The sequence below is a fragment of the Coregonus clupeaformis genome, chromosome 20 (assembly GCF_020615455.1).
Source record: "Coregonus clupeaformis isolate EN_2021a chromosome 20, ASM2061545v1, whole genome shotgun sequence".
Taxonomy (NCBI): Eukaryota; Metazoa; Chordata; class Actinopteri; order Salmoniformes; family Salmonidae; genus Coregonus; species Coregonus clupeaformis.
In genome coordinates this window covers 28,936,532-29,198,214 of record NC_059211.1, presented here as the reverse complement: position 1 = coordinate 29,198,214, position 261,683 = coordinate 28,936,532, and the positions used below count along the sequence as shown (strand labels likewise).

Below are 261,683 nucleotides of genomic sequence, written 5' to 3'. Positions count from 1 at the left end.
AAAACAAAAGTATTTGTCTACACTTCGCGGATTTCTGAATCCTGAATTAACTGGTAAATCAAATCGTATTTGTCACGTGCCGATTACAACAGGTGTAGACCTTACAGTGAAATGCTTACTTACAAGCCCTTAACCAACAATGCAGTTAAGAAACATACAGTGGGGAAAAAAAGTATTTAGTCAGCCACCAATTGTGCAAGTTCTCCCACTTAAAAAGATGAGAGAGGCCTGTAATTTTCATCATAGGTACACGTCAACTATGACAGACAAAATGAGAATTTTTTTTCCAGAAAATCACATTGTAGGATTTTTAATGAATTTATTTGCAAAATATGGTGGAAAATAAGTATTTGGTCAATAACAAAAGTTTCTCAATACTTTGTAATATACCCTTTGTTGGCAATGACACAGGTCAAACGTTTTCTGTAAGTCTTCACAAGGTTCACACACTGTTGCTGGTATTTTGGCCCATTCCTCCATGCAGATCTCCTCTAGAGCAGTGATGTTTTGGGGCTGTCGCTGGGCAACATGGACTTTCAACTCCCTCCAAAGATTTTCTATGGGGTTGAGATCTGGAGACTGGCTAGGCCACTCCAGGACCTTGAAATGCTTCTTACGAAGACACTCCTTCGTTGCCCGGGCGGTGTGTTTGGGATCATTGTCATGCTGAATGACCCAGCCACGTTTCATCTTCAATGCCCTTGCTGATGGAAGGAGGTTTTCACTCAAAATCTCACGATACATGGCCCCATTCATTCTTTCCTTTACACGGATCAGTCGTCCTGGTCCCTTTGCAGAAAAACAGCCCCAAAGCATGATGTTTCCACCCCCATGCTTCACAGTAGGTATGGTGTTCTTTGGATGCAACTCAGCATTCTTTGTCCTCCAAACACGACCGAGTTGAGTTTTTACCAAAAAGTTCTATTTTGGTTTCATCTGACCATATGACATTCTCCCAATCCTCTTCTGGATCATCCAAATGCACTCTAGCAAACTTCAGACGGGCCTGGACATGTACTGGCTTAAGCAGGGGGACACGTCTGGCACTGCAGGATTTGAGTCCCTGGCGGCGTAGTGTGTTACTGATGGTAGGCTTTGTTACTTTGGTCCCAGCTCTCTGCAGGTCATTCACTAGGTCCCCCCGTGTGGTTCTGGGATTTTTGCTCACCGTTCTTGTGATCATTTTGACCCCACGGGGTGAGATCTTGCGTGGAGCCCCAGATCGAGGGAGATTATCAGTGGTCTTGTATGTCTTCCATTTCCTAATAATTGCTCCCACAGTTGATTTCTTCAAACCAAGCTGCTTACCTATTGCAGATTCAGTCTTCCCAGCCTGGTGCAGGTCTACAATTTTGTTTCTGGTGTCCTTTGACAGCTCTTTGGTCTTGGCCATAGTGGAGTTTGGAGTGTGACTGTTTGAGGTTGTGGACAGGTGTCTTTTATACTGATAACAAGTTCAAACAGGTGCCATTAATACAGGTAACGAGTGGAGGACAGAGGAGCCTCTTAAAGAAGAAGTTACAGGTCTGTGAGAGCCAGAAATCTTGCTTGTTTGTAGGTGACCAAATACTTATTTTCCACCATAATTTGCAAATAAATTCATTAAAAATCCTACAATGTGATTTTCTGTATTTTTTTTCCTGAATTTGTCTGTCATAGTTGTCGTGTACCTATGATGAAAATTACAGGCCTCTCTCATCTTTTTAAGTGGGAGAACTTGCACAATTGGTGGCTGACTAAATACTTTTTTTCCCCACTGTAAGTGTTAACTAAAAAATAACAAATAATTAAAGAGCATCAGTAAAATAACAGTAGCGAGGCTATATACAGGGGGTACTGGTACAGAGTCAATGTGCGGGGGGCACAGGTTAGCCGAGGTAATATGTACATGTAGGTAGTTAGTTGCAAAGGAGCAGAGAGGTCTACATCCAGCAACGTCACGAGTACCTTGACCCGTTTTTTTTGCAGCCGTTTCAGTGTAGCACTACAGAGAGGGGGAGAGGGCAAACTCCACTTAACTAGTTTCAATGTATGGAATCACTTGGGAGTTTCTGGATTTTGGGAGAACTTCTCCTTTAATGTAACTATGATTGCGTTCTGACCTCAGTGCTGCTCAGGGATGATTGGTTGAAAGAAATTGATAATAAGAAGATTTTTGGAGCTGTACTGTTAGATTTCAGTGCAGCCTTTGATATTATTGACCATAACCTGTTGTTAAAAAAACATGTGTTATGGCTTTTCAACCTCTGCCATATCGTGGATTCAGAGCTTTCTTTAATGGAAGCTTCTCTAATGTCAAACATGTAAAGTGTGGTGTACCACAGGGCAGCTCTATAGGCACTCTACTCTTTTCTATTTTTACCAATGACCTGCCACTGGCATTAAACAAAGCATGCGTGTCCATGTATGCTGAGGATTCAACCATATACGCATCAGCAACCACAGCTAATGAAGTCACTGAAACCCTTAAGAGTTGCAGTCTGTTTTGGAATGGGTGGCCACTAATAAACTGGTCCTGAACATCTCTAAAACTAACATTGTATTTGGTACAAATCATTCCCTAGTTCTAGACCTCAGCTGAATCTGGTAATGAATGGTGTGGCTGTTGAACAAGTTGAGGAGACTAAATTACTTGGCGTTACCTTAGATTGTAAATTATCATGGTCAAAACATATAGATTAAATGGTTGTAAAGATGGGGAGAGGTCTGTCCGTAATAAAGAGATGCTCTGCTTTTTTGACACCACACTCCAAAAAGCTCTGCAGGCTCTAGTTGTCTAATCTTGATTATTGCCCAGTCGTGTAGTCCAGTGCTGCAAGGAAAGACCTAGTTAAGCTGCAGCTGGCCCAACAGAGTGGCATGTCTTGCTCTTCATTGTAATCAGAGGACTGATATAAATACTATGCTTGCCAGTCTCTCTTGGCTAAGAGTTGAGGAGAGACTGACTGCATCACTTATTTTTATATGAAACAATGTGTTGAAAATCCTAAATTGTTTGCGTAATCAACTTACACACAGCTCTGACACACACACTTACCCCACCAGACATGCCACCACGAGTCTTTTAACAGTTCTCAAATCCAGAACAAATTCAAGAAAGCGTACAGTATTATATAGAGCCATTATTGCATGGAACTCCGTTCCATCTCATATTGCTCAAATAAAACAGCAAACCTGGTTTCAAAAAACAGATAAAGCAACAACTTGCTTTATCTGTTTTTGGAAGAGTAGCTGCTGCTTTTGCAACAGCTAATGGGGATCCTAATAAAATACCAAAAATACCAAAAAGTGTAAACAAGCGTAACAGTAGGTTCTGGATCTTCTGGCAAGCTTGTAAGGAACATTAAAACGAGTTTGCAGACATTCGTTTCAGGCTGTATAGCTATACCAATTAATTGTGCATTACAGCCTGATTAATCAGACTAGCTAGTAGAATGCAGTGTTGTGTCACTGACTAATGTAACACTACACTAGTTACTAGCAGTAGCTGCTGTTAGCTATGTAGCTAGCTAACAACACACATTGACTGTCACTGTGGGAATTAGTTAGCTACACTGAACAAAAATATAAAAACACAACATGCAACAATTTCAAAGATTTTACTTAGTTACAGGCACACGTAGCCTCTCCCCTATTTGACCTAGATAGTTTGTGTGTATGTATTGATATGTAGGCTACGTGTGCCTTTAAAAAAAATGTAGGTCTGTCCTTGAGCTGTTCTTGTCTATTAATGTTCTGTATTATGTCATGTTTCATGTTTTGTGTGGACCCCAGGAAGAGTAGCTGCTGCTTTTGCAACAGCTAATGGGGATCCTAATAAAATACCAAAAATACCAAAAAGTGTAAACAAGCGTAACAGTAGGTTCTGGATCTTCTGGCAAGCTTGTAAGGAACATTAAAACGAGTTTGCAGACATTAGTTTCAGGCTGTATAGCTATACCAATTAATTGTGCATTACAGCCTGATTAATCAGACTAGCTAGTAGAATGCAGTGTTGTGTCACTGACTAATGTAACACTACACTAGTTACTAGCAGTAGCTGCTGTTAGCTATGTAGCTAGCTAACAACACACATTGACTGTCACTGTGGGAATTAGTTAGCTACACTGAACAAAAATATAAAAACACAACATGCAACAATTTCAAAGATTTTACTTAGTTACAGTTCATACAAGTAAATTAGCCCCTAATCTATGGATTTCACATGACTGGGAATACACATATGCATCTGTTGGTCACAGATACCTTGGATACTGTGGATCAGAAAACCAGTCAGTATCTGGTGTGACCACCATTTGCCTCATGCAGCACGACACATCTCCTTTGCATAGAGTTGATCAGGCTGTTGATTGTGGCTTGTGGAATGCTAAAACATGAGGTGATGGCGGAGAATGAATGGCACGACAATGGGCCTCAGGATCTCGTCACGGTATCTCTGTGCATTCAAATTGCCATCGATAAAATGCAATTGTGTTCGTTGTCTGTAGGTTATGCCTGCCCATATCATAACTCCACCGCCACCATGGTGCACTCTGTTCACAACGTTGACATCAGCAAACCGCTCGCCCACACGACGCCATCTGCCCGGTACAGTTGAAACCGGGATTCATCTGTGAAGAGCACACTTCTCCAGCATGCCAGTTGTCATCGAAGGTGAGTATTTGCCCATTGAAGTCGGTTACGACCCTGGTGAGGATGACGAGCACGCAGATGAGCTTCCCTGAGACGGTTTCTGACATTTTGTACTGAAATGCTTCGGTTGTGCAAACCCACAGATTCATCAGTTGTCCTGGTGGCTGGTCTCAGACGATTCCACAGGTGAAGAAGCCAGATGTGTAGGTCCAGGGCTGGCGTGGTTACACGTGGCCTGAGGTTGTGAGACCGGTTGTACGTACTGCCAAATTCTCTAAAATGACATTGTAGAGAAATGAACATTCAATTCTCTGGCAACAGCTCTGGTGGACATTCCTGCAGTCAGCATGCCAATTGCACACTCCCTCAATTTGAGACATCTATGCCATTGTGTTGTGTGACGAAACAGCACATTTTATTGGCCTTTTATTGTGCCCAGCACAAAGTGCACCTGTGTAATGATCATGCTGTTTAATCAGCTTCTTGATATGCCACAACTGTCCGGTGGATGGATAATCTTGGCAAAGGAGAAATGCTCACTAACAGGGATGTAAACAAATTTGTGGCCAAAATTTGAGAAATAAGCTTTTTGTGAGTATGGAACATTTCTGGGATCTTTTATTTCAACTTATGAAACATGGGACCAACACTTTACATGTTGCGTATATATTTTTGTTCAGTATACATAAGTAAGTAGTTAACGTTAGCTAGCTTGGTCAACAACTAGTTATGACAACAGCTAGCTATGAATGGATGAATGAATGGACGAACGCTAGCTGGCTGGCTAAACAATACAGTACTAGTACCTCTTCTGGAGCTTTCACGGCGCGGCTCTCCCAATCGATCTGTTTATTCAGCGGGTTGTACAGAAAGGACGGCTTAGAGACCGACTTGAAGAGCTCGTCGGGTTTTGGTAGAGGAGCTCCACTGGCAGCCCGCTTGGTCCCGTGTTGGGGAGATTTGCTACAGCTTCCAGTAGCATCGTTCCCCCCCTTTCCTCTTGATTTCTTCTGGCCCGCTTCATCGGAATCGCTGCTGTTACTATCGCTACTGTCACTCAAATCATCGTAACTCATGAAGTAATGGAACGAATCGGGTTTCTTCTTATCAGCCATACTGATACAATTATTACCTCAGCTAGTAATACGTTGAATTTAACTTTAGAGATAAGAAGATAATGCCCCTAATTAATTAGCAAGCTACCTTAATGTTTTGGCTCGTTACTCCATTTTGAATCACTGTTGCCGTAAAAGAGTATGTAATGACGTAAACACATGGCCGTAAAACTATTTTCTTAAAGGAGCAGTAGTCCTTTTTTTCAAGACACGCAACATAACTTTTATGAGCAGTTATTTTCATCATGCTCAAAGCACAACCACATTGTATATTTACCAAAAACAAGTCTGCCTCAGTTCTTCGCCCAGGGCTGTAATATACAGTGTGTGTGTCTCATCGTGAGCTATGGATGATTGCATACTTATAATGTATTATTGTATAGCTATAGCAGTGGAGGTTGCTGAGGGGAGGATGGCTCATAATAATGGCTGGAACGGAGCTAATGGAATGGCATTAAACACATGAAAACCATGTGTTTGATGTATTTGATACCATTCCATTTATTCCGCTCAAGCCATTACCACGAGCCCGTCCTCCCCAATTAAGGTGCCACCAACCTCCTGTGCTATAGAGCCATCAAGACTTGATGAATGAAACCACAAAAGCCACATATTGCTTCATCCAAATGTGTAATGTTTCGTTCGATGGGAGTAAAAAAAGCATCCAATATAAGAAAGGGGAGAATCTAGATGGTGATCTTGATCTTGTGCTCTTTCGTCTTCTTCTTGCCTTCTCCAGGGCATTGATATCCTGGACTTTCTCCATCAGCAGAGCCCGCCACTGCTGCCTGCCTTGCTGTTCAGCCTCATCATCTTCAGAAGGCTGACCCTGACCTTGCCCCGCTCCTCCACAGCCTGTCGCTGAGTCTGGCGGATCCCCTCCTCCGCTTTTACCAGCTTTTTTGCTGATGCTGAGCAGGCCACAGGGCTCTTCTCTGCCAATCTCTCTTCCTCGACTGTGTCCATCTTGCCTTCCAGCTCAGCCTTCAGCTGCTCAAAGGAGATCCTCTTCGCATGCCACTGCTCCGCTTTGGCCTATTCTCTCTATAATATAATATATAATATATAATATGCCATTTAGCAGACGCTTTTATCCAAAGCGACTTACAGTCATGTGTGCATACATTTTAGATGAAGGGTAGGAGACAGGTTAAAGAAGGATTTTTAAGCCTTGAGACAGATTGTGTGTGTGCCATTCAGAGGGTGACAAAATATGTAGGTGCCTTTGAACAGGATATGGCAGTAGGTGCCAGTTTGAGTGCGTCAACAACTGCAACGCTGCTGGATTTGTCATGCTCAACAGTCTCTATACACCAAGTCACTTGGCTCTGTCATATCCTCACATGGTCTCTCCTATCATTGCTACGCAGACGACACACAATTCATTTTCTCCTTTCCCCCTTCTGATAACCAGGTGGCGAATCGCATCTCTGCATGTCTGGCAGACATATCAGTGTGGATGTCGGATCACCACCTCAAGCTGAACCTCGGCAAGACGGAGCTGCTCTTCCTCCCGGGGAAGGACTGCCCGCTCCATGATCTCGCCATCACGGTTGACAACTCCATTGTGTCCTCCTCCCAGAGTGCAAAGAACCTTGGCGTGACCCTGGACAACACCCTGTCGTTCTCCGCTAACATCAAAGCGGTGACCCGATCCTGCAGGTTCATGCTCTACAACATTTGCAGAGTACGACCCTACCTTACACAGAAAGTGGCACAGGTCCTAATCCAGGCACTTGTCATCTCCCGTCTGGATTACTGCAACTCGCTGTTGGCTGGGCTCCCTGCCTGTGCCATTACACCCCTTCAACTTATCCAGAACGCTGCAGCCCATCTGGTGTTCGACCTTCCCAAGTTCTCTCATGTCACCCCCTCCTCCGCACACTCCACTGGCTTCCAGTTGAGGCTCGCATCTACTACAAGACCATGGTGCTTGCCTACGGAGCTGTGAGGGGAACGGCACCTCCTTACCTTCAGGCTCTGATCAGACCCTACACCCAAATGAGGGCACTACGTTCATCTACCTCTGGCCTGCTAGCTCCCCTACCTCTACGGAAGCACAGATCCCGCTCAGCCCAGTCAAAGCTATTTGCTGCTCTGGCACCCCAATGGTGGAACAATCTCCCCCACGACGCCAGGACAGCGGAGTCACTGACCACCTTCCGGAGACACTTGAAACCCTACCTCTTTAAGGAATACCTGGAATAGTATAAAGTAATCCTTCTACCCCCCTCCCCATTAAAAAATAAATACAAATAAATAAAGTGGTTGTCCCACTGGCTATCATAAGTTGAATGCACCAATTTGTAAGTCGCTCTGGATAAGAGCGTCTGCTAAATGATGTAAATGTAATGTAAATGTTGTCCTGGATCACCCTCCTCGTCTGGTTGAGACAGTTCCCAGCTAACACGTTCTGAGAACCATGTGTTTCTTAGAGCAGTAGTTCCCAACCAGGGGTACTAGGACCCCTGGGGGTACTTGGCCTATCCACAGGGGGTACTTGAGAAGACTCATAAGACCATAGGCCTACTTGGAAAATACACGAGGGGGTACTTCAGGGCTACTACAGTCCGAGCAAAATTCAGTTGGTGGTACAGTAACCGAAAAAGGTTGGGAACTACTGTCTAAGAGCTTGGTGAGAACGTGGTTGTCCTATGGTTATTTTGCATACAACCTTCCCACAACTTTCTGGGAATGGTGCAGGATAGTTTGGCTTTGGCTTTTAGTAATGTTCTCGGAACGTTCGCCAACTGGTTTGACATTGGGAATGTTCTCAAATAGGTCAGAGGACGTAAAGAAACAATATTCTTCTGTGGGAATTTCAGTACTTCAGCATAATGTTTCCTACAGGTTTCCTCATAATTCTATTTAAAGTCATGTTCTCAAAATGTTTTCCGAGAACGTGAAGAAAACGATCCATATATACCACAAGAAAACTTTAGTAATGTTCAGAGAACGTTCTAACAATGTTTTTTAAAACATATACATTCCGTTCTGAACGTCAACAAAATGTTCTATCTTGTTAAGTGTGTTCAAATGTGTTTGCTGCGCCCACTAATTGGCCACACCTGATCTTAATGATTGCTTGTTTCCTTTGAAATTGGGTCTGTTTAAATAAACTACAATGAACAGCTTTGTACGTGTAAAAAAACATGGCATGCTAGCTCCATCCTGGTGGCGCCGTGTCACAATAAGAAATGTATGCGTTTGCATGATTAATGCCTATGGAAATGAATTCTGTACTTGGAGTAAAAAAAAAAAGGTTTACCCAAATAAACTATCAGTGTTATTAATAGTCTTATTGAAACATTCAGTGAAAGTTTAAGTAAGTTATAAAATAAAAACTCAAAATAACCTATAATTCCCGTTCTCAGAGCGTTAATGAAACCTCCAGGAAAGCTTTCAGGGAACAATAGTAAAACATTATCAGAACCTCCCTGCAACCTAAAAATGTACATTCCCAGAACAGGCAAAAAGTTCACTTCCGTTCTCAGAATGTTAAAAAAACTTTCAGTTTTACAAATCAGGAAACGTATGGGTTCTTTCCCAGAACCAATGGGAAACCAAAAACGTACAATCACACAACTTCCGAGGTACCAAATGTGCTAGCTGGGTTGCCCTCTCCAAAACAATCTTTGCTCTTGACAGATTGTTTTCCTACTCAGTCCTGAGCTGGCTGAAGGAAAGTTTCTCCTCCTGCCTCTCCAGCTCCATTTTCTCCAGCTCACTCCTCAGCTGGTCGCAGGTGATGTTCTCTGCCCCTCTCTCCTCCTCCATGTTTGCCAGCTCACTCCTAAGCTTGCTGTAGGCGGTGGTCTCCGCCCCTCTCAATCTTAGACTGAAGGACCTTGATGTTGTCCTTGAGGGCGTTGTTCTCTTCCTCAGTCCTTTCTAGCTGTTTATTCATTGTTGACATTTTCTTGTCATTCTCCCTTTTCTCGGCCACAATGCCACAAGCTTGGCTGTTTTCTTCCTGAGGACCTCCCACAGGTTCTGAATTGTCCTTATCTTCTTCACCACCTCCTCGCTCTCATTGCTATCCTCCTTAATGTTCTCTTCAAGCTCCCCGATGGTCTCCATCTCTCCATTGGTCAAGCTCCATCTTCCTTTTCTCTTTCAGCCAGAGGTCCTTCTCTTGACCTCTGACCCTTTTCTTCTCCTCCAGAACATTGGCCAGCTTTGAGGCCCTGCTTTCTTCACCCTGCACTCTGGTGTTAACTTCCTCCATCTCCAGGACTCTGAGACCAGGGCCTGGTCTCAGAGTCCTCACTGCTATCAACTCTGAACTTTCATTGCTTGGAGAGATGTTTCTTCAAGGCCTCTCTCCATCAAAGAGGCCCTGACCACCACCTCCCTCTGCCCCTCTTCAATGGCTCTCGGCTGCAAGGCCCTGCTTACCTCACTTCTTTTAAGGCTGGCCTTTGTGTCCTCTAGCTCCCTCTCAAGCAAGGAGGCCCTGGTCTTCTCACTTTCCAAGTCCTTTTCCATCGTAGAGGCCCGGAGCTCGACCTCCTTAATCTTTATTTGCCACTCTTCCTCTGCCTCCTTTCCCTCCTTCTCCACCCACTCCCTCAGAAGGCACTACCTTGACTTCTGTGGAGGTCTGGTGGCCTCGGAGGCATTAGAAGCATCCTGGTTCAGGCTCTCTTTTGTCAATGTTACAGGAGCCCCTGTGACACTGGTGCGACTGACACTACCACGGACCTATAGGAATGGAATCGCGGGAGAAACAAAGGAGAGAACACACTGGAGATGTGAGGACACGTCTAAAGTACTTTTAGGTCAGCTTGAATGAGCTTGCCCTGCATAACTGAATAAACAACAGAAATTAGGTGACCTTTGAATTTCAGGCCTTTATTTTATGATGATGCCTGCTCCCCAAATGGCACCCTACTCCATATGCACTACTTTTGACCAGGGCCTATAGGGAATAGGGTGCCATTTGGGACACAGGCATATTTTGGTGATTGCTTGCACTTACAGAGTGTTGTCCGGGGGTAATCAACCTTGCAACCTCCTGCGCTGAATAGGTAGGCATTTTTAGAGAGACTCGATTATATACGGCCTATTTGTGATATCACTGTAGCCTCCTAGGTCTACTCTACACTAGTCTCATGAATACAAATGTTACACCTACAGGCCATTTAATTGGTGGGGTCAAGAGGACGACTGTAGGCTGCAAGGCACACTCTGGTGCACGCGCTCGGCAACATTATTGGCAGTTGCCCCGCTCAAATGACGCAAGAGTAAACTATTTTGTTATAGACCTATCAAGCCCGCCTGCAATGCCTCAATATTTAGGCCGGGATGCACATTTTAAAGGCAATGTTTCCGCATTCACAGTACGCGAAACGCTGCATTTGTCAGCTCAATCAGCAATTAAATGTCAAACGGCTATAAAGCGGTTCTTCCGCGCGTCCGAATTGAATCTATTCTAGGCTTTAGCACTATTTGCATCCATTTACAGCTCTTACCTGAAACTGTGAGCAGTCAATCACTCCGCTTGCTTGCGTTTCTCTCCCAGTACTCCTCTACTCCACTCTCAAGTGTCACGGTGCGAATTGACTCTATAAAGTAATAGTAACCCAAAAGGAGTAGGCCTACCTGTCACCTCGGTCAAAAGTTCACTGACTGAGCTCTGGTTGCTTGGCTGTCATGTTATAACTGTAGGCCTGGATCATAACCATTATGACGACATTTGTCCCTTAGGTTTCAAATTACAATCATTTTAAAATAGGCATTTCAAAATGAATTTGTATGTTATGAAAATGTTCAGACCTGCACTTGTGAAACACATTAAATCAAATCAAAGTTTATTGGTCCTGTACACAGATTAGCAGATGTTATCGCAGGTGCAGCAAAATGCTTGTGCTTCTAGCTAGCTCCAACAGTTCAGTAATAATACCTAGAAAACAATACAAAACAATACGCACATAATCCAAAAGTAAAAAGAAAGAAATTAAGAAATATCCGAACGAGCAATGTCAGAGTCCAGAATAGACATACAGTGCCTTCGGAAAGTATTCAGACCCCTTTACTTTTTCCACATTTTGTTACGTTACAGCCTTATTTTAAAATTGATTAAATTAATATTTTTCCTCATCAATCTACACACAATACCCCATTATGACAAAGAAAAAACGTTTTTTTATACATTTTTGCTAATTTATTACAAATAAAAAACGGAAATATCACATTTACATAAGTATTCAGACCCTTTACTCAGTACTTTGTTGACAGACCTTTGGCAGCGATTACAGCCTCGAGTCTTCTTGGGTATGACGCTACAAGCTTGGCACACCTGTATTTGGGGAGTTTCTCCCATTCTTCTTTGCAGATCCTCTCAAGCTGTGTCAGGTTGGATGGGGAGCGTTGCTGCACAGCTATTTTCAGGTCTCTCCAGAGATGTTCGATCTCAAGGATGATCAATGGAAACAGGATGCACCTGAGCTCAATTTCGAGTCTCATAGCAAAGGGTCTGAATACTTATGGTATTTCTGTTTTTTATTTTTAATCAATTTGCAAATATTTAGAATGACCTGTTTTTGCTTTGTCATTATGGGGTATTGTGTGTAGATGACCAAGGAATTGTTTTTATTTAATCCATTTTAGAATAAGGCTGTAACATAACAAAATGTGGAAAAAGTCAAGGGATCTGAATACTTTCCGACGGCACTGTATATGTATAATGGTGTGTATAGACAGTATGGACAGTATATGAATAGAAAAGGTGTACAGCAGTAGTTATATAGGATGAGCCATGACTAGAATACAGTATATACACTGAGCGTACAAAACATTAGGAACCCCTTCCTAATATTAAGTTGCACCCCCATTTGCCCTCAAAACAATCTCAATTTGTCAGTGCATGGACTCTACAAGGTGTGGAAAGCGTTCCACAGGGATGCTGGCCCATGTTGATTCCAACGCTTCCCACAGTTGTGTGAAGTTGGCTGGTGGACCATTCTTGATACACATGGGAAACCTTTGAGTGTGAAAATACACAATCCATGTCTCAATTGTCTCAAGGCTTAAAATTCCTTCTTTAACCACCTCCCCTTCATCTACACTGATTGAAGTGGATTTAATAAGTGACATCAATAAGAGATCATAGACTGACCAGGTGAATCCAGGTGAAAGCTATGTCATGGAATGTTTTTCATTCTCAGTGTACATATAAAGTGGGTAAAACAGTATGTAAACATTAATAAAATGACCAGTGTTCAATGACTCTATGAACATAGGACAAAGCAGTTTCTAAGGTACAGAGTAGAGTACTGGGTGGTAGCCGGCTAGTAACAGTGACTAAGGTTGAGGGTATTGGGCGGAGGCCGGCTAGCGGTGACTGTTTAAACCCCCTAGAGTCGATGTCCGTGCCCCCACGGAAATCTAGTTAGCATAATAACAAAATCCCCATAAAAATCTCTGTTTGAGCTAGAGATATCATTTTTTTTGCATGGGCTGTGTCTCAATCCATGTCTGTCTTCCACATAATAATAATATGCCATTTAGCAGACGCTTTTATCCAAAGCGACTTACAGTCATGTGCGCATACATTTTTACGTATGGGTGGTCCCGGGGATCAAACCCACTACCCTGGCGTTACAAGCGCCATGCTCTACCAATTGAGCTACAGAGGACCACATCTGCGGTGAAAGGTGGCAGAGCTACAGCGGTGTTTGTCAGACCATGAGACATCCCAAAAATCTTTCTTCTCACGACAACGTCTGTAGCTTCCGAACGGTTTGGCTGACAAACCCCTCTATGGAAAGATGAGACTCTCACGAACACAATGGGGTTTTCCGTTTTGCTCCATGACCCCCACAAGCTTCATGCGTCTGAAGTCGGTACTGCCTATCTGCCAACTTCTGTCTGTAGCGTCCGAACAGTTTGGGCTACACACCTATGGAAAGGTGACTCTCACAAACACGTACATGTCAGTTGTTTTGCTCTAGGATGCCAATGTTGCAACTGAGGACGCCCACAAGCCGCACAAGACTCATCTGAAGGTATCCCATTACCAGTTTAAAAAATGAATCGAAGTATATATGGAAGTAGTTTAGTACCTAAAAAAAAAAAGGGGTTCAATTTGTGCCCAACATTTTATTTTATTTATTTCCTGATCTTTTTTTATATCTCTCAGATATAGAGACACTTCAAAACCAACTTCCAATGTCGTTTTAGAGAATTTGGCACTACGTCCAACCGGCCTCACAACCGCAGACCATGTGTATGGCGTCGTGTGGGCGAGCGGTTTGCTGATGTCAACGTTGTGAACAGAGTGCCCCATGGTGGCGGTGGGGTTATGGTATGGGCAGGCATAAGCTACGGACAACGAACACAATTGCATTTTATCGATGGCAATTTGAATGCACAAAAATACTGTGACGAGATCCTGAGGCCCATTGTGAGGCCCATTTTTTGTTTAAAGGTATCTGTGACCAACAGATGCATATCTGTATTCCCAGTCATGTGAAATCCATAGAGTAGGACCTAATTAATTTATTTCAATTGACTGATTTCCTTATATGAACTGTAACTCAGTAAAATCTATGAAATTGCTGCATGTTGCATTTTATATTTTTGTTCAGTATATATTTTTATGCCTAAAGGGGTCCTAAAATTCAAAATCAAATAGCTAAACGATCCTTGGTATTACCATCTTAAAACAATTCAGGCTTAGACTTTAGGGTTGAAAGTCTGATGGCCTGGTGATAGAAGCTGTTTATCAGTCTCTTGCTCCCAGCTTTGATGCATCTGTACTGTCTCCTCCTTCTAGATGGTAGTGGGGTGAACAGGCCGGTGCTCAGGTCGCTGAAGTCCTTGATGATTTAGTTATCATACTCAACATGTTTTTTATATAAATAAAACCTAAAAGTTTTTCTATAAAATGTGTGCTCATGTTCCTCTTTGCAACCCTTAGTTGAATAAGGCTTTTAATTATCCCATATACGACCACAATGGGGCGATATAACACTTCATTTTGAATGTGTGACTTATTTATTTAACTAGGGAAGTCAGTTAAGAACAAATTCTTATTTACAATGACGGCCTACACCGGACGACGCTGGGCCAATTGCGCGACACCCTACGGGACTCCCAATCACAGCCGGTTGTGATACAGCCTGGAATCAAACCAGGGGGTCTGTAGTGACGCCTCAAGCGCTGAAATACAGTGCCTTAGACCGCTGCGCCACTCGGGAGCTTAGGCGAGTGACTAGTAGGACAGCCCAATCACTAGCTAGGTTTCCATTCAATTTGCATAAAACAATATGCACATTTCCCCACCAGAGATGTGTTTCCATCAAACAGACTTTTTGAGAATAAAAGTCTGTGTGTGATGACATACTGGACATAGAAATTACTTTTGCCGATAAATTCCCATGTACAGAATGAAAAATACATTCGGTACAAGAGTTTTTTTTTCACAAAAACTGTTGGTTAGGCTATATAGTAAATGTGCCCACTCTGGTTTTGACACATGCGCTCCAGCCAACAGCTAGCAGATACAGTGCGGGAAGGCTACCTACATTATGAGATTATTATGGAGAAGAGCGATAATATTTGTATTTATCAAACGGCAGCCAAGCATCAATCATCATGTCACCAGTATAAGACCCTCGCGATATTTATTGGAAATGTGCATTAAGCTCATAAATAATATATAATATGCCATTTAGCAGACGCGTTTATCCAAAGCGACTTACAGTCATGCGTGCATACATTTTTTGTGTATGGGTGGTCCCGGGGATCGAACCCACTACCTTGGCGTTACAAGCGCCGTGCTCTACCAGCTGAGCTACAGAAGACCACCATGTGAAGTTCATCATAATTTACGTAGCCTAATAAACAGCATGCTTTCCCGATTCGTAGTGGGAGGACCACACAACAGATCATCGCGTGAACTCCAAATTTACTTCGATATGATGGTTGGTTATCACATCAATATTTGCGCATAAAGGCGTTTCCACCACCATTTCTCGCATAATTAACAAAAAGATCCCACCATGCCGAACGAGCAAATTGTCTATTTATACAATTGTACCAGCATATCCTGTTTGTTTCCATCAGACCGGTCGTCAGGTAATTCATCCGCATGAAATGGTTGGATGGAAACATAATAATAATAATAATATGCCATTTAGCAGACGCTTTTATCCAAAGCGACTTAGTCATGTGTGCATACATTTGAAACCTGGTTAGTCTGCAATATAAACCACCACATAATGCACAATAAGTCAACCGTTCAATTTGATGTTAGAATTACGTTTATTGTACAAAGTGGATGAAAAGCTAAAATGTGTAAAAAGAGTGTTAAATGGCTGAGCTAGGCTACCACTCTGGCACATACCTAAACATCCACAATACACTAAAACCAAGAAACCTGAGACAAAACATGGACAATTCACAGCACTTCTATGGGATTCACAGGGTCACTCAAAAGGTCAATCTTAAAATGTTATTGTAGTTCATGAGGAATTCAATCTAGGCTACCGGTGTAACACTTTGTCATGTGGAACAGCACATAATTCTGCTGGCAGTGGGGGCCAGTACATTTATCAGCAATGAAAGTTGTCATCACCAATAGAAAAAAACAATAGATCAAGAAAACAATTATCAAAAATTGAAGTAAGATTGAATGGATTTGTCTTTTGGGGACCTGATTTAAAATTCAGATTTTCACAAGCAAAAGCCAGTGGGATGATGTGATTATTCTAACTTTCAGCATTAGGCTACAACTGCAGCAGGCGATTTGGCCTCCATAAACCTCCATGCACTATACATACCAAATGGCACCCTATTCCCTATATAGTGCACTACTTTTGACAAGGTAACATAGGGCTCTGGTCTAAAGCAGTGCACTATGCAGGGAATAGGGTGCAATTTGGGATGTAAACAGCCACTGACTGCGTCAGCTCTGGTCTGCGCTGGATACACAGCAACTATGGTATCATCAGTGGACCTGCCAAGGGCCTCCTGTAAAATATACTGCTAGTGTCACAAATTATGTTTTTTAACTGCAGGTCATTGCGCCCTTTTGCCAGACTGTATGATATCATTGTCATAAATTACCCCAGAAATGTGTATGAGGCAATAGCAGGGAAAGGGAGGGATATATATATATATATAGATACAGTATATAGAGAAGAGAGAGAAAGAGAGGGTGAGAATTATAGAGAGAAAGTTTTAAGAGAGAGTGAGTATTTACTGGCTTACAAGCCTCTCTTCCAAAAGGAATTCTTTCCATGTTTCATCACAATGATTCTGCTCGCCCATTCCCAAACGGCCACAGAGTAGGCTACACGTCACTCTAGGCCAGAGCACTGGAGGTCAAGCTACGAGTCTTTAGCTGTGCTCCTTACTGCAAGACGTCACTTCCTTTGATTAAATAGGTTTCATCTGCATCAGCTTATTAAGAAAGAAAAAGAGTGAAAGAAATGGAGTCAAACGAAAGCAAACTTTTTCAGGTTCTTGCTCAGCATTATCTGCCCCACTCTGCAATAGGCCTTGGTGGTAGACGCTGGTAGCCATCTGTATGTACATTAACCTCCGCTGGAGATGTATGTACTCATATCTGATGACAGAGATAAGGCCGTTGGGAAGAGCTCCTTAACCATAGAAATAGAATTACTAGAATGGGGGAAAAGCCCCTCAGACTGCACCCTCATATGTAGACTCCATATGTCCGCCAGTCCAACGATCACGGTCCATTGACTTGAATGGGAGATCACGTTTTAGTAGTTATACATGTATTTCTATGTCGTCAACAGACTTCAAAGATCTTATTAAATGCTATCTATGCAATGTAAACACAGCAGGATAGATTAGAGGTGGTTAGTGGCGAGTCCCTACTAAGTGTGTACCATCATCTTCCAGCTGGAGGAACAGTTGGTGGTCCAATTTGGATTTCCCAGCATGCTCTCATACAAAAAGAGCATAACAGGAAGGAAGTACCAGGGCCAGTATCAGTACAGTAGTCAACACAGAGACAATAATGGGCTTAAAAAACCCATTGAAAGCTGCTATAATGGCTTCTTGACTAGAGTATACAGCAGTAGTTATTTAAGCCACTTGGTTTTCGATGGAGGCACACAGCACACTGAGACATGTTAAAAGTTATGAGAGTATATCATGAGTAACGACAAGCATTGGTCATACTTAAACATACGTCACACAGCACAGGGCATGGAAGTGTGCTCAGTCCTTTATAAAGTGGGCACAGCTTAGTTTAAGACAGGGTAGGAAATTAACTTTTATTTAGCATCCTTTGACATTTTATTTTCAGGGGAATTTTGTAGTTAATTTCCTACCCTGGGTTTAGACTTCAGAATCACAGTTTAATAATAAGAGGAATTAACCCCTTGATCAGCCGGATGGAATAACTAGCACCACCCTCACTGCTAGGGATCATCAACATTCATGTCCAATAATCAATAATAATTCATTTTTTATCAACAATTATGTAAAGTAAGAGAACTCAGGTCTCCATGGCAAACAGAGAGGACAAGCTCACTATGACCATTTCTAGATTATTAAGATAAGGGCAATTCCACGGTTACGGAATTACGCTGAGACTCCGATTTTTCACTTTAAAATGTATGCCAAACAAAAACCATTGATTTCAAAGTTTAACAAACCATAGAACTCTATGCACAATGACTACTTTGAACAATTTAGTAAAAAAAAAAAATGCAACGTTTGGACAGAATTACGGTAAAATCTCCCTCAGTTTTATTCTGTTACTAAACTTTGTATCTGCACAGTTTTACCTGTAAATGTGTTTTTGTAAAATAGTCTGTGGAAATTTTTAAAAGTAGTCCTTGTGTATAGAGTTATGTGGTTTGTTAAACTTTTAAATCAATGGTTTTTGTTTGATATACATTTTAAAGTGAAAAATCTGAGTCTCAGCGTCATTCCGTTACCATGGAATTGCCCATAACTAGGTGGATTTGATTTAATTCCTTTCTCCCCCTCAATAAGAACTTCTACTTGTTATGTGGCATGAATCATGATGAATTGAATGTAAAAATAAATCATTACAAATATGTATAGAGAGTAATCAGCAGTTGATTGTAAATATATTAGCGTTTTATATTCTTTATAAACTGGCTACTGCACCATGCATATCCTGTCCTAACTATACCGCAACATTATATAGCTCCTCCTTAAAACTATTCTATCAAACAGACTGTCCTTTTTGCCTCTCCAGTGGTATTATAAGGGGTTGTTTTAAAGGGTTGTAAACATTGACCAGTAAGCAGAGGGATTGATTGACACATGAGCACTTTCAGAAGGGGAGGGGGGTTGGTAACCTGGATACCAGTTTGTTTTCAGGGGCAAGACAGCAGAAACAGACTGGCCAGAAACAGACTTGCACCCAGGCTAGGTAGTTGAGCTTCTCAACAGGGCAATGTGGCAGCAGTGGGCCGACCCTGCCCTGAGAGCAGACCTGGGTTAAAATACTATTCGAAATCATGTCAAATACTTTGTGTCTGTGCTTGATTGAGCTTGCCTGGCTTAATAATTGCCCAATAGTATAGTCCAAAAACGGCAAACCTGGCACATCAAAGTATGTCAAAGATTTCAAGTAGTATTTGAAGCCAGGTCTGTCTGAGAGACCCCTAACGGAGCATGCTCAGATCAGACTTTGGCTTTCATGTTGATGAGAACGGAGCAGCAGGTGAGGGCTCCGTCCACCTTCACCTTCTCCATGTTGGACACTGGGATCAACATGTGATCCTTCAGCTTCTCAAACACCTGTGAGAGAGAGAGAGAGAATATTGATATACACCTCAGCTCAGCCTCTCCAGGACAATAACAAATGATGGTCCCTCCTCAGACAATAGTTTGAACAACACTACCCACTAGAGAAGGTAGGAGACTTCACCTTACGTAACTTTAGTTTACAGGCTTTGTTTATTTTACAATGATTTGGGAGCACTTACGAGGGATAGAAATCTAAGGCATTAAGAATGAACATTTAGGTAGAGAAGAGGTCTCAAAAACAGAGTGAGAAATATTACGTAATCTCCAAAAACCCTCATAAAGCAATATGTCATCCTGTGGAGCCCCTCCAGAAGAAAACCACTGTTTTCCTAAGAGCCTTCCAAGCCAGAATATCTCTCTCTCTCTCTCTCTCTCTCTCTCTCTCTCTCTCTCTCTCTCTCTCTCTCTCTCTCTCTCTCTCTCTCTCTCTCTCTCTCTCTCTCTCTCTCTCTCTCTCTCTCTCTCTCTCTCTCTCTCTCTCTCTCTCTCTCTCTCTCTCTCTCTCTCTCTCTCTCTCTCTCTCTCTCTCTCTCTCTCTCTCTCTCTCTCTCTCTCTCTCTCTCTCTCTCTCTCTCTCTCTCTCTCTCTCTCTCTCTCTCTCTCTCTCTCTCTCTCTCTCTCTCTCTCTCTCTCTCTCTCTCTCTCTCTCTCTCTCTCTCTCTCTCTCTGAAACAAAAGTTTCAAAATATTTCCCCCCTTCTCTCTGCCATACTAAAAGCCTGGGCTTGCTCTACCATAGGGGCCACAAGCAACCCACCCAACTCTGGCTATCAGATTCTCCAGCCATGATGCAACAGGTCTACGTAGAACAGGGATAAAGCCCATCAACCATGGGAGGGGGGTCATGAGGTCAGAGGGGCAAAGCACTTTAGCCAAACTCCTCCACAACATCACTAAATCGGTTCCCTTTTCTACATTTGTGCTCTCTCAAGTGTTTCTGTTTTTATGGCAGTGAATCGGTGCTTTCCAGCTGGGTTCTTATTACTGTGGTTGAAATGTATTATGTCAGGCCAGGAGAACTTCACTGTGGGGGCTGGCTATATTTCACTGAAACATTTTTCTAGTTGACTACTTTATCTCTCTGCTCAGCTTCTGTGGCAGTCACCACTCCAGACCCTAAAGTCGCCCTCCTTTGCCCCCCCGTCAACCCCCCACCCTCTCCCATGACCTTCTGCCTTTGTTATGTAACGTTGCTAAAAATAGCTGGAGCCAGAGTTTTTGGGACAAGAATGTTTAGTGTTTATAGTGTTAGAAAACAGAGCAGTAGAGCGGCTTTGCAGGCAGAGTGAGTGTGTTGATAAATCTCTCTCTCCTCTTCCTCTCTCTCTCTCTCTCTCTCTCTCTCTCTCTCTCTCTCTCTCTCTCTCCCCATCTGAAAATGGGATCAGGGGACTGCATGGTTGCAGCTCTCAGAGGAAAAACTTCACACAACCAAGAACCAACCACTGTCTCTCTGTCTGTCTGTCTTTCTGTCGTGATTACTGTTATATAGATGTAAGGTTCAATCATGCTGCTTTTGAAATATAGAGAGAAAGAGAGAGAGAGAGTGAGTGAGTGTATTTGTATGTGTGTGTGTGTGTTTACATGGAACTGTGTCTGACACATAGAGATGTATCCCTATGGTCTGACATCCCTGATGATTGGGATTCCAACACCTCTACATGAATGATTCTTCATCACACAGCTGGTGCTCAGAGGCAGAAAGTGTCCCAAGCTTCCATCCAGGTCCCATATGAATACACACGTCACCACAGTGGTCTGATACAGGAAAGAGAGGCAGTCACTCTGATTTTATAATGTTTGGGTTGAATTCCCTTTCAGCCAATCCTCAAGGAAAATATAATAGTAACCCTTTGGAAATTGGACAACAGTTCCAAATCCAAAGAGACATATTTCAATAAATGCTTTGTACTAAAAATAAATGTTCAAGTTTGGGTTTTAACCACAGAGTACATTTGAGGTCTTGGGGCTGTCTGTGCAGATTGCAGGGTGTTGGTGATGTGGTACCCAGGGGCCCATAGTAAGATACTGTGATGTGTAGTGACACTGAGGAATCTAAATGACATGCCATGCCTAACCGCTTCAGAGACAATAACATGTCATTCACTGCTCCCATACGAGCTGACATCTAAGAGTCACAGGGTGTGTGTGTTAGTGTATGTCTGCATGTGAATATGCGTGTATAATGTGTGTGTGTGTGTGTGTGCTCACCTTGGCACTCTCTGGGAACTCCTCTGGGGTGCAATGTAACAGTACATGGCCTTTGCCAGGGAGGTTCATATAGATGGTGTTGGCTGCAATGTCATCAGGCACCGTCAGCTTGTCATAACGATGGTCACTCATCTGCTGCATGATCTATAGACACAAAGGAAGACAGACAGACAGATGAATGGTAAGCTGTGAGGGACACACAGCACCACGGTTCAAATTCCCTCCTAAACTCCTTGGACATTGGCCAAAACCCTCTGGTGTTTGTAGATCTGTAAGGTGTAAGGAATATGGTGGGAGCTTCACTACTACACTGCTATACCTTTCCAGGCAATCATTGAAGGGTAAGGTCCAAGGAGGAGGGGTAGGGAGCATATTGGTGCCGGGCAAAAAAGAACCAGACCCTGCTGTTGCTGCCTGCTCAAGTCCTAACCTCCAAACCTCTATTTGGGCGGCTGGGCCTTAATGGAGAACACAGACAGGGGCAGACAGACTGACTGACATTCTTTCACAGCAGATGTCATGTAATGTATGTAATCTGCCGAGTCGGGCTGAGGCTGGGGGGACGAGAAGCAATGAGGATGTTATGACCTGAATGCAGAGCAGGTGTGTGTGTCTCCAAAATGTTTACGACCTGAACATCTGTAGATGCCTTAGAGGAGAAGGAGGAAGGAGAATGAAAGTAAACCAAACAACATTAAAAAGGTATTTTCACAAGTGGAGCATGAGATCTCCCCCAGGATAAGGACTGTTGATTTAGCCTGGGTCAGATCCTCCTCCTGTCATCCTCTCCTTTCCACTCTACTTTTTTGTCCATCCTGTCATCTCTTCTCCTCTTCTCCCTCCTCTTCCCCCTCCTCTTCTCCCTCCTCTTCCCCCTCCTCTTCCCCCTCCTCTTCCCCCTCCTCTTCCCCCTCGTCTTATCCCTCGTCTTCTCCCTGCTCTTCCCCCTCCTCTTCACCCTCGTCTTCCCCCTCGTCTTCTCCCTCCTCTTCTCCCTCCTCTTCCCCCTCCTCTTCCCCCTCGTCTTCTCCCTCCTCTTCCCCCTCCTCTTCACCCTCGTCTTCCCCCTCGTCTTCCCCCTCGTCTTCCCCCTCCTCTTCCCCCTCCTCTTCTCCCTCTTCTCCCTCCTCTTCCCCCTCCTCTTATCCCTCCTTGTCTTCTCCCTCCTTGTCTTCTCCCTCCTTGTCTTCTCACTCCTCTTCCCCCCTCCTCTTCCCCCTCCTCTTCTCACTCCTCTTCCCCCTCCTCTTCCCCCTCCTCTTCCCCCTCCTCTTCTCACTCCTCTTCCCCCTCCTCTCACCCCTTCTGCTCTGCTCTCCTTTTTAAATAATGCAGAGGGAGAAAGGTTGAGCTGGTGTGTGTGTGCTTGAGGAGAGTTAGGGTTAGAAGGGTGTGTGTGTGTGTGTGTGTGTGTGTGTGTGTGTGAGGAGGGTTAGGGTTAGATGTGTGGTTGTGAGTGTTTGTGGTGTTGATCCATGATGATAAATCTCTCAACCCCTCACAGTGCTCCATGTGTCTCTGTGCTTTATAATGTGAACAATGAGCTTTGTGGCTCGGCCTGTTCACACATTCCACTCTACCCTGGGTTTGACTGCTGTGTGTGTGTGTGTGTGTGAGAGAGAGAGAGAGAGAGCATGTGTGTGTGAGTATGTGTGGTCCTAAATGAAAACACTGTCCATGTGCGTGACCGCGAACGCTCTCCTTCACACACAGGAGGATTAGCTGTCTGTCTGGAGGGAGAGACAGACAGAGAGAGAGACTATCACACCATACTGATCAGCCTTCACTCAGTCAGTTTTAAAATAGTAATTTTCTCTTCTCTCAAATCCATATCGGACACTGATAAGGGAGAGAGGGAAGTTGTTAAATTGGCTGTTTTCAAAAACACACAAATAAAACAGTTCCTATCCAAAAGGCTTCCAAATCCTAATGGACCAGGGATCAGGGGAATGGTTATTAGACTGTAATAGTTTCCTGTTGATGTCATTATTTTTGATTGGTCCTTGACACACATTTCTTCCCAGACAACAGACTTATTGGCTAATGTTCCGTGTTTATTCCTGTCCCCTTAGGCCGGCGTCTAATCAGGAAGCTGAATGCGGGGGCACAAGTGGTGGTGTGTGTGTGTTCAGGGTTCTGCTGCTCCTCATGATCTGTTTAGGCCTGGGGCTAGACATGAGGCTGGGGCTGGACCTGAGGCTGGGGCTGGACCTGAGGCTGGGGCTAGACCTGAGACTGGGGCTGGTCCTGAGGCTGGGGCTAGACCTGAGGTTGGGGTAGACCTGAGGCTGGGGCTGGACCTGAAACTGGGGTAGACCTGAGGCTGGGGCTGGACCTGAGGCTGGGGCTAGACATGAGGCTGGACCTGAGGCTGGGGCTAGACCTGAGCCTGGGGCTGGACCTGAGGCTGGGGCTAGACCTGAGGCTGGGGCTAGACCTGAGGCTGGGGCTAGACCTGAGGCTGGGGCTAGACCTGAGGCTGGGACTAGACCTGAGGCTGGGGTAGACCTGAGGCTGGGGCTAGACATGAGGCTGGACCTGAGGCTGGGGCTAGACATGAGGCTGGACCTTAGGCTGGGGCTAGACATGAGGCTGGACCTAAGGCTGGGGCTAGACCTGAGGCTGGGGCTAGACCTGAGACTGGGGCTGGACCTGAGACTGGGGCTGGACCTGAGGCTTGGTAAAGTGCTGGGGTATTGGGCCTGAGGTATAGGTCTGGGGTATAGGGCTGGGGCCTAGGGGGGTCAGTGGTGGGCCAGTCAGTCAGGGAGTCCTGGAAGCGTGAGTCGACCAGGAGCCCTAGCCTGCTGGAAAGGTAGAATGTGGTGAGAGAGAAGGAGCATTTCAGTATAAGTAAGAGAGGGAGTATTTGCGGGAGATGACTTCACGGCTGAGGATTGGCAGTGATAGCAGTGGAGAGCCACGATTGTTGTGAGTGCGTTCAGATGATGGAATTCATCCGGTCCACGTCCTCAGTCCTCAGCTTGGGAGGGCTGATCATTATATGACTGCAGACTATGCAAGGCACACACACAGACACTCGCACACAGACACACACACACTCACGCATGCAAACACGCACAAACACACACTGGCTGCCACATTCGGGTGCCGTCAACATACCGTATCCAAACCATGACTCAGTATCAGGCCAGACATGGTGACATGACAATATAGTCATAGCCTGCTCTAATAATAAAGTCCCAGTTTGGTCTGTTGACAACACAACACAACATACCAACCTTATCCCTGCTCATCTCATCCCCACTACTTCACTATTAAGATTAGGGGTGCATTCACAAAAGCTCACCCCAAGGGAATCCAGCCAGCAGGCATGTAATATCATTAGATTAGAGCTACATTCACAACAACAACACCTTTACGTTCATTACAGCTACAGTTTTAGAACACCTACTCATTCAAGGGTTTTTCTTTATTTTTACTATTTTCTACATTGTAGAATAATAGTGAAGACATCAAAACTATGAAATAACACATACATTTGAAGTCAGATGTTTACATACACCTTAGCCAAATACATTTAAACTCAGTTTTTCACAATTCCTGACATTTAATCCTAGTAAAAATTCCCTGTCTTAGGTCAGTTAGGATCACCACTTTATTTTAAGAATGTGAAATGTCAGAATAATAGTAGAGAGAATGATTTATTTCAGCTTTTATTTCTTTCATCACATTGCCAGGGGGTCAGATGTCACGACTTCCGCCGAGGCTGCCTCCCCTCCTTGTTCGGGCAGGTTTCGGCGTTCGGCGTCACCGGCTTACTAGCTACTGCCGATCCATTTATCATCACTCCACTTGTCTTGTCTTCAATCACAAACACATGGTCCTTATTCCCTCATTAGTCATGGTATAAGTGTTCCCTCTGCTTCCTTGTCTGTGTGGGTGATTGTTTGTGTTTGTGGAGGTTAGTGAAGCTCGGTGGAGCTCGTGTAATGTGTATCGACGGAAGTATTTTTCCCGTGTGCCCTGTATTCTCCAGTGCGCCTGGTTTGTGCCCTGGAGTGTGTTTGACGCATTTCTGTGTAAACCTGTATTTTGCGGATTAAAGCCTGTTATTCTGTGATTTACCCTCCTGTGCCTGACTCCTTCATCACCACCTCATCACATCAGAAGTTTACATACACTCAATTAGTATTTGGTAGCATTGCCGTTAAATTGTTTAACTTGGGTCAAACGTTTCGGGTAGCCTTCCACAAGCTTCCCACAATAAGTCGGGTGAATTTTTTCCTCCTGACAGAGCTGGTGTAACTGAGTCAGGTTTGTAGGCCTCCTTGCTCGCACACGCTTTTTCAGTTCTGCCCACAAATGTTCTATAGGATTGAGGTCAGGGCTTTGTGATGGCCACTCCAATACCTTGACTTTGTTGTCCTTAAGCCATTTGCCACAACTTTGGAAGTATGCTTGGGGTCATTGTCCATTTGGAAGACCCATTTGCAACCAAGCTTTAACTTCCTGACTGATGTCTTGAGATGTTGCTTCAATATATCCACATCATTTTGCCATCTATTTTGTGAAGTACACCAGTCCCTCCTGCAGCAAAGCACCCCCACAGCATGATGCTGCCACCCCTATGCTTCACGGTTGGGATGGTGTTCTTCGGCTTGCAAGTTACCCTCGTTTCCTCCAGCATCTTCACAAGGTCCTTTGCTGTTGTTCTGGAATTGATTTGCACTTTTCACACCAAAGTACGTTCATCTCTAGGAGACATAACGCGTCTCCTTCCTGAGTGGTATGATGGCTGCGTGGTCCCATGGTGTTTATACTTGCGTACTATTGTTTGTACAGATGAACGTGGTACCTTCAGGCATTTGGAAATTGCTCCCAAGGATGAAACAGACTTGTGGAGGTCTAAAAAAAAAAATTCTGAGGTCTTGGCTGATTTCTTTGGATTTTCCCATGATGTCAAGCAAAGAGGCACTGAGTTTGAAGGTAGGTCTTGAAATACATCCACAGGTACACCTCCAATTGACTCAAATGATGTCAATTAGCCTATCAGAAGCTTCTAAAGCAATGACATCATTTTCTGGAATGTTCCAAGCTGTTTAAAGGCACAGTCAACTTAGTGTATGTAAACTTCTGACCCACTGTAATTGTGATACAGTGAATTATAAGTGAAATAATCTGTCTGTAAACAATTGTTGGAAAAATTACTTGTGTCATGCAAAAAGTAGATGTCTTAACCGACTTGCCAAAACTATAGTTTGTTAACAAGAAATGTGGTTGAAAAACGAGTTTTAATGACTCCAACCTAAGTGCATATAAACTTCTGACTTCAACTGTATGTAGTAACCAAAAAAGTGTTCAACAAATCAAAATACCTCAACTAGCCGGTGCCCCCGCACATTGACTCTGCACCGGTACCCCCCTGTATATATAGCCTCCCTACTTTTTTTCTCAACACTTTTTTGATTAAAAATAAATGCACTGTTGGTTAAGGGCTGTAAGTAAGCATTTCACTGTAATGTCTGCACCTGTTGTATTTGGCGCATGTGGCCAATACAATTTGATTTGATTTGAAAATATATTTTATATTTGAGATTCTTAAAATAGCCACCCTTTGCATTGATGACAGCTTTGCACACTCTTGGCATTCTCTCAACCAGCTTCACCTGGAATGCTTTTCCAACAGAATGCTTTTCCACATATGCTGAGCACTTGTTGGCTGCTTTTCCTTCACTCTGCTGTCCGACTCATCCCAAACCATCTCAATTGGGTTGAGATCGGGGGATTGTGGAGGCCAGCTCATCTGATGCAGCACTCCATCACTCTCCTTCTTGGTAAAATAGCCCTTACACAGCCTGGAGGTGTGTTGGGTCATTGTCCTGTTGAAAAACAAATTATAGTCCCACTAAGCCCAAACCAGATGGGATGGTGTATCGCTGCAGAATGCTGTGGTAGCCATGCTGGTTAAGTGTGCCTTGAATTCTAAATAAATCACAGACAGTGTCACCAGCAAAGCTACCCCACCCCATAACACCTCCTCCTCCATGCTTTACGGTGGGAAATATACAGCCCTCTAACCAATTGTACTATTATGTGTGTTTTTTCGCATTATTTGTAATTTATTCTGTACATAATGTTTCTGCCACTGTCTCTTATGACCAAAAAGAGCTTCTGGATATCAGGACAGCGATTACTCACCTCGTATTGGACAAAGATTTTTTCTTCAATGAGTCGGACGCAAAGGATATCCTACAGACACCTGACTAGGCCCAAATCCCCGTCATTCGCATGAGAAAGAGATATCGTGGACGTAGGTCAGGGTGCCTTGTAAGGATCCGACGGTGAGCGAGTAAACTGCCTCTTCCATCAATCCTATTAGCCAATGTTCAATCATTTGAAAAAAAATTGGACGACCTAAGATTAAGGTTATCCTACCAACGGGACATTAAAAACTGTAATATCTTATGTTTCACCGAGTCGTGGCTGAACAACGACATGGATAACATACAGCTGTCGGGATATACGCTACATCGGCAGGATAGAATGGCTGACTCCGGTAAGACAAGGGGTGGCGGTCTGTGTATATTTGTAAACAACAGCTGGTGCATAAAATCTAATACTACGGAAGTCTCAAGGTTTTGCTCGCCGGAGGTAGAGTATCTCATGATAAGCTGTAGACCGCACTATTTACCAAGAGAGTTTTCATCTATATTTTACGTAGCTGTCTATCTACCACCACAAACCGATGCTGGCACTAAGATTGCACTCAATGAGCTGTATAAGGCCATAAGTAAACAGGAAAACACTCATCCAGAGGCAGCGCTCCTAGCGGCCGGGGACTTTAATGCAGGGAAACTTAAATCCATTCTACGTAATGTGCAACCAGAGGAAAAAAAACTCTAGACCACCTTTACTCCACACACAGAGACGCATACAAAGCTCTCCCTCGCCCTACATTTGGCAAATCTGACCATAACTCTATCCTCCTGATTCCTGCTTATAAGCAAAAACTAAAGCAGGAAGCACTAGTGACTCTGTTAATAAAAAAGTGGTCAGATGACGCAGATGCTAAGCTGCAGGACTGTTTTGCTAGCACAGACTGGAATATGTTCCGGGATTCTTCCGATAGCATTGAGGAGTACACCACATCAGTCACTGGCTTCATCAATAAGTGCATCGATGACGTCGTCCCCACAGTGACCGTACGTACATACCCTAACCAGAAGCCATGGATTACAGGCAACATCCGCTCTGAGCTAAAGGGTAGAGCTGCCGCTTTCAAGGAGTGGGACTCTAACCCGGACGCTTATAAGAAATCCCGCTATGCCCTCCGACGAACAATCAAACAGGCAAAGAGTCAATACAGGACTAAGATTGAATCGTACTACACCGGCTCTGATGCTTGTCGGATGTGGCAGGGCTTGAAAACTATTACAGACTACAACGGGAAGCACAGCCGCGAGCTGCCCAGTGGCACAAGCCTACCAGACGAGCTAAATCACTTCTATGCTCGCTTCGAGGCAAGCAACATTGAAGCATGCATGAGAGCATCAGCTGTTCCGGATGACTATGTGATCACGCTCTCCATAGCCGATGTGAGTAAGACTTTTAAGCAGGTCAACATTCACAAGCCCGCAGGGCCAGACGGATTACCAGGATGTGTACTCCGAGCATGCGCTGACCAGCTGGCAAGTGTCTTCACTGACATATTCAACATGTCCCTGACTGAGTCTGTAATACCAACATGTTTCAAGCACACCACCAAAGTACTTGTGCCTAAGGACACTAAGATAACCTGCCTAAATGACTACTGACCCGTAGCACTCACGTCTGTAGCCATGAAGTGCTTTGAAAGGCTGGTCATGGCTCACATCAACACCATTATCCCAGAAACCCTAGACCCACTCCAATTTGCATACCGCCCCAACAGATCCACAGATGATGCAATCTCTAATGCACGCCACACTGCCCTTTCCCACCTGGACAAGAGGAACACCTACTTGAGAATGCTATTCATTGACTACAGCTCAGCACCATAGTGCCCTCAAAGCTCATCACTACGCTAAGGACCCTGGGACTAAACACCTCCCTCTGCAACTGGATCCTGGACTTCCTGAAGGGCCGCCCCCAGGTAGTAAGGGTAGGTAACAACACATCTGCCACGCTGATCCTCAACACGGGGGCCCATCAACACCATCATTAAGTTTGCCGACGACACAACAGTGGTAGACCTGATCACCGACAACGATGAGACAGCCTATAGGGAGGAGGTCAGAGACCTGGCCGTGTGGTGCCAGGTTAACAAACTCTCCCTCAACGTGATCAAGACAAAGGAGATGATTGTGGACTACAGGAAAAAAAAAAGAGGACTGAGCACGCCCCCATTCTCATCGACGGGGCTGTAGTGGAACAGGTTGAGAGCTTCAAGTTCCTTGGTGTCCACATCACCAACAAACTATCATGGTCCAAACACACCAAGACAGTCGTGAAGAGGGCACGACAAAGCCTATTCCCCCCCAGGAGACTGAAAAGATTTAGCTTGGGTCCTCAGATCCTCAAAAAGTTATACAGCTGCACCATCGAGAGCATCCTGACTGGTTGCATCACTGCCTGGTATGGCAACTGCTCGGCCTCCGACCGCAAGGCACTACAGAGGGTAGTGCGTACGGCCCAGTACATCACTGGGGCCAAGCTTTCTGCCATCCAGGACCTCTATACCAGGCGGTGTCAGAGGAATAGCCTTGGTTTCTCAAATGACTGCCTCGCCTGGTTCACCAACTACTTCTCAGATAGAGTTCAGTGTGTCAAATCGGAGGGCCTGTTGTCTGGACCTATGGCAGTCTCTATGGGGGTGCCACAGGGTTCAATTCTTGGGCCGACACTTTTCTCCGTGTATATCAATGATGTCGCTCTTGCTGCTGGTGACTCTCAGATCCACCTCTACGCAGACGACACCATTTTGTATACATCTGGCCCTTCATTGGACACTGTGTTAACAAACCTCCAAACGAGCTTCAATGCCATACAACAATCCTTCAGTAGCCTTCAACTGCTCTTAAACACTAGTAAAACTAAATGCATGCTTTTCAATCGAACGCTGCTAGCACCCGCCCACCCGACTAGAATCACCACTCTCGACGGGTCTGACCTAGAGTATGTGGACAACTACAAATATCTAGGTGTCTGGTTAGACTGTAAACTCAACTTCCAGACTCACATAAAGAATCTCCAATCCAAAGTTAAATCTAGAATCGGCTTCCTATTTCGCAACAAAGCCTCCTTCACTCATGCTGCCAAACATGCCCTCGTAAAACTGACTATCCTACCGATCCTTGACTTCGGCGATGTCATTTACAAAATAGCCTCCAACACTCTACTCAGCAAATTGGATGTAGTCTATCACAGTGCCATCCGTTTTGTCTCCAAAGCCCCATACACTACCCACCACTGTGACCTGTACGCTCTTGTTGGCTGGTCCTCACTACATGTTCGTCGTCAAACCCACTGGCTCCAGGCCATCTATAAATCACTGCTAGGCAAATCCCCGCCCTATCTTAGCTCATTGGTCACCATAGCAGCACCCACCCGTAGTCTGCGCTCCAGCAGGTATATCTCACTGGTCATTCCCAAAGCCAACACCTCCTTTGGCCGCCATTCCTTCCAGTTCTCTGCTGCCAATGACTGGAACGAATTGCAAAAATCTCTGAAGCTGGAGACTCTTATCTCCCCAATAACTTTAAGCATCAGTTGTCAGAGCACCTTACCGATCACTGCACCTGTACACAGCCCATCTGAAATTAGCCCACCCAACTACCTCATCCCTATATTGTTATTTAATTTGCTCTTTTGCACCCCAGTATCTCTATTTGCACATAATCTCTTGCACATCTAGCATTCCAGTGTTAATACTATTGTAATTATTCTGCACTATAGCCCATTTATTGCCTTACCTCCATAACTTGCTACATTTGCACACACTGTATATATATTTTCTGTTGTATTTTCTGACTTTATGTTTTTTTCTTTACCCCATATGTAACTCTGTGTTGTTTTTATTGCACTACTTTGCTTTATCTTGGCCAGGTCGCAGTTGTAAATGAGAACCTGTTCTCAACTGGCTTACCTGGTTAAATAAAGGTGAAATAAAAAAAAAAAAAAAAAAAAAAAAGGAAGGCCCTAAAAATTGTCAAAGACTCCAGCCACCCTAGTCATAGACTGTTCTCTCTGCTACCGCACGGCAAGCGGTACCGGAGCGCCAAGTCTAGGTCCAAAAGGCTTCTCAACAGCTTCTACCCCCAAGCCATAAGACTCCTGAACAGCTAATCATGGCTACCCGGACTATTTGCACTGCCCCCCCATCCCACCCCACCCCATCCCCCTCTTTTACGCTGCTGCTACTCTGTTTATTATTCATGCATAGTCACTTTAACTCTACCCACATGTACATATTACCTCAATTACCTCGACTAGCTGGTGCCCCCGCACATTGACTCTGTACCGGTACCCCCCTATATATATCCTCCATACTGTTATTTTATTTTACTGCTGCTCTTTAGTTATTTGCTTTAATTGTTTTACTTAACACTTTTTTTTTTTTGTATTTAAAAAAAAAATGCATTGTTGGTTAAGGGCTTGTAAGTAAGCATTTCACTGTAATGTCTACACCTGTTGTATTCGGCACATGTGGCAAATACAATTGGATTTGATTTGATGCGGAGATCATCCGTTCACCCACACCGTGTCTCACAAAGACACGGCGGTTGGAACCAAAAATCTCCAATTTGGACTCCAGATCAAAGGACACATAATGTCCATTGCTCGTGTTTCTTGGCCCAAGCAAGTATCTTCTTCTTATTGTTGTCCTTTAGTAGTGGTTTCTTTGCAGCAATTCGACAATGAAGGCCTGATTCACACAGTCTCCTCTGAACAGTTGATGTGTCTGCTACTTGAACTCTGTAAAATATTTATTTGGGCTGCAATTTTTGAGGCTGGTAACTCTAATGAACTTATCATCTGCAGCAGAGGTAACTCTGGGTCTTCCATTCCTGCGATGGTCCTCAGGAGAGCCAGTTTCATCATAGCGCTTGATGGTTTTTGCGACTGCACTTGAAAAAACGTTCAAAGTTCTTGAAATGTTCCGTATTGACTGACCTTCATGTCTTAAAGTAATGATGGACTGTCGTTTCTCTTTGCTTATTTGAGCTGTTCTTGCCATAATATGGACTTGGTCTTTTACCAAATAGGGCTATCTTCAGTATACCCCCCTACATTTACATTTACATTTACGCCATTTAGCAGACGCTCTTATCCAGAGCGACTTACAGGAGCAATTAGGGTTAAGTGCCTTGCTTAAGGGCACATCGACAGATTTTTCACCTAGTCGGCTCGGGGATTAGAACCAGTGACCTTTCGGTTACTGGCACAACGCTCTTACCCACTAAGCTACCTGCCGCCCCATGTCCCCTACCTTGTCACAACACAACTGATTGACTCAAACACATTAAGAAGGAAAGACATTGCACAAATTAACTTTTAACAAGGCACACCTGTTAATTGAAATGCATTCCAGGTGACTTCCTCATGAAGCTGGTTGAGAGAATGCCAAGAGTGTGCAAAGCTGTCATCAAGGCAAAGGGTGGTTATTTGAAGAATCTCAAATATAAAATATATTTTCTTTAATACTTTTTTGGTTACTACATGATTCCATATGTGTTATTTCATAGTTTTGATGTCTTCACTATTATTCTACAATGTAGAAAATAGTAAAAATAAAGAAAAACCCCTGAATGAGTAGGTGTTCTAAAACTTTTGACCGGTAGTGTATATTCACAACAACAGCAACCCATTTGCATTCGTTAGAATAGCATTCACAACCACCCCTTTACGTTCATTACAGCTACATTCACAAGACCCCAGTCACTTTCACCCTGAGCAGAACATTACCTAATTGGAAATGTGATCTCAGACATTCATTAAAGTATTTTATAACCACAGGTAATTGCATGTTGGAGAGGGGGTGATGTAATCTGTAATTACAATGCTGTGAGACACTCTGTCATTAACTCATGCTAATGGCCTTCTCTCTCTTTCTCTCCAGTAGCTAATTAACAGGCTTGCTAATAGTATGACATCTTAATGGGGCTCCAGTGTGTATCAAATAAAAGTGTGTTGTATTAGTTAGCTATCACCATGACCTAATAATTAATTAGCAGTGTATTTAACTAGTATGTGGATATGTTTGCCTTAGTGTGTTAAATGAGGATAACATAGGGGACAAATCTATGCAGTCTTTACACATCTCACTGATAAGGATACTTGTGGACCACAGGAAGAGTAGCTGATGCAATTGTAGCTGCTAATGGGGATCCACATAAAGAGATGTGTACTTGGATTGTGTCTGTCTGTCTGTGGTTGAAGTGTGTAGATGGTTCCTCTCAACCTACTGACAGTGTTACAACCCTCTGCAGCCCTGGGCCAGTAGGGGGCGACGTCTCCCTGAAGAGGCAGATGAGGAGGAACCCTACGACTGAGAACGCCTGGCTGTTAACTCTCAGGTGTGTGTGTGTGTCTCGGGTGTGTGTGTCTCGGGTGTGTGTGTCTCGGGTGTGTGTGTGTCTCGGGTGTGTGTGTGTCTCGGGTGTGTGTGTGTGTCTCAGGTGTGTGAGTTGTCTTGTCTGTGAGGTTTCAAATGTGTAACATTCTGTTGCGTGTCTGTACCGTGTACTGTGTATTGACACAGATCTGCATGTCTGTACCGTGTACTGTGTATTGACACAGAGCTGCGTGTCTGTACCGTGTACTGTGTATTGACACAGAGCTGCGTGTCTGTACCGTGTACTGTGTATTGACACAGAGCTGCGTGTCTGTACCGTGTACTGTGTATTGACACAGAGCTGCGTGTCTGTACCGTGTACTGTGTATTGACACAGAGCTGCGTGTCTGTACCGTGTACTGTGTATTGACACAGAGCTGCGTGCCAGGCGTGTGTACACCACTACTGTCTGTAGTGTGGTTTGGTGTGTGCATGTCAGTCTTCTGCCTTGGTGACAGGGAATTCTGTGTATCTGTCCATCAGAAAAGAACAGGCAGAGATTTATTGCAACAGCCTCCATGAAAGGCAGGAGGTAGCAACAGCCTCCGTGAAAGGCAGGAGGTAGCAACATGCCTCCATGAAAGGCAGGAGGTAACAACATGCCTCCGTGATCTGGAGGTGTGTGTGAGGTGGTGGTGGGGGGTACTGAGTCAACACGTGTGATGTCCTGTCTTGCTGTGTTACGCAGCACGGTGAATACCTGACAGAGGGGGAAGGAAGGAAGGAAGGAAGGAAGGAAGGAAGGAAGGAAGGAAGGAAGGAAGGAAGGAAGGAAGGAAGGAAGGAAGGAAGGAAGGAAGGAAGGAAGGAAGGAAGGAAGGAAGGAAGGAAGGAAGGAAGGAAGGAAGGAGCACAGTGTGGTACAGTTACAGTATCTAGAGACAGAGCCAAAAACCAAAATATTAACAGAAAAAACCTGCGTCAATGTAAAATAAATACTCTTTAAACTTGATAGGTTTACATGACTACAGTCCCAGTCAAAGTTAAATTTGGGAGTACCTGGGGAAAGGCAATGACAACATTCCAAATCCCCCAAAGATCCAATCATGCCTCTCCTAGGTCACTCTCTGGTGCTTCAGGCTAATGTAATGCTTCGGGGCTTTGGATTTATGGAAGCTCCTCCAAAATGAAAAGTGACCTAGAAGTGAACCATGCATTGCCCAGTCAACTGTCAACTATACTGTTGCTTTTCACTGAAGAAGCCATCTTCTCAATGCAGTGTGCTTACCTCACTTGTTTGTTCTATATGAATCAGAGTTGAGGTGAGATCGGGCAATATGATCTCCGAGATAATCTCAACATGATGGCCAAGGGCGAAATGATCCCTCAATACAAAGACCTCATTTTACCACTAAGAACTTGAAGAAAATATATCAAAAGTTTAGGTTTGCAAACTTAACTGTGCATTAAGAGCTGTTTATGTGTTCCATTTATATTTTATTGAAATGTAAATTGTAACACAAGCACAAAATGATTGGGCAAATGTCGAGCCATGATGATGGGTAAATTGCAACAGCTCCTGAAAGGAGAAAGATAGTAAGCACTGTAATGTTTTCATCATTTTGTGCTTGTATAAGAATGGAAAGAATATCTATTGGTCGTGCTTAAAAATAAATGAGGATGGGATGGGAAAGTATATTTCAGTTATGTTTTCTGCAAACACTATTAAACTAAACGTAATTAACAAGAGATGCCGCAAAGGAAAGTAAGAACATAGTCCTATCTTGCATGACCCATACACTCATTGGTGACCCATACCTTCAGGGCTTTCTGGGCCGGTTCGCTGGAGCCAATCACGATGAGGCCTGGTCCTCCCATGCTGCAGAAGCTCTTCAGATGTAGACCATCAGTGACGGGAACGGTGGACACAGCGTAGTCCTGCAAACACACAATAACCCTACTGCATTACAGGGACCCTGGACATAGTCCTGCAGACACACAATAACCCTACTGCATTACAGGGACCCTGGACAAAGTCCTGCAGACACACATTAACCCTACTGCATTACAGGGACCCTGGACATAGTCCTGCAGACACACAATAACCCTACTGCATTACAGGGACCCTGGACATAGTCCTGCAGACACACAATAACCCTACTGCATTACACACACTAATGTTATTGGACTAAACAGGCCCCAGTGGGAAAGGTAACCTAACCGGCATTGGTTGAGAGTTTGACAGATGAGTTCACCAAAGCCCTAGGCCACTGATTTAGTTGAGGGTCTGAGAGGTGAGGTCACCAGAGCCCCAGGCCACTAGCCCCTCCCCTCTGTCTGTAATTACAGCGGTGGTTTTAGGACCGTTCTTACTGGGAGCTAGCTACCTGTTCCTCTGGCCTCACGTGCCAGACACTCCTATATGGCTTCCTGGCTGCTGCTCAGACAGAGACTGATGATGTGGAGTGGCATCTTGCTCTGCTCTGTCATACCAAAACTACCCCATGGTTGCAGTACATTGTCCCCTGTTCCATGGTTTTGGTGGGCTAGTGGTGAGCTTCTGGAGTACGTTGTCTTCTTGTGACATGGGTTCGATTCCCAGGTCCACTGGGTTCGATTCCCAGGTCCACTGTGGCAGGAATGGACATGTTATTTGGAGTGTCAATTCACTCTCCTCTGTCATAGCTGACCCATATCTGAAACATAATTCCTGCCCCTGTTTCTCTGGCCTGGTCCATATTAAGGGAAAAGTTAATTTAACTTACTTGCTAAATGTTACTTAATTTAACTTACTTTTGCTTAAGAGTCGGCCTAGATCAAAGCAAATCTCCTCTCTGACTGGAACAAGGAACGGCATTTCCTGACAGTTTATCATGTGTGAAATTGTTCTCTTCCCCTCATCACCAAAGTCTTTCCTGCTCTCTTAACTCAACCCTCAGAGTTCCTTTGAATGAATCAAAGCAAAGTGGGCCACTTAATCAAACTGTCGTCATTCCTTATCAGTGGAAAGACAGTTTAGCCCAAACAGTGATTCAAAGGGATAGCAGCAGGCAAATGCCTTCCCCTGAGCTTATTGTGAGAGACATGATAACAACTTATCATATTGTGGGGAATCCCAGAGATGTGTTCAGCTTTGATATAAGTTTTGAGTGAGAAGTTCCGCTATCCTGATTGTTCTGTATGTTCCTTAATTTACAGGGGAAGTTTTCTTTATGGTGTCTGACAAGCTGTACAGTGTTGTGACCCTGAATGTGAGACAATAGCCTGGTACAGACATCTCCCCTGCACTTTGACCTCCTCCCTTCCCTCCGTTTCCCCCACTCAACAAGGATCATAAAGGAGAAGATAATTTCCTTTTCCACATCCAACCCCTCAATCACATCAGAGTATTTCCTTTTCCACATCCAACCCCTCACTCACATCTGTGGTTAATCCTGGTCTGACCACAACAGGCTGTACAATGGTCCTACATTTGATAAAGGAAGGAGGGAAAAACAGTAGGAGGGGAAAAAGCTGCATCATCAAGACCCGACTTAGCAAGGATAACGAAGAAAAGTGAGAGGCTGAGAGAGATACGATGGTGGAATTTAAATTAGTCACAGACAGGAGCAGTGAGAAACGGTCAGATTATTGTTGGGGGTTGAACTCTCCAGGACCCCATGACCTTACAAGTCAGAAAAGGCCTTCTGACTGTGTGTGCGTGTGTGTAAGTGTTAAGGTGACTGGGGTTGAATCCAAGACCTCTGGAATGACCCTCTTCTCCAGAGCTCTATCTACCTACAGTATATGCACTGATCTGAAAGCCAAGGCCATCTTCCAGTCCTCTATCATCTCAGTACAGTATGTGCAGGCTTTCTCTGGTTTCTCTTTGGTACTAATTCAATCAATTAATCTCATTAACTGGCCATAGATTCCAGATACACCAGGTTTGCCAACTAATCAATGTCCTAATCAATAGCTGATTAGAATGCACTGTAGCCCTTGAGACCCCTGAATGAGACCAGGATTACCTCACTAATGGTGGCTTGATGACACAGGAAGTCAGTCTGAATATTCCCAGGGTGCACTGCTCTAGTCTGCTCTCACTCACCTTGAACGCGTCCGCCAGGATCTCAGCTCCTCTCTGATTGGTCCGTTTGGAAAGGCCCACAAAGAATTCTCTACCTGAGGAGAAACAGACGACAAACTGTGGTCAGTATGGAGAGAGAGAGATGGAGAGAGAGAAGAGAGGCATAGACAGAGGGAGATAAATAGAAAGATAGAAACAGAGAGTGGCCTGAACGTTTTGCTCACCGCTCCAGAGCAGAGCGAATGGGCGTAGCTGCTGAGCTTTTACAAATTAGCCATTAGCGACGACGTTGCCAAGAGGAAATGTTTCTAGCCCTGCCTGCCATGTGAAACCCATTTCAGCTGGATGAGATGGGAGGAACACACCACGGAGAGAGAGCCAACGTCTAGAAACTCAATTAAGTGTTCTAGGGCTTTTTCCAAGCCCTGCACAGCGTACAGAATGAACAGAGAGGGAACATAATAAAGACCTCGACTCGATTTCTCTACCTCTGCTCCCATCAGGTTTATTGTGAGATGCCTGATGTGGAACAAGGCAGCTGATGAAATGAGGTGGTGTGTTTGTGCATGTGCGTGTTTGTGTTTGTGTGGGGGGAGGTTACGTTTCCATTTGAGCAAATCATTTTCAATCATGCATAGAAATGATACCAGCAGTCAGTCAGTTTGTAATTTGCCATTTTAGTTCAGGTCAAATCAACTACTTGACTATTCAGAGTTACAATTATTCTGAACAATGTTTACTCACACCCCTGTGGTGATAGGTCATATCATTTGCATGATATAACAGTTTAGTTCACTGAATATAGCAGTTTCCATAGTGATCAATGATGGTGGTGGCAGTGGCCTTGGCAGGTAATGGTGATAATGGTGTTTGATTGGTGGGATGTGGTGGTGTACCTGTGATAAGGGCATGTCACATGTGATTGGTGGGATGTGTGTGTACCGACATGTGATTGGTGGGATGTGGTGGTGTACCTGTGATAAGGGCATGTCACATGTGATTGGTGGGATGTGTGTGTACCGACATGTGATTGGTGGGATGTGGTGGTGTACCTGTGATAAGGGCATGTCACATGTGATTGGTGGGATGTGTGTGTACCGACATGTGATTGGTGGGATGTGGTGGTGTACCTGTGATAAGGGCATGTCACATGTGATTGGTGGGATGTGTGTGTACTGACATGTGGTTGGAGGGATGTTGTGGTGTACCTGTGATAAGGGCATGTCACATGTGATTGGTGGGATGTGTGTGTACTGACATGTGGTTGGAGGGATGTTGTGGTGTACCTGTAAAGAGGACGTCCCCTCCGTCCAGAGTGGCGTTCTCATCAGACATCTCAACGATGTTCAGGCCCAGCTCCTTCAGGGCCCGCCGCATGGCCTCCGTCTAGAAAACACAAAGAAACAGAGAGACATATGGTTAAGACAGAGAGACATATGGTTAAGACACAGAGACATATGGTTAAGACACAGAGACATATAGTTAAGACACAGAGAGACATATGGTTAAGATTATATTATATTATTAAATATTAATATTAATTAATATTATTATATTAAACATATGGTTAATACACAGAGAGACATATGGTTAATACACAGATACATACGGTTAAGACACATATACATACAGTTAAGAGACAGAGAGACATACGGTTAAGAGACAGAGAGACATACGGTTAAGACACAGAGAGACATACGGTTAAGACACAGAGAGACATACGGTTAAGACACAGAGAGACATACGGTTAAGACACAGAGAGACATACGGTTAAGACACATAGAGACATACGGTTAAGACACAGAGAGACATACAGTTAAGACACAGAGAGACATACGGTTAAGACACAGAGAGACATACGGTTAAGACACAGAGAGACATACGGTTAAGACACAGAGAGACATACGGTTAAGACACAGAGAGACATACGGTTAAGACACAGAGAGACATACGGTTAAGACACAGAGAGACATATGGTTAAGACACAGAGAGACATATGGTTCAGAAACAGAGAGACATATGGTTAAGACACAGAGAGACATACGGTTAAGACACAGAGAGACATACGGTTAAGACACAGAGAGACATATGGTTAAGACACAGAGAGACATGGTTAAGACACAGAGAGACATACGGTTAAGACACAGAGAGACATATGGTTAAGACACAGAGAGACATGGTTAAGACACAGGTACACGGGGGGACGGAGTTGCAATCTACTGTAGAGATAGCCTGCAGAGCTCTATCATACTATCCAGGTCTGTGCCCAAACAGTTCTACTTCTAAAAATCCACCTCTCCAGAAATAAGTCTATCACTGTTGCCGCTTGCTACAGACCCCCACTTAGCCCCCAGCTGTGCCCTGGACACCATATGTGAATTGATTGCCCCCCATCTATCCTCAGAGTTCGTACTGCTTGGTGACCTAAACTGGGATATGCTTAACACCCCGGCCGTCCTACAATCTAAACTAGATGCCCTCAATCTCACACAAATTATCAAGGAACCTACCAGGTACAACCCTAAATCCGTAAACATGGGCACCCTCATAGATATCATCCTGACTAATTTACCCTCTAAATACACCTCCGCTGTCTTCAACCAGGATCTCAGTGATCACTGCCTCATTGCCTGCGTCCGTAATGGGTCCGCGGTCAAACGACCACCCCTCATCACTGTCAAACGCTCCCTAAAACACTTCAACAAGCAGGCCTTTCTAATTACCTGGCCCGGGTATCCTGGATGGATATCGACCTCATTCCGTCAGTAGAGGATGCCTGGTTGTTCTTTAAAAGTGCTTTCCTCTCCATCTTAAATAAGCATGCCCCATTCAAAAAAATTCAGAACTAAGAACAGATATAGCCCCTGGTTCACCCCAGACTTGACTGCCCTTGACCAGCACAAAAACATCCTGTGGCGTACTGCATTAGCATCAAACAGCCCCCGCGATATGCAACTTTTCAGGGAAGTCAGGAACCAATATACACAATCAGTTAGGAAAGCAAAGGCTAGCTTTATCAAACAGAAATGTGCATCCTGTAGCACTAACTCCAAAATGTTTTGGGACACTGTACTGTCGATGTGTCCATGGAGAATAAGAGCACCTCCTCCCAGCTGCCCACTGCACTGAGGCTAGGAAACACTGTCACCACCGATAAATGTACGATAATCGAGAATTTCAATAAGCATTTTGCTACGGCTGGCCATGCTTTCCACCTGGCTACCCCTACCCCAGCCACCATCTCTGTGTATATCATATCATGTCGCTCTTGCTGCCGGTGACTCTCAGATCCACCTATACGCAGACGACACCATTTTGTATACATCTGGCCCTTCATGGGACACTGTGTTAACAAACCTACAAACGAGCTTCAATGCCATACAACACTCCTTCCGTAGCCTCCAACTGCTCTTAAACGCTAGTAAAACTAAATGCATGCTCATCAATCGAACGCTGCTTGCACCCGCCTGCCCGACTAGAATCACTACTTTCGGCGGGTCTGACTTAGAATATGTTGACAACTACAAATACCTAGGTGTCTGGTTAGACCGTAAACTCTCCTTCTAGACTCACATTAAGCATCTCCAATCCAAAGTTAAATCTAGAATCGGCTTCCTATTTCGCAACAAAGCCTCCTTCACTCATGCTGCCAAACATGCCCTCGTAAAACTGACTATTATACCGATCCTTGACTTCGGCGATGTCATTTACAAAATAGCCTCCAACACTCTACTCAGCAAATGGGATGTAGTCTATCACAGTGCCATCCGTTTTGTCACCAAAGCCCCATATACTACCCACCATTGTGACCTGTACGCTCTCGTTGGCTGGCCCTCACTACATATTCGTCGCCAAACCCACCGGCTCCAGGTCATCTATAAATCACTGCTAGGCAAATCCCCGCCTTATCTTAGCTCATTGGTCACCATAGCAACACCCACCCGTAGCATGCACTCCAGCAGGTATATCTCACTGGTCATCCCCAAAGCCAACACCTCCTTTGGCCGCCATTCCTTCCAGTTCTCTGCTGCTAATGACTGGAACGAACTGCAAAAATCTCTGAAGCTGGAGACTCTTATCTCCCTCACTAACTTTAAGCATCAGTTGTCAGAGCAGCTTACCGATCACTGCACCTGTGCACAGCCCATCTGTAATTAGCCCACCCAACTACCTCATCCCCACATTGTTATTTATTTTGCTAATTTGCACCCCAGTATCTCTATTTGCACATCTTCTTCTGCACATCTATCACTCCAGTGTTAATACTAAATTGTAATTATTTTGCACTATGGCCTATTTATTGCCTTACCTCCATCATTTACTACATTTGCACACACTGTATATAGATTTTATATTGTGTTATTGACTGTATGTTTTGTTTCATCCCATGTGTAACTGTGTTGTTGTTGTTTTTAAATCGCACTGCTTTGCTTTATCTTGGCCAGGTCGCAGTTGTAAATGAGAAATTGTTCTCAACTGGCTTATCTGGTTAAATAAAGGTGAAATAAAAATGTAATTAAATTCTGATGATATCATCACTGCAAAACACCAGCGTTAAAAGGCAGATGATCAGACAGTAGAGCCAGGTTCTAGCTATGAAGCACGACAATAAAACCAAAACAGACTGTCCAAGAGATCATCATGACATCATCTTAGCGATCCACAAGGTCATAACAGAGGAAGTATGTTAAAGTTTTTACGAGGCCGCGGCTCTGGAAAGAGGGGTACAGGGAGAGGAGACCAACATTAACCTAAAAAGGGTTGGAAGATTCAAAAACGATCCATCTAAGTCTAAATGTTCCTGGGCCATTCTCTGGGTCAGCTGTACCTGTATGTCTGTGTGTATGTGTGTGTGTGTATGTGTGTCTCCGTAGAAGAAGACCAGTTGTTTGGTGGGGGTGGACTGGGTCAGTATCGTCTGGCCGTGAGGGCTCTGACCACCCAGTCTGTTTTTTACTCCCACGTTTTTGGGTTTCCCCAGGGAGCTATGACTGCTGTGGGGCCCGGGACCGATGAGATGTTAGTGTAGCATCAGTTTTTCCACAGGCCCCTATCTCACCATGACCTCAGCCTAGCTGTTCGCTGATCGAAGGCTTCTGCTTCTCCTCACACCAGTCACCTGGGCCAAGCCATGAGGTCATCCAGGTAGACTGCCATGCAGGTCACGGCACAGATAACACACACACTTACAGTTTCTTACTCACACACACACACACACACACACACACACACACACACACACACACACACACACACACACACACACACACACACACACACACACACACACACACACACACACATCCCTTGTACCTCCCTATAGGTAGATACTATGAAGTAAATTCTTAATGATCAGCAAGGAAAATAGCTATTGGAATTGGACCAGACATTGTTATCAGTGGCAACACCTTCAGCACTCCAATTGAGATGAATAGTAATTGCCCTAAAGGGACAAATAAAGTTGTATTGAATGAGGCACAATATATTTTATTTTATAAATCAAGTCAACATTTCCCTTTATTCAGTTTCATCTCCATTTCTCTATACTTCTCACTGCTCTTCCCTTCATTGCGGTTTAAGGATGGAGAAAGCGCAACAAGGGGTTAAGATTCAACTTCATAATGAGTGCCCACCCCTTAGTCACCCTGCAAAGCTACCCGGCAGGTAGCTTAGTGGTTAAGAGCGTTGTGCGTTGGGCCAGTAACCGAAAGGTCGCTGGTTCTAATCCCCGAGCCGACTAGGTGAAAAATCTGTCAATGTGTCCTTGAGCAAGACACTTAACCCTAATTGCTCTGGATAAGAGCGTCTGCTAAATGACAAAAAAAAAAGCCAGTTACCCACCCTGGCCTACTCCACCATTCCCCCACAGCTGACCAACCTACTCCACCATTCCCCCACAGTTGACCAACCTACTCCTCCATTCCCCAACAGCTGACCAACCTACTCCACCATTCCCCAACAGCTGACCAACCTACTCCACCATTCCCCAACAGCTGACCAACCTACTCCACCATTCCCCAACAGCTGACCAACCTACTCCACCATTCCCCCACAGTTCCCCAACCTACTCCACCATTCCCCCACAGCTGACCAACCTACTCCACCATTCCCCCACAGCTGACCAGCCTACTCCACCATTCCCCCAAAGTTGACCAACCTACTCCACCATTCCCCCACAGCTGACCAGCTACTCCACCATTCGGCAAAGTGTTGCCGTAAAGTGGTTGTCCCACTGGCTATCATAAGGTGAATGCACCAATTTTTAAGTCACTCTGGATAAGAGCGTCTGCTAAATTACGTAAATGTAAATAAGACTGCACAGTATGTCCTTTACCCATAATGCAGCATGGATAACGTAAGACTGCACAGTATGTCCTTTACCCATAATGCAGCATGGATAACGTAAGACTGCACAGTATGTCCTTTACCCATAATGCAGCATGGATAACGTAAGACTGCACAGTATGTCCTTTACCCATAATGCAGCATGGATAACGTAAGACTGTACAGTATGTCCTTTACCCATAATGCAGCATGGATAACGTAAGACTGTACAGTATGTCCTTTACCCATAATGCAGCCTGGATAACGTAAGACTGTACAGTATGTCCTTTACCCATAATGCAGCATGGATAACGTAAGACTGTACAGTATGTCCTTTACCCATAATGCAGCATGGATAACGTAAGACTGTACAGTATGTCCTTTACCCATAATGCAGCATGGATAACGTAAGACTGTACAGTATGTCCTTTACCCATAATGCAGCCTGGATAACTAAGACTGCACAGTATGTCCTTTACCCATAATGCAGCCTGGATAACTAAGACTGCACAGTGTACACAGTTTGTGTTTCTTGGAATCTATTAAACATAACAATCTCCTCATCATTTTGAATGGCTCACAGAAAGGCTATTGTCTAAAATGTACTTAATATGCTTCAAGGGATACTGCAAGATTCTGGCAATTAAGTTTTTCTACTTACCCAGAGTCAGATGAACTCATGGATAACCTTTTTATGTCCCTGTGTGCAGTATGAAGGAAGTTAGACATAGTTCCTAGAGCCAATGCTAACTAAAGTTAGCGCAATGACTGGAAGTCTACAGGTACACTAGCGTATGCTCCTGTACCTGTAGACTTCCAGTCATTGTGCTAACGCTAGTTAGCATTGGCTCGTGAATACCTCTAACTTACTTCATACTGAACACAGAGACATAAAAATGGTATCCACGAGTTCCCAGAATGAAGTATCCCTTTAATAGCAGTTCCTATTGGACTAATGCTACTGACTATAACCACATTTCCATCCACAGTTTTTATGCGAGTAAAGTCATACCGTATATTTAAAAAAAATCACGATAGCTGTGATGGAAACAGGAAGTTTTGGTACAATTTTATAACTGCCGACAGATCACTTGTTCATTCGACATGGTTCTTTTTGTGTCAGTAAAATGTATTATGCGAGAAATGGAGGTGGAAACTCCTTTATGCGCAAATATTGATATGGAAGTAAACTTAGTCACACGATGATATGGTGTGTGGTCCTCCCACTACGACTCGGGAAACCAGGCAGTTTATTAGGCTACAGATGAAATAACTTATGATGAACTTTACAGGGTGGGGAAAGTGCACTGTGACCTTTTTGCTCCTTTCCAATAAATATCGATGGTCTTATTCTGCTGACATGATGATAGATGCTTGACTGCCATTTGATAAATACAATTATTGTCTTATCCCTAATAATCTCATAATGTAGACTAGACTTCCCGCACATACCCGCACTGTACCTACGAGCTGTTGAGCGCACCTGTCGAGACCAGAGTAGGCACATTTGCTGTTTAACGCAACAGATTTTTATTCGGTACATGAAAACTTAAGTGAAAAAGTACATTTTGTGAGCACTACGTCATCACACACTGATTTTTATCCGCAACAAGTCAGTTTGGTGGAAACACACCACTGGTGGGAAAATGTGCATATTTTCTATATGCAGATTGTAGAATATTCGCATGAAAATCAGTCACCAATTGGATGGAAACCTAGCAATAGTTGCAAATAATTCATGAGATAATCGTTAAATGAGTGTTAATAAAAGTAGATTCTATTAAGTCTTTCCTTGGTCTCCTCTTGCCAGGAAAGCTGGAAACACCTCCATTGTGTGAGCCTTGAGCATCCACCCACCTCTCTAACTAGGCCTCAGCTCGGAATGCATCTCAAATCCTTATAACACGGCAACAAATCAGAGAAATGATTGACGTATAGTCATTCATTCTGCTAAATGGATGCTGTTTCTCTGGCAGATAGCAGAAGGCCTGGAGCAGAATTACTTGTTTTGACACACACACACACACAGTGTGTCATAGTTATCTATGGGCGTTCCAGCAGACAGACCTGTTGGTGCTGTAACTAATGGTGATTGATGTAGCGCGCCTATCAGCATGCAGACGGGGCTAAGGATGCGTCCCAAATGGCACCCTATTCCCTATGGGCCCTTGTCAAAAGCAGTGCACTACATAGGGAATAGGGTGCTATTTGGTACAGGGCCTAAAACAATTAGCATGTTGCTAAGCCTCCACTAGGCCTCTGCAAGGCTCAACAGACATGGTGCTAATTATAATAAATCAACCTTGAGGCTAACAATGCCTCTGCTCTGTTCCAATAGACCACTTCTCTTCCCAGCTCGTACACCCTGATGCATTCACAATAACGCTCTGGCTGAATTAAAGAGGCTACCGAAAGCACACACATCCCTGGGTCGCTCCTCTTTTCAGTTCGCTGCAGCTAGCGACTGGAAAGAGCTGCAAAAAATACTCAAACTGGACAGTTTTATCTCCATCTCTTCATTCAAAGACTCAATCATGGACACTCTTACTGACAGTTGTGGCTGCTTCGCGTGATGTATTGTTGTCTCTACCTTCTTGCCTTTGTGCTGTTGTCTGTGCCCAATAATGTTTGTACCATGTTTTGTTCTGCTACCATGTTGTGCTGCTGCCATGTTGTGTTGCTACCATGTTGTTGTCATGTGGTGTTGCTACCATGCTGTGTTGTCATGTGTTGCTGCCATGCTATGTTGTTGTCTTAGGTCTCTCTTTATGTAGTGTTGTGGTGTCTCTCTTGTCATGTGTGTTTTGTCCTATATTTTTATTTTTAATCCCAGCCCCCGTCCCCGCAGGAGGCCTTTTGCCTTTTGGTAGGCTGTCATTGTAAATAAGAATTAGTTCTTAACTGACTTGCCTAGTTAAATAAAGGTTAAATAAAAAAATAACAAAAATAAAGAAATGAGTGGGTTATTTAAACTGTATACCTGTATATGACTAGGTTATTTGTTTGTTCATTCATAAGTCCCATGAAACTGCACAAGGTCAACTGTTGGCCTAACTAATGGAACCGTCTTCTATAATGTACCGTCTCTCTTTTTCTCCCTCTCTCTTGTTCCCCCCATTCTCTCCAGACACGCACGGCAGCGCCAAGAATGCACCTGGATAGTCTAGCCGCACGGACGGAGTGAGTGGCCATTATCTCCCAGACCCGGGATACCCAATATCCCCCCACCCTGGCTGTTATGTAAAGAGGGTGCCAGCTCCGCTCTCCAACCGGCCGCTACCCACTCTTCTGCTACACCTCCCGGCCCGCCCTGCCCAGGGCCACACGCTGAGAGCCAGACCCTGCTTTGAATGAGAAAGGCCTTTAAAAATTCATGAGGGGGTTTTAGCTGTTCTGTTCTGGGCCCCGCCTGCCCACATTCCTCCCGTTCCTGGGCAGCGCAGAAAGGACAGTAGAGCCTTTTCTCTGGGCTTGTATAGACCCCGCTCTTGTCCTGCTTGCCTGGAACAATCTGGACCCAGCAGTGATATCGCATCTAATTGCTAAAAAGAACCATCAGCCAGATAGAACTTGGAACATTCCGAATAGGAACGAAGAACACAATGACATTCCAGAGCCTTGGCCGGTATTCCAGAGCCCCTCTTCCCCCAGTCATCCTAACCCATTCTACCCCCAGTAACAGTGTCCCACGCTCCATGGGGCCAACAAAACACTCCACACAGTCTCATGTAATGAAGTTTACTCCTGCAAGTAAGTTACACTTTACTCAACAGTGTTGGTAGATGGGTCAATGACAGGATTCCCCAAGTCACTGCTTGGAGTGTCTCAGAGAGAGAAGAAAAGGGGGGTGGTTACAACGGCTACTTATTATGACATTCTTGGGCTGTCTTTAACTGGACTCATATATGTATGTACTGTACGCATGAGGTCACTGAGATTGTACTCTGTGATTGGCTTGACAGCTAGTATGACAGCTAGTATTAACAGCATGGTATTTTGGGTTGAGGCCCTAAGTAGTTTGGTCCCAGATCTGTTTGTGCTGCCTTGACAACTCCTATGGTCACTGTCATGCAAGACATCACAAACAGATGTGGGACCAGGCTATTAATAGTCGGAACATGTATAGAGAATAAAATAGCGTCACTTATATTCCACGGCCATTGGGCAATATGAGTTGGGAAAAGTCAAGTTCATGTGTCATCAATGGTCACTGGAGCTTTTGCTGGACATCCCAGCAATAGTGTGTGATTGTGGCCTGCAATTTGGGGCGCTCCTGCATGTGGGCATTCCCCCCAACATTATGGTGCATTACCACCACCTACTGTACTGGAGCGTCCCCGCCTCCCGCCTGGACTCGCTTAAAAACGGACCAATAGAAGGATAAAGAGGGGTTCCTGCAGATGCAGGACTGCCCACAGGCAGGAACGCCCCAAATTGCTGGCAGCAATTGCATCCTTCTCCATCCCAGAGCACAGATGAGGATGAACATATAGGACTAATGCAAAGAAGGAAGTTCAAAGAATGGAATGGGAATGCCGATCGGAGTAGGAAAACGCTAATGACAAAGCTACCTTTCAAAGCTATCTACCCCAGAGAAGGAATGTGAATAAACGTAAAACATCCATCAGGATAACGTTATCAGATCTTTTTAGTGTATCTTTGACGTCATGGAAGAACCAGAGAGACGACTGGACTCTGTTCAGTGATGATAGGAGTAACTGAGAGCCTTAAAGAGCCCACTGAACACGCCAATTGGCAAGTGTTTCTCTGTTGCTCATTAAAAAAAAATGATTTCAGTCTTGGAGGTGTGTTTCCTGACCATTCTGCATTTGGTTAATGATGTTTGTCCCTCATGAGACGCTGAAGTCTTTTACTTCCTCAAAATTCCCAGAATGAATCTAAGATAACTCAAGAAATCTGTCATTAATTTTTACTTTTTTGCAGAGGATGTTTTAGTTGTGCAATTTTACATCTAACTAATGTGTTTGGTGCAGTATTTCTCAAGTAAAAAAATGTGTGACGTGTTGTCTTATGTAAACAAAGTCGGAGCTACTGGGCAGGTCTTTCTCACTGTCTATGCCTTTGGATAGAGATAAATCACTGCAGCTGTTCATCCGATGTTAGTGGGCAAATGGACATCATCAAATCAAAACCCAACCTTTATTTACCCGTTGTGACGCACAGATGTTCCAAACTCCATATTAGACAAGACTGACTTTATGACCAAAATGATCCTATTTACACTTTGTAGTCAATTTTGACACTAGAACAACTGTTTCTGACTCATATCGATGCCACATAGACTGTTTTCAAAGGGATCCGTTGCTTTTTAAAGGCAGTCACTCTTTAAGGACTCAATCACCGTTTGTCCAGAGGTTTGCTATGGTCGATGATTCTCACTGAGTGATTCCCTCGGGATTTGCATACCTGGCCTTGAGGATAACACACTCGCGCACGAACGCATACACGCAGCAGCAGCAGCTTGGGAGAGTGTGTTTGTGAGGGCTAATAGGACCCTGGCAGGGCTATTGTTACCTTGATGCCAATCTAACTCTCCATTACACCAACACAGCTTTGAACAGTCTCCTCTAACATCTAACTCTCCATTACACCAACACAGCTTTGAACAGTCTCCTCTAACATCTAACTCTCCATTACACCAACACAGCTTTGAACAGTCTCCTCTAACATCTAACTCTCCATTACACCAACACAGCTTTGAACAGTCTCCTCTAACATCTAACTCTCTATTACACCAACACAGCTCTGAACAGTCTCCTCTAACATCTAACTCTCCATTACACCAACACAGCTTTGAACAGTCTCCTCTAACATCTAACTCTCCATTACACCAACACAGCTTTGAACAGTCTCCTCTAACATCTAACTCTCTATTACACCAACACAGCTCTGAACAGTCTCCTCTAACATCTAACTCTCCATTACACCAACACAGCTTTGAACAGTCTCCTCTAACATCTAACTCTCCATTACACCAACACAGCTCTGAACAGTCTCCTCTAACATCTAACTCTCCATTACACCAACACAGCTTTGAACAGTCTCCTCTAACATCTAACTCTCCATTACACCAACACAGCTTTGAACAGTCTCCTCTAACATCTAACTCTCTATTACACCAACACAGCTCTGAACAGTCTCCTCTAACATCTAACTCTCCATTACACCAACACAGCTTTGAACAGTCTCCTCTAACATCTAACTCTCTATTACACCAACACAGCTCTGAACAGTCTCCTCTAACATCTAACTCTCCATTACACCAACACAGCTTTGAACAGTCTCCTCTAACATCTAACTCTCCATTACACCAACACAGCTTTGAACAGTCTCCTCTAACATCTAACTCTCCATTACACCAACACAGCTTTGAACAGTCTCCTCTAACATCTAACTCTCTATTACACCAACACAGCTCTGAACAGTCTCCTCTAACATCTAACTCTCCATTACACCAACACAGCTTTGAACAGTCTCCTCTAACATCTAACTCTCTATTACACCAACACAGCTCTGAACAGTCTCCTCTAACATCTAACTCTCCATTACACCAACACAGCTTTGAACAGTCTCCTCTAACATCTAACTCTCCATTACACCAACACAGCTTTGAACAGTCTCCTCTAACATCTAACTCTCTATTACACCAACACAGCTTTGAACAGTCTCCTCTAACATCTAACTCTCTATTACACCAACACAGCTCTGAACAGTCTCGTCTAACATCTAACTCTCCATTACACCAACACAGCTCTGAACAGTCCCCTCTAACATCTAACTCTCCAGTAAACCAACACAGCTCTGAACAGTCTCCTCTAACATCTAACTCTCCATTACACCAACACAGCTCTGAACAGTCCCCTCTAACATCTAACTCTCCATTACACCAACACAGCTCTGAACAGTCTCCTCTAACATCTAACTCTCCATTACACCAACACAGCTCTGAACAGTCTCCTCTAACATCTAACTCTCCAGTAAACCAACACAGCTGCCGAGAGAGAGATTATGCTCTCTATCTCACTTTCTCTCACACAAACCGAAATACATGCGCACACGCTTGGTCACTCACGCACGCCACATGCACACACACAGTACTGTGTCAATTATCTTTGTGTTGCATACATAGCATTCTTTATGCCCTGCTTTCTGTTGCATAAATAGCATACTATATGCCCTGCTTCTGTAACTATAGTCAAATGTCCCATTCCTGCAGTGAACTGGGTTACAGCACACGACCAGTTAACAGAGGAACGATGAAAAAACAACAACTCAGTTGTGCAACAGTCTAATGAAAATAACCTCTCAAAGCCTCATCCAGACCAGGCAGGCGGTATCCATACAAATCCCAGGGGAATACATTGGAAAGATACCTGCGGCTAAGTTAACCAAGACATTCATTCTCTCTTTTCTCTCCCTACTTCTCTCTCTCTCGTTCTCTCGCATAACACACAACCATCTGCTTAGGGATTACATCAATCTTTGAGAAGTAGGCCAAAGTAAAGCAGTTACAGTATTTTCATCTAGAACCTCACAGCAGAGCAGAGCAACATCCACAGGAGATCTGGCCGCCTGTCTCAACAGCAGAGGAAAGGAGAGGAAGCTAGAGCCAGAGACCTAGATCCAACCACTGCCAGACTGAGGCTTTGTCCAAAATAGCATTCCATTTTCCTATATAGTGCAGAGTGCAGGGCTTTGGTCAAAAGTAGTGCAGTACAAAGGGAAAAGGGTGCCATTTAGGAGGCAGACTAGAGCCAACCGCTGCCAGACACATTTATGGCTTCACTATAGAGGGGAGATGTAAGGTCAGGGTATTATGGAGGGTGCGGCAGGGTACATTATGGTCTGAGTGTGGATTGTTGTGCTGGACACTGAATTTAGGTCTGATGAACCTCACATAGAAAACCCTCAGAGAGAGAGAGAGAGCGAGAGAGAGAGACTTGGCAAGGTAGGGTTCTCTGTGCCACACTATGTTCTCTTCTATTCTGTTATGTTCCACCCTCCGCCCTGTTACCCAAGCGAGCCAGAGTGAACAGCCAGGTAGCCCCCCTCCCCCTCCCACCCCCACCCCTCTCACCCTGCTGGGGGTACATTACAGTCCCATCCCCTTGGTGTTACCGTGCCCTAAACCCTCCAACCCCCTGGGGTGTTAGGCAAGAAGGGGACCATTATATCTCTTGTTAGTCAAACAGAGTTTGTTTTCAGCTGTATCAAGGCAGCTGCTATACCAGCTCAGGCATCTGCCCTGGCATTCAGAGCGTTGAGAGAGAAAGGCTGTTTTTCTGTCACTATCATTAGATACACCGTGTCATGTTGAAAACTGGCTTTGTTAAGGACTCCACAATAAGGACGTTCACTTTCAGTTTGTTTTCTTTCAAAGTGATTCACTCACACCCTCCCTCGCTACCCCTCCCTCTTGGGGACGAGTCAACTACCCTCCCACACTGGGAACGAGTCAACTACCCTCCCACACTGGGAACGAGTCAACTACCCTTCCACACTGGGAACGAGTCAACTACCCTTCCACACTGGGAACGAGTCAACTACCCTCCCACACTGGGAACGAGTCAACTACCCTCCCACACTGGGAACGAGTCAACTACCCTCCCACACTGGGAACGAGTCAACTACCCTTCCACACTGGGAACGAGTCAACTACCCTCCCACACTGGGAACGAGTCAACTACCCTCCCACACTGGGAACTAGTCAACTACCCTCCCACACTGGGAACGAGTCAACTACCCTCCCACACTGGGAACGAGTCAACTACCCTTCCACACTGGGAACGAGTCAACTACCCTCCCACACTGGGAACGAGTCAACTACCCTCCCACACTGGGAACGAGTCAACTACCCTCCCACACTGGGAACGAGTCAACTACCCTTCCACACTGGGAACGAGTCAACTACCCTTCCACACTGGGAACGAGTCAACTACCCTTCCACACTGGGAACGAGTCAACTGCGGCAGGTAGCTTAGCGGGCGGCAGGTAGCTTAGTGGGTAAGAGCGTTGTGCCAGTAACCGAAAGGTCGCTGGTTCTAATCCCCGAGCCGACTAGGTGAAAAATCTGTCGATGTGCCCTTAAGCAAGGCACTTAACCCTAAAATGCTCCTGTAAGTCGCTCTGGATAAGAGCGTCTGCTAAATGACTAAAATGTAAATGTAAACTACCCTCCCACACTGGGAACGAGTCAACTACCCTCCCACACTGGGAACGAGTCAACTACCCTCCCACACTGGGAACGAGTCAACTACCCTTCCACACTGGGAACGAGTCCCAATTGAGTATTTCTAACAAACTAGTAACTACTTATAGTAATAAGCACTCTATCACTATCCATTTTAAAGATGAGTTTAAAGAAACGTCGGCACAGTAGCTGTGCAATAGCATCTTAAGCAGTAGCGTCTTATTCTTATAGGCGTGTTTCAGTATACAGTAAACTCACAAGGGAAGCCTCGTAGGATGGGAGCGTTAGTGCTGTATAGACCTAGCACTGTAGTAAACACACCTACTCTCTACTCTACTCTCTTATGTAGCCTAGCTAGAGGCCAGAGGGCAAGGTCCGTGCTATCCGGTATTTACGGTATACCGCCCAAGCCTAAGCCACACACACACAGCTCTACTACAACAACAAACACAGGTGACAGCATAGCCGACCCTGCCAAGGTAAGGCCCAGTTCCAGTCCCAGGGAAAATAAAGCTTCTCCTACCAATCCTCCAATCTCCCTCCTTATATCAGCAGCAGAGCCAGGCAGACATACCTGTGTATGGTGTTGTAGTAGCTGTGTGTGTGTGAAGAATGTGTCTGATCCCTACTTCTACTGTGCTCTGACGGCTCCACAAATATAGAGAGTAGAGCCGGATGGCAACAGGGTTTGTTGAAGGTGTGTGTGTGTGTGTGGGAGGGGGTATGGGTTGTCTTTCTGTAACTCTACTCCAACTCAGACGGAACAAAGACGTTTTAGTCTGTTGGATTCCTTCCTGTTTTGCCTTGACCACCAGGGACTGTACCCCTACACTCCTCATACACCCCTCTACCCCTCATACACCCCTCTACCTCTCCTACACTCCTCCTACACCTCTCTACCCCTCCTACACCCCTCTACCCCTCCTACACCCCTTTGCCCCTCTAGGGCTGAAGCAATAAACCCCCCCACGGAGGATTACAGTGGACGCCTACCTGGCCGTTGTGGCAAAATGGCTTAAGGACAACAAAGTCAAGGTATTGGAGTGGCCATCACAAAGCCCTGACCTCAATCCTATAGAAAATCTGTGGGCAGAACTGAAAAAGTGTGTGCGAGCAAGAAGGCCTACAAACCTGACTCAGTTACACCAGTGGCTTCTTCCTTGCTGGGCGGCCTTTCAGGTTATGTCGATATAGGACTCGTTTTACTGTGGATATAGATAGTTTTGTACCTGTTTCCTCCAGCATCTTCACAAGGTCCTTTGCTGTTGTTCTGGGATTGATTTGCACTTTTCGCACTAAAGTACGTTCATCTCTAGGAGACAGAACGCCTCTCCTTCTTGAGCGGTATGACGGCTGCGTGGTCCCATGGTGTTTATACATGCATACTATTGTTTGTACAGATGAACGTGGTACCTTCAGGCGTTTGGAAATTGCTCCCAAGGATGAACCAGACTGAGGTCTTGGCTGATTTCTTTAGATTTTCCTATGATGTCAAGCAAAGAGGCACTGAGTTTGAAGGTAGGCCTTGAAATACATCCACAGGTACACCTTCAATTTACTCAAATGATGTCAATTAGCCTATCAGAAGCTTCTAAAGCCATGACATCATTTTCTGGAATTTTCCAAGCTGTTTAAAGGCACAGTCAACTTAGTGTATGTAAACTTCTGACCCACTGTTATTGTGATACAGTGAATTATAAGTGAAATAATCTGTCTGTAAACAATTGTTGGAAAAATACTTGTGTCATGCACAAAGTAGATGTCCTAACTGACTTGCCAAAACTATAGTTTGTTAAAAAGAAATTTGTGGAGTGGTTGAAAAACGAGTTTTAATGACTCCAACCTAAGTGTATGTAAGCTTCTGACTTCAACTGTATACTACCAGTCAAAAAGTTTGGACACACCTACTCATTCAAGGGTTTTTCTTTATTTTTACTATTTTTTACATTGTAGAATAATAGTGAAGACATCAAAACTATGAAATAACACATATGGAATCATGTAGTAACCAAAAAAGTGTTAAACAAATCAAAGTATATTTTATGGGGCGGCAGGTAGCTTAGTGGTTAAGAGCGTTGTGCCAGTAACCGAAAGGTCGCTGGTTCTAATCCCCGAGCTGACTAGGTGAAAAATCTGTCGATGTGCCCTTGAGCAAGGCACTTAACCCTAATTGCTCCTGTAAGTCGCTCTGGTTAAGAGCGTCTGCTAAATGACCAAAAAATAAAAAAAATGTGATGAAACTTTGTTAATCCTTGCTGAAACAAGCAAGGCATTCTAGCAAAAGAGCACACATAGAAAGGTGCAGGCAAAGTGCAGCAGCAGCACACAGAAATACAATATATGGTAGCACATGCAGTCAGGAGTGGAGGAGAGGAAAACATTTGTGTAAAAAACAACAACATATATATATACTGAACAAAAAATATAAACGCAACAATTTCAAAGATTTGACTGAGTTACAGTTCATATAAGGAAATCAGTCAATTTAAATAAATTCATTTTGGCCTATGATCATAGGCCCTCCACTTGGAAGCTAGGCCCACCCAGTGGGGAGCCAGGCCCAGCCAATCAGAATGAGTTTTTCCCCACAAAAGGGCTTCATTACAGACATAAATAATCCTCAGCACCCCCCCAAACCCCACCTCAGATGATCCCGCAGGTGAAGAAGCCGGATGTGGAGGTCCTGGGCTGGCGGGGTTACACGTGGTCTGCGGTTGTGAGGCCGGTTGGATGTACTGCCAAATTCTCTAAAACGACAGGCAGCTTATGGTAGAGAAATGAACATTACATTTTCTGGCAACAGCTCTGGTGGACATTCCTGCAGTCAGCATACCAATTGCACGCTCCCTCAACTTGAGACATCTGTGGCATTGTGTTGTGTGACAAAACTACACAAGTGCCTTTTATTGTCCCCAGCACAAGGTGCACCTGTGTAATGATCATGCTGTTTAATCAGCTTCTTGATTATCTTGGCAAAGGAGAAATGCTCACTCAATGACCTCTCCATCACGGTTGACAATTCCACAGTGTCACCCTCCCAGAGTGCAAAGAACCTTGGCGTGAACCTGGACAACACCCTGTCGTTCTCTGCAAACATCAAAGCAGTGACCCTCTCCTGCAGGTTCATGCTCTACAAAATCCGTAGAGTACGGCCCTACCTCATACAGGAAGCGGCGCAGGTCCTAATCCAGGCACTTGTCCTCTCCCGTCTGGACTACTGCAACTCGCTGTTGGCTGGGCTCCCCGCCATCAAACCCCTGCAACTTATCCAGAATGCAGCAGCCCACCTGGTTTTCAACCTTACCAAGTTCTCTCATGTCACCCCGCTCCTCCGCACACTCCACTGGCTTCCAGTTGAAGCTCGCATCCACTACAAGACCATGGTGCTTACCTACGGAACAACAAGAGGAACTGCCTCTCCCTACCTTCAGGCTATGCTCAAACCCCATACCCCAAACCGAGCACTCCGTTCTGCCACCTCAGGTCTCTTGGTCCTCCCACCCCTACGGGAGGGCAGCTCCCACTCAGCCCAGTCCTCACCCCAATGGTGGAACCAGCTTCCCCCTGAAGCTAGGACAGCAGAGTCCCTGCCCATCTTCCGAAAACATCTGAAACCCTACCTCTTCAACTCTTTTACATTTTAGTCATTTAGCAGACACTCTTATCCAGAGCGACTTACAGTTAGTGAGTGCATACATTATCATACTGACCAAAATAAATGACCAAAATGTTTAAAACAATTTTTTTACAGGGATGTAAACAAATTTGTGGACACAATTTGAGAGAAATAAGCTTTTTGTGCATATGGAACATTTCAGAGATTTTTTATTTCACCTCCTGAAACATGGGACCAACTCTTTACATGTTGCGTTTATATTTTTATTCAGTGTATATATTTTGCCATTCGAAAGGTTATTAAGGAGACGCGGTCATTTTGCTGGCCAATAACCGTCATCCAAAATTCCATGACCGTCACAGCCCTACTAGGCACTTAACGAGAGGTGGTCCCACTCAGTCTCTCGCTTATAGCTGCTGTATGGTTACTTTTCCTTTCTCTAGCTAAAGTGGAGGGAAACTCTACACCAAGCCCACCTTTGGCCTACCTGGGCAGGTACACAGGACCACCCACATCTGTAGTGGAGCAGTGAATGACTTAACACTGACCTAACTGGCTCCACCATACCAAACACTCAACACTATGGTCCTTGTAGCTCAGTTGGTAGAGCATGGCACTAGCAATGCCAGGATAATGGGTTTGATTCCTGGGACCACCCATACGTAAAATGTAGGCATACACACACACACACACACACACACACACACACACACACACAAAGTCTAGGTCCAAAAGACTTCTCAACAGCTTCTACCCCCAAGCCATAAGACTCCTGAACAGCTAATCATGGCTACCCAGACTATTTGCACTGCCCCCCCACCCCATCTTTTTACGCTGCTGCTACTCTGTTAATTATTTATGCATAGTCACTTTAACTCTACCCACATGTACATATTACTTCAACTACCTCAACTAGCCGGTGCCCCCGCACATTGACTCTGCACCGGTACCCCCCTGTATATATAGCCTCCCTACTGTTATTTTATTTTACTTCTGCTCTTTTTTCTCAACACTTTTTTGTTGTTGTTTTATTTTACTTTTTTATAAAAAATAAATGCACTGTTGGTTAAGGGCTGTAAGTAAGCATTTCACTGTAATGTCTGCACCTGTTGTATTCGGCACATGTGGCCAATAAAATTAGATTAGATTTGATTTGATTTGAATCATAGAGCTCCCGGCCGTCTCATGCGAGAAGGCGTGCGGTGAATGCAAGGAATGTCCAAACAAACACTTCTCCTGAACTTATGTCTCCCAGAGCGTGACCCCAGATGACCCTTCCAGAGAGGGAAATAAACAAATCTGTTTTGATGCTTTGAGACGGGAGAAGAAAAGGAGACTGGTAGTTAAACTAGGCAGAGAGAGAGAGGGGGAGGGGGGAAGAGAGAGAGAGAGAGAGAGCTGGAGATGGGGAAAGGGGGAAAAGAGAGAGGGGGGGTGAGAGGGGGAAGAGAGAGGGGGTAGAAGAGAGGGGGAAGAGAGAGAGAGAGAGAGAGAGAGAGAGAGGGGGAGAGGGGGAAGAGAGAGAGCGAGAGAGAGGGGGAGAGGGGGAAGAGAGAGAGATGAGTCACGGGTGAGGAGAAGGGTGATACTAATGCTATCGCTAAAGGAATCCCCCTCTCCTCTCTCATCCTCCCAAGCCTGGAAGAGGGAGGCTGAAGGTGGGGGAGCTCAGCCCACGCAGGGTTACCCTGCTCTGGGCCTCTGAGGGAGAGAGGAACCCCCTCCATGGAGGTCAGAGGAACCACCAGGCTTCAGAGGATACTGACTGTGAGTCATTCAGAGGAAATGTCAACCCTACTGTAGGTGTGACGCTTTATAAAAAACATAAAACAGAGAAGGAAAACGCTGGCTTCAGGTTAAAGACTCATGCCACAGTTCAAGGTCTAGTTTTGATTTACATTTGGTAAAAATACAAATCACGTCATTGGATTTAGGTTGAGAGTTGGGTGAAAAAAATACGTTGATGATTTTTGCAAATCTAATCAGTTTCCACCTTGATTCAACGTCATCACAGATGTTTTGGGTTGAAATTACATGGAAACAAAGTTTATTCAACCAGTTTTTGCACAGTGGGATGTTTGCTGTTTTGTTGAGCTTGAAGTTTGAAGAAGGCGACCAAATAACAAGACATTGTAGTCATATTGGCAGTCACCTTACACCAGTGGTAAGTGGCACACACGGTCCTGTTCAGAAGTACCGAAAATCATCAATTCAACATCAAATAACATGGGTCCATAATCCATACACTCACTAAAGTTACCCTTTGACTGTATAATCCTTATTTTTCCATTTAATTACATTTTGTAGGTGTTCCCAGCGATTTGTTCTCTGCTCTGCTCCAGAACAATTAAATGGTTTTGAAAACACACACACGAGCTCGCACACACACGCACACGCACACAGCCGTGCTTTTGCAGTAAGAGAATACCATACCATACGGCAACACCCAGACTTTCCAAAGAATGTGATGGATGTGTTCCCAGAGGGAAAAAGGGGAGTTTTCTGCCAACCAGCCATAGTACAAACTAACGACCTATTATGGGGAGATTTCCCAACACAGCAGTCATGTATACACAGACTATGGGAGTATGGATAGAAACATAAGGAAACAAGGAAAGTATGTTCTTTTTTTATTATTTTAATGGGAGCGGGAAAAGGAAAAAAGCGAGAGTGGGCCATGAGGTTTCCCATAAATGATAATGAAGGGCTTTTCCAGAAGAAGGAGTTTCTTTTTTTCCTGCAGTATGAAACAAGGGGTCAGACAGACGCTGATGTAGACCAGTAGGGACCAGGGAGCCAGGGACCAGGGGTCCACCTAAAGGAGGCAGAGAGGAGTGGAAGTACAATAGAAGGGACTGGGCTATAAATAGGTCTTAAGGCTTTACTAGGGACAGCTAGTTCACACTGGAACCCCCATAGAATGAAAGTGGTTGTGTCTGAAATGACACGTTATTCCCTATATAGTGCACTACTATAAGGTCGCATAGGATTATGGTCAAAAATATTGCGCTAGCCAATTGGGTGCCACTTCGGAAGCACACAGTGTCTTCTCATCAACAGGATAAGCATAAGTCCTCTGCAAGGAGCAAGGAACAACTTTAAAGTTGAGCGTGAGTTCCCCGGTTTCTCAAACTAAATCCCTTTACAGTGTACAGACACTATAATCACTGCATTCTTCCTCGTAAATCAGTTCCTTTCAAATACTCTCTCAGTTCATGGACACTCTTTGTCCTCATAAAACTCTCTCACATTACCAATAAGGATTTAGGACTTTTTCTTTAGGTCGAAATGGGGTAAAACCAGTCCCATTATTTTGTTACATTTATGTGGCTATAGCCGTTAGATTAATTCTATGTATTGAAAAGCCGGAGCATGAGGTGAGCCTTCTGTGTTTATAGATAGAGAGTGAAGACTGCTGTAGGATTTCCTACTAGATAAGCCAATATGTGTGTGTGTGTGTGTGTGTGACTGGCTTCTCACCAGCCGCCTCCCAGGTTCTTTCCCTTGATTGGGTGGGTGTTTTTTTCTCTCCCGAGTGGCGCAGTGGTCTAAGGATGCAGTGCTAGCTGTGCCACTAGAGATCCTGGTTCGAATCCAGGCTCTGTCATAGCCGGCCACGACCGGGAGACCCATGGGGCGGCGCACAAGTCGTCCAGGGTAGGGGAGGGAATGGCCGGCAGGGATGTAGCTCAGTTGGTAGAGCATGGCGTTTGCAACGCCAGGGTTGTGGGTTCGATTCCCACGGGGGGCCAGTATATGATTTTTAAAATTTTTATAATAATGTATGCACTCACTAACTGTAAGTCGCTCTGGATAAGAGCGTCTGCTAAATGACTAAAATATAAAATGTTTTGCTCAATGCATGACTCTCCAGTCTCAGCCCATTAAAACAGGGTCATAACGGTCATCATCTTCTGGCTCAGGGCTAATGTCAGGGCAGATCAGTGTTTACAGAAAAAGTTGAAGAGAAATGGAACAATGTTTTTAGTTTCCCCTCAGGGTTACAGGTCTTTTGGTGTTCATCACAATTGTGCATTATTATTTTGGCTGAAGCAGCTATGCTAAAATGCCTCTACAATGAATCCTCAGGAAATGTATGTTAAATGAGTTATTGCTGTGAAGACATAATCAGGAAGACCTTACATAACCATACTGTAAACACTTGAAAAAGTCACTTACTTATCCACAGTCTGCTCAAAACAAACCATCCCAGACTGACTCAGAAGGACACACACCAGGCACCTCACCAGTCAGCCATCTCTCCAGTCAGCCATCTCTCCAGTCAGCCATCTCTCCAGCCAGCCATCTCTCCAGTCAGCCATCTCTCCAGTCAGCCATCTCTCCAGCCAGCCATATCTCCAGCCAGCCATCTCTCCAGTCAGCCATCTCTCCAGTCAGCCATCTCTCCAGTCAGCCATCTCTCCAGCCAGCCATCTCTCCAGTCAGCCATCTCTCCAGTCAGCCATCTCTCCAGTCAGCCATCTCTCCAGTCAGCCATCTCTCCAGTCAGCCATCTCTCCAGCCAGCCATCTCTCCAGCCAGCCATATCTCCAGTCAGCCATATCTCCAGTCAGCCATCTCTCCAGCCAGCCATATCTCCAGCCAGCCATCTCTCCAGTCAGCCATCTCTCCAGCCAGCCATCTCTCCAGCCAGCCATATCTCCAGTCAGCCATCTCTCCAGTCAGCCATCTCTCCAGCCAGCCATCTCTCCAGCCAGCCATCTCTCCAGACAGCCAGCCCAGCCAGTGAGCCAGCCAGCAGCCAAACAGCTAAACAGCCAGCTAGCCTCAAACCAATCCCCCACAGACTGCTTCTGATTTATCCTCTCTTTGTGATAGCAGCCTGCCAGGCAGCAGAAGAGCCAACCATTCCAGCAGATGTGTGCCCACCGTCGGAGGGGAGCCTGGCCACACCACACCATACCAGGGGCTGCCTGCCCTGGGCCTGGCCACAAAGGACCTCAGGCCTGCCTCTACTGTCTACCCCCCTGGCCTCAGTGCAAAAACAACCAACGCCATGCACTGCAGCGAAACGAGATGGCGTAATGGAAACACACACTTTCCAGACACTTAAGGGAATAGCAAGCATCCCTACCCTGAGCCCCATCCCCAAAAACACAGTCCCCACTCCTCTGCCTTGCTGTTCCCCACTTCTCAGCCCCCCCCCTCCGTAAAACGGCCCATCTCCTTGAATGTTTGAATGATTAGCATACATTACAGATAATAGAGCCTCGAGTCATGCCGATGATTTAGAACAGATAAAAGAGAGGGAGAGAAGAAAGAAAGAAGAGGGGGAAAACAGCGTCAGGGGGACTGACTGTGCCTTACTCTAATTCTGTGTGCTTGGCGAGGGGGACTGACTATGCCTTACTCTAATTCTGTGTGCTTGGCGAGGGGGACTGACGATGCTGTACTCTAATTCTGTGTGCTTGGCGAGGGGGACTGACTGTGCCTTACTCTAATTCTGTGTGCTTGGCGAGGGGGACTGACTGTGCCTTACTCTAATTCTGTGTGCTTGGCGAGGGGGACTGACTGTGCCGTACTCTAATTCTGTGTGCTTGGCGAGGGGGACTGACTCAGATAGCCAGTAGCTTTAAGTGACTGATAGTTTCCACTCCTACAGACATTTGCTGCTGTGACGTCTGTGAAGGGAAACGGGAGAACAAAACAAATCTGTTTTAAATGAGTAACTGACCATACAACTGTCCTCTCAGGACCAACTGTTAATGTGGAGAGGGTTAAAAGCTTCAAGTTCGTCTACGTGCACATCACTGAGGACCTGTAATGGTTTCTTCACACGGCAGCATCGTGAAGAAGGCACAACAGCAGCTCTATTTCGCTTTGTCCTTTTTTTTTTCAGGGGGGGTTACAGGAACAAAAAAGCAATCAAAGAAATGCACACAAAGATAACCCCAACCAATTCCCACCCTCAGTCCCCATCCACCCGCCCGCATCCTCCGTCCCCACGCGGAAACCATGCAGAGAGCGTGGTGGTTGGCATCTTAGAGACAAGATTTTTTCAGCACCAGTGCTGCCTGCCAGCAGCAAACTTCTCTGATTGATTGAGAGATTCACGGGGTTAAGTAACATAATATATGCAAAGAATTGAATATTCATGCACTTCAGGATTTTTGTTTGTAGCTTTGCCCCAGAAGCATTTAACTGCAGGGCACTCCGACATCATATGAAGGAATGTGCATACGATTTAGGGGACACAGTGAACAGTTGGGAGTTGGGGACAATTTTATCGTAAAACGTTTCCTTGGTATAAATACAGTCTGTGAACAAACCTAAAATGCATAAATTAATGGTTTGGATTACGTATGCCAAGGTCATATTTTTCAATATTCTGTTCCAGGTAAAGGGTTGTTCAGATTCAATTAGATCTGTGGACTATGCTTTTTGAATTGCTAGCTCAGAATATGAGCTTTCCAAAAGTTGTTTATACACCGAGTATACAAAACATTAAGAACACCTGCTCTTTCCATGACATAGACTGACCAGGTGAATCCAGGTGAAAGTTATGATCCCTTATTGACGTCACTTGTTAAATCTACTTCAATCAGTGTAGATTAAGGGGAGCAGACTGGTTAAAGATGGATTTTTAAACCTTGAGACAATTGAGACATGGATTGTGTATGTGTGCCATTCAGAGGGTAAATGGGAAAGACAAAATATTTAAGTGCCTTTGAATGGGGTATGGTAGTAGGTGCCAGGCACACCAGTTTGTGTCTAGAACTGCAACGCTGCTGGGTTTTTCACACGCAACAGTTTCTCATGTGTATCAAGAATGGTCAACCACCTAAAGGACATCCAGCGAACTTGACACAACTGTGAGAAGCATTGGAGTCAACATGGACCAACAACCCTGTGGAACGCTTTTCGATGAATTGAGGCTGTCCAATTCAATATTAGGAAGGTGTTCTTAATGTTTTGTATACTCAGTGTTTATGGTGACGGAGAGCGTCGCTCTCTCCCTTCATTTAACGGTTATGAAAGTGGATCAGATTTTGAACTCCCTCCCACCCCTCTCTTTAAACTGCTTCTTAATCTGATAACACACAGAGTTGTTCAGAAGCTCTTAAAATAACCCATTCCTGGGATTCTCAGAATTCTGAAAGGTTTGACTTCATTGGATAAGGAATAGGAAAATAGCCTAGGGCTTATGCTTCAACATGGAAACTTTCTCATGCTATGCAAGCATGTGCTTTTGTGTAAGCATATGTTTTGCTATGTGACTGTGTGCATTCCATGTGTCTACGTGCAGTTGTGTGCACATACTGTACAGTGCCTTGCAAAAGTATTCATCCCCCATGGCGTTTTTCCTATTTTGTTGCATTACAATCTGTAATTTAAATTGATTTTTATTTGGATTTCATGTAATGGACATACACAAAATAGTCCAAATGGGTGAAGTGAAATGAAAAAAATAACTTGTTTCAAAAAATTCAAAAAATAAATAACGGAAAAGTGGTACGTGCATATGTATTCACCCCCTTTGCTATGAAGCCCCTAAATAAGATCTGGTGCAACCAATTACCTTCAGAAGTCACATAATTAGTTAAATAAAGTCCACATGTGTGCAATCTAAGTGTCACATCATCTGTCACATGATCTCAGTATATACAGTGAGGGAAAAAAGTATTTGATCCCCTGCTGATTTTGTACGTTTGCCCACTGACAAAGAAATGATCAGTCTATAATTTTAATGGTAGGTTTATTTGAACAGTGAGAGACAGAATAACAACAACAAAATCCAGAAAAACGCATGTCAAAAATGTTATAAATTGATTTGCATTTTAATGAGGGAAATACATATTTGACCCCCTCTCAATCAGAAAGATTTCTGGCTCCCAGGTGTCTTTTATACAGGTAACGAGCTGAGATTAGGAGCACACTCTTAAAGGGAGTGCCCCTAATCTCAGCTTGTTACCTGTATAAAAGACACCTGTCCACAGAAGCAATCAATCAATCAGATTCCAAACTCTCCACCATGGCCAAGACCAAAGAGCTCTCCAAGGATGTCTGGGACAAGATTGTAGACCTACACAAGGCTGGAATGGGCTACAAGACCATCGCCAAGCAGCTTGGTGAGAAGGTGACAACAGTTGGTGCGATTATTCGCAAATGGAAGAAACACAAAATAACTGTCAATCGGGCTCCATGCAAGATCTCACCTCGTGGAGTTGCAATGATCATGAGAACGGTGAGGAATCAGCCCAGAACTACACGGGAGGATCTTGTCAATGATCTCAAGGCAGCTGGGACCATAGTCACCAAGAAAACAATTGGTAACACACTACGCCGTGAAGGACTGAAATCCTGCAGTGCCCGCAAGGTCCCCCTGCTCAAGAAAGCACATATACAGGCCTGTCTGAAGTTTGCCAATGAACATCTGAATGATTCAGAGGTGAATGATTCAACTGGGTGAAAGTGTTGTGGTCAGATGAGACCAAAATCGAGCTCTTTGGCATCAACTCAACTCGCCGTGTTTGGAGGAGGAGGAATGCTGCCTAAAACCCCAAGAACACCATCCCCACCGTCAAACATGGAGGTGGAAACATTATGCTTTGGGGGTGTTTTTCTGCTAAGGGGACAGGACAACTTCACCGCATCAAAGGGACGATGGACGGGGCCTCCTTCCCTCAGACAGGGCATTGAAAATGGGTCGTGGATGGGTATTCCAGCATGACAATGACCCAAAACACACGGCCAAGGCAACAAAGGAGTGGCTCAAGAAGAAACACATTAAGGTCCTGGAGTGGCCTAGCCAGTCTTCAGACCTTAATCCCATAGAAAATCTGTGGAGGGAGCTGATGGTTTGAGTTGCCAAACGTCAGCCTCGAAACCTTAATGACTTGGAGAAGATCTGCAAAGAGGAGTTGGACAAAATCCCTCCTGAGATGTGTGCAAACCTGTTGGCCAACTACAAGAAACGTCTGACCTCTGTGATTGTCAACAAGGGTTTTGTCACCAAGTACTAAGTCATGTTTTGCAGAGGGGTCAAATACTTATTTCTCTCATTAAAATGCAAATCAATTTATAACATTTTTGACATGCGTTTTTCTGGATTTTTTTGTTGTTATCCTTTCTCTCACTGTTCAAATAAACCTACCATTAAAATTATGGACTGATCATGTCTTTGTCAGTGGGCAAACGTACAAAATCAGCAGGGGATAAATACTTTTTCCCCTCACTCTATACATCTGTTCTGAAAGGCCCCAGAGTCTGCAACACCACTAAGCATGGGGCACCACCAAGCAAGCGGCACCATGAAGACCAAGGAGCTCTCCAAACAGGTCAGGGACAAAGTTGTGGAGAAGTTCAGATCATGGTTGGGTTATAAAAAAATATCAGAAACTTTGAACATCCCACGGAGCACCATTAAATCCATTATAAAAAATGGAAAGAATATGGCACCACAACAAACCTGCCAAGAGAGGGCCGCCCACCAAAACTCACAGACCAGGCAAGGAGGGCATTAATCAGAGGTTCACCTTCCAGCAGGACAATTACCCTAAGCATACTGCTAAAGCAACACTTGAGTGGTTTAAGGGGAAACATTTAAATGTCTTGGAATGGCCTAGTCAAAGCCCAGACCTCAATCCAATTGAGAATATGTGGAATGACTTAAAGATTTCTGTACACCAGCAGAACCCATCTAACTTGAAGGAGCTGGAGCAGTTTTGCCTTGAAGAATGGGCAAAAGTCCCAGTGGCTAGATGTGCCAAGCTTATAGAGACATACTCCAAGAGACTTGCAGCTGTAATTGCTGCAAAAGGTGGCTCTACAAAGTATTGACTTTGGAGGGGTGAATAGTTATGCACACTCATGTTTTCTGTTTTTTGTCTTATTTATTGTTTGTTTCACAATAAAAAATATTTTGCATCTTCAAAGTGGTAGGCATGTTGTGTAAATCAAATGATACAACCCCCCCAAAAAATCAATTTTAATTCCAGGTTGTAAGGAAAAATGCCAAGGGGGGTGAATACTTTCGCAAGCCACTGTATGTCTGCATACATCATTGTTTGTGTGTATGGGCGATTGTGCATATCTGTGTTGTGTTTGAGCGCATCTCCCATATGGAAAAGAATTATGAACATCAAATAAGAATCTTGTATGGCAAAAAAATAAAAAAATAAATCTAATAAGGATCTGGTAAGATTTTGTATATTTTTTCTTATATGTCAGTGCGATATTTGTATACGTTTTAACTTATATGCCTTATATGACATACACAATTTAATACATGATTGTGGTGCATTTCATACAAAGATATGGTATGACATATTTGAGACAAAATATATGAATTATATGAGTCATCAATGAATATTATAAGAAAAGTGTATGTTCTGAGAATGTAACCTCTACAAAGAAATTCCTTATAGGTTTCACACAGTATTTTTTATAAGTCAACATATGAAAAACCATGACAATTACTATAAAAAAAATACTATATTTTTATATAAATGTTCATGTATAAGTTTCCATGGTTAAGGCTGGGCAGCACCTCCTACTGGACAGTTGATTTATCTACAGCTGTTTATTATCTATGCATAGTCACTTACATGTACAAATAACCTCGACTAACATTGACTCGGTACCGGTACCCCCTGTATATAGCCTCCTTATTGTCATGTAATTTTATTGTGTTACTTTTTAGTTTAATTAGTAAATATTTTCTTAACTCTATTTGCTAAATGACTAAAATGTATTATATTTTTTTTTAACTGCATTGTTGGTTAAGTGCTTGTGAGTAAGCACTTCACAGTAAGGTATACACCTGTTGTAGTCGGCACATGTGACAAATACATTTGATTTGATTCGATTTGAATGTGCTATTGTGAAAACGATTGTTGAAAGATCACCACTTAATAACTAAATAGATTCACTGCTGCTATCAAAGTCATTCCTTCTCCCCCCCCCCTTCTGTCCTCCTCCTCTTCTCTTCTCTCCTCTTCTCTTTTCTCCTCTTCCTCCTCCCCCTTCTCTGTTCCTCCTCCTATCCTCCTCTCTCCCCATACCCCTCCTCCTGTCCTCCCCCTCCTCTCTCCTCCTCTCCATACCCCTCCTCCTCTTCCTGTCCTCCTTCTCTCCTCTTCCTCCTCTTCTCTCCTCCTCCCCCTCCACTCCTCCCTGCTCCTCCTCCTCCCCATACCCCTCCTCCTGTCCTCCTCCTCTCCTCTCCTCTCTTCCTCCTCTCCCCCATCCATCTGCTTTCTCCCCTTCCTCCACCTGCTCCTCCTGCCCCTCCTCTCTCCTCTCCTCTCCTCTTCTCCTCCTCCTCCTCTTCTCCTCCTTCTGCTTTCCCCCTCTCTCATCCTGGTCCACCTGCTCCTCCTAATCCTCCTCACGGCAGACTTTGCTTCTTTTTTCAGTAAGTGTCACATTGCATGCATCAATGATGTCAGACAGTGGTATGCAAGTGTTTTGAAATGTGTATGTCCCATGTACAGTGCATTCGGAAAGTTTTCGTTCCCCTTCACTTTTTCCACATTTTGTTACGTTACAGCCTTATTCTAAAATTGATTAAATAAAACATTTTTCTCATCAATCTACACACAATACCCCATAATGACAATGCGAAAACAGGTTTTTAGACATTTTTGTATTAAAAATAAAAAACAGAAATACCTTATTTACATAAGTATTCAGACCCTTTGCTATGAGAAGCACAAGCATTTCGCTACACCCGCTATAACATCTGCTAAACACGTGTATGTGACAAATACAATTTGATTTGATTTGATTTGAGATTCGACATTGAGCTCAGGTGCATCCTGTTTCCATTGATCATCCTTGAGATGTTTCTACAACTTGATTGGAGTCCACCTGTGGTAAATTCAATTGATTGGACATTATTTGGAAATGCACACACCTGTCTATATAAGGTCCCACAGTTGAAAGTCCATTTCAGAACAAAAACCAAGCCATGAGGTCTCTGAGACAGGATTGTCCCCAAGAACACAGTGGCCTCCATCATTCTAAAATGGAAGAAGTTCGGAACCACCAAGACTCTTCATAGAGCTGGCCGGCCGGTCAACCTGAGCAATCGGGGGAGAAGGCCCTGGTCAGGGAGGTGACCAAGAACCCGATGGTCACTCTGACAGAGCTCCAGAGTTCCTCTGTGGAGATGGAAGAACCTTCCAGAAGGACAACCATCTCTGCACCACTCCACCAATCAGGCCTTTATGGTAGAGTGGCCAGACGTAAGCCACTCCTCAGTAAAAGGCACGACAGCCCGCTTGGACTTTGCCAAAAGGCACCAAAAGGACTCTCAGACAATGAGAAACAAGATTCTCTGGTCTGATGAAACCAAGATTTAACTATTTGGCCTGAATGCCAAGCGTCACGTCTGGAGGAAACCTGGCACCATTCCTACAGTGAAGCATGATGGTGGCAGCATCATGCTGTGGGGATGTTTTTCAGCCGGTAGGGACTGGGAGACTAGTCAGGATCGAGGGACCTCAGACTGGGGCGAAGGTTCACCTTCCAACAGGACACGGACCCTAAGCACACAGCCAAGACAGCCTTGGGACAAGTCTCTGAATGTCCTTGAGTGGCCCAGCCAGAGCCCAGACTTGAATCCAATCGACGCGAGGAGACATAGCGACGCTCCCCAATCAACCTGACAGAGCTTGAGAGGATCTGCAGAGAAGAATGGGAGGAACTCCCCAAATACAGGTGTGCCAAGCTTGTAGCGTCATACCCAAGAAGACTCAAGACTGTAATCGCTGTAATCGCTGCCAAAGGTGCTTCAACAAAGTACTGAGTAAAGGGTCTGAATACTTATGTAAATGTGATATTTCATACATGTTATTTTTTTATTTATTTTTTTTACCTGTTTTTGCCTTGTCATTATGGGGTATTGTGTGTAGATTGATGAGGGGAAAAAACGATTTAATCCATTTTAGAATAAGGCTGTAACGTAACAAAATGTGGAAAAAGTCAAGGGGTCTGAATGCTTTCCGAATGCACTGTATGTGAGACCTTACAAGGTTTAGTTTACATGTCTCTTGTATGTTTTTTATATAATACATGCAACATTTCTGTTATGTCTAAATGTTAACCACCCATGTAAGTCATATATTACAAGAATATTCTATGAATCTTGTAAGTGTATTTGCTGCCATTTGCATTACTTACAAGTTCCAGTTAGAACATATAAGAATCCATATGGGCTGTTAGCATCCCAGTGTGTGTGTGGATGCATGGCCCCAAACACACACACGCACAAACACATACAGTTGCTTTTCTGCAACTTTCAGGGCGCTGCTGTGGATTTAGCCTGGGGCTGACAGTGACAGGACAGGTCAGGATTTAGCCTGGGGCTGACAGTGACAGGACAGGTCAGGATTTAGCCTGGGGCTGACAGTGACAGGACAGGTCAGGATTTAGCCTGGGACTGATAGTGACAGGACAGGTCAGGATTTAGCCTGGGACTGATAGTGACAGGACAGGTCAGGATTTAGCCTGGGACTGATAGTGACAGGACAGGTCAGGATTTAGCCTGGGACTGATAGTGACAGGACAGGTCAGGATTTAGCCTGGGACTGATAGTGACAGGACAGGTCAGGATTTAGCCTGGGACTGATAGTGACAGGACAGGTCATGTCAGAGTACAGAGACAAAGCTAACAGTCCACAGTGGAGTCATACTAGCCTAGTAGTCCCAACATTGCTGAGTCAGTCTGCTGAGTCATTCTGAGGGAGATGTACAACTTAGTTGAGTTAAAGCTAGAACACAGAGGCTTAATTGACATCTGAGAATGATTTGCGTTATGGAAGGAGAGAATGAGAAAGGAGGTATGGATGAGAGCGTGGGGAACATTGCTTTTCACAATGCCTGCAATACTGCAGAAAGCAATTATATGGCATCTGCATTATGCAATGTTCCTGGAATACAGGAAAGGGAATTCATTAGGCTCTGTAATCAACCACTCTGTGTGTCTCAGAGACTGAGGACTTGCATTCCACTTATTGGATAATTACTGGCTGATGATAAAAAAAGCAGAGAGAGAGAGCGAGAGAGCGAGAGAGCGAGAGAGAGAGAGAGAGAGAGAGAGAGAGAGAGAGAGAGAGAGAGAGAGAGAGAGAGAGAGAGAGAGAGAGAGAGAGAGAGAGAGAGAGAACAGTGGGGGTGTGGGCAGCGGGCGGCTATGTCTCCTCCAGGGGCTAATTGAATGACTGGACATAATTAACTACACAGCAGGGACCTGAGGTATGCACTGCCACACACACACACACACACACCAAGGTTTCCATTAGGAAAATGTGGCACCGGGCATTTGACAGGCAGCATTTCAATTTACCGGACATTTGAGAAATTTACTGGACCCATATGCATTGGGTGCGCAACCTGATTAGGGCGTCTACTCACAGTGCTCAGAATGACAGAAATCACATTTTGATTATGGTAATTCATATTAACAGAACATGCAAGTCGAGGATGCAAGGATGTGCAGTCCTTCTTACAGAATTCTGATGAGCACATTGAAGATGTTAGAATAACAGTCCACATTTACTTTTCCTCAGCCTGGTATTTTTCATCAATGAAGAGGCTAAAAAGCATCATTTCACAATGGGATTTTTTCTTCTTCTCCTGGACAATTGGCCGGTACCAATTTTATTTATCGGCTTTTCAACAACAAAAAAATCGGCCAAAATCCGGCTATTACCGGCTAACGGAAACCCTGCCACACACACACTGCCACACACAGAACAGAACACACACACACACAGGCCAGGGCCAGAAGTTCTGGAACACACAGAACACAACACACACACACAGGCCAGGGCCAGAAGTTCTGGAACACACAGAACAGAACACACACACACAGGCCAGTGCCAGAAATTCTGGAACACACAGAACAGAACACACACACACAGGCCAGGGCCAGAAGTTCTGGAACACACAGAACAGAACACACAAGCCAGGGCCAGAAGTTTTGGAACACACAGAACAGAACACACACACACAGGCCAGGGCCAGAAGTTCTGGAACACACAGAACAGAACACACACACACACAAGCCAGGGCCAGAAGTTCTGGAACACACAGAACACAACACACACACACAAGCCAGGGCCAGAAGTTTTGGAACACACAGAACAGAACACACACACACAGGCCAGGGCCAGAAGTTCTGGAACACACAGAACACAACACACACACACAGGCCAGGGCCAGAAGTTCTGGAACACACAGAACACAACACACACACACAGGCCAGGGCCAGAAGTTCTGGAACACACAGAACACAACACACACACACAGGCCAGGGCCAGAAGTTCTGGAACACACAGAACAGAACACACACACACAGGCCAGTGCCAGAAATTCTGGAACACACAGAACAGAACACACACACACAGGCCAGGGCCAGAAGTTCTGGAACACACAGAACAGAACACACACACACAAGCCAGGGCCAGAAGTTTTGGAACACACAGAACAGAACACACACACACAGGCCAGGGCCAGAAGTTCTGGAACACACAGAACAGAACACACACACACACAGGCCAGGGCCAGAAGTTCTGGAACACATTGAACACAACACACAAATGGTGCATAAGAGAACACAAACACTGGACAAAAATAGATATTACAAAATGAAGAAGCCCAGAACACCCACAGATATAGCAAAACCTTGGAAGGATCGGCACATATTTCAGGAGGAGGGCCAAAAGAAATGGAGGGTTGTTTATGCTTATAACTGAAAACTGAAAACACAAATTTTGTCAGGCTTTCCTGATGTATTTACCAAAGACTGAGCTGGAAAAACAATATAGCCCCAAGTCTGTATTTTTACGCAACGCCAGCGACCAGTTCAGAATTCCAGGATGCATACAGGGAATTAGAGAAAACAAACACTGGAGGATGTCTTCTACATACTTGATGCTTTTCCCAGCCACGAATACCTCAGTTCGTCTCAATGCTGCAAAACAGATTCACTTTCGCTCTCGGCCGACCTGTGATTTGACCTTATAAGGGCTGAGAGGATGTTCAGGGGGTGAACCTGGGTGGACATAGGGCAGCATACCTCTACCAGCTGATGAAGCTGTTTTATCTTCCAGGAATGGTACCTCTCTAATCGCCACTGGTTTAGAAAGTAGACATCCCAGCATCTAATTCCAGGCAGCATCCCTCCTCCCATTCCATCAGCCACATACAGAGAAGGGAAAATGTATCTCCTGGTGGGTTCTGGAACATTGCTGGAATTCTAAAGTAGTGGTCTAAACCCTCTCCTCTCTATGTGGCTTAGAGAGCAGCTGGTTGCTGAAGGTCTTAAACACATTAGACTGACTCCCCCCTGCAGGGCCATCTCTCTCTCTTTCTCTGGGAGATCTGATGTTGTTTGTCTCTTGTGTTCTAGAATCTCCTCAACCATTCCAAGTTCCAACATCTCAGAAGCCATGTTCTCCGGCTGGCTCAGCATGTTAAGCCATGTTCTCTGGCTGGCTCAGCATGTTAAGCCATGTTCTCTGGCTGGCTCAGCATGTTAAGCTATGTTCTCTGGCTGGCTCAGCATGTTAAGCCATGTTCTCTGGCTGGCTCAGCATGTTAAGCTATGTTCTCCGGCTGGCTCAGCATGTTAAGCCATGTTCTCTGGCTGGCTCAGCATGTTAAGCCATGTTCTCTGGCTGGCTCAGCATGTTAAGCCATGTTCTCTGGCTGGCTCAGCATGTTAAGCCATGTTCTCTGGCTGGCTCAGCATGTTAAGCCATGTTCTCTGGCTGGCTCAGCATGTTAAGCCATGTTCTCTGGCTGGCTCAGCATGTTAAGCTATGTTCTCTGGCTGGCTCAGCATGTTAAGCCATGTTCTCCGGCTGGCTCAGCATGTTAAGCCATGTTCTCTGGCTGGCTCAGCATGTTAAGCCATGTTCTCTGGCTGGCTCAGCATGTTAAGCCATGTTCTCTGGCTGACTCAGCATGTTAAGCTATGTTCTCTGGCTGGCTCAGCATGTTAAGCTATGTTCTCTGGCTGGCTCAGCATGTTAAGCTATGTTCTCTGGCTGGCTCAGCATGTTAAGCCATGTTCTCTGGCTGGCTCAGCATGTTAAGCCATGTTCTCTGGCTGGCTCAGCATGTTAAGCCATGTTCTCTGGCTGGCTCAGCATGTTAAGCCATGTTCTCTGGCTGGCTCAGCATGTTAAGCTATGTTCTCTGGCTGGCTCAGCATGTTAAGCCATGTTCTCTGGCTAGCTCAGCATGTTAAGCCATGTTCTCTGGCTGGCTCAGCATGTTAAGCCATGTTCTCTGGCTGGCTCAGCATGTTAAGCCATGTTCTCTGGCTGGCTCAGCATGTTAAGCCATGTTCTCTGGCTAGCTCAGCATGTTAAGCCATGTTCTCTGGCTAGCTCAGCATGTTAAGCCATGTTCTCTGGCTGGCTCAGCATGTTAAGCTATGTTCTCTGGCTGGCTCAGCATGTTAAGCCATGTTCTCTGGCTAGCTCAGCATGTTAAGCCATGTTCTCTGGCTGGCTCAGCATGTTAAGCTATGTTCTCTGGCTGGCTCAGCATGTTAAGTGATGCTGAGGAAAGAGGAGGAAAGGAGGAGGAGATAAATCATTTTATTTTCTACAGCTGAGAAAGAGAAAAAGAAGAGGAAGGTAGGAACAGCTCCAGTTCTTTCGTGGGAGGAAGAAAGTATTTGGGCGCTGTGCTTTGAGTCCTTCTCAAAGTGACGGCCTAATGAATCTCAATTACAGAGAAAAGGAAATAAACGTCAGGAAGACAGATGATCTGCATGCTGCCACGGTAACAGAATTATGCTTTGACTCACTTATTTTTCACTTTCAAATACTGTATATGCCCAAAAAAGTACATTGATTTCAAAGTTTAACAAACCATACAACTCTATGCACAATGGCATTTACATTTTAGTCATTTAGCAGACGCTCTTATCCAGAGTGACTTACAGTTAGTGAGTGCATACATTTTTATACTGGTCCCCCGTGGGAATCGAACCCACAACCCTGGCGTTGCAAGCGCCATGGTCTACCAACTGCGCTACACGGGACTACTTTCAACAATTTCCACTGAAACATTTACAAAAATTAATTATGTGGAAGAATTGTGCAGATGCAAACTTTGGTAATGGAATTGTGGAAAATCTCCCTCAGGTTTTTATGCGACCACGTTTTCCAAAATAAATAAAGTTAAATATCTGCTCCGAATTAAGATTCAAAGATGTCAGCAGAAAGAATTAGGTTTCAGCTATGACATGGCACCTTTAGTTTGAAAAAATCTACTTTGGTTATTGATCAACAGTAAGCAAAGTGGATTTACACTCGGTAATGGAATTACGGTAACGGAATTACATCATGCGTCCCTGATCTGTACTACACAGAAATGCATAATTATGGATGTGAATGTCATTCTCGTCATGTTTCACAAGTTTGGACATCACAGCGCAGCACAGCAGAGCAGAGTAGAGTTCAGGACAGTGCAGTGCAGTCGAGTACAGTACCGTAAAGTAGAGTTCAGTACAGTACAGTACAGTTCAGTACAGTACAGTACAATATACTGTACTCTACTTTACTGTACTATACTCTACTTTTCTTTACTGTATTGTACTGTACTCTAATGTGCTCTACTCACTGTACAGTACTCAGTACTGTCCTGTACTGTGCTATCCAAACTTGTGAAACATACATCTGTGATAGGTTCAGATTTGGTCCAGTCTGGTCCGTCTGTGGACGTTAACATCAAGGACAGGGTGGACTGACAACATTTTCAAAGTCCATGAACATTCGGTGTCGGTCGGTGCTCAGTGGGTGAGGATGCTGGTTACAGTAAATGGAAAGAGATGGGGCTCATGGGTAGGTGTCAGTAAGAGCTGGGAGAGGTGACATTAACTAGAGAGTGAGTGAGTGAGTGAGTGAGTGAGTGAGTGAGTGAGTGAGTGAGTGAGTGAGTGAGTGAGTGAGTGAGTGAGTGAGTGAGTGAGTGAGTGAGTGAGTGAGTGAGAGAGAGAGAGAGAGAGAGAGAGAGAGAGAGAGAGAGAGAGAGAGAGCGAGCGAGAGAGAGAGAGAGAAAGAGAGCGAGAGAGAGAGCGAGCGAGCGAGAGAGAGAGAGAGAGAGAGAGAGAGAGAGCGAGAGAGAGAGAGAGAGAGAGAGAGAGAAAGAGAGAGAGAGAGGGGGGTTGTCCAGACTCAGACTGTTTTAACACTCTTGGTTTGACCACCAGACAACAGAAAGACAAAGAAACAGTTATGAGCTGAACATAACACTATGCCAGTGGACGAGAGGACAGTAGCAGGTGACCCAACTGTGGTTTGTGACTATTATGATTTCCCATTGTAGCCAATTCAGTTGAAGTAATTCCAATACAGATTTTTTGGTAATTCCGAATTTGAATCACTTAATAATTCATAAACAAAATTGATATCAGTAAAATCACTATAACTAATTGGTAGGTCTACCATTACTTGTAACTTCTGTGAACTTTCACTATCCTCCCTCCTCAAGAGGGAGAGAAATTAGAAAATATAACTTCATTTCCCAAAAAGATAAACTCTTAGCTTTCAATGGACACCCAATTTTATATAATCTGTGAAAGTAATATTCTTGTAATTGCGTGTTTTGCGACATGCTTTTCAGAGTCCCCCCCCCCTCCTGCCCTCCCTCACACACACACACACACACACACACACACACACACACACACACACACACACACACACACACAATCATTATGAGTCTATAGAAAAGCCAGTGATGTGATCTCTGTGCACCTTCATGATAGCAAACTGAAACTCTGAGCACCTGTGCTGGAACGCAGGTCAGGTCAGTGCAGTGGCATGGTTGAAGTGGAGATCCTGTACTAATATACACACACTGACACATTAATCAGCTGCTTACTATTCGAATAGGAAGGGCAGGCATTTGTTTTGCTCTGAATTGTCTAAATTCTTTACCATGTAGGGGTGAGGCAGCCATCTACTGTGGAGCAGTCAACTTCTGTTACTGATATGTCATATGGACACACGCAATAACACGCAACACACACCCACACATACACAGACACAGAAACAGACACACACAAGGTCACACACACACACACAACACACATACAAAAGGCAGAGATAAGAGATGCTCTCTCCATACAGCACATCCTAAAGAGGCTCACGGCCATTTAATCTACACATACGGTAGACGAGGTCTGTGGTTAACGTCTTTGATAAGAGTAAGGCCTCCCACTTCAGTTACACTGCTGTTGCACTCTGTCACCCCTAGACACACACACCCCTTGCCAATGTATTGTGTGATGTCACCACTAGCCAATGTCTCGTGTGATGTCACCACTAGCCAATGTCTCGTGTGATGTCACCACTAGCCAATGTCTCGTATGCCAAACAAAGGTCACAGCACAGGCACACAGATCAGATCACATGACAATGGTCAGGGTCTGGTCTCTGTAAGACTATTCTTAGCTCACATGCTAAGGGCTTGTGGTCATAAACCATCATGATGTAGACATGGACCAGCTGCCATCGACCACTCTCAACCACTCCATCCTTGGAGGCTGTGACCGCACTGCAGCAGCTTGCTAATATGACATCATCCAATCAGCATCTCGATCAGTGATACCATGATGCCAAAAACCAACCAATAAAGAACGAGTCCATCTACACAGAACGGCTTTATAATAAACTTGTGAAATGCAAAAAAAGAACTGTGGAAACAGAATCACATGACATAAACATGGTTATTTAAGCATTCTAATGCAGTGAAATTCATAACAAATTTAACTCAGTATTCAGTGGTGATTACAAGTGAAGGAGGAATGTATTTAACCACGCTCCTCCTGGTTTTAGTTACAGTACCATCTAGTTGGGTTGAGAGGAGGGAGACTGGGGGGGTGAGGAGGGCTGGAGGGCTGGAGACAAACTGTTCTTCATTCACAAAGGACCCTACATGAACTTCTGGGTTGTGTCCCAAATGGCACCCTATTCCATATAGTGCACTACTTTTGACCAGAGCCTTATGGGAATAAGGTGCTATTTGGGACACAGATCTGATGTGAGTTACTGTGCCAAGAGAGCATGACCAGCTCTAACAACTAAGTAGATACACTCACTGGCCACAGAGTGGAGAGAAGCTCTGACAGCATCGTTCTCCTTCCTCAGTTTACACATCAAGGCAAAACTATTTCTAATCCCCCTTAAACTTTGTTATGAGTTTTGGCTGATTTGATTCAGGAATTTTCCCTGTTATCACCCAATGATGTCATAGGAACACGATTGGAGGACTCCCCTCATGGAAGGAACACTGAGCTGAGCGGAACATTAGTTGAAGGAAAATGTGGATTTCTCTGCCAGAGATGAGCGAAGAATGACCAGAAATGAGTCTGTAATGATTTAACTCTTCCTCCTATTCAAACCTTCTCCAAATAAAAAATAAATGAAAAATCCCATTACAAAAGTCTTTCCCGAGTGTCACGATTTGCGAATGTATAGCTATAATCGAAAACATTTCCTTTTCAGGGGACGTAGGAAATGACTGTAGAAATAACTGGTTTGAATGGTTAAGGCTAGGGCTGATTTCAAGGGTTTACTGTTAACCTACAAAGCATTACATGGATTTCGATTTGGTCCTGCCGTACATACCTACATGTATGCTACGGTCACAAGACGCAGGCCTCCTTATTGTTCCTAGAATTTCTAAGCAAACAGCTGGAGGCAGAGCTTTCTCCTATAGAGCTACATTTTATGGAATGGTCTGCCGTTCCATGTGAGAGACGCAGACTCGGTCTCAACCTTTAAGTATTTTCTGAAGACTCGTCTCTTCAGTGGGTCCTATGATTGAGTGTACTCTGGCCCAGGGGTACAAAGGTGAACGGCAAGGCACTGGAGTGATGAACCGCCCTTGCTGTCTCTGCCTGGCCGGCTCCCCTCTCTCCACTGCGGTTCTCTACCGCTGACTCTATTACATGGGCTGAGTTACTGGCTTGCTCACGCTCTCCCATGTTGTCCCTAGGAGAGGTGCATCACGTCATGCCAGGCTTTTTACTCGATTTGATTGGGTTGAGTCACTGACGTGATCTTCCTGTCCAGATTTGCACTGCCTCGGCTCTTGCGGTGGGGGAGATCTTCGTGGGCTATACTCGGCCTTGTCTCAGGGTAGTAAGTTAGTGGTCTGTTGATATCCCTTTGGTGGTGTGGGGGCCTGTGATTTGGCAAAGTGGGTGGGGTTACAGTGGCTTGCGAAAGTATTCACCCCCCTTTTCATTTTTCCTATTTTGTTGCCTTACAACCTGGAATTAAAATAGATTTTTTGGGGGTTTGTATCATTTGAATTACACAACATGCCTACCACTTTGAATATGCAAATCTCTGGAAGACTGAAACAGGTTTCCCTCAAGAATTTCCCTGTATTTAGCGCCATCCATCATTCCTTCAATTCTGACCAGTTTCCCAGTCCCTGCCGATTAAAACATCCCCACAGCATGATGCTGCCACCACCATGCTTCACTGTGGGGATGGTGTTCTCGGGGTGATGAGAGGTGTTGGGTTTACGCCAGACATAGTGTTCCTTGATGGCCAAAAAGCTCAATTTTAGTCTCATCTGACCAGAGTACCTTCTTCTATATGTTTGGGGCGTCTCCCACATGCCTTTTGGCGAACACCAAACGTGTTTGCTTATTTCTTTCTTAAAGCAATGGCTTTTTTCTGGCCACTCTTCCGTAAAGCCCAGCTCTGTGGAGTGTACGGCTTAAAGTGGTCCTATGGACAGATACTCCAATCTCCGCTGTGGAGCTTTGCAGCTCCTTCGGGGTTATCTTTGGTCTCTTTGTTGCCTCTCTGATTAATGCTCTCCTTGCCTGGTCCGTGAGTTTTTGTGGGCGGCCCTCTCTTGGCAGGTTTGTTGTGGTGCCATATTCTTTCAAATGTTTTATAATGGATTTAAATGGTGCTCCGTAGGATGTTAAAAGTTTCTGTAATTTTTTTTATAACCCAACCCTGATCTGTGCTTCTCTACAACTTTGTCCCTGACCTATTTGGAGAGCTCCTTGGTCTTCATGGTGCCGCTTGCTTGGTGGTGCCCCTTGCTTAGTGGTGTTGCAGACTCTTGGGCCTTTCAGAACAGGTGTATATATACTGAGATCATGTGACACTTAGATTGCACACAGGTGGACTTTATTTAACTAATTATGTGATTTCTGAAGGTAATTGGTTGCACCAGATCTTATTTAGGGGCTTCATAGCAAAGGGGGTGAATACATATGCACGCACCACTTTTCCGTGATTTATTTTTTAGAATGTTTTGAAACAAGTAATTTTTTTCATTTCACTTCACCAATTTGGACTATTTTGTGTATGTCCATTACATGAAATCCATTTTAATTACAGGTTGTAATGCAACAAAATAGGAAAAATGCCAAGGGGGATGAATACTTTTGCAAGGCACTGTATATCCTGCCTGGTTGGCCCTGTCCGGGGGTAACTTTGGATGGTGCCAGTGTCCCCCGACCCCCCTGCAATAGTCTATGTGCCGGGGGGCTAGGGTTAGTCTGTCCTATCTGGTGTAATTCTCCTGTCTTATCTGGTGTCCTGTGTGATCTTAAGTATGCTCCCTCTAATTATCCTCTCTCTCTCTCTCTCTCTCCGTGGTGGCAGAGGATCTCCTCACTACTCTCCTCGCCATAGCCGCTCTCGCTCCCGTTCCTAAACTCTGTGTTGCCCTTTTGGTGGATCCCCTGTAAGCAGTTCCCCTCTCCACTTGTTTTTACCCCCATTTGAGTTTTTCAGAAGTCAACTATAGATTAAAATGTTTATCTTTCTCCCCTCTCGGAGGCATCCCGAGTTCACCTGGTCGTGCTGCTGATCCAGTTTCTGCTGTTCTATCTGTGGCTATTGAACCCTGACCTGTTCACTGGATGTGCTACCTTGTCCTGGACCTGCTGTTTTGACCCCCTCTCCTTCTCGACCTCTGAATGCTCGGCTATGAAAAGCCAACTGACATTTACTCCTGAGGTGCTGAAATGTTGCACCCTCTACAACCACTGTGATTATTATTTGACCCTGCTGGTCATCTATGAACATTTGAACATCTTATGTACTCTTATAATCTCCACCCGGCAGAGCCAGAAGAGGACTGGCCACCCCTCAGAGCCTGGTTCCTCTCTAGGTTTCTTCCTAGGTTACTGCATTTCTTGGGAGTTTTTCCTAGCCACCGTGCTTCTACATCTGCATTGCTTGCTCTTTGGGGTTGTAGCCTGTTTTTCTGTATAAGCACTTGTGATAACTGCTGAGGTAAAAAGGGCTTTAGAAAAACATTTTAATGATTGAATTGAGAGGGAGGATAGAGGAGTGAGTGGCATGCAGAATGCCTGTCTCTATTCAGAAACAATCTCAAGACGTTGAATATTTTATGTTCCAATTCCCATTGTCCTTGAGTGGGAATTGAAATTGCAGAGGAAGAAAATAGCACTTTCATTACCAAGGACAACTCAAACAAACAAAGACTTATCACACACACGCACACACACACGCACACTCTAACCAAAGTGAGGAAACAATCAAACCTGACTATGTAGTTGGGAATGAAGCTTTTACGAAGCAACATTGTGAACAAACTATTATAACAAATGGTGAATAATATGCCACTGATGGTCAGACATGGCAACATGGCAGAGGGCACCATATCAGGTATCATAACTAAGGGCAGCATTACAAAGATACTTGTTTTGCCTTTCTGTGGTTGACCCCAGTTGTGGTTCTGTGGTCACTAGTAAATAATCATCTGAGCAGTCGTCCACACATCATCTCCCAGGGATGGAGACTTGGTGGCACTCCTCTCTTAAACGGACCTGTGCTAGGGTCACCCTTATCACCTATTCACCACGGTAAATCCATCTAGTTTAGTTATGTGGTCACTAGTAAATAACCATCTGAGCAGTCATCTACACCACATGACCTTATCCTTCAGTTATGGAGACCTTCTGGTGGTTACTGTACTCCGTACCCTGGTCAGCCATTCCACATGGTCAATCAATCTAGTGGACGTTAGTTAGAAGGGGGTGCCCCACGGGGATTATGAAGATAGAGGGTTGAGTCATGTCCCAAGCTGGGACCAAGCAGGCGATACTGGTGGCTAAGGGATCTGGGGGACATTCCTGCGGAGAACTGGATGCCGGCAATATTCCGGCTCGGAAGTGCATGGCATTCCGACTTTTTGTGGGTCTCTTTCTGGAGTGTGCCGCAGCACATCTATCAAGATGATTTAAGACCTGGAATGGAATGGACTGATGTCATCCTGCTGGTCACCTGACAGAGGCCCTGAGGCACCTTGGGATGTTTTAACACCAATAAACTAGAGCGTCCTGACTGTGTGGCTAAACAATCATGATCAAACTACATTTAACAAAAATATAAACGGAACATGTAAAGTGTTGGTCCCATGTTTCATGAGATGAAATAAAAGATCCCAGAAATTGTCCATATGCACAAAAAGCTTATTTCTCTCAAATGTTGTGCACAAATCTCTTTACATCCCTGTTAGTGAACATTTATCCTTTGTCAAGATAATCCATCCACCTGACAGGTGTGGCATACCAAGAAGCTGATTAAACAGCATTATCACTACACAGGTGCACCTTGTGCTGGGGACAATAAAAGGCCACTCTAAAATGTGCAGTTTTGTCACACAATACAATACCACATATGTCTCAAGTTTTGAGGGAGCATGCAATTGGCATGCTGACTGCAGGAATGTCCACCAGAGCTGTTGCCAGAGAATTTAATGTTTATTTCTCTACCATAAGCCGCCTCCAATGTCATTTTAGAGAATTTGGCAGTACATCCAATCAGCCTCACAACCGCAGACCATGTGTATTGCGTCATGTAGGTGAGCGGTTTGCTGATGTTAACATTGTGAACAGAGTGCTGGTGGTGGGGTTATGGTATGGGCAGGCATAAGCTACGGACAACGAACACAATTGTATTTTATCGATAGCAATTTGAATGCACAAACATACCATGGCGAGATCCTGAGGCCCATTAAGGTATCTGTGACCAACAGATGGATATCTGTATTCCCAGTTATGTGAAATCCATAGATTAGGGCCTAATGAATTTATTTCAATTGACTGATTTCCTGATTAACTCAGTAAAATCTTTGAAATTGTTGCATGTTGTGTTTATATTTTTTCTCAGTATACATTGCGCTATAACACAAATGAAAATATCAATGCCAGAAGTTTCTTAAAGGGGATGTGTAGTTAGTGATGATGTACTGTTGATGTCTTAAAGGGATGTGTAGCTACTAGCTACTGAGGCCCACTGGAAAACTGTGCAAGAGTATTGAACACATAAACCATTCTGAAAATACTAATTAGAGGGAAATATTGGGACATGAAATACTACATCAGATGAATATGAGTTAGACTTTCTGACACTGAGTATTTTCAGTAAAAAGTCTGAGGAGCATATAAAAGCAGACATGCTGTCACAGGACAGGAATGTAAGAGTTGAGTGGAGCACTGTGGGAAAGGCTGGCGGGCTGGGCTCCCGGTGTACTGCTCTCTACTCCTCTTTGGCATCAGACAGGTGTGCTGCTCTGCTCAGGATGGGACGGGATGGAACATTCCCTGCCAATCACCACCAAGCCATTTAACACCTCCTCCCCGTGGCCACCAAACCCAGCCAATCAGATTGGTACGGTGGTAAACAGGTAGGAGAGAACAGTCATAAATCACAATGCTATCTGAAAAACAGTTGCAAGAAAAAGTAAAAGAGACAGAGAGAGTAAGGACAGAGTATTTTGGAAGATAAATATATTTTTCCAGGCGTGTTTCTGTCATTATCATTCCTGAAGTAGCTCATGTTTGAAGTCAGTGGGCCGTGGAACAGCGAGCAGAGATCGCTCCACACCGTGGGGACCACGGAGGAGGGCTGATGGGGAAATCAGGTGCTCTGACTGGGGCTGCATCGCTGCCAGAGAGAGGGCTCTCTGGAGCTTCTGAACTTATTCTCTCTCCTGACCAGCGTTCAGCTATGTCTGTCTGTCTAGCTAGGTCTCTTCGCCCACTCGATCTCTGACTAAATACCTGTGTCTGTCTGCCTCTCTAGCTCTCTTTCTCTTACTGTCTCTCTGTCTTCCATTCAGCCACGTCTTCCAGTCTTGGCTGTCTTTTTGTCTGACGGAGGGAGTTATGGCGGAGGCAGGTAGACAGGGGAAGCAGAGAAGCCAATAGGCTTCAGGCTTTCATGCAATGATATCATCTCCATGCCTTTCTCACAGACAGGGTGGGAGGTCTATGGGGAGAGTTTGGGGGAGGAGGGGAGGGGAGATACGGTCAGATCAGAGGGGAAAGACTGACGTTACCTGATGGTGTGTGGACAGGCTGGACAGGCTTGACTTCTCCCTCCCATACACACACACATGCCAGGAGGAACATGAGTTGCACCATTTACAGTGTATGACGCCATACACAGGCCGTGTGTGTGTGTGTGTGTGTGTGTGTGTGTGTGTGTGTGTGTGTGTGTGTGAGTGTGTATGTGTGTGTGTGTGTGTACTTGATGTGTGTGTGTTTGAGTGTGTGTATATGTGTGTATGTGTATGTGTGTGTGTACTGTATGTGTGTGTACTGTATGTGTTTGTGTGTGTGTGTGTGAGTGTATGTGTGTGTGAGTGTGTGTATGTGTGTGTTTGTGTGTGTGAATGTATGTGTGTGTGAGTGAGTGTGTGTATATGTGTATGTGTGTGTGTGTGTGAGTGTATGTGTGTATGTATGTGTGTTTGTGTATATGTGTGTGTATGTACAGTGGGGAAAAAAAGTATTTAGTCAGCCATCAATTGTGCAAGTTCTCCCACTTAAAAAGATGAGAGAAGCCTGTAATTTTCATCATAGGTACACGTCAACTATGACAGACAAATAGAGAAAAAAATATCCAGAAAATCACATTGTAGGATTTTTTATGAATTTATTTGCAGATTATGGTGGAAAATAAGTATTTGGTCACCTACAAACAAGCAAGATTTCTGGCTCTCACAGACCTGTAACTTCTTCTTTAAGAGGCTCCTCTGTCCTCCACTCGTTACCTGTATTAATGGCACCTGTTTGAACTTGTTATCAGTATAAAAGACACCTGTCCACAACCTCAAACAGTCACACTCCAAACTCCACTATGGCCAAGACCAAAGAGCTGTCAAAGGACACCAGAAACAAAATTGTAGACCTGCACCAGGCTGGGAAGAACTGAATCTGCAATAGGTAAGCAGCTTGGTTTGAAGAAATCAACTGTGGGAGCAATTATTAGGAAATGGAAGACATACAAGACCACTGATAATCTCCCTCGATCTGGGGCTCCACGCAAGATCTCACCCCGTGGGGTCAAAATGATCACAAGAACGGTGAGCAAAAATCCCAGAACCACACGGGGGACCTAGTGAATGACCTGCAGAGAGCTGGGACCAAAGTAACAAAGCCTACCATCAGTAACACACTACGCCGCCAGGGACTCAAATCCTGCAGTGCCAGACGTGTCCCCCTGCTTAAGCCAGTACATGTCCAGGCCCGTCTGAAGTTTGCTAGAGTGCATTTGGATGATCCAGAAGAGGATTGGAAGAATGTCATATGGTCAGATGAAACCAAAATAGAACTTTTTTGGTAAAAACTCAACTCGTCGTGTTTGGAGGACAAAGAATGCTGAGTTGCATCCAAAGAACACCATACCTACTGTGAAGCATGGGGGTGGAAACATCATGCTTTGGGGCTGTTTTTCTGCAAAGGGACCAGGACGACTGATCCGTGTAAAGGAAAGAATGAATTGGGCCATGTATCGTGAGATTTTGAGTGAAAACCTCCTTCCATCAACAAGGGCATTGAAGATGAAACGTGGCTGGGTCTTTCAGCATGACAATGATCCCAAACACACCGCCCGGGCAACGAAGGAGTGGCTTCGTAAGAAGCATTTCAAGGTCCTGGAGTGGCCTAGCCAGTCTCCAGATCTCAACCCCATAGAAAATCTTTGGAGGGAGTTGAAAGTCTGTGTTGCCCAGCGACAGCCCCAAAACATCACTGCTCTAGAGGAGATCTGCATGGAGGAATGGGCCTAAATACCAGCAACAGTGTGTGAAAACCTTGTGAAGACTTACAGAAAACGTTTGACCTGTGTCATTGCCAACAAAGGGTATATAACAAAGTATTCATCTTCAAAAAAAAAAAACATTGTAAAGTGGTTATCCCACTGGCTATAAGGTGAATGCACCTATTTGTAAGTCGCTCTGGATAAGAGCGTCTGCTAAATGACGTAAATGTAAATGTAAATGTATTGAGAAACTTTTGTTATTGACCAAATACTTATTTTCCACCATAATTTGCAAATAAATTCATTAAAAATCCTACAATGTGATTTTCTGGATTGTTTTTCCTCATTTTGTCTGTCATAGTTGACGTGTACCTATGATGAAAATTACAGGCCTCTCTCATCTTTTTAAGTGGGAGAACTTGCACAATTGGTGGCTGACTAAATACTTTTTCCCCCCCACTGTATGCGTGTGTGTGTGTGTGTGTACTGTTTATGTGTGTTTGTGTGTGCAACAGGTCCAATCTAAGTTCACACAGAAGGTCAGCATTGTATAAGTGTTTCTGTAACGTGAGCGCCCAGCTATCCCACCAATCCCAGCCCAGTATGCACAGCCAGGCAGATACTACAAAGTGTTTTTCAGAGTTCTTAACAGCCAGGCGATGTTAGAGTACCTCAATAATGACTGACTCACTGCTAGAATGCTGATTCCCTATTACAGTACAGCAGTGGTCAGGTCAACTCCCATGTCATATCTCAAAGGGTTCACACACTCTTTGTTTCTACAATGTTTACTACCGCCTTATGTCCATATTCTCATATTCCCAAAGCACATTAACATCGTCTTAACCACCACGACCTAGCCTTATGACAACAAAGTAAAGCCTTTCTCTGTAACAGCTCTGAAAGGGCAACCCATCCAAGTGCCCGCCATTTCCTGTCCTGTTGCCATTATGATATGCTCTCTCTCTCTCTCTCTCTCTCTCTCTAAACCATTAGGGCCTGGGTAAATAAGAAGATAATTTACAATCTCAGAGTGCTACAACCGTCTAAGGTTAATTATGTATTCATGAATACAAGGCCGTAAGTCGGCGCTCACACACACACACACACACACACACACACACACACACACACGCCATCCATCTTAAATTAACAAAATGATGGGGAATAAGTGGAATAACAAATGCCTTTTGAAAAAATCCACATAATGGTTTTAATAATGAAAGTATTTGTGTAGATTAAATGGAACCTGACACAGTGACAGAACATTTCTCAGTGGCCTGGAGCTGAGCGGGTTTGATGTTGAGATTATAACGAGTTGTGACTTTGGGATAACAAGGCGGCTTGGAGTCTTTTAAGTGACGCATCTATTCTAGTAAAGGTTATTTTTAAACCTCAGTTTGCACTCAGAAGGTGAGTCAGGTGTGACAGGCTCTAGTGATGCTGTCTGTTCCTCAGAGCGTAAAGAAGAGAGGAAGTCTTTTTCTAAAAGCGTTATTAATCCTTCCTAAAAATATAAATAAATAATTGAGGGCGCAAACAGTGATTAAGGTAATCCAGACTTTTATTCTGTTTGAAGTGGAACTAGGCCCTCCTGTAGGTCAGTTGGTAGAGCATGGCGCTTGCAACGGCAGGGTTGTGGGTTCGATTCCCACGGGGGGCCAGTAGGAAAAATGTATGCACTCACTAACTGTAAGTCGCTCTGGATAAGAGCGTCTGCTAAATGACTAAAAATATATATATATAATAATAATAAAAAAGGATAAATAAATAAAATAATTAAAAAAAACACCCCACACACCCTGCCAAACAGAGTTTAGACTAGATAGGATATAGCGCCGCCAAACAGGTAAAGACACACACCACACTTGAAACACAAGATTTAGACATAGATAAACATACACAGACTCAGACATAGATAAACATACACAGACTCAGACATAGATAAACATACACAGACTCAGACATAGATAAACATACACAGACATAGATAAACATACACAGACTCAGACATAGATAAACATACACAGACTCAGACATAGATACACATACACAGACTCAGACATAGATAAACATACACAGACTCAGACATAGATAAACATACACAGACTCAGATATAGATACACATACACAGACTCAGACATAGATAAACATACCCAGACTCAGACATAGATAAACATACGCAGACTCAGACAGATACTGTTGGTAGACAGAGACACACACAAAAGTCTGTCCTCCTGGTGACCATCTGTGGTTCTGTCCCGGACAATGAAATATTCAAACAGAGACAAACCAAGACAAAAAACATATACAGACACGGACTCAAACAAGATACTAGACAGACTCAGACACAGATACTAGACAGATACTGTCGGACAGACTAAGACACAGATACTAGACAGATACTGTTGGACAGACTCAGACAAGATACTAGACAGATACTGTCGGACAGACTCAGACAAGATACTAGACAGGTACTGTCGGACAGACTAAGACAAGATACTAGACAGATACTGTTGGACAGACTCAGACAAGATACTAGACAGATACTGTCGGACAGACTAAGACACAGATACTAGACAGATACTGTCGGACAGACTCAGACAAGATACTAGACAGATACTGTCGGACAGACTCAGACAAGATACTAGACAGATACTGTCGGACAGACTCAGACACAGATACTAGACAGATACTGTCGGACAGACTCAGACAAGATACTAGACAGATACTGTCGGACAGACTCAGACACAGATACTAGACAGATACTGTCGGACAGACTCAGACACAGATACTAGACAGATACTGTCGGACAGACTAAGACACAGATACTAGACAGATACTGTCGGACAGACTCAGACAAGATACTAGACAGGTACTGTCGGACAGACTCAGACAAGATACTAGACAGATACTGTCAGACAGACTAAGACACAGATACTAGACAGATACTGTCGGACAGACTCAGACAAGATACTAGACAGATACTGTCGGACAGACTCAGACACAGATACTAGACAGATACTGTCGGACAGACTAAGACACAGATACTAGACAGATACTGTCGGACAGACTCAGACACAGATACTAGACAGATATTGTTGAACAGACTCAGACACAGATACTAGACAGATACTGTTGGACAGACTCAGACACAGATACTAGACAGATACTGTCGGACAGACTCAGACACAGATACTAGACAGATACTAGACAGATACTGTTGGACAGACTCAGACAAGATACTAGACAGATACTGTCGGACAGACTCAGACACAGATACTAGACAGATACTGTCGGACAGACTCAGACACAGATACTAGACAGATACTGTCGGACAGACTCAGACAAGATACTAGACAGATACTGTCGGACAGACTCAGACAAGATACTAGACAGATACTGTCGGACAGACTCAGACACAGATACTAGACAGATACTGTCGGACAGACTCAGACAAGATACTAGACAGATACTGTCGGACATACTGAGACACAGATACTAGACAGATACTGTCGGACAGACTCAGACACAGATACTAGACAGATACTGTTGGACAGACTCAGACACAGATACTAGACAGATACTGTCGGACAGACTAAGACACAGATACTAGACAGATACTGTCGACAGACTAAGACACAGATACTAGACAGATACTGTCGGACAGACTCAGACAAGATACTAGACAGATACTGTCGGACAGACTCAGACACAGATACTAGACAGATACTGTCGGACAGACTCAGACACAGATACTAGACAGATACTGTTGGACAGACTCAGACACAGATACTAGACAGATACTGTCGGACAGACTCAGACACAGATACTAGACAGATACTGTCGACAGACTGAGACACAGATACTAGACAGATACTGTTGGACAGACTCAGACACAGATACTAGACAGATACTGTTGGACAGACTAAGACAAGATACTAGACAGATACTGTCGGACAGACTCAGACACAGATACTAGACAGATACTGTCGGACAGACTCAGACAAGATACTAGACAGATACTGTCGGACAGACTCAGACACAGATACTAGACAGATACTGTCGGACAGACTCAGACACAGATACTGTCGGACAGACTCAGACAAGATACTAGACAGATACTGTCGGACAGACTCAGACACAGATACTAGACAGATACTGTCGGACATACTGAGACACAGATACTAGACAGATACTGTCGGACAGACTCAGACACAGATACTAGACAGATACTGTCGGACAGACTCAGACACAGATACTAGACAGATACTGTTGGACAGACTCAGACACAGATACTAGACAGGTACTGTCGGACAGACTCAGACACAGATACTAGACAGATACTGTCGGACAGACTCAGACACAGATACTAGACAGATACTGTTGGACAGACTAAGACACAGATACTAGACAGATACTGTCGGACAGACTCAGACAAGATACTAGACAGATACTGTCGGACAGACTCAGACAAGATACTAGACAGATACTGTCGGACAGACTCAGACACAGATACTAGACAGATACTGTCGGACAGACTCAGACAAGATACTAGACAGATACTGTCGGACATACTGAGACACAGATACTAGACAGATACTGTCGGACAGACTCAGACAAGATACTAGACAGATACTGTCGGACAGACTCAGACACAGATACTAGACAGATACTGTCGGACAGACTCAGACAAGATACTAGACAGATACTTTCGGACAGTGGATGGATTATCTTGGCAAAGGAGAAATGCTCACTAACAGGGATGTAAACAAATTTGTGCACAAAATTTGAGAGAAATAAGCTTTTTGTGCGTATGGAAAATGTCTGGGATCTTTTATTTCAGCTCATGAAACATGGGACCAAACACTTTACATATTGCGTTTATATTTTTGTTCAGTGTACATGTAAGAAAAGTACAACATGTCTAAAGATTACTTTTCAACATTGCCTGCTACCGAGCGTTCTCACTACTTAGAAAAACATAATATTGTAGGGCTTCCCTCATGCCCCTTTTCATGACGGTGCAGCCACCAACCGGAACATTAAGCTAGCCAAGACTAACAACACAAACAAATAAACTACACAGCTACAAGTAGTGAGTGGAGTTACAAATGGACTATACTAGACAAGTTAAATGTCTTACCTGTGATTAAATGTTTTCCACACACATAGCTACGTGTAGCATACTTGGACACCAGGTCCCCACATTTCCCACTCTCCCACGCCGAATAGCCTGAAGCCACAGGGCTCTTCTCGCAGGCTCTATTTCCCTACGTGGGAGCATTGTGATCCATAGGTCGGGATTTTTGACCTTGTTACATGTACATTGAACAACACAGCAACTTTTCGGCATGTTTTGTTATTTCTGTATAACAAAAAATGTAAGACGAAGTTGTCTCTTTTACAATGGGGGTCAATAGGAAATAATGTTTTACCCAATTTGTGGGCATGGTCGATGAGAATTCCTTATTATGACATGAATATGGACTCAAGAGTATAGACAGACACAAACACACAATTATCTGTCCTTCTGCTGTCCTCGTGGTGTCTGTCTGTGTGGAATTGGCTGTGTGTGTGTGTGTGTGTGTGTGACCGGGTCTCTCTCTGTGTGGCGGTGTCTCAGATTCAGCCCCCCAGAGGTAATTAGGCAGATTAATGAAGCACTAGGGAGCAGCTCTAAACGCCTCGGACAGCTCAAGGGACATAACATTCAGGAGCTGTGTGTGTGTGTGAGTGTGTGCGTGTGTTTGTGTGTGTGACTGTAGGTGGCTGTGTCTGGGTGTGTGTGTGTGTGAGTGTGAGTGTGACTGTAGGTATCTGGTTGTGCGTGCGTGTGTGTGTGCGTGTGTGTGTGTGACTGTAGGTGTCTGGTTGTGTGTGTGAGTGTGTGTGTGCGCATGCCTGTGCGTGTTTGTGTGTGTGTGACTGTAGGTGTCTGTGTCTGTGAGTGTGACAGCATGGCAGGCTCTCTGGGAACTGCTATGATTGGCCCACGGCCGCCTCGTCTCCCTGTCCCGCGCCACACTGTCCCGTCCTCTGCCTGCCCTGGTCTGGGCCAACAGGAAGCACACATTAAGTTCTGCTCATTACTGCATGTGCCTGGACAGGACCGTGTGTGTGTCTATGAGAGAATGTTTGTGTGTGTGTGTGTGTGTGTGTGTGTGTGTGTGTGCATGTATTTGTTTGTGTGTGTTTGTGTCTATGTGTGTGTCAATGACTGAGGCAAAGAGTATGTGAATGATTGGTTTTGTTTACGCAAGACTGTGTGTGTGTGTTTGTTCCTCCCTGACTGTATCTGTGTGTAATAAAAGGGGTTAGAGCGAAGGAAAACAGAGGCAGTGCTGAGGCAGGGCCAGTCCTGTCATCCAACAAGTGAGGAAGAGGCCCAGTGTGCTCCACACATGCTGTTCACACACTCCTCCCCAGTCCCCGGTCCTCAACCTCAGCCAGGGCATGGATACAAACGGTAGGAGCATCACGGGGTGGTTTGGATGAGTGTATTCTGAGTTATAGTACTGCTAGTGCATAGACTGCTGAGTGAGTCCACATTCTCTGTGGTCTACCAGAAGAACGGAGCAGAAACGTGACCTGCTGTTGGTTCGCTCCATTCATTCCGATGTAAAAGTAAATTTACAATATTTTTTTTGTTGTTGTTGTAATTTTGACTCCCTTTTTCTCCCCAATTTCGTGATGTCCATTTGCGATCCAATTACGATCTTGTCTGATCGCTGCTACTCCCCAACGGGCTCGGGAGAGGTGAAGGTCAAGTCATGCGTCCTCCGAAACATGACCCACCAAGCAGCGCTTCTTAACACCTGCTCGCTTAACCCGGAAGCCAGCTGAACCAATGTGTCGGAGGAAACACTGTTCAACTGACGACCGAAGTCAGCCTGCAGGCGCCCGGCCCACCACAAGGAGTCGCTAGAGCGTGATGACCCAAGTAAATCCCCCCCGGCCAAACCCTCCCCTAACCCGGACGACGCTGGGCCAATTGTGCGCCGCCCTATGGGACTACCGGTCATGGCCGGTTGTGACACAGCCTGGGATCGGCTGTAGTGACGTGGCAACACTGCAATGCAGTGCCTCAGACCGCTGCGCCACTCGGGAGGCCTCAGATGTTATTTTCATGTATATTTAAGCACATTTAATGGTGAGGATGAGGAGCATGTGTGTCTCCATGTGCAGATAAATTCTGTATTTCAATATTCTGACTTCTGTTCTGAGGTGAATAGTCAGCCTTCCACTTTCCAAGACACCCCATGACATAACATCTGTCAGAACAACTTATCACGTCTTCAGCTAGGCTTAGCTCTTACATAACATAATAACATAGCTATGCCACTTAGCAGACGATTTTATCCTAAGAGATTTACAGTGCAGTGAGTGTGTATTATTTTAGTATGTGTATGTGATCCCTGTGGAAATGGAATCCACAACCTTGGCATGGGTAGAGCCATGCTCTTACCCACTGACCCACACAGACTTATGGCAGTCAAATGTAGGCTTTATGGCAGTCAAATGTAGGCTTCATGGTAGTCAGCTTTATGGCAGTCAAATGTAGACTTTATGGCAGTCAAATGTAGGCTTTATGGTAGTCAAATGTAAACTTTATGGCAGTCAAATGCAGGCTTTATGGTAGTCAAATGTAAACTTTATGGCAGTCAAATGTAGGCTTTATGGTAGTCAAATATAAACTTTATTGCAGTCAAATGTAGACTTTATGGCAGTCAAATGCAGGCTTTATGGTAGTCAAATGTAAACTTTATGGCAGTCAAATGTAGGCTTTATGGTAGTCAAATATAAACTTTATTGCAGTCAAATGTAGGCTTTATGGTAGTCAAATGTAGGCTTTATGGGAGTCAAATATAAGCTTTATGGGAGTCAAATGTAAACTTTATGGCAGTCAAATGTAGGCTTTATGGGAGTCAAATGTAGGCTTTATGGGAGTCAAATGTAGGCTTTATGGCAGTCAAATGTAGGGTTTGTGACAGTCATAAGTAGTGCTGTGTAGGGAAACAGGTTCTCATTAACTACTTATAATGTATTATGCCAGTCTAATCACAGTTAATGGCAGTCTAATGTAGCCTTGAACAGGTTCTCATTAAATGCATCTCTCTATCTGAGCTAGTGATCATCAGGCTCAGGTATCCACATCACAGTGAGCTGACTCCCTGGTGTCTCCAGAAGTGCTCAGTCACAGTTTAGTAATGTAGATCTGTTCTGGCTCAGTGGCTCAGAGGACATAGAGTACAGTTCAGTGATATACGACTGAGTCTCTCTGAGGAGTAATGGATATACACCAGGGCCCTAGCCAGGGTCTGAGTTTTAGTGCATTTCTATACAATAAAATGCTATTTAGAGAACAGCAAAAACAAGCAAAAATGACCCCAGCCATTATCACATTGGTTGCTGTAGCTTCATTCTCCTCAGTCGATCTCCAAACACATAGCCTATTAGCTATACAATTAGCCGCTACACATCAACTCAGCACCGGGATTAAAAACTATGATTTAATACAAACAGAGGGATCTGTTAGCAGAAACAGTATTTTATTAACAAAAGGTAAACAATGGGGGCCCCACCTTGAGGTCAGGGTCCCTGGGCACGTGCCCTGCGTGCCCGTTCGGTAATTCGGCCATTATTACTACAAGTTTAGATAGCTGGCTAGACTAACTAGACTAATTTACCAATCTGAAAATGTTTTAACTTACATGGGCTTATTGAGTGACTGTTAGTGAGTGACATAAATTGAGTGTACAAAACATTAGGATCATAGCTTTCACCTGGATTCACCTGGTCAGTCTATGTCATGGAAAGAGCAGGTCTTCCTAATGTTTTGTACACAGTGGCCAGTTTATTAGGTACACCACCATGGTCAAGAAAATGGTGTACTGTGGCTCGCTATATAAAGCAGGCAGACAGGCATCGAGGCATTCGGTTACTGTTCCAAAACGAGTGACCTAAGCGACTAATGTTTTGTACACTCAGCGTATAACAAGAGGGAAACTACTGATGCACAACCAAGTTTGGTTAAGGTGTATGTAAACTTCCGACTTCAACTGTAGCTACGGCCCTGGTTAACACGCTAGAGCGCTAATGCGATGAGCCAGCGTAGTGGGATATAAACCACTGCTCTGCCACTGACTGGCAGGGCCATGCACAAGGGCAAGAGGAGGAATTATGCCTGAGCAATCACACACACTCCTCGAGCAACACACTCTGCACGCGCATAAACACACAGATAGAAACACACACAGAGACACACAACCACACACACTCTGGCACATGCACGCACACAAGCACACTCACACACCCTGCGCTCTCACACATCCTGTGCTCGTACACACACACATACACACACACCGACACACACACTGCACACCAACCCCCTCTCCTCTGATGCCCTGCCTAGTCTGCTGTAATAGGGTCCAGGGTGAGAGACTGGCCAAGGGAGGGCGATTTCCCCTCTACACAGTCTGGTTGTCCTGTTCCTGCTCTAATAGCAGAGAATCATCACTCTTCAGCGCTACACTATCAACCACCTGCTAGGAGGAAATGTGTGTGGTGAAAGATGTGTGGTGGGTTATGTAATTTACAGTAAGAGTGTGTGTGTGTGTCTCTCTCTGTGTCTGTGACAGTGTGTCTGTACACTGCACTGCCGCCGTGGCGATGACTCTTATCCAAACCCTTCCGGAAGTCTGCATGTGTCTCCTGCTGCTTGGAGCCCCGGCAACAGTCCTGGTACGGATGCGTTCTTATTGTGGGTCTCAGCCACAGAGCAATTAGATTTGTTTATACAGAGCGCTTCGGAGGAGCTTGTCATCCTGTCAGGGCCCATTTCCCCATGGCTCCACAGCCTGACTCCTCAGGGCTGCCTCCCTGGGGCCCGGCCCTCCTGACAGACAGGGGCCACGTTACTGGCAGCGTCGTTAACCGGACCTGGATTTAAATAATATTTGAGATCTTTCACATGCTTTTAGCGTTTTCTCTAGCCTGCCTATAGTGCCAGATGGATGGGGTTTGCACTTTTGGAGATTTTCTATTGGTTCAATTGTGCCAGGCAAGCTCAATCAAGCACAGATAGAGTATTTGAAATTATTTGAAATTGTATTTGGACCCAGGTCTGCAAGGTACTGTCAGTTCTTACCAGAGCCAGATGAAGCGAGAGGGAGACAGGAGCCTCACGTTGCTTCATGCTTTCCGGTCAGGCACATCACCGGCCACCTCAGACACCACAAGCGGGTGGAGGGCCCCCAATCACCTCCAGAGACTGTGTCCCAAATGGCACCCTATTCCCTATATAGTGCACTCCTTTTGACCAGAGCCCATTAAAAGTAGTGCATTTGTTTGTTAAAAGAAAAATGGGATATTTTACCCCCAATTTCAATTACGATCTTGTCTCATCGCTGCAACTCCCCAACGGGCTCAGGAGAGGCGAAGGTCGAGTCATGTGTCCTCCGAAACATGACCCACCAAACCGCGTTCCTTAACACCCGCCCGCTTAACCCGGAAGACAGCTGCACCAATGTGTCAGAGGAAACACCATTCAACTGACAACCAGAGTCAGCCTGCAGGCGCCCGGCCTGCCATAAGGAGTCGCTAGAGCGCGATGAGTCAAGTAAAGCCCCCAACGGCCAAACCCTCCCCTAACTCGGACGACGCTGGGCCAATTGTGCGCCGCCCTATGTGACTCCCGGTCACGGCCGGTTGTGACACAGCCTGGGATTGAACCCGGGCCTGTAGTGACGCCTCAAGCATTGTGATGCAGTGCCTTAGACCGCTGCACCACTCGGGAGGCCCCAAGATGATGACTACTCTGACTCTGAGGACGGATGGAAGAGACACCAGTAACGCTGTCTGTCTGCCAGTATCAACAACAAAGCGGCTGCCTGCAGTTGACTCCTGATCCTTATTCATCTGATCTAAAATGAAAGATGTCAGATACCTAAGGAACATAGCCAAAGGAACAATGGATGGTCCAGAGATGCTTTATTTCCTAGTTCTGGCAGAACGGGATCAAACAGAGATACAGATCAGCGATGGCGTGAAACAGGAGTGAAATGCATTAAGCTTTTCTACTAAGGAGAACCAAACAAAACCGGCAGGATTGAGTAAATAGAGTGCCCTATCTGGTAGATAACACAACCTCCCCAAAAATCCATCGCCCCCCACACTCCCAAAAACCTTTCCCAACTTTTTCCAAGCGTTCTGCCAACTGCCAACATAACACTTCATCTGAAGCACCTTAGAGGCCAGAGTATCCCCCTCTTTGATATATATTTTTTACATTTTAGTCATTTAGCAGACGCTCTTATCCAGAGCAACTTACAGGAGCAATTAGGGTTAAGTGCCTTGCTCAAGGGCACATCGACAGATTTTTCACCTAGTCGGCTCGGGGAATAGAACCAGCGACCTTTCGGTTACTGGCACAACACTCTTAACCACTAAGCTACCTGCCGCCCCCAAACACCTCTCTCTTGCTGCGATTTACCTCTTTACTAAACAATTCCCTGGAAAACTAAATAAATAGTTACACAATGCAAATCTCAAGCTCCTACGTTACATAAGAGTCGGCAGCCATGCCGTGCTATATCCCAAATCTCAAATTTATATCAACACAGCCCCTCTCTAGTAGGGTTGGGCGGTATCCAGATTTTTATATCATCCTGCCGTCCTTCTCTTATCCCGGGATTTACGGTATTACCGGCTTAGTACACAAGGGGGCACCAAAAAATGCTAAAAAGCCCATTGGGCGTCTATTACCAGAATGCTAACAAAATTAGCGTAAGTAATAGTGAATTTCAAAGGAAGCTGCTAGCTAAATATGCTAACGAGCGCAAACGAAAAAATAATAATTGCAAAGACAGGCAGTCCAGCTCATGAAGTTATACATATATAGGTAGGCGCTACCAAATGTCATTTTTGGTGAGTTTGGATATTTACAAGTGAATGTGAACAAGAGACATTGCGCAAATGAACAGTACTGGCTCTGGAGCAGCATGTGTGGAGTCTGGAGTCGCTAAGGCCAGCCTGCTCTGCCTGGAGAAGATGGGGGAGGAGCAGACAGGACGATAACAGAGAGGAGAAAAACATAAGAAAATGAAAAGATAGCAGTGACAGCTGTACAGATAACTCATCCAAAGGGCTTTGACTTCTCAAACACGTCACCTTATTAATTCAGCCACTTAGATAACTAGCAAGTTAATCTTAGGGGTTGTGTTAATGCAGAATTATTCGTTTTTTAAGCAGGAAAAAAAGATTAAACGCATAAGAAATATCTTGCTGCGTTTTGTAAACTAAAATCTAAAATGCTTCTTATTGTAATTTCTGCTCGGCATCAGACTCATTTTGTGCTTCCGTTGCAATTCATGAAAGGGCATTCTATCAGCACACAGCTCTCTGACTGATGTGGAGCTACTTTTCTCCGGTACTTTTCTTGGTGTAGCCAGCCTACTTTTCTAAAACGCAAGATTAGCTTTAAGAAAAACATTAGGAAATGTAGCTGGCTACATTCTTTCTATGATAAACAGAAATATGATGGCCATGCATAGTTTTTGCAAAAAAATACCTTGCTTTTTAATTGTAAGCTCATTTGTGGCTGCCAGCCAAATAGCGTTGCACTTCTGTTGTCATCTGATCAAAATGAAGCTATTTTCTGCTGAATGTGTTGCACTAATGTATTTTCTGTGAAGGGAAACTATAGTTGCATGCCCCTGATCACTCTATTGAAGCAAAAAAACACTGTTGACTTTCAATATAAAACACAACCCCTGTCAATACACAGCTGGAATCACCAGCTCCTGCTTTCTCCAGTTGTGCTATTTACAAATAAACACCTGACTGGCTCAACTGTTTTGGGGAACTACGGTAAGCTTCATAATGTAAAATAATGTGACAGGTGAAATGAAGAACGCAATCTGCTTCATCTCCTAACGTATTGCACAAGTTGACTGCAGGTATTTACTAAAAAAGTAGCTAAAAATATTCACATTTATTGAAAAACTTCAAATAAATAGTTTACACGGTATTGACGATATTAAAAAAACATCCAGTGGCTATTTCCAAATACCCCAGTATACGGTATACCGCACAAGCCTACTCTCTATCCCCTGGCCCCGACACCCCATCACATGCATACCTACACACGCACACGCACATACAAACACCACACACACACACACACACACAAACACATCCAGCCACACCCACACCCATCCACCCACACACACACCCATCGCACCCCTGCTATGTAGCATGTGGCTTAACAGCATAACTCCTACCATCTGAACTAACATCTTATCTTGGAGGATTAGGGGAGGAGCCTAGTCAAATACCTGGAACTGAGACACACCTCAGTGTGTATATACTGACCCAGATCCATCCACACATGCCTTCCTGGCCGGCCCCCTACAACCCATCCTAGTGCCCCTGTTTGGGAGCACGTGTCTGCATGTGTGTTCATGTAGCCTATGTGTCAGGTAGGCTACTGTCCCCCTACAACCCGGCCCACTGCCCATGTGCACCTCTCCTAGGACAGATCCTGGCACCTGGCTGAGACATATTCCCTCATCCTCCAACCTGCAGAGAATACAGACATCTGTGTCTGACTCAGACACAGCAAAAACACACGCCCATGAAAACGCACAAGGAAGTCCATGCATGCAATCTGACCTACACCCAGACACACAAAAATGCATACAATAACAGAAAAACTCCTTCCTTGTTAATGAAGGATTCAACAACAACGACGTAACAAGGAGCAACAACAACATTAAAAAACAACATTTTCATTTTAGCAGACGCTCTTATCCAGAGCGACTTACAGTTAGTGAGTGCATACGTTTTCATACTGGCCCCCCGTGGGAATCGAACCCACAACCCTGGCGTTGCAAGCGCCATGCTCTACCAACTGAGCTACAAGGAGGCCTATGAAGTCATTGACAGTTTTGACAGTCTCTATTGTCTACCACCTTCCCATGACGGTTCACCAGGTGGACAGAACAGCGAGCTACAATCTATGTATTCCTGAATCTTACAATGCAAGGAAACATACTAGGTCCAGGAAGAAAACTATCACATAAATCTGGTACTAAAAGCAGTTTGTAGATTTCAAATGACAGAACTACTGTAGGGTAAGCTGCCTGCTTAATAACACTCTGCCCATAATGATAAATATACCAACATTGAGAGTAGGCATTCTGAATGCAAGCTCAAAATAACATTTTAACACTGGTATACGTGTCAGCCTTTTTGGAATTGTAGGCTATGTGTCAAGGCAAATGTGAGAGATTGTACTGCAGTACCGTTTAGCTTCAGGTTAGACTGTAAATCTCCTAACACTCTGACTAAACCGGCTGCGTTGCGTGCGCAAGCGTTGCAAAATAAACGTCCACATACATGTTATTCAATCATTTCATCCAAACCGCTCACGCGCATCAATAGAACTTGGTTCTATTTTAGATGCTTGATGTACTGCAAGTCCCGCCTCTCCCATCTACTCATTGGTTTTTATGAGCATACTAACCCACGTGGGTGATTAAAAGATGAACGAAGTCTACACTCCAGTCCAGGTGGTGGCAGTAATGCACCTTCAAGTTGGTTGCCAACCGCCATATAAATTCCACAGAAGAAGAAGAAGAAAGACGAACGAGGATAGATTAATCAAAGAAAACGAATTTAAAAACTAACTAGGTTTCCCCTTTTATCTGTGGATTAATTGTCGGAGTAGAGAACACACGATTTTGTATGACTCAAATGGTTTGAAATTCTACAAGAAAATCTAGCTAAAAAAAGGACCAACAACACAATGTTTATCTCCCAGGACAAATTAGCAAGCTAGTTAGCTAAATGTCCATGAATGTTTCATGTGTGTTTCGACCTGTCCCCAAATTAATATAGTTTGTTCACAGTTGGTTTTGGTATTTTAACCTGCGTGTCATGAACGCATCTGGTAGGGATAGACAAAATCAACATGCGCACGATGGTTTGGTCAAGGTGTGTAACACTATAATGATGAAGTACTTGATGGTGAGGTACTTGAGGGAGGCGGCATCTCAGACCATTGAGCCCATTCACTCTGTGTTCCTGTCTGATGTTTTTGACTACGTTTTTATGTTGGGGGGGGGGTTACAGTTACATTATGCATTTACATTTGTACATTTATAAAACATGTACCCGTAGGCTGCCACTCAAAAGGAAAAACTAACTGTATGAAATACATACAGAGTTTAAGTAATAATACATTCCGGGATCGTTTACCTTTCCATATACATTTTTCAATCGCACCCTGAATTGTATCCCAATAACCAGAAGGGGGAGCCATGGGAAGCATTGAACTACAGAAATTCAGCCATGGCATTTAATTTATTTTGACAATAGATATTTTGCCGATTGAAGCAACTGGGATATTAATGAGGTCGTACTGAATTGATTTGAGCTTTCTGTTAAAGTTTCTGGTAATGGTTTTATGTTTAAGGAAGGAAATATACACTGCCTTCAGAAAGTATTCATACCCCTTGAGTTATTCCACATTTTGTTGTGTTACAGCCTGAAATCTAAATTGATGATTAAAAAAAATATATATATATCACACACAATACCCCCATAATGACAAAGTGAAAACATGTTTTTAGACATTTTTGCAAATTGATTGAAAATGAAATACAGAAATATCTAATTTACATACACTACTGTTCAAACGTTTGGGGTCACTTAGAAATGTCCTTGTTTTCGAAAGAAAAGCAATTTTTTTGCCCATTAAAATAACAGTGTGGACATTGTTAATGTTGTAAATGGCTATTGTCGCTGGAAACTGCTGGTTTTTAATGGAATATCTACATAAGCGTTCAGAGGCCCATTATCAGCAACCATCAGTCCTGTGTTCCAATAGCACGTTGTGTTTGCTAATCCAAGTTTATAATTTTAAAAGGCTAACTGATCATTAGAAAACCCTTTTGCAATTATGTTAGCACAGCTGAAAACTGTTGTGTTGATTAAAGAAGCAATAAAACTGGCCTTCTTGAGACTAGTTAAGTATCTGGAGCATCAGCAATTGTGGGTTCGATTACAGAATCAAAATGGCCAGAAACAAATAACTTTCTTCTGAAACTCGTCAGTCTATTCTTGTTCTGAGAAATGAAGGCTATTCCATGCGAGAAATTGCCAAGAAACTGAAGATGCTGTGTACTACTCCCTTCACAGAACAGCGCAAACTGTCTCTAACCAGAATAGAAAGAGGAGTGGGAGGCCCCGGTGCACAACTGAGCAAGAGGACAAATACATTAGAGTGTCTAGTTTGAGAAACAGACGCCACACAGGTCCTCAACTGGCAGCTTCATTATATAGTACCCGCAAAACACCAGTCTCAACGTCAACAGTGAAGATGTGACTCCGGGATGCTGACCTTCTTGGCAGAGTTGCAAAGAAAAAGCCATATCTCAGACTGGCCAATAAAAATAAAAGATGGGCAAAAGAACACAGACCATGGACAGAGGAAGATTGGAAAAAAGTGTTATGGACAGACAAATCAAATTTTGAGGTGTTCGGATCACAAAGAAGAACATTTGTGAGACGCAGACCAAATGAAAAGATGCTGGAGGAGTGCTTGATGCCATCTGTCAAGCATGGTGGAGGCAATGTGATGGTCTGGGGGTGCTTTGGTGGTGGTAAAGTGGGAGATTTGTACAGGGTAAAAGGGATATTGAAGAAGGAAGGCTATCACTCCATTTTGCAACGCCATGCCATACCCTGTGGACCGCGCTTGATTGGAGCCAATTTCCTTCTACAACAGGACAATGACCCAAAGCACAGCTCCAAACTATGCAAGAAGTATTTAGGGAAGAAGCAGTCAGCTGGCATTCTGTATATAATGGAGTGGCCAGCACAGTCACCGGATCTCAACCCTATTGAGCTGTTGTGGGAGCAGCTTGACCGTATGGTATGTAAGAAGTGCCCATTACATCTACATTTACATTTAAGTCATTTAGCAGACGCTCTTATCCAGAGCGACTTACAAATTGGTACATTCAACTTAGGATAGCCAGTGGGACAACCACTTAAAAAAAAAAAAGATTTATGGGGGGGGGGTGGGGGGTAGAATGTTTACTGTTATACTATTCCAGGTATTGCTTAAAGAGGTAGGGTTTCAAGTGTCTCCGGATGGTGGCCAGTGACTCCGCTGTCATGGGGGAGCTTGTTCCACCATTGGGGTGTGTCACGATCGTCTGAAGAAGCGGACCAATACGCAGCGCGTGGAGTGAACATGATGACTTTATTTAATAAAGCAACCACGAAAAACAACAAATGACGATAGTGAAGTCCTCTGTAACACTGACAGAAACATGGAACAAAAACCCACAACCACAAAGTGAAACCCCACAGTATAAATATGGCTCCCAATCAGAGATAACGAGCCGACAGCTGACACTCGTTACCTCCGATTGGGAGTCATTGACAAAACCTAGAAATAAACCCGACAGAAAAGCAAACATAGAAATACACCCAACAGAAAATGAACAACCCTGGCTCAATAATCAAAGTCCCGGAGCCAGAGTGTCACAGTACCCCCCCCTAAAGGTGCGAACTCCGGGCGCACCAGCATACAGTCTAGGAGAGGGTCTGGGTGGGCGTCTGTCCACGGTGGCGGCTCTGGCACTGGTCGTGGTCCCCACCCCACCATAGTCACTACCCGCTTTAGTAACCTCCTCCACATGACCACCCCCCAACTAAACCCCACAGGATTAAGGGGCAGCACTGGACTAAGAGGCAGCACCGGACTCAGGGGCAGCACCGGACTAAGGGGCAGCACCGGACTAAGGGGCAGTACCGGGCTAAGGGGCAGCACCGGGCTAAGGGGCAGCACCTGGCTAAGGAGCAGCACCGGGCTAAGGGGCAGCACCGGGCTAAGGGGCAGCACCGGACTAAGGGGCAGCACCGGGCTAAGGGGCAGTACCGGACTAAGGGGCAGCTCCGGACTAAGGGGCAGCACCGGGCTAAGGGGCAGTACCGGACTAAGGGGCAGCTCCGGACTGAATGGCGGATCCTGGCTGGCTGGCTCTGGCGGATCCTGGCTGGCTGGCGGATCCGGGCTGGACGGCTCTGGCGGATCCTGGCTGGACGGCTCTGGCGGATCCTGGCTGGACGGCTCTGGCGGATCCTGGCTGGACGGCTCTGGCGGATCCTGGCTGGACGGCTCTGGCGGATCCTGGCCGGACGGCTCCGGCGGATCCTGGCTGGACCGGCTCCGGCGGATCCTGGCTGGACGGCTCTGGCGGATCCTTGCTGGACGGCTCTGGCGGATCCTGGCTGGCGGCTCTGGCGGATCCTGGCAGGACGGCTCCGGGCGGATCCTGGCTGGACGGCTCCGGCGGATCCTGGCTGGACGGCTCTGGCGGATCCTGGCTGGACGGCTCCGGCGGATCCTGGCTGGACGACTCATGGCTGGCCGACGGGTCTGGCTGCTCATGGCTGGCCGACGGATCTGGCTGCTCATGGCTGGCCGACGGATCTGGCTGCTCACGGCTGGCCGACGGATCTGGCTGCTCATGGCTGGCCGACGGATCTGGCTGCTCATGGCTGGCCGACGGATCTGGCTGCTCATGGCTGGCCGACGGATCTGGCTGCTCATGGCTGGCCGACGGATCTGGCTGCTCATGGCTGGCTGACGGATCTGGCTGCTCATGGCTGGCTGACGGATCTGGCTGCTCATGGCTGGCTGACGGATCTGGCTGCTCATGGCTGGCTGACGGATCTGGCTGCTCATGGCTGGCTGACGGATCTGGCTGCTCGGGGCTGGCTGACGGATCTGGCTGCTCATGGCTGGCTGACGGATCTGGCTGCTCATGGCTGGCTGACGGTGCTGGCTGGGCGGCTGGCGGTGGAGGCGGACCCCAGCCTCGGAGAGTGGTCATCACCTCCAGCAGGGCGGTTCCCATCTGCAGGAGCTGCTCTTGCTGGTCCCGAACCTGGGCTTCCAGTCTTGTACGGGCTGCGTCGGCTCCCTGCTGATTCCATAGCTGGTGTATGCTTCTGTCTGGCGGAAGGCTCTAGCGGCTCCTGTCTGGCGGAAGGCTCTAGCGGCTCCGGTCTGGCGGGACGGCTCTGAAGGCTCATGGCAGACGGGCGGCTTTGCAGGCTCAGTACAGACGGGCGGCTTATGCAGCGCTTGGCAGACGGGGCAGTTCAGGCGCCATAGGGCAGACGGGCAGTACAGGCGCCGTTGAGCAGACGGGCAGTTCAGGCGCCCAAGCCATGTGCCCCCCCCAAAAAATTTTTTTGGGTTGCCTCCCGTCCTTCCGACGATAGCCCTGCCGACGCTGTTGCTCCTCTCGCCGTCGCCTCTCCACCGTTTCGCTCCATGGACGGCGATCCATCCCATCCAGGATCTCCTCCCACGTCCAGGACCCTTTTCCGTCCAACAGCTCCTCCCATGTCCAGACCCTTTGCTCCTGGACGCGCTGCTTGGTCCTTTTGTGGTGGGTTTTTCTGTCACGATCGTCTGAAGAAGCGGACCAATACGCAGCGCGTGGAGTGAACATGATGACTTTATTTAATAAAGCAACCACGAAAAACAACAAATGACGATAGTGAAGTCCTCTGTAACACTGACAGAAACATGGAACAAAAACCCACAACCACAAAGTGAAACCCCACAGTATAAATATGGCTCCCAATCAGAGATAACGAGCCGACAGCTGACACTCGTTACCTCCGATTGGGAGTCATTGACAAAACCTAGAAATAAACCCGACAGAAAAGCAAACATAGAAATACACCCAACAGAAAATGAACAACCCTGGCTCAATAATCAAAGTCCCGGAGCCAGAGTGTCACAGGGTGCCAAAGCAGCGAATAGCTTTGACTGGGCTGAGCGGGAACTGTGCTTCCATAGAGGTAGGGGGGCTAGCAGGCCAGAGGTGGATGAGCGTAGTGCCCTCGTTTGGATGTAGGGTCTGATCAGAGCCTGAAGGTAAGGAGGTGCCGTTCCCCTCACAGCTCCATAGGCAAGCACCATGGTTTTGTAGTAGATGCGAGCTTCAACTGGAAGCCAGTGGAGTATGCGGAGGAGCGGGGTGACATGAGAGAACTTGGGAAGGTTGAACACCAGACGGGCCGCAGCGTTCTGGATAAGTTGTAGGGGTTTAATGGCACAGGCAGGGAGCCCAGCCAACAGCGAGTTGCAGTAATGTTCAAGCAGATTTAAGTCAAAACTGTAACTCGGCCACTCAGGAAGATTAATTGTCTTCTTGGTAAGCAACTCCAGTGTAGATGTGGCCTTGTGTTTTAGGTTATTGTCCTGCTGAAAGGTGAATTCATCTCCCAGTATCTGGTAGAAAGCAGACTGAACCAGGTTTTCCTCTAGGATTTTGCCTGTGCTTACCTCCATTCCGTTTCTTTTTTATCCTGAAAAACTCTGCAGTCCTTAAGGATTACATGCATACCCATAACACGATGCAGCCACCACTATGCTTGAAAATATGGGGAGTGGTCCTCAGTTATGAGTTGTATTGGATTTATCACAAACATAACACTTTGTATTCAGGAAAAAAGTCAATTGCTTTGCCACATTTTTTTGGCAGTATTACTTTAGTGCCTTGTTACTAACAGGATGCATGTTTTGGAATATTTTTATTCTATACAGGCTTCCTTCCTTTCACTCTGTCATTTAAGTTAGTATTGTGGAGTAACTACAATGTTGTTGATCCATCCTCAGTTTTCTCCTATCACAGCCATTAAACTCTGTAACTGTTTTAAAGTCACCATTGGCCTCATGGTGAAATCCCTGAGCAGTTTCCATCTTCTCCGGCAACTGAGTTGGGAAGGACACCTGAATCTTTGTAGTGACTGGGTGTATTGATACATCCAGCCAATTAATAACTTCACCATGCTCAAATGTACATTCAATGTCTGCTTTATTTTATTTTTTACCCATCTACCAATAGGTGCCCTTCTTTGCGAGGCATTGGAAAACCTCCCTGGTCTTTGTGGTTGAATCTGTGTTTGAAATTCACTCCTTGACTGAGGGACCTCACAGATAATTGTATGTGTGGGGTACAGAGATGAGGTAGTCATTCAAAAATCATGTTAAACACTATTATTGCACACAGAGTGAGTCAATGCAACTTATTATGTGTCTTGTTCAGCAAATGTTTACTCCTGAACTTAGTTAGGCTTGCCATAAAAAGGGATTAAATATGTATTGACTCAAGACAATTCAGCTTTTCATTTTTGTATTAATTTGTAAAAAGGAATAAAAACATAATTCCACTTTGACATTAAGGTATTGTGTGTAGGCCGATGACACAAAATCTAAATTTAATCCATTTTAAATTTCAGCTGTAATACAACAAAATGTGGAAAAAGTCAAGGGGTGTGAATACTTTCTGAAGGCAGTGTATCTACTCCCAAGTCTTTAAAATAGGAAACGATTGGGAGTAGAGATGGAGTCCTCCATCGGGTCTTGAGAGGCAGTAGGGCTGATTTGGTTAGATTAATTTTATAACTTCAGATGAAACTGAATTTATCTATGATCTTCAATGCGTTTGGGAGCGATAGAGATACATTGTCCAGATATAGTAAAATATCGTCTGCATGGAGAGATAATACAGCCCAATGAGCTGGTGTTTCTGATGAAGCATCTAAGATATGTAATAGTCGACGGAGGTTATCCAAGGATAAAAAGTTTGTTAACAAACCCGCTTTGGTAAGTAAGTCTCGAGACCGGAAGACAACATTTAGGAAAACAGCTTAATATCTGTGTTCATCAAAGATAGGGGGCGTTAGTGAATTTAGTGCGGTATTCACATCTCTCTCAAATTAACCTTTGTGAACGTCTGTGTTAATCATTTTGAGCAATAGTTGACCTAATGGCCTTTTGAGTTCATTGAGAGAGATTTGGGCTCCCAGCAAGGTGGTTTCTTCTGTTGAGAGAAGAGAAGTTCTTAATTATTTTAGAAATGACTTAGTTTGGCTTGGTGTGGATTTACAATCAGAGGTGTACAGTTCTTTGTAGAAGCGGGAGAATCTTTGATTGATTAATTTGGGTTCTGATAGTAGTTCCCGTTTCAGAGTCAATAATTGCTATATCAGCTAATTGATAATTACTGCGTAGCTTGTTGGCCAGTAAACGACTGGGACGATTCCCATGGAAGTAATGGTTGAGTCTTACTCGATGGATGACAAATTCTGCACTCTGTCTTATCAATAAATTAAGTTCTGTCTTAACTTTGGAAAGAGTAATAGCTACCTGGTCTGAAAAGAGTCTAATGCAGTAAACAACATTTTCTTTAATTATGATTCATTCAACCCAGATGCAAATGTAGTTGCATTATTTTTTAAATAAAACCTTTGGTGGCATCCCACAGAATCCAGGGGTCATCGACTGGATTTGTATTGATCATTATGAATTCATTTAGTTCAATTTCAAATTGATCACAGAATGTATGATTTTGTAGTAATGAAACGTTGAAACGCCATCTTGTGGCTCTTTTAGTAGATTCTAAGATTTGAAGTTGGTAGTAGTAAGCGTGGTCGTCAGACAAGCTCTTATGTAAAATTTCTATTTTGTTGATGAAAGAAAATAGAAGTGAAAATAATAGTATGAAATCGATTCGTGAGAATGTTTTATGCCTGTTTGAGTAGAAAGTGTACTCTTTTGCTTTAGGATTATATGCACGCCAGGCATCAATGAGGTTGTAACCAGAGAGTATATGCTGGAGAGCCTTGGTTGCGTGTGGATTGTAGTTGGTCTTATTAGAGATGTCCAAAATGGCATTCATGTTTGTCCCAATAAACAGATGGAATTCAGTTAATTCTAACAATATGCTGTTCAGAGAATCAAAAAACGTAGGATCATACAGTGAGGGAAAAAAGTATTTGATCCCCTGCTGATTTTGTACGTTTGCCCACTGACAAAGAAATGATCAGTCTATAATTTTAATGGTAGGTTTATTTGAACAGTGAGAGACAGAATAACAACAACAAAATCCAGAAAAACGCATGTCAAAAATGTTATAAATTGATTTGCATTTTAATGAGGGAAGTAAGTATTTGACCCCCTCTCAATCAGAAAGATTTCTGGCTCCCAGGTGTCCTTTATACAGGTAACGAGCTGAGATTAGGAGCACACTCTTAAAGGGAGTGCTCCTAATCTCAGCTTGTTACCTGTATAAAAGACACCTGTCCACAGAAGCAATCAATCAATCAGATTCCAAACTCTCCACCATGGCCAAGACCAAAGAGCTCTCCAAGGATGTCAGGGACAAGATTGTAGACCTACACAAGGCTGGAATGGGCTACAAGACCATCGCCAAGCAGCTTGGTGAGAAGGTGACAACAGTTGGTGTGATTATTCGCAAATGGAAGAAACACAAAAGACCTGTCAATCTCCCTCGGCCTGGGGCTCCATGCAAGATCTCACCTCGTGGAGTTGCAATGATCATGAGAACGGTGAGGAATCAGCCCAGAACTACGCGGGAGGATCTTGTCAATGATCTTAAGGCAGCTGGGACCATAGTCATCAAGAAAACAATTGGTAACACACTACGCCGTGAAGGACTGAAATCCTGCAGCGCCCGCAAGGTCCCCCTGCTCAAGAAAGCACATATACAGGCCCGTCTGAAGTTTGACAATGAACATCTGAATGATTCAGAGGAGAACTGGGTTAAAGTGTTGTGGTCAGATGAGACCAAAATCGAGCTCTTTGGCATCAACTCAACTCGCCGTGTTTGGAGGAGGAGGAATGCTGCCTATGACCCCAAGAACACCATCCCTACCGTCAAACATGGAGGTTGAAACATGCTTTGGGGGTGTTTTTCTGCTAAGGCGACAGGACAACTTCACCACATCAAAAGGGACGATGGACCGTCACATCTTGGGTGAGAACCTCCTTCCCTCAGCCAGGGCATTGAAAATGGGTCGTGGATGGGTATTCCAGCATGACAATGACCCAAAACACACGGCCAAGGCAACAAAGGAGTGGCTCAAGAAGAAGCACATTAAGGTCCTGGAGTGGCCTAGCCAGTCTCCAGACCTTAATCCCATAGAAAATCTGTGGAGGGAGCTGAAAGTTAGAGTTGCCAAACGTCAGCCTCGAAACCTTAATGACTTGGAGAAGATCTGCATAGAGGAGTGGGACAAAATCCTTCCTGAGATGTGTGCAAACCTGGTGGCCAACTACAAGAAACGTCTGACCTGTGATTGCCAACAAGGGTTTTGCCACCAAGTACTAAGTCATGTTTTGCAGAGGGGTCAAATACTTATTTCCCTCATTAAAATGCAAATCAATTTATAACATTTTTGACATGCGTTTTTCTGGATTTTTTTGTTGTTATTCTGTATCTCACTGTTCAAATAAACCTACCATTAAAATGATAGACTGATCCTGTCTTTGTCAGTGGGCAAACGTACAAAATCAGCAGGGGATCAAATACTTTTTTCCCTCACTGTATGAATTTGGAGTGTACACCATTTTCTTGCCATTATGCATATATTCAAAAAAGTGATTCTGTCTTCTTGGTCTTCGCCTTTACCAAAGACGGTGATTTTGAGGTTATTATGTATCATTATAATTACACCTTTAGTTTTGTTTGGGGCTGATGAAAATGCAGCCAGTTTGTCCAAATGGTTCTGCATTCTATGTGCGTCCTTGTGGAGCAGGTGTGTTTCCTGGAGCATTGCAGAAGACCTTTGATACAATGTTAGCTTAGCCAGGTGCCTTGAACTCAGACCTTGGTTCAGATAGTATTTGAAATCTTACAATGATGAAGTACTTGATGATGAAGTACTCGAGGGAGGCGGCAGCTCAGCCCATTCCCATTCACTCTATGTTCTGTTCTTGTCAGAAGACTTTTGATACAATGTTGACTTAGCTTAGCCAGGTGCCTTGAACTCAAACCTGGGTTCAGATAATATTTGAAATATTTTGTAATGCTTTGAGTGTTTGCTTTAGCCCATCTAGAGGGTCAGGTGGGTGGGGGTTTGCATGTTTGGGACACAATGCTGCTACATTATTGAGCCTTGCATTAGCCTGTCCTCTCAGGCCCATATCCAAACATGACTGATGCTGATATTACCCAATGTGTGTGTGTTGAGCAACTGAGGAATTTAGTGTGTATTTAAGTGGGTACGTCATAGTGCGTGTGTGTGTGTTAAGTGTGTATGAGAACACATACTGTAGTGCAGGGATCATCAACTACATTCAGCCGCGGGCCGATTTTTTTCTTGAACGGATGGTCGGGGGGCCGGAACATAATTACAAATCATTTGTAGACGGCAAATTGGCCGCAAGAAGCCCAAACAGATATAATGTTTGACTAAAACATAATCATTTCAAACCTTGCTTACATTTGTATACAATCACGTTTCTCTCTATTATGCGTGTGAATACTTGGGAACAGATATCTTAAATAAAAAAATTAATTGGAGCTGATTTCCAGGTGTTTTTAGTCTATTATGTCATCCCCCCAATTTATTTATTTTTTGTTCATATTATTTATTTTTTGCTTAGAAAACTTGGAGGCCAAATAAAACCACCTGCGGGCTGCCAGTTGGGGAACCCTGCTGTAGTGTGTGTTAAGGTTGGGCAGTATACCATATTTTACGATATACCGGTTATGATGCATGGACTGGTTTGGGTTTTTATGTTACCTTCTATAACGGTATTTGAATGTATGATTTGTTAAATGTAATATGCCGTGTGTAACGTCTATTTTTATAGTTTACTCCGCTACTTGAATCATCCGCTCTCTCTCTCTCCATGCCTCTTTCCACACAGACCTAGTCCCGCCCCCCGTCACTCAAGGAGTGCATTTGTTGTTCCTCCACCACGAGACACTTGCGTTCAGTCTGCATGGTCAATGCAGCACATGCAACAATGTTGATGACAACAATGCTGTTTTCACTTTGCTTCATAATATAAATCCACTAGCGTTCAATAATTACACTATTAGTTTGTGTTTCTTACATCTGCAAATGGCTAGTTTGTCTTTTCTTAGCTAGTTGGGCCTAAATCATGTTAGCCGCTAATGCTAATTGCTAGTTAGTTGGCTTGCTTTCTAGCTAATAAATGTACTGAGTCAGAGCCAACGTAACTAGTTATACAGCCTGATAATACCAGTGATGGTGTAGACCTAAATCAGTATGTAGTTTGTGCAACAGTATCTTCTAAATCAAAGAGAAATACGTAAAGCATGAATATATTAGCTACATGAAGTAGCTAAGAAAAAAACATTAAATGTAGCCAAAGTGTCATGTCTACTCCCACTCCCTCCCTCCGGCGCTAGACGTCACCGGTCTACTAACCACCAGTCCTGGCAACCCATCATTACGCACACCTGGCAACTTTCATTACGCACACCTGGCAACTTTCATTACGCACACCTGTGCCTCATCATTAGGCACACCTGGACTTCATCACCTCCCTGATTACTCCCCCTTTATCTAGCACTCCGTTGTTGTCACTCATCAGGCAGCATTGGTTCTGTTTTCATGTCAGACGCTTCTCTTGTATCACTCCATGTTCGTTTATATTAAACTCACCAACTGCACCTGCTTCCTGACTCCCTGCTTCTCCATTATACAAAGATTATAGGGTCAGCTAGGAAACACTTTTTAACACTTTGGTTCCTACAATGTCACAACTCCTCCTGGCAATTTCATTAATTGTCATGTCAAACACTGTATTCAAAGTGTCCACTATTATAGAATTAGAATAATCATTCTATTTCCATGATTCCAACAGTTCACCTAAGTGTTTTGGTCTAAATAGCAAGTCCAATTGCAACATTTGGTTAAAATAAGGCCTAGATTGCTTGCCCATATCGTGCAGCCCTACGTGGCAGTGTGGAAATGATCTCAAATGAGTGCAGGAAATTCAGAAATTATTCAGAAATGGATGAAAATGCTGAAAATTATTTTTGGTTGAATTGAACAGTATAAAACAATCGGAATGGAGAAAGACCCATTGAAATCACTTAGAATGTATGTGTTGCGACCCTAGGGTCACGCCCTACTCATAAAGCAAATTTAGAACTTTTATTATTCAAAAACATAAAATACAGTCCCCCCAAAAAAGAAAATACAGTGATACGCTATTTTGGCCATATTACCCAGACCTAGTGTGTGTATGTGTGTGTGCGTACATAGGTGTGTACATGCTAATCCTCGAAAATGAGTGTTCAAATTCCTTGCACAGGGTTAAATCAGACACACATCTTTCTGCTGTGATACTGACTGGCATGGTTGAGCACAGTACAGGGGGCTTAGTTAGAGGCCCAGTCAGGCCTACAGGTCTATTCATAGCCCTGATCTGTGTTGAAGCGGATGTTGGATTGGAGGTGCTGTGCTGGGATCCACAGGAGGGTTAACCTCAGGGGTCTTGTTCACGCTGGCTTAATGTTGGCATGTAAACACCAAACTCAGCCCTGTGAGTAATGGGGGTGAAGAGTTTATGATACGTTCCCTGTCTCAGACATAATGTGCTGCTTAGTACTATGGACTACATAAACCGGAATGGACATGTCAAATTAGAGTGCTTCTTACAAGGAATTTGAAGGAATGTTCAGAAGTGAGTGCAATCAGCACTTCAATATATTGTAATACATTTGCTGTGTGAATGAAATGGTCTTGTAATGAAAGATTAATGATTTTGCAGTGACACAGAGACATTTTCATTTTTAGCTGGTAGAGATTTGTCTTAATTAGCAATGGCTTGTCACTCTAATAAAGCACTGATGGGTGACAACAACAATCATGTCACAATAAACACAGGGTCATTAAATTGATTTAGTTTAGAGTATGAGCACTGCATATTGTATAGGCAGCTCTGCCTCAGTAGTTCATCTAGTTGTTTGATGAGTACTCTGCCTGAACACAAACACTGTCAATTCTCCTCCATCAGCTATTCATTGGAGGAACATGCTGCAGGCATACAAACCCACAACAACCAATTGAATACCTGACAGCTTTACTCTAGTCTAGATGTATGCCACTGTTTCTTTCTCATGTCTAATATACTCAAAAAAGCACCCAATAAATATGAATTTCCTTTTCATGCCTAGTAAACTGTCCTCCCAAGAGAAAAAAAAAAAGCACTGCATTATCAATCAATCAAATGTATTTATAAAGCCCTTTTTACATCAGCGGATGTCACAAAGTGCTACACAGAAACCCAGCCTAAAACCCTAAACAGCAAGCAATGCAGACGTAGAAGCACGGTGGCTAGAAAGGCAGAAACCTAGGAAGAAACCAAGCTCTGAGGGGCGGCCAGTCCCCTTCTGGGTGTGCCGGGTGGAGATTATAACAGTACATGGCCATTAAGGCCAGATTTTTCTTCAAGATGTTCAAACGTTCATAGATGACCAGCAGGGTCAAATAATAATCACAGTGGTTGTAGAGGTTAAAGAGCGACTGTCTCTAAAAACCAACTAATCCCTTTTAAAACAGCCTACGTGGCAACGATATGAATCAGAAACATTTATTATATTGTCAAAATTGACTACGTTTACATTTTAGTCATTTTAGCAGACGCTCTTATCCAGAGCGACTTACAGTTAGTGAGTGCATTCATTTTCTTTTTCATAAATAGGATAATTTTGGTCATAAAGTCAGTCTCGTCTAAAACGGAGTTTGGAACCTTAGTGCGTCACAACGAGTAAATGAAGGTTGGGTTTGGATTACAATTATGTCAACAAATCATGCCCCCTTTTGCCATGCTCCATATGCAAATCTGCCCACTTTGGTACCCTTCACTGAATGGGGCGCCGTTGTTTCATCGCCCCCAGCGCGTTCAAAGGTCACAGCCATTTGAGACTGAAAATCCCTAGCTATACGGATTGACCAACTATGGTTTGCATGCCCTGCCGAATATCTTGCGGAATAGGTGGTTGGAGTTTGTTGGTCCCCAGTGGTGGTGAGTATACTGGTAGCTACACCACAGACTGCTGATTATGTATCTGGTTATGTATATTTTGATAATCATTATCACTATCATCGCTAGCATAGCTGATGTTAGCTAGCTACCTAACTAGCTAGCTACCTCAATACAACTCAGCTTTGGCACTTCTTTTGATAACATTTCAAAATAATGCAAATAATTAGTAGGAAAATCTTTTGTCATTATTGTGATGTTGCTAGAATTGACTTTAGATGCAGTATAACTTTAGCCAGATAACTAAGATTGAGGGGACCACCGTATTTTAGCTAGCTAACATTAGCATTGCTAGCTATTTTTGACTAACTTTGCTTATAACAGTAATGGCAACATTGCCATCTCTATAAAGTAAATTTGACAACATCATAATATGGCAATGTTGTTTCCTACTAATTATTTGCCTACTTTAACATTGTCATTGTATTTCCATGCCACTCTAAGTTAGTGTAATTTAGGCGACACCTTCACATTAGCCTCTGAGGTGCAACCCATGTCTAGGGCACAAATACATATTGGATGCAGCTATGATGGTACTAGCTAACTTATGTCTGACTACAACAGTGTACTAACTAGCAGCAACAAACTCAAAACAACCCAGGGTCATAGAAAAACATGTCACAGTTGGTTGCATAGTGTAACGGCGTCACCGGTCTGAATCTAATCCAATCTAGAGCCAGTCAGTCTACATCTGTAAAGCATAGAATTAGCTTCCAAACGAGATTACGTTATTTCTCGAGCTATGTTTATAATTTAGGGAGGATGACAATTGTTGATCCTGTTTTTCTATTAGACAAAGTGCACAGTTGGGTGCCAGACTGACCCCCTGGTCATGAACGGATGCCGGGACCTACCAGAAGAAGCAAAGGTGGATATCATAACATGTCCAGCAATGTGATTTCAATGGTTTAGCGACCTAATGAAGCCTCAGATAGTGACCCGAGTTTCTGCCCTGATGACACAGACGGCTTCATCAACAACGACAGGTAATGTGCGTTATATGAAAAGTTGTATTAAAAATATACCCGGCTTGAAAAACTAGTAGGCTAATTCCCCAGCCAAGTAGATACAACTAGTAGAGTCATTTTGGTTGTAAAGTGCATTTGCAAAAAGCTTTGTCCTTTCTTTGGAACAAAATGCTATTTACCACTTGGCTGTCTAATATATCACCCTGTCACAGGCCCTCCCAGTCAACACCACCTCATAAGATTGCCTGCTGCAGATGTCCAGTTTGCAGCTGAACATGAAGCATAGAGAAGACCAGCAAGGGGGCCCTCATCAGCATAATGCAGACATGCCCTCGCTGTGAGCATTCCTATGAATCCAACAGTCAGTCACATGTTGACAAGTGTCAGGCCAGCAACCTCCACCTGTCAGCGGCAACAGCTTTCACAGGCTCATCATTTGTACAAATTCAGAAGGTAACCCACTTCATTACTTTGATGCATTTGATAACCCAATTGTGAAACATAATTTATGTAAACTGACATTATTTGTTGTTTATTTTCTACTTCTTAGATGCATATAATGTCCAGGGCATAACCTAGCCTGGTGGAACTAGCCTGATCGCTGTGTTCACCATTCTATTCCACTTCACATTTTGTGATATCTGAAGTGAAATAGAAAGGTGAATGGTCGTCGATGGGGAGAATAGAATTAGGTAGGTTTAGTCTGACCTGTTCAAACTTCAACATAGTATATGTTTGTGTGTCAGTTATCCCTAACTGCCATTGGTAATAGAACAGTGAATGTGTGTGTGCATGTGTTCACAAATGCATGAGATGCAGAGAGAACTGGCACTCAACACATCCACAATGAGATGATTACTAATATTACAGTACAGCACTAATGTCCAGTAATAGCAACACCCTTTTCATTCCATGTGTCACTGATGAACTCTGCCTCAACTCTGCCTATTTCTACAGATGGTCTGGAGATGCTTTCGCCAGACGGCAGCATCAGTCGTTTGATGGTGAGACCATCATTGAGTAGGTTTTATCTGAGCTGTTCAAACTTCACCATAGTACCTGTTTGTGTGTCAGATATTACCTATCCTAACTGCCATTGGTAATAGAACAGTGACTATGTGTGTATGTGTTCACAGAAACATGTATGGAGCCAGCACATGGAGACTTGCAAGATGATGTTATGAAGTCCGATTGACAAACGGGCTTGATACTGATGTCTCTGAATAGAGAGAGACCTGGCACTCGGCATTAACATTTCACTAGACACAACTTTTACTTGTATTGTCTTTTTTATTATTGAATTGAATGGTATCAGTCAATATGGGGAGGGAGAAACACTGTGTATTCTGCACCAGGATCAGGGAACTCCTGTTGTATATGGGACACAGGAAGGTATGACTAGGGCTGTTGCGGTGACCGTATTACCACCAGTCATGAGTCATGTAAAAAAATGTAAATGTAAACTACATGGTAATATGACCGCAGTAAAATTCCACTTGACCGTTGATTCACGGTAATCTCCTCTTTTGCACTCTGGACATGCTTTGGTGGTACCCAACTTGATAACCACTGACATCAATGCAAATGTATCGAAAATCACATCAAACACTTATCATCAAAACAGTATCATGCTTTTAAAACTCACCTCACTGTGATGATCAATTTGAATAAAGAAAGTTCAACAGCAGGTTGAAACTGAGTGGAAAACATGGTCATTGTGGATGTTGTTTCAAAGCCTAACACAAAGAAATGGACAGAGCTTTCTAAGGTGATGATTAATTCAAAACACGCATATTAGAACTTATGCATACGCTTATGTAATTGGTCTAGCCTATAAAATTAAACACATTTGAGTAATGGCCTTTGAGTGTGGACTGTATTATTATGCATACTGGATGGACTGGTTTCCATATGCTACGCTCCAAAATGTATATCCACGAGTCTGAGAGAGAACATATGGCCCTAGGCAATGCTGTTGGTTCAGATGTCAGATTACAGATTACACTTGGTTTCTCAAATTAAGCACTGGGTAGCTGCAGGAACACGGTTGGCGAGCCCATGGCATACAGTTTGGGCGGAATATCACCTGTCGCGCAGCGAGAGCATGCTCCTCAAACAGTGGTTGAGGAGAGGAGTGAAATAAGTGTTCTTATATTTATTTCTCAGCTGCTCTGAGTCTGATTTATTAACCACAGCTCTGTTATAAAACTGAAGTAGCCGGCATCACTGAAAAACGGTGGGAAAGCACGCGGCCTCCATTCGCTATTCGAGTGCATACGGATTACATGTATTTTTGCTTTGCAGCAATTCGACCATGAAGGACTGACTCACACAGTTCCATCTGAAGAGTTGATGTTGAGATGTGTCTGTGACTTGAGCTCTGTGAAGTATTTATTTTGGCTGCAATTTCTAAGGCTGGTAACTCTGAACTTATCCTCTGCAGCAGAGGTAACTCTGGGTCTTCCATTCCTGTGATGGTCCTCGTGAGAGCCAGTTTCATCATAGCGCTTGATGGTTGTTGCGACTGCACTTGAAGAAACCTTCAAAGTTCTTGAAATTTTCCGTATTGACTGACCTTCATGTCTTAAAGTAATGATGAACTGTCGTTTCTCTTTGCTTATTTGAGCTGTTCATGACATAATATGGACTTGGTATTTTACCAAATAGGGCTATCTTCTGTATACCACACCTACCTTGACACAACACAACTGATTGGCGCAAATGCATTAAGAAGGAAATAAATTCCACAAATTAACTTTTAAGAAGGCACACCTGTTAATTTAAATGCATTCCAGGTGACTACCTCATGAAGCTGGTTGAGAGAATGCCAAGAGTGTGCAAAGCTGTCATCAAGGCAAATAGTGGCTATTTGAAGAATCTCAAATATAAAATATATTTTGATTTGTTTAACACTTTTCTGGTTACTACATGATTCCATTTCTGTTACTTCATAGTTTTGATGTCTTCACTATCATTCTACAATGTAGGAAATAGTACAAATAAAGAAAAACCCTGGAATGAGTAGGTGTGTCCAAACTTTTGACTGGTACTGTATATAGAAATATATATTGTGACGTCACGAGAGGCTACACAGCTTTCAGCGGGATTGCTCAAGTAGTGCAAGGAGACCAGGTTCAATCAAAACAAGGATTTTATTAAAGGTCTTGGGAAACTAACGAAAGTATAACACAATTCTGTTCTCTGGTGGCTCTTTAAGGGTTAACAGTTCAGGGATGTCTCTTCCACATCCAAAATCATAACTCTCCCTCGCTCAAATAACTTTTCCCCAGTCTTACTGTATTCCACGTTGCAGCTAGTGGCCAACCCAGCAAAACGTCCTTCCAAATGTCCCACACGTATTTCCACAGGTGCATATATCCAAAGGTGAGTATTTCCCAAAGGTAAGTATCTCCAAATCCTTAGATTCCTCATGGAAGTGGACGTGCAGCACTCTTGTCCTCCAGAGAGCCCAGGTTGGAGACTGTGTCTCTTCACCCCCCACACACTCCCTCAGTGTGTCTCTTCCCTTCCCAAACCTTCAGCTCATCAGCTCCTCATTTGTTTCAGCTGCGTGGGAAGATTGGCCATAGAGGGGTGGAGTTCCCGACCATACCAGCAGATGGAGCCATAGCTGTCTGGGTTTGCAGCCACCTCAGGGGGATGTAACGTCCCTCCAGGACACAGCCTCTCGTGACATCACAATATATATACAGTTGAAGTTGGAAAGTTTACATACACATAGGTTGGAGTCAATAAAACCTGTTTTTCAACCACTCCACAAATTTCTTGTTAACAAACTATAGTTTTGGCAAGTCGGTTAGGACATCTACTTTGCGCATGACAAGTAATTTTTCCAACAATTGTTTACAGACAGATTATTTCTCTTATAATTCAGTGTATCACAATTCCAGTGGGTCAGAAGTTTACATACACTAAGTTCACTGTGCCTTTAAACAGCTTGGATACTTCCAGAAAATGATGTCATGGCTTTAGAAGCTTCTGATAGGCTAATTGACATAATTTGAGTCAATTGGAGGTGTACCTGTGGATGTATTTCAAGGCCTACCTTCAAACTCAGTGCCTCTTTGCTTGACATCATGGGAAAATCCAAAGAAATCAGCCAAGACCTCAGAAAAAAAATTGTAGACCTCCTCAAGTCTGGTTCATCCTTAGGAGCAATTTCCAAATGCCTGAAGGTACCACGTTCATCTGTACAAACAATAGTACGCAAGTATAAACACCATGGGATCACGCAGCCGTCATACCGCTCAGGAAGGAGACGCGTTCTGTCTCCTAGAGATGAACGTACTTTGGTGCGAAAAGTGCAAATCAATCCCAGAACAACAGCAAAGGACCTTGTGAAGATACTGGAGGAAACAGGTACAAAAGTATCTATATCCACAGTAAAACTTGAGTCCTATATCGACATAACCTGAAAGGCCGCTCAGCAAGGAAGAAGCCACTGCTCCAAAACCGCCATTAAAAAGCCAGACTACGGTTTGCAACTGCACATGGGGACAAAGATCATACTTTTTGTAGAAATGTCCTCTGGTCTGATGAAACAAAAATAGAACTGTTTGGCCATAGTGACCATCGTTATGTTTGGAGGAAAAAGGGGGTTGCATGTAAGCCGAAGAACACCATCCCAACCGTGAAGCACAGGGGTGGCAGCATCGTGCTGTGGGGGTGCATTGCTGCAGGAGGGACTGGTGCACTTCACAAAATAGATGGCATCATGAGGAAGGAACATTATGTGGATATATTGAAGCAACATCTCAAGACATTAGTCTGGAAGTTAAAGCTTGGTCGCAAATGGGTCTTCCAAATGGACAATGACCCCAAGCATACTTCCAAAGTTGTGGCAAAATGGCTTAAGGACAACAAAGTCAAGGTATTGGAGTGGCCATCACAAAGCCCTGACCTCAATCGTATAGAAAATATGTGGGCAGAACTGAAAAAGCGTGTGCGAGCAAGGAGGCCTACAAACCTGACTCAGTTACACCAGCTCTGTCAGGAGGAATGGGCCAAAATTCACCCAACTTATTGTGGGAAGCTTGTGGAAGGCTACCCGAAACGTTTGACCCAAGTTAAACAATTTAAAGGCAATGCTACCAAATACTAATTGAGTGTATGTAAACTTCTGACCCACTGGGAATGTGGGATGAAATAAATAAAAGCTGAAATAAATCATTCTCTCTACTATTATTCTGACATTTCACATTCTTAAAATAAAGTGGTGATCCTATCTGACCTAAGACATTTTTACTAGGATTAAATGTCAGGAATTGTGAAAAACTGAGTTTAAATGTATATAACCTGTATGTAAACCTCCGACATACAGTGGGTATTTGATACACTGCCGATTTTGCAGGTTTTCCTACTTACAAAGCATGTAGAGGTCTGTACTTTTTATCATAGGTACACTTCAACTGTGAGAGACGGAATCTAAAACAAAAATCCAGAAAATCACATTGTATGATTTTTAAGTAATTAATTTGCATTTTATTGCATGACATAAGTATTTGATCACCTACCAACCAGTAAGAATTCCGGCTCTCACAGACCTGTTAGTTTTTCTTTAAGAAGCCCTCCTGTTCGCCACTCATTACCTGTATTAACTGCACCTGTTTGAACTCATTACCTGTATAAAAGACACCTGTCCACACACTCAATCAAACAGACTCCAACCTCTCCACAATGGCCAAGACCAGAGAGCTGTGTAAGGACATCAGGGATAAAATTGTAGACCTGCACAAGGCTGGGATGGGCTACAGGACAATAGGCAAGCAGCTTGGTAAGAAGGCAACAACTGTTGGCGCAATTATTAGAAAATGGAAGAAGTTCAAGATGACGGTCAATCACCCTCGGTCTGGGGCTCCATGCAAGATCTCACCTCGTGGGGCATCAATGATCATGAGGAAGGTGAGGGATCAGCCCAGAACTACACGGCAGGACCTGGTCAATGACCTGAAGAGAGCTGGGACCACAGTCTCAAAGAAAACCATTAGTAACACACTACGCCGTCATGGATTAAAATCCTGCAGCGCACGCAAGGTCCCCCTGCTCAAGCCAGCGCATGTCCAGGCCCGTCTGAAGTTTGCCAATGACCATCTGGATGATCCAGAGGAGGAATGGGAGAAGGTCATGTGGTCTGATGAGACAAAAATAGAGCTTTTTGGTCTAAACTCCACTCGCCGTGTTTGGAGGAAGAAGAAGGATGAGTACAACCCCAAGAACACCATCCCAACCGTGGAAACATCATTCTTTGGGGATGAATACGACTGCACCGTATTGAGGGGAGGATGGATGGGGCCATGTATCGCAAGATCTTGGTAAGAGCATTGAAGATGGGTCGTGGCTGGGTCTTCCAGCATGACAACGACCCGAAACACACAGCCAGGGCAACTAAGGAGTGGCTCTGTAAGAAGCATCTCAAGGTCCTGGAGTGGCCTAGCCAGTCTCCAGACCTGAACCCAATAGAAAATCTTTGGAGGGAGCTGAAAGTCCGTATTGCCCAGCAACAGCCCCGAAACCTGAAGGATCTGGAGAAGGTCTGTATGGAGGAGTGGGCCAAAATCCCTGCTGCAGTGTGTGCAAACCTGGTCAAGACCTACAGGAAACGTATGATCTCTGTATTTGCAAACAAAGGTTTCTGTACCAAATATTAAGTTCTGCTTTTCTGATGTATCAAATACTTATGTCTGCAATAAAATGCAAATTAATTACTTAAAAATCATACAATGTGATTTTCTGGAATTTTGTTTTAGATTCCGTCTCTCGCAGTTGAAGTGTATCTATGATAAAAATTACAGACCTCTACATGCTTTGTAAGTAGGAAAACCTGCAGAATCGGCAGTGTATCAAATACTTGTTCTCCCCACTGTATATGTATGTATGTATTGTTAGAAATAGCACAGAAGGAAACCACAGATGCCATCATGTAATAAATTAAACAGTGGCGTGTATTTGTGGATGCCAAGGGAAGCCAGGCTTCCCCTAAAAAATTACCAACAAAAAATGAACAAAAAAATACATATCAAATAATTTATCTTTAGTCTCTCTGTGTTTCATAAATGTCCTTCAATTCGCAAAAGGCTGAATGTATCTCACCAGAGAAAGTATCAAAGCGAACAAAACAGCGCCCCTATGTCTCTGTATGTGTAGCCCATCTATGATGTCTAGTCAAAAAAAAGCATTGAATACAAGGGAAGCCAGCGAGCATTTGGCCTCCCTTGATAAAAATAAATAAAAATAATAGCCAATCAGCGTTGAGCTAAACTGAGTGAGCTATAATGGTATTTCTGATCCAACCATAAATTCAGATGTTGCTCTCCGGTTTTGTAATGAATTTATTCTGCCGCTGTGTCTTCTTATTGTCTCGGCCTTAGGCCTACAGTGCCTTGCAAAAGTATTCATCCCCCTTGGCGTTTTTCCTATTTTGTTGTATTACAACCTGTAATTTAAATAGATTTTTATTTGGATTTCATGTAATGGACATACACAAAATAGTCCAAATTGGTGAAGTGAAATGAAGAAAATAAATAACGGAAAAGTGGTGCGTGCATATGTATTCACCCCCTTTGCTATGAAGCCCCTAAATAAGATCTGATGCAACCAATTACCTTCAGAAGTCACATAATTAGTTAAATAAAGTCCACCTGTGTGCATTCTAAGTGTCACATGATCTGTCACATGATCTCAGTATATATACACCTGTTCTGAAAGGCCCCAGAGTCTGCAACACCACTAAGCAAGGGGCACCACCAAGCAAGCGGCACCATGAAGAGCAAGGAGCTCTCCAAACAGGTCAGGGACAAAGTTGTGGAGAAGTACAGATCAGGGTTGGGTTATAAAAAAATATCAGAAACTTTTAACATCCCACGGAGCACCATTAAATCCATTATTTAAAAAATGGAAAGAATATGGCACCACAACAAACCTGCCAAGAGAGGGCCGCCCACCAAAACTCACAGACCAGGCAAGGAGGGCATTAATCAGAGAGGCAATAAAGAGACCAAAGATAACCCTGAAGGAGCTGCAAAGATCCATAGCGGAGATTGGAGTATATGTCCATAGGACCACTTTAAGCCGTACACTCCACAGAGCTGGACTTTACAGAAGAGTGTCCAGAAAAAAGCCATTGCTTAAAGAAAAAAATAAGCAAACACGTTTGGTGTTCACCAAAAGGCATGTGGGAGACTCCCCAAACATATGGAAGAAGGTACTTTCGTCAGATGAGACTAAAATTGAGCTTTTTGGCCATGAAAGAAAACACTATGTCTGGCGCAAACCCAACACCTCTCATCACCCTGAGAACACCATCCCCACAGTGAAGCATGGTGGTGGCAGCATCATGCTGTGGTCAGAATTGAAGGAATGATGGATGGCGCTAAATACAGGGAAATTCTTGAGGGAAACCTGTTTCAGTCTTCCAGAGATTTGAGACTGGGACAGAGGTTCACCTTCCAGCAGGACAATGACCCTAAGGATTCTGCTAAAGCAACACTCGAGTGGTTTAAGGGGAAACATTTAAATGTCTTGGAATGGCTTAGTCAAAGCCCAGACCTCAATCCAATTGAGAATCTGTTGTATGACTTAAAGATTGCTGTACACCAGTGGAACCCATCCAACTTAAAGGAGCTGGAGCAGTTTTGCCTTGAAGAATGGGCAGAAATCCCAGTGGCTAGATGTGCCAAGCTTATAGAGACATACCCCAAGAGACTTGCAGCTGTAATTGCTGCAAAAGGTGGATCTACAAAGTATTGACTTTGGGGGGATGAATAGTTATGCACGCTCAAGTTTTCTGTTTTTTTGTCCTATTTCTTGTATGTTTCACAAAAAAAAATATTTTGCATCTTCAAAGTGGTGGGCATGTTGTGTAAATCAAATGATACAAACCCCCCAAAAAATCAATTTTAATTCCAGGTTGTAAGGCAACAAAATAGGAAAAATGCCAAGGGGGGTGAATACTTTCGCAAGCCACTGTATATATCACAGTGGCAAGGCATATGAACTAACAAGTTATAGAGCAATCAACGCAATTATCACATACAGAAGGTTGTAATATGGCTTTTTTCCCCCTGGCTTAGCCTTTCCGGTGATTTTACCCACTGTCACGATCGTTGGTTAGAGAGGACCAAGGCGCAGCGTGTTGAGCGAACATACTTTAATAGTAAAGTGCAAACACGAATACAAAACAATAAACGATACGTAACGTCCTCAGACAATGACTGACAAGGAACAAAAACCCACAAACACAAGGTGAAAACAGACATTATAAATATGGCTCCCAATCAGAGACAACGAGCCAAACAGCTGACACTCGTTACCTCTGATTGGGAGTCACTCATCCAAACAAAGAAATACAACCACATAGAACAACCCAACCAAACAGAACACAACGAAACGAACACACCCTGGCTCAACATACAAAGTCCCGGAGCCAGAGCGTGACAGTACCCCCCCCTAAAGGCGCGGACTGCGACTGCGCCTCAATAAGGGCTAAACAAGGGAGGGCTGGGTGGGCATACCTCCTCGGCGGTGGTTCTGGCTCCGGCCCTGATCCCCACCTCCTCTCCAACCCCCAAAGTACCCCTGGTCCTGTCTAGCCCCGCTGGTCGGAGCCGGACTGACGACACGCGCCCCTGGCTTGGTGCGTGGAACAGGAACGGGCCTCACCGGACTGACGACTCCATTCCCTGGTTTGGTGCGAGTAGCAGGAACGAAGCTGGACCAGGCTGACGACTCGCATCCCTGGTTTGGTGCGAGTAGCAGGAACGGGCTGGACCAGGCTGACGCCTCGCACCCCTGGCTTGGTGCGAGTAGCAGGAACGGGTTGGACCAGGCTGGCGACTCGCACCCCTGGTTTGGTGCGAGTGGCAGGAACAGGCCGGGTCGGGCTGGCGACGCACACCGTAGGCTTTGTGCATGGAGCAGGGACAGGCCGGGCTGGGCTGGCGACGCACACCGTAGGCTTTGTGCGTGGAGCAGGAACAGGCCGGGCTGGGCTGGCGACGCACACCGTAGGCTTTGTGCGTGGAGCAGGGACAGGCCGGGCTGGACTGGTGACGCACCTCGTAGGCTTGGTGCGTGGAGCAGGGACAGGCCGGGCTGGGCTGTCGACGCACACCACTGACTTGGTGGGAATGGCAGGAACCGGCCGGGCTGGGCTGACGACGTGCACCACTGACTTGGTGGGAATGGCCGGAACAGGCCGGGCTGGGCTGACGACAAGCACCACTGACTTGGTGGGAATGGCAGGAACAGGCCGGGCCGGGCTGTCGACGCACACCACAGACTTGGTGGGAATGGCAGGAACAGGCCGGGCTGGGCTGACGACGCGCACCACTGCCTTGGTGGGAATGGCAGGAACAGGCCGGACCGTACTGGGGACACACACCACTGGCCCCACGCAGGGATCAGGAACGGGCCGGACCGGACTGGTAACACACCCCAGTACCTCTCGCCGTGCCTCCACACTTTCCCTCTCCTCTGTGCCCAGTGGCCCCCCTAACCTGGCGGCCTTCTCTGCCAACGCTTTGCACCGCTCTAACCCGTACACCTGCTGCCCCGACGTCGTGAGCCCCCCTAAAAAATTTCCTGGGGGTCTCTCCTCCCCGTGGCCCAGGCCTCTCTCCCCTCTTGCCAGACTCGCAATCATCTCCTCCCACGTCCATCCTCTCTCCTCGTCACGCTGCTTGATCTGGTTAAGGTGGGTTTTTCTGTCACGATCGTTGGTTAGAGAGGACCAAGGCGCAGCGTGTTGAGCGAACATACTTTAATAGTGAAGTGCAAACACGAATACAAAACAATAAACGATACGTAACGTCCTCAGACAATGACTGACAAGGAACAAAAACCCACAAACACAAGGTGAAAACAGACATTATAAATATGGCTCCCAATCAGAGACAACGAGCCAAACAGCTGACACTCGTTACCTCTGATTGGGAGTCACTCATCCAAACAAAGAAATACAACCACATAGAACAACCCAACCAAACAGAACACAACGAAACGAACACACCCTGGCTCAACATACAAAGTCCCGGAGCCAGAGCGTGACACCCACGCACCGCTACTGAAATTAAACTATACTAAAACCAACCATTATAACCCTTAGTGTTGGTCTGCAGTTTATTCAGGTCATGAAATTAAAGCCAAGGGAAGGGAAGTGTCTCTTAGACCTTACAATAGACACACTTGAAGGAAGAGTCTACTTTCATGTCTACTGTCTAGGTAAACTATTTCCCCTGCTCTGTCTGTCCCTCCAGGTGACCTGCTGCTGTTACTTAGTACAAACAGAGGATTCCTTCCTCTTCCTGTCTGGGTTCCTCTCTGGCTTCTGTCTGTCACACACACACACTCTAACTCTCTCTGGCCCTCTGTGACCTGAAGGCAGTTTTCCCAACCCAACCCTGCCCGCCCCCTATGTCTCTCCTCAGGCCGACATGCCAGACCAGATGTTCGCACACCCCCGGTGACAGTTGACCATGACCTCGTTGCCCTAGAGCTGAGAGGGATTCCTGTTCGCAAGTGTCCCGCAGCTGTCTACCAGCCCAGGGAGGGGAGGGGAGAGGGGAGCTGGGGGGCGAGAGAAGGGCAGAGTGGGTCTATGGTCAGGGGTGGTGGTGGAGAGAAAGAGAGAGATTGGTCTGTTCACATGGCACTCCTTACACAACCCTGAAAGACACACGACCGGCAGAGGGCCCTGTGTTGTATGTCTGTCTTAAAAAAAGACAGTAGGAACGGTGAGGGAGAGAGGGAGAGAGAGAGAGAGAGAGAGAGAGAGAGAGAGAGAGAGAGAGAGAGAGAGAGAGAGAGAGAGAGAGAGAGAGAGAGAGAGAGAGAGAGAGAGAGAGAGAGAGAGAGAGAGAGAGAGAGAGAGAGAGAGAGTGAGAGAGAGAGTGAGAGAGTGAGTGAGTGAGTGAGTGAGTGAGTGAGTGAGTGAGTGAGTGAGTGAGTGAGTGAGTGAGTGAGTGAGTGAGTGAGTGAGTGAGTGAATGTTTGAGAGAGAGAGAGAGAGGGCAGAGAGCGAGAGGGAGGAGGGAGAGAGAGAGAGAGAGAACAGATAGATGATAGATATGAGATAGTAAGACAATGTGCCAGAGAAAGACAGAAATAAAGATGGATAAACAAAAAATAGAGACCTTCTCCAACCCAAACCTGTGTAGACCCCAGCAGGTTAAACTGGTAGGATTAGGAATGTTTCAGTAAGTTGGGGAAAAACTTGACCCTGCCTGTCCCATATGTACTGTAGCTGCTGGGTTCAAGACACTCCCCCTCACTAGCTCTGTGATGGACATGAAATTTTGGATGACAGTAATTGGTCAGCCAAATAACCGTAGTCACCGTAATAACCATTTGTGCCTCCGCACATTGACTCTGTACCGGTACCCCCTGTATATAGCCTCGCTAATTATTTTACTGCTGCTCTTTAATTATTTTTTATTTAATTTAAAAAATATATATTTATCTATTTTTTACTTATTTTTCTTAAAACTGCATTGTTGGTTAAGGGCTTGTAAGTAAACATTTCACTGTAAGGTTACCTGTTATATTCGGCGCATGTGGCAAATACAATTTGATTTGATATGATTTTTAAGACATTTTCTCCTCTCCTCAGCTCCTGACTGCATGTGCTGCCATAGAAATAGAATGAATAGAACAGGCATCCCCATTCAAGTCAATGATTGCATAATACAACACCAAAGTTTCATCACGTTGTTAAGAGTTCTAGTTACCGCAGAAACGGACTCAACCGCACGAATGCCCGGACGTTCCATTTGCCCGGACGAATGCCCCCCCTCTTCATTAATAACCGTCAGTTACACGGTTATACAGTAATTGTGCCAGCCCTACCCCTTCCCCTCCTGTCCCCCCTCCTTCAGACACGGTTGTCAAGGCCCCCAGAAGGAAACCAGGTCGATTCCGTACAGGATGTCTTATAAAACTGGAGAGCAGCGGGAGATCCGCATCTGCAGCCTGTCTAGTCAAAACAGGGCCTCTGTGCTGTCTGGAGCTGGGGCTGGCTCGGGGTAAATGGTGCTGTGAGGGATGACCGGGGAAGAAAGCAGGACAGGGTGGGGATAAATAAACTATAAAGAGCTCCTGAGCCTAAATATTAGGTCTGGAGAAGTGGGCTTAGATATTGTGTGTGTGGAGAACAGGCAGACTTCCTCTATCCATCCTCTTCCTGAAGTACAACCTCAGTGGTATTATGACTGTGTTATGACTGAGGTTGTTGTGGTCTTTTCAGTTGAATATTAAATGGGTACTAACCTGCTATTAAAAGGTCACTGTCTGGCTCTGGCTACATGTGTGTCTATTTATGAACTAGGTGAATATGAAGCAAAGCTATATAAACAGCTATATAAACAACAGCATGTAACATCGCCCCAATATGTTACAAATCACAGGATGAAAATCCACCATAACAACTATCCCATGAATCTTATCAGAGTGAGTAATCACACATGGTTAGCCTTATTAAGTTATTTGTTATGAGCTGTATTAAAGGGATACTTCAAGATTTTGGCAATGAGGCAGATGAACTCATGGATACCATTTTTATGTCTCTGCGTGCAGTTTGAAGGAAGTTGCTAATTAGCGCTAGCACAATTGCTAACTAGTGTTAGCACAATGACTGGAAGTCTTCGGTATCTGCTAGCGCGCGATGACTTCAGTCATGGCGCTAAAGCTAGTTAGCATTAGCACACAAAACAACCTCTAACTTCCTTAATACTGGACGCAGAGACATAAAAATGGTATCCACGAGTTCATCGGACTCTGGGGAAGTAGATACCAAAATCATTAAGTATCCCTTTAAGGAAAGGTAAACACAGAATCATGGATGGAGCAACTTCACCAGTGAAGCAGGCCAGGTCAGGCAGCCATCACATAAGGAGCTATCGCAGAGCAGAAAGCAGCATCTCTGAAGTGTGTTTACAGGCTTTGAAATTAACTCTGATCGCTCCAGTGAGAATAATGGCAGATAAAGATTGAAGAGGTGGGGGTTGGGCTAGGGGAGGGGAGGGGAGGGTGGACTCCTCTCTGTCTCCTTAAACGTGAGGAGCCGTAGCCTCACTGTCAGAGCGACAGCAACAATAACCATCAGAGTGCAGTATTCTGGCTGGGGCAGAGTAGGTGATTGATGACTCAGGCTCATCAGACCGCATCAGGGGAGCAGATAAACACTTTAAGAAGCCTGGAGGGAGGGGGGACTATTTACCTGACATAGTTATAGCTGAATGGAGAGCGAGAAAGAAAGAAAGAGAGCTAGACAGAGAGAGAAAGAACGAGAGAGAGAAAGAAAGAAAGAAAGAAAGAAAGAAAGAAAGAAAGAAAGAACGAACGAAAGAAAGAAAGAACGAAAGAAAGAACGAAAGAACGAAAGAAAGAACAAAAGAACGAAAGAAAGAACAAGACAATGTGGTAAAGGATAAAGTGAGCTATAGGTACAAAAACACTAAACCCAAACAACTCTGCATGGCCTAAACTATCCCAGGTTTGGATAATTGAGCCTCAATCTTTTTTCGTCTTTATTCTCCTAAACTGAGTTAATAAGCTCATTAAAACAGGAAATTGAGAAGTTCTCTGTGTTACTCTAGATAAGAGCTTCTCTGAATGATATTCTGCCAACAGCCGCATCACACACTATTCATTTAGTAATATTTTTGGCATGGCCTATTATAGTGATAAGGGATTGGAGTTTGATTAAGAGTAGATCAGTTTTGCTGATAGCTAATGTCTGCTCTCTCTAGCAATTGTTGCCTCCCTGACCTTCAACTGTCACTTCAGTTTTTTGTACTAATATGTATATTAAATATGCTAGAGTCAATAAGAGCCAAGGAAGACGTCTCCTTTAATGAGGCCATTGATGTCAACATGGAAGGTTTCAACTACACACACAAACATATACAATCACACATGACACAAGCATTCTTGCTCGGTCGCACACACACACAAGTGTACACATGCACACTCACACTATTCCTTGAGGTCTGAAAGCCACATGAGTAATACAATCCTAATGCACTCTTAACTGAGAGTATCCATCAATATCGATCGATAAGGCCCCCGACCAAGAAATCTATCTCAATGTCTGCTGCTGCTGCCAAAGCTAATGGTTCAGACAGGACTTCTTAATTAGGCTGGGTTTGGTCAGGGCCCAGCCTTGCAGACCCTACATATCATCTGAATAGTGCTTCACAGTTGATATGAAATATATTGCAAACTCACAGAGGCCTTGAGCTGTGCACTTTTTCTACTCCATCAGATTCAGGATGGGTACACTTGTGAGGAGATTATAGTACGTTCACAGTGACAACTTCTGGCGTGCAAACGTTGAAGTTTTAATGAATGGGTTGAAAAACAGTAAAAACGCAGTCTAACTTGACTTAGTTGTTAATAGAAGGCTATGCTCTTCAGACATCATCATAGTAATCATAACAAACTTTACTTATGAAACAGGCTTTAAAAGGGAATCGCTGTCACGCTTGTGATGTTTCGTTTCTGTTGCTGAGAACACATGGAACACAGAACAAGGGAAACCCTTTGTTAGAGGGGACTACATTAAACCAACACAAACCCTTGGCCTGTCATACACACACGTCAGCTCTATTACCCACAGACAGGCACACAAGGACAAACAACCCCGTGAGAGAAGAGTCAGTGGGAATCCATATCAAACACAACTCCCATTGCGTAACCAATAGCCAAAACCAACTGAAGGGTAAACCCCACAGTTATGCACGAGCACCAGATAAGATAGTGTGATAATTGCTGTATGGGGAGAGGAAACTTTGCCTGCAGCATACCTTTACCTGCTTGGACAAATGTATCTGTCAATCACTTTCAAAATATTTGAGCTGCACTTGATGTAGTTGGCAATGGAACTATTGTACTAGCCCAAAAAGTACAAACTCCAAGCTAATCTCAATAATCAGATTTGATTACTATGCATTTGACCCAGGCCTGGTATTGGTAACTTAATGTACCACCTGAATGTCCCGTGGTTTGTTCCAAATGATAAATCTTGAGTGAACCCACCCAGTTCATAACTAACCAGAATTAACAGCTAGGAACCAAAGGTCAATTTCTGTTATCAGAAATCCTGAACTCTGCCAAACAAACACCGTATCTTCCTTTTGGAGGTGACTTCTTTATATACTAAAGGCAGGGGTGAAAGTAAGGTGGTACGGTACGGCGTCCCGGCAAAATAAATAGTGGGGTTACACCGTACCGGTAAATCACAATAATTAACACAAAATGCCAAGGAAACTACAGTATAGACTATTACACCATTATTTAACATTACCGCATGTCAGCCGCATGAAAAATGTGTGGTACACGCTCTTACATTTTCTTAAAGTGGAGATGAGTGGCTGATACAGAGACACCGTGGAGAGCAATGGATGCAACAATTCAGGCTACAAGTGTAGGCCTAATGAAAATAACAGGATGTCATAACAATACACATTTAGGTGTTTTGCAACAGATGTGCAATGTTTGGATGCTGAAATTATTTTGTGAGTGGACAAAAGTATGCGGGTAGCATACAGGAGCACTTTTTTGATGTGATTGTTTAACAAACAGATAAAAACATCATGACTGGTTGTGTTTGTGTTACATTAAAAGGTAATACATGTTAAAAGTTATCAGACTAATCTTTACTAGGCCTACTAAGATACACAGAGATCATATGACATTAATAGGGATTCTATATGTAATTCTATGATTGGCTATAAAAACATGTTTGCATGCATCACCATGCGCACACAGGGAGTCCGTACCGGTAAGAAATTAAATCTACCTTCACACCTGAATAAAGGTACCATTAATCCTTATTTTGAGTGGATTACATTTTGATTATTAATCTCACATTGACTACCATAATGGGTTTTATATACCCATTTTACAATTCAATTATCTTTGTTGAAGAAGTCTCTGGACTTCACAAGGATAAGCCAGATCATACATTCTGTCAATTGTCCACTGGTTTAATCTTGGTAAAGCTAATCTAAACCTCTGAAGTGAAGAGCATACAGTAGAAATAGCTTCCACCATTGGGTTACATGAGGCCAGGATTTATTCCACCATTGGGTTACATGAGGCCAGGATTTATTCCACCATTGGGTTACATGAGGCCAGGCTTTATTCCACCATTGGGTTACATGAGGCCAGGATTTATTCTGATATTATCTTTCTGGACTGAACTGGAGGAACCCTGGTCTTTGTCCTCATCAGTCTGTTTCTAAAACAAACAGTAAGTTCTCTTCTTAGGTCATTTAAGGATTGCTTACGCAACAAGCAGTCAGATTCTCTCTCCATCTCTACAGTCTTCTCATCAGAGCACTAATCTATCAAACAAATTTTAGACCAAATCCCTATTACTGATGAAACTGGTAGAAACCGAAAGTCTATAGGAAGTCAAGTACATCTAAACAGTATATTGGCAGTGGCAGTCACAAATTACTTGCTGAGAGGGCTAGGATCTGGGATACAGAGAAGGATCAGAAGACTGTACTTTCTTCCCCATGGCCCAGCCAATAAAGCTTGGTTAAACCAGTGAATGCTGCGCCCACGTTGACACACACACACATACACCGATAGGCTATAATATAAGCTTCTTACGGATGCTGCTGGTGGACTCATTTACCTCTGGGATTCTGGGATCAGAAGACAGTGGCTGGGCCAATTAGAGAGAAAACAGCCTGTTTGTTTGGCATTAGAAAGACAGGAAGAGAATCCACATGAAAGACCGTAGAGGCATGTTAAATAACCCTGTGGTTTAAACAGTAAATGTGTTGTGTGATAACGATAGATTCTTCGAACTCAGGTTAGAGAGGATGGCATTTGAAGTTTAACTATACCCTTATAAATGTAACTGTAATCCATCCAGTCTTATTAGTACCACCTTTTTTGTGCGAGGCATCGGACAGCTTTTTCACACGCGTATCCAACCCGGGCTGTCCGTGCGACTAAAAAGCACATTACTGTAGCTCACAGAACTAAATCCTGGGCTCTAACACCAGTCTTCAGTTCTATTAACACGAGGATAGTTCACTGATCCACCTCTGCTAGACTTCACAACCTCAGTAACCCCCAGCAGCTGTGTGATCCAAGTCACGGCACCAATGTGACCAACCGTGTATCGATTCCAGGTCTTCTGCCCAACTGTAATACTTAGACTTGGTAGGGCATTACGACTCTTTATGTCATGGTCATAAAGACTTCATGAATGGTAAATGTTACATCATCACAACTCCAAGTAAACCATACCTTTTCCATTTGATGCAGCAATACACCACATTACATGGAGACACTAGTCAGACCCAAAATAGTCCTGCTGACCAAACCTTTGACCAATACATGTCCTGTATGTCAAGAGCCATTATGATCACCAGGAGGTTTACAGATCAATAACCTCTCCCACTGGTGTGGCCGGGGCCCATTAGCAGCCCCTGAGCCCAGCAGAGGTGACTCTGATGCGATACGACATGGGCTTTCACAGAGCCCGTCCGACCGTCAAACACGCTGCCACCACACAGACTAAATGGAACCGCACAGTCAGTCTGCAGCCCATAAATACTGTGAATAAATGTAGTCTGTTTATATTCACACAGTCTTCATTATTAGGGTACACGATTAAGTAAACAGGCAGTAAAACAGGCAGTAAAACCTCCCTGTCCATAGCCTGCTGTTTGTACATGCATAACTTATTGGTGTGAGAGTATGTAGTTTATCATATGGACATACTCATATAGCATACTACTATTATGGGGAAAAGAGCAAAAAGGGCTTTTTGCTTTCAATGGACTGACATGCATTGCACTAATCTGCACGCAAGAGTTCTCTGCCTAGGAATTATGACTGTTTCAATGAATGCATCTATTTTCACAGATCAGATGATGACATGCCTCCTCATTACTGAATGTGCTCTAGTACTGTGTGCAAACAGGAAATCACAGACTACAACCTAATATCTGTTGACAGCTCACATCTGACTAGACAGCTGTCAGTATTACCCATATCAAAGGTTATGTTAGAAAACAGTTTTTTATTAAGAATCGCATTTTCCAACATACATCATGTAGCTAGTGAACTATGCTCATCATGTACTCTATTGTTATAACAGACAAATATCGAGTTCTGCCAGGAATCAAGACATAAATTAAAACTTCAGTTGGACAGTGGTCCTCCTGTGACTGTGTGATCATATCTGGTCGTCTTTCCAAGGGCGTTGCCGTTCTGATGATGGCTAATCACATATCCCTTCCTTTGTATAGTAGGCTACCGTTACATTGTAGCTATACAATCTCGAAATGGCGCTCTGACAGTGATACATATACCATGCATTATGAACCAAAGATGACAACAGTAGACCATATACGTATAGATCCATACTCCAAATAAGCACATGGTCAACAGAGACATGTTTTTCTAAAATAAATAGATACTTTATTTACCTCTTTCCTTCTGCTCTCTGCCCCGGGTCTGGTGATCAGAGCCGTGTCACCGCAAACCACTGCAGCATCCTCCACGAACACACAGTCCGGGAGCGACTCGTCGGCGGGGAGTTCGATCACCTCCAGCCCGAGTTTCTGCTTCAGAACCCCGACGTATACCTCATGTTCTCGCTGAGCTTTCTCCAGGTCCACGTCCGAAACGTTCATCCTCAGTGCCTCTTTGGCAAGGGATGAGGGGATAGCTCGAACAACGGCGTGAGTGAAGTTACCAAAACCTGCCATCACACCAGCCATGTTCCGTTGATTGTTTTTACCCTCAAATTGCTCAAACAAATAGCTCGAACAGTAGGCTATTCTAAATGTATGAGAGAGCGAATGTTGTGGTTGTCTTTCTGTTGATTAAGCTTTGTTCGTTTGTTTTTCTTTTGGTTCTTTTTTTATTTACTAAACTGACATCTCAACTCAAATAAGCAACAAGCAAGAGACAACGGTTTGATGACGCGCACTAACAAACCATGAGGTGAACGAATGTAACCGCTACAGTATCGATTCCTGGTGAAGCCACAGCACAGCCGGACATGTGACAGACAACGTGGCTCGTAAACAGCACAAGCAGGTTGAGACGCACTGACTGGCCCTAAGTGACTTTTTAACAACGTTCTATCATCGACGAACAAACGGGTTACAAAATCACTACAATGTCTAGACGTAAAATAATGTCAGTTAAGGCTAGTGCATAATCATTAATCAAACCGTTACTAAAATGTAGGCTACAGCCACGTGGGTGTTTCGCAGTCGTTTCATTCAAATAGCAAATCTATATGAATGTGTACATTTCATAACCATATTTTGCAAAGTTGATATAAAATATTATGGTCACTGTCATCTCTGGCATATTATTGCAATAGGCCTACCTGCCAGTTTAGCAGGTGTCAATGCCAAAGCAAAACAAAAGAAAGAGGCTGGAAAACCAGTGATTTTTCCATGTAAGAGGAATTTATATGGGTGTTATGAAACCATTGAGCTCTCTACTAATGACAGTAATTTCCTATCCCTGGGTGACAATAACCCTTCCTCCTCCACCACTGCTCAGAACAAAGTGTGCTTCTTTGACAAGCTATTCCAAGCCATGGTGTATTTCCACTAAGGACTTACCCCAGTGTTTTACCCAAAAGGCTTAGACTCAATGGGCCATGGCCGACATGGAGCCACTGGTACTTTTCAGTTGTTAAAACATGGGTTAACACCTTCCACCATTAACACCTTCTCACAAAGAACTGTCTTGATGATGCAGAGGTTGTTGATTCTACTCTTCACAAGTCCTCAGTGTCAGCCCTAGCTATACAGAAACAAAGTTACCAAAAAATAACACTAGAGCTTACATTAACATAATCACTGGTGACACACTGGTGCTGCATTGGGAAAAAAACATCACTTTCCTATACAACTGCCTAATGGTGTTGAGACTACAGCGTCCCCCAGCATATCACAGTGTACGGCAATAATGGAATAACATATATTCACAGTGAACAAAACACATATTTCAAAATAATTTCTAATGTCAGCGTCCACCAGCATATTATTTTCACAATGAATGGGAATAACAGATTTCACATCCACACTGAAATATGAACAAAGCACATATTTAATTTCTCTTATATTGGTCGTCTTAATATAAGTCATAAGAGACTGGTGGGAAAGGAGAGTTGAGAGTTCTTCAGCTTCTTATGGCCAGTGAATGAGGGAGTGTATTGTATATATCTGCCCTGTACTGAGTGTGCAGACCAGGCAATGAAGGTATTCCTATTCCCTGTGGTGCCATCTAAGGAAGCCTCTGGGGTCGGCATTGAATGGAATGTTTCTCCAGACTTCCCATAGCACATTCTTACATACCTTCTGTCTTTTCTTGTTCCAGATCAATTCGATTATCCTGACTGAACTCCCTAGCCTGACGACTCACACTAAATTATTCCGCTGCTGACTTTCGCTTCATCATTTAGTCTGAGACTGCCATCATTGAAGTATTTTGTGGTGACGATGGACGTTGTACAAAACAAAGTCTCTAACCAATCAGAGTATCAAAGCCAATGACGAATTTTCAAACTGCCGCTTTATCCACTTGTCTTCTGGCTCTGGTCCAACCTGTCGGTTTCTGGACCAATCAGGCAGCCCTGAATATGTTCGTATTCGATGAAGGGTCAGGGAGGTACACAGATCCAGACTCATTGCAGAGAAGAAACTAACATCTGTAGGTGTGGCGTAGCGTTTGGCCAGAGCAAGGAGTCTGGGTAGCCAGTCAATGGACTCCCTGCTCCGTCCAAACCCCCAGCCCCCCATTTATTTTTTCTCTATTCCACATTGTGTATGTCTGACTCTGTCTGGCATGGTCTGCCCTAGAAATCTCTCTCTCTCTCTCTGAAGTATTTGGGTTAGACTGAAGGAAAACCCTCGTCGGCATACCTGGTACATTCTGAGAATCTGTGTACATCCCAAATGGCACCCTATTCCTTATATAGTGCACTACTTTTGACCAGGGCCCATAGGGCTCTGGTCAAAAGTATGCACTATAAAGGGAATAAGGTACCATTTGGGACGCAGACTCTGAGATCTGCCATAAAAATGAGTGAAAGGCAGAGACGCCCCATACACCACCTGCTGTTGATTTAAACCCCCCAAAAAATACCAACCTTTACTCTCTCTAGTCATGCTAACATAGGGATACTATGTAGTTTTCAGTGGCACATGACCTTAAGGTTATGGCAAAGGCGCCAAGTCTTTCTACTGAATCAGATGTAAATGATCCATTCTTCTTACACAACAGTAGTACAGTAGTGCAGTGTTTACCCTACCATTGTATATATATATCTCACATACCCACTGCCTAAAATAGTTTTGCTTCTATTGGTTTCAATGGACAACTTTGGTGCAAGGAGCCCTAAATGTTGTTTTGGGGGCCTTTTACAATTCTGGATACTATTAAAAACTAAAAACAATGTTTTTGGTGGGATAGGCATTGGTCTGAAGCCGAAAAATAAAGGAAATTCATGAGCACTGCAATGCCTACTCCACCAATGCTCTACTAAGGTTTTCCAGCACACAGCTTTGACCTACTACAGTTGTTATGTTGGTCTATTACAATCAAATCCATTTTTATTTGTCACATGCGCCGAATACAATAGGTGTAAGTAAAATGTCCTAAATAAACTAAAGGAAAAATAGTAACACAAAACTATGTGTGGGCAGGTTTCTTAGGATTCAAACCTTCTCAAACAGCCTAATCCATACTCTTTGAGGAGGTGCTTCCACAATAATGTGATTTGTACCACATACAAGGTAAAGTATTGGATTCTTCACACACCACACTAATCCCATTCCACTACATTTTCAAGGTTTTTATTATTATATGAAAGCAAGCGTTGCTTTTATACTTACAATACCATCATGCTTGATTGAGCAAGCTGTTTTGTCTTGTAATAATGTGGTGCCTGCCTGTATTTACTTAAACCTTTGTTTTAGCAATACTTAAGTAATTGAGATCATTTTAAATGTAATAACACTTTTTTTGTTGGACACAGTCACTCATATATAGAGGCTTATAGAGCCCATCTCCATTCCTGATTTCTGTAACCATTACCTGTGTAATACTGACATAAGTTCAGAAACACTTGGTCCTGTTTTATCAATTGCTGTGCGGATCAATGGGCAGTTCATTACCTCTGTCAAATGAATATGGGGCTTAAAGTTGTGTGTATTTGTATTTCTTTTTGCAATAAAGATGGTGACGCTACAATAATACACATTTACAATAGGCCTATATCTAAAAATACATACAGCCCATTAATATACACTGAGTGTACCAAACATTAGGAACACCTTCCTAATATTGCGTTGCACTCCCCCCACCCTCTGAATGGCACAAACACAATCCATGTCTCAATTGTCTCAAGGCATAAAAATCATTTACCTGCCTCCTCCCCTTCATCTACACTGACTGGAGTGGATTTAACAAGTCACAATAAGGGATCATACACTACATTACCAAAAGTATGTGGACACCTGCTCGACGAACATCTCATTCCAAAATCATGGGTATTAATATGGAGTTGGTCCCCTGTTTGCTGCTATAACAGCCTCCACTCTTCTGGGAAGGCTTTCCACTAGATGTTGGAACATTGCTGTGGGGACTTGCTTCCATTCAGCCACAAGAGCATTAGTGTGGTCGGGCACTGATTTTGGGTGATTAGGCCTGGCTCGCAGTCAGCGTTCCAATTCATTCCAAAGGTGTTCGATGGGGTTGAGGTCATGGCTCTGCAGGCCAGTCAAGTTCTTTGACACCGATCTCAACAAATCATTTTTGTATTGACCTCGCTTTATGCACAGGGTCTGAAACAGGAAAGGGCCTTCCCCAAACTGTTGCCACAAAGTTGGAAGCACAGAATTGTCTAGAAGGTCATTGTATGCTGTAGCGTTAAGATTTCCCTTCACTGGAACTAAGGGGCCTAGCCCGAACCATGAAAAACAGCCCCAGACCATTATTCCTCCTCCACCAAACTTTACAGATGGCACTATGCATTCGGCCATTCTCCTGGCATCCACCAAACCCAGATTTGTCTATTGGACTGCCAGATGGTGAAGCGTGATTCATCATTCCAGAGAACGCGTTTCCACTGCTCCAGAGTCCAATGGTGGCGAGCTTTACACCACTCCAGCCAACGCTTGGCATTGCGCATGGTGATCTTAGGCTTGTGTGCGGCTACTCGGCCATGGAAACCCATTTCATGAAGCTCCAGACAAACAGTTAATGTGCTGAAGTTACTTCCAAAGGCAGTTTGGAACTCGGTAGAGAGTGTTGCAACCGAGGGCAGACCATTTTTACGCGCTACACGCTTCAGCACTCGGCGGTCCCGTTCTGTGAGCTTATGTGGCCTACTATTTCGCGGCTGAGCTGTTGTTGCTCCTAGACATTTCCACTTCACAATAACAGCACTTACAGTTGACCGGGGCAGCTCTAGCCGGGCAGACATTTTACGAACTGACTTGTTGAAAAGGTGGCATCCAATGACGGTGCCACGTTGAAAGTCACTGAGCTCTTCAGTAAAGCCATTATACTGCCAATGTTTGTCTATGGAGATTGCATGGGTGTGTGCTCGATTTTATACACCTGTCAGCAACAGCTGTGGCTGAAATAGCCGAATCCACACATACTTTTGTATATACAGTGCCTTCGGAAAGTATTCAGACCCCTTGACTTTTTCCCCTCATCAATCTACACACAATACCCCATAATGACAAAGCAAAAACTGTTTTTTATACATTTCAGCAAATGTATAAAACTAAAAAAACGGAAATATCACATTTACATAAGTATTCAGACCCTATACTCAGTACTTTGCTGAAGCACCTTTGTCAGCGATTACAGCCTCGAGTCTTCTTGGGTATGATGCTACAAGCTTGGCACACCTGTATTTGGGGAGTTTCTCCCATTCTTCTCTGCAGATCCTCTCAAGCTCTGTCAGGTTGGATGGGGAGCGTTGCTGCACAGCTATTTTCAGGTCTCTCCAGAGATGTTCGATCAGGTTCAAGTCCGGGTTCTGGCTGGTCCACTCAAGGACATTCAGAGACTTGTCCTGAAGCCACTCCTGCGTTGTCTTGGCTGTGTGCTTGTCCTGTTGGAAGGTGAAACTTCGCCCCAGTCTGAGGTCCTGAGTGCTCTGGAGCAGGTTTTCATCAAGGAGCTCTCTGTTCTTTCCTCCGTTCACCTTTGCCTCGATCCTGACTAGTCTCCCAGTCCCTGCTGCTGAAAAACATCTCCATAGCATGATGCTGCCACCACCATGCTTCACCGTAGGGATGGTGCCAAGTTTCCAACAGACGTGACGCCTTTTGGCAAACTCCAAGCGGGCTGTCATGTGCCTTTTACTGAGGAGTGGCTTTCGTCTGGCCACTCTACCATAAAGGCCTGATTGGTGGAGTGCTGCAGAGATGGTTGTCCTTCTGGACGTTTTCCCATCTCCACAGAGGAACTCTAGAGCTCTGTCAGAGTAACCATCGGGTTCTTGGTCACCTCCCTGACCAAGGCCCTTCTCCCCCGATTGCTGAGTTTGGCCGGACGGCCAGCTCTAAGAAGAGTCTTGGTGGTTTCAAACTGAATGATGGAGGCCACTGTCTTCTTGGCGACCTTCAATGCTGCAGAAATGTTTTGGTACCCTTCCCCAGATCTGTGCGTAGACACAATTCTGTCTCGGAGCTCTACAGACAATTCCTTCGACCTCATGGCTTGGTTTTTGTTCTTACATGCACTGTCAACTGTGGGACCTTATCTAGATCAGTGTGTGCCTTTCCAAACCATGTCCAATCAATTTAATTTACCACAGGTGGACTCCAATCAAGTTGTAGAAACATCTCAAGGATGATCAATGGAAACAGGATGCACCTGACCTCAATTTAGTGTCTCATAGCAAAGGGTCTGAATACTTATGTAAATAATGTTCAGAGGAGACTGTGTGAATCAGGCCTTCATGGTCGAATTGCTGCAAAGAAACCACTACTAAATGACACCAATAATAAGACGAGACTTGCTTGGGCCAAGAAATACGAGCAATGGACATTAGACCGGTGGAAATTTGTCCTTTGGTCTGGAGTCCAAATTGGAGATTTTTGGTTCCAACTGCCGTGTCTTTGTGAGACGCATTGTGGGTGAACGGATGATCTCCGCATGTGTATTTCCCACTGTAAAGCATGGAGGAGGTGGTGTTATGGTGTGGGGGTGGTTTGCTGGTGACACTGTCTGTGATTTATTTAGAATTCAAGGCACACTTAACCAGCATGGCTACTACAGCATTCTGCAGCGATACGCCATCCCATCTGGTTTGGGCTTAGTGGGACTATCATTTGTTTTTCAACAGGACAATGACCCAACAAACCTCCAGGCTGTGTAAGGGCTATTTTACCAAGAAGGAGAGTGATGGAGTGCTGTATTAGATGACCTGGTCTTCACAATCCCCCGACCTCAACCAAATTAAAGATGGTTTGGGATGAGTCGGACCGCAGATTGAAGGAAAAGCAGCCAACAAGTGCTCAGCATATGTGGGAACTCCTTCAAGACTGTTAGAAAAGCATTCCAGGTGAAGGTGGTTGAGAAAATGCCAAGAGTGTGCAAAGCTGTCATCAAGGCAAAGGGTGGCTATTTGAATAATCTCAAATATAACATGTATTTTGATTTGTTTAACACTTTTTTGGTTACTACATGATTCCATATGTGTTATTTCATAGTTTTGATGTCTTCACTATTATTCTACAATGTAGAAAATAGTAAAAATAAAGATATACAGTGGGGAAAAAAAGTATTTAGTCAGCCACCAATTGTGCAAGTTCTCCCACTTAAAAAGATGAGAGAGGCCTGTAATTTTCATCATAGGTACACGTCAACTATGACAGACAAATTGAGAAAAAAAAATCCAGAAAATCCCATTGTAGGATTTTTAATGAATTTATTTGCAAATTATGGTGGAAAATAAGTATTTGGTCACCTACAAACAAGCAAGATTTCTGGCTCTCACAGACCTGTAACTTCTTCTTTAAGAGGCTCCTCTGTCCTCCACTCGTTACCTGTATTAATGGCACCTGTTTGAACTTGTTATCAGTATAAAAGACACCTGTCCACAACCTCAAACAGTCACACTCCAAATTTCACAATGGCCAAGACCAAAGAGCTGTCAAAGGACACCAGAAACTAAATTGTAGACCTGCACCAGGCTGGGAAGACTGAATCTGCAATAGGTAAGCAGCTTGGTTTGAAGAAATCAACTGTGGGAGCAATTATTAGGAAATTGAAGACATACAAGACCACTGATAATCTCCCTCGATCTGGGGCTCCACGCAAGATCTCACCCCGTGGGGTCAAAATGATCACTAGAACGGTGAGCAAAAATCCCAGAACCACACGGGGGGACCTAGTGAATGACCTGCAGAGAGCTGGGACCAAAGTAACAAAGCCAACCATCAGTAACACACTACGCCGCCAGGGACTCAAATCCTGCAATGCGAGACGTGTCCCCCTGCTTAAGCCAGTACATGTCCAGGCCCGTCTGAAGTGCATTTGGATGATCCAGAAGAGGATTGGGAGAATGTCATATGGTCAGATGAAACCAAAATATAACTTTTTGGTAAAAACTCAACTCATCATGTTTGGAGGACAAAGAATGCTGAGTTGCATCCAAAGAACACCATACCTACTGTGAAGCATGGGGTTGGAAACATCATGCTTTGGGGCTGTTTTTCTGCAAAGGGACCAGGACGACTGATCCGTGTAAAGGAAAGAATGAATGGGGCCATGTATCGTGAGATTTTGAGTGAAAACCTCCTTCCATCAGCAAGGGCATTGAAGATGAAACGTGGCTGGGTCTTTCAGCATGACAATGATCCCAAACACACCGCCCGGGCAACGAAGGAGTGGCTTCGTAAGAAGCATTTCAAGGTCCTGGAGTGGCCTAGCCAGTCTCCAGATCTCAACCCCATAGAAAATCTTTGGAGGGGAGTTGAAAGTCTGTGTTGCCCAGCGACAGCCCCAAAACATCACTGCTCTAGAGGAGATCTGCATGGAGGAATGGGCCAAAATACCAGCAACGGTGTGTGAAAACCTTGTGAAGACTTACAGAAAACGTTTGACCTGTGTCATTGCCAACAAACGGTATATAACAAAGTATTGAGAAACTTTTGTTATTGACCAAATACTTATTTTCCACCATCATATGCCAATAAATTCATTAAAAATCCTACAATGTGATTTTCTGGATTTTTTTTTCTCATTTTGTCTGTCATAGTTGACGTGTACCTATGATGAAAATTACAGGCCTCTCTCATCTTTTTAAGTGGGAGAACTTGCACAATTGGTGGCTGACTAAATACTTTTTTTCCCCACTGTATTTTGTTTAATAGCAGGACACTGTAAAGTCCATTATTCATCTGAAGAGTATGAATTAGGCTGTTTGAGAAGGTTTGAATCCTAAGCAACCTGCCTACACATAGTTTGAAGTACAATAGACCAACATAGCTACTGTAGTAGGTCAAAACTGTCTGCTGGAAAACCTTAGTAGAGCATGGGTGGAGTAGGCATTGCAGTGCTCATGTGAATTTCCTTTATTTTTCGGCTTCAGACCAATGCCTACTTTAATTTCCATGGTTTTTACACTGGAAGATGATTTTCTGTTAAAGGTGCATTATACAACATTTCCACATGCAAAGACAGATGTATTTTGGGAGCAATCAAGTCTCCAATGGCAGTGCTATGGTAACCTTTAATTTGTCCTCTGCCAAAAGGTCTGGGCCTTAATGGCACAGGTGGTGTGCTTGCATAAAAGCAAGTGTTGCTGGTTTAAACCCCTGGTCTGCTGGCTGTTGCCCTCTAATAGCTCAAAAAGACTGCAAGAGTATACTACAATCATAGAAAGATCATTGCCATTCTTCATGCTATAATGGATTGGGCTACAGTAGAGTTAGTGGTTCCACCTCTTTAAGATGCCATTACCGTCTTTCTTTTGGCAGGCAGGAACACACAAAAAGCATCCGTTACGACTGTAGGTAAAACCGGCTCAGGAATAGAAAAACTTTACCATGGAAGAAGAGCTAACTCGTGTGTACATAAGAACACCCCATAATTCACTGAGCTTCCTTCCATGAGCTGACATAGAGAGGAAGCTTCTACAATGCCCACTGCATAACGCAGTTATGACACATATGTTTAAAAAATATGTTATTGTTATCCTTTGTTTGAACAGGCAAACAGCCTATCATATTGGGTCCTGTTCTGTTTTACACTGGTCTCTAGGACAATAGACTGGGATGCAGTGAATAACATAAAAAAAAAAAAAGCAGAGCCATTGCACTGCCACTTTCTCATAAAGGGGGCGGGGAAGAGGTGGGTGGAAAATATGATGATTGCCATTAGACACATGGACACGCATGTCCAGCCCTGGTTGCCTGGCGATGTTTAAAGAATGGGTAATTACGGAATGAATATCATTATGGGATGTTATTCCATGGTTCCATGGCGCACAATGACAGCACTGTTTCCTATAACATAGTATTCCCTTGTAAGGGATAAAGGAAACAGGGAAAGAAGCAGGACAGAACAGTGATAATCAGAAGCATCTCACTGAGCTCATGGAGTCAAACTCACCACAGAGGGACTAAGTGATGAGGTCATAATGGATATTGGAATGGAAGGAAGGCACAGGATACATTTGACATTAAGGGTCAATTGATGTTTGGGAAACAAGCGTCATCACTATCATTTGAATCAGACTACATAAGTATTACTTGGGGCTAGATGTGCAGTGTGCACACAACAACAACCGGAATAAGCAAAACTCACATGGGCACATGTGCCACTTTGGGAGTCTGACACTCAAAATAGACAGACACTTGTTGAAGTGGTGACATAATGCCAGTGTCACATTTCATGAGCTTTAAATGTCTGTCTGGTTTAATAGATGAAGATTCACAAGCTTTTTGATGAATGACTAGATGTACCCACAGACACCTCAAAAGGATTCAAACAATGAGGAAAACAGTGACAATGAGGAAAATGTTGACAATATGCCAACAAAGTTAACCACAGCATAACACCATCTAGTGTCTTAAACTGGAAGTATGAAAATGTAGACAATTGACAATAAAAATAAAGCAGCATCAAGATACAGCATATTCAATATCCATATAGTGGGTACCCAAATAATGATTGTCAAGCCGTCGAACTTCCAACATCAGATGGAAAGGTGACAACGGCTCAATTAAGATACTTCAATTCATTTACATACTTTAAGAACAAAGTGATAAAGCAATAGTGTATCCACAACATTTTAAACCAAACTGATTAGTAAAGTAAAACAGACAAACTCACCCGAGGGAGATTTAACCGTGGTCTTGACAACCATTCTCAATCAGTTATTTGTTCAGCGCTCTCTCGGTAAGTATCACGTCATGTAAGTCAACGGTATAAAGTTACTCAAAAAACGATTTCCGACTCACCGGTAAAAAAAAAAAACTTTAGGGATATTATCAATAGGGTATTATTGTCATATTGTCCTCCGGTTAACTGTCTATACAATTAACATTATTTTGGCTGCAAATAACCCCGTCTTTCAAGCATTTGTTTTTCAAGCATCACGTTCGTTGTCTTGGTCAAATCCTGTTTGCAATTATTTCTAATCTCTGAATTTCAAATTTCGATTAAATGTAATTTATTTGAGACGCAAATAATAGGACTATGAACTAGTTGGGTATTTTCTCCCCAAACCAACATCGTATGTGGAATATTGGATCACTGTTGATTATTTTTTCAAAACGTGATGGACAGACTGCGTAAAAAGTAAATTAACCCAATAAGGAATACTAAGGTATTTCCTGCATGAAGAACATATTTAACAACCCTTTAAGCTGTCAGGAATGCTTTGTGGTTGGCTAGAGGGAGAAATATGTTAATAATGTAGGCTTCTGCCATACCAAATATGGCAACATTGTTACGTCTGAAGTGTGGTTCGCATCTGGAAATGCTTAGAATGAAGGGGAGGGCAGGCCAAAAATAGAAGCCGTAAACTTTATTTCTCCCAATCCTCTCAAACGCGCACAGAATCTTCGAATTCCGGGACGTCTCACTCCTAAACTGTGAACAGTTACAGAACATTTAGAATAGCGGGAGTAATGTATTGATATAGGGGCTATAATAAGACAATTCCCTGACAGAATGATTCTCATCATGAGAATCGAATCTCGCAACAAATTCAGTATAATTTACGAGGTGAAGCAGTGACAGCATGACAATTTCATACCTTTTAATAGCTTTGGCAACTGTTGCATAACTGACCGCAATAAGAGGTTGTAAAATAATGAATAATATAAACAATCTATACACATGTTATAACACAGTAAACACCTACAAGGAAGAATAAGAAATGTAAAAGACAATATTAAATTATTGTTTATTTTTCTTTTTAATAATATCTCTCAATGAGAAGTCAAAATAAGTGGAAACAAACAGATCAAACTGCTTTGAAATAAATTAATCCCACTTCTTTTAAATTCAAGAAAATGTGTACCCTAACCCTTGGCTCATAACATAACAGTTGTGAACTTGTGAGAAAACCAATAAAGCAAAGCAAAGGATAAAGGAGGATAGTAGAGACAGGAAACGGCGAAGGAAAAAAATGTGTTCAGTTCAAGGGGAAAATGTCTTTTTGAAAAAAGTTACAGGGTGGTGCTTAGCTTCGATGGAAAACGCGCCAAGAAACATTCCTCGCATAGTTTTGGAACAGTTCAGCAGTCAGCCAACAACGACGTCAGTTTTCACTACAGTATAAAAGACGGGAGGTACTCTGCTTCAGCAGACTGCAACTTGCAACCAGAGCTAGAGCAACTCTTAAGCCTCTACTCTCCAAAGAGACAAGAAAACAAACCAAATCGCTACAGACGAGACGACTGACCGCTACACTTAGGATAAAAATACACTTGCAAAGACTTATAGCAAGATATCGTAAAGGGAATAGCAAAGTAATATATATATATATATATATATATTTTAATAGGCTACGCAACAAAGAAAAACGCAAAGATGTTCATATTCTCCATCGTCGTGATATTAATTGGAACCTTCAATATGGTAAGTAATTTTTTCTGAATAATATTTCAATTTAAAGTTGTCTATGATTATTTTTTTAATGAATTTGAATAGATCCGAACGAATACTAAATGTATGCTTTATTGTCTGGGGAATACAATGTAGCATACTGTTTTGGAAACCTGTCGCAATCACATCGTTCTATATGAACTGTTTGAAAATATTAAATAAGCTATGTAAATACAACCTGAACATGTGGCTGTTTTAAGATGTTGCTTACAAAGTATCTATCATTAACGTACTCTGTTATCTGCCCAGGTCCTTTCCTCCTCTTCCTGCCCCTCCGTATGTGAGTGCCCAATGGAGATGCCCAGGTGCGCGCCTGGTGTGAGCCTCGTAGCAGATGGCTGCGGGTGCTGCAAAGTCTGCTCAAGACAACTCAACGAGGACTGCAGTCTGACAGAGCCTTGCGACCACACCAAAGGACTCGAGTGCAACTTTGGGGCCAGCTTCGGTGCTATGCGTGGCATCTGCCGTGGTAGGTGTCTCTTTCCAATCCTGCTATGCTGTAAACTGATCTTAGGTCTGAATAATGCTAGTTTGGTAGTTTGCAACCTTGAGTAAAGTAATATGGTAGCAAGAGAAGCTAGTGGTATTTTTACTTGAGAGAATAAGAGGACCATGTGATTTCAACTCTAAGGAATGTAACTCAGCACCTCAGTCTAAACTCTGAAGTACAAACATCCTGCTCTGGAAGAAAGTGATCCCCCCTCAGTGGTTCCTCTCCTCAGGCAGCCCTAGCCTTCTGAATAATTTGTACAGTTTAAACCAAGCCTCCCTCAGACAGCCTCAGCCAGCATGTGATCTGTGATGTCTATAGCAGACACTAGCCTACTGAACAGTGGAATAACAGCCATTTACCCCTCTCTTCTCCTCCACAGCTAAGTCAGAGGGCAGACCCTGTGAATACAACAGCAGGATTTACCAAAACGGAGAGAACTTTCAGCCTAACTGCAAGCACCAGTGCACATGCATCGATGGGGCTGTGGGCTGCGTCCCCCTGTGCCCTCAGGAGCTCTCCCTGCCCAACCTGGGGTGTGCCAACCCAAGGCTGGTCAAGGTGGCAGGCCAGTGCTGCGAGGAGTGGGTATGTGAGAACGGAAAGGACACTGACATCATTGACAAGCTGTTTGGCAAAGACAGCATGACTGACGAGTCAGAGAGCGACCTCACCAACAGGAACGAGCTCATCGCCATCGTCAAGGAAGGACTCAAGTCTCTACCTGGTAAGCAGCCTCTATCTAGCAGCAGCCATTTCGAATTTCAGCTTTCAACAATGACATTTTCCTTTGCCTCAAATGTTGAAGCCCATACTAGACCAGTTTCTAATGTTTTTTTGCTTTTTCTCCTTACAGCTTTCAGAGTGCAGCCTGAGAGCCACATGTTTGAGAGTCAGAAGTGCATTGTCCAGACCACGCCTTGGTCCCAGTGCTCCAAGACCTGTGGCACAGGAATCTCCACCAGAGTCACCAACAACAACAGCGAGTGCAAGCTGGTCAAAGAGACACGCATCTGTGAAGTGCGGCCATGCACCCAGTCTCCCTACTCCAGCCTTAAGGTAAGCTCAAGCCACCAAGACTACTATGTTGAAACATGGCATACTATCCAACAAAACCAACCAACACTGCTCAGCGTGTTTATGGAAACTCTTGACTGACTGTTTCTCTCCCCTTGTTCCCCCAACAGAAAGGAAAGAAGTGCAGCAGAACCAAGAAGTCTACCCAGGCTCAGAAGTTCACCTATGCCGGCTGCTCCAGCCTGAAGAAGTACAGGTCCAAGTACTGTGGATCTTGCGTGGACGGCCGCTGCTGCTCCCCCCAGCAGACCCGCACCATCCGGGTCAAGTTCCGCTGTGAGGACGGAGAGACCTTCAACAAGAACATCATGATGATCGAGTCCTGCAAGTGCACCTTCAACTGTCCACATGCCAACGAAGCCTCCTACCCCTTCTACAGACTCTTCAACGACATCCACAAGTTCAGAGACTAAATCAAATCTGATTGTGCAGAGAACCGACCCCTGAGAGATCCCAAAACAACAACATTGACAGACAGCCAATGGCAGTCCATCTAAACGCAGGGGTCCAACTCAACCGCCAATGAACTATCAACTTCCTGTTGTAACTAGATTCCCAAGGAATTATAGGCTTGCATCATGAGGACTTTATGAAGTGCACTGTCTGCTGTGACCGAATCAGCATTCTAAATTAAGATTCGCTTCATACTACTGGAGCAACATAGTAGCTTCGTTATGGAGCAAAATGTAAATGAAAATGCATGTTAATATGTTGATATCAATTCGTTGTGTATATTTTCGACCGATAAGTACCAACCAGACATGACCCAAACAAACTTTAGACATGTGTGTATGGATGTTGTTTGGATATGCAGATATGTAATTTAATTCAATATAACATGATCCTGTAACCTAATGAACCAAGACACCACATGTTACCGTGATTACCGTGGTTCCATACATGTTCATGTTTTGTGGCAGCTAAGGAACTTCCCAACTTGATCAAGAAAGACAAAGCGAAACATGTCAAATGAATGAATGTTTTCATTATTGTTATTAATATTATTTATCAAAAATTGTAGCTACTTTATTTGGATATTATGTGTCATACTGGAATAAATAGTAAAAATGATTTAATTTTATATGTTACAAAATAAAACAGATGTATTTATGAAATGTAAACACTATCTTCGTTTCCTTCTTTGATCAAACTGAAGTTGGGCTACCAACAACACTGTTTTGACTAAAGCTGAACATATTCATTGGGATTAGTAAACAATTAACATCAGTACACTACATACATGTAGAATCACATCTAGAGGGGAGGTCATACAAAGTCCCCATATATAGTGGAGGAACTCCAGTAGTTATACCATGGACAATCCCATACTATTTCTCCAACAGAGTGATCGTTCTGGGCTGATCTGTTCTTATTTAACAGAGCTCTGCAGACAGTTTCCAGGCCTTGAGACTGTTTTGTGCATTGGAATGCCGTTGTAGAACTCTGCAAGCCAAGGTAGCTTGCGTTCACTATATCATGCTAAGCCATGCACTTGACTAATTCGAACAAAAAAAAAACGATTAAATCCCAGCATAGCAATGAGCACAGAGCTATGCCAAGAACCTGAAGTGCTACTAGTCTCGATGGTCTTGGATTAGAAGTAGCAATTCAAAGGGGACTATGTGACTATGATTGTATTTGACACACATTATACACAACCCAAAAAATGGACCTAATTTGCAGTGGTTGGATAGAAACTTTGGCCCTCTGGCACTAGGCTTGCTGCAGGGGGGTTAGTGCTATAAACAGTCTGGAAAAGCCAGGTGGGATACAGCTTCCCAGCCTTAGGAAAGCAGACATCGGGTTGAAACGTGTGGAGGCTAATATTAGCAGGGGTAGGACAGGTAGTAGTAGTGGAGATATAGCTGTCCTTTCTTTCAGTTATAGAATCCTCGAAGTAGGCCCTCTTCTGCAGCTGCTGAAAGGGTGGATGTATGCAGATGTTGCCAAACACCTATGGTTTGGATAGGGGTGAGTAGACCAGTGCTTAGGGGCAACTTCTAAAGCCATAGGAGTGTTATCCCTTGAGGATAGGACACACACATACACGCGTGCAAGTGCAAACACACATACACGTGCACGCACGCACACAGAGAGATTTTTTATCCAGGTAGAGGAAGGGAACGGCTCAGGAATGCAGCGGTGGCTCAGAAAGCAGACAGACATCCTGATGGGCGGCAGATGTTGGAAACGGTGGAGCAACATGTTCACTTTAAGTTACGGAAGCAGTCAGTCCTAAAAATACACAAACACTAAGTGCTCACTGACACCCACAGAAGGTGTATCATATCAAAAGAGGGCATTGAAAACCCATCTAACCTAGACCGCAATCGCAGGGCACCTATGCAGAACTTTACTTTCCTGCAAGCCTGGTGGAAATGACTCTTAATAGTGTGTATTTAATAGGAGGTGGTGCAGAACGGGTGCAGGGCACATCCCCCTCGGTTATGGTCAGGCCGCATTTCCCAACACACTGTGCCCGCTGCTGAAAGTTTAACATAAATATTAGCTCTACATAAGTCCTCTTGAGATTTACCTTAAGGATGTATTTGGCCATTTCTATTAATCAGATTTTCAAATCAAAATACTTTAAGAAGTCTGTTTTGGATTTTGTTCCTTCACCCTTTTTCTTCTCCTTCTGAACTTAAGATAATATAATTTCAAACCCTGTTTTGTTTGTAAAGTGCAATCACACTTATCAACACAATGCAGCTTAGATGCTTGTTACGTAATGACATCAATGTTATGTGAGCAGTCCTTTTAGGTCATCCATAACATTCCTCATTAATGTACACCAACCGGCCACCGCAGAGGGGATCCATCCATTCACCAGTCAATGTAAGTCAACTTTATCTGAACACAGAGTCAAGGAACTGGACCCAGAGACCACATTGTTGTGAGAGAAGGGACCAAAAGGGGACCAAAAGAGCACAAAAACATTAAAATGCTCCTACACCCAGACACACAAACACACACCACACCACGTCAGGCGCCCCTGAAATTAAATCACTCACCAACTACCTCACTCCTTCAACATAAAGTGTGTTTATATGACTAAGACATTAGCATGGAGGCTTCGTTAACCACTACGTAATGCAGTGCGGCCCCAGAAGCTAATGGGGAATGGACAGACAGAGAGAGGCTCGGCAATTAGAGCATTACAGCATTCTGGAAGCTGCTGAGGCACTGATGTCATCTCTTTAATGGCCCCCTTGTCTACTACCTCAGGTTAATATCCACTGTTATAGGGAACCCAAGGGCGAGAGGCACGGAGGGTTTTAAACAGCCATTTAGAGTATACCAAATGGAGAAACAGACTCATTTCCTCTAGAACAGGGCCATCTGGTGGCTTGTAGCAGTATAGCAGGAACATAACCAGCATGCTGTATGCACGGGTCAGTCTGAGATTTGACTTGCATCAATTAGGGACATGGCTGTCATTGAAAGAGATGGTGTACCAGTAGGTCCTGACTGCATCCTGGCAGTGTTGGACAACACCCTAACAAGTTGCCAAGTTTATTAGTGATATAAATGCCTCAGTCTGTTTCATCCCGGCCACAGGAGTGTGATAATGCTGCCTGCGTTCGTTCTCACACCAGATGGAGAGGAGCAGGGCCGTTTAAAGAGGGCTATGAAATAAGAGAGAGAGCGAGAGCGAGCGAGAGAGTAATGGGGGAATTGGGTGGATGAGGGAGGGAGGGAGATAGAGAGAGAGGGGAAAAGGCTTTAGCCAATATGTTTAGTACGTTTAAGACCATTGAGCTGCTGTAATGTGTCTGGTGTGTAGACGCCAGATCATAAGGAGACAGACCAGACAGTAAACTGAATTAGAGAAGATGTCCCCTATAGAATAACTTTAATCCAAAGTGTTTTGTAATGTCGTAGGAACACACTAGTGAGACTTCCACAGTGCATACATACAAGGTGCATTATACTGGTCTACAGTGATATTAAGTTAACGCAAGGCTTGATGCTTCCCCATGAAAAACAAACTCAGCAAAAAAAAGAAATGTCCCTTTTTCAGGACCCTGTCTTTCAAAGATAATTAGTAAAAATCCAAATAACTTCACAGATCTTCATTGTAAAGGGTTTAAACACTGTTTCCCATGCTTGTTCAATGAACCATAAACAATTAATGAACATGCATCTGTGGAACGGTCGTTAAGACACTAACAGCTTACAGACGGTAGGCATTTAAGGTCACAGTTATGAAAACTTAGGACACTAAAGAGGCCTTTTGACTGACTCTGAAAAACACCAAAAGAAAGATGCCCAGGGTCCCTGCTCATCTGCGTGAACGTGCCTTAGGCATGCTACAAGGAGGCATGAGGACTGCAGATGTGGCCAGGGCAATAAATTGCAATGTCCATACTGTGAGACGTCTAAGACAGTGCTACAGGGAGACAGGACGTACAGCTGATCGTCCTCGCAGTGGCAGACCACGTGTAACAACACCTGCACAGGATCGGTACATCCAAACATCACACCTGCGGGACAGGTACAGGATGGCAACAACAACTGCCCGAGTTACACCAGGAACGCACAATCCCTCCATCAGTGCTCAGACTGTCCGCAATAGGCTGAGTGAGGCTGGACTGAGGGCTTGTAGGCCTGTTGTAAGGCAGGTCCTCACCAGACATCACCGGCAACAACGTCGCCTATGGGCACAAACCCACCGTCGCTGGACCAGACAGGACTGGCAAAAAGTGCTCTTCACTGACTAGTCGCAGTTTTGTCTCACCAGGGGTGATGGTCGGATTTGCGTTTATCGTCGAACGAATGAGCGTTACACCGAGGCCTGTAGTCGGGAGCGGAATCGATTTGGAGGTGGAGGGTCCGTCATGGTCTGGGGTGGTGTGTCACAGCATCATCGGACTGAGCTTGTTGTCATTGCAGGCAATCTCAACGCTGTGCGTTACAGGGAAGACATTCTCCTCCCTCATGTGGTACCCTTCCTGCAGGCTCATCCTGACATGACCCTCCAGCATGACAATGCCACCAGCCATACTGCTCGTTCTGTGCGTGATTTCCTGCAAGACAGGAATGTCAGTGTTCTGCCATGGCCAGCGAAGAGCCCGGATCTCAATCCCATTGAGCACGTCTGGGACCTGTTGGATCGGAGGGTGAGGGCTAGGGCCATTCCCCCCAGAAATGTCTGGGAACTTGCAGGTGCCTTGGTGGAAGAGTGGGGTAACATCTCACAGCAAGAACTGGCAAATCTGGTGCAGTCCATGAGGTGGAGATGCACTGCAGTACTTAATGCAGCTGGTGGCCACACCAGATACTGACTGTTACTTTTGATTTTGACCCCCCCTTTGTTCAGGGACACATTATTCAATTTATGTTAGTCACATGTCTGTGGGACTTGTTCAGTTTATGTCTCAGTTGTTGAATCTTTTTATGTTCATACAAATATTTACACATTAAGTTTTCTGAAAATAAACGCAGTTGACAGTGAGAGGACGTTTCTTTTTTTGCTGAGTTTACATCACTGGACCAATGTGGACTTTTGTGAAGGATATTTAATGAAATATTCACCGGGTCATCACTACCTAAAAAACATAACTGCCATAACCTTTATTCAATGAGTTATGAATTACACGATGACGCTAACTGCCTGGGAGATTCAACGTATTATCATGCAATAAAATGTGCTTAATCTAGATGTAGTAACCAAATGACCTGTCCTGTTATGAGGCTAGGGCCTGTTCACAGTTTCTATGTAGTATCCCCTAACAAGTCATACAAGGCTAGGGCCTGTTCACAGTTTCTATGTAGTATCCCCTAACAAGCAGTAGAGCCAGTGATGTCATGGGCGTCCCTGTGCCAAATCCTGAGAGGGAGAGGGACCCTCTCTCTGTCACAACCAGGGTCAATTACAAAGACATATAGTACAGTAACACACACACAGTTCAGTAAGACACACACTGTTCAGTAACACACACACACTGTTCAGTAACACACACACACGCAAACAGACACACACACAAACACACACACGCAAACACACAGGCTGAAGACTTACTAACTGTAAGTCGCTCTGGATAAGAGCGTCTGCTAAATGACTAAAATGTTTTTTTTTAAAGATGCCAGTGATGACGCAAGTCCCTCTGAAAACACACAACTTCAGATCCCCCATCTGCACTTACATAAGAATAACTGATGAGAGGGGCTTAAGGAAAATTTGACTAAATTCACTCAAAGGGCTGTTGGGCTGTTAGCAGGGCTGTTAGCCCAGCTGGGCCTCTCCACACAGGGATGCTGAGGACTGGATAATGTTTGCTCAAACAAGTTGAGATGGGAGAGCACTGATGGGAGAGTCAGCTTTGACGTCTGTGGACCAAACTCAATAGGCGTCTCTGAGCGACATTGGACAGAGAGAGACAAGTTCTTACTCTCAGCTTTCAAATGCAGGAGTTGCTGAATCTAACAAAAGGAAACTTTAGACACCAAGATGGAACAAGCGATTTGTGTCAGCGACTTAGCATGATTTCAAAACTCCTGTGCCTGTGAATGCCATTGGTTCTAAAAAAGGTGATTCTGGTGATTCTCGGATGTGGGCCCAAACTGCGCCAGTCATCATGGATATAGCTGTGGAATTCTGCAGAGATTCCGATGGAATTCATGAGGGTGACGTAGGTTCCGCCTATAACAAACATTCCCTCTCCGCGCTGGGTAATGAGTGGGAACAGTGACCTCAGGATCCAGGCTCTCACAGCTAGCTCTGGTGCGGACTTACTGCAATACAGTAAACACGCGCACACACACACACATACACTCTCACGCATCTACACACACACAGGCCTCTAGTCCATGAGGCAATATCAGACCAGGCCTCTAGTCCATGAGGCAATATCAGACCAGGCCTCTAGTCCATGAGGCAATATCAGACCAGGCCTCTAGTCCAGCTAATCAGGCAGAACCTCAGTGCCAAAGTATGCTACTACAAATCAACCCCCCTTACTTAGAACTCCTAAAGCTGATCCATTGAAGAAGAACCATGTTCAACATACAGCTCTCACAGGGCCTTCAGCTCTCACAGGGCCTTCAGCTCTCACAGGGCCTTCAGCTCTCACAGGGCCTTCAGCTCTCACAGGGCCTTCAGCTCTTACAGGGCCTTCAGCTCTCACAGGGCCTTCAGCTCACACAGGGCCTTCAGCTCACACAAGGTCTTCTAAAAATAACTGACTTATCCATAGAGACTGAGTAGAGTGGAGACAGACAGACAAGAGGGTAACTAACGGACAGAAAACAGACCTTGTGTATTTAAATTCAGTATGACAAAGATCCCAGTAACACAAGACAGAACCAAGCAAATCCCAACAGTATGGGAACCATCACTTCCTGCCAGTAAACAAGGAAACTTCCTTGCCAGTAACTTAGATGTGTAACCATGACGACTGCAACAACCACTTAACCCTGATGTGTTTGCTCTGGTTGTGAGGTGTCTGTTTACACTAAGTTAAGATGGAGGCGGCAAACATCTGCTTCACACAGACCAAACAAGGACACAAAGGGAAGACAGACCAGGAAGAAAGAGACAGAGCTGTCAGTCATTTATGCACTTTCAGACTACTGAGCTGAGCCAATCTGAGTAGATCTGTACTGCACTGGCCTGGTTGTACATCTACCGCATTTTTTTATACTGAAAATAAGAATATGAAAAGAAAATAGAACAGTATGTTTTGGGTCAGCATAACAGTGTGAAAATGGTATGACACTACTGGCATTGTTTACAACAAGCTGTCTCCCACAAACACCAGGGCAGCAACACGCCTCTCCACGCAACACTCTTCTGGAGCTAAACCAGACTTCTCCTCCACGGAGCCTTCGCGTGCCTCCGTACCTGCCACAGCAGCTGCACTGTGCTTCTGCACACATTCCCCCAAACGGAACCACGCCACAGCAGAGTATCTGGGTCCCCAAGCTGCTCTCATAAACAAACAATTACGCACGCAGTGCCGTTTAAAAGCAAACCACCAAATCAAGCCTAATTAATTGCAAAATCCAACTTCATAAATATCAGGGGTAATTTAGTGAAATTGGATCTGAGGAATTTTTTCAAATGCCTCTCGTGTTCACAACAGACTAAAAATGGCACATATTTACTTTTAACAGCAAACAGAAACAAAAGCAGTGCTTTTGTGTGGGTTTCTTTGAGGGGATTTATTGAGATAGAAAATTAAGACCCAGCTTCTATAACACAGTGGGAGGTAGTTTATCACAGGCTAACACAAAAAGGGCAGGAATAACAGATGTTTAAAAAAGGTTTCTCAATGGTTGTCCCAGTTTGGTAGGGACCCACTACTGCGATGCGGGTGGAGAATGAGCTACGATATAAACGTAATATCTTTATCTAGACTAGAAGGTCACAAGAAAATAGCAGTTGAACGTGAAAAATGTGTTATGTATAGCTTGTGTGTTATGTAGGTACCATTCAAATAAAGTGTTATTGAAAACTCAAACTGCTTTACGTGGGTTAGCAGGGCACTTTTTTTGTTGTGAAAACCTAAACTAGCTAGAACACTGATATCCTCTGTTCTGTGTCAAATCGGAGGGCCTGTTGTCTGGACCTCTGGCAGTCTCTATGGGGGTGCCACAGGGTTCAATTCTCGGGCCGACTCTATTCTCTGTGTATATCAATGATGTCGCTCTTGCTGCTGGTGACGCTCGGATCCACCTCTATGCGGACGACACCATTTTGTATACATCTGGCCCTTCATTGGACACTGTGTTAACAAACCTCCAAACGAGCTTCAACACCATACAACACTCCTTCCGTAGCCTCCAACTGCTCTTAAACACTAGTAAAACTAAATGCATGCTCTTCAACCGAACGCTGCTTGCACCCGCCCACCCGACTAGAATCACTACTCTCGGCGGGTCTGACCTAGAGTATGTGGACAACTACAAATACCTTGGTGTCTGGTTAGACTGTAAACTCTCCTTCCAGACTCACATTAAGCATCTCCAATCCAAAGTTAGATCTAGAATCGGCTTCCTATTTCGCAACAAAGCCTCCTTCACTCATGCTGCCAAACATGCCCTCGTAAAACTGACTATCCTACCGATCCTTGACTTCGGCGATGTCATTTACAAAATAGCCTCCAACACTCTACTCAGCAAATTGGATGTAGTCTATCACAGTGCCATCCGTTTTGTCACCAAAGCCCCATATACTACCCACCATTGTGACCTGTACACTCTTGTTGGCTGGCCCTCACTACATATTTGTCGCCAAACCCACTGGCTCCAGGTCATCTATAAATCACTGCTAGGCAAATCCCCGTCTTATCTTAGCTCACTGGTCACCATAGCAACACCCACCCGTAGTCTGCGCTCCAGCAGGTATATCTCACTGGTCATCCCCAAAGCCAACACCTCCTTTGGCCGCCATTCCTTCCAGTTCTCTGCTGCCAATGACTGGAATGAACTGCAAAAATATCTGAAGCTGGAGACTCTTATCTCCCTCACTAACTTTAAGCATCAGTTGTCAGAGCAGCTTACCGATCACTGCACCTGTACACAGCCATTCTGAAATTAGCCCACCCAACTACCTCATCCCCATATTGTTATTTATTTTGCTAATTTGCACCCCAGTATCTCTATTTGCACATCATCTCTTGCACATCTATCATTCCAGTGTTAATACGAAATTGTAACTATTTTGCACTATGGCCTATTTATTGCCTTACCTCCATAACTTACTACATTCGCACACGCTGTATATATATTTTGTTGTATTTTTGACTTAAATAAAAGGGCATAAAATATAATTTGAACTTCCAAACCAACACTCTCAGCAGCATGCAGTGTAGTACAAACATTACCAACCAGTCTCTACGTTCTCCATCTAACCCACAATGCCCCTTGCTGAACTGTGGAGGGCACATTCTGGTTATTGGGCAACTTATCTCAGCTTTATTTTACGTCTTTGTTTCCCTTCAGAAATAGGCCTAGCACTTCACATCTTAAGCCAGTAGACAACCCTTGGACTTAAACGGCTACCACCACTAGGTCTGGCAGGCTGGTGTAGTACTATGTAATGGCGGCTACCACCACTAGGTCTGGCAGGCTGGTGCAGTACTATGTAATGGCGGCTACCACCACTAGGTCTGGCAGGCTGGTGCAGTACTATGTAATGGTGGCTACCACCACTAGGTCTGGCAGGCTGGTGCAGTACTATGTAATGGCGGCTACCACCACTAGGTCTGGCAGGCTGGTGCAGTACTATGTAATGGCTGCTACCACCACTAGGTCTGGCAGGCTGGTGCAGTACTATGTAATGGCTGCTACCACCACTAGGTCTGGCAGGCTGGTGCAGTACTATGTAATGGCTGCTACCACCACTAGGTCTGGCAGGCTGGTGCAGTACTATTTAATGGCTGGCTGGTAAATGAGAGCGAGACAGATGGTCTGTGAGATCGAGGACTCCATGCGTGAGGTGTGGAAAATGAGTCACACTTCCAACATCTGACCATTGTCATAGCGGTTAAGAGAGGTTATGACAATACACACAAATTCCCATCGGAGAGCTACACTTTCATGTATTATTACTGGCTGACGCTGTCCCAATAAAACACAACAGATTAAAACACACGTATACGCACAGACATACACAGCAGACCCACTCCAGAGGTTGCAAAAAGTACTTCAGTATATGGATACAGCAGGGTAGGTAGTGTGGTTATTACATTTCAGATCGCCATTAACCTCTAACAGAAAATACAGACATGAGTTTGTTGCGTTGGTAGCTTACGTAACAAGCAAGATGATTCTGTAGAGAGAAGATGAATGTAGCCAACTATGAAATTGCTGGAATAAGTCAGGTTAAACCTTGTTAACCACCTAGAAAGAAGCCCCTTTGAGACAGATGAATCTGAACAGGGCATGATGACAGATGCTGGCTGTCTAGCACTCCAACTGAGGGATGTCTAACCAACTATACTGAATAATTAACCAAGTTTGTATGACAGAATCCTGTGAAAGTGTGACCATTTCAAAACTTGTCACAAATGCATTAGACTTCGTAGCTACTGTACCACACAATCAAAAAGGTGTCTGATATCCCAGTCAATAAAAACAAAGTGACTTCATGTTACATTATTTATTTAAGAAAGCATTTCAATCGATAATGTACAAAATCTAATAAAAAGGATGACAAAAAACAAATTAACATCGTTGGCAGATAAAATCCCATTGGCTGTTGAAATAACCACTACTGTATGAGGAAACAATGCAAAAAATACGTTTTTATAATTAGGTCCAACTGCATCACATTTGATTACATAAAGAAAACATATGCCAAGATTCACTCTCCCTCTGCTTCCAACTCTTCAGTCATTTTATCATCACTAGCATCTTTAACATGCTGCTCTTTAACGTCATAGTTACTGACATCAACCCCAGTGTCATTATAATTAACACCATGATCGATATGAATATTATTATCATTATTGACTGGGAAATGGCTCAAGAGATTAACAGACTGCAGGTTCTGGCTCATCCCCTCCCTCTCTCTGGATCCCCTCTTTGATTTTGTCATCAACTGCTTCAGTAGCAGCAATTAATGCATCGCCAATACAACAACCACCAGAATCGGTTTCAACATGGTTATTACCATCATTTGGGTTGTCTTCACCTTGGCAATCACCATGGAAACAATCAACTGGCATCTCATCATCCCCATTATCATCAGCACCATGGGCAACAACAATCTCTTTGACCATCTTATCAGCTTCCACATCATCGTCACCGTCTCCAATCTCCCCATCCTCAAGTTCCTCTGGTTCTCTCTTGGCTCTTTTCTTCTTGGGTGGGTCAGTCTCAGGAGAGCTCCCCAGGAGGGGTGGCCCCAGTTGGGGCTGTGAGACCTCTGTCCCCCCCTCCTCCCTCCGACCGTTACCCCGCCATGCCCCCTCCATCATGGGACTGCCATGGGCCGACACAGCCTCCGCTGAAATGAAAGGGCGGTGGGGGGCAATCGTTAATGGGATGTGGGAGTTGCCATGCTGCGTACACACACGCACACACTGCCCTACACCCTGCAGTCTCACCATGCTCAACACACACAAAAACACACTTCTACATTAGCACAGGCAGGGTCTGGCTAAACTGACGGCATCATTTGGCTCAGCGGGACTTAGTCGAACGTGGTGGCGTGCCAGCCCATTAGTTATGCAATAAAGTAGGGCGGACGTATGTTGCAGGAGGGGGTGAGGAATCAGGGGGCGTAAAAGCGTTATATCAATGTGAAGAAATACTCCATCACCAAAAGCTCCTATTTCACTGTAATCATTTTCAGAAGATTGATTAGAACATTTGACAAGATTATTACCCATGCATGTGAACAGAATGAAACAACGAGGCTGGGTCTATGACTTGTCTCATTAGACAAAGTGTCTCTTATGAAACTGAGATGACTTGTGTGTTATACATTTTAGTCATTTAGCCATCTTATACAGAGCATCTTTTTATTTATTTTATCTTTATTTAACTAGGCAAGTCAGTTAAGAACAAATTCTTATTTACAATGACGGCCTACACCGGCCAAACCCGGACGACGCTGGGCCAATTGCGCGCCGCCCTATGGGACTCCCAATCACGGCCGGTTGTGATATAGCCTGGAATCTAACCAGGGGGTCTGTAGTGACGCCTCAAGCACTGAGATGCAGTGCCTTAGACCACTGCGCCACTCGGGAGCCCATCTTACAATTAGTGTATTCATCTTAAGATAGCTGGGGGAGACAACCACATCAAATAAAATGTTATTTGTCACATACAACAGGTGTAGACCTTACCGTGAAATGCTTACTTACAAGCACTTAACCAACAATGCAGTTTTAAGAAAATAGAGCTAAGAAAATATTTACCAAATAAAGAAAAAAATACAATAGAAAATAACAATAACGAGGCTATATACAGGGGGTACCGGTACCGAGTCAATGTGCGGGGGCACCGGTTAGTACAAGTAATTTGTACATGTAGGTAGGTAAAATGACTATGCATAGATAATAGACAGCGAGTAGCAGCAGTGTAAAAACAAAGGGGGGCGGGGGGGGGGGTGTCAATGTAAATAGTCCGGGTGGTCATTTGATTAATTGTTCAGCAGTCTTATGGCTTGGGGGTAGAAGCTGTTAAGGAGCCTTTTGGACCTAGACTCGGCGCTCCGGTACCGCTTGCCGTGCGGTAGCAGAGAGAACAGTCTATGACTTGGGTGACTGGAGTCTTTGACATCAAAGTCATAGTAAGTACATTTCCCCCCAATAAAGTAGTTCTCAGCAAAGTCAGTGCTAGTAGGAACATATACTTTTTTGAAGTGGGGCTTATCATAGGGCATGACCCAACCCAAAGGAACCATGACTGACCGTCATTCACTCACCACAGACGGGCAACTTTGATGGGGGTGGGGGAAACAAAAAAATCTGAACTCATGACGGGCCGCAGTTGCTGTTTTAAAGCTAATTTCCTGCAATTTTACACATTTTGCCATAGGGTGGTGAGAAATGTTTGCAGTTAATATGATATTTGAGTGAGACTAACTTAAATTAATGCACCCCCCCGGGCTCTAATTCGATCTTGATTACTACAAGTTTAGATAGCTCCTCGGTAAATACACAGATGTTCAGCCACAGGGTCCGATGTGCTATCACCTCATGCAGGCCTCTCTCTGTGTTGTGGTGACTCAGTAGTAATGTTACTATAATTGACACTACAGAGTAACAGCTTGGCAACATGGCCTTATCAGAAACAGACAGCATACCACAGGGTCCGATTACCCTTCATCACTTCCTACAGGCTGTTCTCTCAATGTAGTGGAGACTCTCTCAGTAGCAGTACAAGTAGAGTTACAGTGCAACAGCTTAGCAACACACTCAAGAGCTAAAATGACCTCAAGGATCCATCCGTTACTGAGGCCAAGTGTGGTGATTTGATTAGGCCTACCTACTGTTTGTTTTCGTTGCTGTCCCTGACATTGGCATCTCCAGGCATGTACTACCTCAACTTGGCGTCTGTGTATGACGTAGCCTCCTGTAAGACTTGTTTTGGATTATGAGATCAAGTAGGACGACCAACGTTCTGGCCACTCTCCCTTCCTGCCTTAACCCTAACCCCCATTCATAATTGTAAGAGTTCCTACGTGAATCATATCGGATCCTCTTTCTGGGGTGTTGGAGTGTGTGCCATTACACAGAACACACGTTTCTTCTGGGGCAGCATGTTGTCATAAAGGGAGTCACCAGGAGACTGCAGGACATGATCTGACATTAAAGGAAAACCATCTTTGAAAACCTGATTGCTGACATGCAAAACATTTTCGGACTATATCAAACAAACTAACTGCTGACTAATGAAACAAACTAACTGGAGATGTCATGTTAATGTAAGGATGGACCAACTCATCACGTCAGAGTTCTGCTCCCTCTCTAACACCAGCCTTGGTGAGGTTGTTCTTAGCGAAATGTTACATTCAAACTTTCTAGAAGGGATAATGGATTGCCTACTTGCAGCCTACTTACTGTAGGTGTGGTTGGTGTGCTTGTTATTACCTGGTCCTTTCAGTGGGTAGTCATGGCAGCGGTCCTTGAGAACGATGTGTAGCGACGGGTACTCAATCACAAGTTTGAACTTCAGGTTTTCCTTCAAGGTCTTTGCCAAGTCCAGCTCTTGATACCTAAACAAAAAAAAATAAACAAAACGTGTTACTACACTCCAACCACCAGAAGCTATAGCAGCCAGGTGAACAAAAATGGCCACTGTTCATTGTCGACATTCTCGCTCCTCCTCGGTTTTGACTAGATTGTCTACAGTTTTTGTCAAAATTGACTTTTCATAGCAGGTTAGGAGAACTTAAGCAGCAGGTTAGGATAATTAACGTAGCAGGTTTGGATAATTAGGTTAAGGTTAGGAAAAGGGCTAGGGTTAGCCAAAATAAAATAAAACATCCCATCTGCTGTAGTTGTAGAATCCTTCTATGACTTCATGGCTGAGGCTTGGTGGATCTTTGGAGGAGGAGGATTGATGGAGATAGGAGTCATGGTTTGAGTAAAACTCCACAGTGCTGATTCCCATCCCTCCTCATGGAGAATGGAAACTACTGACTTTACCCGAGTCAACATGTCTCACCAAAACTGCTGCAGCCCTTGAAGCTCCTCGTGTTTCTCTCTCTTTTTGCGATTACATCAGTAGAGCCTGAGTAATCCTGTCGTGTTAGCATGATGATCTATCACTATCCCTAACGGATAACAGTCCTATGGAAGGACATGGTTTGCCTCCACGCTCAACCATTTCAAGCCCATCCAGCTTACAACCTAGACATGATATAGGCCTAACTCTAATATACACTACATGACCAAAGGTATGTGGACACCTGCTCGTCAAACATCTAATTCCTAAATCATGGGGATTAATATGGAGTTGGTCCCCCCTTTGCTGCTATTACAGCCTCCACTCTTCTAGGAAGGCTTTCCACTAGATGTTAGAACATTGCTGCGAGGACTTGCTTCCATTCAGCCACAAGAGCATTAGTGAGGTGGGCACTGATGTTGGGTGATTAGGCCTGGCTCGCAGTCGGCGTTCCAATTCATCCCAAAGGTGTTTCATAGGGTTGAGGTCAGGGCTCTGTGCAGGACAGTCAAGTTCTTCCACACCGATCTCGACAAACCATTTCTGTATGGACCTCGCTTTGTGCACGGGGGCATTGTCATGCTGAAACAGGAAAGGGCCTACACCAAACTGTTGCCACAAAGTTGGGAGCACAGAATCGTCTAGAATGTCATTGTAAGGCCATTCTACTACCAATGTTTGTTTATGGAGATTGCATGGCTGTGTGCTCGATTTTATACACCTGTCAGCAACGGGTGTGGCTGAAACAGCCGAATCCTAATTTGAAGGGGTGTCCACATACTTTTGTATATATAGTGTACCCCCAAATCCCTTCAATACTCCTGCAAGCAAAACAGACAGGGTAACATACGTAGAGAGCGAGAGAGAGAGAACGCGAGAGTGACGAGGAGGGAGCTGCAACTCATACTCCTGTCAGTTGGCAAATCTACAAACCCTCTCTCTGGTTAGAGAATCCAGACAGACATCCTCTGGGAAATATGTCTGTTGTGTGTTCTACATGTACATGCATGTGCCTCTAAGAGCTAACACCACCGGAAGAAAGAATACACCCACGGTTTACTGTTGGGTTCTGTAGAAGCTCCATGGGGGCTCCCATTATTTTCCACCAACAGCTACCTAACTATTTTGACTGAAGGATGAGTAGGTAGCTGCAGCATTTGGCCAGGGAGGATGAGAGAAGTGAGATGTGGTCAGGACCACAGCCAAATAACTGACGCTCGAGTGGCCGTTACCAGCCCGAGGGACTTTTGTCCGAGAGGAACTGAACTGTGCTCAGAATCTTCTTGATTCTGATGTTAAATTCTAGAACTTTCTGCGCAGATACAAAATAGAATGGATCCTGAGCAGAGTGAGTCCACAGAGCTCTGATCAGGAGTTACTTCAGAGGGAATTCATGTGTTGTATTTTATAGAGGGTGTGTGGGGGCTCTAAACCAGAGAAAGGAGGCAGACATTGACGATACCGATATAGCTGTAAAATATCGGCCGATAATGTCTGTGAACTGATATATCGGTCGGGCTCTAACTTTCACAACAGTCTCTCTTATCTAACCTAAGGGGATCCAAATCACAACAGCCATCTTATGTAAGCTAGAGGAATATTGATACAGAATCAAAGAGCTTCAGTTCAGGTTATAAGTGAGGAGGCAGCAAACCACAGCTATGTGCAGATGACTGCTTTACCAGACTGTGGTTGGGTCCTTTAGTTAAGATTCTTAGAATCATTACCCAGCTGTATTAATAATAATAATAAGAAACAAATATTTGCATTGCAGTACCAAGAGACTGAATACAAGCATGTGCTAAGCAAAGAGAAACACAAGGGGATCTTTAAGAGAGCTGAGCGAGGGGAGATAGACACGGTTTTAGGAAGGCTAAAGGCGTCAGCATGCTTCAGTTTGGCTGGCGCCTATCCGAACTCAGCTAGCTGAACAAGTGTTTGCATACTTCCTAAAAAGACCTTTGCTTGAAATTCGAGAAAAAAAGCATCAATAGTACCGTTTGTCCATTGAGACACCATAACGAGTATATACTTCATCAGAATAGTCCGAATTAATCTAAGATAACTCAAGAAATCTGTCATTCATTTTTACATTTTTGCAGATGAGATCTTAGTTGTGCAATTTTACATCTAACTAAAACGTTTGGTGCAGTATTCTTCAATGAAAACAATTGCATGAAAACGAGTCGTCTCTCGTTGAATGACAACAAAGACTTTATTGAAGAATCCTTACTGTTGACCAATCACCGACGAAGGGGCGTAGACTCCAGTTCCGAACTTCTGCTTGCCTCCAGAAAAAATGTGTGCCCGAACAGCTGAAAAAACCCTCATCAAAGTCCAAAACCTCAACAAATGTCATCATAATACAGTGGCTTGCGAAAGTATTCACCCCCCTTGGCATTTTTCCTATTTTGTTGCCTTACAACCTGGAATTAAAATGGATTTTTTTGGGGGGGGTTTGTATCATTTGATTTACACAACATGCCTACCACTTTGAAGATGCAAAATATTTTTTTGTGTGAAACAAACAAGAAATAATCCAAAATCCAGAAAACTTGAGCGTGCATAACTATTCATCCCCCCAAAGTCAATACTTTGTAGAGCCACCTTTTGCAGCAATTACAGCTGCAAGTCTCTTGGGGTATGTCTCTATAAGCTTGGCACATCTAGCCACTGGGATTTTTGCCCATTCTTCAAGGCAAAACTGCTCCAGCTCCTTCAAGTTGGATGGGTTTCGCTGGTGTACAGCAATCTTTAAGTCATACCACAGATTCTCAATTGGATTGAGGTCTGGGCTTTGACTAAGCCATTCCAAGACATTAAAATGTTTCCCCTCAAACCACTCAAGTGTTGCTTTAGCAGTATGCTTAGGGTCATTGTCCTGCTGGAAGGTGAACCTCCGTCCCAGTCTCAAATCTCTGGAAGACTGAAACAGGTTTCCCTCAAGACTTTCCCTGTATTTAGCGCCATCCATCATTCCTTCAATTCTGACCAGTTTCCCAGTCCCTGCCGATGAAAAACATCCCCACAGCTTGATACTGCCACCACCATGGTTCACTGTGGGTATGGTGTTCTCGGGGTGATGAGAGGTGTTGGGTTTGCGCCAGACATAGCATTTTCCTTCATGGCCAAAAAGCTCAATTTTAGTCTCATCTGACCAGAGTACCTTCTTCCATATGTTTGGGGAGTCTCCCACATGCCTTTTGGCGAACACTAAACGTGTTTGCTTATTTTTTTCTTTAAGCAATGGCTCTTTTCTGGCCACTCTTCCGTAAAGCCCAGCTCTGTGGAGTGTACGGCTTAAAGTGGTCCTATGGACAGATACTCCAATCTCTGCTGTGGAGCTTTGCAGCTCCTTCAGGGTTATCTTTGGACTCTTTGTTGCCTCTGATTAATGCCCTCCTTGCCTGGTCCATGAATTTTGGTGGGCGGCCCTCTCTTGGCAAGTTTGTTGTGGTGCCATATTCTTTCAATTATTTTTTATTTTTTTTTATAATGGATTTTAAATGGTGCTCCGTGGGATTCTCCACAACTTTGTCCCTAACCTGTTTGGAGAGCTCCTTGGTCGTGCCCCTTGCTTAGTGGTGTTGCAGACTCTGGGGCCTTTCAGAACAGGTGTATATATACACTGAGATCATGTGACAGATCATGTGACACTTACATTGCACACAGGTGGACTTTATTTAACTAATTATGTGACTTCTGAAGGTAATTGTTTGCACCAGATCTTATTTAGGGACTTCATAGCAAAGGGGGTGAATACATATGCACACACCACTTTTCTGTTATTTATTTTTGTGAATTCTTTGAAACAAGTAATTTTTTTTCATTTCACTTCACCAATTTTGACTATTTTGTGTATGAAATCCAAATAAAAATCCATTTAAATTACAGGTTGGAATGCAACAAAATAGGAAAAATGCCAAGGGGGATGAATACTTTTGCAAGGCACTGTATATGCACGAACTCTACCGAACTGTTTCGGCTGGAAAGCATACGTACGCCTTAAGGAGAGGGTTGATACATCACACCACAGATATGTGAGGAGAGAGTAGTCTTTGGGACAGCTAAAGGAACGTTACAGCTGCCTGTGGTTTAGGGGGCTCAGACCATCTTCAGAGGAGAAAACAGATGATAAAGCTGTGATGCACACTTAACCCCGTCTTTTGCAGTGTGTGTGTGTTTGATATTTTAAACTAGGCAGCATTTCTCCTCGTCAGGCTGGCCAGCCCAGCTGCTCCATGGCCTTGGGTCTCTGCTCTACTCTGCAGCGAGTTGACTGATGGAAGGACATCCTCTGGATCCAAACGAGTGGAATGAATCAGAAATAAAATCAACATTTAAAAAAGGTATTAAATAAATAAACAAACATCCAGCCCGAGGGGTTAGGGCTCTTGACGCTCGGGCTGCTTCTCTTCCAGTAAGAGGATATTTACTGGTTACACAGCTATGTTCAGCACAGGAGCAGCCATTTATTTGATTCATACTTGATATTCCGGCAGACGTTTTGTAAGAAAGTCAACACAGGATCAGAATGACCTGTGGCCAACTTTGGACTGTACTGTTCTGTCCAAACCCGGCTCAGGTGACCTGCAGAAGGTAGCCAGTGCTCTATGAACACCAACTTAAAAAGTTGCACTCTACTACATGTACAGCACATGTCGATCTCATGGACCGCCATCCATTGCATGCATAGATTTTGTCCTTCACTCGAGGAGGCCCTTTCCTCAAAACAACAAGGGAGGTGGTCTGAATCCGACACAGCAACTTCAAGTGTACTACAGGTAAAACTAGCCATATTGTGCATCCAGTCCCAGAGAACAGAATTACTTCATAACATGTAATCACACAGTTCCATAGGAGGGATCTAGAATCCCCAGAAGATAACCATTGTTCTACCAAGAGGGAGGAGGCCCAGTCATGGTTGGGCTGCACGGACCCCCTTTTGGGAGCCCTTCAATAGGATGTGACCCCTGTTAGGAGCCCAGGGCCCCTCTCCTCATCACAGTTATGGCTTCTCCCTCACTGTGTGGTTCTTGTTCCCTCCACTATCATGCCCTGCTCTAGCCTTGGTCCTGTTATGGAACTGTACCTTGCTGATATTATGAGGTAATTCCACCTTGGACATGGGAGAATGTCTGTCCTACTAAAATACCATAATGTTGATCATAAACACTTAGTAAAAGTAAAATACCACACGTAATGATAGGTCATTATAGAGCCCTGTATCAAGGACCATTAAGATGTGTGGGGGGGGGTGATGGTGATTAGCTAATAGGGAAAGTAAGAGTCACACCTCTGGTATTGTTCCCCTCCCTACTGTACTCTGCTGCGTCTCAGGGTGGGCTAGCCGCTAGGGTAATGCTACACATCTCATTAACACGCTCAGCACCTCGCTGACGCCTACCATAATGCTGACAGGAGCACATTTCAGAAGTTTGCAACACTTCTCCTACCCCAGCCCCCCCTTCACCACCCATCTCCCTCCCACATCTACCTGTGTGTGTGTGTATATGTGTATGCGTGCGTGCGTGCGTGTGTGTATGCGTGCGTGTGTGTGTGTGTATGTATGTATGTATGTATGTATGTATGCATGCATGCATGCATGCATGCATGCACGTGTGTCGTTAACAGGCAGTAGGTTGGTGAGACAGGACGTGGTGTTGATGGATGAATATCTCCATTAGTCATAGCAGGGGGTACGCAGGGTAGCAGGGGGTAGGCAGGGTAGCAGGGGGTAGGCAGGGTAGCAGGGGGGTAGGCAGGGTAGCAGGGGGTAGGCAGGGTAGCAGGGGGTAGGCAGGGTAGCAGGGGGTAGGCAGGGTAGCAGGGGGTAGGCAGGGTAGCAGGGGGTAGGCGGTAGGCAGGGTAGCAGGGGGCACGCAGGGTAGCAGGGGGTAGGAAGGGAAGCAGGGGGTAGGCAGGGTAGCAGGGGGTAGGCAGGGTAGCAGGGGGTAGGCAGGGTAGCAGGGGGTAGGCAGGGTAGCAGGGGGTAGGCAGGGTAGCAGGGGGTAGGCAGGGCAGCAGGGGGGTAGGCGGTAGGCAGGGTAGCAGGGGGTACGCAGGGTAGCAGGGGGTAGGCAGGGTAGCAGGGGGTAGGCAGGGTAGCAGGGGGTAGGCAGGGTAGCAGGGGGTAGGCAGGGAAGCAGGGGGTAGGCAGGGTAGCAGGGGGTAGGCAGGGTAGCAGGGGGTAGGCAGGGTAGCAGGGGGTAGGCAGGGTAGCAGGGGGTAGGCAGGGTAGCAGGGGGTAGGCAGGGTAGCAGGGGGTAGGCAGGGTAGCAGGGGTAGGCAGGGTAGCAGGGGGGTAGGCGGTAGGCAGGGTAGCAGGGGGTAGGCAGGGTAGCAGGGGGTAGGCAGGGTAGCAGGGGGTAGGCAGGGTAACTGCTATTTCCACATTCTGCTGCCAACCAGCTGTCCCCCCCCCCCTCCTCTCATCTACACCCTGGTTGTGTCCCAAATGGTACCTTATTAGCTAAATAGTGCCTATAGGGCTCTGGTCAAAAGTAGTGCACTATGTAGGGAATAGGATGCCATTTAGGGCACACATCCTTTAAGGATTGAGGTTACATGACAACCCACAGCCCCACTGTTAATAGTGTGTCCTGACTGGACTAGTGGGCAACAAGGTCTCAAGGCTGAAGGAATCCATGCACACCAGCGAAACTATTCAAGGGTGAAACTTCATAGAAAATCCTGGGGTTTAAAATGCAGTTTTCACTACGCTTACATAACCTGATGGGGATCTGATGCACCTGGTCTGTGTATAGCGTGGGGAGTGTGTGTGTGGGACTTACTTTGTATCCAAAAGAACAGAGACAAAAGAGTCTGAGATGACTGTGACAAGAGGGGCCCCTGGGATACCAATCACTAACTAAGGACTAAAGCTTACTACACGCTCTACACAGACGCAAGACTCGGAGTGTTGCAATGTCTTCTCCGATCCTTGTAATACGCTCTGGCATTCGACATACTTTTTTACTACCTGAAAATTGAGACACGCTGTATGATTCCTTCCGCAGCCGCGGGGGCAGTGTTGTTGCTTGGTTCCTTGATCTGATCTATAGGCTATTCATCAAAGTATTGATAACCAAATAAAATCTCAGCAACTGTTCAAACAGTAAACCAAACAACAAGAATCCACCCAAAAAGGTATTTTGTTTAGAAGTAATAACTAGTGATTACAGGCTGTTGTGGAATGGTAGAACCTGCTGTAGCCAACTAGCTAGCCATGGGATTTTTTTCTCCATGACCAAAACATGTTCTATTTTTAGCTGATATCAGAATGAATACACAAGCAGCATATCAAACTGGGAGAATGTTTTAGGTTACACTTGCAGGTATAAGAATATTTGTCAGGGCATATTTTTTTATTATGGTTAGATTTTTTCACATGGAGATGTGGGAAGCTAATAAGGCTACTAGATAGCTTGCCATGTTTTTATTTTGTTTTATTTAAAATCAGGCTAAAGACGGCTAGCCAGGCTGCTACTAGCAAGGGAAGGCAACTTTTCCTTGCCTTCACAAAATGAAAATACAAAAATAGAGAAAAGGTTACCATCGCACCCTTGTGAAAGTTACCAAAAGGTGTTGGCTACTCCCCCCAAAAATTGCAAGTGCATAGATCAACGTAGTGAAGCTTGTAGAAAGTAACCTAAACGACTATCTCAGGAGTGGTATGGGCCGGGGGAGACTCACTGTCATGTTGACGCTATTTGCGAAGAAGAACAAGTACCTCCACATTAGAAGGGTACGTAAGGGGGCTGGGCAGGTGGCTTGGTAGACTGAAGGTGTGGGGTCAGAGGGCACAGCAGGATATGAGTGTAGAGGATAAACTCTCTCTCTCTATGACTAAGTAGAAATGGATGGCAGCCAAGGACTGGGCGAGGCAAATGGGTGCCATCAACACCAGCTCCATCCCCTTCCCACACAAAGCATGTGTGTGTATCCAAATGATCAATGGAACTCCCAAAATGTGGAATCAACTGGAATTACAACACATACAGAATTAGGCCGGGGGAAGTGAAAATCTTCATCGCGCTTCCCTGCTCTATCTGCTTTCGCACTGCGTAGCTCAGCAGGAATTTACGAGGCGAGTGATGTCATGTTCATAAACCCATTAAGTCGATTTCATACATGGCGGATAAATCCATCACGAGTGGCGAGGCTGGCGGAATCAGAATGGTCACATGGACAGAATACCTGAGTGCTGACAGGATTCTGACAACACTTTTGATGAGATTACAAATCTTTGTGTTTAATTTTATTAGAACTTTGGTTCCTGGAACAATTGGATGAGACACAATGAATGAATATAAATGGAATGGACAGTGCTGTTAATAGGAGAACTGTGGTCCAATTTGGGCACATTTAACATCAGTTTACCAGACCCATATTAAGCTCACTTCTGGACAAAAAAGCACTTCAAATGGATATTCTCCTAGCTTTAGAGTCATTCGTACCTCACAGAGTTGGCTTTCCTGCCCTCAGCCTTCATGAAGACCCTGACGTGATCAAATGGGCTGTGGACGTACATCTTCAACCTGAAAGACATCAATGACAACAGGTTAGAGAAGGTATCAAAATAAGTAATACAAGGCTGTGGAGCATAGGGTTAGGATTTTGAAAAAGTGTACAAACTTGCACTTATTTTCTTAAGAGGGGTCAACGAGTGGTCACAGAAAACAAAGACTACAATGACTGAGGTTGTACTGATGTCTAGCTCCAGTCGAGCTGCTGCCTCTATCGCGCTCAGTCTGGCCCGTTGACAGAGAACAGACTGCTGTTTTCTGTCTAAGGAACATAAGAGGGACTCTCTCAGCTACAGGTGACTAAGCCTCCTATATACACAGTCTACACTGGGAACCAATGAGGCCTGGCCAGTTAAACCCCCCCCACTTGTGGCCAGACTAAGCAAAGGCCCCTAGCCTGCTTCACATGACTGGAGCTGGAGGGTTAGAGGACAGACTGTAGATCAAATGAGGTGAGAAAGATAGGGTGAGAGAGGTTGAAACTGAAAGAGGGGAGGTGAGACAGTGGGGTCGAGACAGAGTAAGGGGAGAGAGTGGGGTTAAAAATAGTTTTTAGGAGGGAAAGATGGAGAGTTAGGGACAGAAAGAGAGGTGAGAGAAGTAGCATACTGTCCCTGTAGCTAGGGAGTATGTAAATGTTATTGTATTACTGCATTTCAAGCGTGTTCTTCCCAAGTCAATCACGTCCAAATAAAAAAAGGCCACTGGAGAATAACGACAGATGTTATATTTAGTCTACCAAAATGTAATTCTCACTTTCATTTGATTGCCTTTTTCTGGCAAGCCGGTAATCTAAAATGAAATCAAATTAAAAGGAAACATTGTGTTTAGTTTAGTATGTCATTCACCCGTCCCTTATGGAAAACATTCCCCCTGTGGAGATGAGTGTTAAAGCTCTCACATCATTCCTTGTTAAGTCACGCTACTGTGAGCTTAGACCAAGCAGTGTGTCATCCATCGTACCGGTCAGGCCAGAGAAGGAAGGCAACACACAGCTGGGAGGTGTCAAGGGCCAAGCATGACATAGTGGTCTACTCTGTATTCGATTTACAAAAAATTATCCAACCACCAAAAGATGAGATTGATGGCATTCTGCTTCTTTGAATAAACAAAAACATTTCTAGAGAATCCAAACAGTTCTAGAGAATCCAGACAGTTATGTGGAAGGAGCGATTTCACATAATTGGCACGGAGGGATTGCTTGCGATGCCAGACTTCGTAGTCTTGTTTCCAACCAACGCGAGGACGATTTGAGATCAAGTATTGCATGAAAGGGACGTCATTGTCCACAGCGAGTGTATCACTTTTAATGACATATAGCTCATTGCATAATTTACAATTTCACTCTCCATCATAATAATGTTAGCTTTCTCCCCTGCTGATAGGCGCATTCTAATTGAATATAACTAGATACACAAAATTATGTGGACACTCCTTCAATTAGTGGATTCAGCTATTTCAGCCACACTTGTTGCTGACAGGTGTATAAAAATCAAGCACACAGCCATGCAATCTCCATAGACAAACATTGGCAGTAGAATGGCCTTCCTAAAGTGCTCAGTGACTTCCAATGTGGCACCGTCACAGGATGCCACCTTTCCAACAAGTCAGTTCGTCAAATTTCTGCCCTGCTAGAGCTGCCCCGGTCAACTGTAAGTGCTGTTATTGAGAAGTGGAAATGTCTAGGAGCAACAATGGCTCGCCGTGAAGTGGTAGGCCACACAAGCTCATAGAACGGGACCGCCGAGTGCTAAAGCGCGTAAAAATAATCTGTGCTCGGTTGCAACACTCAATACTGAGTTGGCAGTCCGACGGACGAATCTGGATTTGGCGGATGCCAGGAGAACACTACCTGCCCGAATGCATAGTGCCAACTGTAAAGTTTGGTGGGGGAGGAATAATGGTCAGGGGCTGTTTTTCATGCTTCGGGCTAGGCCCCTTAGTTCTAGTGAAGTGAAATCTTAACGTTACAGCATTCAATGACATTCTAGACAATTATGTGCTTCCAACATTGTGGCAACAGTTTGCGGAAGGCCATTTCCTGTTTCTGCATGACAATGTCCACGTGCACAAAGCGAGGTCCATTCAGAAATGGTTTGTCGAGATCGGTTTGGAAGAACTTGACTGGCCTGCAGAGCCCTGACCTCAACCCCATTGAACACCTTTGGGATGAATTGGAACGCCGACTGCGAGCCATGCTAAATCGCCAAACATCAGTGCCCGACCTCACTAATGCTCTTGTGGCTGAATGGAAGCAAGTCCCCGCAGCAATGTTCCAACATCTAGTGGAAAGCCTTCCCAGAAGAGTGGAGGCTGTTATAGCAGCAAAGAGGGGACCAACTCCATATTAATGGCCATGATTTTGGAATGAGAAGTTCGACGAGCATGTGTCCACATACTTTTGGTCATGTAGTGTATTTCATTTGGAAGACAAGAGAAAACGCTTTAAGCTGCACGCTCGCTGTACTGAGATACTACTGAGCTACTCACAGCTAAAAATAAGTCCTTGGGGTGTACCTACCAAATCCAATTTCATAGGGTTTTAGGACACAAAACCACAAGAAATGTACAGCAACATGAAATAAAATAACATTTTAATTCAGCATACTTCTCACGAAGAAAACCATCAAATATAAATGCAATTACACACGCTCAACGTTATGTATCCTGCAAGACAAATAGTCAAACGATAGTTTGGATTGGACTGGGGAACAGTAACAGAGGCTTAATGAATTCACCATGGGTGTTTAATCATTTCTTTTCAGGGTATTTCTATATTTGTCCTTGTAATACAGTATTGAGGCCGTGTCGTACAGGGCTCATTTATGGCAGACAGACTTGATTTAAAGCTGGTCTGACTGCAGTAGGAGACATAATCCCAAAACATTTGCATGTTATAGCAACTGTATAAATATTTACCGTGATACAGAGAGCCAAGGTTGTCCCCATTGATAATGAAGACAAAACTTTAAGAAAATGTGATGACTTGTCTTCAAGGACAAAATGTAGATACTGTAATACAATGATATTGCAGCTTTTGTGTGTCATACTGGCGATGTTTCAATTTCAGTCCGTTAGTGATCAGCAGTTAAATGTAATTCACTGAAATCTAAATAACTTTGTTTGCACCACTCCTGTTGACTGTAGAACGTGAGAATGCAGTGTAACACACCGCATGTGGCGTCAAGTGGTCAGTCACCGTTTCTCTGCTCCCCACAGTAATGATATTAGTTGTGTTTACGTGTGTCTGTTGTAATGATATTCCTTTAGCCGTTTCAGGGGAAAACAGCTGGCGAGACAACAATGGAAAAAGTAGGTCATCCAAACTGCCCATCTAACTGGTGTTGATTTCAGACTCCATTACCACATTGTTAACTTTCTATTCCTGCTGTTGAGTAACTACACAGTGACAGAACCAAAACCACATTTCATTTCTATATCTTAAACCTCTAATGAAACACAGTTTGACCATTTTTATTTTTTGCATGTAGATTCCAGCTAGATTTGGGCCCTGGCTACAGCTCAGAGACATTGACATTCCTCTCTCTGGACCAGTCTCCATCTTGGTTTGCTCTGTTTCTAGCTTGCAGGACCACTTGATGGATCTTCAGCCATAGCCACCTAGTGAGGTCGGTAGGCAGGCTCTGTTTGGGAGGAAAGATGGAGCCAAACAAACTAGCCGGGCAATCAGGCATGGATACTACTAGCTATTCAGATACTCTCCAAGAGCAGTAGCTCAACCAGCAGCCAACCCTTTATTTGGATTGATTTGGAGATTTTGGTTTAATTTGATTAGTAGATTATATAAGAGTGGAGTGTTCTTACTTTTGACGTCTCACTGGCTCAGACTCTGTAGGGTGGATGTAGGGGGTGAGGATCTGTTCAAGTGTTTGGTCATCGGACACCCTGGGGAGAGATGGAGAGGAGAGCGAGAGGGTAAGAAAGAAAGGAGTGACAGAGTAAGAGAGACAAAAAGAGAGTGAACAACCAACCAAGTTCCAAGGAACCAACCATGAGTCAAACCGTGATCTTGATCAATGACTTGTTGGAGGGCTTACTATTTACATGTGGGTCAATCATCCTCAACATTAGAGGATAAATGGGTGCTGAGACAATCCTCTGGCAACACTACAGTCACTCTCCAGTGATCTGGATGCTCTCGGTTGCAGGTTACAACCCCCTGGACTCTGACATCAACTGGTATTAACAGTGCTCCTAAAGACTGTTCTGGCAGAGGTGCTACCCGACAAGTAAGTGTAACACGTGTACAAGCACGTAGGCATGCAGGGAGGTAAGCAGACAGGCAGGAACACACACCACTCACCTTCTCTCAGTGAACTCTGAGCTGCTCTGAGGGAACAGGAGCTTCAGGTGCCATAGGAAACGATTCTCCCTAAAGGACAAAACAGAAAGAGAGCGAAATACAATAAATATAAAAATTGGACAAACAATTTCAATATCAGTTGGCAGTGGCACGGTCTTCTTGCAGTAACCAGTGCTTGGTCTCTCAGCTAAAACAATCTCTTTTGCATTCAAGAGACAGCGAGAGAAAGTCTTTAACCCCAATGTAAGACTGATGCTGTGTATGTGTCTAGCTGTGTGTGTGGATGAGTCCGAGTTGTCATGGGGATGACCATGACATACACTACATGACCAAAAGTATGTGGACACCTGCTCGTCGAAAATCTCATTCCAAAATCATGGGAATTAATATGGAGTTGGTCCCCCCTTTGCTGCTATAACAGCCTCCACTCTTCTGGGAAGGCTTTCCACTAGATGTTGGAACATTGCTGCGGGGGCTTGCTTCCATTCAGCCACAAAAGCATTAGTGAGGTCGGGCACTGATGTTGGGTGATTAGGCCTGGTTCGCAGTCAGCATTCCAATGCATCCCAAAAGTGTTTGATGGGGTTGAGGTCAGGGCTCTGTGCAGGCCAGTCAAGTTCTTCCACACCGATCTCGACAAACCATTTCTGGACCTCGCTTTGTGCACAGAGGCATTGTCATGCTGAAACAGGAAAGGGCCTTCCCCAAACTGTTGCCACTAAGTGTGAAGCACAGAATCGTCTAGAATGTCATTGTATGCTGTAGCGGTAAGATTTGCCTTCACTGGAACTAAGGGGCTTAGCACAAACCATGAAAAACAGCCCCAGACCATTATTCCTCCTCCACCAAACTTTAAAGTTGGCACTATGCATTGGGGGAGGTAGCGTTCTTCTGGCATCTGCCAAACCCAGATTCGTCCATCGGACTGCCAGATGGCGTGATTCATTACTCCTGAGAATGCGTGCTTTACACCACTCCAGCCGACGCTTGGCATTGCGCATGGTGATCTTAGGCTTGTAAGTGGCTGCTCAGCCATGCAAACCCATTTCATGAAGCTCGCGTCAAACAGTTAGTGCTGACGTTGCTTCCAGAGACAGTTTGGAACTCGGTAGTGAGTGTTGCAACCGAGGACAGATGATTTTGACGCGCTACGTGCGTCGGCGGTCCCGTTCTGTGAGCTTGCTCCTAGATGTTTCCACTTCACAATAACAGCACTTACAGTTGACCGGGGCAGCTCTAGCAGGGCAGACATTTAATGAACTGACTTGTTGGAAAGGTGGCATCCTATGACGGAGCCACGTTGAAAGTCACTGAGCTCTTAAGTAATTTGAAGGGGTGTCCACATACTTTTGTATATATAGTGTAGATGCTCAACACTACAACTCCAGGTGACGGATATTCCATAATGAGACCTGACCATAGAGAATGATACAGGACTCTAGGGCCCAAAAGCTCATTATAGCATGGGCACTTTCACCATGTTTGAGGACTTTCACCATTTTTAAGTAGTCAACTGGGTGGGTTAAGGAAGAATCACATGATTCCATCTGGGTCATCAGGAGGGATCAGCCAATTCATTATACTCATGAGCAAACATTCCATAACTACAGGTGGCAGTAAATCGCCAGCCTTGGCTTTATACTTGTTCAGACAACACACTACAGGTAACAGTATGTCCCCTTTCAGTTTGTTTGGCAACTCAGAAGTAGTAAAATAAGAAAATTGACTACTGTCATGAGATGGCGGAAGCAGGTGTGGATCTTGGAACTAATGGCGGTGAAAGCGAGGAAATTGGACTATGGTCCACAAGAATGGGAAACGGAGCAAAGTAGTGTTGGAAAACAAAACGTCTAGTTCTGTGAATGTCCCCTTCTATCTTGTAGGAGTGCGGTAAGTTGAGGGGCAGATTGAGTTGCCAAACCTGAGGAATCCATTTGAGATATCCAAACTGGAGGAAAGAGTGATGGGTAAAGTAAATGCAGTGAGGATTACGAGAAGTGGACTTGTTTTGACTATGTACTTCTGAGGATTAGAAAGGGCTTGTGTTGCGTTGCACCTGATTCAAGAAGGTTGCCGTGTCGTGCGTGGCCCTTCGGAGCAGGGCACCCCTCAAGCGGGTAATATCTGCCGTTTCGTGGGATGTCGATGTGGTAGAAAAAAAAATATCCCTGGAGTGATTGATGCACGTCAGATGAATAGAGTGGTTAATGGAGAGTCCCTCCCTACACAGGTGAAGTTGGGTTATATGATTTACCATGTCAGAGCATTTGTCTCAAGATTGATGCAGTGTGATCGCTGTCTGTAGAAGAAAGAATCCAATCCAAGGTGTGATAGTTGTGGAGAAGATCATATTGAATGTGGTATGAGTATTGATCGTGTGAAATGTTGCAATTGTGGTGGGAACCATGTTGCTACATTTTTGGAATGCCCAACGATGGTGAAGGAGAATAAGGTGGGTAAAGTCAGGGCCAACTAGGACTTTGTAGTCTTCATGGCTATGGTGATCAACAGCACTGCCGAAGTGGAGAAAAAGTCCAGAAAGATGGACACCATTATGGATGCAGTAGAGCGGTTTCTGGGATTGGAGGAATTCTCAGTGAAGGAGTTACATGAAAGGCTGTTACGAGCCATACTAACATCTCAGGCCCAGAGCCTTTGACGGATGGAAGAAGTGAGAGTTAGTTTTTTGTTTTGGTCAACATACTATTTTTAAAATTGTGAGGAGTAAGTCATTTTTTCCCCATCAAGTATGGTTTTCTTTTTAATTTGAATCCAGAAGTGGGCGGCAATACAACTTTTTGGATGTAGTCCGCCATAAAACTCCACCGAAGAAGAAAATTGACTAATTCAAAATGGAGATGGCCTCAATGTAGCTGCCCATGCTCTCACAGACGCCATAATAGGACAGATACAATGACGCAATGTCTATCTAAGTCTATGGTCCCGACTCTCTAGGGTGCAAAACATTTAGCAACCCCACTAACAGAAAACAATCACTGTGGCTGTTGTCACTCAAGTCTGAAAACATGACGTCACATTGCATTTGGTATCTGGCTGCCTTCATTCAGTATATCATGAATTCCCCTGGTGGCCCATCACACCGTGGGCTCAACCAAACGACACACCGTGGGCTCAACCAAACGACACACCGTGGGCTCAACCAAACGACACACCGTGGGCTCAACCAAACGACACACCGTGGGCTCAACCAAACGACACACCGTGGGCTCAACCAAACGACACACCGTGGGCTCAACCAAACGACACACCGTGGGCTCAACCAAACGACACACCGTGGGCTCAACCAAACGACACACCGTGGGCTCAACCAAACGACACACCGTGGGCTCAACCAAACGACACACCGTGGGCTCAACCAAACGACACACCGTGGGCTCAACCAAACGACACACCGTGGGCTCAACCAAACGACACACCGTGGGCTCAACCAAACGACACACCGTGGGCTCAACCAAACGACACACCGTGGGCTCAACCAAACGACACACCGTGGGCTCAACCAATCCCTGATTGGCAGATGAGTGACAACCCTGATTAGAAGCACCTGCTGCTCATCTGTTCTTTACAAATGCTGTTTTGAATTAAAATGGTACCTACACCCTGAACGTCTGTATGCTATCCCTGATGCAGTGAAAATAATACATTACATTGAATAATGAAGTAAGCTTTATGCAACATCTTTTTGAGTGCGGACCCATTACACCTTTTTGTTTGTCTCAACCAAACTACACACCGTGGGCTCAACCAAACTACAAAGACTCAGTCCTCCTTTGAGTCCTTTCATGTTGTCCAAAGGCAGGAGGATTAAAGAACTGTATCCCCCTTTATTAATAGGGTTGCATTTTCACCCCATTCCCTACATAGTGCACTACTTTTGACCAGAACGCGTTCTACCCATTTAGAGTTGTAAGAGTGACCCTAGGCTCACTGTGACTGGTCTCTGGTACATGCCTGCTGGGCTACAGCTGAGTATCATTAGGGCTAGGACAGGACAGAACAGGCAGCGTCAAGTCTCCATCATTATCGTTACCATCCTCCTCCTCTTACAGCTGAGTATCGTTAGGGCTGGAACAGAACGGTACAGGGTGACTGTGGCATGCAGCGTCAAGTCTTCATGACTTCTTCTCCTCATCCTCCCCCTTCATCGTTAGGACAGGTGAGGGTGTACAGTATGTCTTCGTCATCATCATCATCAGTACCACCTTCCTCTTCCTACTCCTCACAGCTGAGCTCACTCCAAAACTTTGGCCTTCTGGTTCTGCTTTGGTGGTGGCGGTGCTTCCATCCAGGTGGCAACGTTACAAAAGGGAGAGGGAGTCAGCACTGGAGACATGTTTTTTCCGGAAAACAGAGAGAAAGGAAGGAGGTGGGTATAGATGGAGGGTTGAAAAAATGAGAATTGTGTGCAGAACTGGCAAAACATCCAATGAAAATGTGCTTATGAGTTTCCATTTGGATGTGGGCAGAAGGGGCGGGTGGGGGAGGTAAGGGGGCAGGCAGGCAGCAGTGGGGAGTTGGCTGGGCTGGGGAGGGTGTGAGGGGGGGCAGGCCAAGCAGGCAGTAGTGGGGGTTGGTTGGGGAGGGGATTCCCTATGCAGGTGCAGAGCTATTCCATCCCCCTCTAGGCTGCTGAGGAATGTTTGCTTGGGCTTGGCAGAGACTGGGCTTGGTGGAAGAGGGGGAATGGAGGGGGGTAAGTCAGAGGAGGAACACCAGGTGTTTGGGCATTGTTCTGCCTTGACGGCGAATGGAAACTATTTTATCTGCTGGAAAAAGGGATGGGCCGGGCTGTGTAGGCGCGTGCATGCACCTCAGGCTGGGTCAGGATTACATACCAGGAATATGTGGTATCATTCACTCACTGTCAGTGATAAAAGTGAAGAGATGGCACAGAGGAACACGACAAGCACTTTCCATACAGACAAAATGGGTAGATGGTGGGAGGATGACATGTCATGTTGAGTAAGACTAGCTTGTGTTTACATACTGCCTGACTGCACAGTGAGAGCATGGCATAGGTCTGTCAGCTTGTCTCCCCGTCTGTTGGCCTGTGTGTCTGTTTGCTTGTCTCCCCGTCTGTTGGCCTGTGTGTCTGTTTGCTTGTCTCCCCGTCTGTTGGCCTGTGTGTCTGTCTGCTTGTCTCCCCGTCTGTTGGCCTGTGTGTCTGTTTGCTTGTCTCCCCGTCTGTTGGCCTGTGTGTCTGTTTGCTTGTCTCCCCGTCCGTTGGCCTGTGTGTCTGTTTGCTTGTCTCCCCGTCCGTTGGCCTGTCAATCTGTCTGCTTGTCTCCCCGTCTGTTGGCCTGTGTGTCTGTCAGCTTGTCTCCCCGTCTGTTGGCCTGTCAGTCTGTCAGCTTGTCTCCCCGTCTGTTAGCCTGTCAGCTTGTCTCCCCGTCTGTTGGCCTGTCAGTCTGTCAGCTTGTCTCCCCGTCTGTTAGCCTGTCAGCTTGTCTCCCCGTCTGTTGGCCTGTCTGTTTGCTTGCTTGTCTCCCCGTCTGTCGGCCTGTCAGTCTGTCTGCTTGTCTCCCTGTCTGTTGGCCTGTCTGTCTGTCTGTTTGCTTGTCCCCCCCGTCCGTCTGTCGGTCCCCCCGCCTGTCAGTCTGTCTGTGTGGGTCGATGGGGCCTAAAACACAAACTCCAGAAGCAGTCTGACTGTCAGCTTACATGGTCTGCAGAAATAAGTCAAGTTCATCAAGAAATGTCAAGTTCAAACCCACTTCAAATTGCATTCCTGCTTACTTTCCAGCCATGCTACTCTTCATGCAAATCCACCTGCAAGAGGCCCAACACCGTAGCAAAAATAAATAAAAAAGACTGATAACTCAGCTATTGAACGACCGAAACGCCAACAAACATTCTAGTTAGACTTGTTGTTGCTAAGGCCAAATCTAGGTTCCTACAAATCTCTTGTTGCTTTCAACAACCCAGTGGGGAATGGGCTTGGAAGAAGAGTAATCAAACACACCAGATTTCTGAATTCTGCAGCAGAACAGCTTGTGATCAGTGTGGTTTTGAAGCCTCTGGAAGTAATATTGTGTGCTCTACATTCATTCATTAATTATTTTGCTTGTCTGGAAGACAAAATGTTGAATTTGAACAACCTAAAAACCTCAGAGCACTGGAAATAACAGTGTTTCAACCTGTGTGTGCGTAAATTATTAAAATCTAGTGTGTGTGTGTGGAGCATAGTGTAGAAGTGAACTCCTATCAGTCGGAAGCAGGTCATCTCTCATCATGTCTCAAGTGGCCAGCCTTATTCTCACCAGTCATATCACTGGCCAGCACTAAGACAACCCTTATCAAACACAAACCCATGGCAACCACAGTTCCAAGGTCTCTTTGTCTAAGTTCTGTTGCCATGACAAACTTTATTATCAAGGTTCTATATTTTGCACTGTATAACAAACAAGAGTGTAACAACTGGCCTCCATAATATGTAATATGAAAACATATTGAAGCCTTGAAGCTCTGACCCATAACATATCTACCAACGCAGTGACCTCACACTGTAATCATTTCTAAAATAAAGCTCTGAGATGGAGGGAAAATGCAGATAGAAGAAGTATGTGTGCCCAAACAAACTGCCAACAAGGATACCTCCAACAACAATATGGTGTTTATCAAACTTGGGTTGCAGTTATACAAGTCACCTAATGGCTGGCTCGGTAGCTGGTTATCAGGCAGCTATGAGCTGCTACCAATGATGTGTATGGCTGCTATACCCTGTCTAATGAAATTGTTTTCAAGGTTCTGGGGGCATGGGGTGGCAATGGCATTATGCAAAAACACAGCCATGGCATACAGAGGCAGCTGCAGTGAATATCATTGCATTGCCATTTCAGAAGGTGCCTTTATCTCCCACAAAGAAAAGTGAAACTAGACAGCGCCAATGCACTGGTATGTTTGTGTGTGTGTGTGTGTGTGGGGGGGGGGGCGTCCTTCATATCCCCAGTGACTTGTACTATACCAAAGTATCTATTGCTAGTAAGTAACAGTTCTGTTTTCCATCCAGTAAAGTAGAACAAAGGGGTAGAAAGATGAGACATTTGCCAAGTTGACTCTTCAGCAGAGAAGAGAACAAAACATTGACACGCTTCTTCTTGAGGAGAGAAGAGAACAAAACATTTCCAAACCACACTTCAATTCAAATTATTACATAAAAATAACAAAAGTAACTGGTCTGTTTGCAAGCCAGTGAAGCCACAAAGAATCATCTGACCTTTGAACAAGAACACAGGGTGAGTTGACAGAGGGTGCATCCAAAATGGCACTATTCCATGCATAGTGCAATACTTTAAAAAGTAGTGCACTATAGTAGGGAATAGGGTGTTATTTTAGCAGCACAAGGGAAAGTGCCCTGTAATGTAGTGCTACAGCATGTACCTCCTCCTTCCACCCTAACAAATACTCCACACGCTCTGCCAACCATTACATATCTGTACCACCGGTTGATTTGGTTTGCAAAGTAGCGCAGGCCTGTAATTTCTAGTTAAACCCTTTATAGTGTACCCTCAACCTGTTTTTGACATCAGTCACCAGGGAGAGGCAGGCAGGATAAAAGCCTCTATAACCGGCCGCCAATTATGATCCCCCCGCTCTGGCTGTGTGTGTGTAATGATTGCCTTTCTCTGGCAGTATGAGTACGCAGCATTAATATGTCGCTAACCATCTGCAGTCACACTGCTCAAACATCTGCTTATTATATTTAATGCACCAAGTATATTCTCAAACCCATTTTCTCCTGCTGTGCTGTTTAGTTGATACCCTTTGTCCCAGTCTCCGTTTAGTTGATACCCTTTGTCCCAGTCTCCGTTTAGTTGATACCCTTTGTCCCAGTCTGTTTAGTTGATACCCTTAGTCCCAGTCTCTGTTTAGTTGATACCCTTAGTCCCAGTCTCTGTTTAGTTGATACCCTTAGTCCCAGTCTCTGTTTAGTTGATACCCTTAGTCCCAGTCTCTGTTTAGTTGATACCCTTAGTCCCAGTCTCTGTTTAGTTGATACCCTTAGTCCCAGTCTCTGTTTAGTTGATACCCTTAGTCCCAGTCTCTGTTTAGTTGATACCCTTTGTCCCAGTCTGTTTAGTTGATACCCTTTGTCCCAGTCTCTGTTTAGTTGATACCCTTAGTCCCAGTCTCTGTTTAGTTGATACCCTTTGTCCCAGTCTGTTTAGTTGATACCCTTTGTCCCAGTCTGTTTAGTTGATACCCTTTGTCCCAGTCTCCGTTTAGTTGATACCCTTTGTCCCAGTCTCCGTTTAGTTGATACCCTTTGTCCCAGTCTGTTTAGTTGATACCCTTAGTCCCAGTCTCTGTTTAGTTGATACCCTTTGTCCCAGTCTGTTTAGTTGATACCCTTAGTCCCAGTCTGTTTAGTTGATACCCTTTGTCCCAGTCTGTTTAGTTGATACCCTTTGTCCCAGTCTGTTTAGTTGATACCCTTTGTCCCAGTCTGTTTAGTTGATACCCTTTGTCCCAGTCTGTTTAGTTGATACCCTTTGTCCCAGTCTGTTTAGTTGATACCCTTTGTCCCAGTCTGTTTAGTTGATACCCTTTGTCCCAGTCTGTTTAGTTGATACCCTTTGTCCCAGTCTGTTTAGTTGATACCCTTTGTCCCAGTCTGTTTAGTTGATACCCTTAGTCCCAGTCTGTTTAGTTGATACCCTTTGTCCCAGTCTGTTTAGTTGATACCCTTAGTCCCAGTCTCTGTTTAGTTGATACCCTTTGCTAATTTCCTATCCCTAGAGAATCCTCTTCTTGTCTGTCTCTTTCTTGGAAACTCCCAAGATACAACAGGTGAACTGCATGCACACTGCCTGCATGATATTTAGGATGTAACCACTAACCATAACCATTTAGTTATCAGTAATGTTATTTCTATGGATGTAACCCTAAATGATACATGTAATCCTCCACCAGTGTTCCATGTAAAAGCAGATACTAGGCTATGTCTTCCTGGAAGAGAAAGGAGCCTGGCTACTCTGCTCCTCTTCTTACATAATGCTGTCTCACCTTCTGGCAATAACGCGCACATTAGAACTGCAAAACACCAGCGAGAGACTGGACTGAGAGGCATTATATTCAGAATGTAAAAGAGTGGACTGGCTAACATTAACTTTGTTCAGGGGCAGTTTTGATTGACATTACAGAGGGCACATTTTTATTTATAGTGAACTTGTGGGTTAAATGTTTGTTTCCTTCCATGCGGGGGGCGGAAGCAGAAATAGCAGAACGATGTCCCTTCAGGAAAAGTTGTCAAATATGGAAAGACGGGACCACCTGCAGCACAGGAAATCCAGGAAAATGGAAAAGGAAAGAGAAATGGAGGGACTGGGGAAAGAAACACGTCTGGGCTTAGGGCTATGGCGGGCCTCTTACACTCAAATGAGTGGTGGGGTAGCAGGTTGCTATAGAAACACACAGTCCAGTGAATCATCACAAGTAGGAAGTTATGATGCCCCCAGAGGCCAGGACATACGGACAGGTTTGGTTTAGCCTACATAGCCAGTCAAAGGGCTACAGGCAGCAATACATTACCCCACACCAGTAACTTATCAAATGTTGCTGCCTGAGCTGACACACACTAAATTGATCTGTAAGGCCTTTTAAAGACTGAACAGCACATGCCAGGTATACAGAGTTGAGTAGTGCCTTCATAAACATGCAGAGGACTGATGCCCCACAGATACATAACCTTTAAAACAACAGTGTTGTTGTATGAGAGGACTGGTGAAAACTTAACAAGAGCGCCATCCTGTGGCAGAGACAAACACTTCTACGATCTCAAAACATGACGCTCCTCAACCACCTGACTTCCATTCCCTACATAGAACAGATCATTTTTGACACGTGTGAAAGGTGTTTTGCAGTCACATTCTTCTCAAGGCTTAAACACTCATTCATTTCAACTAGCCCAAATGGGCCCCTTCATCCATCCATGGTATTTATTTGTTGATTTGTCAGGGACCATGTACAACGTGCCACTGCACCGGATTTAGCTAGATACACTATATATACACACAGTGCATTCGGAAAGTATTCAGACCCCTTGACTTTTTCCACATTTTCTTACATTACAGCCTTATTCTAACATGGATTAAAATGATTTCCCCCCTCAATCTACACACAATACCCCATAATTACAATGCGAAAACAGGTTTAGACATTTTTGCAAATGTAGTATTCAGACCCATTGCTATGAGACTCGAAATTGAGCTCAGGTGCATCCTGTTTCCATTGATCATCCTTGAGATGTTTCTACAACTTGGAGTCCATCTGTGGTAAATTCAATTGATTGGACATGATTTGGAAAGGCGCACACCTGTCTCGATAAGGTCCCACAGTTGACAGTGCATGTCAGAGCAAAAACCAAGCTATGAGGTTGAAGGAATTGTCCGTAGAGCTCCGAGACAGGACTGGGTCGAGGCACAGATCTGGGGAAGGGTACCAAAAAAAGTCTGCAGCATTGAAGGTCCCCAAGAACACAGTGGCCTCCATCATTCTTAAATGGAAGAAGTTTGGAACCACCAAGACTCTTCCTAGAACAGGCCGCCCGGCCAAACTGAGCAATCGGGGGAGAAGGGCCTTCGTCAGGGAGGTGACCAAGAACCCGATGGTCACTCTGACAAAGCTCCAGAGTTCCTCTGTGGAGATGGGAGAACCTTCCAGAAGGACAACCATCTCTGCAGCACTCCACCAATTACGCCTTTATGGTAGAGTGGCCAGACGGAAGCCACTCCTCAGTAAAAAGGCACATGAAAGCCCACTTGGAGTTTGCCAAAAAGCACCTTAGATTCTCTGGTCTGATGAAATCAAGATTGAACTCTTTGAACTGAATGCCAAGCATCACGTCTGGAGGAAACCTGGCACCATCCTGAGTGGCGCAGTGGTCTAAGGCACTGCATCGCAGTGCTAGCTGTGCCACTAGAGATCCTGGTTCGAATCCAGGCTCTGTCGCAGCTGGCCGCGACCGGGAGACTCATGGGCAGTGCACAATTGGCCTAGCGTTGTCCAGGGTAGGGGAGGGAATGGCCGGCAGGGATGTAGCTCAGTTGATAGAGCATGGCGTTTGCAACGCCAGGGTTGTGGGTTCGCTTCCCACGGGGGACCAGTATGAAAAAAATATATATATATGTATTCACTAACTGTAAGTCGCGTCTGCTAAATGACTAAAATGTAAATGTAAATGTGAAGCATGGTGGTGGCAGCATCTTGCTGTGGGGACGTTTTTCAGCGGCAGGGACTGGGAGACTAGTCAGGATCGAGGGAAAGATGAACAGAGCAAAGTACAGAGAGATCCTTGATGAAAACCTGCTCCAGAGCACTCAGGACATCAGACTGGGATGACCGTTCACCTTCCAACAGGACAACGACCCTAAGCACACAGCCAAGACAATGCAGGAGTGGCTTCGGGACAAGTCTCTGAATATCCTTGAGTGGCCCAGCCAGAGCCCAGACTTGAACCCGATCAAACATCTCTGGAGAGACCTGAAAATAGCTGTGCAGCGACGCTCCCCATCCAACCTGACAGAGCTTGAGAGGATCTGCAGAGAAGAATGGGAGAAACTCCCCAAATACAGGGGTGCCAAGCTTGTAGCGCCATACCCAAGAAGGGGCTGAATACTAGTAAATATTTAAGTTGTATTTTTATAAATTTGCAAACATTTCTAACATCCTGTTTTTGCTTTGTCATTATGGGGTATTGTGTGTAGATTGATGAGGGGAAAAAATTATGTAATCAATTTTTGAATTAGGCTGTAACGTAACAAAATGTGGAAAAAGTCAAGGGGTCTGAATACTTTCTGTATTTGGCTATTTAAGCCACACCTGTTGCTGACAGGTGTATAAAATCGAGCACACCGCCATGCAATCGCCATAGACAAACAGACAGTAGAATGGCCTTATTGAAGAGCTCAGTGACTTTCGACGTGGCAGTCATAGGATGCCACCTTTCCAACAAGTCAGTTGGTCAAATTTCTGCCCTGCTAGAGCTGCCCCGGTCAATTGTAAGCGCTGCTATTGTGAAGTGGAAATGTCTAGGAGCAACAACGGCTCAGCCGCGAAGTGGAATGCCACACAACGTCAGCACAAGAACTGCTTGTCATGAGCTTCATGAAATGGGTTTCCATGGCCGAGCAGCCGCACACAAGCCTAAGATCACCATGCGCAATGCCAAGCGTCGGTTGGACTGGTGTAAAACTTAACAAGAGCGCCATCCTGTGGCAGGGACAAACACTTCTCCGATCTCAAAACACATGAGGATCCTCAACCACCTGACTGAATATAGAAGTTGTTGTTTTTTGTGGGTTTCGGATTTAGGTCAAAGGGCCACCTGTATGTTTAGAGGTCCTCTTACAGAGGGGAAGCAAACATTGCCTTGCTTTCACTGAGCCAAAAACAACTGTTACAAAACACGTTAGTAAGTTGTGCTCTACTGAACATGGCCCTGATGTCTGGGAGGAACCTACTTCTTGAGACAGATGGTGGAGTTCTCTCTGCTCTTGGTGAATGTGTTGGGAAGGAACCTCAACGTGATGTTCAGCCTCCTCGCCTGGGCTGTCAGTCTCTTAGCCTGGAGAGAGAGAGGGGGGTGAGAGAGATAGGAGGGAATGAGAGAGCGCAAGCGAGCGCATTCCATAAACAAACGTCTGTGCTTACCTACCTGGTTATGCAACTGGTAAATTCACAAATAAATCCTCAATCAATAGAAATTATGGAAGAATGCCGCCGCCCAGACAGACATTCACATTACTTGCCAGACAGACTTTTCCCCCCTCTTTTGCTAAGAAGAATCAGTCTTATTTTGATAGATTTGTGACCACTGAACCAGACCGAAGCAAAAACACATTACCTCAAGCCATCATATAAAACTCTGCATGTTATAGTCTTAAATTAATCCAGGTAAGGGACTGGGCTGGCAGACTGTCGCTCTCTGAAAGTGCCATTTTCAATGAATGTCTGTCTGTGGTTATGAGTCTGTGGTTATGGGCTCCAGCTCAGCTCAAACCACATAGTTACCTGAAGAGCCATGTAGGCACGGAGAGCAAACCCAAAACCACACAATTTAATCATATAAAGAATTAATTTCCAAAAAAAGAGATTTAGTGAGGCAAGTTGTTAGAAATGCTCTAGTGTGTACCGAAACACTAAGAGATTATGAAAATAGAAATCAATATTGCGGTGAAGACAACCATAACACTCTCTCCGAGTCTTTCTGGCGAGAGCCCGATAGAAGGAATCACCAGCCTACTGTGTCTCACTGTCTGTCTCACTGTCAAACTTGTGGTTGATCTGGTGAGTTTCTCTCTCACTATGTAAAGCATTTTGTCTGATATATAAATATATCACAAATCCAATAACATACATTCAATCAATTAAATGAGAGGTGGTGGATGAATGACTTACTCTAAAGTTAACAGGAGGGCCGCGGACCAGGGAATCTCTGTTGGCGCTGTCTGCCATCCTCCCCGTGTCCTCTAGGAACCTGTAGTCTAGCAGGGCCACAAAGGAGACCACAGTTACACACAATTTAATGAATCTTTGTTTAGCCAGGATAGTCCATTCACTCAGCAACAATCATCACTGATTTCCAGGTAGTCCTGCCATCCACAAACCTTGGACGGTTACACGCATGCATGCACACAGCAGGGGGAGTGTCTCACCGCTGAGTAGGTTCATGTCATCCATCTTGCAGAGGGCCACGAAGGCAGTCTTGTCTCGAACTCCACTGCATCCTGACTCCTCTTTGTGCTTCTTCACACAAGGCAAGCTAGGGGACAAAAAATAAAGAAATAAGAGGACATTTATAATATAACATTTCATCAAAGTATGCTCTTTTGGTACACTCAGCACTAGAACTATAGCAAGAAAATAAGCTATGTAGAGGTTTTGGTTCAGCCATGAACTTTGAACACAACAGATTGATACAGTATCCAAGTCAGCTCCGGCTGTCCAAACACAAAGCATCCATTTAGGCACTTTGTAGAATACAAACTCTGCAATTTTCTTAGTAAATTGACTACTTAGAACTAAGTACCTCATTTTGAATTCAACTCACGCGAACCAGTGTTGCATAACAGCAGGTCTGGAAAAAGGCAAACCAGAACCCTGTCTTTCACTATGGGCAGAGTTGCATCATGCAAGCAGAAGACTGGGGATGGAGGGCAGAAGACTGGGGATGGAGGGCAGAAGACTGGGGATGGAGGGCAGAAGACTGGGGATGGAGGGCAGAAGACTGGGGATGGAGGGCAGAAGACTGGGGATGGAGGGCAGAAGACTGGGGATGGAGGGCAGAAGACTGGGGATGGAGGGCAGAAGACTGGGGATGGAGGGCAGAAGACTGGGGATGGAGGGCAGAAGGATGGACGGCAGAAGGATGGACGGCAGAAGTATGTACAGAGGAGTAAATCAGTGTGGAGATGTCTCACTGCATGCTGGGAAATGTCTGTGTGCCACTGAAGGAAGACCCTTCCCTTCCTCTCCTATGACAGATTGAAATCCTCTGCGTCTACGTCTGTCACCTGGGACTCACTGTGTGCGGAGTGATTGGGTATGGAGACTATAAAGAAGTAAGGCCTATAACTGGTTTCCACTAGCTAGTTTATATTATTAGCTAACCCCTAGGTCCACAAATGTACATTTTCATTATTTGACCTAGGCTAATAATGTACAACATGCCACTGCACCGGATTTAGCTAGATCCACTATATATACACACAGTGCATTAGGAAAGTATTCAGACCCCTTGACCTTTTACACATTTTCTTACATTACAGCCATATTCTAACATGGATTAAAATGATTTTTCCCCCCCTCATCAATCTACACACAACACCCCATAATTACAATGCGAAAACAGGTTTAGAAATTTTTGCAAGTGTAGTATTCAGACCCTTTGCTATGAGACTCGAAATTGAGCTCAGGTGCATCCTGTTTCCATTGATCATCCTTGAGATGTTTCTACAACTTGATTGGAGTCCATCTGTGGTAAATTCAATTGATTGGACATGATTTGGAAAGGCGCACACCTGTCTATATAAGGTCCCACAGTTGACAGTGCATGTCAGAGCAAAAACCAAGCTATGAGGTTGAAGGAATTGTCCGTAGAGCTCCGAGACAGGATTGGGTCGAGGCACGGATCTGAGGAAGGGTACCAAAAAATTTCCGCAGCATTGAAGGTCCCCAAGAACACAGTGGCCTCCATCATTCTGAGCTCGCCACCATTGGACTCTGGAGCAGTGGAAACGCGTTCTCTGGAGTGATGAATCACGCTTCACCATCCCGCAGTCTGACAGACGAATCTGGGTTTGGCAGATGCCAGGAGAACGCTACCTGCCCGAATGTATAGTGCCAACTGTAAAGTTTGGTGGAGGAGGAATAAGGGTCTAGGGCTGTTTTACATGGTTCGGTCTAGGCCCCTTAGTTCTAGTGAAGGGAAATCTTAACATTACAGCATACAATGACATTCTAGACGATTCTGTGCTTCCAACATTGTGGCAACAGTTTGGGGAAGGCCCTTTCTGTTTCAGCATGATAATGCCTGTGTGCACAAAGCGAGGTCCATACAGAAATCTAGTGGAAAGCCTTCCCAGAAGAGTGGAGGCTGTTATAGCAGCAAAGGGGGGACCAACTCAATATTAATGCCCATGATTTTGGAATGATATGTTCGACGAGCAGGTGTCCACATACTTTTGGTCAAGTAGTGTAGCTAATTTTAATCTGTAGTCCCATTTTCATCCGTGGTAGGATTGCGGTATCTAAAAGAAACGTCCATAATAATGTCAAGGGATCTTGATTGGTTTTCTCTAGGGCCTAGTTTCTTTTAATGAACAGTTGGGATGTGATCCAAACACAGACATTCACAAATCACAATCCACTTCAGACACTTGCTGACAGAGAGGTACTTGGCCGGGGGCTCTCAGACCATCTCCACAAACTATCTGAGGAATGGCAAAACAATGGGGAGACGTTAGAAACGTGCAAATTACCTCTTTCAAATCTTATTGAGATGTGCAGGTGCAATTTTGATAGTGCCATTCAGACTGACATTAAAAGCTGAAAGGTATTTCTAAGTAGGCTTCACTTGCTTTATGGGACTTGGATTTGATAGCTTCATACCACGGCCGAGAAGAATCACCTGGACATGTCCATCTATCAAAAATACCATTGTCTTACTCGCACATACCTTCACACTACACATACCTACACGGACAGTGCTCAAGAATAGACTACCTTCACATTTTTGTTACATAGCCTAGGCCTAATCAAAGGATTTTCAGCTTTACTGTTGTCTTGGGTGTAGAAGGGTTACCCAATCCATTTCTGACCTTGGAGGTGGTGCAGTCTAGCCCACCACCAAATCACTGACATTATTATGTTATAAAAACCTGAAGAGAAATTGGTTCCATCTTGATATTAAAATAAGTAGAGAATGTTGTTAAACACCTGGGGAGATAGGTTCAGCCCCAAATGGCACCCGTTTTCCCTGTATAGTAGACTACTTTTGACCAGGGCCCGATAGGCTCTGGTCAAAAGTACTGCCCAAGTTGCGCAATAGGCCTATAGGGAATAAGGAGCCATTTGGGATACATACAGCCATAGTCTTGTAAACAGCTTGAGTTTTAAGAAGGAGACGAGGAGAAAGGACACGAGGAATATAGAATTGAGAGCTTTCCATTGTCTTTCCCATCAGTGCAGATGATTAAAGGGAGAGCAAGCCACTTTATACTATTGAGATGCACCAGATGTCTCTCCTCTTACCTGCATGATTGTTTGAGACAGCCGGGACATCTATAATTCGCCTCTTCAGAGCCACACACACCACAACTGTAGAGATTAAATGAGAAGTCATGTTCAACAAACACTCAACATCACCAGCCTCAAAGGGGCGTGGACATCACAGCACGTGGGTACCCATGTGCTTTCCTGATAGCTTGTTATTTTAGCTACAAACATAACCAGCCACAATTATTTTACATACATTCAGAGACACAGTAAGGTAAGCTAGTAGTAATCACTATGGCTAGGTAAGCTAGCTTTCTGTGTTATTGAGCTAGCCACCATCTAGCCCACCAAGCGTTAGCTTAGCTAGCTAGCTGCCTTCCTAATTACCTTGACAGGGATATTTTTCTTTTCTTTCCTTTGAGTTCGTCTCCCAGACTGTCATTCTCGACTTGGCTTTCAGCAGCTGCGACTGTATCCACTGAAGGCAGCATACTTGCACACAAACGTGTACGAATTTATATAAGTTACTGTCTCGCAGCTCTGTTTCAATCAAAGCGGTCTGAAGTTTACCGTCTTCCGCTTCACGTGGAGAAAATATGTGACGGATGTATTCCGGTTTGGCTTGACAAAGCACAAAAGCGCCCCCTGGTGTTGGTATTCATGTAATATAGGACATTTGATGTGTGGAAGATCTCTCTCGCTCTATTCAATTATCTCTCTATCATATGCTGCATATCAGTCTGCCAGCCAGCCTCTTTCTCTCTTACGCTGCGTGTGTGTGTGTAGGCCGATGTATTTCAATAGGAGCTGTGTTGTTCTGAGGACTGAAGCTGACCATTTTAAAACTAAAGCCATTCTAACCCATATTGACCAGGCCCAGGGGAGATGAAAAGACAATAACGAAATATGCATTGTTTTTCTTGTATCTTTGTTGGGAGGAGACAAATGCAACAGTCTCCAAGGCGGGTCAAACAAGAGCAAACATCTGAAACCAAACTGTTCTCAGTATCTATCTCAAGAGAAGTCAGCCATTTTGTTTCTCATAGTTTATTTGCTTTGTCCCTATCCATGGGAACACAGGGCTTGTCATGCCATAGCATCTCTGTGAAGTTTAAAGGTCCACGCCAGTATTGTGTTGTCCCTGCTGGTGTTGTCATGGTAATTTAATCAACTTGTGTGTCTTATAAAACATCACATTTTGTAAAGAAGGAAAAGCCCAAGTGATGTTTATATGTAGCCTACACGCATTGTTTTTAATAGGAAATCAGTAACTCTCCTTGTTACTAGTAACTCTCCTTGTTATCAGTATCTATACAGCTTCCAGAAAAGTTTAAATGTTATTGGAACTGGGAGAGCGGGTGTCAAGAATTCAAAACGTTTCAATGAAAAACAGATTTTCAAGTTTGATGCCAGTGGGGCGTGTTGGACTTGGACTTCTCCGAATTTGGAGCGAACAAATAATACAGACTTATGAGTATGGGAAATCTGAAGTTGTACTGTTTATGATAAGTAGCTTTCTCTAATTGCAGTTTTTAACCAGGTCACTGTTGGACTTCAGAAATACTGTTATGAACGTCAACAAAATAACAAGACGGTATTTACTATTTTGGGATTAAAACATTTCATTTATTTAATGTCAACATATTTCATATTTACACAATTTTAACTTTATTCTTCGAGAGCATTTACTTATTTAATTACACTTTTTTCAATGTAACATAACTTAAGAACAAGATTGTTGCTATTTCTGATGTGTTCTGACTCTGGCCTATGCTAGCTGCCAGTATGAGCTATCAATCCCCATTGTAGTGAATGTGAACATATACAATGAACAGTCACATAATGTGTGTACATAGTATACAAATACACATTTTTACATAAATAGTTATTTGGACTAAGTTGGAGTTGACCAAATAGATCTCTGAGAGTATAATTTATTGGGGTACAGTAATGTGAACAAAAACAAAGGATATAAATAATCAACTATATAATGTCAAAATATACACAGGAAAAATGTCTCACAACTCACTGATGTCTCACGCTCTTGTGTCTGTTGCAGCACCAATGATAGGTTACCTCCTACCAAATAAAAATTAAAAGTAAAAGCTAAAAAATGTAATTTATCAACAAATGTTTCATATACATTTCAAATATATTTCAAATAAGTACTCTTACACAGATACAGATCTTGATGTAACCGGTACATACAACTTATAAGGACAAAAAAATTACTTGACACAAGCACCTATACTTAGAAGGCATACAAGCAGGAGGTAGAGCACCATCTTTCAAGGGCTGTGTCCGAAATAGAACCCTATTCCCTATATAGTGCACTAATTTTGAGCTCTATGTGCCCTGGTTAAACCAAGTGCATTACATAGGGAATAGGGTGCCATTTTGGACTTACCCAAGGTGTAAACGTCCAGCTGTGTTGGACAACAGATTCAAACATTAAAAATAAACAAAATGGCGGTCCGAGCTGGCGGTTGACCTTTGATTGAAAATGCAATATGAAATCTCTCACTCTTAATTCACAAGCTATTGCACTCTTATGACGCTTTGGTTGTACAGTATTCCTGTTACAAAGCCCCTAGAGCTTTCCTTCAGATAGCTAGGCCCCTTCTGAGGATGGCTGGAAGGGTGTTTATGGGGGAGAAGGAGGAGGGGGTGGGAGGTACAGTAGGGAGGGAGGTACAGGATTCGAGTTTTAGGAGGGTGTTGTGTGGATGAGCCCTATCCTGAGTTCAGGGACCAACTATCCAACGAACTCAAGCACCTTTTGAAAAACAGAAACAAAACAGACACACTTTACACATTTATTTGACAAATATTGGTATACACTGCTCTCCTGAGCTGGCCTAGTTTCCTGTGGACTGAGTTCTTCCGCAAAAGTCTGCCATCGATTGGACAGGGCGTTTGTCACTCACAAACACTCCATAAAGGGCATCCCAAGTGGGGGAGTAGACCTGACCAACTCTGCTTGGGCTTACAGAGATTTTCTTTGGTTTGGGGAGCAGCCATTTTGGCCTGCTTATGCCATGCTCGGTTTTTTATAGTTTATATTTTGGACAGACAGGCTAGCGATGGATGATGACCTCACAGGAAGCAGACAGGTCCCACTTCGAGGTGGCGCAGGTCGTTGGGCTGTGACGACGGTCGCTCCTGTATATCAATGATGGGGAGCTCGTAGCTGTCCTGAGTATGGAAGAAGAAGCGTGACTGGTGCCAGCTGCCATCTTGGATCTAGAAGGGAAAATATACAATATGAAGTCATTGACACACAATGGACGCCCGTATTCACAAAGAGTCTCAAAGTAGGAGTGTTGATCTAGGATCAGTTTTGCCTTTTAGTTTATAATGAAAAAGATTACATGGACAGGGAGTATCTGATCATAGATCAGCAATGCTACTTTGAAATGTTTTATGAATACAGCCTCAGGTCTGAAGTGAAAGCATCATATATCTCTTCCTCTCTCCGGCTCCTTACCCTGCATTCATCTAGTAGCACGTGAGGTTCAAGTAGAGTGTCTGCCTCAAACATCTGTCCGTTCCATCCCCTGAACCTCGGTGGTCTGACCTGATACTCCTGTCCTGGGTCATCAGCGCTGTTGGCGTTTGTGGGGCTGAAAGGAGGGTCACTCAGACAGTGGAAGGTAATGCCCTGACTGGCCTCTGTGCTCAAGAGGTGGAGGAACTTCATCTGAACTTTATGCAAACCGAACGACAGCTGTGGAGGGAGCATGGTAAGAGTTAGTGGAGATAATGGAGGCATCTCTTATTGTACCTCTCACTGCTCAATACTTCAGCAAACAGATGCATTCAGAGACCAGGGGTGTAGTGCTGCTGGAGCGCAGCTCCCTCACTCGTTTACATGTGAGAATACACAGAGCTGGTCAAATATATATCTGGAAAATGGTTTCTGAAGCTGAATCAATGTCCCGCAAGATCACAAAATGATTAATTAGTATTTTACATAACAGAACCTAATAAAATAGCATAGCATAGTAGGCCTATAATGTTACTGTTACACCAAAAACACCTCTTCATTTCTAGTGAGATTTTATGATGGTTAGCTGAAGCTGAATAGTCACATTTCTTTCCTCATGCTGCCAACACTCAACAGCGGGTGCCATTAGGAAGGATATATTATTTGATTAAAACAAAATACAGGCTAACAGTTTGTTAACACCATCTGCTCTAATTCGCTCACCAAACAGTAATTCAAGAAGATCTAAATGCATATTCCCATGAAACTGATTGAGATCAAATGATTGGCATACAGACGCAGTTTGGACATTTCACCGGTAAAATGTGAAGAATTATCATTCACGATTGACAGCGATGATGGCCTATTTTGAAACGAAGTATGCCTAACTTGGTGATTGAGGGTATTAAAAATAGACCATTTTCCTGAGACAATATATGTGGGCATAGGCAATTGGAGGATGCATTTTATGCATATTCTATAATCATATTAAATAGGCTAGGCCTACATCTGTCGGTACACAATTTGATAGATAAATTATGACATAATAAAAAAAAAATTGCATTACACCACTGACAGAGACTGATTATCATTATTTGGGCTATTTCACCCAAATTACACAATTGCATATTGGTTTCCTTGTAAGTGTAGCGCGTGGGGATGTGTGAAACTTACTCCTCAGCCTGTGTCCCTCTTGCGTCGCCTCATCAGCTAGCTTTTGAGGTGGCACGATCGACTGAGAAGCTTGAGGAGGGCGGTGTTTGTGAGGTAGAGCTCCCGAGTTCGCGCCAGGTATGGGCCGAATCGGGAGGAAGTGGTACTCGCTAAGCAAGCAGTGTGACGTCCTTTACATAAGCAGTCCATGGACAAGGTATGACAGCAATCCATGCTTGGTTTAGTTTCCCTGGCACTGTTTCCAAATACTAACGTGTTAGCATTTGTGGCACAAGTCATGGTCTTTGCATTTTTCACGCATCATGTCCAAATCACCCCAAAGTATCTACACGGAGTGTACAAAACATTAGGAACACCTGCTCTTTCCATGACATAGACATGACCAGGTGAATCCAGGTGAAAGTGGTCTTCTTTTGATTTTTTGTTTGTCTGCGGAGCATAAGAAGCGTGTTTTATGACTCAAAAAGATATCGGGGTGGAATGTTTCCTGTATGGATTTTCGTAGCAAGGTGCCTGTCAAGGGGGTTATTTCTGGTTTGGCGCAAGAAATAAAGGAAGATGATATTATTGAGGAAATCGATGGAGTGGTTGGTGCACGTTGACTGACCGGTTTGGTGGATGGAGAAAATAAGTTATCTTCATCCATGCTACTGTTCTTTGATGAAGAGTCTCTCCCTTCTCATATAAAGTTAGGATTCATGAGATACCCTGTAAGAGCTTTTGTGCACAAGCCCCTTCAGTGTCATACATGTAAAAGACTTGGCCATGTGTCAAGTGTGTGCAGAAGGGAAGAGTATCGTATGCCAGATGAAGTGAAATGCTGCAACTGTGGAGGTGAACATACACCTGAATTCCTGGAGTGTCCTGTTAGGGTGAAGGAGAATGAGGTGGCAAGGGTAAGGAGTGTCCTGTTAGGGTGAAGGAGAATGAGGTGGCAAGGGTAAGGAGTGTCCAGCGTGTCTCCTATCTGGAGGCGGTGAGAAGATTGGAAGGAACGAGTGGCGGGGAAGAAACAATGGTAGTAGAGCGACCAGTGAAGGGTTCTCATCAACGGAGGGATAGTGAAATGCTACATGTTAAAAAGGTGGACTTTGTATTATTTATTGCAGTGGTTATAAACTGTACAGCACAAGCGGAGAAGAAGTCTAAGAAAATTGGAATAATTGTGAATGCCGCTGAACGTTTTTGGGGTCTTCGTGATTTCACAGCCGAGGCCGCGCAAGAAATCCTGTCGGTGAATGTTCTGCCATCACAGGCCCCTGAGCCTGTGTAGGGATGTATTTTGGCGTGGACTGTGATTGAAGAAGTGGGATGGGTTTTCTTAGTTGATGTGTTTCATTTTGTATGATGTCGTTTTACCCCCTTCCCGGAATGGTTTTTTAGTTTCTTATTCAATACCCTGTCCAGCTGGTGGTGGTAATGCACCATTAACATTGGATGCCAACCGCCGTTGAACCCCATCGAAGAAGAAGTGGAGTGAGTACAGGGCTTAGCATGTATCTCGCTAAAAAGAGATGTCGGCTTGGAAAAGTTGAATACTGAGAAGACTGAGGGAGGCAGAGAATGGGTTTGAATCTGTTGAAGCTAGCAATAACAAGGGAGAGGGTATGTCGAGCAAGACTGGTGTCAAGGTAACCCGAAGTGGACTTGTGATGTTTCTTTGTGTTTCTTCAGATCAGAGGGAGCAGGCGCTCCGTGCGACGCAACTTGGGTCAAGATCTGTTTCTTGCTTTGCTCTTAGGAACAGGGCACTATTGAAAGGAGTGATTTCTGGGGTAGCGTTAAGTGTGGAGGTGGAGCAATTGAAGTTGAAGATTCCTGGTGTTTGTGATGCCTGCCGTTTGATGCGATGCAGACCTGGTGGTGAGTGTGGTGAAATAGAAGAGTCAATGTCAGTCGTTTTGAGTCAGAGTCTTTACCCGACAAGGTCATGTTAGGATATATCAGTTATCCTGTTCGAGCGTTTGTGGTGAATCCACTGCGCTGTTTCAGGTGCAACATTTATGGTCATGTCGCAGCAGTGTGTAGGTAGGAGATTCCAAGATGTGGGAAGTGTGCAGGAGGGCATGGGATAGAGGATTGTGTAGTTTCGGTGGATAAAGGTGTGTGTGTCAACTGTAGGGATGCACATGTTGCTGGGGATCAGAAGTGTCCGGGCGACAGAGGGAGGTTGAGGTGGCTCGAGTCAGAGTAGTGGCCCCCTGTGTAGCTCAGTTGGTAGAGCATGGCACTTGCAACGCCAGGGTTGTGGGTTCGATTCCCACAGGGGAACAGTATGAAAATGTATGCAGTCAATAACTGTAAGTCGCTCTGGATGAGAGCGTCTGTTAAATGACTAAAATGTAATGTAAATGCAGTGCAGAAGGTGTCGTATGCTGAGGCAGTGAAGAAAGTAGAGGAGGATGGGTCAAGGGTGAGGGATTCTGAGAGGTTCCCTGTGAATAGTAGATCTGTGCCAGCACAGAGGGATAGGCCAATAAGTGATATATGCTTCAATAAGGTTGGCTTCTTAGTGTTCATAGCAATGGTTATTGACTTTACCGCAGAAATGAAACGTAAATCACAGAAAATAGATGTTGAGGTGGCAGCTGCAGAGAAGTACTTGGGGTACGAGATTTGACTTGAGAAGAGTTACAGCGTGTGTTTAGTGGTAGTGTCCAGTCCTCTCAGGCTGTTGACCTGGGGTAGGATCACATAGGGTTAAAGTAGTGGAATAAGGTGATGCATTTTAATGAGTATAGGGTTTGTTGGTAGGGTAATTAAAATATATGTATATTATTCGGTTCCCCTTTCCCATTTTGTATCGCAAAGTGTAATGGATCTATACTATAGTTCAGTTGGGGGTGGTAATGCAACATATTGGATGCCAACCACCGTTAAACCTCACAGAAGAAGACATGGATTGTGTATGTGTGCCATTCAGAGGGTGAATGGGCAAGACAAAATATTTAAGTGCCTTTGAACAGGGTATGGTAGTAGGTGCCAAGAGCACCGGTTTGAGTGTGTCAAGAACTGCAACGCTGCTGGGTTTTTCACACTCAACAGTTTCCCGTGTGTATTGAGAATGGTCCACCACCCAAAAGACATGCAGCCAACTTGACACAACTGTGGGAAGCATTGGAGTCAACATGGGCCAGCATCCCTTTGGAATGCTTTCGAAACCTTGTAGAGTCCATGCCCTGACAAATTGAGGCTGTTCGGAGGGCAAAAGGGGGTTCAACTCAATATTAGGAAGGTGTTCCTAATGTTTTGTACGCTCAGTGTAAAATAGGTTTCCAAGCTCAAAAAAGTCACTTACAGATGATTTGAACATGATGTGCGAAAAATGCTAATATCAGTCCTGTGACTTGAATGGGATTTGTGCCACAAATGCTAACATGTTAGTATGCAGTGGTGGAAAACGTACCCAATTGTCATACTTGAGTAAAAGTAAAGAAACCTTCATAGAAAGTTACTCAAGTGAAAGTCAGCCAGTAAAATACCACTTGTCTAAAAGTATTCGGTTTTAAATATACTTCAGTATCAAAAGGAGAAGTATAAATAATTTAAAAGACGGCACCATTTTCTTGTTTTTAAAATGTATGGATAGCCAGGGGCACACTCCAACACTCAGACATTATTTACAGATAGCCAGGGGCACACTCCAACACTCAGACATCATTTACAGATAGCCAGGGGCACACTCCAACACTCAGACATTATTTACAGATAGCCAGGGGCACACTCCAACACTCAGACATTATTTACAGATAGCCAGGGGCACACTCCAACACTCAGACATCATTTACAAAAGATGCATTTTTGTTTAGTGAGTCCGCCAGGCCAGAGGCAGTAGGGATGACCATGTGTTCTCTTGATAAGTGTGTGAACTTGATCATTTTCCTGTCCTGCTAAGCATTCAAACTGTAACGAGTACTTTTGGTTGTCAGGGAAAATGTATGGAGTAAAAAGTACAATATTTTCTTTAGGAATGTAGTGAAGTAAAAGTAAAAGTTGTCAAAAATATAAATAGTAAAGTACAGATACCCAAAAAACTACTTAAGTAGTACTTTAAAGTACTTTTACTTAAGTACTTTACAACACTGTTAGTATGTGGAAACCATACCAGGGAAACTAAACCAAAGCATGGATTGTCCATAGACTGCTAATTTTTATTTATTTATTTAACCTTTATTTAACTAGGCAAGTCAGTTAAGAACAAATTCTTATTTACAATGACGGCCTACACCGGCCAAACCCAGACGACGCTGGGCCAATTGTGCGCCGCCCTATGGGACTCCCAATCACGGCCGGTTGTGATACAGCCTGGAATCTAACCAGGGGGTCTGTAGTGACGCCTCAAGCACTGAGATGCAGTGCCTTAGACCGCTGCGCCACTCGGGAGCCCAGTGTGTGCCCAGTGGACAGTGTGTGAGCTCTGGTTTCCAGAATGGGTCAAAACATCTACTGCGTCTGGATAGTTTTTAACCACATCAAGTGTACAGAAAATATTAGGTCTAATATTTCATAAACTCTGTCATTTATTCTGTCATAACACACACACACCCCGCAGTGTTGACATTTATGTGTGTTTGTGCAGATGTGATGGCTATCGGGGAAAAGGAGATGGCTCCTGTGAGATAATGGCCATTAAGCATTGAAACTGGCAATAACTGATCATGGCCATTAAGCATTGAAACTGGCAATAACTGATCACGGCCATTAAGCATTGAAACTGGCAATAACTGATCATGGCCATTAAGCATTGAAACTGGCAATAACTGATCATGGCCATTAAGCATTGAAACTGGCAATAACTGATCATGGCCATTAAGCATTGAAACTGGCAATAACTGATCATGGCCCTCTGTAGCTCAGCTGGTAGAGCACGGCGCTTGTAACGCTAAGGTAGTGGGTTCGATCCCCGGGACCACCCATACACAAAAAAACAAAAACGTATGTCGCTTTGGATAAAAGCGTCTGCTAAATGGCATATTATATATTATTATTATTATAACTCACAGGAGCCAGTAGATGTTTTGACCCATTCTGGAAACCAGAGCTCACACACTGTCCACTGGGCACACACTGGTTGAATGAACATTGTTTCCACGTCAATTACATTGAACCAACGTGGAATAGACGTTGAATTGACAAAAAATTTAAAAAGCTTTTCACCAATGTTTTCAGGATGTTGTTTTCCCTGAATAGAAGTCAAAGTCATGTACAGCAGGAGTTTCCAAACCTTGTCTCTCTTGAAACCCAGACACTTAGACGAAAGGAAATAAACTGTTGGATTCGTAAGTGTTCTTCTATTACAGCCAAATGTTTGACTCATTGGGCTTCCAAATAACTGTTTTTTGGTTAAAGGGATAGTTCACCCAAATTACAAAATTACAAATTGGTTTCCTTACCCTGTAAGCAGTCTATGGACAACATATGATAGCATTAATCAATGCTTTGGTTTAGTTTCCCTGGAACTGTTTCCACATACTAACATGTTAGTATTTGTGGCACAAATCCCATTCAAGTCACAGGACTGATATTAGCATTTTTCGCACATCATGTTCAAATCATCTATAAGTGAGTTTGTTGAGCTTGAAAATCAATTTTACACTGAGTGTACAAAACAATAGGAACACCTTCCTAATATTGAGTTGCACCCCCTTTTGCCCTCCGAACAGCCTCAATTTGTCAGGGCATGGACTCTACAAGGTTTCTAAAGCATTCCACAGGGATGCTGGCCCATGTTGACTCCAATGCTTCCCACAGTTGTGTCAAGTTGGCTGCATGTCTTTTGGGTGGTGGACCATTCTCAATACACACGGGAAACTGTTGAGTGTGAAATAACCCAGCAGCTGTCACAGATTCAGCCGAGGCTGCTCCTCCTCCTTGCTCGGGCAGGCTTCGGCGTTCGTCGTCACCGGAGTACTAGCTGCTACCGATCTATGTTTCTGTGTTCTACTTGTCTTGTCTTTATTGTTCACACCTGGTTCCCATTAGGTATTGATTACTTCCCTATTTAACCCTCTGGCTCCCACTGTATGTTGTGCGTGTTTGTTCATGTTTGGTTGTCGTCTGGTGAGTGGGTTTGTTTCCTCCCTGCGTGGAGGTTATGTTATTTACGTTACCTACGAGTAAAGTACATTTTCGATTAGCTCTGTGTCCTGCGCCTGACTTCGTCCTACCGCATTACACTGACACCCTGACAGAAACACGCACCAAAATATGGAGTCAGCAGGTACATTCATTTTGTCCGGAACAGTGGAGGAACGTGTCCAACAGCAGGCGACCATGATCCAGACTCTCTGCACCGCAATGGAGCGCGTGTTGAACATTATGGAGCGATGGGAGAGAGGTGGTGGTCCAACACCTCCTCCAACTACACAACCACCCACACCGCTGTCCACCCCTTCGTCACCTGGTCCAGTGGGATTCGGCTCTCGCTCCCGAGGGCATACGATGGTACAGCTGCCGGGTGCCAGGGTTTTCTGCTCCAGGTAGAGCTCTACCTGGCTACCATCCACCCGGCTCCCTCGGGAGACGAGAGCTTGTCCGCCCTCATCTCCTGACTGTCTGGGAGAGCGCTCGAGTGGGCCAACACCGAGTGGGGAGGAATAGACGCAGCGTCAGTACGCTATGAGGATTTCACCCGCCGCTTTCGGGCGGTATTCGATCATCCACCGGAGGGGAGAGCGGCGGGGGAACGTCTATTCCACCTCAGACAGGGGAGGAGGAGCGCGCAGGACTTTGCACTGGTCTTCAGGACTCTGGCTGCCAGCGCAGGATGGAATGAGAGGGCCCTGATCGACCACTACCGATGCCGCCTCCGGGAGGACGTTCGTAGGGAACTGGCCTGCAGAGACACCACCCTTAACCTGGACCAACTGGTGGACATGTCGATAAGGCTGGATAACCTGTTGGCAACCCGCGGACGTCCGGATCAGGGGCCGTCCATTCCATCCCCCAGCACCTCCGACCCTACTCCTATGGAGCTTGGATGTGCTGCACTTAGGGAGACCGGAAGGAGGGCCATCTCCTGCACCAACTGTGGCCGCGGAGGACACACTGCTGGTCGGTGCAGGGGAGGGTCTTTCAGGAGTCGAGGCGGTAGGCAGAGCACTGGTGGACCGTCTCAGGTGAGTAGGCACCCGACTCACCCAGAGCTCCCTGTTGCGCATATGTGTATTGATATTGTATTTCCAGAGTTTTCCCCTCATTCCCAGCATAAGGCGCTCGTAGATTCAGGCGCAGCTGGGAACTTTATTGATCGTCAGTTTTCCCGTCGTTTAGGGATTCCTATTGTTCCTGTTGATGTGCCCTTCCCTGTATACGCCTTAGATAGTCGCCCTTTAGGGTCAGGCCTGATTAGGGAGGTCACAGCTCCACTCTGGATGAAAACGCAGGAGGGTCATGAGGAGAACATTAGTCTCTATCCGATTGATTCTCCTGCGTTTCCAGTGGTGTTGGGGCTTCCCTGGTTAACTTCTCATGACCCCACAATTTCATGGCAACAGAGGGCTCTCAAGGGATGGTCAAGTCAGTGCTCGGGGAGGTGTGTAGGTGTTTCCATAGGGGCAACTACGGTGGAAAGTCCAAACCAGGTCTCCACCATGCACATTCCCCCCGAATATGCCGATTTGTCTCTCGCCTTCTTGCTAGTATGACGGAGTCATTGCACGGGGCGCGAATCTTCACAAAATTGGATCTCAGGAGCGCGTACAACCTGGTGCGTATCCGGGAGGGAGATGAATGGAAGACGGCATTTAGTACCACAACTGGGCACTATGAGTACCTCGTCATGCCGTACGGGTTGATGAACGCTCCATCAGTCTTCCAATCCTTTGTAGATGATATTTTCAGGGACCTGCACTGACAGGGTGTAGTGGTGTATATAGATTATATTCTCATATACTCCGCTACACGACAGTGCACTGTCTTAGTGGGAAATACTGGTGGCCCACTTTAGCCAAGGACGTGAGGGTTTATGTTTCCTCCTGCTCGGTGTGCGCTCAGTGTAAGGCACCTAGACACCTGCCCAGAGGGAAATTACAACCCCTACCCTTTCCACAACGGCTGTGGTCCCATCTATCGGTGGATTTCGTTACGGACCTTCCACCGTCACATGGGAACACCACGATCCTGGTCCTGCCGTCTCATTCCTATGTCCAGTCTCCCTACGGCCCTACATACTGTGGAGGCCCTATTTACACACGTCTTCCGGCACTACGGGGTACCTGAGGATATTGTATCTGATCGGGGTCCCCAGTTCACCTCAAGGGTCTGGAGGGCGTTCATGGAACGTCTGGGGATCTCGGTCAGCCTGACCTCAGGTTTTCACCCCAAGAGTAATGGGCAGGTGGAGAGAGTGAACCAGGATGTGGGTAGGTTTCTGAGGTCCTATTGCCAGGACCGGCCGGGGGAGTGGTCAGGTTTTATCCCCTGGGCAGAGATGGCCCAAAACTCCCTCCGCCACTCCTCCACTAACCTTACTCCATTTCAGTGTGTGTTAGGTTATCAGCCGGTCCTGGCACCTTGGCATCAGAGCCAGATCGAGGCCGTGTGTTTTGGGTCATTGTAATGCTGGAATACCCATCCACGACCCATTTTCAATGCCCTGGGTGAGGGAAGGAGGTTCTCACCCAAGATTTGACGGTACATAGCCCCGTCCATCGTCCCTTTGATGCAGTGAAGTTGTCCTGTCCCCTTAGATGGTGTTCTTGGGGTCATAGGCAGCATTCCTCCTCCTCCAAACACGGTGAGTTGAGTTGATGCCAAAGAGCTCGATTTTGGTCTCATCTGACCACAACACTTTCACCCAGTTCTCCTTTGAATCATTCAGATGTTCATTGGCAAACTTCAGACGGCCCTGTATATGTGCTTTCTTGAGCAGGGGGACCTTGCGGGCGCTGCAGGATTTCAGTACTTCATGGCGTAGTGTGTTACCAATTGTTTTCTTGGTGACTATGGTCCCAGCTGCCTTGAGATCATTGACAAGATCCTCCCGTGTAGTTCTGGGCTGATACCTCACCGTTCTCATGATCATTGCAACTCCACGAGGTGAGATCTTGCATGGAGCCCCAGGCCGAGGGAGATTGACAGTTATTTTGTGTTTCTTCCATTTGCGAATAATCGCACCAACTGTTGTCACCTTTTCACCAAGCTGCTTGGCGATGGTCTTGTAGCCCATTCCAGCTTTGTGTAGGTCTACAATCTTGTCCCTAACATCCCTGGAGAGCTCTTTGGTCTTGGCCATGGTGGAGAGTTTGGAATCTGATTGATTGATTGCTTCTGTGGACAGGTGTCTTTTATACAGGTAACAAGCTGAGATTAGGAGCACTCCCTTTAAGAGTATGCTCCTAATCGCAGCTCGTTACCTGTATAAAAGACACCTGGGAGCCAGAAATCTTTCTGATTGAAAGGGGGTCAAATACTTATTTCCCTCATTAAAATGCATATCAATTTATAACATTTTTTGACATGCGTTTTTCTGGATTTTTTTGTTGTTCTTCTGTCTCTCACTGTTCAAATAAACCTACCATTAAAATTATAGTCTGATAATTTCTTTGTCAGTGGGCAAACGTACAAAATCAGCAGGGGATCAAATACTTTTTTCCCTCACTGTATCACTTATTGGCCTATTCCTCTGTGCTGGCACAGATCTACTATTCACAGGGATCATCTCAGAATCCCTCATCCTATTTTCCGAAAACCGTTGTACAATACTGCTAACGTTGCAAAGGGAAGGAAGGACAGATGTGTTAGTGAGAATTTGACTTAAGTTGCAGTCAGAATTTGTCTCTGTTTGTGCCATCATTGCATCTTGGCACATGTGCATGTGTTTTTCTTTAAACCAAGATAAAATCAGTTTATTGAATTAGTGCTGCTATGGATCAACTGGAGGCCTTGTGATGATGGAGTGCAGTGCTAGGTTACCTTGTTAGAGGCTACTGGGTGGAGACATGACTGCCCGCCAGCAGTGAAGTTACATAAGACCTCAATGGCGTCTGACGGACATCCCAGGTTAGGGTCGATCCAGTACAGTCCTACAGAGGTACAGATGTTGAATCCTAATTTGATCATCCTGTTGTTGCAGGACATTACCAGCACAGTAGTAAATGCAAACTTAGAGTATTCAAGGTTTAAAAAGGCCAATTTAAATTGTCATGACTTGATTTGCCCTAACAAAATAATATATCAACCCCTATAAAAAATTCCATTAATTACAATCCACACAATAATTCACATTTCCTGTTGCTGCAGGATTATTTCCCTGGTCAAATTAAGATAGCAACTACAGTCTATTCTACTGAGTAAGTCTGTGAAGATTACTAATATTGATGCAGATTGGGAGAAGTGTCCATTACATGGATAAGTTCTGTAAAGTGGTTCTATGAAGTTCTCACCGTCAGAAAGCTTGTGTTGGCAGTCCAGCAGGTCCTTGCAGAACCGTGCTGGGTTCTCCCGGGTTCCAAGCGGTTTCTTCATGCTCTCGATCACACTGCTCAGGTAGTGCAGGGTCTTAAAGATCTCTGCATTCTGGTCCGAGAGGGACATCTCCGTGTTCTGGTAGGTCTAGGCAAGCAGGGTTAGCATATTCCACACAGTCCAGAGAGTAGCAACATGCATGGAAAGAGGTTAGGAGAAAGCCACAGAGACAGCCAAACCAAAGCATGGACACATGGATGGATCAAACATTTCATAAGCATGAATTCATGCAGACACATGCATACACAACCCATATCCAGCCATAGAAACACCATGGCAAGGTATTTGGAAAAGTTGCATAATATGTTTTACATGTGTTCCAAGCAATGTGTTTTACATGTGTTCCAAGCAATTAAATAAGGTTTATTTGGAGGCAAGGTAGTGACAGGCAAACACACATTAGTGAAAAGACAAAGACATAGTATAAAAGAGCAAAAAAAGAACAGGAAGATTTTTGTTAATTTTTTTTATTGAAAATTGTCACTTAACAGTAAATATCATTAGAGTCAAGATATATCGACAGTGAATGTTACATATGGTGAATATGTTGTCTAAAGTTGAAACTTCTGTCTCATTTATAATAAAGTTGAACAACAGTGAGTGCTTTACCTCTGTCCTCAAGGCACCATTGGACTCAAACAGAGAGTTGTACTCGATTCGTCTCTGAGGATACAACACCAACAAGTACAGTGTAATCACAGAGGCAGTAATAAGCAGGAAGCAGTAAACCAGAGGCCTGTATCAACAAATCTACATTCTTCAACTTAGTGTGGGGCATACTAATCGCTGTCAGAAGAGAGAGAGAGAGAGAGAGAGAGAGAGAGAGAGAGAGAGAATACTTTTGGATTCGAAAAATACTCCATCATCAACAGGCTCTGTATTTCAGAAATCACAGTATCAAGTACTCCTGGTGCACTGTTGAACTATTTAGCCATTTAAAAATTTAATTTTTTAAAGAAAACTCTGTTTTTCTCACTGGCTTTCATGTATTTCAAACGTGAGCTTGTCCAAGATGTTGTACTCGACGACAGTTGTTATCCATTAGAGCACTGCGATTGGTTGGCCAAAATTCTGGGGCGGGGCTTAGCAAAGGGTCAATTGCCAGGGTTAGAGGTTCCAAGCCTGTTCTGTTACATTTACATTTTTCATTCTATTTCTATTTGTGCTGCTGCTGCAGGGAGGGGGGCGTTGCCTAGGCAACCAAAGACTTGTTTGCTAGAACACCTTGTTTGAATCCAGACAAAGAAAAAATATAAATGCTCTATTACAGATTATGTAATTTAATGACTATCTGTGAATCAAACAGGATACTTACGGTCGGGCCAGGAGCGCCAGGGGGACCCTGGGAGAGAGAACACAGACAGGATTTTGACATAAACACTAAATAAAGAGATACAAAGAGATATGTCTTCAAAAGACGACAAGCCTCATTCTCAATGAACTGCCATAGAACTGTCAAGTAACTGTAAGTAGTAGGGAACCAGTAAGATAGGTTAGGACATAATAATGGGAGGGGGGGGGGACACTTACTCTGGGCCCTGGATGTCCCTGTGGCCCCTGGGGTCCCTGACACACAAACACAACAACATGGCATTACAATGGCGTCCAAGCAATGACAACACAATAAATATAATATCTGATGCCCCTGCACTACTTTCTAGTGCTCTAAAAATCACAAAGATTGAAAAATGTATTTGTTGAAATATACACACATTGGCCAGTTTATTAGGTAGACCCATCTAGTACCAGGTTGGACATTTTGCCTCAAGAACAGCCTGAATTCTTCGGGGTATTGTGTTCAATCATTGCTCAATTTGTATCAAGAGACCTAACGTGTGCCAGGAAAATATTCCATAGACTCATGCTGCTTACGCTAAATCCTGACTCTTACATCAGCATGACGCAATAGGAACTGGGATTTGTCAGACCAGGAGATGTTTTTCGACTCCTCAGTTGTCCAGTGCTGGTGATCGCGTGCCCACTGGAGCAGCTTCTTCTTGTTTTTAGCTGATAGGAATGGAACCCACTGCTGCTGCTATAGCCCATTCTTGACATGGATCGACGAGTTGTGCGTTCCGAGATGCCGTTCTGCACACCACTGTTGTGCTGCGCCGTTATTTGTCTATTCGTGGCCCGCCTGTTAGCTTGCACGATTCTTGCCATTATCCTTCGACCTCTCTCATCAACAAGCTGTTTTTGCCCACAGGACTGCCGCTGACTGGATGTAATTTTTTTGTTGCACCATTCTCAGTAAACCCTAGACACTTTCGTGAGTGAAAAGCCCAGGAGGGCGGTCGTTTCTGAGATACTCGATCCGGCGCGCCTGGCACCGACGATCATACCACGCTCAAAGTCGTTTAGGTCACTCGTTTTGCCCATTCTAACATTCAATCAAACAGTAACTGAATGCCTCGATGCCTGTCTGTCTGCTTTATATAACAAGCCACGGCCACCTGACTCACTGTCTGTAGGAGCGTTCAATTTTCGTGAACAGGCCACTAAATGTATGTTGATATTAACATTATAATCATACTTTACAGTCTGAAGAGCTGCAGTCATTACGAAGGGTTCTGTGTTGAGGGCTCTCTTTGTGTTTCTGTAATGGAGCTCTATCACCCCCACTGGCTGATGAGGGAACTGACAGCACAGTACTATAGCAGCAGCCTTCTGCAGGCAGCTGGTTCTTATTAGGCCCCTGAGGAGCTGCCTGGAAGTGTGTGTGTGTGTGTGTGTGTGTGTGTGTTTACTGTGTGTGCTTGTGTGTTTTTCTCTCTCTCTCTCTCTACTGTATGTGTGTAACTGCCTATGAGTCTCGATGGGGCTTAGGGAGCTGTGAGAATCTTAAAACAGTTTACACGGCAGAGTGGGAGCCGTGAGAATCTTAAAACAGTTTACACGGCAGAGTGGGAGCCGTGAGAATCTTAAAACAGTTTACACGGCAGAGTGGGAGCCGTGAGAATCTTAAAACAGTTTACACGGCAGAGTGGGAGCCGTGAGAATCTTAAAACAGTTTACACGGCAGAGTGGAGCCGAGAATCTTAAAACAGTTTACACGGCAGAGTGGGAGCCGTGAGAATCTTAAAACAGTTTACACGGCAGAGTGGGAGCCGTGAGAATCTTAAAACAGTTTACACGACAGAGTGGGAGCCGTGAGAATCTTAAAACAGTTTACACGGCAGAGTGGGAGCCGTGAGAATCTTAAAACTGTTTACACGGCAGAGTGGGAGCCGTGAGAATCTTAAAACAGTTTACACGGCAGAGTGGGAGCTGTGAGAATCTTAAAAAACAGTTTACACGAAAGAGTGTGAGCCGTGAGAATCTTAAAACAGTTTACACGGCAGAGTGATAGGGAGCAGTATACTGTACATTAACCCGGTCATGGCTAGAAGAATCCAGCTTTTGTCAAATTAACGTCAGATTTGACTTTTCGTAGCAGGTTAGGAGAACTTACGCAGCAGGTTAGGAGAATTAACGTAGCAGGTTAGGATAATGAAAGTAGCAGGTTAGGAGAATTAGGTTAAGGTTAGGAAAAGGGTTAGGGTTAGGGTTAGCTAAAATGAATCTACTTTTGATGTTAATTTGACAAAAGCTGGATCTCTTCTAGCCATGAACCATTAACCCCCACAGAGGATCACAGCGCTAACATTATGACAAGGCATTTCCTGTACACTGCTTACATGAGGCAGAAAGTGCAGTAAGGCTCCATGCACAGCCCACAGTGTACTGGAAATCACTCTGCAACAGCTACTTTCACCATGAATACCCAGTTAGCATGGCTGTCTGCTTATTACCTCAGAAAACACTGACCTGTAGCTACAGTTCACACAAACCAAACGAGGCCACGTAATTACAGGAGGTGTCATCTATAGTTTATAGATTAAACACCTACGCTGTACTTGACACATAACCTTGTCGTTTTCTAACACCTACTGAGTGTATCTTAGACTGCTTTCTCTCCAATGTATTATATAATTCTGCAGAATGTATTCAGAATACAAAATCCCCAAGTATTTGATTCAGATCTCACCATTTCCCCATGGCTTCCCTTTGGACCCCTCGGTCCCTGTGAAGGAGAAAATAAGACTTTTCAAATACACTGGTTTCTTTTCAAAGTACAAGTACCCCAATTGTTCTGGGTAGCCCTCCATTCCATGCAGATATTCAACAGTATACTTGACATGAGCAGCATAGGTCATCCATAAATGTTCTCCACTCCGTTTTGGGACAATTTGTCCAGTTCCTTCCATGAGTTGATCGGTTCTTCTAACTCTGTTATTCCTACAGTATAAGGCCCTTCATATAAGCACAAGTAACATACTAGTAACACACCAGGTACTGTAGCTAAGTGTGTCTAGACTGGACAGATCAAGTCTCTATTACTAACTAACTCCCAGGGGAATAACAATGATGGAAAGTAACACTTGAGGCTTGAACTTGATTGTTTTATGGCTGAAGAGTCATGAATACATACTCTCTAGTCTAGAAAATTTCTGACTTTGACAACAGAGGGGTTTATCAATTCAGGGCATGACAGTTATGGACAGTTATGGGAACACTCCAGGAAGTTAGTTCAACAAAAGCCAGATTCACAAGACAGACAGGGGAGAGTGCCCGCTCTTAAAATGGACCATTCAACCTGAACACACACACACACGCTCTCTCTCTCACATGCGTGCAGTCACTGTGTATAGAGTAAAATTGGCAGATACTTGTAGACAAGCACAAGCACACACACATGGACATGTGCTCGACACACACACACACACACACACACACACACACACACTGAACCTACAGGTTTCCCCATTGGGCCGATCATTCCTTCTGGGCCAACAGGTCCACTGAAACCCTGAAACAGACAGATAGAGGAGAGATCAGCACACACACCATTTTTATACATCATTTATTGCCACAGTAAGTGCCGATTCTGTACTTACCAGAATGCCTACAGGACCTTTAGGACCAGGTATGCCTTTGAAACCCAAATCTCCATTTGGCCCCTATGAAAAACACAGAACCCAGTCATTTGATTGATCACTGCTAATTGATAATGACTATAACAACACTTTCTATTTGTCAGTGGAGGGCGGCAAGGATGGTGAATGTCTGTGTTGATCTCTCAGAGCCTCTGACTCACCTTAGGTCCTGGAAAACCAGAGAAGCCGATCATCCCCAGGTCTCCCGACTCCCCCTGCAGGCCAGAAAAACAAACACACTCTGGTACAACTGGAACACAAATGAAACACACAACTCAATCACAAGACAATAAGACACTCTGATACAACTCATTCACAAGACAAACACCCTCCCTCACTGAACCACAAATCACTCTGATAACTGAACAAACGTCTTGTTGCCTCAAAAAGGGAGTGTGTGAACTGCGAAGTCAGTAGGCTATGTAACCATTTACCATGTAACCTATTCCCCCTCCCTGTTATGTATTCCAGACAGGTGTTTGGTCTATGGTTTTCTCTCTGGTTGCCCTCTCATCTATTACCCTGTCTAACTCCAAGGAACCTGCAGACACAAAAACTGGGACATAAGAATGGTGGGTCCCTTATCTGTCAGTCTGGAGACAGTAGCACATTGGGGAACCACTGTCTGAGCCTCTCCCCTGTCCCTGTCCCATGTCTGTCTGTCTGTCTGCCTGCCTGCATGTCTATCTATCTGTCCTCAGCAGTAGCAGAAGATGGCCTGTGTTTGCACAGCCAATCATCCATATCCTTTAGCCGGGTCCATTTTCTCTAATCCAGCGGGTTTGGCCTAGAAACTCTCTTCCCTGAAAAGTGCAAGGTAAGGTGACCCAACCTTAGGGGCGTGAACCAGGTCTCTATTTCCCCAGCAGCCAGGTAGTGGAGCGAAAGAGAGAGGGGAGGGATGAAAGGATGGACGAGCACCTTGTTTTCTGGTCCCTGGAGTAAGAGTCTGATAAATCTAACATAAACCGGCCTTGCCAGGCGGAATGTTTCCATTCCTCGTCTCATCCAGATCATTCGTAACTCGACTCGAGTGAAAATACACACATTTTTGAGCCCACTACAGCTTGGTTACCTAAGGCCCTGTGGCTATACAGTATATAGAGCTTCCAGGTAATAAAGCATGTATCGGATAGGATTATTATTGTTTCTAGGGCAACAGAGCAGAGAAAAACAAAACGCCTTTTTATGAGCTTACCTTTGACTTAATGACAAAACAGTACTTAACAAACCAAACCTTGAATTGTTCCCAATCCAATCCTATTGCTCCCGTGATACAGTAACTCAACACATGCACTGTATAAAGTGGGATGGCGTTGTTGTTCATCTGAAGTGCTTTTACTGATTGGAATGATCCAAAATCACGCTTTGGTTCGTTCAACCTATTCTATTCAATTTGTCTGAAATCAAATAACGAATTATTCAGATCAATGTGATTTCTTGAATTGAATAAAAACTTCTAAATTGCTTTCAACACCTCGTGCGCATAGTGGTGGGAGCAATGTAGCGGTGGCAGCCTATCAGAATAGTTGGAGGTGTGGCTTATTGGGGGCGTGACTTTCACTGTGTTCTTTTTCCCCACCTGTGAGAGTGAATGTCATTCCAGTTATTGTGGTCTATTGTATTTGTTATCCAATCTTAAACTTGTACACTGTCAGAATCTGTAATGATACTTGCACAAGTGCATATTGTATTAAAAGAGCCTGATAAAGTTTCTCTGTTAAGGTAGCCATTGCTTGGTTATTGTGGTTACTAAATGTGAAGGTCTTCTTTAAAGTTACTGAACAAACGTACTTTCTTAATTTCCAGGAAATTTTTACATTTTTTAAATTATTTTTTTGGGGGGTAGACAGCTTTAATATTTCAGATAGATTGTAACTTCCATCAATGTAATTGTCTGCATCACTTCCAATCCCCCATATGTTTTTTTTCTCGCAAATATATATACAGTGGGGAGAACAAGTATTTGATACACTGTCGATTTTGCAGGTTTCCTACTTACAAAGCATGTAGAGGTCTGTAATTTTTATCATAGGTACACTTCAACTGTGAGAGACGGTTTGAACCAGGTTTGCACACACTGCAGCAGGGATTTTGGCCCACTCCTCCATACAGACCTTCTCCAGATCCTTCAGGTTTCGGGGCTGTCGCTGGGCAATACGGACTTTCAGGTCTGGAAACTGGCTAGGCCACTCCAGGACCTTGAGATGCTTCTTACAGAGCCACTCCTTAGTTGCCCTGGCTGTGTGTTTCGGTCGTTGTCATGCTGGAAGACCCAGCCACGACCCATCTTCAATGCTCTTACTGAGGGAAGGAGGTTGTTGGCCAAGATCTTGCCGATATATGGCCCCATCCATCCTTCCCTCAATATGGTGCAGTCGTCCTGTCCCTTTGCAGAAAAGCATCCCCAAAGAATGATGTTTCCACCTCCATGCTTCACGGTTGGGATGGTGTTCTTGGGGTTGTACTCATCCTTCTTCTTCCTCCAAACACAGCGAGTGGAGTTTAGACCAAAAAGCTCTATTTTTGTCTCATCAGACCACATTACCTTCTCCCATTCCTCCTCTGGATCATCCAAATGGTCATTGGCAAACTTCAGACGGGCCTGGACATGCGCTGGCTTGAGCAGGGGGACCTTGCGTGCGCTGCAGGATTTTAATCCATGACGGCGTAGTGTGTTACTAATGGTTTTCTTTGATCATTGATGCCCCACGAGGTGAGATCTTGCATGGAGCCCCAGACCGAGTGTGATTGACCGTCATCTTGAACTTCTTCCATTTTCTAATAATTGCGCCAACAGTTGTTGCCTTCTCACCAAGCTGCTTGCCTATTGGCATCCCGCCTTGTGCAGGTCTACAATTTTATCCCTGATGTCCTTACACTACTCTCTGGTCTTGGCCATTGTGGAGAGGTTGGAGTCTGTTTGATTGAGTGTGTGGACAGGTGTCTTTTATACCGGTAATGAGTTCAAACAGGTCTAGTTAATACAGGTAATGAGTGGAGAACAGGAGGGCTTCTTAAAGAAAAACTAACAGGTCTGTGAGAGCCGGAATTCTTACTGGTTGGTAGGTGATCAAATACTTATGTCATGCAATAAAATGCAAATTAATTACTTAAAAATCATACAATGTGATTTTATGGATTTTTGTTTTAGATTCCGTCTCTCACAGTTGAAGTGTACCTATGATAAAAATTACAGACCTCTACATGCTTTGTAAGTAGGAAAACCTGCAAAATCGGCAGTGTATCAAATACTTGTTCTCCCCACTGTATATACATACATACTTACATACATACATATATACATACAGTGGGGAGAACAAGTATTTGATACACTGCCGATATTTGTTGCATTGCGTTGTCGTTTCTGGAGGATTAAATTGAAATTGCAACCAACTTTCTATGGCTTGTTTTAGAAATAGTGATATTTGGGAGATTATTTCCTTTTCAAATAACTTAAAGTGAGAGGTTGTAATCTGAATAAAGGGGAAAAGGCCATTCTTGAACATTGGGTGAGACAATCTTACTAATTTGCTAGAGAACCAGTTCGGATAAGTATAACTTTTGTATGACTGAAGCTTTTAGTGATAGGTCTAATGCTTTAATATTTAATAATTTCTGTTCTCCGAATTCATATTCATTATATAAATAGGCCTGTTTAATTTTGTCTGGCTTGCCGTTCCAAATAAAATGGAATATTATTTTCTCACATAATTTAAAAAACTGTTCGCTAGGCGTAGGCAAGACCATAAGCAAATAAGTAAACTGGGAAAATACTAAAGAGTTAATCAGGGTGATTTTTCCACAAATTGACAGGTATTTACCTTTCCATGGTAGCAAGATCTTGTCTATTTTTGCTAACTTTCTATTAAAATGTATTGGAGTGAGATCATTTATTTCATTTGGGATATGTATTCCGAGTATATCCACATCACCATCAGACCTTTTTATTGGTAAACTACATGGTAATGTAAAAATTGTAATTTTTAGTGATCCAATACGTAATATAGTACATCAATCATAAATTGGTTGTAATCCAGAGATTTCCAGGGAATTAGTTAAATTGCTTGTAACCCAATTGAAGACATTTCGATAGGTAATTCAAAAGTAAAAAGTAAACTTGGGACAAGATGAAAAAATGGGTTGTATTTACAGTGAGGGGAAAAAAGTATCTGATCCCTGCTGATTTTGTCGTTTGCCCACTGACAAAGAAATGATCAGTCTATAATTTTAATGGTAGGTTTATTTGAACAGTGAGAGACAGAATAACAACAAAAAAATCCAGAAAACGCATGTCAAAAAATGTTATAAATTGATTTGCATTTTAATGAGGGAAATAAGTATTTGACCCCCTCTCAATCAGAAAGATTTCTGGCTCCCAGGTGTCTTTTGTACAGGTAACGAGCTGAGATTAAGAGCACACTCTTAAAGGGAGGGATGTAGCTCAGTTGGTAGAGCATGGCGTTTGCAATGCCAGGGTTGTGGGTTCGATTCCCACGGGGGGCCAGTATGAAAAAAATAAAATAATGTATGCACTCACTAACTGTAAGTCGCTCTGGATAAGAGCGTCTGCTAAATGACTAAAATGTAAAATGTAAATGTAATCTCAGTTTGTTACCTGTATAAAAGACACCTGTCCATAGAAGCAATCAATCAATCAGATTCCAAACTCTCCACCATGGCCAAGACCAAAGAGGTCTCCAAGGATGTCAGGGACAAGATTGTAGACCTACTTGGTGAGAAGGTGACAACAGTTGGTGCGATTATTCGCAAATGGAAGAAACACAAAATAACTGTCAATCTCCCTCAGCCTGGGGCTCCATGCAAGATCTCACCTCATGGAGTTGCAATGATCATGAGAACGGTGAGGAATCAGCCCAGAACTACACGGGAGGATCTTGTCAATGATCTCAAGGCAGCTGGGACCATAGTCACCAAGAAAACAATTGGTAACACACTACGCCGTGAAGGACTGAAATCCTGCAGCGCCCACAAGGTCCCCCTGCTCAAGAAAGCACATATACATGCCCGTCTGAAGTTTGCCAATGAATATCTGAATGATTCAGAGGAGAACTGGGTGAAAGTGTTGTGGTCAGATGAGACCAAAATGGAGCTCTTTGGCATCAACTCAACTCGGCTTGTTTGGAGGAGGAGGAATGCTGCCTATGACCCCAAGAACACCATCCCCACCGTCAAACATGGAGGTGGAAACATTATGCTTTGGGGGTGTTTTTCTGCTACGGAGACAGGACAACTTCACAGCATCAAAAAGACGATGGATGGGGCCATGTACCGTCAAATCTTGGGTGAGAACCTCCTTCCCTCAGCCAGGGCATTGAAAATGGGTATTCCAGCATGACAATGACCCAAAACACACGGCCAAGGCAACAAAGGAGTGGCTTAAGAAGAAGCACATTAAGGTCCTGGAGTGGCCTAGCCAGTCTCCAGACCTTAATCCCATAGAAAATCTGTGGAGGGAGCTGAAGGTTTGAGTTGCCAAACATCAGCCTCGAAACCTTAATGACTTGGAGAAGATCTGCAAAGAGGAGTGGGACAAAATCCCTCCTGAGATGTGTGCAAACCTGGTGGCCAACTACAAGAAACGTCTGACCTCTATGATTGCCATCAAGTGCTAAGTCATGTTTTGCAGAGGGGTCAAATACTTATTTCCCTCATTAAAATGCAAATCAATTTATATTTATGCGTTTTTATGGATTTTTTTGTTGTTATTCTGTCTCTCACTGTTCAAATAAACCTACCATTAAAATTATGGTCAGTGGGCAAACGTACAAAATCAGCAGGGGATCAGATACTTTCCCCCCCCCACTGTATATGAAATATTACTTACTATTTGTTATTTAATAGGTTTAACCAAAGTAGGTTGAGTGTTGAAAGAAATAGGCAGCAAATTGAAATATAGGTTTGAAATCAAATATAATATATGACAAATATATCAGTTGGCATTGAATCATATACACTGCTCAAAAAAATTAAGGGAACACTTAAACAACACAATGTAACTCCAAGTCAATCACACTTCTGTGACATCAAACTGTCCACTTAGGAAGCAAACACTGATTGACAATACATTTCACATGCTGTTGTGCAAATGGAATAGACAACAGGTGGAAATTATAGGCAATTAGCAAGACACCCACAATAAAGGACTGGTTTTGCAGGTGGTGACCACAGACCACTTCTCAGTTCCTATGCTTCCTGGCTGATGTTTTGGTCACTTTTGAATGCTGGCGGTGCTTTCACTCTAGTGGTAGCATGAGACGGAGTCTACAACCCACACAAGTGGCTCAGGCAGTGCAGCTCATCCAGGATGGCACATCAATGCGAGCTGTGGCAAGAAGGTTTGCTGTGTCTGTCAGCGTAGTGTCCAGAGCATGGAGGCGCTACCAGGAGACAGGCCAGTACATCAGGAGACGTGGAGGAGGCCGTAGGAGGGCAACAACCCAGCAGCTGGACTGCTACCTCCGCCTTTGTGCAAGGAGGAGCAGGAGGAGCACTGCCAGAGCCCTGCAAAAATGACCTCCAGCAGGCCACAAATGTGCATGTGTCTGCTCAAACGGTCAGAAACAGACTCCATGAGGGTGGTATGAGGGCCCGACGTCCACAGGTGGGGGTTGTGCTTACAGCCCAACACCGTGCAGGACGTTTGGCATTTGCCAGAGAACACCAAGATTGGCAAATTCGCCACTGGCGCCCTGTGCTCTTCACAGATGAAAGCAGGTTCACACTGAGCACGTGACAGAGTCTGGAGACGCCGTGGAGAACGTTCTGCTGCCTGCAACATCCTCCAGCATGACCGGTTTGGCGGTGGGTCAGTCAAGTTGTGGGGTGGCATTTCTTTGGGGGGCCGCACAGCCTTCCATGTGCTCGCCAGAGGTAGCCTGACTGTCATTAGGTACCGAGATGAGATCCTCAGACCCCTTGTGAGACCATATGCTGTTGCGGTTGGCCCTGGGTTCCTCCTAATGCAAGACAATGCTAGACCTCATGTGGCTGGAGTGTGTCAGCAGTTCCTGTAAGAGGAAGGCATTGATGCTATGGACTGGCCCGCCCGTTCTCCAGACCTGAATCCAATTGAGCACATCTGGGAAATCATGTCTCGCTCCATCCACCAACGCCACGTTGCACCACAGACTGTCCAGGGAGTTGGCGGATGCTTTAGTCCAGGTCTGGGAGGAGATCCCTCAGGAGACCATCCGCCACCTCATCAGGAGCATGCCCAGGCGTTGTAGGGAGGTCACACAGGCACGTGGAGGCCACACACACTACTGAGCCTCATTTTGACTTGTTTTAAGGACATTACATCAAAGTTGGATCATCCTGTAGTGTGGTTTTCCACTTTAATTTTGAGGGTGACTCCAAATCCAGACCTCCATGGGTTGATACATTTGATTTCCATTGATAATTTTTGTGTGATTTTGTTGTCAGCACATTCCACTATGTAAAGAAAAAAGTATTTAATAAGATTATTTCATTAATTCAGATCTAGGATGTGTTATTTTAGTGTTCCCTTTATTTTTTTGAGCAGTGTATTTGTTTTCAACAAATGTAGTTTTTTAAAATTGAGAAAACCTTTGTTTTTTTAAATTGTTGATCAAAAGAGTCATTGTTTATAGTGTTGCTTAAACCTTTTATGAACTGTTTATGGCAAATATATGACGCTGGGAATAACCTGTGACCAGTTAGTGGAGCATTGGTGATATTCTACAATGGTTGGATGGACAGTGGACACTCACTGGTTGTCCTTTGAGTCCTGGGTCCCCCTATCCTGCCTTGGTCTCCGGATGACCCCTCCATGCCTTTGATTCCTGGGGTCCCCCTCTCTCCTGCCAAGCCAGACTCCCCTGGAATCAACACATATGGGTCAGAGGTCACAGAGTAGAAGGCGGGACTGGCCTGGCCCCAGATCTGTTTGTAGCTGTCCTGCCAACTCTACTTGGTCATTGTCATTCATAGGAGTTGGCTATATAGTACAGATCTGGGACCAGGCTAGGATGGTACTGCAAAGTTAATGGTGAGGGGTCATAGGGGTAAGAGGTAACAGGGTGTGGGGTGAAGATGGTACTGGGTGTAGGCTAAGGTGTAGATTGTGAGGGCAGTAGATGACCTTCTCTCCAGCAGGCCCCCTCTCTCCAACCAACCCAGGCAGACCAAGTCCCCCCCTGGGACCAGGTAGTCCTGCCGACCCCTCCTGCCCCACGGTGCCACGCTGGCCCTGAAAAATAATAGCACAGACAGTCAACATTGGCACACTAAATCATTGTTGACATGCTGTAAGCTAAGCATGAAAAACACTGCTAAACAAATGGTATATGTAGCCAGTGACTAAGTGACAGTGGCATTCAATCAGCACTGATTCATGGCCCAGGCCTTTGAAAAGTCAAACACTTAACAGTCAGACATTTGCTTATAAAACGTCAATACAAATGACTGACTGTTGTTGAACTGTTATAGTGCGCCGAGACGCCGGCAACCACAATAATTTCCTGTTCCATCAGCTGGCTAGAGGCAGCCCGGGCCGAGGAGAGTCAGTCATATTAGAATAACAGATTGAGTGAGCCGTCGCCGGCCCGCTGGCTGCACGTACAGCAGCTTCTGTTACTGTCTCGCCTCGCCGGCCATGTGGTGCAAGGATAACTCACGACACCGCCGAGAGAAAAAATCATCCCTCCAAAACGGTAGCAGCAGGAAGTGGTTTGGAATTACAGAGCTCTAGGTTTGTTGGTAGAGCCTCAATCTCCCGGGCGTTGGAGAGGGTCTTTCATATAGGAGAGATAGTGTAACTGTTCTCGGTCATTAGATCAGTGGGAGATTAAATTCTGGCCTGGAAACTCAGGACACACATGCCCAGCCGCACTCATTCACACCACGACCCACTCAAGTGAGACACATGGGCAATAATGTCCCATCCCACTGATCACAGTAAGGGCTCTGGTCTGAGAACAACTTTGTTCCTTTCTCAACCTTAACACCTTAACCAACTTGCTTTGGGTTTGTCTTTTGACAGACATGTTAACCCTTTACACTCATGGGGAATTGGTCTATATGGATAGGGTTACATTTAAATGTTTCTTACAGAAGAAATATGAAATGCATGACCATGGTAGCAATTGAAAGGGAAACAGTTTGGAGATAAAGGGGAAATTATTTGACCAAAGGTGAGGACACAACAGTTCACCTGAAACAAGACTGAATCCAAACATCCAAACATTACACTTTTTGATTTTATGTGCATTTTACATGTACTTTTTGCAGCATTTGTTGATAACGTAATCTGAAAATACTCTGGATACATTCAGTAACATGATAAGACTATTACTGGAAAATGTGGCTTGGTGCAACATAAGACAAAAAAATTGCAAGGATTTGAAATGAGAAGACTAACTGAGTGTCTCCAAGTGGCCACACAACTCTCCAAAGTGTGCACAGTTCCTAAGTCATTTCAATGCACTTTTATGACTCATGTCTTCAACTATAAGGTGCTTTTTGAGCTCTCCTAGCTGTGCTGGTGAGGAGCTGAGAGCAGCACACTGGTAGTTGTTTCGTTTGGAACACAACTCTGAATCCCCGCCATCACACAATTACTGTTGTTGTTTACGCGAATCCAAAACGGTCCATTATAAATCGCAATCTGGGTCAGGTGGGCATGATATGAAAGCTTGTTCTATTGCCAACATGACTAGTTATGAAATACGATCTTACAGTGTTAGGCTTTCACAAGGCAATTCAGAGAAACAGATTGTAATTTTAGAGCGCATAGAAAGGAGTCATGAGTGCATTCAGATGTGTGTGCCGCAGCGGCTTTTCCTCACAATAAACAAAGATAGACTCATTCTGTTCAGAACAACCCAGGGTATGATGCCATGTCATCGTGTAACTGTAAATCAAACATAGTTATCATTGACACTGTACTGTATATGACATGAGGTTATGATTTGGAAATGTGCACATTTGGACCCTATGGGTGTTTGACTTGCTTGTATGACATCAAAGCGGTATTTATTGTAATCCTCAACATCTCATCTTTCAAAATACATAGAGTCATCTTAATTTATAGCATTTCCCTCACTCAGACAACAAAATATTTGCAAAAGTTGCCCAATTACCAGAACGGCTATCAGTCAAAACCCATACAGCGCTGTGAAGCTCAGAGCCAGAGCTCTGACGTCATATATATAATGTTACTGTACAGCCATTACGTTTCAATTTAGGCGCATATTAGTGCGCAAAACTGCAATTTTCAACCAGTTTAGAGGTACGAGTGTAAAGGGCTACCCAAATGTAATAAATTAACCCTTCTGCTTTTAGCATTACTACTCTGGCTAAGATGATTGAGTGGCAAAAGAGCAACTAACGTACTACATGCACCCAGTGGAATTAATTAAGGAGAGACCAGGAGAGAAAGTGGAAGCAAGGGAGACAGAGTGGCAGAGAGGAGAGAGAGAGAAGGAGACAGAGAGAGACAGCGTGATAGACAGCTAGTGGTCAGACTGTTTTGTCAGTAAGATGATTCTAGATCTGGGGGATGGTGGTCAGGTCAGGGGGACACAGAGGCTGGTCTATAATATGGTCCTCCTCTGTCTCCTGCATATTTTCACTAATGACTAGTGTCCCCTGGCTCTTTCTGACACCAGGTTAGACCCACAGAGAGACAAAAACCATTCACTGGTTACGCACTTCAACCAATTCAGAACAGGGACATGGAGGGAGAGGAAGAGGTGTAGGAGGAAAGGAAGAATGAAGAGGAGGAGGAGGATGAAGAAGAAGAAAATGGTGATGATGATGACAAATAATTGAAAAGTTAGGGGAGGAGAAATAGGAGGAGGAGGAGGAAGAGGAGGAGGACAGAGTGTACTGTAAAACACTCTGGTAGGTCTGCTCCTCTAGGGTAGCTGGAGCAACAGTCCTGACTGTATTGGTTTTCCCTGGGAGGTAATGTAGCTATGTGTGTAAAATCACCCTGGTTGTTTCCTGCTGGGATCTCCCTCCCTGTGAGAGAGATTTGTGTGTTTTCACCGCAAAGAACTCCCTCCCTAACCGCCTCCGTGCCACCAGACCTGCTTCTGATGTAACTGACAGACAGGGTGGCTAATACTGAAGGTCCTCCACTGTCGGTCTGGCTGTCTGGGTAGCAGGGGAACAGTAAAGGACATCCATGCATGAAATCCCCACATACTCAGGGCTGCCGGGGCTGCAGACTTTAGTATAAAGAATCCCATTGAGCTCTGACCACAGAAACCCAATCAAATCAAATAAGCCATTTAATGACCAGTCATTTTCTGCCGAATATCCTTCAGCACTTTAAACACAGCTGGTAGGAGCAGGATCCATATTCATAAATCATCCCAGAGTGCAGGAGTGCTGAAATAGGATCAGTTTAGCCTTTTAGATTATACAGTGCATTCGGTAAGTATTCAGACCCCTTGATCTTTTACACATTTTGTTACATTACAGCCTTATTCTAAAATTGATTTAATTATTATCTCATCAATATACACACAACACCCCATAATGACAAAGCAAAAACAGGTTTTTAGAATAAAAAAAATAAAAAATAAAAAAACTGAAATATTAAATTTACATAAGTATTCTGACCCTTTACTCAGTACTTTCTTGAAGCACCTTTGGAAGCGATTACAGACTCAAGTTTTCTTGGGTATGACACTACAAGCTTGGCACACCTGTATTTGGGGAGTTTCTCCCATTCCTCTCTGCAGATCCTCTCAAGCTCTGTCAGGTTGGATGGGGCGCATCGCTGCACAGCTATTTTCAGGTCTCTCCAGAGATGTTCGATCGGGTTCAAGTCCGGGCTCTGGCTGGGCCACTCAAGGACATTCAGAGACTTGTCCCGAAACCACTCCTGCATTGTCTTGGCTGTGTGCTTAGGGTCGTTGTCCTGTCGGAAGGTGAACCTTCGCCCCAGTCTGAGGTACTGAATTCTCTGGAGCAGGTTTTCATCAAGGATCTCTCTGTACTTTGCTCCATTCATCTTTCCCTCGATCCTGACTATTCTCCCAGTCCCTGCCGCTGAAAAACATCCCCACAGCATAATGCTTCCACCACCATGCTTCACCATAGGGATGATGCCAGGTTTTCTCCAGACGTGACGTTTGGCATTCCGGCCAAAGAGTTCAATCTTGGTTTCATCAGACCAGAGAATCTTGTTTCTCATGGTCAGCGTCCTTCAGGTGCCTTTTGGCAAACTCCAAGTGAGCTGTCATGTGCCTTTTACTGAGGAGTGGCTTCTGTCTGGCCACTCTACCATAAAGCCCTGATTGGTGGAGTCCTGCAGAGATGTTTGTTCTTCTGGAAGGTTCTCCCATCTCCACAGAGGAACTCTGGAGCTCTGTCAGAGTGACCATCGGGTTCTTGGTCACCTCCCTGACCAAGAACCTTCTCCCCCGATTGCTCAGTTTGGCCGGGCGGCCAGCTCTAGGAAGAGTCTTGATGGTTCCAAACTTCTTCCATTTAAGAATGATGGAGGCCTCTGTGTTCTTGGGGACCTTCAATGCTGCAGACATTTTTTGGTACCCTCCCCCAGATCTGTGCCTCGACACATTCCTGTCTCGGAGCGCTACAGACAATTCCTTCGACCTCATGGCTTGGTTTTTGCTCTGACATGCACTGTCAACTGTGGGACCTTATACAGACAAGTGTGTGCCTTTCCAAATCATGTCTAATCAATTGTATTTACCACAGGTGGACTCCAATCAAGTTGTAGAAACATCTCAAGGATGATCAATGGAAACAGGATGCACCTGAGCTCAATTTTGAGTCTCATAGCGAAGGGTCTGAATACATTTGCTAAAATTTATAAAAAACAGTTTTCGCTTTGTCATTAGGGGGTATTGTGTGTAGATTGATATGGATTTTTTTTGTTGAAAATCCAATTTAGAATAAGGCTGTAACATAACAAAATGTTTAAAAAGTCAAGGGGTCTGAATACTTTCCGAATGCACTATAATTACTGGACAGGGTGGACCTGATGCTAGATCAGTACTCCTACTCTGAGACACTAGAAGAATGAGAGGGAGAAGGGAAAGGCCATATTGGAGCCAATTAAAGCTCAATTTCTCCTGTGATATGTGGATTTACTGGATTACAGGAGTTTTTCATCCTGGTCGCAGTCTAGCCACAATCACATTAATAATGTGTTGTTGTCTTAATCCACTCAAAACTATCTTTTGTTATTTTTTCATTAGTCCACTGTTGATAAAGTCCCAACATGTTTTGCATGTCAGCAGTCAAGCTTTCAAGATATAGGATTTTCAAGAAGCAAAGTGTCATCATCTTGAAAACTTGATTGCTGACATGCAAAACATTTTTGGACTGTATTAACAGTGGACTAATGAAAAAAATACCAAAATATAGTTTTTTGGTGGATTTTTCCTTTAATAATGGGATAATCTCATAACTTTATTCAGCCCATTCTTCAGTTTGGTCATTGTTGGAGATTTACTGTGACACTAGCTAGTGTTGTGATTATGTGTAACGTGGCAAGAGAAATAGACGAGTGAAGGTTGGAGCAAGGAGACGTGGTAAAAAGAAATAAAAAAAGGGGGTCACTGGATCCTTAACTTTATTCTGATTCAGAGAGCGGGTCAGACTGTCAGCCACAGAGATTTAACACTGCTGAGAGAATGGCTCTCTTAAAGTTCGGTTACACAATGTAATAATCCCCTGACTCTTACTGTGACCTAATGTATAGCACCTAAAGGGCAAGAGTTTGTTTATGGACAGATTATAGGGCCCCATTCTGCATGTGTGTGTGAGTGTCTGCAGGCATGGGGAATAACTGTGTCTGATAAGTGTGTAGCTACCTGTATGTGTGTGTATGTGAGGGACAGGATATGATGCCTACCTGTATGTGTGTGTATGTGAGGGACAGGATATGATGCCTACCTGTATGTGTGTGTATGTGAGGGACAGGATATGATGCCTACCTGTATGTGTGTGTATGTGAGGGACAGGATATGATGCCTACCTGTCGCCCAGTCTTCCCTGGAAATCCTGGTAACCCAACTAGTCCTGGAGGACCATCAGGCCCAGCGTATCCCTCCATGCCTCTGGGTCCAGGTAAACCAACTTCCCCCTGGGAAATCCGAAACAACAATATCAAACTTAATCTGTCGTGTTTCCATGACAATACTGTAAATGCATTTAGTTACGGGAGCTAACGTGAATATTCAGGTCTCAGCCAGTCGATGTCACTTATCATAGTACAGCAGTTGATCCAACCACCTACGCTACGATACACTACCACTCTAATCTCCCAACCTTTCCCAGTCCCCCATGGCCTTCTCCCCCCTTAGTTGGCTGTATATAAATCTACCTTCAGAGACATCTGGAATAAGGAGGTAAATTCCTGACTGGCAGTGATGGACTGGGATCTATAACTGTTTTATGGAAAATAAAGGGAAGTGTATTTTGACCTCAACCTATTGTCGTGTGCGTTAATGTTGTACAGACTGACTATATACAGCACTGAACATTTTGTCCTGCTACTTTAACAAAACAAACCCAATGAAATGTCATGTCATGGAGAGTACATGTACTGGACATTGTTATGGACTTCTCTGTAAATATCAAATTAAATTAAATTGTATTTGTCACATGCACCGAATACTACAGGTGTAGACCTTACCGTGAAATGCTTACTTACAAGCACTTAACCAACAATGCAGTTTTAAGAAAAAAAGAGTTAAGAAAATATTTACTAAATAAACTAAAGTAAAATAAGTAACACAATAAAATAACATTAACGAAGCTATATACAGGGGGTACCGGTACAGAGTCAATGTGCGGGGGCACCGATTAGTCCAGGTAATTGAGGTAATTTGTACATGTAGGTAGGGGTAAAGTGACTATACATAGATAATAAACAGCGAGTAGCAGCAGTGTAAAAAAAAAAGAGGGGTGGGGTCAATGCAAATAGTCTGGGTAGCCATTTGATCAATTGTTCAGGAGTCTTATGGGTCGGGAGTAGAAGCTGTTAAGGAGCCTTTTCGACCTAGACTTGGCGCTCTGGTACCGCTTGCCGTGCGGTACCAGAGAGAGCAGTCTATGACTTGGGTGGCTGGAGTCTTTGACCATTTCTTGGGCCTTCCTCTGACACCGCCTGGTATAGAGTTCCTGGATGGCAGGAAGCTTGGCCCCAGTGATGTACTGGGCCGTACGCACTACCCTCTGTAACGCCTTACGGTCGGATGTCGAACAGTTGCCATACCAGGCGGTGATGCAACCGGTCAGGATGCTCTCTATGGTGCATCTGTATAACTTTTTGATACCATCACTCAACTATCACGTTCTCGGCAATAACTCATTCACTTTGCTTCCATCCCTACACGGCCTCTCTCGCTCCATCATCCCTCTATACACCCAGGCTCTCTCTATCGCTCTCTTTCGCTCTCTCTCTCCCTCTCCCTCTCTCTGTCCGTCCCTCTCTGTCCGTCCCACTTCTCTCCCCGTTTCTCCCCCCTACAATGCAGTCCATAACGATGTAAATGTGACCTCCACATAACACATTGCATTAGGTTTGTTTGTTGTAGTACAGAACGTACAGTGCAGTATATCTCTTTCCTCCCTCTGTCCCTCTCTACATCTCTCTACATCACCCTCTCCCTCTGTCCCTCTCTCTCCCTCTCTCAGTCTTTCTTTTTTCATGTCTTCTCTACGTTGTGGTGATGTGATACTTACTTCAACACCAGCGGTCCCAGTCAGGCCCCTCGCTCCTTTCTTCCCTTCTAAGCCCTGTACAAACACACACGCACGCACGCACGCACACACACACACACACATTCACATAGACATGTTCACACAGACATACACACATTCCAATTGTTTTGTTACCAATACAAACCAACCATTATTTATCTACACGTGTCTGCTATATGCCCTGGCAGAGGCAATTCCTTCATGTGTATGTGTGTGGTTACTTTAAGCTGAAGTATTAGGCTTACTGCAGACTAACTGGATGTTTACATATACAGTTGTGCGTACTGTGTATTTAACTCATAGACCTCTAGTCTTGTGTTACTCCAGTACAGCTCTTTCTACGAAGGCCGAACTTGCACTCAATATGTGACACAACATTCAGGCTCTGCTTGAAACTCCAAGCCAAGGCAAATACTTTCACAGAAATCCTCTCTATACAATATTGACTCAATCGGATAAAATAGGCAAATAGGCCAACTCACATGTCTTAACATGTCAAAGGTATTTAGAACTAGGTATGTAGATACAGTACCTCAGCTTGTTTTAGGAAATATGTGACCATATGCAGATCAAATGATCATATTCCTGTACATAAAGAGCTATATTCCATGAAGAGCAACATTATGTTACAAATTAATGATATTCACAAATTCAAGAATTTACAGCTCTGAAAATGTATATGAAAATGTATGCATTATCAAGTTGCAGTTAAAATAATTCAGAATTGACGTGAAATTATTCATACTTGAAGTAAAATAATTCAGACTTGAAGTTAAGTAATTCAGACTTGATGTGCATAATAAACAGCTCATTTTTCCAAAATTCTAACTGATGCCAGCTTTCTGCATTCCATTGTGTATTCTCAAGCCTTGTGGAAATCAGACCGAACACTTTGAAGCACAAAGCGCACAGTGGGTGGCCAAACAAACATCATTCTCTGCTTCCTTCTTTCCCCCTCTTTATCTCCTTCCCTCATCCCTCTTTCTCTGGTATCAAAGGCACCGATGCTCAAGCCTGTCTGCATTGTTTTGGTTCAGTCCAATTCCATGGAAATAAAAGTATGTTTTTCTCCCTCTCTTCACATGACAATGCTTAAGCTCTGGCACTTTGGCTTGTTGATCGAGAGCAACAGAGTCCTAGATTAGAAACGGTTGTCTCTACAGCTTGGCTAGCCTGGCTTGTTAGGAACTGCAGTTTGGACGTGAGTGTCTCCTCTTCTCCCATAGCGTTGACAGGTGATTGCTCAACCCAACCCTCATGGTGTTCAGTGCCAAGGAAGCCTGTAGGAAGCCTTCTGCAGTAGTCATCTAGCTATACAGTAACAGCTCATCTAGAGCTCCAGGGAGACATGATTTAACAAACTGTGCTTTCCTTTCCCCAAGCCTGGAGCGGAATGAGTCCGATGCATTGATTTACAAAGAATAGCACGCACACACACACTCACACTCACACACACTCATACACACTCACCTGAGTTCCCATTTCTCCTTTCGGGCCTGGTTCTCCGGGTTCCCCTGGTGTTCCCTAATCAACAAAATCACACACACACACACAATTTATTCTTATTTCAATGTGCAAAATGTGACCTAGAAATAGATGCTGATAAGGCTTACACATGGTATTTGATTGGACTTACAGGAAGACCTGGTGCTCCAACTGCCCCACGATGTCCAGTGATCCCAGTGTGGCCCTGAAAAGAACAAAGAGACAAAGACAGTATACAGGTGAAACTAGAGCTGGGACGACGAACCAACAATGATCGACACCGACCATACCGATCAATTTTCGCAGGCATATGATAAGTAGCCTATACTAGAGAAATGTTGAAGTTTGAAATGAAATACGTTAGCTAATATGGGTGATTGTTAATGGGACAATTGATGGGTACAAGCATTAAACTAGTAGTAACGTTAGTAGTTATAAATGTATCATTATCAAACGGACAAAAATCCATATCACTCAGCTCTACGTGAAACGCTACAGCTTCACAGTCACTTGAATTGGTTACAGAGGAGGTTGGGTCAGGTCATTTAGTGACACCCAGATGTCAGGGTTCAGCTAGCTGTGTCTTGGTTCACTCACACACACACACACACACACACACACACACACACACACACACACACACACACACACACACACACACACACACACACACACACACACACACACACACACACACACACACACACACACACACACACACACACACACACACACACACACACACACACACACACACACACACACACACACACACACACACACAGCAGTTTGAGTTAAGGGCCTTTCGTTTAATGGGATCCTGGAAGTCTCTCAAGCCTTTCAACAACTGCCAAATCAAGATTAGCAACCGTGACTTTGAACTTATATCTAGTTCAGCAGAAGAATGCTTAAAGCCATTGTACTCGCTCTCTCTCCCTCTCTGAGGAGGGCTGCATTTGGGCAAAGTGTTTATAGGAGGGGAGAGCTCTAGTAACCCTGCCGCAGGGGATTCTGGGATTTCGCTCTGCACGACTTTCGACTCTCATCTTGTACTGTTAACTTCCCACCTGACCTGAATCTGTGTGTGTGTGTGTGAGTTTTCAGTGTCTATGTTAATAACACCAGATTTCCTCCTAACTTATCCCTAGGAATTCAGTAATCCGGGATGCTCCTGTCTCAGATGTGTGGTCTCAGGCCTGCTTTAATACAGCACCAAAGAAAATAATGGAAACGGAACAGAATAACCGCCAGAAAAGTGATTTTGTGATACATTTAATGTTGTGGTTTTTATGGTGGTTTTACCTGATATCCCTCATCTCCAGCCTCTCCACGATCTCCTCGCTCGCCCGGGAGACCCTGCCCAAACACACACATACAGTTGAAGTCTGAAGTTTACGTACATACACCTTATCCAAATACATTTAAACTCAGTTTTTCACAATTCCTGACATTTAATCCTAGTGAAAATTCCCTGTTTTAGGTCAGTTAGGATCACCACTTTATTTTAAGAAATGTCAGAATAATAATAGAGAGAATGATTTATTTCAGCTTTTATTTCTTTCATCACTGTCACGATCGTCTAATGAGGAGGACCAATGCGCAGCGTTGAAGGTGAACATATTATATTTATTAAATGATCACCCGATCAAAACAACAAACGAAAAACGTGACGTCTATGGTTACAACACAAACCAACACGAACAAGAAACCACAAATAATGAATGCCAAAAGGCTACCTAAGTATGACTCCCAATCAGAGACAACGAGCTACAGCCGTCTCCGATTGGGAGCCACCCTGGCCAACATAGAATTACAACAACTAGAACATAAACAAATGAAAACTCACACCCTGGCTCAACATACTAGAGTCCCCAGAGCCAGGGCGTGACAGTACCCCCTAAAGGCGCGGACTCCGACCGCGCCAACCAAATCCAACAGGGAGGGACCGGGTGGGCACTCCGCCTCGGCGGCGGATCCGGCCCGGACATGACCCAGGCACGGGTTGTGCTGGACTGACGACACGCACCCCTGGCTTGGTGCGTGGAGGAGGAACGGGCCTTACCAGGCTGACGACGCACACCGTAGGCTAGTGCGTGGAGCAGGGACAGGCCGGACTGGGCTGACGAGGCACACCACTGACTTGGTGCGGGGAGCAGGAATGGGCCGGACCGGGCTGGCGACGCCGCACCACTGACTTGGTGCGGGAGCAGGAATGGGCCGGACCGGGCTGACGACGCGCACCACTGACTGGTGCGGGGAGCAGGAATGGGCGGACGGGCTGACGACGCCGCACCACTGACTTGGTGCGGGGAGCAGGAATGGGCCGGACGGGCTGACGACGCACACCACTGACTTGGTGCGGGGAGCAGGAATGGGCCGGACCGGGCTGACGACGCGCACCACTGACTTGCGCGGGGGAGCAGGAATGGGCCGGACCGGGCTGACGACGCGCACCACTGACTTGGTGCGGGGAGCAGGAACGGGCGCGCCGGCGGACGAAACGCACCACTGACTTGGTGGGAGTAGCAGGAACAGGCCGGACCGTACTGGGAACACACACCACTGGCCCTACGTGGGGATCAGGAACAGGCCGGACCGGACTGGCAACACACGCCAGTACCTCTCGCCGTGCCTCTACATCCTCCTTCCCCCTGGTGACCAGTGACTCCCGTAACATGGCAGCCTCCTGCTTCCCCGTCGTCCACGGCGTTAGCCCCCCCCCTAAAAAATTTATGGACTTCACGCCTACCCGTGGCCAAGGCCTCCATCCCTCTCGCCAGACTCTCACCCCACTGCTCCAAAGTCCAACCTCTCTCCTCTTCGCTTGGCTTGACCCAGTCGAGACTCCTACTCCACTGCTCCCAAGTCCATCCTCTCTCTTCTTCACGCTGCTTGGTCCTGTTATGGTGGTTTCTTCTGTCACGATCGTCTAATGAGGAGGACCAATGCGCAGCGTTGAAGGTGAACATATTATATTTATTAAATGATCACCCGATCAAAACAACAAACGAAAAACGTGACGTCTATGGTTACAACACAAACCAACACGAACAAGAAACCACAAATAATGAATGCCAAAAGGCTACCTAAGTATGACTCCCAATCAGAGACAACGAGCTACAGCCGTCTCCGATTGGGAGCCACCCTGGCCAACATAGAATTACAACAACTAGAACATAAACAAATGAAAACTCACACCCTGGCTCAACATACTAGAGTCCCCAGAGCCAGGGCGTGACAATCACATTCCCAGTGGGTCAGAAGTTTACATACACTCAATTAGTATTTGGTAGCATTGCCTTTAAATTGTTTAACTTGGGTCAAACGTTTCGAGTAGCCTTCCACAAGCTTCCCACAATAAGTTGGGTGAATTTTGACCCATTCCTCCTGACAGAGCTGGTGTAACTGAGTCAGGTTTGTAGGCCTCCTTGCTTGCACACGCTTTTTCAGTTCTGCCCACACATTTTCTATAGGATTGAGGTCAGGGCTTTGTGATGGCCACCCCAATACCTTGACTTTGCTGTCCTTAAGCCATTTTGCCACAACTTTGGAAGTATGCTTGAGGTCATTGTCCATTTGGAAGACCCATTTGCGACCAAGCTTTAACTTCCTGACTGATGTCTTGAGATGTTGCTTCAATATATCCACATCATTTTCCTTCCTCATGATGCCATCTATTTTGTGAAGTGCACCAGTCCCTCCTGCAGCAAAGCACCCCCACATGTCCCCATGTGCAGTTGCAAACCATAGTCTGGCTTTTTTATGGCGGTTTTGGAGTAGTGGCTTCTTCCTTGCTGAGCGGCCTTTCAGGTTATGTCGATATAGGACTCGTTTTACTGTGGATATAGATACTTTTGTACCTGTTTCCTCCAGCATTTTCACAAGGTCCTTTGCTGTTGTTCTGGGATTGATTTGCACCAAAGTACGTTCATCTCTAGGAGACAGAACGCGTCTCCTTCCTGAGCGGTAAGACGTCTGCGTGGTCCCATGGGGTTTATACTATTGTTTGTACAGATGAACGTGGTACCTTCAGGCGTTTGGAAATTGCTCCCAAGGATGAACCAGATTTGTGAAGGTCTACAATTTTTTTTCTGAGGTCTTGGCTAATTTATTTTGATTTTCCCATGATGTCAAGCAAAGAGGCACTGAGTTTGAAGGTAAGCCTTGAAATACATCCACAGGTACACCTCCAATTGACTCAAATGATGTCAATTAGCCTATCCGTAGCTTCTAAAGCCATGACATCATTTTCTGCAATTTTCCAAGCTGTTTAAAGGCACAGTCAACTTAGTGTATGTAAACGTCTGACCCACTGGAATTGTGATACAGTGAATTATAAGTGGAATAATCTGTCTGTAAACAATTGTTGGAAAAATTACTTGTGTCATGCACAAAGTAGATGTCCTAACCGACTTGCCAAAACTATAGTTTGTTAAAAATAAATGTGTGGAGTGGTTGAAAAACAAGTTTTAATGACTCCAACCTAAGTGTATGTAAACTTCTGACTTCAACTGTACATTAGGGCTCTGAATATTTTAGGAACGGCTGTATTTCACCTTAACTTCTCTGCGCCAACTTGATAACACAATACCTTCTTTCTTATAGGTTCCACTGCTTACAATCTATACTGAGGGCCATCTACTGTACAGCTTTGGTACAGGAGGTTGGTGGCACCTTAATTGGGGAGAGCGGGCTCGTGGTAATGACTGGAGCGGAACAGGTGGAATGGTATCAAACACATCAAACGCATTGGTTTCCATGTGTTTGATGGCATTCCATTCGCTCCGTTCCGGCCATTATTATGAGCCGTTCTTCCCTCAGCAACCTCCACTGCGCTTTGGACATCCACTCTCTTAGACCTCTGTTTAGCATGGTTGGACAGCTATGCCTAAAGCAACACCACTATTAGAAAACAGTTATATAATGTTTTCATAGGGTACCATTTTGGACACCACCTCTGACTCAGCCCTAAGCCACACACACATAGGAAGAGGACGGGTAAGTTGAAGGAAGGCGAGACCTACTGGTTCACCTAGTGGCCCGGCAGGTCCTGGGGTCTTACTGTCTTCTCCGGGGTAACCCTGGAACACCATACCAAAATACACTCAGTACACTCTGACACAACAGTACTCTGGGACAGCATGCCAAAATGCGCCCATCCAACTCTGGCACAACAAACGTTATAACCTTATAACTCAGGACATATAGCCTGAAATATGCTGAACACCGCAATCTAAGATTTATAGTGTACATTACTTTATTAAAAGTAGGATATTGACACAAACAAACCAAATCTTCCTGGAGAGCTGAAGTACATGGCGTACACTTTCAAAAGGCTAAAAACATAACACTGTGTGCAGAAGGAGGACAAAAAAACATGCAAATGCTCAGGGTACCTTTTCACCTTTAGGTCCAGGTGGTCCTATGGGTCCTGGTTTGCCAGCATGGCCCTAAGAATAACCAAACCCATGATTATTCACCTATATCTATGTCATATGCTGCATAATATTCAAAGAACCCATAACTCACTGTAGACAGACAGTACAATAACATAACTTGACACGGCGTGGGTTGTCAACATAGTGATAATCATGATGCTTTATTAGAAACACACTCAGGACAGCAAGGGAGAGAGATATATCCTTGGTATAATGACTTATTTGTCAGGACCTCAGAAATCACTCAACAACTTGGGTGTGTGTGTGTATGTGATTGAGCTAAGAGTGAGTGTACAATACAAACGGACAAAAAAGGAACAACGTGAACTTGTAGTGCCCCTGCATCGTTACGAAACTAAAAACCAGAATGAGGCTGGCGATGACCTGGCGTCCTCTGGAGTTGCCAGAGGTGTTGGTTATAATGGTTTGAGGTTGACCATATCCAATTTCTTCTTTGTTCCTATTTGGCTAGGTGTGTGTTTTCTGTGGTATTGATACATGCTGTTGTCTAGTTGTGTTTGACTGAAAACCAGAATGAAGACTGGCTGTGGATGTCACGATCGTTGTAAGAACCGGACCAAGGCGCAGCGTGATAGGCGTACATCTTTTAATTAGTACTTTAACAATAACAACAAAACGATACGTGAAGTCTAAAGGTTAAACACCACAAACCTATACAGATCAAGATCCCACAATTAACTGTGCCAAACAGGCTGCCTAAGTATGGTTCCCAATCAGAGACAACGAGAATCAGCTGCCTCTGATTGGGAACCACCCTGGCCAACATAGATCCACACGATCTAGAACATAAACCTAGAAAACTAAACCTAGAAACTAACACCCTGGCTCAACATTAAAGAGTCCCCAGAGCCAGGGCGTGACAGTGGAGGTACCAAACGAATTTGGTTTTAAGGGTTTGGGGTTTGGCTTTCTTCTCTGTCCTGGCTTGGCAGTCTGTTTGCTGTGGTATTGATTCGACACCAGGTGTTATGTTGTCTAGTTGTATTTGGCTGCAGAGAGCTGTTGGTATATGGGTGTGTGTGTGTTAGCTTGGTATTGATTCGCCACCGGGTATTCTGTTCTGTTATCTTGTGTTGGACTAGACAGAAGCCAGCAGGGCAGGCAGCCAGAGGGAAAGGTAATCCAATTCACACATTCTTTCACTTCAAGAGTCAAGGTTCAAAGCCAATGCAAAAATGCACAGAAGGTGGGTACTCCTTAAGGAACTCTGGAATGGGCTTAAAGAGACTTAGAGAAGAGGGAGTGCTGTGTTCAGTGGGATGTGTAGGAACAAAACAAAGTAGATCCTCTGAGGTGAATCTCTCTGAGGTGAAGAGACTGGGGTGAATCTCTCTGAGGTGAAGAGAGCTGATCTGATAAGGAACTCAGGAGTCATGACTTGGTGTGAGTGACATGAGTGACATGATGTCACCATAACAGAACAGAACAGGGCTTAGAAGCATACCTTTGTTGTTGTTAGTGATTGAAGAGACACACATACCCTTAGGAAACACTTAAGAGTTATTGTTGAACGTGTGTGTGTGTGTGTGTGTGTGTGTGTGTGTGTGTGTGTGTGTGTGTGTGTGTGTGTGTGTGTAGTGTGTAAGAGTGAGTGAGTTAGTGAGTGAGATCGAGAGAGACACCGACAGAGAGAGAAAGAGAGAGATAAAGAGAAGTGTGTTATTGTAGCGCAGACAGGAATAACTCACTGTGTATCCTGCCATTCCAGGCATCCCCTCAGGCCCCATAACACCAGGACGACCCTGAAAATTATGCAGAAAACAGCCACACATTCGTTTTTACAGCCATTTGTTTTGCTATTCTATCTGTGGTTATGCTAAATATAACCTTGGTGTTAAACGTTTAGCACCTATGCAGTCTGCATCCCTGGACCTGAGTTGTTGTATGACACTAAGCCATACATCTTTCCTTTCCCAGCTATCACAACAGAGTTTTCATGGCATAGCACTGGCTTGGGAAAGGAGTTTTCCTTCCTCTAGGTCTTTCTGTGTGATCCCGTACTCCAGAGGAAAAACGGTTATTCGAAGCCTTTGCTCTGCTTTTGACATCTGTTTTTTACAACTCATAACAGAAAATCTGATAGGCCTATCGCTTGTCTTCAAATACTACCGGATTAGCAACCTGCTAATTGCTATACAAAACAAAGGGAGATTAGTTTAAGAGATTAGGAAAGATCTTAGATCACTTCTGCTTAGTTTGAGCTACTGATCCAACAGAGGCTTTGCCAGGTTTGAATAATGTAATATGAGGTCATTCAGGGTTGCTTCTACTCTTTTAGTTGTTTTTACAAGTTGTTTAGTCTCCGGAGAGAGAGGGAAACTTAGGAAGTTCATCAACATTATTTATATAAAATATTACAGGCCTGCCAATGACTCGGGAATTATGCAATTTGTCAATTGTGAGTGTATGTGTGTGTATATCTACAAGTATTTCTACTGGGTGGTAGGATGCCTGGTGTGTTACCTCATCTCAACAAACACAAGGACACAATGAAACAGCTCCATTCATTTCAAGTGTTTCTTGTTGAGACTGAATGGAGGCTGCTGTCCTCTTGGCCACTCTAGTGACCTGAACAACACAATAACCTGATAGACTTAGTACTAATGAGGGACACTTTCCTACACATATTGCCTCATAGGAAGTTAGGAGGGGTGAGAACTAGGAGAATAGAAAACTGGGCACTGACCGTGGGGCCTCTGGTTCCTCTGGCTCCTTTCAGTCCCGTCCCTCCTTCCTGGCCGATGTCCCCGATGTCCCCTGTCTCACCGATAGGACCTTGTTTGCCAGCCTCACCCTGAAGACAGAACAACAGTAAAGCTGTGAGAGCACGGACACCCATGAGGAATCGGTGATGAGAAACCACAATGTGATGTCATTTATAAAACAGGTGTGTACCTTCTTGCCATGCCGACCACGGTTGCCCAGGGGACCCTGCTTCCCCTCTGGACCCTGTAAGAGAGACTGACTCATTAGAGACACTGGGAGACAAAATGGCTGCTGACAATATCATCTTCTTTATCACAATTCCTTTGTGACAATGACCTCACTGAACGCCATGTGCCCCAGGGGCCACTTGTTTAAGAGAAGACTGTCCCCTACTGGGACACATTGGCATCATCACCTACTGTACGGCTTAATTGTTGTATTATTATATTTTTTTGTCATAGGTTTTGCTAATAAACAGACACACTTACAGGGAAACCACGTTTTCCAGCCACTCCGGTGGCCCCAGGAGGCCCAGGGTCTCCGTCTATCCCCCTGTCCCCTGCCTCGCCCATGGGCCCACGGTCACCTGGCTCTCCCTGAGAGAGAGCGAGGGAGGAGAAAGAGAAGGAGAGTGAAGAGACATAGGGTGTGAGATCACAAAACCGATCGTTCTAGGAGGCTTCTGAAGTGGGAGCAATAACAGCAAAGGACATTTCATTTAGCTTATTGTCCAGTGTGTTTACCTTTGGTCCATCTTTTCCCTGGGGCCCGTCCTCGCCAGCAGGACCTGGAAGACCCTACAAACACAGCATCACATTTATTTCATCCAACCATGGTCACTGTTGTAACAATTAATACCATGCTAATATGTTCCTATGGAATGTTTAGGCTTTACTGTCCAGTATGTATAGTTGACTCATATGTACAGTGAGGGAAAAAAGTATTTGATCCCCTGCTGATTTTGTACGTTTGCCCACTGACAAAGAAATGATCAGTCTATAATTTTAATGGTAGGTTTATTTGAACAGTGAGAGACAGAATAACAACAAAAAAATCCAGAAAAACGCATGTCAAAAATGTTATAAATTGATTTGCATTTTAAATGAGGGAAATTAGTATTTGACCCCCTCTCAATCAGAAAGATTTCTAGCTCCCAGGTGTATTTTATACAGGTAACGAGCTGAGATTAGGAGCACACTCTTAAAGGGAGTGCTCCTAATCTCAGCTTGTTACCTGTATAAAAGACACCTGTCCACAGAAGCAATCAATCAATCAGATTCCAAACTCTCCACCATGGCCAAGACCAAAGAGCTCTCCAAGGATGTCAGGGACAAGATTGTAGACCTACACAAGGCTGGAATGGGCTACAAGACCATCGCCAAGCAGCTTGGTGAGAAGGTGACAACAGTTGGTGCGATTATTCGCAAATGAAAGAAACTGTCAATCTCCCTCGGCCTGGGGCTCCATGCAAGAACTCACTTCGTGGAGTTGCAATGATCATGAGAACGGTGAGGAATCAGCCCAGAACTACACGGGAGGATCTTGTCAATGATCTCAAGGCAGCTGGGACCATAGTCACCAAGAAAACAATTGGTAACACACTACGCCGTCAAGGACTGAAATCCTGCAGCACCCGCAAGGTCCCCCTGCTCAAAAAAGCACATATACAGGCCCGTCTGAAGTTTGCCAATGAACATCTGAATGATTCAGAGGAGAACTGGGTGAAAGTGTTGTGGTCAGATGAGACCAAAATCGAGCTCTTTGGCATCAAACTCAACTCGCCGTGTTTGGAGGAGGAGGAATGCTGCCTATGACCCCAAGAACACCATCCCCACCGTCAAACATGGAGGTGGAAACATTATGCTTTGGGGGTGTTTTTCTGCTAAGGGGACAGGACAACTTCACTGCATCAAAGGGACGATGGGACGGGGCCATGTACCGTCAAATCTTGGGTGAGAACCTCCTTCCCTCAGCCAGGGCATTGAAAATGGGTCGTGGATGGGTATTCCAGCATGACAATGACCCAAAACACACGGCCAAGGCAACAAAGGAGTGGCTCAAGAAGAAACACATTAAGGTCCTGGAGTGGCCTAGCCAGTCTCCAGACCTTAATCCCCATAGAAAATCTGTGGAGGGAGCTGAAGGTTGGAGTTGCCAAGCGTCAGCCTCGAAACCTTAATGACTTGGAGAAGATCTGCAAGAGGAGTGGGACAAAATCCCTCCTGAGATGTGTGCAAACCTGGTGGCCAACTACAAGAAACGTCTGACCTCTGTGATTGCCAACAAGGGTTTTGCCACCAAGTACTAAGTCATGTTTTGCAGAGGGGTCAAATAATTATTTCCCTCATTAAAATACAAATCAATTTATAACATTTTTGACATGCGTTTTTCTGGATTTTTTTGTTGTTATTCTGTCTCTCACTGTTCAAATAAACCTACCATTAAAATTATAGACTGATCATGTCTTTGTCAGTGGGCAAACGTACAAAATCAGCAGGAGATCAAATACTTTTTTCCCTCACTGTATGTAGGCCTACACAGACCCACAGGGCATGAAACATGTTGTCCATTGGAAAGTGCCTGACTGTGACGATTATATTTTCCTTCTGTTATATGTAAGCCATTGTGATTAATAGGAGGATGTTTGCTTTTTTCTCGGTTACATACACAAATAATCAAAAATGTCTGGAGGTAAAAAAGAAATAGCCCAGCGGAATTGATGTATTAGTGGCAATAAGAATGTACAATAAAAACAGTGTGATTGTTTGAATAATCATAAACAGGATCTCTGAGAGTAAGCTTTGACACAAAGGACCCTCTCTTTCTCTACAGTGCTTTCCCCTGGCCCAAGGAGAGGGGGAGAGAGAGGGGGGGAGAGAGGAGGAGAGAGAGAGAGGGGGAGAGAGAGGGAGGGGGGAGAGAGAGGGAGTGAGGGAGAGAGAGGGGGGGAAAGAAAGGGAGTGAGGGAGAGAGAGAGGGGGAGAGAAAGGGGGAGAGAGAGGGAGTGGGGAGAGAGAGAGAGAGAGAGAGGGAGGAGAGGGGGAGAGAGAGAGAGGGGAGAGAGAGGGGGAGAGAGGGGGGAGAGAGGAGGGAGAGAGGGGGAGAGAGAGAGGGGGAGAGAGAGAGGGGGAGAGAGATGGGGGAGAGAGAGAGATGGGGGAGAGAGAGGGGGGAGAGAGAGGGAGGGAGGAGAGAGGGGGGAGAGAGAGGAGGGGGAGAGCGAGTGAGTGAGAGAAAGAGGCTCCTCTGACATCCCTAAAGGTTATTGATACAGTCCAACAGACAAAAACAAATCAGGCGCGATGCTGCCCTGGCCTTCTCTGGCCCAGGGATTACACATCTCCATCAAACGAGGGCACAGTAAATAGACGGGCGTATCGGATTCTCCCAAACACAAGCAGAGCAGGATTAGGAGCATAGACTGTGTTTAGAAGGTCTTGTGAAGGACTCAGTCAGGACTCACTCTCATTCCCTGCTGTCCTTGTTCCCCCTCTCCTCCAGCAGCCCCCCCGTGGCCCTGCAGGGACACAACAACAGAGGTACTCAGGAGTTTATACAAAATAAGATGATAAGACAAGCTCAACTCTAAGTTCTGTAAATTAGTCTTGAGGTACTGTAGCCCAGGAGTATTCTAACTTCCAAATAAAATATGACTTAGATTTGACTGTGTTTTTCATAGTGCTCAGGTCACCGTCCCCTCAGGGGGACATAACCCAACACAGGGATGAACAGATGCCATGGCCCTCCAAGAGGCTTCTGTGTGCTAATAGGACCTGGTACTGCTCTCAGCTTAACATATAGTTTTCTTACCTACGGTATGTTGAGGTACATCTTCTGTACAAGTTCAATGGGCAAATAGGCAAAGCGGTAAACTTCCCTAGCATGTAGTTTGAGCGGTCATTTTGTTTTGCAGGGTTTAAAACCTAAATCAGTAATTCTCTAGGACACTAACCTTTATCCCAGGTTCTCCAACTGGACCTGGCTCCCCCTCTCTGCCAGGAGCGCCCTGTGGAAAGAGAGAGAAGTAAAACAAAGTGTGTGTGTGTGTGTGTGTAAAAGATAGAGAGTGTGTGTCTAGAAGTATAGTGGAAATCACAGCGAAACGACAACAAAATAACGAGATCCAATCTTGAAATTAAACAACAGTTACCTCATGTCCTTGCTCTCCATCAGGTCCTGCTTCTCCCGCGGGTCCTTTGGGCCCCTAGAGGAGAGAACCAGCCAGTCAGAGGCCACAGGGGTTACTGTGATATCATGTGATGTGGTGCACCATGGTTTGATTGTGTTCAAAGTAACAACTGATCCACAACATATACCATGACTGTGGGGCTTTTTGAAATATCTTAGTCAAATAAATTGTATTTGACTGTTTGACATTCTTGATGCTCTCGAGGGGTCCACTGTTTTCCATGAAATATGAGAATTTGGGGACTAATGCTTGAGAGGGCTAATGTGGGGTTTAAGTTTGTGTGAGTGTGTGTTTGTGTGTGGGTTAATATGTGTGTGCCTGTGTGTGTGTGTGTGTGTGTGTGTGTGTGTGTGTGTGTGTGTGTGTGTGTCTGCGTGCCTGAGTGTGTGTGTCAGCATCAAAGGCCGGAAAAATTTGTCACACACACATCCCATCAGCCACATGAAATCACCCCGCTCTTTACTGCTTGTGTTTTACAGAGCCCTGGAACAACTGGTTTAGGCTGGTGGAGTAATACCAGAGCTGATTAAATGTTTAGAAATAAAAACATAAAAGGATGGCTGCGTTTACACAGGCAGCCCAATTCTAATATTTTTTTCACTAATTGCTCTTTTGACCAATCAGATCAACTCTGAAAAAGATCTGATGTGTAAAGATCTGATGTGATTGGTCAAAAGGCCAATTAGAGGAAAAAAAATTCTGAATTGGGCTGCCTGTGCCCAACAAAGCCCAAGTGATCTTTCCTGCCCACTGTGTTGCTGCTTACAATTTAGGGGTCTAGGCAGGGTTACTGTAAAGCACATTGTGACAACTGTTTGATTGATTGATTGATTGGTTGGTTGGTTGGTTGATACTCACTGGTTCACCATGGGCTCCCCTCTCTCCTGTGCTGCCAGGGATCCCAGCTTTCCCCTGAGAGAGAGACAGAGGTCAGAGGTCACCAACATACTGTTACAGGCTGAACTTAACCAGATACAGCGCTTACAAGAGACACTATCAATGGATCTGATTGGCCTGGAGAAGCGAACATACAAACCAGTAAGTCATACAGAAAACAAAGTCTAATATTCCAGGAATAGAAAAATCCCCTTTGAGAAGTTGGGAAGGGACAAGCCTGTGAACTTGACCCTTGAACCTGATCCATAGCATCCTGAACACAAACACTCAGGAAGCAGTTTCTGTTACAACTGGGGAAGGAAGCTATTGACTGTGGTGTATCAAGCGTATCAAATGTGTATCAAAGGTATTACATCTGATCTGAAATATTTGGTTGCTTTATTCATCTAGGATCAGTGTGATATTCTATGCACATCCGTTGTCCATCATGGCTAACCCAGGCTCTGCTACACAGGAGAAGAAACAACACAGCCTTTAGCCATCTCAAAAGGTCTTCACATTCACATCAAGTTATGAAAATATTAATGTACAAAGTCATGATGTCAAAGTTAGGGCTACAGTGAGGGAAAAAAGTATTTGATCCCCTGCTGATTTTGTACATTTGCCCACTGACAAAGAAATGTCTATAATTTTAATGGCCCACTGACAAAGAAATGATCAGTCTATAATTTTAATGGTAGGTTTATTTGAACAGTGAGAGACAGAATAACAACAAAAAAATCCAGAAAAACGCATGTCAAAAATGTTATAAATTGATTTGCATTTTAATGAGGGAAATAAGTATTTGACCCCCTCTCAATCAGAAAGACTTCTGGCTCCCAGGTGTCTTTTATACAGGTAACGAGCTGAGATTAGGAGCACACTCTTAAAGGGAGTGCTCCTAATCTCAGTTTGTTACCTGTATAAAAGACACCTGTCCACTGAAACAATCAATCAATCAGATTCCAAACTCTCCACCATGGCCAAGACCAAAGAGCTCTCCAAGGATGTCAGGGACAAGATTGTAGACCTACACAAGGTTGGAATGGGCTACAAGACCATCGCCAAGCAGCTTGGTGAGATTATTCGCAAATGGAAGAAACACAAAAGAACTGTCAATCTCCCTTGGCCTGGGGCTCCATGCAAGATCTCACCTCGTGGAGTTGCAATGATCATGAGAACGGTGAGGAATCAGCCCAGAACTACACGGGAGGGATCTGTCCAATGATCTCAAGGCAGCTGGGACCATAGTCACCAAGAAAACAATTGGTAACACACTACGCGTGAAGGACTGAAATCCTGCAGCGCCCGCAAGGTCCCCCTGCTCAAGAAAGCACATATACAGGCCTGTCTGAAGTTTGCCAATGAACATCTGAATGATTCAGAAGAGAACTGGGTGAAAGTGTTGTGGTCAGATGAGACCAAAATCGAGCTCTTTGGCATCAACTCAACTCGCCGTGTTTGGAGGAGGAGGAATGCTGCCTATGACCCCAAGAACACCATCCCCACCGTCAAACATGGAGGTGGAAACATTATGGTTTGGGGGTGTTTTTCTGCTAAGGGGACAGGACATCTTCACCGCATCAAAGGGACGATGGACGGGGCCATGTACCGTCAAATCTTGGGTGAGAACCTCCTTCCCTCAGCCAGGGCATTGAAAATGGTTCGTGGATGGGTATTCCAGCATGACATTGACCCAAAACACACGGCCAAGGCAACAAAGGAGTGGCTCAACAAGAAGCACATTAAGGTCCTGGAGTGGCCAGTCTCCAGACCTTAATCCCATAGAAAATCTGTGGAGGGAACTGAAGGTTCGAGTTGCCAAACGTCAGCCTCAAAACCTTAATGACTTGGAGAAGATCTGCAAAGAGGAGTGGGACAAAATCCCTCCTGAGATGTGTGCAAACCTGGTGGCCAACTACAATAAACATTTGATCAGTGTTATTTCCTGATAGTTGCTGGTTGAAATTACAATCTACACAGGACCTTCTAATCAGAATGTTTGGCATGGGTGGAGTACATCACCAGGCGTTAATTAAGTTATTATACCGATAACAAAGAGAGTTCCAAACCTCTCTGCCATTAACAGCTAGTTTTCAAGTGAACTTCCCCTCCCCACTCAGACTTCTCCCAGACAGTCCTAGCAAAATGATTGGTTGAGAAATGGAAAACTATTACAGTAAGGTACTTAATTGTTCCCCAGAAATGATTTGATGTTTATATAAAAACGGCTGCATTGGGCCTTTAATCATCTCTGTTTTAAATCTTTCACAGTCTTAAAGGTCCCCTCATAGATTCAGATTCAGAGTTTTTAATAGTCAGGGTTGCAGGTGTGATTGCATGGTACAGTGAAAATCTTAGGCTCCGAGCTCCAACATGCAGGACTAAGTGAAATCAAATAATGAAGGGGGTGTGGGGCTTGAAAATGTCCATAGGGGGAGTAGCAGGGGGGACATGTCCATAGGGGGAGTAGCAGGGGGACATGTCCATAGGGGGAGTAGCAGGGGACATGTCCATAGGGGGAGTAGCAGGGGGGACATGTCCATAGGGGGAGTAGCAGGCGGGACATGTCCATAGGGGGAGTAGCAGGGGGGACATGTCCATAGGGGGAGTAGCAGGCGGGACATGTCCATAGGGGGAGTAGCAGGGGGGACATGTCCATAGGGGGAGTAGCAGGGGGACATGTCCATAGGGAGTAACGGGGGGACATGTCCATAGGGGGAGTAGCAGGGGGGACATGTCCATAGGGGGAGGTAGCAGGCGGGACATGTCCATGGGAGGTAGCAGGGACATGTCCATAGGGGGAGTAGCATGGGGACATGTCCATAGGGGAGTAGCGGGGGACATGTCCATAGGGGAGTAGCAGGGGGGACATGTCCATAGGGGGAGTAGCGGGGGACATGTCCATAGGGGGAGTAGCAGGGGGACATGTCCATAGGGGAGTAGCAGGGGGGACATGTCCATAGGGGAGTAGCAGGCGGGGACATGTCCATAGGGGAGTAGCAGGACATGTCCAGGGGGAGTAGCAGGAGGACATGTCCATAGGGGAGTAGCAGGCGGGACATGTCCATAGGGGAGTGAGGGGGACATGTCCATAGGGGAGTAGCAGGGGGGACATGTCCATAGGGGAGTAGCAGGGGGACATGTCCATAGGGGGGAGTAGCAGGGGGACATGTCCATAGGGGGAGTAGCAGGGGGGACATGTCCATAGGGGGAGTAGCAGGGGGGACATGTCCATAGGCAGAGTAGCAGGGTTACATGTCCATAGGGGGAGTAGCAGGGGGGACATGTCCATAGGGGGAGTAGCAGGGGGGACATGTCCATAGGGGGAGTAGCAGGGGGGACATGTCCATAGGGGGAGTAGCAGGGGGGACATGTCCATAGGGGAGTAGCGGGGGGACATGTCCATAGGGGGAGTACAGGGTTACATGTCCATAGGGAGTAGCAGGGGGACATGTCCATAGGCGGAGTAGCAGGGTTACATGTCCATAGGGGGTAGCAGGCGGGACATGTCCATAGGGGGAGTGCAGGGGGGACATGTCCATAGGGGAGTGGCAGGTGGGACATGTCCATGAGGGGAGTAGCAGGGGGACATGTCCATAGGGGGAGTAGCGGGGGACATGTCCATAGGGGGGAGTAGCAGGGGACATGTCCATAGGGGAGTAGCAGGGGGCATGTCCATAGGGGGAGTAGCAGGGGACATGTCCATAGGGGGAGTAGCAGGGGGACATGTCCATAGGGGGAGTAGCGGGGGACATGTCCATAGGGGAGTAGCAGGGTTACATGTCCATAGGGGAGTAGCAGGGGGACATGTCCATAGGGGGAGGTAGCAGGCGGGACATGTCCATGGGGAGTAGCAGGGGACATGTCCATAGGGGAGTAACAGGGGGACATGTCCATAGGGGAGTAGCAGGGGGACATATCCATGGGGAGTAGCAGGGGGACATGTCCATAGGGAGCAGGGTACATGTCCATAGGGGGAGTAACAGGGGGACATGTCCATAGGGGTGTAGCAGGTGGGACATGTCCATGGGGAGTAGCGGAGGGGACATGTCCATGGGGGAGTAGCAGGGGGGACATGTCCATAGGGGGAGAAGGGGGGACATGTCCATAGGGGGAGTAGCAGGGCGGACATGTCCATAGGGGAGTAGCAGGGGGACATGTCCATGGGGAGTGCAGGGGACATGTCCATGGGGAGTAGCGGGGGACATGTCCATAGGGGGAGTAGCAGGGGGGACATGTCCATAGGCGGAGTAGCAGGGGTACATGTCCATGGGGGAGTAGCAGGGGGACATGTCCATGGGGGAGTAGCAGGGGACATGTCCATAGGGGAGTAGCAGGGGGGACATGTCCATAGGGGAGTAGCAGGGGGACATGTCCATAGGGAAAGTAGCAGGGGGACATGTCCATGGGGGAGTAGGGACATGTCCATAGGGAGAGTGGGGGACATGTCCATAGGGGGGAGTAGCGGGGGACATGCATAGGGAGTGGGGGACATGTCCATAGGGGGAGTAGCGGGGGGACATGTCCATAGAGGGAGTAGCAGGGGGGACATGTCCATAGGGGGAGTAGCGGGGGAGGGGGGAGCAGGTAGCTGACTAGTGGTGGCTATTCAGCAGCCTGATGGTCTGAGGGTAGAAACTATTGGCCAGTCTTCCAGTTTTTTCCATGATACTCCTGTACTTGTACTGTAAGGGACCTTTAAGTGATCTACTATTTACAACCCCTGTTGTAACAGCAGGGCTCTCTAGCAGGGCTCTTCATCCCTGTTCCTGGAGAGCTACCTTCCTGTAGGTTCTCTCCATCCCTGTTCCTGGAGAGCTACCCTCCTGTAGGTTCTCTCCATCCCTGTTCCTGGAGAGCTACCCCTCCTGTAGGTTCTCTCCATCCCTGTTCCTGGAGAGCTACCCTCCTGTAGGTTCTCTCCATCCCTGTTCCTGGAGAGCTACCCTCCTGTAGGTTCTCTCCATCCCTGTTCCTGGAGAGCTACCTTCCTGTAGGTTCTCTCCATCCCTGTTCCTGGAGAGCTACCTTCCTGTAGGTTCTCTCCATCCCTGTTCCTGGAGAGCTACCTTCCTGTAGGTTCTCTCCATCCCTGTTCCTGGAGAGCTACCCTCCTGTAGGTTCTCTCCATCCCTGTTCCTGGAGAGCTACCCTCCTGTAGGTTCTCTCTCCAACCCTGTTCCTGGAAAGCTACCCTCCTGTAGGTTTTCCCTCCAACCATGTTCCTGGAGAGCTACCCTCCTGTAGGTTTTCTCTTCAAACCCTGTTGTAACGGTAAGTGTACAGCACTACCCTAGATCACATAACACAATGACCAATTGAAATCTGTCTGTACAGCAAAGAGCAAACAGATGAATAAGGAACGGAGGAAAGACAGAGAGGGGACTGGTAATTCTCAGAACTCTTGTTACAAAGGCCCTCAGAGAGAGAGAGAGTGCTGAAAACATAATAATAAATCATGAAAATAGGAATACTTTTATTGAAACTGTAAATCCAAGCTCTGTGTGCACAAATGTTCCCATAATGTGTCAGCGGGGACTGAAAGGAACATCCAGGCTAAAAGAGGGTGGAGGTTAAGAAAGACAGTATTCAATGACACTGTCATAAAGTGCATGCAGTCATCCTTCAATTCATAAACATTGTATTCAACCACAGCTTCGTTTTAAGGAAGATGATCTGACCGAGCAGATTACTTCAGAGCCTTGCTTATTCACTCTGTCCCTCAGAGATGTATTTTGCAACACTGAACACAAGATGGCGATGTGGCTCTAGAGGTGACTGGGGAGAAGATCGTCCTCCTCTACGCTGCCTGTCAGATCTTTGTTTACTTTAACAGTTTCCTCACGGCAGTAAACATACTGTTAGTTACTGGAGTAAACGTACTGTTGTATGGAAAATCTTTCCTTGTAGTTTTAAAGAGTTTAATATTGAGGATTAGAGGGGCTATAATGTAAGAGCATAAAACTCTGGTCAACTGAACCAGCACCCCACTCTAAAACCCCACTCTCCAGCACCCCACTCTAAAACCCCACTCTCCAGCACCCCACTCTAAAACCCCACTCTCCAGCACCCCACTCTAAAAGCCCACTCTCCAGCACCCCACTCTAAAAGCCCACTCTCCAGCACCCCACTCTAAAACCCCACTCTCCAGCACCCTACTCTAAAACCCCACTCTCCAGCACCCTACTCTAAAACCCCACTCTCCAGCACCCCACTCTAAAAGCCCACTCTCCAGCACCCACTCTCCAGCACCCTCTCTAAAACCCCACTCTCCAGCACCCCACTCTAAAACCCCACTCTCCAGCACCCCACTCTAAAACCCCACTCTCCAGCACCCCACTCTAAAACCCCACTCTCCAGCACCCCACTCTAAAAGCCCACTCTTCTGTAGATCAATGTACAGTAGAGATGACCGATGGGGATGTCTTGGTCTCACCATGTTATACGAGTGGGGAGTTCCAGCTGCATTATTGTGTGTTTTACTACTCATGGAAAATGACCTGTTTTAACTTGGCAACAACACCCATTCATTTCCCTGATACAAACAAACTGACCTGTTTTAACTTGGAAACAACACCCATTCATTTCCCTGATACAAACAAACTGACCTGTTTGAACATAGACCTTGCTCTATGCAAATTATGGCATTTAGACACTGAGCAGGACAGGTCGCTGCTAGTGTGTGTGCGTGTTTGTGTGTGTGTGTGGTGGCACATCAGTTAATAACACATAGAAACAACGCTTGTCAAGTGTTACGCCAAGGCCTGACTTAACTTGGCTGAAAATAGGTAATTTATTAAAACAAACAAACAAGCCAAGCATCTGTGAATGGATCAAAGAGTCATTGAGAATGCAGCAGGCTCTACCAGGCAATCTCTATTTAGAGATCATCATGTCTGGCTAGCCACAGACACACAGAGATTCAGAGAGAAATGTTTGTACTGGGCTAACCGCAGCCAACACTATGATTTGTGTGCAGCTCACTTGATAATAATAGTAATAAGCATGTTTCTTTAATCACATTTGCCGTCAGTAGGGAATCATTTCTTCGTTCAGTGGTTATATCACAACACTGCAATCCATCATTAACTAAGTAGAAAAGCAGATATTTTCCCCGTAGTGAAGACTGTTAAAACATTCAAAACATCCCAGTCTCAGTTTAACGCCGCCAGGAACACAAGGGAGTAGAAGCACACACCAGCCACAAGGTCACGGACAGGCTCTATCTGAACTACAGACTGCCTTCATCGTTTTACAGAAAAACTTTATTGACCTGAAATTAGTATTGAATGTAGGTAAAACTAAGTATTTGTTGTTCTCTAGAGCGCATAAAAAACATGTCTGATGATTTAAGCATATGTACTTTGGATGGTGTCCATCTTGATCATGTCCCTGCTTACAAATATCTGGGCATCTGGATAGATGAAAAGCTGTCTTTTAAAAAGCATATCGATGAGTTAGTTAAGAAGCTGACAATAAAAATGGGCTTCTTCTATAGAAATAAGTCCTGCTTCTCGCTAAATAGTAGAAAGCAGATTATTCAGTCGATGATCCTATCAGTCCTAGACTATGATGACATCATCTATATGAAGCTGCTACTTCATTAAAGCTGTTAGATGCAGTTTAACATAGCGCACTGCGCTTTATTACGGAAGACAATTTTGCTACTCATCACCGCATTCTCTACCAGAAAGTTGGTTGGCCCTCTTTGATGTCACGTAGGTGGATACAATGTTATGTTTTCATTTATAAAGCCCTTTTACAAAAAGTCCCACTGTACATAACATCTTTACTAAACTTTAGACATATGAGTTACCACACCCAGTCTCAGGGATGGCTATATCTGGAAATTCCTTTGGTCTCTCCTGAGTTTTAGTTGCACCTTATTTGTGGAACAATCTTCAAAATGCTCTTAAACTTGATGTTCTGGTGCCTCTAGGGCAATTCAGAAAGCTGATTGAGGACATTATTACTGATGAATGTGTTTGTTTTTTATGACCGTGTTTTTCATTCTGCTTGAATTTTGTATTTATATTTTGATGTGTGTATTTACTGTAATTTATGTAATTCCATGTCACACACACACACTTCATATCACTCTAGGTTAATTTAATGGATCAAATTCATCTTTTATACGCCACCTTTAAATGGGGGCATATATTACAGGTAGAAATTTGAAGCTGTGGTGGAAATTATTTTAATGGGGGCCTATATTACAGGTAGAAAGCTGTGGTGGAAATTATTTTAATGGAGGCATATATTACAGGTAGAAAGCTGTGGTGGAAATTATTTTAATGGGGGCCTATATGCTGCTCTGGCACCCCAATGGTGGAACAAGCTCCCTCACGGCGCCAGGACGGCGGAGTCGCTCACCACCTTCCGGAGACATTTGAAACCCCACCTCTTTAAGGAATACCTGGGATAGGATAAAGTAATCCTTCTACCCCCCCTAAAAACAATTTAAAAAAAAATAATAATAATAATAATTGTAAAGTGGTTATCCCACTGGCTATAGGGTGAATGCACCAATTTGTAAGTCGCTCTGGATAAGAGCGTCTGCTAAATGACGTAAATGTAAATGTAAATGTATATTACAGGTAGAAAGCTGTGTTGGAAATTATTTTAATGGGGGCCTATATTACAGGTAGAAAGCTGTGGTGGAAATTCTTTTAATGGGGGCATATATTACAGGTAGAAAGCTGTGGTGGAAATTATTTTAATGGGGGCATATATTACAGGTAGAAAGCTGTGGTGGAAATTATTTTAATGGGGGCATATATTACAGGTAGAAAGCTGTGGTGGAAATTATTTTAATGGGGGCATATATTACAGGTAGAAAGCTGTGGTGGAAATTATTTTAATGGGGGGCATATATTACAGGTAGAAAGCTGTGGTGGAAATTATTTTAATGGGGGCCTATATTACAGGTAGAAAGCTGTGGTGGAAATTATTTTAATGGGGGCATATATTACAGGTAGAAAGCTGTGGTGGAAATTATTTTAATGGGGGCATATATTACAGGTAGAAAGCTGTGGTGGAAATTATTTTAATGGGGGCATATATTACAGGTAGAAAGCTGTGGTGGAAATTATTTTAATGGGGGCATATATTACAGGTAGAAAGCTGTGTTGGAAATTATTTTAATGGGGGCCTATATTACAGGTAGAAAGCTGTGGTGGAAATTATTTTAATGTGGGCCTATATTACAGGTAGAAAGCTGTGGTGGAAATTCTTTTAATGGGGGCATATATTACAGGTAGAAAGCTGTGGTGGAAATTCTTTTAATGGGGGCATATATTACAGGTAGAAAGCTGTGGTGGAAATTATTTTAATGGGGGCCTATATTACAGGTAGAAAGCTGTGTTGGAAATTATTTTAATGGGGGCCTATATTACAGGTAGAAAGCTGTGGTTGAAATTATTTTAATGGGGGCCTATATTACAGGTAGAAAGCTGTGGTGGAAATTATTTTAATGGGGGCATATATTACAGGTGGAAAGCTGTGGTTGAAATTCTTTTAATGGGGGCATATATTACAGGTAGAAAGCTGTGGTGGAAATTATTTTAATGGGGGCATATATTACAGGTAGAAAGCTGTGTTGGAAATTATTTTAATGGGGGCCTATATTACAGGTAGAAAGCTGTGGTGGAAATTCTTTTCAGGGGGGTCTATATTACAGGTAGAAAGCTGTGGTGGAAATTATTTTAATGGGGGCATATATTACAGGTAGAAAGCTGTGGTGGAAATTATTTTAATGGGGGCCTATATTACAGGTAGAAAGCTGTGTTGGAAATTATTTTAATGGGGGCCTATATTACAGGTAGAAAGCTGTGGTTGAAATTATTTTAATGGGGGCCTATATTACAGGTAGAAAGCTGTGGTGGAAATTATTTTAATGGGGGCATATATTACAGGTGGAAAGCTGTGGTTGAAATTCTTTTAATGGGGGCATATATTACAGGTAGAAAGCTGTGGTGGAAATTATTTTAATGGGGGCATATATTACAGGTAGAAAGCTGTGTTGGAAATTATTTTAATGGGGGCCTATATTACAGGTAGAAAGCTGTGGTGGAAATTATTTTCAGGGGGGTCTATATTACAGGTAGAAAGCTGTGGTGGAAATTCTTTTAATGGGGGCATATATTACAGGTAGAAAGCTGTGGTGGAAATTGTTTTCAGGGGGTCTATATTACAGGTAGAAAGCTGTGGTGGAAATTCTTCTAATGGGGGCATATATTACAGGTAGAAAGCTGTGGTGGAAATTATTTTAATGGGGACCTATATTACAGGTAGAAAGCTGTGGTGGAAATTATTTTAATGGGGGCATATATTACAGGTAGAAAGCTGTGGTGGAAATTATTTTAATGGGGGCATATATTACAGGTAGAAAGCAGTGGTGGAAATTATTTTAATGGGGGCATATATTACAGGTAGAAAGCTGTGGTGGAAATTATTTTAATGGGGGCATATATTACAGGTAGAAAGCAGTGTTGGAAATTATTTTAATGGGGGCATATATTACAGGTAGAAAGCAGTGGTGGAAATTATTTTAATGGGGGCCTATATTACAGGTAGAAAGCTGTGTTGGAAATTATTTTAATGGGGGCCTATATTACAGGTAGAAAGCTGTGGTGGAAATTCTTTATAGGGCTGTGCCTATATTGCAGGTAGAAAGCTTTGGTGGAAATTATTTTAATGGGGGCCTATATTACAGGTAGAAAGCTGTGGTGGAAATTCTTTATAGGGCTGTGCCTATATTACAGGTAGAAAGCTGTGGTGGAAATTATTTTAATGGGGGCCTATATTACAGGTAGAAAGCTGTGGTGGAAATTATTTTAATGGGGGCATATATTACAGGTAGAAAGCTGTGGTGGAAATTCTTTATAGGGCTGTGCCTATATTGCAGGTAGAAAGCTGTGGTGGAAATTCTTTATAGGGCCTGGACTTTTATTACGTAGTCTCATATAGCTCTGGTGTTGTTGGTCTCTTTACCTCATGTCAATCAAACCTGTCAATCAAACATTTCAATCAAACAGTTCAATCAAACAGTTCAATCAAACCTGTCAAAGTAATGGAGATCCAGTGTGTAGGTGAATATAATGTTAGGTACTCACAGGTTTCCCTGGTAGGCCTCTCTCCCCTGGGCCGCCAGCTTTACCCTGCAAGATGAAAGGCATGGAATAGATGGTTGAGTCCCGATAATTGCATGATGAGTGTACCAGTTATAGAGTACCATGCCTAGTGGACTACGTGCGCTTGTTCGTATTACAGGTGTAGGATCTTAATTTGATCACCACGTTGCAGGAGAACTTTCCTGCAATGCAGCACATTTAAAACTTGTAGTATATTTGAGGTTTTAAAAGGCTTCTGAAGTTTGTAATTTCCTCTGAGATTTCAGACTTGTTTTCCCTTTACGAAAAATGTATCAACCCCTATAAAAATGTCCATGAATTATACTGAACAAAAATATTAACGCAACATGCAACAATTTCAAATATTTTACTGAGTTACAGTTCCAATAAGGGAATTAGTCAATTGAAATAAACTCATTAGGCCCTAATCTATGGATTTCACATGACTGGGAATACAGGTATGCCTCTGTTGGTCACAGATACCTAAATAAACGCAGGGGCGTGGATCAGAAAACCAGTCAGTATCTGGGGTGACCACCATTTGCCTCATGCAGCGTGAGACACACCTGTGGAACGTTGTACCACTCCTTGCAATGGCGAAGTTGCTGGATATTGGCAGGAACTGGAACACACTGTCATACACGTCGATCCCAAACATGCTCAATGGGTGACATGTCTGGTGAGTTTGCAGGCCATGGAAGAACTGAGACATTTTCAGCTTCCAGGAATTGTGTACAGATCCTTGCGACATGGGGCCTTGCATTATAATGCTGAAGCATGAGGTGAAAATGTATGCACTCACTAACTGTAAGTCGCTCTGGATAAGAGCGTCTGCTAAATGACTAAAATGTAAAAAATGTGATGGTGGCGGATGAATGGCACGACAATGGGTACCAGGATCTCATCACGGTATCTCTGTGAATTCAAATTGCCATTGATAAAATGCAATTGTGTTCATTGTCCGTAGCTTATGCCTGCCCATACCATAACCCTACTGCCACCATGGGGCACGGTTCAAAACGTTGACATCAGCAAACCGCTCACCCACATGACGCCATACTGCGGTACAGTTGAAACCGGGATTCATCTGTGAAGAGCACACTTCTCCAGCGTGCCAGTGGCCATCGAAGGTGAGCATTTGCCCACTGAAGTTGGTTACGACGCCGAACTGCTGTCAGGTCAAGACCTGATGAGGATGACGAGCACGACATGAGTTTCCCTGAGACGGTTTCTGACAGTTTTTGCAGAAATTCTTTGGTTGTGCAAACCCAGAGTTTCATCAGCTTTTGGCTGGTCTCAGACGATCCCACAGGTGAAGAAGCCGGATGTGGAGGTCCTGGGCTGGCGTGGTTACACGTGGTCTGCGGTTGTGAGGCCGGTTGGACATATAGCCAAATTCTCTAAAACGACATTGGAAGTGGCTTAGGGTAGAGAAATTAACATTCAATTCTCTGGCAACAGCTCTGGTGGACATTCCTGCAGTCAGCATGCCAATTGCACGCTCCCTCAAAACTTGTGTTGTGTGACAAAACTGCACATTTTAGAGTGGCCTTTTATTGTCCCCAGCTCAAGGTGCACCTGTGTAATGATCATGCTGTTTAATCAGCTTCTTGGTATGTCAGGTGGATGGAGAAATGCTCACTAACAGGGATGTAAACACATTTGTGCACAACATTTGAGAGAAATAAGCTTTATGTGCATATGAAACATTTCTGGGATTTTTTTTACTTCAGTTTATGAAACCAGTGGAGGCTGGTGGGAGGAGCTATATGAGGACGGGCTGGAATAGAATTATGGAATGGACTCAAACATGTGGTTTCCATATGTTTGATGTGTTTAATTCTGTTCCAGCCATTACAATGAGCTCGTCCTCCTATAGCTCCTCCCATCAGCCGCCACTGCATGAAACATGGGACCAACACATTACATGTTGTTTATATTTTTGTTCAGTGTATAATCCACATACTGTAATAATTCACATTTCCTGTTGCTGCAGGATTATTTTCCTGCTGTAGCACACTGGCTCAAATTAAGATCCTACACCTGTATGCAAGTCTTATGAATATCTTCCATTGTCCAAGATATCCTCAACTTAGTGGAAGTACTATAGTTCACCTACAGGTAACTGCCAAAATAAAGGAAACACCAACATAAAGTGTCTTAATAGGGCACTGGGCCACCATGAGTCAGAACAGCTTCAATGCACCTTGGCATAGATTCTACAAGTGTCTTGAACTCTATTGGAGGGATGCGACACCATTCTTCCACAAGAAATTCCATCATTTGGTGTTTTGTTGATGGTGGTGGAAAATGCTGTCTCAGGCGCCGCTCCAGAATCTTCCATAAGTGTTCAATTTGATTGAGATCAGATGACTGGGACGGCCATGGCATATGGTTCACATCGTTTTCTTGCTCATCAAACCATTCAGTGACCACTCGTGCCCTGTGGATGGAGGCATTGTCATCCTATGGGGCCATAGCCATGGTAGCCAAGATAATGGCCTTCCCAGCATTTCTATACATGACCCTAATCATGATGGAATGTTAATTGCTTAATTAACTCAGGAACCACACCTGTGTGGAAGCACCTGCTTTCAATATACTTTGTATCCCTCATTTACTCAAGTGTTTCCATTATTTTGCCAGTTACCTGTATTAACATTACTGCTCCTAACTGAACTATCTGTCCTCTGTTAAAGAAATGCCATTGAAGACATCAAAGATAGAATAAAATAGATACTTTATTGTCCATTTTTCAACCGAAATTGCTCATTTTGAGTTCATAATACTAGAACACAGGACATCAAAGCTAGAGATGACACGGGTGCACTGGTCCGTCATGTTAGGAACCATTACACTCATCTAGATTCATCTAAAATGATGAGAAAAAATTACTCACTGTAATCTACCTTCCTAAACTCTCTCCATCCAACCAATGGCTCTACCCATCTACAGGTTGTGTTTTAATGAAATCCCCCAACCAAAATGGAGACAATGATGCTAGCAAATATAATGCCAGGGGGTAGGTGTTTCATGTTTTTCATCCCAAATAAAGAGCAACCGATTGATTACAGTTAAAATACAGAGCAGGGCACATTTTCCTCTTGCATGCTGCAGGTCTTTATTGACATAGCTCAGGTTTCGTCACTGTGAGCTGGAAGAGGTTTTTAATTGACTATAACTTGACACAGCCCTCAGAAGAATGGCACCCTCTGCAAATAAAACCGCTAATTAAAGTCTGGCACTTTAAACCTCATCTTATAGTGGCCCAAGTGTAACCTTTTCACTCAGATGTAGGAATAACAACACATCCTGAATATATTGGGGGAGGTTTCCTACACAGTGGAGTCTGTTGTGTAGAATGAATGCAGGAGCAGGGGTGATACACAGGAAGTAACTCTGCCTCATTCTGGCCTGTAATTGGTCAGCAGGGGTGATACAGGAAGTAACGCTGCCTCATTCTGGCCTGTCATTGGTCAGCAGGGGTGATACAGGAAGTAACCCTGCCCCATTCTGCCCTCATTCTTGCCTCAGGTGAAACATAAGGGGCTTGCTGTTGAGATCCAATTATTTTGTCATCTTAAGTGGCCTCCTGCCCCCTATTCCATGTGCCCTCTAGTCAGTATAGGGACAGAGCCATGTGCAGAAACACACAGGACAGGAGCAAACACACACACGTTGTATATACATTTCTTATGTTAAATTAAAAGCAGACATGTTATTGAGGCCTGTGCTAGGTCTGTGGTAGAAAGTAAACTCATTCAAAGCATGCAGGTGACCCCCCTAAATAATACAGAGTACTCACTATGAACCCAGGCTCCCCTAAATAATACAGAGTACTCACTATGAACCCAGGCTGTCCTAAATAATGCAGAGTACTCACTATGAACCCAGGCTCCCCTAAATAATACAGAGTACTCACTATGAACCCAGGATGTCCTAAATAATGCGGAGTACTCACTATGAACCCAGGCTGTCCTAAATAATACAGAGTACTCACTATGAACCCAGGCTGTCCTAAATAATGCGGAGTACTCACTATGAACCCAGGCTGTCCTAAATAATACAGAGTACTCACTATGAACCCAGGCTGTCCTAAATAATACAGAGTCCTCACTATGAACCCAGGCTGTCCTAAATAATGCAGAGTACTCACTATGAACCCAGGCTCCCCTAAATAATACAGAGTACTCACTATGAACCCAGGCTGTCCTAAATAATGCGGAGTACTCACTATGAACCCAGGCTGTCCTAAATAATACAGAGTACTCACTATGAACCCAGGCTGTCCTAAATAATACAGAGTCCTCACTATGAACCCAGGCTCCCCTAAATAATACAGAGTACTCACTATGAACCCAGGCTCCCCTAAATAATACAGAGTACTCACTATGAACCCAGGCTCCCCTTTTTTTCCACCTTCACTCTGCTCTCCCTGCAGAAGAGAGAGAGAGAGAGATAGAGAGGAAGAAAGAGAGATCTTAGTGAGGCAACAATGATACTTTTAATCAGGTCAAAGTGCACAGAACAAGGTTTTTCAGTCAGGTAAAAAGAGGACATACAGTATAATGTTCTTCTGAGGGTGAGAAGATGTTTAAAAGAGTGTTTACCTTGGTGCCCTCAGGCCCTGGTTCCCCCAGTGGACCGTCTGCACCCCTTGGCCCCTATGACACAGAAACACAGCCGCTTAGCCCTGTGTGTGTGTGTGTGTATCCCTGGGCCCCTATGACACACAAAAAGCTTAGCCCTCTCTGTATGCATGGTTTACAAACTACTCAGCCATCACAACGGCACTCGTAAATACAAGCACACACCCACCCACACACACACACTGTAGTTAGCAGTGTACAACATGGGATATGGGTGTAATCAAATCATCTAGAGTGTCTCAATAAAATACTCTCTCTCTCTCTCTCTCTCTCTCTCTCTCTCTCTCTCTCTCTCTCTCTCTCTCTCTCTCTCTCTCTCTCTCTCTCTCTCTCTCTCTCTCTCTCTCTCTCTCTCTCTCTCTCTCTCTCTCTCTCTCTCTCTCTCTCTCTCTCTCTCTCTCTCTCCTCCTTTTCTCTTCTCTCTCTCCCTCCCTCCCTCCCTCCCTCCCTCCCTCCCTCCCTCCCTCCCTCGGAGGAGGAGGAAATGGCTGCAGTGCCAACTGACCGATCATCTGTCTTAGAGTATCCTTTACTGGAC

General features: G+C 44.5%; 5 protein-coding genes and 1 long non-coding RNA gene across 6 annotated transcripts in view; 2 read left to right on the top strand and 4 right to left on the bottom strand.

The window, feature by feature from the left end:
• LOC121533832 (UPF0690 protein C1orf52 homolog) overlaps positions 1 to 5,881 on the bottom strand; it is an 8,431-nt gene extending 2,550 nt beyond the window's left edge. The window contains exon 1 of the mRNA XM_041840112.1: positions 5,439 to 5,881. Coding sequence (XP_041696046.1) covers positions 5,439 to 5,747 — 309 coding nt within the window. The 5' untranslated portion in view covers positions 5,748 to 5,881. The remainder of the gene's footprint in view (positions 1 to 5,438) is intronic.
• A 13,067-nt stretch (positions 5,882 to 18,948) lies between these two features.
• Positions 18,949 to 136,439, bottom strand: ddah1 (dimethylarginine dimethylaminohydrolase 1). The gene is made up of 6 exons (XM_041840111.2): positions 135,848 to 136,439; positions 39,577 to 39,676; positions 38,312 to 38,385; positions 36,040 to 36,159; positions 21,726 to 21,869; positions 18,949 to 19,505 (listed from the first exon to the last, which is right to left on the bottom strand). The coding sequence occupies exons 1-6, from the start codon at positions 136,139 to 136,141 to the stop codon at positions 19,389 to 19,391; spliced, it is 849 nt and encodes a 282-aa protein (XP_041696045.1). The 5' UTR covers positions 136,142 to 136,439; the 3' UTR covers positions 18,949 to 19,388.
• Positions 115,079 to 117,455, top strand: LOC121533830. Its single transcript, XR_005994512.2, has 3 exons — positions 115,079 to 116,831; positions 116,929 to 117,070; positions 117,336 to 117,455. It is a non-coding gene; the product is annotated as an uncharacterized LOC121533830 (long non-coding RNA).
• Positions 136,440 to 148,222: 11,783 nt separating the features above from the next.
• On the top strand, positions 148,223 to 151,211 carry ccn1 (cellular communication network factor 1). The gene is made up of 5 exons (XM_041840110.2): positions 148,223 to 148,502; positions 148,779 to 148,998; positions 149,402 to 149,746; positions 149,876 to 150,078; positions 150,207 to 151,211. Exons 1-5 carry the CDS (start codon positions 148,455 to 148,457, stop codon positions 150,507 to 150,509), a joined length of 1,119 nt encoding a protein of 372 aa, XP_041696044.2. The 5' UTR covers positions 148,223 to 148,454; the 3' UTR covers positions 150,510 to 151,211.
• A 9,977-nt stretch (positions 151,212 to 161,188) lies between these two features.
• znhit6 (zinc finger HIT-type containing 6) lies at positions 161,189 to 195,401 on the bottom strand. The gene is made up of 10 exons (XM_041840109.2): positions 195,199 to 195,401; positions 194,848 to 194,913; positions 191,751 to 191,857; positions 191,494 to 191,579; positions 190,557 to 190,660; positions 178,075 to 178,143; positions 177,576 to 177,656; positions 173,682 to 173,762; positions 164,646 to 164,770; positions 161,189 to 162,052 (listed from the first exon to the last, which is right to left on the bottom strand). Exons 1-10 carry the CDS (start codon positions 195,300 to 195,302, stop codon positions 161,577 to 161,579), a joined length of 1,299 nt encoding a protein of 432 aa, XP_041696043.1. The 5' UTR covers positions 195,303 to 195,401; the 3' UTR covers positions 161,189 to 161,576.
• Positions 195,402 to 196,422: 1,021 nt separating this feature from the next.
• LOC121532954 (collagen alpha-1(XXIV) chain) overlaps positions 196,423 to 261,683 on the bottom strand; it is a 179,574-nt gene continuing 114,313 nt past the window's right edge. Inside the window, exons 30-61 of the mRNA XM_045205811.1 lie at positions 261,107 to 261,160; positions 260,887 to 260,931; positions 256,479 to 256,523; positions 245,344 to 245,397; positions 244,447 to 244,500; positions 244,249 to 244,302; positions 243,760 to 243,813; positions 241,040 to 241,093; positions 240,785 to 240,892; positions 240,486 to 240,539; positions 240,277 to 240,384; positions 239,279 to 239,332; positions 237,528 to 237,581; positions 237,156 to 237,212; positions 233,434 to 233,487; positions 232,283 to 232,336; positions 232,117 to 232,170; positions 230,629 to 230,682; positions 228,917 to 229,024; positions 222,949 to 223,147; positions 222,669 to 222,776; positions 215,076 to 215,164; positions 214,876 to 214,938; positions 214,734 to 214,787; positions 213,966 to 214,001; positions 211,469 to 211,504; positions 211,254 to 211,280; positions 210,548 to 210,601; positions 209,857 to 210,025; positions 209,387 to 209,496; positions 198,299 to 198,538; positions 196,423 to 198,054 (exon numbers count right to left, since the gene is read on the bottom strand). Coding sequence (XP_045061746.1) covers positions 197,908 to 198,054; positions 198,299 to 198,538; positions 209,387 to 209,496; positions 209,857 to 210,025; positions 210,548 to 210,601; positions 211,254 to 211,280; positions 211,469 to 211,504; positions 213,966 to 214,001; positions 214,734 to 214,787; positions 214,876 to 214,938; positions 215,076 to 215,164; positions 222,669 to 222,776; positions 222,949 to 223,147; positions 228,917 to 229,024; positions 230,629 to 230,682; positions 232,117 to 232,170; positions 232,283 to 232,336; positions 233,434 to 233,487; positions 237,156 to 237,212; positions 237,528 to 237,581; positions 239,279 to 239,332; positions 240,277 to 240,384; positions 240,486 to 240,539; positions 240,785 to 240,892; positions 241,040 to 241,093; positions 243,760 to 243,813; positions 244,249 to 244,302; positions 244,447 to 244,500; positions 245,344 to 245,397; positions 256,479 to 256,523; positions 260,887 to 260,931; positions 261,107 to 261,160 — 2,505 coding nt within the window. The 3' untranslated portion in view covers positions 196,423 to 197,907. The remainder of the gene's footprint in view (positions 198,055 to 198,298; positions 198,539 to 209,386; positions 209,497 to 209,856; positions 210,026 to 210,547; positions 210,602 to 211,253; positions 211,281 to 211,468; positions 211,505 to 213,965; positions 214,002 to 214,733; positions 214,788 to 214,875; positions 214,939 to 215,075; positions 215,165 to 222,668; positions 222,777 to 222,948; positions 223,148 to 228,916; positions 229,025 to 230,628; positions 230,683 to 232,116; positions 232,171 to 232,282; positions 232,337 to 233,433; positions 233,488 to 237,155; positions 237,213 to 237,527; positions 237,582 to 239,278; positions 239,333 to 240,276; positions 240,385 to 240,485; positions 240,540 to 240,784; positions 240,893 to 241,039; positions 241,094 to 243,759; positions 243,814 to 244,248; positions 244,303 to 244,446; positions 244,501 to 245,343; positions 245,398 to 256,478; positions 256,524 to 260,886; positions 260,932 to 261,106; positions 261,161 to 261,683) is intronic.

Bases quoted from the DNA above. Each gene is read 5' to 3' on its own strand.
- znhit6 (XM_041840109.2), bottom strand. From the start codon at position 195,302: ATGCTGCCTTCAGTGGATACAGTCGCAGCTGCTGAAAGCCAAGTCGAG. The intron at 194,914-195,198 runs GTAATTAGGAAG...TAATCTCTACAG, and splicing joins AGAAAAATATCCCTGTCAAG to TTGTGGTGTGTGTGGCTCTG. The intron at 178,144-190,556 runs GTAGGTTCCTCC...TTTGTCCTTTAG, and splicing joins TCCACCATCTGTCTCAAGAA to GGAGAATCGTTTCCTATGGC.
- ccn1 (XM_041840110.2), top strand. From the start codon at position 148,455: ATGTTCATATTCTCCATCGTCGTGATATTAATTGGAACCTTCAATATG. The intron at 148,503-148,778 runs GTAAGTAATTTT...TTATCTGCCCAG, and splicing joins TAATTGGAACCTTCAATATG to GTCCTTTCCTCCTCTTCCTG. The intron at 148,999-149,401 runs GTAGGTGTCTCT...TCTCCTCCACAG, and splicing joins TATGCGTGGCATCTGCCGTG to CTAAGTCAGAGGGCAGACCC.
- ddah1 (XM_041840111.2), bottom strand. From the start codon at position 136,141: ATGGCTGGTGTGATGGCAGGTTTTGGTAACTTCACTCACGCCGTTGTT. The intron at 36,160-38,311 runs GTGAGTGAGAGC...GTGTGTTTGCAG, and splicing joins TCCTGGCGGACGCGTTCAAG to GACTACGCTGTGTCCACCGT. The intron at 19,506-21,725 runs GTGAGCACACAC...TCTCTCTCACAG, and splicing joins AGTTCCCAGAGAGTGCCAAG to GTGTTTGAGAAGCTGAAGGA.